Genomic DNA, 288,358 nt, shown 5'->3' with positions numbered 1-288,358 from the left:
AAATTTAAAATAAAAGTAATTTCAGGAAGGAGGAATATAAAATTTTAATGTTGTCAATGTGATGGTTCTTTAAGAAAAAGCTTTAAAACCTTGATGAATCTATACCTCAGAGGAATGAGAAAGTTTAACTCTTAGATAAATTAATAGCCTTGGTTATGGTTTACAAGATAAAAAGCAAAGGAATGCTAAGGGACTTCAAACACAATTTAAATAATTTTCAGCTTTATAAATATAAGTGTTTATAAAGTATAAATCTATGGAAAAGTCTAAGAAATAGTATTATTCAGGGTGAAAAGTTTGATTCAAAGCAATTATATTTCTTCCTGATTTTATCACAATACAAAAACCAATACACTAGTTTATACAAAGCTTGGGTTTTCTTTTAATCACAAAAGCTTAATTAATCTGAATGCTTTAAAATTTTATGAGTCAAGAACGTTTTTGTTATAAAAATATAAAGCTATTATATACATATACATATACATATATATATATATATATATATTTCATATATATATACGAAATTCCACTTTTTAAATTGAAGTGAAATTCACAGAACATAAAACTAACCATTTTGAAGCTTATATGTCAGGGGCATTTAATATTCATGATGCAGCCTCTACCTAGTTCCAAACAAGATGGTATTTTCATCACCCCAAAAGCAGACCTCATACCCACTGAGCAGTCACTCCCTATTCCTCCCCATCCCCAGCTCCTGGAAACCACCAGTCTGCTTTCTCTATCTAAGGATTTAATTGTTCTGGATATTTCATACAAATGGAGTCATACAATATGTGACCTTCTGCATCCGGCTTCTTTCACTTAGCATGATGTTTTGAGGTTCATCCATGATGTAGCGCTTATCAGTACTTCATTCATTTCTACAGCCAGATGATATTGTATTGTATGTATATATCACATTTTGTTTATCCATTCTTCCATGATGGACACTTAGGTTGTTTCCACATTTCGGCTATTGTAACAAGTGCTCCTATAAACATGTATGTACAAGTATTTGTTTCAATACCTGTTTTTAGTGCTTTTGTGGATATACCCAGGAATGGAAGTGCTGGGTCATATGATAATTCTATGTTTAACTTTCTCAGGAATTATCAAGCTGCTTTCCACAGTGGCTGCACCATTTTATATCCCCCATCAATAAACTTTAAGACTTTGAACTAACAGTAAATCAAGGCATTAGTACCTATCTTGCACACCTGAAAACACTAGTTTTGCTATCCTCTTGCCACCGTTTAGCAGGTTAAAATGGATGTATAAATTTACCACTTTAAGAATCTTTTTAGGGTTGCCTGGTTGGCTCAGTTGGTAGAGCATGCAACTCTTGATCTCGGGGCTGTAAGTTCAAGCCCCACATTGGGTGTAGAGATTACATAAAATCTTAAAAAAATAATTTTAAAGATGTATTTGATTATAGAGAGATATATATGCAAGATGATGGATGTATTTTATTATTATTTTTTTTTAACATTCTCTATTCTAGAGAGAGAGTGCAAGCAGGGGGAGGCGCAGAAGAGAATCTCAAGTAGACTCCCCACTGGAGAGCAGATTCCAACATGGGGTCTGATCTCACAACCCTGAGATCATGACCTGAGTCGAAATCAAGACTTGGGATGCTTAACCAACTGAGCCACCCAAGCACCCCTTTGTTTTGTTCTAAATAAAATTGTCTGGTTGTGCCAGAACATGAAAGAAGGTAACAGAAGACAATTTGAGGATATGTCACAAATACAGAAAAAAAGAAAAGTAAACTTAAGAGGAGGCTTATAATGCCTGCATAGAGTGAATTTGACATGAACAAATATGTTAAAAATTTTTGCAAAGTTGGCTCAGTGATAATGGATTTATTTGTAAGGTGGAAAGAGGCTTGTGCATCCTTTACTACAAATTGCTACATGGATGGTAATCAAAAGTAGTGAAATAAGAATCTGGCTCTCTCTCTGTTAAAATGGCAAACTGACCCTTAAGTAGACAGCATGCTCCTAACAAAAGCAAAGACAGACAAAAAGAGCTAAAAGGTGTTCTCTGCCCAAAAAATAAGCGATTCCCTTTCTTACTAAAAAGCTCTGTAAACTGGTTGTGTCTGTCACACTTTTAAATCAATTTTAACAAAACGTCTTTAGTTTTGAAATAGAGTGCCAAATAATCATTTTTATGTATTGCTGTGTTTCCTTTAAAGATTACCTGAAACCATTTCTTGTTTCCAGGGCATCTATGACTAATGCTCATATCATGTCTCCTTTAACTCTTTTTGATACTGCCTTTCCCAAATTCAGAACCCAAAATCAGAACTCCAAAACTGTAAAGATTTCAATTATACTTACGTTATCTTTGGAGTTTCCCAGACGTCCAGTGGGTGTCACAAAGATTCAATCTTTCACCTTTTGAAAGAAGAGATAGTAGAAATAATCTGGCATTCTCTAGTTTTAATGTACTCAACACTATGATATCCACAATATGAAGCTAAACCTCTCTGTATTAATTATATATAAATAAAATGATACCAATATAAATGTTTCAGTAATTATGAAATTTTACATCTGAAACATACTTATGTAAATGTACAAATATGGGCACAAAAATTATCAAATAGGTTAATTTTTAAAAGAGACATCTTGATTTTCTATCTACACAGTCTTTGCTACATAAATATTTTCTATAAATACTTGTCAATTGATGACAATCAGAAATATACCTTATGGGATAAATTAAAGACTCCAGAGATTTGACCACATCTTTACTGTTTGTGATGTTTTCTTACCCTCAGGATAGGATAGAGGAGCCTACTTTTCTGCATTCTGATATTGTTGACTGTCGTCATAAATTAACTACAGCCTTAGAGTCTTACTATCCACGAGCATTTTCTGCTTTTCCCTTTTACTCACCTAAAGGTCCCTGCTACACGAGCAGATCGGAAATTGAGACTTCTGAAAGAAATATCAAACAAGCTTCAGTAAAGCACTGAACCAGATCCTCAGGACAGTTGAAACGATGAGGACGAGACTCATGGGTACGGGCTTCCTTTTATAAGATGACCCCTACACCACTCCCTGTGAGACTAGCAAGAGACCAAATCAGAACTCCCAGAATGTTCCCTTCCAAAAGCAAAGGACTTCGTGGAAATAAACTGTTTAGTCTGAGAGCAACAAAACACACATTAATTCCCTAGAACTAAATGAATAGAATGAACTGATTTCACTGTAGCCGGGCTTCTATTTTAAATGCACATGTGAGGAAAGTTCTTTTCTTTATTTTTAATTCAGCACTGACCCTCCATTTAACAGGTTGCACTCGTTCAAAGTGGTATGAAACCTTTTTCAGACGGTATTTTGTTCCCATGGAACCCTCTGGATTCAGGGTGGGAGGGGGAAATGGTAATGAAAGAGCTTAATACAGTAAATTAATAGATCATGAGGGAAAACCTAAGAATAATAAGTCTATACAATTAATAAGATAGAGCAACAGCAGCAATGGTTCATTATTCAAAGTGGCTTTACTAAGTTCCTTCGCTCTCTGTAACCAGAGGTTCAATAAGAGCTTGTTCTTTTCCCAACAGGGAAACAACTGGATAGATCAAGTCGAATCAAACCTATACCATGATCATGTCAGAAATCTCACCTAATTAAGTAAGATAAGCCCAAAGACTGCGCCTTCACATATGGAACAAGGCTTTCAGTGTCCGCCCACAAACCTGTTCTACAAGCTGCTCCGTGGCTCGTGGAATCCCTGCCTTGCAGGCAGGTCAGGAGCATTGGCAAACAAGGGGATGTTGGGAAAAGAAGAGACCCTGGTACACTTCGACGATGAATTTTATGTGTCACTTCTCTGGGTCACAGGATGCCCAGACATGGGGTGAACATCGTTTCTGGATATGTATGGGAGGGTGTTTCCACATGAAATTACGGAATAAAGCAGATTGCTCCCCCCATGTGGGTGGTCCTCATCCAATCTGTTGAGGGCCTGGATAGAACAGAAAGGCAGAGGAAGGGAAAAACTCCCCCTCTCTGCCTGACCTTTCAAGCTGGGATACCAGTCTTCTGCCCTCAGACTGGGACTTACACCAACAGAGCTCCTGATTCCCAGACGTTCGGATTCAGGCACCATTAGCTTTCCTGGGTCCCCATCTTGCAGAGAGCAGATTATGAGACATTCCACCAGCCTCCTTAAACACGTGAGCCAATTCCTTCCTTCCTTTCTATCTATCTATCTATCTATCTATCTATCTATCTATCTATCATCTATCATCTATCATCTATCTATCTATCTCCTGTTGGTTCTGTTTCTCTGGAGAACCCTGACTAACACATACATCCAGAAGTTACAGGTACTGTAGGCAAAGCCCAGTAGACATCAATTTGATGGTTCTTAGTTTCTGATCCCAGTGCATAAACTGACAAAGAAAATAAAGTATTTCTGAGGCAGGGGCACCTGACTGGCTCAGTGGGTAGAGCGTGCAACACTTGATCTTGGGGTTGTAAGTTCGAGCCCCACACTAGGTGTAGAGATTACTTAAAAATAAAACCTTTTAAAAAATACATCTGAGACATAAAATTTGTAATAACCTCGGGGCTTTACATTGCTTCCAGATAGAAGTAATTCTTAAACCTAAATATCATGCTGCTCTAGTTGTTTTTTTTTTTTTTAATGTAGAAAAGGGTCTTTGTGTATTAAACATTCATTACTCCTATGAAAATAAAGCTCAGCAAATCAAATAAAACATCATATTAATGGTACTGAATCAGAAAATCATGAAGCATCGTAGGTGGTCGAATCCACACCTTAGGGGCAGGAACTCGAACAATGGAGGGACTCCAGAAGCAAAACTGGTATTTTTCTCTGCTTCCATTCTCATTAAGGATATGACATACCACAGTCAGGAAACAGAAAAAAAGAAAGAATTTGCACCCTGAGATAAACCAAAAATAATAGTGTCACTCTGTTTCTGTCTAGTCCACAAGATAATAAATACTTGAGCAGTTCCTCCAAACCTGAACGCCCTAAACAGAACACAGCTATATGCCTGACTCTCACAATGCCGATGCATGTGGATATGACAATAGTGTGAAAGGTTATTTTTCTCCACCGAGGAAAAAGAATATACATTTGACCTGTGGTTTTCATCCATTATTTGGTTCTCTACTTGGAGGAGGGTCAGTCCTTTTGAAGTCTGATTCCTTTCACCTCTTTGCAATTTAATTTTTCCTCCTTTCTCTTTTTCTAAATGCTTTTATCTGCTGGCTTATCAAAACTTGAAGACAATCACCACATTTCAATAACCAGGCACTCCCATAGGTGAACGTTCCTTTCTCATTCAAGGCATTTTTTTCACAAGGCCATGGGGCTCTAAGCATCAGGAGAAGGGGCTACCCTGGCTGCTGCCTCCCTCTCCCCTCCCAGAGGCAGCGACGCCATGGTACAAAAGGACCACACTGGTGACCTCAGCTGAGGGCTAAATATCTGTCTGGGGCTGCTGGTCTGTAGGGGTAGGGCTATGGGAAAAAGAGATCTGTTTCTTTTACAGCTACCAAATGAAAGGGGACCCTCTGTGCAACCTGACCTGCTCGGGGACATGACATTTCTCAACGTGCAACATCTGTAAACTAGGCTCTGTGCATCCTTCTCTCATTACATTTCCATAAGCTCTTGTCCCAGTTATGTTCAGAAAGCACAGCCCCTGACCCCCTGGAATGTGCTAAAGGAGAAAAGGAAAAAAAAAACCCGCACTGCTATTCTTGGTCAGCTTAATGGCGAGAAGCTGCAGATTCTCTATAAAATGAGAGAGATTCAGTTGTGGGAGGTCGCCAGGTCACCATCTCCCTGAGAACACTGCTATTCGGAGCAAAACATCCTTCTCAGAGGGGTCCTTAAAGTTTAATAACATCAGTCAGCAGCAACAAGACCCCGAGAGCACGCAACCCAAAAACGAGCCTCTGTGTGCTGCCGCTTCTGGAGGAGCTCCGGTTTACCCGTGTGCAATTTTAGATCATCAAAGGTGACACTGAATGCTTGCTCCCAAATGTCAGTCACAGCCGTAACCACCCTGTGATTTAGCCCATGGCGGTCCTGTGACTCCTTGTGAACAAAAGGCCACCTTCCCAAGGCTGGAGGAAATGCTTACACCACAATAAGCAGCAGAGAGGCCCGCAAACTAAAACCAATTTGCAACATAAAGAGTGTTTGCTGAGTTGCGGTGGCAGGACACTGGATTGCGGTCCTTGCACCAGGCCGCCGGATATTTTTATGTAGAGCTTTTTCGTTTAGAGAATTTACATATGGCATCTGTCCTCTTGACATGGAACAGCCACCTCAGTAAAACTGAAGTAAGTGCCAAAATGGGAAAAGCATGTCCTTCAAATTGCAGCCTTCCGATGCCTCCAACAAGGATGAAGCTCAAATGATGCTGAGTGAAAAAGGGAAGACGCAGTGAGTATCTATCTATTGCTATAATTCCATTTACATGACACCCCAGAACAGCAAAAGGAATCTACGACGAGAGAAATCAGGAAGTGGTTGCCGGAGGGACATTCTTTACCTGGAGTACTGAGGTGAAAGAAATGGTATCTGTCAGGGTGCCCAGGTGGTTCAGTGGGTTAAGCGTCTGCCTTCACCTCAGGTCATGATCCCAGGTCCTGGGATTGAGTCCCCTCTCGGGCTCTCTGCTCAGCGGGGAGCCTGCTTCTCCCTCTCCCTCTGCCGGCGGATTCCCCTGCTTGTGCTCTCGCTCTCTCTGTGTCAAATAAATAAATAAATAAAATCTTTATTAAAAAAAAAAAGAAATAGTAGTTGTTCACATGGATATATACATATGTAAAAATTCATCAAGTTTTACTGTATGCGACTTTACTGTATGTTATGGTCTGAATGTGCCCCCCCTTTCATATGGTAAAGTCCTAACCCCAAGATATGATGCAATTAGGAGGTGGAGCCTTTGGAAGGTGATTAGAATAGGATGAAGCCCTAATGGTGGAGCCCTCATGAATGGGATTAGTGCCCTTATAAAAGAGACCCCACAGAGCTCATGCCCTTCTACCAAGGAAGGGTACAGAGAGAAGGCACTTGCTGTGAAGCCAGAAGAGGGTCTTCACCAGCACACAACCATGCAGGTGCCTTGATCTTGGACTTCCCAGCCTCCAGAACTGTGAGCCACACATTTCTGTGGTTTATAAGCCCCCAATCTATGGTATTTTGTGCAGCCTCAATGGACCAATATAATAATTATATGCAGGACTAAGACATTGTATGTAATTTACACCTCAATTTTGGAAGTTTGAAAAGACCTATCTACACACATAGGCTCTAAAGTTGGAGCTAAGAAGAACAGTATTCTCTGCCAATAATGGCAAGTGCGAGCCACCATTCCCTATCCCCTGTCTCACTGAAGTGGCCCAATATGGTCCAAGGTCACTTACACTCCGTACAGGAAAGCGGCTGCCCCACTCTGCATTTGGCCCATATTCCCCTGCATAGAACTGCTGCAGTAGAGCCAGGACGCACACTTCTCTGTATGCCTACCGAGCTGGACAATATTTGTTTTCTCTTTGTGACCAAAACACTGCAGAATGATTGCCGTTGAGATGATGAACGTGGTCTGTCATCTCCTTGCAACCTGGTCTCCCTCCCCATTCCCGTTTAGAACTAAATGCCCCAGCCTGGTGCAGTCCCACCTGCAGACCACTCACTGACTCTGCAGCATCCCCTAGGGCAAACCCCACCCATTTTGTTGTCTGTTTTATTCTTTTCATTTTCCTTTGTTCATCATAATATCCATGTGCCAATTGGTGCCCTGTTCATGAGTCACTGAGCATGATGGGACCTGAAGTGTAACAGGAATGCAAAACCCTTGAGCCAAATCATGACCAGGATCAGACCTCGGCTCTCCCAGCTCACCCGTGGCATGCTGAGAGCTAACTGCTTCGCCCCATCACTCCCGCCCCGCCAGGACAGTGACTCATGCTCTCCAATTTGATTTGTGTTTTCAGTTATTGAGTTTCGGTCTCTGTAAACATAACAGTATGGGGATGCTATCAGTCCATTAGGCACTGGGATTGGGAGGCTTAAGCAGAAAAGAGGTAAATTTGAAGATGTCCTTTGCTGAGCTTAGAAACAAAACTATAATAGAGAATAAGCACTATTATAGATTTTCATTTTAGTGGGGTGACATTTTTAAATGGGAGCAGAGGAATTTTTTCCATTGGTTTCCTTCTATTGGCAGGATCCTTTGCCATGTCTCTGAGATCTGAGGGAAATAATCACCTGTGTTTTATTTTTTCCTTATACTACAGACCATTAGCAAAGAAAATCTCTGCATTTGCACTCCCTGGAGACCAGAGAGTGTTGTTCTCTGGAGACTTCGGTGTGCCTTCAGAGTGCTGGCATGGGATGTGAGTTTCAGAATCATATTTCCCTATCCAAGTAATTGTTCTTGTCTGTTCTCAGGGGTTTTCTCTCATAAAGCCCAGGTTTAAATTAAAATCCAAACATAAAGGAAATGCTACTGACTTTTAACTATTTAAATATAATGGCTTTCTGCATCCACTTGAATTCTGTTCATAAACTAGGCAGGATCAAGCATACCATTCTTTATTTATATCTGCAAACATGATTGACATTGTTTTTTAAATTTACAACATGATTGACATTATTTTAGTGCATCGATCCTTATGGCATCTTTGAAAATGAAAGCAAAATATATTGCCATTTCACAGGTGAAAAAAAAAGTCAGGGTCATTTAAGCAAATTCATGTCTGAGAAAGCATTCTAGAACCCAGAGCTTGAGTTTTCAATTCATGTCATCAGTTCTTAAGTTTTATCAAATGCTATGGTTTTCTGTCCATTTTTCCCCATCAGCCACCCCAAAGCATTGCCGGGAATGTCACTCACCATGATTTCATGGCTGTCAGAGGGGCAGTGATCCTACTGGAGGCCAGGGATTCCTCAGTGTGGGCCCCAAGATTCCTGAAGATAAACTCCCTGGAATGGTTCAACTTGACTAGTTCTATGGTGATCAGCCCATTGGGATTCCAAAGACAGTGGTTCCTTGCATTCAGCAAAGCCCTCAAGGGTTCTGCACTTTAGGTTCTCCTACAAAGCCAATTCTTTCTGCATTTACCAATGACCCAAGAAAATGTGAGGACTCATGACATTTACTGTCTGTTCTATATGGTAAAACATGGTAGACATGGGGCATTTGTCTGGACACACATGAATATTTACTTCAACTGGAGGATGGCTGCCGAGTTCCCCAAAACATTCTTTTTTGGGGAAGTTCCAAAAATGCTTCCAGGTGTGTCATTCTCAGTGATAGTAGTCTCAGTGATAGCAGTCTCAATGGCTTCAAGCATGAAATAGCCCATCTGATAAAGGAGGAACTTACTCAACACTGCTTGGAGATGGCATTGTCTTGAACCCTCTTTCTCCATCAGAGCAGGGCCCACACACTTCAATTCTGTGAAGAGAGACACTGAAATTCTATCAGCTAGAAAGCAGGCCAGAGAACTGGTCTGATTCCCAAATCCTTTTTTAACTGGTCAGTTGTTCCAAGACATTACCTACTGCTATTCCGATCACTAATCGGAGTGCTTTCTTCTATACAACAAATGAACTAAAACTCCTGAGGTGGTTTCATTTCCTTTAAATCTGCTCATTACTAAGAAGTACCAGCCCTGAAGCTTATTAAAATCAGAGTGTGGGCTGTTTATAACCTGGGGCTAAGTCAGTTCACTGTAAGAGAACTTAGTTTGCATTTCCTCCGAGCCTCACTGGATTCCCCTCACCTCCTCTCCACTCCTTAACTAGAAGCCGTACATTACCCTAGGCTCACCAGACACAGGAGGTGGGCAGGATTTTCATCCCTGGGCCCGTGAATCAAGAATCACCCCACTATATATTCTCCCCAGTCTTTGCAAAACCTGGCTCCTTTCACTGCCTTGAGGCCACTTCTTAAATACAAACAATTCTCCACTGGTTCATTTTATTCATTCATTCATTCATTCATTTGAGAGAGAGAGAAAAGAGACAGCGTGAGTGGGGAGAAGAGGGAGAAGTAGACTCCCCACGAGCAGGGAGCTGATGTAGGGCTCAATTCCAGGACCTTGTGATCATGACCTGAGCCGAAGGCAGATGCTTAACCGATCGAGCCACCCAGGTGCCCCCGAAAAGTTCATTTTAAAGCAACTGTTAGAAATGCAGAATGTATCCCCACTGTCCCCCTCTAAAACAATAGTAGCCCTGGATCCAAAAAACTGTTATTCTTAAAACTAGACATCTCTGAGCCATTGCTACTGTCATGAGAACCATTAGGGGGCAGAAAGATAAGAAAATGTTCAACCCTTTAGAGACTGTAAGTGTTTAGAGGAATGAAAAGCAGGCCATTTGGGGCAGTTGATATCAAGGGAGACATACTAGTTAGGAATAACCTGCCCACACATTCAATTGCTTGAGTGGTCTAAATTATCCTCACTCCCACAGTCTAGAAATATTCACTCTCTGTGGTTGACACATTGTAAGGGAACGGGGACCTTGGCCATATCCACATGGGCCACACAGGTGAGACTCCACCCACAGCTCACCTGAGTCTTGGCCGAATGCCTGTGGTCCCCTTGGGAGATCTGTGAGACATGCTCTACGGCTCACTCCTTGCCTCCCCCAGGAGGTTGTTATGAGGCAGTTTCTCATCACCTCCCAGGTCCTGAAGAGGTGTGAGGCTTCCTTCCACAGCCCTCAGAATCAAGCTGCAGACCATAAACCTGCTCCACTTCTATTTAAGCCTGGCCCCTCAGCTACCAGGTGTCTCACGATGGACCTTTTGTTTTGGCACCATCCTCTTTTGCATGTGGGATTAGGTCCATAGGGAGATGGCACTCTGGTTATTTTCCTTCCACTGTCTATGTAAGTAATAAGCTGTCTGCATCTAGGAGTATCTCATTGTATCTCTACCAGTTCAGTCGGGCTGTGGCCTTGACCTTGCCTTGTCTTCTGTGTGCTTGTCACATATTAATTTTTTAAGATTCATTTGGGTAAGAAGGAATTTCTTTGAAAATAAAAAAAAAAAAAACCCCAAGACCACTATTATTAAATTTTTGGGGGGGAGGAAGGGGAGTAGTGCATAGACCCCTCTTGAGAATGTTAAAAGACATGGACACTTTCCCTCAGAAAAATATACCTGCCCAAACATTCCTATACATTCTCTGGAAGTTAATATCCTGCATGGACCTCAGGCAAAAACCATTGTTCTAAGGCGATTAAGGTCCTATCAATCACTCATGTTGTGAAATGAAACAATGCTCTCAGACTGGTTTCCTCATATTTATTAAGGGTCCGCCACATGCAGGCACAATGCTAAGCACTTGGGATGCAATCATGGGCAAAGACTGTTTTCATGGAACATGTAACTAGTCAGTCTAATGTGGAAGACTTAAATATCAAATGCAATTGCAAGGGCACCTGGCTGGCTCAGCTGGAAGAACATTTGACTCTTGATCTTGGATTCAAGCCCTATGTTGGGTGTAGACATTTAGTAAAAAAATAAATAAATAGGGGTACCTGAGTGGCTCAGTTGGTTAAGCATCTGACTCTTGATTTTTAGCTCAGGTCTTGATCTCAGGGTTGTGAATTCAGACCCCGTGTTGGGCTCTATGGTGGATGTGGAGCCTACTAAGAATGAAAGGAAGGAAGGAAGGAAGGAAGGAAGGAAGGAAGGAAGGAAGGAAGGAAGGAAGGAAGGGGAAAGGAAAGGAAAGGAAAGGAAAGGAAAGGAAAGGAAAGGAAAGGAAAGGAAGGGAAAGGAAAGGAAAAGAAAAGAAAAGAAAAGGAAAGAAAGAAAGGAAAAGAAAAGAAAGGAAAAAGAGAAAGAAAGAAAGAAAGAAAGAAAGAAAGAAAGAAAGAAAGAAATAAGAAAAAAGAAAGAGAAGGGAGGAAGGAAAAGAAAAGAAAGAAAAGAAAAGAAAGGAAAGGAAAGGAAAAGAAAGAAAGAAAGAAAGAAAGAAAGAAAGAAAGAAAGAAAGAAAGAAAGAAAAGGAAAGGAAGAAAAGAAAAGAAAAGAAAAGAAAAGAAAAGAAAAGAAAAGAAAAAGAGAAGGGAGGAAGGGAGGGAGGAAGGAAGGAGAAAGAAAGAAAGAAAGAAAGAAAGAAAGAAAGAAAGAAAGAAAGAAAGAAAGAAAGAAAAACTTAAAAACATAAAAGATAAAAAATAAGTAAAATGCAACTGCAGTAAGTAAAAAGTGAAGGCATGTGTGCTGTGATGACTTGCTACAGGAGGGTTTGACCTAGCCAAGGCCATCAGAGACACATACCCTGAGAAAATGAGGCTTTAGGTGAGAGACCAAGAATGGCAAAATCAAAGTGGGCAGCATGTGCCAAGGCTCTGTGGCACATGGCAGCAGGAAGTCTGAGGCCTGAAGGAAGCCAGTGTGGCTGGGATGCAGAATAAGGACAGCATGAGTATGATGAGGCATTAGAAGTGAATGAGGGACAGAACATTCAGGTCTTCATAACCTCAATAAAGCGCTTTGACCATGCCTTAAGAAAAATGAGAAGACGTTAAACTAGGGGCAATGGAGTGGGTTTGTGGGAGGGATGTGTATGACATGATAAGGTTTGTGTTTCAAGCTGACTGCAGTGTGGAGAAAGGACCAGAATGGAGGAGACATGGGACATTCACTGAGAGCAGTCTGATAGGAGACAGGTGCAAGATTAGGGATTTGGAGGGCACGGACAGATTTGAGAGCTATTTAGGAGATAAAATTGGCAGGACTTAGCTGAGACATGCTGGGTAGGTCTGAGCACTTTGGGTGGAGAGGGAAAATTAGTAACTGGAGCATGGAACACGCCAAGCTCTGGTCCCAGCAGAGGCGCCAGAGTAGACTAAGAGTCCAGGAAGAAATGAATTCCTTTCCTGTTTTTAGAGCAAGATTGGCCTCGAAAAGATTTTATAATGACTGAATTTTGCCTTTGCTTCTTACACTGCCCAGCCACTCTGCATTCAGATGGTACACGCTCCCATTTCTCATGGGCTCTAGATTCTAGAATTAGAAAGAAACAGATGGCCCAGCGTAACACCTATTCAGCTGAGGTTCAAAGGTGAAAATACTGCCCAAGATTTTTAATGTTCTTGTTTGGAATAAACAATAAATTTATTCCCCCAAAATGTGTCCTATTGAACACCAGTCCCACGAGAGGCTCTCCAAATGTGTGGTAAAATAAACCTGCATACTGTGATCCCTTTTGGGTATTCTCAATGCTCATTAGCATTGTTGTAAACATTCAGTATTAAACATTCAGAGAAGTACTGCAGCAAAGAAACTTCTATATCTATGTTACCTGAAGTGAACTTTCTTACCTAACACTTGCTAAGGTGCACACCTCAAGAAACCCATCTTCAGATCTATATTATTATTTCTATACTCCAACTACATATGACTGGAGAAACTTCTCCAGGCCTTTTTGGTGTTCTTTCTTGATTCTTGGTCTCCAGGGTTCTCAAGCTGCCCTATGGCTGCTACTTTAGGATCCTACCCAGAGCTGTCTCATCCCCTCAAAATGCTCCATGCTGCCCAGTCACCCATTCGCTCTTCAGTTGCTTTCAAATCTGAAGTCCATTTCCTCAGTACAACTAATACCAGCTATAACAGGAGGAAAGTATTTGCATAAACTAATTCACACTAACATATGAATGACTAATAGCTTGCAACATCCTCCCCACAAAAGACACACCTTATCCCAAACAGTCCCCAATCATGGTGATCATTAGTGAACCCAACACATTTAGGGCACAGCAGGGGAAGAGAGGAGCCACCATATAAAGCAGACCAGCCCTGGTACTTAATTGCCTCTAAATGATTTCTCTGCTCCAAAAATCTCCGCTTCATCTGCTCTTGAAATCATATGATCTATAAAATTCCAAGTTTTCCCATTATTTAGTCCCTCGTTACCCCAGGAATGCCCAAATGTGTGAATAGCACAGAAAAAGAAAAATGTTCATATCCCTCAAGTCTCATTGTCTTGTGATGAGGAAGGCCACAGGGAACAGGGCCCGTGGTGCAAGATTGTTAGGAAGCAGGTATTTGTAAACACATCTTTTTGTGACATGCATACTTTTAGGAAGTCCTTGAAACACTATGGAAAGATAAAAATGATATTTATGAAGTAGTTATGTGATAATACAAAGGGTGATATCATCTTATCCAGAGTCTCTTTTTATCTGGGATGAGGCTTCACCTTTTACTAGTGTTTGGCTGTGTGTATCAGCTTGCATTGATTACGTGCGCCTCTGAGGTCCTGAACACATTCCTGCATCTTTTCACTTTTCTCAGCTTTTTTTTTCATTCCTCATGCCTGTCATGAATGCTACCCAGCTCAATCAGCTCATGCAGGTTTTGGGGTCTTCCTTTTGATCCAGCTGGGTTAGAACAGTACAGGGTATTGACAGAGCTCATGCTGTACCCTCCGCTACAAAGGACTTCTTGGACATTCTCTTGAAATTGGCTGGGGTAGGGGTGGGGGGTTTGGGGGTGTCAGGACACAGGCCCACAGCCCTCCGAAGCACCTGCAGGGCCCACCTCTCATGGTAAACTAATGGCCTCTCTTCTGGGAAATGACTTTCTCCGATTTCTTTCCGTCAGGAACTCTGGGACCCCTATTGTTTGTAGTAAAAACACTTCCCTCTCTGTGTTGTTGGACGATATTCCTGTCTTTCACTCTTCACAGCTACTTTTGTTCCTACAAGCTTTCTGACTTTTCAACACCCCCCTCCCAATTCTTCCACTCCAGTCTTTGATGCTCTTGGCCATAGTGTTAGTTGCCTCCAAAATTTCCCTCAGGGGCTGCAATCAACCCCCACTCTGTCTTCTTGCTGTTTCTCTGTCATTCTCTCTCTCTCTCTCTCTCTCTCTCTCTCTCTCACACACACACACACACACATAGATACACACACCCATGGCCAAGTCTCAGACCCCACTTTAGGAAACACTCCTAGAAATATTGCTTAGTATCTGGTATAATTTAAGCAGAACAACAAAATCTAAAGCCTGATAGTGTTCCTGGAAACAGAAGATCCTATTATTGCCAACAGTTTGAAATCTTCTAGTGCTCACGTTTTTCAAGCCGCTTTGCCAAACAGCTAAAAATGATACAAGTCTGCATTATTTCATGTCAGATTTTCAAAATTCTTTATGAGAGGGGTTGCCTCTGGCCCATATCCAAACGGATGGGAAAATGCCAGCAAAATGTAGTGAAAAATATCTGTATAGCTTAGATATTGAAGGGGAGACCAGGTTAATGAATTCCAGGTATAAATCATCCACACTAGCAATTTTATTGCTCTTCCCCATGAACAACACTGCCTTAAGCTTCTCTGGGATTGGCCTAAACAGAACATACAGAGAGCTTCAGTAGCAGGTTAGAGATGCAATGAGAAGAGCTGGAGTTTTTCTACGAGGTGAGTGGTGCTGGCATTTGGTGCAGTATTAATATGGGTAATTACAAAATACAGCCTGAGGGGAAAGGACCCGTCCCAAAATAAGTGCCATTCTAAAAATGAAAGCCTCAAAGACCTTCCGAGTTCTGATTCTTTGCTCTCATCCTATTGTCTCCAGAAATATAATAGTGTGTCTTTTAGTTTTCCACTCATGATTGGTTCAAGCTTGAAGATGTGACTTCTGTTTCCATTTGATTGGCCTTGTTGGAAATTATGCATACAGGGACAGCCATGGGAGTAAGGAACAGGGGATTCCATGGCCCCTTTTGAGAGAGGAGAGTTGGTTTGGAAGCTTGGCAGGGAGGGCCCAAGGAAGGGTAGATTTGAGTAAGAGAGGTTTGGTCCACTTATCCCCCCAATGCCTGGCATGACCCCCATTCCCAACAGATTAGAAGGGGAGCATATACTGGACGGGACTGAGAAATAAAGTACCCCCACTTCCTTCTAGGCCTTTGCCATCCTATATTCCTGGCATCAAAGCCCATAAGCAATTTTCCCACCCTTACTCAAAATTGATTTTCTTGTTCATTCATTCATACAACCACAGGGCCTAGGCAACAGGTGGAATATTGTGGAGAACAAAGCCCTAAGGGAATCAATATAAAGGTAATTCTTTTTTTTAAAAAAGATTTTATTTGTTTGTAAGAGGAGAGAGAGTGTGTGTGCAAGTGGACATGCGAGCAGGGGGAGGGCAGAGGGAGAAGCAGACTCCCTGCTAAGCAGGGAGCCCTATGTGGGGCTTGACCCCAGGACCCTGAGATCATGACCTGAGCTGAAGGCAGATGCTTAACTGACTGAGCCACCCAGATGCCCTAAACTCTTGACCTTCTGGATCTTAGTAACCAAAGTCACGTAAAGGAAATTCCCAAGGCCCTCAATGTGATACATAGGTATGGGTTATCACATGTAACCCACCTAAGAACTACTTTTGATTGGTCTTAAAAATAGTGGTATTTCCTTATAAAGGTAGGAGATGCCTGCATGGCTCAGTTGGTTAAGCATCCAACTCTTGATTTCAGCTCAGGTCATGATCTCGAGGTCATCTGCTTGAGATTCTCTCTCTCTCCCTCTCCCTCTGCCCCTCCCCCTGCTAGTGCTCTCTCTCTAAAATTAATCAATAAATCTTTAATAAAAGGTAGGAATTGGACCAGGTAATTGTTGATCTTTCCAACTCTGCCATGTTCTGATTCTCAGGAGTTTCAAGTTCAGACATAGAACTTTTCAAAGGCTTGGAAACAAAACAGGCAGCTAGAGATGCAGTAAGGACAGGCCTAATAGGCAGGCAAGTCTAGAGCCACAGAGAGGCCACTGGAAAGAGAGGCCTTATCAGCTCCCCCATGACTTCACCTGGTGCAAGATAATGTGACCATGTTTATCCAGGTGTGGTAGCTAATCCCCAGGATGGCCTCAGTGATCCTGCTTCCTGGTAGTCACACCTTGTGTACTCCCCACATTGACTAGGGCTGGCCTAAATAACCAACAGGATGTTGCAGAATTGGTGATCTGTGACTTCCAGGCTAGACCATAAAAGACATGGCGTCTTCTGTATCTCTGCTGACTCGCATGCCTTGAATCCAGCTGCCATATCAACAGGACCCTCAAGGACTCTTGTAGAGAAGTTCGCATGGTGAGGAACTGAGGCTTAATGCCAACAACCAGCATCAATTTGCCAGCCCTGGGAGTGAGCTGTCTCGGAAGTGGATCCTCCAGGCTGAGTCAAGGCTTCGGATAACCGTAGCTTTGACCAACATCTTGACTGTAACTTCATGAGAAACCCTGAGCCAGAACCACCCAGCAAAGCTGCTTCTGATCCACAAAAACTGTATGAGATAATAAATGTTTGCTACTGTGTCAAGCTGCTGAAATTGAGGACAATTTGTTATGCAGCAATAGATAACTAATATACCAGCTATGTTACTAAGTATAAAATCACTGGTGACCACAGGTCAGAAACATGGAGAAAACGTTACACATGCGGACTTGCTCTGAAACCCTGGAAGTAATCATACTGAGTGTTTGATTGCCTTCCACGGAGTCTGGGGGTTCCTTCATCTTCTCAGGATTTAACTGTGCTGAAGACTTAGGGGGTGAGGGGAGAGTGACGGTGCCAATCCACATTAGAGTGTGCAGACAAATACAAAAAACAAATAAAGTAAATAGAGGGTCTGGTTAAACAGTTGAGGAAGGGGTGGTACATTCGACTTTTTTTCTTTTAAGATTTATTTATTTGAGAGAGAAAGAGCATGAGTGGGAGGGACAGAGGGAGAGGTGGAGGGAAAGAGAATATCAAGCAGACTTTGTACTGAATGTGGAGACTGACAAGGGGCTCGATCCCAGGACCCTGAGCTGAAATCAAGAGTCGGGTGCTTAACTGACTGAGCCACCCAGGCGCCCCTGCATTCAACTTTTTATCCATGATTAAGGTCAGGGTACATTTTCTCAACCAGTTCTTTAAGTAATGCCCTAGGAACATGGAAGAGGAGCTGAGCTTCCCCAAAGTCATTCTTGAGCACCATCTCCACCGCACCTTTTGACTACATCAGGTAATTAGCCTTCCAAAAAAATTCTACACAATTATCAACCCAAAACTGTTATCACTCAATTTGACTCCTAAAGTCTTCTGAAATGGTGTTAAAAAAACATTTTAAAATAGTGCCTTACTTCACCTCTTTAGCCAATGCTATTTTGACAGATTTAAAGAGTATTTACAAATATCCTTCTAGGTTACCTGGGTGGCTCAGTCAGTTGAGTGTCTGCCTCTCAATCTCAGCCCAGGCCTTGTTTGGTCTCAGGGTCAGGAATTCAAGCCCCATGTTAAACAAAACAAAACAAAACAAATATCCATTCCAGTGTAATCAAAAGCATGTTGATTTTATCCATGCAGTATTGTTAATTTACTCATTGTGATCAATCTAATTTCTAAAGATTCCATGGGCCCGCCCAGAGGCACTGAATGTAACTGACACTTGCACAAATAGCAGAAAAAAAAAAACTATGACCGTGTTTAGTTTGGTGTTGTCTGGACTTCAAAGTCACCCAGAGTTCTGGCATCAGCCCCACAAGTAATTTTCCCAAACACAGATCAAGGAACTTCCCCCAAAAGATTGAACTTCAAATGGAAAAATAAATATTGAAAATAAGAAGGGGAAAAAATATAGTTCCCACCCCCAAAGAGGATTTATAAAAATCAATGCCAAATATTCAGTGAACACCCAGAAAACCAAAATGTTATGAAAAGATATAGACAAGCGTATAAGTCTCATTGAAAGATATGGGATCCTGATAAGTCCTCTTTGCACAACTACTTTGCCAATATTTCTTGTGATTTTATTAGTCTGCATCTAAAACATGTGAAAATTGGGAGTGAGATGTAGGCATAAATATTTTTGCTCAACCTTCTGGTTCTTTGGTGCTTGGTTGTGACCTGACAGATCAGAATGGGCAGTACACAAAGCAAGCTGAATTCCCAGAGAGACACCTAATAGCTGACAAAGCTCCAAGGTTATCTCAGTTGACCAGCAGTTCCTAACACCTGCTAATTGGATCACCTAACACTGGTAAGACCTTTTGTTCCTAGAAAGTAGGGGCTCCCATAGGCATCTGGTAACAACAAACAATCAGAAATGGGGTATACTGGGTGCCTGGTTGGCTCAATCAGCAGAGCATGCAACTCTTGGTCTAGGGGTTGTGAGTTTGAGCCCCACAGGGGTGTAGAGATTACTTAAAAATCAAATCTAAAAAAAAAAAAAAGAAGAAGAAGAAGGAAAAGAAATGGGTTATGCACCCCTGAAACTAGATAATAATGCTTTTGAAGTTAGTAAAAGAGGTTGTACTAACAAAGTAAGGGGCTCAAACTGGATTATTTGCAAGCACAGATGTATTGTTTTCCTGATTATAGTTTAGCTGCCCATCACCCCGTGCCCCACCTTTGTGACTTGGTTAAACAGGGACACTGTGGTTGCATGCTATTATAAATGGATACCATTGGTGTGGGGAAGGGAATACAGAAATGACTCACAAATTCCCTGAGGGTAAACTATTTCTTAGTCAAAATGGCTCTAGTCCAAATTGGATCATTGATCAACTCCTTGATTCTTCCAGGTGTAAACCCAGCTATTTGCCTGTGGGCAAAGCTAAAGTTAGAATCCTAATCACTTTCATGTATTTATAATATTCTACAATTGAATCTGTTGAAAGTCAGTTTTTTTGCTAGGCTGCCCTGACTGTATTTTGCCTTTTCTCCTCTGTGGTACCTAGACTTCAAACAAACGTGACAGCGATGTGCAATAGGGATAGTCCCCAGAGTGTGCCTCTTCCTAAAGCACAGCATGCAGGTGGACTGTAGGTCCTGTGAACACCCAGAAACCCTGCAAAAATGACTGATATCAAAGTGGAGAGATCTCCAATAATAAGAGTCTGAGATATTTATGGAAAATTCACTCCCAGGGAAGAAATGATGTCAATCTCTTTCCTAAATACCGGTGTAGATGGAGGAATAGGAAAAGCGGGGATGAAGGAGTAGACACTGTCTCTGGGTGCCTGAAAGACAAAGGGGGAGCCCCCAGGGAGGATTGCAGGATATTAGAAAAGAATGAGTGAAGGGCAGCCCAGACAGATTTCATGTTGCTTCACATTTTGCCAAGGGCAAAATGGAATCTGAATGCAGCAGCCTCCAGAGGACATGACAATCTGTAACCCATGTTCAAGGCTCTTCTGTGTTTTCTCCTGGTTGGATGGATGACATCAATAACAAGTCATCTTCAATTACGTCAGGAGTTTCAGGGACATGGAGAGATATCAGCAGAATGTAGAAGAGACTAAGAGGTAATGCTCCTTGGGATCCATTCCCAGTTCTATCACTGACTCATAGGGAGACTTTATTATTCCCATTGTTATTAGGGTTATTTTTATTGAAGATTGATACAATACTTAAGATTTGGAAGTCAACCCAGGACCTCTCCTTGCTTAATATCTAAATTAAATGTAAAACTTTCTTTGGGATACCATTAAAGTGAAAGGCAGATGTGGTTACAAAATCTAAGAGGAGTGGAGTTGGAAACATTGATACATTTTCCTCTTTTGAAAAAATTTCTTTAAATGTTATGGAGATGAAATTCATGTCACATAAAATTAACCATTGAAAGTGAACAATTCACTAACATTTCATACATTCACAATGCTATCCAAGTATCACCTGTGTCTTGTTCCAACACATTTCTAAGCCCCCAGAGTCAAGCCCCCTCAACCAGTTAGCATTCTCCTCCAGTCCCCAGCAGCCACCAATCTTTCTCGGTCTCCATGGACTTATCTATTCCAGACATTCTGTATAAATGGCATTATAAAATACTTGACCTTTTGTGTCTGTTTTTTTTTTTCACCTAGTTTGAGGTTTTTGAGGTTCATCCGCGTTGTAGCAGACATCAGTATTCCATTCCATTTTATGGCTAAGTAACATTCCATCGTATGTAGAGACCACATTTTGTTTATCCATTCATCTGATGGTGGACATTTGGGCTGTTTCCACCTTTGGGCTACTGTGCCTCTCCCCTTTTTAAGTTCTAGCCTTCACTCCCAGCCCTCCCCACCTCACTCCACACACTCTCCTTCCTTTCCCGATTGTGTATCCTTTCCTTCGGAAGACACACATTATTGCGAGCTTATCTCCAGCGGCTTTCTGGAGAGCTAAGAGCAGAAGAGAGGGTTGTGGGGCCGAAAATAAGGAAGAAGAGGAGCTTGGGAAAGAAAAACAAAGAGAAGGGATGGATTAGAACAACCGGCAGACATACCCAGCTGAATAGGAAGCACAGGAAAGATTGAGAAAAGAGATTTTTCGTCAGTGGTCTATCTCTGTCTAGAGGGCTCAGTAGAAGTTTCCTCAAGGAGATTTAGAAGTCTGGTTCAAAGTTCACTAATGTTTTTTCTCCTGTTGTCCTCAGAAGAGCGTTATCTAAAAGTCTGGTGTTTTAAACAGATATCAGGAGGGTTCCCACCTCCCCAACCCCCACCCCTGCCAAGGTTTCTCTAAGTATTATTTAGTGTAGGTATGTTCATAAAAGAATATCAGTTTACATCCATTTAAATCCTAAGACGGTCTTTTGAAAAGAGAACTGAACATCAGAAAAGGATTTCAGTAATAACTAATTGAAGGAAATACTGGTTTCTATTTTCCTTGAGGATTTCCCGTTAAAGGAACCATTTAGTTAGTGTTAGACTAATGACTAGATATTCTTGCCACTGAGATGATGGCTCTAATTCATCTTTTATAAAAAAGAGAAGGGGGAGAAACAACTTTAGAATAAGCCAAACCAAAGAATCAGCTCATAAAAAAAGAGGTCCATCTGTGAATGTGACCCTGCTTTCTTTTTAAATTTGTACTGAAAGAGATGAGAAGGGAAAGAAGTACATGTTTTTCTTCATTTTTACTATCATGTGTATTACTGAATCCAGTCCTATTTCTCCAAACTGTTTAAAATATTTGTAGAAATACTGTTTTGGTGGTATAATAATTTCCTATATGAGTAAGCAACTCAGTGTGTCAGCCTGTGTGGAAAAGAAGATTTTAAGTATAACACTTTCTGAAGCCTGTAATTCTTTCCTCTTGTCAAACTTCTTCTTTTTCTTCTTCTTCTTTTTTCCTTTAACGTTATGAGTGCTTTGAAAGCAAGCAGTGGGTGCAGACGGTCACCAAGCAGAGGAGGTCACCAGAAATAGCCAAGTTTAAATAAGAGCACCCATTTGGTGGAGCAAAGCCCATAATACAAGTCAGAAATAAAACCAGACAGAAGAATCAGGTGTTAACTACGGTTTAATACCCTGGAACACTATTCCAGTCCCGGACAGTGTTTTTCTTCTCTATTGTCAGAGAGCATTGTATGTATAATTTCCATAAAATTTAAAAATTACCTCTGGCACATGTCCAAGTGAGAAGCCCAAATTCTCTACTGCTGATCAGAAAACAGATACAGCAGCAATCTTTGAGACTAAAAATGATACAGTAGCAATCTTTGCTTTAAAAAGATATAGTAACAATCTTTGCTAAAAAGATACAGTAGCAGTTTTGGGTGCTAAAGAAATAAGCGTTAGGGGTGCCTGGCTGGCTCAGCTGATAGAGCATGGTACTCTTGATCTCAGGGTTGTAAATTCAAGCCTCACTTTGGTTGTAGAGATTACTAAAAAATAAAATCTTTAAAAAAAATTAAAAAGAAAAATAAAATAAAAAGATACAGTAGCAATCTTTGATGCTTTGACTGGTAACTCTGTAACTCAACAACCTGACATCAAAATCCTCTCAAATCTCTCCACATCCAGTGGCAAGGAAGCAAGTGATAGAAGGATTCCATTTGGACAGTATTATGTTTTTTCATGGGACAGAACATGGGTCATAGACAGCAGAATCTATTGCTTCTTAAGCCTAAAATCAACATTTAAGTTCCAAGGAGATGAAATATAAAGAGGTCATTTAAAAAAGACATCAAAACCATAGCTAAAATGGCTGATGGCCACAAGGAAATTCAAATCAAAACCACAGTGAGATACCACCTTACACCAGTTAGAATGGCAAAAATAGACAAGGCAAGAAACAACAATTGTTGGAGAGGATGTGGAGAAAGGGGATCCCTCCTACATTGTTGGTGGGAATGCAAGTTGGTACAGCCACTCTGGAAAACAGTGTGGAGGTCCCTTAAAAAGTTAAAAATTGAGCTACCCTATGATCCAGCCATTGCACTACTGGGTATTTACCCCAAAGATACAGACGTAGTGAAGAGAAGGGCCATATGCACCCCAATGTTCATAGCAGCAATGTCCACAATAGCTAAATTGTGGAAGGAGCCGAGATGCCCTTCAACAGATGACTGGATTAAGAAGTTGTGGTCCATATATACAATGGAATATTACTCAGCTATCAGAAAGAACAAGTTCTCAACATTTGCTACAACATGGACAGCACTGGAGGAGATAATGCTAAGTGAAATAAGTCAAGCAGAGAAAGACAACTATCATATGATTTCTCTCATCTATGGAACATAAGAACTAGGATGATCGGTAGGGGAAGAAAGGGATAAAGAAAGGGGGGTAATCAGAAGGGGGAATGAAACATGAGAGACTATGGACTATGAGAAACAAACTGAGGACTTCAGAGGGGAGGGGGGTGGGGGAATGGGATAGACTGGTGATGGGTAGTAAGGAGGGCACGTATTGCATGGTGCACTGGGTGTTATACACAACTAATGAATCATCGAGCTTTACATCGGAAACCGGGGATGTACTGTATGGTGACTAACATAATATAATAAAAAATCATTTAAAAAAAAAAATGGCTGATGGCCAGCAAGATCTGATACAGTAACTTGCAGAATGTGGTCCCCAGACCAGCCACACCAGCAGGAGAGTCACCGGGGAACCTGTTAAAAATGCAAATTCTTATAAATAAGTCATGGGGATATAATGTACAGTAAGGTGACTATGGTTAATAATACTCTATTGCATATTTGAAAGTTGCTAAGATAGATTTTATAAGTTCTCATCATGGGGCACCTGGGTGGCTCAGTCAGTTAAGCATCTGCCTTTGGCTCAGGTCATGATCCTAGGGTCCTGGGATACAGCTCCACATCATCGGGTTCCCTGCTCAGTGGGGAGCATGCTTCTCTCTCTCCCACTGCCCCTATCCCCCTACCTCAACTCATGTCTCTTTCTTGCTCTGCTCTCTTTCTCTAATAAAATAAATGAAATCTTAAAAAAAAAAAAGTTCTCATCACATGAAAAGTAACTAGGTAAGTTAAGGGACGTTAACTAGGGTTACTGTGGCAATCATTTCACACTGTATACAAATATCGATTCATTATGTTGTGCTCCTGATACTAATAGAATGTTATATGTCAATTACACCTCAATGTAAAAAATTTAGAGGTTAAAAGTAAAAAAAATAAAAATAAAAAAATTTTTAAAAGGCAAAGTCTCAGCCCCCCGTCCCAACTGACTGAATCAGAAATTCTAGGGGTGGGGCCCAGTCAATACTGTGTTGTAGCGGGGTGCCTGGGTGGCTCAGTTGTTGGGCATCTGCCTTTGGCTCAAGGCGTGATCCCAGGGTCCTGGGATCGAGTCCCACATCAGGCTCCTCCGCTGGGCGCCTGCTTCTTCCTTTCCCACTCCCTCTGCCTGTGTTCCCTCTCTCACTGGCTGTCTCTGTCAAATAAATAAATAAAATCTTAAAAAAAAATACTGTGCTGTAGCAAGCCTTTCAGGTGATTCTGACCCATGCTAAATTAGTTTGAGAACTACTTGTGTAAAATTGAGTGGACTGCTCTTGATTTGATACCTGGGTTCTTAAAGCAATGATTTGTGCACTTATTCAGCTGAAGGATGCTCTTTTCATCAGGAGTATTTGAGCATTAAAAGTGGGCCTATAGAATCTACCAAAATAATCAGTTGTGTTGACTTTTTGTTATCCCAGACTAAGAGTGTTTTCATAAGGATTTCTGGAAGCACAAAAGTAATCTACACATTATGAGAAAGAAAGAAGCCAAATGATTTAATGGAGCTAGAAAGGGCTTTTCCGGTAGGACACCTGCCACTGGAGGCGTGACCTATGGCATTTGCATATTAATGATGACCATTTTGTCTCTGGCCAAGAAGTTGTGGGAAAAGAGAGAAGTTCAGAGGGAAATACCCTGGGCCAGAGACAGGGCTTATTGTTCCTAGTGGGGAAGCTTCTATAGCAGTACTTCAGTTTGGCTTTTGTTTGATGTACTGATTTTTTTAAGATTTATTCATTTATTTGAGAGAGGGAGAGAGAGCATGAGTGGGAGATGGAGGGGCTCTATCTTGCAATTCCAAGGTCATGACCCTGAGATCATGACCCGAGTGGAAACCAAGAGTCAGATGCTCAACCAATTGCACCACCCAGGTGCTCCTTGATATATTGATGTTTAAATATTTTTATAAGTAACATTTTGAAGGAATTTAGGAAAATCTTAAAAGTAAAACAAAGCAAGTAACTTTTTAATAATCTCACTACCCAGATATAACAACTGATCAAACGTTTATGGGTTTCTTTACAGTCTTCTTCCTACGGGCCTTTATAAGATTTAGAACACTTTTTAAAAATTAATAACACATTTTTCCATCTTTATTGAGATATCATTGACATATGACATTGTTCAGGTTTAAGGTATGCAACGAGATAATTTAATACACATGCATACTGTGAAATTTTTACAATAAGTTAGCTAACACATGCATCACTTTGCATAGTTGGCTGTTAGCATAGGTCACTTCCCTGGAAGTGATCACGAGCTGTGCTCATCCTGAACTTTACTAATTATTCCCAAATTGCTCTCAAAGGTACTTGTAACAATTTATGTTCCTACCACAAACACAGGAGTGTCCCTATTGTTTCACACTTTCACCACAGTACTTGGCGTGGTCAAATTTTTTAGATTTTGCCTTTATGATATATGTGATGTCACATGTTGCATGCATTTTCATTTGCTGGTAGCAGGTTGGGGAAAGCATGTTTTCTTTTCTTTTTTAAAGATTTCTTTATTTTAGAGAGAGAAAGAGAGAGAGTGCACGCACGTGCGTGAGCAGGAGGGGCACAGGGAGAAGGAGAGAGAATCTAAAGCGACTCCGTGCTAAGCACAGACCCTGACGCGGGGCTTGATCTCACAACCCTGAGATCATTACCTGAGCAGAAACCAAGAGTCAGACCCTTAACTGACTGAGCCACTCAGGGGCCCCAACAAACATTTTTAGTTTTAACGTTGTAAATCTCATTAATCTTTTAAGTTTGTGCTTTCTGTGTCTACTAAGAAATTTTCTTCTGTGTTGATATCATAAAGAGTCTCCTATGTTTTCTTCTGGAAAATTTTGTTTTCAAATGAATGGTATTAATCCTCCTAGAATTTATTTTTCTGAATGGTGTAGATGGGTATCTAATTTTTATATACAAGGACATTTATCACCTTTCCAGATATGCACAAGTCTGTTCTGGGGCACAGGTGCACTTGCTCTCTCTGTCCTAAGATTTTTATCAGGTTAAAAAATTTTCCTAATTTGCTATGAGTTTTTACCATGAATGGATGTTTTGTCAAATATCATTTCTGCATCTGTAGATGATCATATGCTTTTTCTCCTTTATTTTGTTAATGGGCAAATTACACTGCTAGGGTTTTTTTTTTAAAGATTTTTTTTTTGTTTGTCATTTATTTGAGAGAGAGTGTGTACATGAGGGGGGGAAGGGGTATAGGGAAAGGGAGAAGCAGGCTCCCCACTGAGCAGGGAGCCTGGACCCTGGGATCATGACCTGAGCTGAAGGCAGATGCTTAACTGACAGCCACCCAGACGCCCCTACGCTGTTAGTTTTTGTTTGATAAACCAACCTTATGTAATTTAAACCCTTGTGGAGAAAACCTAGTTGGTTATGGTGTGTTACTTTTACATTTTGCTAATTTGATTTTTTAATAATTTATTTATGATGTTTGTATTTATGTTTGAGTGAAACTGGTCTGTAACTTTTCTTTCTCATTATATCTTTGTAAAATTTTGATATTAAGGTTACACTTGCCTCATAAAATACGTTGGAGATTTTTCCCATTTTTTTCTTTAAAAGAGCTTAAGATCATTTATTTTTTCCTTAGTTGTTGGTAGAACTCAAAAGTAAGTCTGACTGACTTAAGTTCCAAGGAGATGAAATATAAAGAGGTCATTTAAAAAAGACATCGAACCATAGCTAAAATGGCTGATGGCCAGCAAGATTCTGGTAAGATTTTAAATTACTGATTTAATTTCCTTAATATTCAGACATATTCAAGTTTTCTGTATCATCTTGCCAGTCTGGGTAGGTTGTATATTTTTAAGAATTTGTCTACTTCATCTAAATTTTCAAACTATAATTGCTCATAGTATTCTTTTATCATTTAGATATTTAACATTTACTTATTAGATCTGTAATCATGACCCTTTTTTCATTCCTAAGATTGGTTATTTTTGTCCTTTCTCTCTCTTTTTTATTTTAATGGATTCATATTACCAGGGGATTTCAATACTATGAGTCTTTTTAAAGGATTAACTCTTGGCTTTATTGATCCCTCCTTTTTTTAAATAGATTTATTTATTTACTTGAGAGAGAGTGGGGGAGAGGGGGAGAGGGAGAGAGAGTCTTAAGGAGACTTTCTGCATGGAGTGCATGCGGGGCTTGATCTCATAACCCTGAGATCATGACCTAAGCCAAACCAAGAGTCGGATACTTAACTGACTGCCCCACACAGGCACCCCTTGATCTCCTTTATTACATATTTGTTTTCTATTTCATTGATTTCTATTGTTATTACTTTTATTTTTATTAATTTGTTTTATACTTTCTTTGGGTTTCTCATTCTTTTCCTAACTTGAGAGGAACAGTTAACTCTTCAATTTCAGCCTTCCTTTTTTTCTCAAGCATGACTTTAATGTTATAAATCTAAGTATTTAGATATTTAGCTACATCTTGCAATTTTTGATGTGTCATATTTTCATTATCATTCTCATTGAAATATTTCTTTGACCTATGGGTTATTTACAAGTGCATTACTTAATTTCTAAGCATATGGGGATTTACTAGTAGTCTTTTGATTTCTAGCCTAATTCCACTATGGTTAGAAAACATACTCTATATGATTCAATCCTTTGACAGCTCTTGAGCCCTGCTTTATGGTCAAATATACGTTAGTTTTTACAAATGTTCCTTCAGGTTTCTCTTTTTTCTTCTTGCTGAATACTTATTTTAATAGTTATTTCACTGAGGGATTACAGTAGGGAAATTACCATAAACTTTTTATGTTAGAAAATTTCTTTATGTAACTCTTAATCTTCTTTATTGAAGTACAGTTAACATACAATATTATATTAGTTTCAGTTGTACAACATAGTGATTCAACATTTATATACATTATGAAATGATCACAGTATGTCTAGTTACCATATGTGGCTGTACAAAGTTATTACAATATTATTGACTCTATTCCCTATCCTGTACTTCACATCCCCATGACTTACTTATTTTATAACTGGAAGTTTGTACCTCTTAATCCTCTTCATTGATTTGCCCATCCCCCTCCTATCCTTCCCCTCTGGCAACTACTGGTTTGTTCTCTGTATTATGAGTCTGTTCCTACTTTGTTTTGTTTGTTCATTTGTTTCATTTTTTAGGTTGTACATTTAAGTGAAATTTTATGGTATTTGTCTCTCTGACTGACTTATTTCACTTAGCATAATACCCTCTATATTGTCACAAGTGGCAAGATCTCATTCTTCTTTATGGCTGAGTAATATCACACATACATACACACACACACCCCACATCTTCTTTATCCATTCATCTATTGATGGACACTTAAGTTGCTTCTATATTTGCTTATTGTAAATAATGCTGCAATGAGCATAGACGTGCATATATCTTTTTGAACTAGTGTTTTTGTTCTCTTTAAATAAATTCCCAGAAGTGGAATTGCTGGATCATGTGGAGTTCTATTTTTAATTTTTTAAGGACCCTCCATACCGATTTCCACAGTGGCTACACCAGTTTACATTGCCACCAACAGTGCACAAGGGTTCTCTTTACTCAACATCCTTGTTACTGCTTGTATTTAATAATAGCCATTCTCACTAGTATGAGGTGATATCTTATTGTGGTTTTGATTTGCATTTCCCTGATGTTTAGTGATGTTGAGCCACCTTTTCATATGCTTGCTGGGCATCTGTATGTCTTCTTTGGAAAAATGTCTATCCAGGTCCTCTGCCCATTTTTTAATCAGTGTGTGTGTGTGTGTGTGTGTGTGTGTGTGTGTGTGTGTGTTGAGTTGTGTGAGTTCTTTATAAATTTTTGGATATTAACCCTTTATTGTATATATCACTTGCCAGTATCTCTCCCATTCAGCAGGTTGTCTTTTCATTTTGTTGATGATTTCCTTCACTGTGCAAACGCTTTTTAGTTTGAGGTAGTCCCGATAGTTTATTTTTGCTTTTACTCAGACACAGAGCCAAAAAAACCCCAAAAAACAAAACAAATTGTTAAAACCAATGATTTGACTCTCAATCTTGGAAGATGACTTACCTGGCCTAAAATTCCAGGTTGAAGTATTTTTTCTAACACTTCGCTTCTGTTCTATCTTGGCTAGTGAGAAGTCAGCTGTTAGCCGGACAGTCACTTCCTTTAGAACTCCATCTTTTCCCACTGAGAACTTTTAAGATTTATCCTTATTCTTGATCTTTTGTAGTTTCACTAGGTGAAGATATATCATTATCCTCTGGCTTGTGCTTGGAGTGCACTTTGGGTTTTTCTTACTTTCATTCAGAGTCCTAACAATTACTTGCTCCTTGTTCCCCTAGAATAAAGGGTTCTGCAAACTTTTTCTGTAAAAGGCTAGATAGTTAATATTTTAGTCTTTGCTGGCCACATATGGTATTTTATTCTTCTTTCTGTAACACTTTTTTAAAAGTGTAAAAACTATTTTTAGCTCACAAGTAGCACAAAAAACTTGTCAACTCCCACCTGGGAATCCCAGTCATCACTTCCCACTCCACCAGTACACATTACTCCTACTCTTCATCTCCTTCCCAGGTACCCCAGTTTCTCATTCAAGAGCTACACACACACATACCACACGCACACACACACATCTTCCTGCTTAACAGAAGTTAGTTTAAATCACTTGAAATCCAAGCTATCTGCAGAAATGTAATCCTGATGCCCAGAGTTGTGACTCTGAACATGTCCTGCAGGGAGACATGGCTTATTGCAATCCTACACGAATTTTCTTTGGACTTAGACCACAGTAAAACATTTATTTGCATTGTTACCCAGTATCATATACACACTATACACATATCTGAAACAGGAGTTCCATGAAACAATACCTACCCTTATCTCATGCAACGTGCTCTGATATTTTTCTCTTCCATTCTAGTCTGTTCTTATTTTTAAAAGCCTGTCACCATTCACTAAGTTGCTTTTATGACCCACTAATTGGTTGAGGCTTTCGATTTGAAAAACACTGGTCTATAATATTCTTTTTATTTTTTTTAAGATTTTATTTAAAATCTTAAATAAGATTTTATTTAAGGGGGAGGGTCAGAGGGAGAAGAAGAGGGCAAAGCAGACTCCCCGCTGAGCATGGAGCCCAACATGGGGCCTGATCCCAAGACCCTGAGACCATGACCTGAGCTGAAGTCAGATGCTTAACCAAAAGAGCCACCCAGGCACCCCTATAATATTCTTTTTAGAACATTGGGAGTTAAATAGAGTTTTATGGGCTGGCCTGGGACTCTAACCATCATGTATAACATTGTTTCACTGCAAAATGTATTCTTATTTCCTAACAACTGGGTTAGAATCCAATTTGGGGAACTCAATCCATCTGTAAGCAGGGGACTGCCAAGGTCTAATTCAGGAACATTTTTATATTAGGAGTTCATTTAGACCCAAACAAGGAAAAGCTGACAACCTTCTTAAAGTAATTCCAATACACTTGTCTGCTTGGGAATAGAGCTTATCGGGAGGTAGTCAACCTTAGCATTTCTGCAACTTCTTTTCCCTTTGAAAAATGACTTAATTTGAATTTCTGAAGACAGCACAGAAGTGATTCATTTTTCCCATAACACATGGATTGGAAGTTATTTTAATGTGTTTGCTACAAAATGTAATTCTGCAGCTGCCCAAAGGGTTTTTGAAATATACCAGTTTCTGTTCCTACAGTTCCAGCTGTGTCTTAGGCAAGACCTTTTCCATCCTAACTTGTCCTAATGGAAAGAAAGAGTCAGGAAGTCTGGAGGTATGGAGGCTTCTCAAAAGATTAAAAATAGAACTACCATATGATCAAGTAATTTCCACTACAGGGTACTTACCCAAAAGAAATGAAAACACTAATTTGAAAAGATACTTGAACCCCTATGTTTATTGCAGCATTATTTATAATAATCAAGATAACGAAGTAACTCAAGTATCCATCAATAGATGAATGGATAAATAAGATACAATACATATATACAATAGAATATGATTCAGCCATAAAAAAGAATGAAATCTTGCCATTTACAATAGGATGGATGAACCTAGAGGGTATAATGCTAAGTGAAATAAGTTAGTAAGACAAATACCATAAGAGTTCACTCATATGGGGAATTTAAGAAACAAAACAAATGAACAAAGAAAAAAGGAGACAAACAAAAACCCAGACTCTTAAATACAGAGAACAAACTGGTGGTTGCCAGAGGGGGAGGTGGGTGGAGGGATGGGTGAAATAGATAAAGGGGATTAAGAGTACACACTTTGATGATCACTGAAAAATGTATAGAATTGTTGAATCATTATATTGTACATCTGAAACTAATATAACACTGTATGTTAATTATACTTGAATACAAAAACAAGTAAATAAAAATTGAAAAAAAAAAAAAGTCAGGGGATGCCTGGGTGGCTCAGTCAGTTAAGCATCTGCCTTGGGTCCTGGGATCAAGCCCTGCATCAGGTTTCCTGCTCAGTGGTGAGTTTGCTTTTCCCTCTTCCTCTCCCTCTGCCCCTCTCCCCCCACTTGTGTTCTCTCTCTCTCATCAATCAATCAATCAATCAATCAAATCTTTAAAAATAAAAAAAAGTCAGGCAGTTTGGGAAATCTTTCCCCATGTACCGAATTTAATCAAAGCTACATTTAGGAATTTTCAGAATATTGTTAGGAATTCAAGAGCCTGGCTTTATTTTTAGGGTTTTGCAAGTCTTTTTAGTCTATTTTATATTTTATATAAAAATGTGAACAGTGTCTAATCTAATGAACTCTAACTGTGTGTGCATTATTAGTCACCCTGAGGCTCCTTTTAGAGATATATAAATTAATCACTTTATACAATTATTTCAGAAAATATTGGGGTTTGGAAGTACATGGATGTACTCTACCAATTTTCATCACTTTTAAAATGTGCTCTACCATCATTTACTCTTTTCTATCCCTCAAAAATAAAAGCTAAATATCCCTTCATGATAGTAAACATAAGGCCATATGGCTTCTGTCTGGGGTTATAACACTGAGAGATGCAAAGCGACTGCTTGCCCACAAGCTGGTAGATAATCCAGGAGGCTGTCAGCAAAAGCCAAGTTTTCTCCTCAAGGAGTCCATATGCCTCAATGTCCCCAGACTATATTTACCCTAAGTCTTTTGATCTGAATCACCCTTGTGAGAGAGCAGTGGAGGGTCCCCAACATTACAAAGTGGTATGAAGAAAAGGTTTCAAGTGTCTAAAATCCCTCTCTCATTCCACCATGAGACCCTTCAGCCTTTCAGACTGTCATGAAGTTTCCATCAGCTGAGATGGGAAAAGTACTTATTTCAGTGTCTGGCACGTGGGAAGCTATTCAATAAATGCTAGTTCTCTCCCTCCCTTTTTTGTTCCAGATTCTCCTTTTATTTTTTAATTATTTTATTTTATTTTTTTAAAGATTTTATTTAGTTATTTGACAGAGAGAGCACAAGCAGGGGGAGAGGGAGAGTGAGAAGCAGGCTCCCCACTGACCAAGGAGCCCAATGTGGGGCTCAATCCCAGGACCCTGAGATCATGACCTGAGCCGAAGGCAGACACTTAACCGACTGAGCCACCCAGGCACTCCTCCAGAGTCTCATTTTGAAATAAAATTTCAAAAACTCCATTTGTTGGGGGCTTCCAGTTTAAGCTTTCCCTCCATTGTTCTTCTCCTTTCTGCCATGCTTCCCACTATACTTGAGATACCAACCAAATGGCAGTAAAGGAATAAATCCATAACAGCTAAGAGTATAGGAGAGGGACCACCATGGGTCATTTCAGTGAAGGAAAGACCAGCTCTGACTGACTACAGTCTCACCAGCCTCCAGGATCAGAAAGGGAAGGAAACCAAGTTGGGCACAAAGGAAAGAAGCATCTAGAAAGTCTCCTCTGATTGGTAAAAAATCATGACTTGGGACCCTGCCCCCCAAAAATAATCCTAGAATAGAGTGTAAAAACAGATATTCATTTTCAAACTTTAAGAATCCACTCGGAAGATTTTAATGTACATATAGAACAAAATACAGTATTAACAACCTTGGCTTGAGGACGTAATAGCACATTGGGAGTGGGGGCTCTGGATTTCAATGCCAGCTCTGTCTTCTTGAAATGTCGATGAAGTAAAGACTAGAGGGAGTGGGGTATGGGCATATCTGGAGGAAATGCATTCCAGGCAGTGGGAACAGCAAGGGCAAGGAAACGGAGGCAGAAGTAAACCTGATATGTTTGAGGAGCGGGCATGTCCCTCAGTGGGGGAGAGTAATAAGTTATGAGGTTAGAGAGCGTGCAGTTGCAGCCATTAGAAAAAATGGAATAACAAAATTCAATAAGGATGAGTGAATAAACACTCAAGGCATTGCATATTATTTAAGGATATTCAGGAGGCCACCAGAAAAACTAGAAATGAAAACTACTGAAAGTGGCTGACTCTAGGAAATTGTACTGGGGATGGGAGAGAAGGTAATAGTGCACTTTATATTAAATCTTCCGCACAACAACAACAACAAAAAGCCCATGTGCATATCATTTTACTTTTATAAAAGGGAAATGAAATTAAAAACTCTCCGAGTGGAAAAAAAAAAATGTATTTGGCTGCAATGAAAGTGATCATAACAGAATTTGCATGATTTATACACCCCTGAAGTAACTCAACAGCAAATATGTCCCAGGTGGACTGTTTACCTTTGAGATTTTGCATATTCCTGAAAAATTTTTTCCATGCTGCTTTGATTTTCTTGGAAAACAGATTATGCAAATTACTTCACACAATTCTGCTGGTATAGCCCCATGGCTGTCACATTTTCAGGCCTGACACTCTTTAGACTCCCCAGTCTTCTAGAAGCTACGGACGCAAGCTGGAGTACAGCTGACCCAGACACCCAAGGAGAAGATGATAAAGAGATGCAATTTAACAGCAGAATGAGAAGGAAGTTCTCTGAAAGTGTCCTGGGCTCACAGTGCCTGTGGAAGACCAGAAGAAGGAAGCTGCTACATATGGTGAACATTACTGCATTATTGCAAACCCAGCAGTCCTCATGAAATCACTACTGCTTCTAGAGGCTGCTCATCATGTAGGTGTCACTGCCACACTTTTATTGGATGTGCAAAAAGCAGATGAGTTAATATGCTAATAACCAGAAAATTGTTTTGGAGTTAACTCGGAGCCAAGCTAGATTTCTCCCTTTTAATTCAAACCTGAAGATCTAGTTTGCCTAATAGCCAAGGCAATGATACATACAAAATTCAGAATTGTGGCTAAAGATCAGATAGAGATCTTCTATTTTTTTTAAGTTTTATTTATTTAAGTAATCTCTACACCCAATATGGGGCTCAAACGCACGATTCCAAGATCAAGAGTCACAGGCTCCTCTAATTGAGCCGGCCAGGTGCCCCAGGATGGAGATCTTCTAGATGGAGAGGGGAAGAAGTTTGATGCAATGATGTTGTCAATGTTCTACTTCTTCAATGAGGTGTGAGTTCACCGTTTATACTGTTACTATTATTTTAAAGATTTATTTATTTATTTTCGAGAGAGAGAGTGAGAGAAAGAGCAGGAGGGGCAGAGGGAGAGGGACAGAGAATCCCAAGCAGACTCTGTACTGAGTGTGGAGCCCAACATGGACTCAATCTCATGACCATGAGATCATAACCTGAGCCAAAAGCAAGAGTCAGATGCTCAACTGACTGAGCCACCCAGGTGCCCCTATATTATTGTGTACATGTAGAATACATATCTTCTTTTGTACGTGTCAGATATTAATAATATATTTTAAGGGAAAAAATTATGTAGCCTGAGAAAGTGACATATTGCACTACCCTACAACGTCATTCCATTTCTTAATAACATTAAGGTATAGCTTCTTTTTTTGCCCATCTTTTAAGTTCTTCTACAGACATTTCAGTACTTCATAAAAGACTATGCAGTTTATAGTGGAAGTACAGGGATTTAGAATCAAACCAACTCAAGTTCAATACCTGGGCCCTCTAAAACTCTCAAGTCAAGTTTCTACTGTTGACTTTTTTTTTCAGACGTAAGTTTATTCCATCAACTTCAGCAAATAAAGAATGACTGTGTATCAATTTACATTGGTTCTCTCATCCAGAATACGCTTTCCATTTAAAATATTTGTGATCATGCTTCTGTAGGTCATGGATAGCTTCTAGTGGGAATTAGTACATAGTCTGTTCTTGATGAAGACAACAATGGACAGATGCCGCCCAATCCCTGGATAGTGCTCAATGTGACAAGACCAGCGAGACACATTAAGATATTCCTCCTTTTCTTGAACTGTCAGGTCAACTCTAAAGCAATGAAGTCCGTAATACAAGAGGATATCTGCTAAGGTAAAGTTATATCCTGTAAGGTAGACTTTATCTTCAAGATAGGAATTAAGATCCTTCAACAGAGTGTGGATATCATCTTTACTGAAGTGTCCGTCTACTCGAGTTACCTTGTATTCCAACCACTGCTGAACGATTGCTTTTTCTTCTGCAGTGCTCCCAAGCAAATGTTCTTTGTTGGCCTGCTTGACAAGATGAGCTGCTATAGTAGTCAGTCCTGGTAGACTTGGACCATTGTTTGCTTGAAGAACTGGAATCTGGCGCTCACCATGGGCACTGTGTTTGTTCCCTTTGCTCAGCCCCCAGGGACTTCTCCAGCAGCGTCAGCTCTGTGGCCGTCATCTTCCGGCAGGAACTCTTGGCAGGGGACTCAGCTGTTGACTTTTATTCGTACAGCAACTTCTTCTCCTATTTCACATGGTTATATGCATTGTCTTAGTTGTGTCAACATTTATAATCTTTCACAGAAAGGCACTGTCATCCTATAAGCTCTAGTTTGGAGAATGGTATGGATTGTGGTCAGAACTGACCTCATGGAAACAATCATTTCTGACACAAGCAATGCCACAGGACCTCTCCCACGGGCAGCTGCACCCACTCCCATGCTGAATCCTAGATCCTAGAATCTCAGTGTGGGCTGCCTGACCCCTGGACCTCTGCTTGCCCAGCTGGGAGAGGCCGACACAGGTGTAGGCTGGCTGACATTCAAAGACATGACTTGAAAGTTTAGAAGATCATCAGTGTAAGAAGTCTCATTAAGCCTATATAATAACTTGTACTAAGAGGTGTATCATGGAATAGAACACTCATTAAAATTCAGGTAGCTACAGCCTTTGTAGCCTGACTCCAAAGATGGACATCAACAATTCCTTCTATTCCTGCGCATATCTGTCACTCCTCCATCAACAAGTGGAGTCTGTTTCCTCCTCCTGAACGTGAGCCAGCTCTGCAATTTGCCTTAACCAGCAGAACAGGGCAGAAGGGAGCTAGTGATAGCTCTCGGCCTAATCCAGAAGATGTCTGGTAGCTTCCACTTCCATTCTTTTCCACATAAAAAGGCCCAGCTACTCTGGTGAAGAGGCCACATGGAGGAAGAAACCAAGAGAGATGTGAGGGGGGTGGGGATCTGGAGTAGGGAGGTGGGGGTGGTCAGTTCCCAGCCGTTCCAGCCATCCCAGCTAAGGCAAGTAAATCTGTCTTTGTTTCCTAGGGCTGCTGTAACTAGGTGGCTTAAAACAATAGAAAATTTATTCACTTACATTTCTGGAGGCTACAAGTCCAAAATCAAGGTGTGTCAGCAGGGCTGGCTCCTTCTGGAGGTTCTGAGGGAGAATGTGTCCCTTGCATCTGCCAGCTTCTGATGGTTGCCAACAATCCTCGGGGTTCCTTGGCTTACAGTGACATCACTCTAATATCTGTCTCTTGTTATGTGGCATTCTCCCTCTTCTCTTCTTAGAAGGACAATGCTCATATTGAATTAGGGCCCATTCTACTCCAGCATGATCTCATCTTAGCTAATTACATCTGCAAAGACCCTTTTCCAAATAACATCACATTCTGAGGTTCTGGGTAAACACGAAATTTTGGGAGATAACTTTTCCCCTTAGTACAGAAACCATCTTGAACATCCCTGCCCCATTCAAGCCTCCAGGCCACCACAGCTGCATGAGAGACTCCAAGAGAGATGACTAGAACCACCACCCCAATGACTTCTTCTTTTGCCTGCCCAAATCACAAAATCAGAAGCAAATGAACGACTGTTGTTATAAGCCACTAAATTTGGTGATAGTTTGTAACGGAGATAACCAAACTGGTCCTTTTGAAATATTAGAGAGGTGATTTGACCAATCATAGACACGATTACTAATAAAATGCTGTTAATATCTGAATAGAATTACTAGTAAAAGGATGAGAACACTGGGGTTTTTGCAAAAAGCTGTTGTAAATTTCATGAGATGCCTTAAGTAGGATTTCATGCCATTGTTTTTCTTCACCCAAGGGTTTCTCAGAGGTGCTTTCCTGTTTAAAATGAGAAGGGGAAAAATGGGATGGGGGTGTTCTATGCCTCAAAGTGACTGTAAAATGCTGAGTAACATGGAAGGAATGTGACACTCTCTGTACCAGAGAAGAGAGTTTTGTTTCTTGTGAAGGCCAGTGGATTTTACTCTTTTTGACAGCTGCCAGAAGGTAAAAGGAAGGGAATCAATTGTGTTATAGCCTATGTCCTGGTCAGTAAAGATCAGAAGTGAACAGACGTAAGGTGTGAAAAAAAAAAAATGAAATCTAACTCTGACCAGGTGTTCAATAATTAAACCCTCATCTCACTCTCACAGATGAGAAGTTCAAGTCTCCAATCTTCTGAAAGCCTGGGATCAAACCGGATGAAGGAAGTGATATGCTGCCAATTTTCCATAACATCCTCCCAAAACTATGCAGGATGAAAAACAGCAAATGTTAGTCTCTTGTGACCCTAGAAGCAGCAAGGCCTGAAATAAATCTGTTGAGTAAGAAAATATAATTAATATCAGAGGAAAAACTCTCCAAAAAGGGGATGGATCATGACTATTACTGTCTACTGAGAAAATAGTTGGAAATCTTCATATAAAGACAAGGACATAGTAGACTCAAATTTCAGTCAGAAGGTAGGGGTCTTTTCCACTTACTAACCATGACCATTAATTAGGTAGTTTCCTTGTGCCACTTGCCTAATTTTAGATTCCTCATATGGAAAAGGGGGATAATACCCCACTTTCCTCAAAAGGTCATATGGAAAACATGAAATTGTAAAGGTGAAAGCACTTTAAATACTCCAAAAATACACGACAAAGATTAAGGTTGAGTTATCGCTGATCAGCATATATTTAAGCATATTCATGGACAAAATTTTCTACAGTGCCCATTTCAGATATGGCTGATTAAAAGGAATTGCTAAAGAAACTTGTGGAATAGAGGTGGAGATGGCAGCGATTATCTCATCAAGAGGATATACTATCAACATTATTTCCCACTTTTTATTTTTAGCCCTGTCCACGAATTCCAGGACTTTCCTCTGCAAGACCCTCTCTCCCCTACTCTCAGGTATTTTCAACAATGATCATTTATTTGCAGTAGATGAGCTTCCAGTTAAAGTCCTCCAGGAAAACCACCCCCCGGAAGCTCCACACCAGATTCAGCTGTCACCTCCTATTTACCGTCAAGTTAAACGCAGACCATTGCCAAGACAAAGCTGGTGTCTGGAGCATATGCTTTCTCCTTAGGGTTTTGATTACCAGCCAGTTTGGCATCTAGGACATGATGAGAAGAGAGAAGACTGAATTTATTGTTCTACACCACCATGCAGTCTTTCTGATGTAGGAAAGATGTTGGGGTCCGGAGCTGACAGCCAAGAAAGAATTCTTGACATGTCTCTGGTGCAAAAAGGTGGTTTTATTAAAGCATAGGGATAGAACCCTTGGGCAGAAAGAGCTGCACTGGGGTTGTGAGGAGTGGCTCATTATTTACTTTCAAGTTGGGAGGGGGTTAGGAATTGCAGAAGTCTCTAAGAAATTTTGGAAGCAAGGTTTCCAGGACTTTCAGGGGCTAGCTATTGTTAGGAAAAGGTCATTTATTACTGTCTACTAAAACCTTTATCATGAGACCCTTCAGATGTATATTGGGGGTCATATGTTTGGGGGATGATTGCCAATGTATATCTTGGGGGGTAGAGATAAAAGAAGTTTCCAAAAAAAATTTTATGTTACAGTAGACTTACAGGATCCTGGGGGTCAGGCTAAGATTGCCTTTTGCCCTTAGCAAAGTATTAACATCGAGGCAGTTGAGTTCCTAGAGGACTGTCACTCTGTCTGTTTCAAAGACTTGCCAGTGGGCTGTGGGAAGTAAGGAAATTTACCATTTTTTTCCTTTCCTTTGTTTCCCACATCATTTTGACATTTGGATTTCTAAGCAAGTTCTAAAAGAAACTAATTAAGTGTTAAGTCTTGCTAACTGTGCACCAGACAACTTACAAAAAGTATGTCATTCTTATAAATATCTGCTAATACTGATATCATTGTCTCCATTTATAAAAAAGAAAATTGAAGGTCAAAGATATTCAATAACTCACCTAAAGCCATAGAACTAGAAGCAGTAGAGTTGGAACATGCACCTAGGTGGTCTAACTCCAGAATTTAAGCTCTTACTATTACACAATACTTCACTTGGAATCCTCACAACAGAAATACAGAAACGATGGTCAGCTTATGCATTCCTCCCACACTTGTCTTATTGGCAGCTACTGTGCTATAGGTGAGCAAATAAGCTCACCATGTCTATGGCATGTCTATGTTCTTTTGGTGGGAATTTAGTCATCCAGGTTTTACTTCTTGTGGTGATCATGTATAAGAAGAAGTCCCCTTCCTCCTCCTCCCCTTCCCCCCCTTCCCTAATCTTTCCTCTTTTACTCAAAGCACCAGGCAACCCATATTATGGATGACAATGTGTGGGTCCCATGTCTACATATTTTCTTATGTTGCATATTTCATGTAGAGTGGTGTTCCCATCTAGGATGAATTCTCGTCAATACTTCAAAAATCCTAGTGCAGATTAAAGTTACCTGGAATAATAACTTCAGAGACTAAGATATTAAATTTCTTGGCTTCTGGCCAAAAATGCTAACTTAGTATGGAAATTCTGATTAACAGTGTCCCAGGTGGCTCAGTTGGTTAAGCATCTGACTCTTGATTTCAACTCAGGTCATGATCTCAGGGTCGTGACATCGTGCCCCACATTGGACTCTGTGCACAGTGGGGAGTCGACTCGATATTATCTCGCTTCCTCTGCCCCTCCCCCCGCATGCTCTCCCTTTCTGCCTCTCTCTAAAAATAAATAAGTAAATCTTAAAAAAAAAAAAAAGAAATTCTGATTACTCAGTAATGTATGGTGTTTGCTATCAAATTGAGAAGTATCTTTTGATAAATGCAAATTTATTTATTATGACAAAATCATTTTGAAAACAACACTGGACAGGGGAAGAGATACGCAATAAAACTACGCCTTGGTAATAGAAAGTTTAGGAACCAATTGACCTGTGGTAGTCTTTATTCTAGCACTTTTTTCTTATTGAAATCCCTCTCATATGCTTCTTCCTCCATGAAGTCTCCCTCTACGTTATCTAGAGAAGTAACCCCTCCTTGCTTTTTGATCCCATGACACAGTGTATATGCTGTACTCATAGCAACTTATTTCTGTATTTGCTTGGTTGTAAGAGGATATCAAATATAATCTGCATCATTATCCTACATACCACAAAGAATGAAAAAAACACTATTAACTAAACTATGATACACCATCTTTTTTCAACATGTGAAAAAGTACCAGAAAAAAAGTGTGTTACAGAATTAATGAGATACAATATCATGAATAATTTGCATTTCATTTCCTTTACTAGATCATTAAGAGGGAGTTACTATGTCTTGTTCATTTCTATTTCCCCAGGACCTTACACCATGCCTTACATGTGGTATATTTTCAATGGGTGTTATATTGAATTGTTAGCTTAGAATTATCCTAAAAGACTCCCAAAGATGGGTGACATACTAAGGCTTTTAGTGAAATTTCATGCCCTGTTCCTTCCTTTCTCATATACTTGTAGATAAGTCTAGTTTATAAATTAGACAATAAACAAGAAAGCATATGATCCTAAGAGAATTCCTCACCTACATATTGCACTAAAACATTATTTGTTAGATTTCTATTGAGCCTTTTATTCAGATAATTTGGAGTATTATACAGAAAATTTCATATTTGCAACTCTTGAACAATTTACTTTCAAAAATTGGACCAAGAAAGGAAAAACATAGAGAAGCACAGGGAGACAAGGAAAAATCCATTCAAAACTGAAATCTCTGTCTTTCTCCCTAGAAAATACCATAGTCTTAGTGAACCAATGGATATTTAATTAGCTGGATAGGTGGAAGGCTGATGGATAATATGTCAGTCAATTATTACTACAATAAACCTACATTAAAAACTACATCAAAACCTCAGTGCTGCATAATAATACATATTTATTTCCTTCACATGGCTTGTCTGGGTGTTCTGCTGACCTGGGATGGACTTACCCACATAGCTGCAGGTCAACTGGGAGCCAACTCGTGTAGGCTTGGCGTCGTAGCTGGGGTAACTGGACTGGAGTAGTTCTGCTCCACATGCCCCTCATCTTTATCATGCGACCAGGGACATGTTCTTCTCATGGCAACTGGCAGACCACACAAACACAAGCAGAAGCATATTAAGCTTCTTTAGACCTAGGCTCAGAACTGCACACTTCACTTTTACCATACTCTATGGGCCAAAGCAAGTAATATATCCAAGCTAAGGTCAAGAGGCAGAGAAATATACCCCCCTCTTTAGAAAGGGGCTTGCAAATTCACATGTCAAAAGGCTTAGTTACAGGAAGGGGTGAAGAATTGGGGTCAATGATGCAATTTTACCATGTGTAGTAATAATGGCATCCTACACATAAACACTGAGTTTACAAAGAATAATCACAAGTATTTTCTCATTTAATTTCACAACTAGACCAAAAGGGCAAAGCAGTTATAATTATTCCTACTTTACTAAAGAAAAAAGGGAAACTTGGAGAATTTAAGTAACTTGTCCATGAGATATAATGTTAAATGACTGATATGGAATTAAATCAGAATTATCAGGTATATTAAATAGATATATACTTTTAAGTGGTTCAGATAGAATTCAAACCATGCCACAATGATTCTTTGTGGATTACCACATACCATTCCACTGTAGGCACAGGGTTGGCGTGTTTCAGTAAAGGGCTAGGTCAATTTAGAAGAATAACAACACTGTGCTTTATCTTCAGGAATAATCAACCACACCCGAAGTTTCTAGTAAGTATGCTCTGGCTGGTTTCCACGCTACATTTATAAACAAGAATTGCTGCTTGTTTTCACATAAATTCATTAATTTGTGCAGAGATTGGGCTAAGAGTACAAAGAATAATGAAAATCCAAATTGGGAGAAGCACTGAAATGCAAACAGCATCGCACACTGATAAACTGCTTATGGATTTTCTGTCTTCAGCTGATTGGAAAAAAAAAAAAAACTAGTTTGAGGTGATGAACTGTAACATGTTGGAAGTAATTGGTTTAGTAAGGAAAAGGGTGTTAATTTAGAAATATCAATACTACTACCCTCCTGGTGGATTATATATAGACAGAACGAAATCAGAGCTGCCCAATGATCTGATAGTTTATTGTTTCATTTACCACCATGTATGTCCCACACTTGGCCCTCAGAATAGATGGGCTTTTGCATTTCTTCCAGAAACACAGGTGCCTTGCTACGTACTCACTGCCATTTATATACAGAGAGAAAGCATGAAAGTCAAGGTCACCTAATGAAATAGGGATTGAGAGAGGAAAATAAAAGGCGAACTGAAGTTTTCAGTAACTTTCCAAATAATCCTACCAATAATAGTCAACCTAACCTTCAGAGGAAAACTTCCCTGAATCCCACAGTTAGTTCCACCCAAGTCTAGGACCCCTGTCATTTGAGCTCAGAGCATCCTACCTTGTTCTTTTGTTGCATTATGTAAATTGCAATGATTTATTTACGGGACTATCTTTGTCATGCAAGTAAATTGTCCGTGGTTGCCTCCTAGACTGTAAGCCTTTGGAGGGGAGATCAGTTAAGTTTCTGGTTGTCTTTTTTATCCTAGGACCTAAAACCGTATGTGACACAGAGTAATCACTCATAACATTTGTTAAATGAAAGACTGACTCAGCATAACCAGTTTTTACCACTTCCACCTCCCTACAGCACATTTTCTGTGACCCAAAATGGAGGGGAGTTTGGGGAGGATGTACTCTTGATTAGCTGCCCATCCCCCTTTCCAATGGCTTCTCCTTGAGAGATCAAAATCCTTAACATAGCCCACAAGGCACTGGGTAGTCATGCCCCTCCTTTTTCTGTTTCTTGACTTCTCACTATCAAGTTCCAGGTTCATTTCCCTTCATTGTCCTTCTTTCAGCTCCTTTGAATACACTGCAACCCCACCTGTCCCAGGCAACTGCACAGAGCACTCTTTCTGCCCTGAATTCTGTGCACACCCATGTCCCCTCTTAAATAACGTCTCAGCTGCAAGTCCATCATCACCACAGGGAAGACTTTCCTGACTCCCCAGACTGGCTCAGGCTTCCTATCAGAGTATCATAAGATCCATACTGTTGCTCTCCTTGACAGCACAAACCACATAAACCACAGCTGCTATTTTTTTCATTTGTTTCTGTGACCATTTGATTACTGGCTATGTTCTTCCTGGACTGTAAGCTTCATGAAGGCAGGGACTGTGATGATTTTTGCTTACCATATAATACCCAGGGTTTTTGCTCCACCTCGAATACACACGGCTTAGCACTGTGCCTGGCTTTTGGTCAGAACTCAGTATTTACTGATGAAACAATCAATAAAAGAAACACACACACACACATCCTTTACAACTCTTTTCTCTCTTCCTTAGGGATGAGCACCTAGAGGCAATAAATCTGGTTCTAAAAATAACTTCTGTTGGTATATCAATAAATTTGAATTCAAGTGACCTTGGTTTTAGCCAAGAAACAAGTCCTAATGAGTTATCCATAGCTATCTGCTAATACAGGGCAAGAATTTTAACTCACTACAAGCCACCTCTTTGCAATGTTTCAATTTATAAAAAGGCACAGAAATATCTATCTCCTTAGAGACAGACTTCTTTCAAGGTATCACTTGTTACTATCAAACCAATCATTAATGGGCTTTCCCTTTATAACTCAGACACTTATCACAGTTTATCACTTGTATTTTAAAACTCCTTCTACGCCCACCCTGCCACATATGGTCACAGCTTGTTTGCAAAGAGTGCTGATCATGCTTTCAAACAAAACTGTTCCCATATGCTGTGATTCATCCCCCCTTTCCTGCCTTCGCTTCATTTGTTTTAGAATTGGAGTTTAATTTTGAAAGGGTTGCTGTGACAGGAAATGACTGGGGAGGAAGAATTAGAAGAGGCGGATGGATAAGAGGAACGGTGCTTATTAAACCCACAGCCAGGATAAAAGACTGTTGGATTGGGAAAACCCCTTAGAGGAATACAAAATTCCCACTTGAGCCTTTCCTTCCAGTTTAAAGTAGGGGAATGGGGAAAACACAGAAAGGGAGAGAAGGCCTTCATTTCCTGAATGCATGATAGTCCCATTATTTACATTACAACTGAATCCAACATATGATTCAGTTCCTGACCAGAGTGACATTTGGGAAAGTGGAAGCATTACTATCTCCAGGGAATATTAATGAAACCAAGGAATGAGTTGGATGATTGCTGATTACAACTCAGCTCAAGACCTTTTAATGGAGTAAAATGTTTGTAATATAAAACTAACATAGCAGGGTGCCTGGATGGCTTAGTCGATTAAGCATTGCCTTTGGCTCAGGTCATGATCCCAGGGTCCTGGGATTGAGCCCTGGGTTGGGCTCCCTGCTCAGCAGGGAGTCTGCTTCTCCCTCTCCCTCTCTTCTCATGTTCTCTCTCTCTCTCTCTCTCTCTCTCTCTCAAATAAATAAATAAAAATTAAAAAAAAACCTAAGCATTCGTGGATAATTTATTCCTTCAACAAATACTATTCAGCATCTATTATGTACCACAGACCTTTGTAGGCATTGCGGATACAACAATGGAAAAAAAAACCCTGGTAGATACCCCTGCCCTCACAGAGCTTACATTCTAATGAGTGAGGGTGGAGAATTAAACAACTCAGCAAGAATACATATGTCAGAATTTATTATGGATGTGGAGGAAGTAAGAAGGGAAGAGCATTAGGACGTGTGAGTGAGGTTGGATGGCTGGTGTTTTTAAAAGAGTAGTCAGAGAAGGTCTCATCTATCAAGTGAAAAAGTGAGCCCATGGAAGGTGGGGAGATCAATGCAAACAGATGGAAGAGCAAGTGCAAAAGTCCTGAGGCAGCGACACACCTGGTATGCTCAAGGAACATCAAGGAAGCTAACATTACTATGGAGGAATGTAGAAGATAAAGTCAAACAGGTAAAAAGGAGCCAAGTTAGAGCTCTGTAAGCTGATTATGAGAATTTCATATTGTACTCTGTATGAGAAGGGAAACAACTGAAGGGTTTTGAAAAATGAGTGACCTGATCTGAATTACATTTTTAACATTTTTTTTAGATTTTATGTATTTTAGAGAGAGTGAGTGAGCGAGCAGGGGACAGGCAGAAAGAGAGGGAAAGAGAGAATCTCAAGCAGACTCCATGCTGAGCACAGAGCGTGATGCAGGCCTCAATCCCACGATCCTGAGATCATGACCTGAGCTGAAACCAAGTCAGATGCTCAACCAACTGAGCCACCCAGGCACCTCCTGAATTACATTTTTAAAGGTATATTCTAGCTGTTGTGTTGAGACCAGGCCATAGGGAGTGGGGCCATGACAGAAGCAGAGAGGTCAGTTAGATGGAAACTGTTGGAATAATCCAGCAAGAGATGGTGGCACTCTGCAACACAGTTGCCAGGGAGGAAATGGTGAAAAATTGTATAGGTTTTGGTAACTGCTATATGATCACAACCGTGGTGCATAAGCCAACAGAAATTTATTCTCTCTCAGCTCTGGAGTCCAGAAGTCCAAAACCAGTATTACTGGACCCAAATCTATGTGTTAGCAAGGCTGTGCATTCTCTAGACTCCACTTCTTGCCTCTGGGAGCTTCTAGCATTCCTTGACTTGTGGCCACATCATTCCAACCTTCAAGGCTAGGATCTCCCAATCTCTCTTTGCCCTATCGTCACAACCCCTCCTCCTCTGGGGGGGGACCCCAAATCTCCTTCTGCCTCCTCCTTAAGGATACATGTGATTGTATTTAGGTCTCACCTGGATAATCCAGATAAGCTCCCCATCTCAAGACCCTTAACCAATACACTCCCCCCCCCCCCCACACCTGCCTCTTTTAAAGCCATTTCAGGTAATATTCGCAGATCCTAGGGATTAGGGTATGAATTTCTTGGGGAGCGGGGGCAATTTTCCAGACCACAATAGAAGTAGTAGGTCATGGATATATTTCTTGAAGGAACAGCCAATGGGATTTTCTGATCAATTACTTGTTGGGTGGGAGAGAAAGGAGTAAAGGCAATTCTGAGATTTTTAGCCAGAACACCTGGACCTCAGAGGAAGATTCTGGAAAGAACAAGCCCAGGGAAGAAGATTAGGAGCTCATTTTTTTAATATGTTAAGTTTGAAAAGTCTACTAAATATCCAGGTGGTGATTTAAGGAGGGAATTAAATATAAATCTGTATTCCAGAGAAGGCCGGACGGGGCTTTTAAATTCGTGAGTCATCAGAGTACGGGTGGGATTAAAGCCACGAGACAAAGTGAGATTACCTAGCATGTGCTTTTGAACCGAGTGCACTTGGCTAAACTGAAGTATATCCCAAAATCTTTTTCTTTGTATGGTTTCAGATCAGCACTGACCAAAAAAGATATGTGCATGAAATTGCAAGGCAGAAGTGAAGCTGCCATCACTGCTCTCTGAAGGGTGTGTGCTTAGATGCTGACAGAGGCACTGCTGAGCTCCCCCTCATGCCCTTCTCTCCCACTCTGCATCTAACTCCTTCCCAACTGTTGGCCCTCTTGGCCAATAGTAGCCCCAAACCCACCACCAGGCTCAGAGGCAAAGCCTTCTATACAGACTTCTCCATCTCTACCGCAGTCCCACAGTAGCCAGTGGATGTGCCTTTAGAAGCCCCAACCCCGTCCCTGACCCCAGTACTTCCTAGTTAGGAACTCTGCTCCCATCTCTTCCTCCCTGCCCCCTTTCAGACCTTCCTCCCCAACTGTATAAGGTCTTATTCCAACAACAAATCCCCATTCCACTGTGGTTGTGCTTCTCTGGTTAAACCCTGACTACCTATATACCTGGGAAATGAATCCAGACAGTCAAGAACTGAGCCCTGGGGCTTTCCAATGTTTAGAAATCAGACAGAAAAGGAGGAATCAGTGAAGAAAACTAAGCAGGGGTGGCCACTGCAGCCCCTGAAGTTTATACAATTGGAGGGGAGGGGTGTCTTAAAGAAAAAGAATATTATAAATTAAAATTAAAATTAAATACAAAAATAAATACACGTTTAGAATGGGAAAAAGAGATCACATCAAATTACAATTTTTAAAACCTGGCAAATATAATAAGTCATAGTTTAAATTATTTCACTGTTGATACATCCCTATAATACTTTTATCCTTACGTTTTTGGCTGCATTCTTTTTGATCAGCTCTTCATATTACAATTATCTTATATAATAATTTTCACAGAGAAAATAGAAAATAGTCATTTTTCCTTCTAGCTTGACTGATCTCCATTTTCAAATGATTTTGAGTTTACATGCATAAAATGCATAAAATTGGTGTATTCACACACAGGCTCCCTTGTTGTTTGCAATCCTGTTAGCAGTCTGAGCTCCACCAACACAGGAATCTTCTAAATTTGGGTTGCAGCTATACTCTCCGAGTTGCTGTCTCCCTGCCCAAGCCTCCCAGGTGGCCTCCCAGAACCATGACCCCGTTGCTGCCAGTGTGACCACCGCCCACAACTGTACAGGAGCCAAGCCCAGCGGGTTGCCCGGGCCTCGTGGGCAAGAGGCTACCGCAGATGCTGACGGCCGTCATGATGTCTGGTGACAAAGGAATTTCTGCCTTCCCTGAATCAGACAACCTTTTCACATAGGTGGGGACGATCCATGGAGCGGCTGGCATACAGCATGAAGACCTGAGCTATACTGGGCTCTCCCTGGAGCTCCCCAGTGGCTACGCTTACAACACGCCCACAGTGTTGTTCCTCACGCCCTGCTACCACCCCAGTGTGGACACCCAGGGTAACATCTGCCTGGACAGCCTGAAGGACCATCCTCCTGTCCATCCAGAGCCAGCTCGGAGAACCCAACACTGATATAGCCCTTTGCACACACATGCCGCAGAGCTCTGGAAAAACCGCACAGCCTTTAAGAAGTATCTGTAAGAAACCTACTCAAAGTAGGTCTCCAGCCGAGAACCCTGACTGTCCAGCCTCTCTGCTTGTGTTGTCTTTTTATTTTCTCCTTAGATGGTCTGTCCTTTCCTTCACTTCTGTCTAGGACTCTGTATCTTAAGCTCTGGTATCCTTTTGTTTTGTTGCTGTTTTTAAATTAAGTCTCTGGTTGAGCCCTTGTGATGAATATATTAAATAAATACATTGGGGTTATTTTTACAAAAAAAAATCTTCTAACTTTGATTTTGAAAAATCCTTATTTTTAAAAGGATTAAAATATGCAGTACATATATAATTGCATTCTCTTGTATTCCTGATTAGGAGAAAACTTCCAATTTTGAGAAGGCACCAAAGAACTGAATTTTACAGGAAGAACGTATTATTTTACACATCTGGTAATAAGAAGGATTTTCCAGACTGCTTTTCAAACCTTCTCTTTTACTCTCACATCCTTCTGCTGCTATGTGCCATGAAATAGATACCTTAATATCATGATTTGATTTCTGAGCAACACTTCTGTGTCTAGATGCCAGTTAAGTCAGCACACTAGGCAGGAGGAGTATTTTTCAAAGCCACTCCTGCTCCAGAGGGATAGAGATAACTCTACTATATACAAAAGAAACCACAAAAGAACACAAATATATCCCACTAAACCCAAACTAAAGGTACCTCCAACTCAACTTCCTCTAAGCCCCATCTCCAAAGGGCTTATAGCCATTCCAACATTCCAATACCACCAGACACAAAGGGAAAAATTGAACTTTCTAACCCGGAAACTTTCAAACATATACACAAGTAGACAGTACAGTGCAGTGAATTCCCTATAGTCTCAGTAGTTGGGCCAAAGCAGACCTTCTAGCATGCCCTGTGAACAAGTTTACTCCATCAGTTTCAACAGCACAACATGACAGGACCCCACGGCCCAGCACCTGTCGATCTTTGTTTGGTACATTTCTAACCCATTTTAGAAATGAGGGTCTGATTCTGAAAGGCCTGATTCCAAATCAAGCCGTATAAACCTTAGTTCTGTCATTTATTTCCTAAAACATTGCCACCTGTAATACTGAGAAATTTCACTGTGTGAACGTGTGTAAGAAATTCATCCATCTGTATGAAAAGTTCTGTAGAGAACTTCTCTCTACTAAAGGCCAAAACCCTTGTCAACCACCAGCATTTGTGCCTGTAGTCCAGCCCCCGCGACTATGGGTGAACCCTGTGTGGGCTCCTGACCAAGTTGAGAACAGAAGGAAGCGAAGCTACCGATGATAATATGGAGCTACCTAAGGTCCCGGCTACTCCTCTGACAGAAAAACCTCCAGGTCATTTTAACTCACAGGTCTCGCCAAGTCCTGGCTTTTGCCAAATTTGGAGAGTTTTTCCTTCATGTTTCTCAATCTGCCCTACGCTTCTCCTGGTCCTTTTTTCAAAGTCAGAGTTGTTCCAAGAAAACACATAATATGGTTAAAACAAATAATCAGACAGACTCAGAGAATAAGCAAAGCCTCAGAACCATCAGAGCCTAGAGAGGGAGGAGGGGGGAAGAAGAGGAAGACAGCGTGAATCTTGCCTTGGATTGTGGTAGCAGCAGGTGCTGAGAATGGGGAGAACTGAGCTGGTGGTTGGATGGACTGACCTCAGTTTGTTGCTTGCACCAGCATCATCTCACTGGCAGCATCACAGTGGCAAGGAAAAGGGAACGTTCAGGGACTCAGGATTCCCTGCTCTGTCCATACGCACAGTTCACATCATGACCCTACTGCAACTGTCTTCATTCTGGTGCGGTCCGTTCCATACTAGTTGCAGCTGAATTTGCTTGAAACGCTGCAGCCAAAACAGTATCCTCACCTTTTCCCTGCAGACTCTGCCTTAGGCCGGGTTTCCTAGAGATAGGACCAGGAGCCTAACAAACACTTCCAGGTCCTTCCAGACAGCACCCTGGATAACCTTGCTATTCTGGAATCTACCCAGACTCCTCCTCTTCCCTCAAAAAACTAGCTCTCCCGCATCACTCTCCCATCTCAGGACATTTCTCCAAAGCTTACCTTCGGGACTAGAACTGGCTGCCCACCCCAACTCCCCACCTGTCTCCTGCCATCAGTCATCAATCTCAAATTCATGCAGGAAGTCTTTTGCCCACAGATTGAACAACGACATTGATTTCCAAGTGCCTGTCTCTCTGACAGTCTCACTTCCTGCCCAAAGAAAGTGCCTTCCCCTAGCCTTGTATGACCCTTCCCACACTGGCATTTTCCATTCTCAAAGGGCAACAAAAAGAAGTGGCTTTGCTAGTTTCACATCCCAGAAGACGGAAGATCAGATCTGTCAAGTCTGTCCCAATATGAGGTTAAATGTGAAAATAACCTTGACATCTGGAAACAGAATTCTCACCCCAAAATTTGGCTTTGAAAGACAACTGAGCCACTGAGTGTGTCACAAAGACTCAGCAGGACTGAAGACAGCCTGCGGTTTTTAGTTTTCAATCAGCATTTGGAAATTGTGGCAATATACAATTTTCTCTAATGTTTTTTCTTAGTAATATGGAAGTAAAATTGTAGAAAAATTGAAAAATACAAAATAGTTTACAAAAGAAAATAAAACCAACTCTAATCCCACTAAATGGAAATAACTGCTATTATTGTTTTAGTGTATTGCTTGCTTGTATTTTTCTACTCATATGTAATGCACCATTGTAGTTTTATATACATATAATTATATGCATATAATATGCATTGCTTATTAACATCAATAGTTTCAATTACATTTTTGAGTATCCTCCGCATCCCTGAGAATCCTAAAGAACAGTTTTATGCTTCATTATGTAAATACTTAATTTTTTAAAAATGAGTTAAGTACTATCTGACTACTCTTGTGGAAAGGTTCTGAGATCAACAGAGTAAAGTACTGATCTACTTGGTACTGCTAAGCAGCTTTACAGCCTTGGGCAAGTTTCTTAAACCTTGTGTGCCTCAGTTTCCTTTCATTTAAAATGAGGATAATTGTAGTATCTACGTTGGGGGTGACTGACTGGCTTGGTCAGTAGAGCATGTGACTCTTGATCTCAGGGTTGTGAGTTTGAGCCCATTGGGTGTAGAGATTACTTTTAAAAAATGTTAAAAAAAATAATAGTATCTACTTTGAAGTCCTCATGTGGGGAGTTAAGGGGAAATAGCGTGTTAAGTGCTTAGATTAGTGTCCGGCATGCAGTAAGGATTAAATAAAAGTTATTCTTATCCTCACCATCTTTGTATTACTCCAATACTTTCTAAGGAGTGAGTAGCTTTACAATAAAATGCTGATCCAATAACATAACTATTGAAAGGCTGATGAGAGGTCTGGCTGAACAGAGTATTATTCAAAGTTTTAGTGAATTGGAAGTTGAACAGCAAACATTTCCTGAAGGTCATACAGTGTAATAGGCAGGAGATGAGTTTTGGATGAAGGCAAAGGTTTAATCCTTGATAATTGTGATAAGCATAGCTGTAGTTAACAAAAAAGGGCCAGTAACTGTTCTCAGAGCTTTGCTTCTCTATTAGCTCTTAAGCCTCACAACAACCTGAAGAGAGAGGTACTCTTATTAGCAGGACACTGAGGCACACGAAGTTATGAAACTTAGAGCAAGGCAACAGGCTAGTAAAAGGCAAAGCGAGGATTTGAACTCAGATGACCTTAGTCGAGAGCCTCTGCTGTTAAACACTGCTCCCTAGTTCCCCTTATCCATAAGGAATAGTTCCCAAAACCCCCACAATACCTAAAACCACAGATAGTACTGAACCCTATATCTACCACATTCTTTCCTATACATACATAACTAGGATAAAGTCTAATTTATAAATTAGGCACAGTAAGGGATTAACAACAATAACTAATCATAAAATAAAACAATTGTTAACAATACAGTCATCACAGTTGTGTGAATGCGATCCGTCTCTCAAAATATCTTTTTGTACAGTTGACCCTTGAAAAACACAGGTTTGAACGTATGCGGTCAAACTTATACCTGGGCTTTATTTTTTATAAATATAGTACAGTACTGTACATGTATTTTCTCTTATTACTTCTGAACGTTTTCTTTTCTCTAGCTTACTTTATTATACGAGTACAGTATATAATACATATAACATACAAAATATGTGTTCATCGACTATTTGTGTTCTCGGTCAGGCTTCCCGTCAACAGCAGGCTATCGTAGTTACACTCTGGGAGGTCAAAGTTACACAGGGATTTTTACTGGGCGGGTATGGTGCCTCTGCCCCGGTTGTTCGGGGGTCAGCCGTGCTGTACTCACCTTTCTTCTTCTTGTGATGATGTGAAATGATAAAATGGAGGGGCGCCTGGGTGGCTCAGTCAGTTAAGCGCCCGACTCCTGACTCCGGCTCAGGTCACAGTCTCAGGGTTGTGGGATCCAGCCCTGCTTCCGGCTCCGGGCTGGAATGGGCGTGGAACCTGCTTAGGATTCTCTCTCCCATTCCCTCTGCCCCTCCAACCCCACCCCTCCCTCTCTCTTGAAAATAAAAAGAAAGATGACACGGAGACCAGAGGAGAAGAAGTGACGAAGATGATGTAGCGTGTGACGTATGACGTAGCGTCAAACTACCATCCACGTTCTGACGCTGCGCCCGGGGAGGGTCCTCTTCTTCCGGCTGCGGTTGTCCTGGTAACTGAGACCGCAGAAAACGAGACTGCAGATGAAAGGGGACTACTGTATGTTGTTACCTGTTTGGAAAAGCTATTTAATATCAGTGAGTCTCTTCTTAACTACCTTGTGCCCTTTTCCTTGTGGATTTGAAGAAACTCTGTGTTCTTGGTATAAGCCCTTTGCCAATCACGTGTTACAGGGATCTTTTCTGACACTTTAGTTCCCCTTTTGACTAACATAATGGAGTCTTTTTATGAATAGCTCTTAATTTTAATGTAAATCTAAAACATCAACATTTCCCCATATAATTGGTGAATTTTGTGCCTATATTATCTTCTGGAAGCATTGTGGTTTTCCTTTCTCCATAATTTACTTGAACTGACTTTTTAAATATGGTGTGAGGTAGAAGTCAGGAGACATTTTATTTCCATATGGAAATCCAATTGACACGACACCATTTTTATTGAAAAACGGCCTTTCTCTCACTGTCCTTGTAGCATCACTCTTTCTCATAAAAGGTCTTTATTTATGTGAGTTTATTCCTGAATATTCTATTCTATTGCTCTATTGGTTCATCTTGTACCAACATCATACTCATTGTGGCTTTAGAATATAAATTTGCCAATTTCTTCACTATTGTTGACCCTTTGCATTTCCATGTAAAGTTTAGAATCAACTTGCCAATTTCCCCAAAATGACCTGCTGGGATTTTGATTGGAATTGCACTGAACTTATAAATTAATTTGGGAAGAATTACAATTTTACTACATTGTCACTTTATTCTCTCTTCCAATCCACAAACATGGTAAATCCTTCCACTTATTTCAATTTTCTTAGTTTCTTCTAATGATATTATATAGCTTTTATAAAACAATAAAAAATACTTTTAACAGGTTTGTTCCTAGGCATCTGATATTTTGAGTTATTACTGTAAATGGTATTACTTAAGTTTCGTTGCTCCTCCAGTACAATGTTGAATAGAAGTAGAGAAGTCAGTATCAGGCATGCTTGTCTTCATCCCCATCACATGTAGGAAACCTATAATATTTCACTAATAAATGTGTTAGCTGTAGGCTGCAGGCACAAATTTTTATGGGTTTCTCCTCTGCTAATTTCCCTTCTCCATCCATTCTCCATCTTCTGTAAAATTTTCTCAACTTCTCTTGCCTGCTTTTCTTACCTCTTTTTAAAAAGTATTTTATTTTATTTATTTGAGAGAACGAGTGTGTGTGTGAGAGAGAGAGCACAAGCAGAGGGAGCTGCAGAGAGGGAGGGAGAAGCAGGCTCCCCGCTGAGCAGGGAGCCCAGTTCTGGGCTGGATGCAGGGCTTGATGCAGGGCTTGATCCCAAGACCCTGAGATCATGACCTGAGCCGAAGGCAGATGCTTAACCGACTGAGCCACCCAGGTGCCCCTCTCACCTCTTATCCTCTCTTTGTCTTTGTGGGGTTTATACATTTTTTATTTCTTTAATTTTAGTGAGGTTCAAGAAGGAATCAAGATAAACATGTGTTGAACCTATCATGCCTAATTAGAAGTCCCACAAGAGTAGACATGAAAAAATCCATTTTTTAATTAAAAGTGTACTTAATACACTGTATGAAAATTCTGTGTTTCCTAAATTGGCAGATTTTTTTATATGTTTCTTATAATATGTCATACACATCGATTGTAGCTTCCTTAAGTGCTAAAATACTAATGAAATTTTATTTCTCAGTAATTAGAATCTCACTTTGAGGTGCCAGAAGCCACCTTTACCTCAAATGATTTTCTTCCTTTAGGCTGGTGATGGGTAGTAAGGAGGGCACGTATTGCATGGTGCACTGGGTGTTATACGCAACTAATGAATCATCGAACTTTACATCAGAAACCAGGGATGTACTGTATGGTGACTAACATAATAAAATAAAAAAAAAATTAAAAAAAAAAAAAAGAAATATAGACAGAGTATTCCTGGCTCAAACTCAGCATTTCATTGCAGAGGAAAAATATTGTTCTCCAATCACCTGATATATGTAGTTTTTGAAGGTATATTTGATTAAATATTTTTAAATATTAAAAAAAAGTTTTTATTTATTTTTAAAGTAATCTCTACACCCTGTATGGGGCTTGAACTCAATCCCAAGATCAAGAGTTGCATGCTCTATTGACTGAGCCAGCCAGGCGCCCCTCAAATGATTTTCTTTATAATTTAACATTCTGCTTTTCTGCCAAATTCAAGTCCCCACTTCCTGGAGGACCCCCTTAGGCATCCCTGAGTAATGACCAACAAGCCTTTGCTTACATACCTCCTATGCCAAAGAGTCGATCACTTCTCCCATGTATAGAACCAAATATTTCTCTCAACTTAAAAGAGAATCACTTAGGCTTGCATGCTGAAAATAATGGAAAACCCAGCTAAACAGTGGCTTAAATAAACCAGGGGTCATTGTGTTCATATAAGAAGGAGTCCAGGGGTGGGTCATCCGGGGCTGGTCTGGAGTCTCCACCGTGCTACCAGTAACTGCCCCATTTCTAGCTGTCTGCTCCTTCACTTGCAGACTGAGCAGGGCCTTCAGCACCACGTTTGTAAGAAGTGTCCTCCACCTCCAGGCAGTGCTTCTCTATTCCAGGAAAGGTGAAAGGAAAATGCAAAAGGCATGGCCTATTGTGTCTGCCCCTTTATAAAGAGCATATTCCCAAAAGCCTCACCAGGGAACTTGCTCTTACATCCCATTGGCCAGACTATTTCACCTAACCACAAAGACTGAAGTCAATATTTTATTGGTCCACCTGAACAAAACTGAGTTTCAGTTAATAAAAAAGGGAAAGATAATTGATACTGGGTCAGCAAACAACAGAGTCCATTACAATAGTTTACCTATTTTCCCTTATTGATTCCTTTCCCCCACGAGAGAAGAACAGTCAGAACCTTCGACAATAGCTAAAAGCTCAAGGGACCGCCTGGGAAGGAATGGGCATTAGGACATGAAGTCAAGAGCAGAGGAATCTCTGAGAACAAACAGAAAAAGCAGAGTGGACTCCTGCTTCCCCTGGAACAGGAAGCTTAGCAAGGGCTCCCAGAAGGACCTCCAGCTTCTGGTGGAGCTAGGAGGCTGGCAGAGGGACAGAGCAAGTTGAAGAGCAGAATAGAAACAGCTGTTGGCTGTGCTTGCCAGCCCTCAGGGAATCGCTTGTGCACCCGTTCTGTGGAACAACTCCATTTGATCCATACACATGTACAAATCATTGCCTCCTTCACTTTCTAAGTGCTAGGAATTAGTCCTTTCTTCTTTAAGCCTTACATTCACTCGGGCTACACATGCCTATGAGCCTGAACTTGCAAAACTACCAACTCGGTACACACAAGCCATGTACTGCTTACTCATTACTCTAGAACTCTCATTTTTTGGTGGCCTACCACAGACTTCTACCTTGCGCCAGGCCCCAGGGTAAGCACATTGCTTTTTATCATTTGTCCTCATAATAACCTTAATAGTATTGCAGTTTTTCAGATGAGAAACTTGGGGCTCCACAGGGAGCAGTAGCAAGGTTCAAATCCACATCTGCTGGACTGATTCTGAAAGCAGGTACATAGAACAAAAGCCTTGTCCTCATTGCCTTGAAGCCAGAAAAAAGCTAGTCTAACTCGCTGGATTACAGAAGAACACACACACACACACACACACACACACACACACAGCTGGCGCAGAGTAGCAGTTGTAGAAGGCATAGTGAATATCTGAACCCAGTCAACTCATTGCTTTTTTCTTTTTAATATATATTTTTTAAAGATTTATTTATTTATTTTGAGAGAGAGAGAGAGTGAGTGCACAGCGGGAGGGGAAGAGGGAGAAGGAGAATCTCGAACAGACTCCCCGCTTGAGTGCAGAGCCTGATGCAGTCTTGAAGCCATGACCCTGAGATCATGACCTGAGCTGAAACCAAGAGCTGGACGCTCAACCAACTGTGCCACCCAGACACCCCCCGCCCCGCCCCGAGTCAACTCACTTCTTGACACAAAGTGAGAGTCTACATAACTGATGCCTTTAGTGTTTGGAGGGTTAGTTCCACTTTTGCCAGAGATGGAGATCATTTTAAAACTTGAATGTTCCTTCAAGACATGTCATTCACCACATTAAGGTTTTTACTTTCTAGACTAACAAAACACATAGCTTAAAAATAAATAAATAAATCATGTCCTGAATGTAAAGAGCTAGGGGAACTTGCCAGGAACTAACTCCAGACACATTTTAGCTTGATGATTTTGCTGAAAACCAAGGACAAGGCAAAATGTCTTTCAATTCATCCAAATAACCTTTTCCTACTTCATCTCGGAGGAACCAGTTAGGAGGCAAAGGAGGGCCCCTTCAGGAGGCCAGGTGACCCACTGCTCCACTGCCTGACACCCCAGTCATCATCTGTTCCTTAGGGGAGCCTTCCCTGACCTGCCTTTCTAAATGAAATTCCTCATTACAGCACATTTGGGATTCTGCTTCCGGCCACGGCAGATTAACTGGTACTGGACTAGCCCTCCTACAGCAAACAACTGTTAACAGTGAACAAAACATATAGAGTTATAGTTTTTGGAAGTCAGGCAAAAGGCAGCACAAGACCGTGATCCCTAAGAGATGAGTCCCATGATACCCTTTCTGCAGGCACTTTCTAGACTGTGGCATGAAGAGGAAGCCAAACAGAGCACAGGGGTCTTGCAGAGCTGAGGAGACAGAAATTGGAAGTTTGGACTAGTAAGATAGTTGGAAAGTGCAGGGCAAGGAAGATAGAGAAGCAAGCTGTGCAGGGGCAGTTCCAGATGTCTGTGGGGTGGGGGTGAGGGGTCCCCTTGAGGCTTCAGCTAAATACCAGGCTACTCATCTTAGAACAAGATTCCATGAGGCTGATCAAAGATGCTGCAGAACTGGGGGTTGAACAAATACTGGAGACTGCATAGGTCTGGGAAATGTTCAAGGACTGACCAGTCAGACTGGAGAAATGTCACTGGCCCCAGGCACTCAATAGAGACCTCAGAAAGGCTATTCTAGACCTACACTAACAGGGCTCTAAACCAGCCCTTAAACATAGTAAGATGATGTGCAAATTCACTACCAGCCAGGACAAAATTCAACACTGTATTAAAGAGGCAACAGAACCTAAACACTTAACTATGTAGCATCCATGATTTGTAGCATACAGTAATTTCCAGACATGTGAAGAAGCAGCAAGATATGATCCATAACCAGGAGAAAAACAGCTAATTGAAAGACCTAGAAATGACAGAGATGATAGAATTAGCAGATAAAGACTTTCAAACCGTTATATATATTTTTAAACAGCTGTATTTTTTAATGGGCAAAATATTTGTATAGGCACTTCACTGAAGAAAATATATGGACATTAGCATATTGACACATTAGTCATTAGAGAAATACAAATTAAAACCACAATGAGCTATCACTACATGCCTATTAGAATGGTTAAAATTTATTTTTTTAAAAGATGCATTTATTGGAGAGAGAGAGAGTGGGGGGTGAGGCAGAGGTACAGAATTTTCAAGCAGACGTCTTGCTGAGCGTGGAGTCTGACGTGAGACTTGATCTCATGATTCATGAGATGATAACCTGAGCCAAAACCAGGAGTGGGATGCTTAACTGACTGAGCCACCCACGGACCGCTAGAATGGTTAAAATGTAAAAAGACTGATCATGTCAAGTGTTGGCAAAGATATGGAAGAACTGGGACTCTCATACTGGTAGGAATAAAAATGTTACACTTTGGAATACAGTTTGAAAATATATTAAAAAAATAAACATACACCTACTGAATGATCCAGCCATTCCACTCCTAGGTATACATCCAAGAGAAGAGTAAGTATACGTTCACGTGTTCAAAGACTTACATGTCTATGGCAGCTTTATTTATAGTAACTCCAAACTGGAAAGAACCCAAATGTCCATTAAAAGATGAGTAAATAAATTGTGGCATATGTTATGTCAGGAACCATGAAAGGGTTTGAGATCTCATGCCAATTGCAAGCTAACAAGGTATCTTGTCACCGCTTCATAGACACAGAGAGATGTAGGACTTCTGAGGCACAGACAAAAGACAGCTTATTACCATGGCAATAATGTAGCCAGAGTAACATAACTGTGTCCTGTCTCTGAGCTGCAGTCCCACTGGGTGACATGAAGACAGCCAAGGGTTGCCTGCACACTCAGTGGTGTACATTGTAGCAGAGGAAACATTGAGATTCGGAAGCTCTGACTTTATGTAGGAGCTACTGGCAAACCATTCTCTCCTCTGGAAAGAGGTCCTCCCCCAGGATTGATCAGTGACAGACTTTGAAAGAGGTAACATGACTGATCACTGATCATGATGTGTATCTGCTATTTACTAGTGACCTGGGGACTGAGGAGCTCTACCTCTGAAGTTCACACTTTGTGCAATTACTGTCCATTCAACAAGGCTGGCAAAGATTTCAAATACACTTCCCGCCACTGCCCCTATCTAAATTCAGGCTCAGTTAGTCTTTGACCTAAGACCACTGCAATCCATGCATCTTAAACCCCTCCAAGTTAATGATAACGGCCCCAACAAGGCCTACTTCAAATACTACATCTGTGAAATCTCCCCCAATCTTTCCACCTTGTCAGAAGTTATCAGTTTCCGGGGCGCCTGGGTGGCACAGCGGTTAGGCGTCTGCCTTGGGCTCAGGGCGTGATCCCGGCGTTATGGGATCGAGCCCCACATCAGGCTCCTCCACTATGAGCCTGCTTCTTCCTCTCCCACTCCCCCTGCTTGTGTTCCCTCTCTCGCTGGCTGTCTCTTTCCTGTCGAATAAATAAATAAAATCTTTAAAAAAAAAAGTTATCAGTTTCCCTCTGGGCTCATGCAGAGCTTGGGACATATATTAGTTATATCACACCAATCACGAGAGCCCAATGATCGGTTTATATGTCTCTGTCATTCACTGCAATGTGAGTGGCACGCAGTAAGAATCCAGTAAATCTTTGTGAAAGAAATAAACAAAGGAATTACACAGAATACTTAGATGATAAGAAATAGTATTCTAGGTTCCAGAAAGGTGACTATTGAGATATAAAGGACAGAATATGGTTAATGCTATTTTATCCCTTTTCAATAGATCATTTAAAAGTAGGCAGAAAATCAAAACAAAAGGTCTGAGCAGCTAATCTGAACAAGACCCAGGATCATAAACTCTAAAGAACAGTACACACCTGAGCATACTTAGCTCCCCCTGAATTTCAAAAGCAAGTGAAAAGTTGCCTTACGTGTCTGATTATTACAGACTCTACTGCCCCAAGAACTAACCAATGACAGATTATACCGATCCTGGCACGAGAGCCAAGATAAAGAGCAGCGTACAGGTCCCTCTCACAAAGCCAAACCTTTCAAATTGGAGAGTAACCAAAACATAAAGTTTGATGTCTTAACTACTTCCCAATGTACGCAGTATGCTCTCCTCACACGGAGAATCCCCGCAGCCCTCCTAGCTCTGGGCCCATCACTGCCACTCCTGTCAAAAGACATTCCAGAATGAATCGGCTTTGGGGCCTTGACAGACACATCAGAAGTTGCCAAAGAAGTAAGGAGGTGACACTTTTGTCATCACAGACCAAATGGGAAACCAGAATGACGGCAAATGTGCAAATCGGAGTGGTTTGAGAAGGATTTTCCCCCTGAGGCACAAGCTTTTAAAAAGACACTAAGATGATAAATACTTACTTTTATTTAAAATACCCTTATTATTATTTTTTCCAACAGCACGTATTAAATTTCAATATCCTCATTTACACTGTGCTCTCCTGCCACCAGGCTGTTGCTAGCACTGGATTCTCTGATCCACAGAGAGATCCTGGCAAATTCACTTCCAACTCTTTCCTCTTGCCCCTAATAACAGTGATGATGAGGATAAGAACGCCTGACAGTTGTAAGGAGTTTTTGGCCTTTACATACGTGGCCCCTGTGGGTGAGTCTCTCTTTGCCAATTGTTATAGCAGAAACCTGCAAGAGCCGCAACATAGCAGAGGGATTCATTCACTGACTTCATTCTCCTGAGCCCTTTAACCTTCCAAGGTGTCAGCAATTCTGAAACAATGAATCAAACCATCTTGACAGGCTTAGGGCTTTTAGACCACCCACTCTAAAAAGAAACAGAAGAAATTAAAAGGCTTTAAAAATACTGTAGTTGAAGGAAATCCATTATGTGGGTGGCAATAGCAGGCAAAAATAGTCTTCTTGACAAACTTTCAGGAATTTCCCGCTTAAATTTTTAGAAGCAAGTTTCTACTCCTCGTCCATACTGTGATTTTAATTATTCAAACCGAAAAGCATTGTCCAATAAAGGATAACAATTCTGAACCAAGTGCCATTTTGGAAATGATTCACCTTTTCATGTAGATCAAAACCTTTGGAGTTCGCCAGGTAAGACATGGTACTGTTTCTTGTGTAGCAACTGCCCAATTCTGTTTTCTTAGCTCCTTAGAATATGGATCTAACGAAGCCAAGGGTTTGGGTGTGCCTCCCAAGTAAGGAAGTTGCCATCAGAGGGAAAAAGGAAAAAAAAGTCTTCATAGATAGCAACATCTCCCTGATTCCCCAGAAGCTATTCCACGTGCTTGTCCTTTGCATCAGTGATGAGCACCATCAGCTCTCCATGTGAAACGCAGCACAGACACTGCGAGGCTCTAACATTGTGGCCACAAGCAAAGACCAGGGGAAACTCAAGCACAGCACAGACTCAGGCAGACCAGCAATGGCGCGATATGGAGGCTGTTGGTCACTCTGGTGAGAGTCACTACCATGAGCCTCCTGCGTCTTGTCTTCCTCCCAGGGTTCTCCCAAGAGGTAACACAATTTTGATTGGGACGCAAGGGAGCAGTAAGAAGGTTGGAGCAAAGAGACCTGTTCCGTTTCTGATGGCTTTACATCATTTTTCATTTTTTCTGCCCTCTTGGGTAAACTGATCCAGAGAACGCCTTTGATCTTTCCCTCTTTTTTTTTATCTTACTCCTGCTAGCTTTTCTGCCCACCTGTAAAGCCCAAGGAGAACGGGACTGTAAAGTCGGTGTTGGGTTTTCACGGCTTCAGCGTCCTTCATCCAACCTCGGAGCTGACGTACAGGAGCTCAAAGGAAAGCTTTTTGTTGGGAGATGCAGGGGTGGTGCTGGGGTGAATGAAGAATGGTTGGGTAGATGGATGCATGAAAGGAAGAAAACTTCACTTTTTTGAAGGAGAACACTTTTATTCTGTTGACAGCCAGTTGAACTGGCTCAATCTCAAAAAGCTGAATTTGATGAACAGGGAACAGGTTAGTATTGGTGACTGTTTCACCCCAGTATATATTCAGGAGCAAGGCCAAAACCTCAAGTTGCCACGCAGAAGAGCAACAGTAAGAGCTGGAAGGTGGGTCAGCAGGAACAAGGAGAGAGAGCAAATGGTCCTCTGCGGGAGTTATCACATCTCCGGGATCCCATGCATGTTTAGTTCACATCAAAGCTTCACTGCCTTAGGCCAAACTCCAGGCCTCACCAGCTCTGCCCCTGGGCAGGTCTACCACATAAAGTAAGGAAATCAGTAAGGCTCCACCCACACAAGCTCTCAAATGCAGAGACGCCGGGGATAGCAAACAGGCCCTCACCTCATTATTCTCCCATCTTAGACCCCAGTGAGTTTGGTCAGGCTCTGAGGCTCTGGAAGCATTAAGAACAGCAGCTCCAACCGTCAGACTGACATGAGATAAGATCTTATAAACCAGAATGTCAGTTAACATTACACAAAACTCGTGGCTTAACAAAGGAAACATCTCTTGAAGGCTTCACTTGAAGGTTTGGGGAATGTTCTTGTGATGGTGCCAGGCCCTGTCACGGGGCCTGTGGTGGCATGTCTAATTTACGCCAAATCTGGATCAAGACTGAGAGGATTTGTGTGCAGGGCTCCTGTGGGAAAATTCCCTCCCACATTCTGGATTAGGTCATGGATGCCACAATGTAAGGAGGGTAATGGTCTTCTCAAGTAAGCCCAAAGGCAACAGTTTAAAAGACGACCAGATTTATGACAAGCTTTCAACTTTCTGGTTTCAACTGAATCCAGATGCATAAATACCAAAAATACTGAAGGGAAAAGGAAAGTCTAAGGATCTCTTTACTACTTCCAGAAAAACATGGCTGAAATGTTCCAGAAAAAATCATCAGCATTCTTGACATTAAAGAGTAATTAATTCCACCTCTACGTTTATGTGCTGATATCTTTATATTCACATTTTAGGGTGAACTATGGTACTCAAACTTGTGATCCAGTAAATTTTATGAGTTAGCCATGCAAGCGCTGTGATTCAGTCTGATTCTATAAAGCTAACCTCCCCAAATGTATTAGTTTCCTAGGGCTGCCATAACGAATTATCACCAACTGGGTGGCTTAAGACAATGAAAATTTATTCTCTCACAGTTCTGGAGGCCAAGAGTTATAAATCAAGGTGCTGGCAGGGCCACCCTCCCCCTGAAGGCCTGGAGCAAAGATCCTTCCTCGCCTCTCCCAGCTTCTGGTAGCTTTCCTGGCTTGTGGCCACATCACTATCTTCATGTGGCCTTTTCCTCTTGTCATCTCTTCTCTCACAAGGACACTTTGCTTTTGGATTTATGGCCCCCCTGGATAACCCAGGATGATTTCATCTCAGAATCCTTAATTATATCTGCAATGACCCTTCTTCTAAATGAGATCACATTCACAGGTCCCAGGGACTCTGGGCTTCCAGGTCTTTACAAAACTTTAAGTACTTGAAAATAGACAGCAAATAATTTCCTTCCTTCTTTTAATGCTAATTTTAAAAAAAAGTGAGGAGGGGCGCCTGAGTGGCTCAGTCGTTGAGCGTCTGCCTTCAGCTCAGGGCGTGATCCTGGCATTATGGGATCGAGCCCCACATCAGGCTCCTCCACTGGGAGTCTGCTTCTTCCTGTCCCACTCCCCCTGCTTGTGTTCCCTCTCTCTCTGGCTGTCTCTCTCTGTCAAATAAATAAATACATAAATCTTTAAAATAAATAAATAAATAAATAAATAAATAAATAAATAAATAAATGTGAGGAAACTTGCTCCTTTTGCTTTATATACCATTTGGAAGACAGCTGGCATATGCCTCAAATGTTAAGCATCTTGTGCAAGCATGCCCCATGCCAATTGCACACGTGTAGGCAACTTCAAAAGTATGTTTTCCTAATTATTCTGTTTACACTTGATTGTACACATACAACTGAAGAGCCTAGTTTTCATATCACCTGCTTAGATACAGTGAGCTTTCAGAAGCAAAAATACACCAATACTTTTATGCAGATTCCAGGATACAATGTCTTGGCAGAAACCATCTGTTTAAAATGTAAAAGGAAAGCCAAGCCAGCCAGTCTCACACTAGTTGTGGGATCTTGGGCAAATTATTTATAAATCACCCCGTGTTTCAGTTTTCCCATCTGTAAAATAGTATAATAATATCTACTTCGTAAGGTTGTTAAGAGGACTACATATTTTAGTATTTGTAAAGCATTGAAATAGTGCCTGGCACATTGTAAGGGCTTTGTAAGTTTTATCCCTATATTTTTAAAAGTCATAATTAGAAATTGTACTAAACATTGAAGAGATCATTTACAAACACATTCAAAGCATGCACATCAATTAAAGTTCTTGGTTGCAAGTAACAGAGATGCAGACAAAATTTCTTTAGAAATAAATGGGAAGGGCTATTAGACGGTTGGAACCAAGAGAGGCTGGGCAGCAGAGGACAGAGCTAAAGAGACCTGCAAAGAACATCACCGAACCATTCTGTCCCATTGACTTCCAATTTAGAAAACAGAAGGTAAAAGAATATACAAAAATAAATATTTTAAGTGAAGCTTTGGACTTATCATTATCCACAGTGTCCTTAGAAATAATAATAAAAATAACCCCTCTTTTTATCGGATAAATAAGCATGTGATGGGAGGTTATCTATTAGAAGGTATCTAGAGAATCTCAATCCAACCTAGCTATCAATAGCTCCTGAACTTTGAATCTCAGACAGTCTCTCTCCTTTCTAGCTTGAAAATCTTGCAAAGAACTCCGACTGGCCCAGCTTGGGTCAGATGTGCACCTCTAACCTAGTCAACTGTGGTGAGGGAAGAGTCATAAAAACCACTTGGCTTCTGCTAGAGACACAATGGACAGTTAGCAATGGAGGCAGTTACTCCAGAGGAGAGAATGCCAAGCAGACATTGGCCCAGCTGAGCACTATACACTCACACCCTACCTACACTGAACGTAAGAACTGATGGGAACTAATTCACGAAGAAAATCTGTTATTTGTATATACACCAGGTTCTAACATGGCTAAGAGAGAGGAGCGACACGAGTAGAGAAGAGAGAAAACAGGACAGGAGAGAAATAAGTAAAACTGAAAAACCAAGGAAGGGATAAAGACTCCAACTAGAATTCACCTTCCATCATGGCAAATCACGAGAAAACAAGCCAATATTTGCTGTGAATGTATTTTTCTGGTAAAGTCTGTAAAATACAAGGAATAAGGACCTAGTCCAAATTCTATCAGGGTATCTAATGATCTGTGATGAACTGGATGCCATATGGTAGTACTGTAGGGTCCCACATGGAAGACTAAATGATCATAGGCACAGTTTATAAAGAGGTAGGTAAAATTTTAAAGTTTTCCCACATTAAGGGTTAAAGTTTTCTCAGGAAAACAGATTCAATTAAGCATATAATACCCTTTTCCAAAACAGTGTGACAGATTGAGGTTTTAAGTGTGAAAGTACACGGCAACATTTTTAAAGCATGCTTACCAGTTGGGAGACTTGAAGAAAGGTCTGCAGCCAAGCAAGTGGAAATTGCTGGCATACTGCTATCTTTTCCCCTGCACAATGCATAGACCAAGTTAAATTCTCTAAGCACTATAATAAATACAGCTATTTAACTTCATTTGACTAAGTGCTTCTCAAATATATTTGATCAGGGAACCCTTTTTATTATGACATCTATTTGTATGCTAATACAAGGAAGGATTCCTTGGAAATCCTAAGGAACCAATGTTCTAAGGGACATACTTTGAGAAATGCTATGTGGCAAATAAATACTGCAGTGCTAAGGGTGATGAGCTGAAAAACAGTGATCAGTTTGTGTCTGTAGGGAAGTTAATAAGTGACACATTACTTCTCAAATGCTCTTGTTATAAAATGAGTATTAAGTGCAGGAATCTCATCTAGTTTTTTTACATACCTTGATGCAAAAACACTATAAGATATTACCATAGTTCTGAAAACACATACCATAACAATCCCACTTCAAAGCATTTTATAAGGGATGAAGAAAATGTAGATATATAAGGAATGACTCTGAAAAGGTGAGAAATTACCACGTTCTCTCTGGTCTCCTAAAGGAGTCCTCCGGACTGCCAAAAGGCTGTCCACTTCAAATGACTGAGTCAATTTAGCTCCCTCCTTCAGCCCCCTTGATCAGATGATGTCTAGGATGTCTGGGGTTTATCTAGGGGCTCCCCAGGTTCTCCCCAGGAGAGCTGGAACTCTGCAGAGCTACTGCCTGTCTCTGGAGACAGTCTCTCACCTACTCCCCCCATCCCCCGCATAACCCTTCCCCTCCCCCTGGGCCAGCTCCATCAGAAATTACATTTTTGATGGCAGAGGTATGTATCAAAGGTGGGAGAGCAAAGGAGTCCTTAATCTACTACAACAAGTATATAAAAGTAGGGGGTGGGGGTGGGGAACATAATGCTCCTAATATGTGAGTTGGCTGAAATTTGGATCGTGAATGATGACTAGGTATCTAGGTATGTAGTCCAGCTCTATCATTGTTAGTTGCAGGGAATTATTACGAAAATATATTACCATTTATAATATTATTTCCCTAAAAAATAAAAAAGCATTTTATGTTCTAAATAGTGCACACTAAATATAATAATACAGAGAACTAAAACATTGGTTAATTATGCATAGACTGCAGTTAGTTTCTGAAGTCCTTAGAGTATCCTCCAAGATTTATTCATGGTCCACGGATTTTTTGTTCAGTATTTTCTCAATCTGATATGCACCCTTTAATTCTTACAGGAATTCCTAATTAAAGCAAATGCTAACCAACAAATGTCTTAAGTTTTGATTTGGAGATCTGGTATTAACAGTTAGAATGAAAAAGTGAATGCCTTAAACAAATATATTTAAATCATATTTATTTTTTCTGTTATTAATATAAAAATATGCATTTCAAAACACTTTAAGATATTTGACAAGCTGCACAACCGAAAAGGCCCATCTAGCAGACTGCTCCCAAGCGAGTGTGAGGCGTCCAGAAAACAGCGCAGCAAGGCCAGTCTGTGGCTGCAAGTATATATTCCTGTTGTGTAAGCGCACATTGACTCAAAACAATATTAGGAAAAGATGTGCTTCGAAGAACAAAATAAAGGTAAAGCACTGACCACCTTTTACAATGCTGTAATAAAATATTCATTAATTCCTCTGTGGAAAATCTCGGAATAGATGGAAGATAAAACTAGATATAAAAGGAGTTAAATGGTAGGTGTTTATAAAGTCAGTTTTCTCTTATTTGTTTAAAAACAGATTAAAAATCCTCTGAGACAATGTGAAAGTTCGTGGGTTTTGTATCTGCCAATGTCATCACCTGCTAACAGCAGCTTCTTAGTTGTTGATTGAAATTTTATATTACAGACTGATGCATGTGGTCTTATACTGACATCGATCTCTTTCTTTTACTTACTATGCTGCTGTCATTGGTATACCATTAAGTACTATGACACACAAATTATCACCACACTTCATAAGCAGAAATTAAGAAAGCACATTTTGCCAAACTGATTTTCAAATCTTCTAAATTGTATTTGCTCACTCACCTGCCAATTTGAAAAATATAGTAATTTGTAGAGAGCTTCTTCATCATTAATGTGAGTTAGTAATGCTATAATTTAATTCAAAAGCAATTATTTTTTTTAAATGGGACTCAGACCAGCAAAGCTTAGTATCAGCCAAAATCTATGGGCACCCCGTGGGCAAAAGGCCAACTCTATAGTGATATACAAGGTCGCCTGATGAAAAATCCAAATAAAAATTACTCTCAAAATATTTTGTCCATTAGAATTAGTTTACAGATGGAAATTTAAATTAAATGAAAGGACTCTAGGCCTTTGGGCTAGAATCTTACAACCAGAAAGATCAACAATGTTAACAATGATTTCTGTGATCTTGTCAGGAAGTTTAACCATTGACTTCAAGAATTCTGTTGAAACAATACGTGATAAAAGGTACGGGGGTAAGAAATACTGAGTCTACAATTGAACATCTTTCCCCTGAACTAGACACAAATACCAAGCGTTTTCCACCTTTTCATCTTCAGAAATCCCAATGCGAATCCAGAAATGAAGAAAAAAAATAGAGTGAAGGTCAAAGCTGCACCTGGCTGGTACACGATGAACACGCTGGAAACAGCGCTGAGACAGTATTGCACACCGAAGGAAAAGGACAAACGGCTGGCAGCATTGTTTCTACTGAAGCTTCAGGAAGTAGCAGATCCTGATTGTCTTTCTAGTGTTATCATCAAGTAGTTAGAACTATTTGCAAAAACAGCGCTGAGAGTTGATAAATGTTTATGGTGCCACCTGGTGATTTCCTTCAAGTTTCGCCATCACTGATTTTGGATGTGATCAGTACTGCCCCCACAGGAGCACATCCTCCTTTGCTCGTAAGAGGAGTTGCACAGTTGGTGACCAGACTGTTACAGGTGCTCTGAAACGTCAAAGAGAAGAGCTGCCAGCTAAAGGAAGAAAATGCAAATGGAGAAAGTTTACTATGCTTTTCCACAGATATAGCCACTATTTCACACGTACAAAACCTAAAGAAAATGGAAGCTCCTTTATTCCAGACAACCTGTAAATTCAGAATTCCACATATCGTTTTCATTGTAGGAGCAGAATATGCTGTATACCAATATCCATTTTCTTACTGAATCCTCGATAAGAGTTCGGTTTAAAAGGTGAATGAGAAGCAGGATCCAGATGTTGAATGATGGCTTCAGTAACATTATATGAGGTGGCTTTTGGGTTTGCCACAGAGTTCAAGTTTCTTTGTCGTGAGCAGGTGTGCCAGGCCATTGAGAAACACGAGAACGATGGTCATAGACATAACAATCACGTAGTGGCTGATGCTACAGAAGGAGAAAAAGAAACATGTGACAGGAAGAAAGAAAACATATGGGAAGGAACATAGATCCCTCTAAATAACGTTCCTAAATGTATACATAAAATACACAGAATTACAAAAGATACCAATGATTTTTTCAAGTTTATTTATTTATTTTAGTAATCTTTACACCCAACATGGGGCTCAAACTCACTACCCCGAGACCAAGAGTCCCATTCTCTTCCGACTGAGCCAGCCAGGAATCCCCCACCAATGATTTTGAAATAGATGTCAAATGTTAGAAAAACAAATTTGTTACACAAGTAGTGATGAACATAATGTTTTGAGATCTCTCCAACAACTGTAATATGTTATGAAAATGTCTGATTGATATTGGCAGTGCCTGTGTCTTTGTCATCAATCTAAGGTTACTGCCCCCAGGTTAAGTATTCTGACATTTTACAGCAGGCCATCCTATGCTTTGACAGAAGTTAGAAGTACTTTAACAAAACTACCAATCAAACACACACACATAAACGTTACCCACATTCAAATTCAGTAAAGTAAAAGTTTTATAGCCAAGGCATCTAAATGAAGGAGAAAGGATAGATTTCTTCATTAATCTCCAAGTCAAAGCTACTGTCTCCCAGATTTTGCTCTTTTAGACCTTTTATCACTTTTATACTTTAAATTACCTAAAACACTCTTAACATTTTAAATTACTTTAATAATAAGTTTCATAAAACCAGTAGGTAGGTGGCTATTCTCAAATTTAGTGGACATCTATCTATAAAAGGTATTTCACAGATCACTTATCTCTTTACAGTGGCCTGAAATCACAAAAATTTGGGCTCATTTAAGCTAACATTATTGGTAGGAAACAGTTGTGAAGCTCATCACAAGTAATGGAGCCATAAGACATTCAGCTTGTGATATTTTCCATCAAACAAGTCTTGGTATCATCTTAGCAGAGCAGGGTGAAAGGAGCACCCAATTTCAACTTGAAATGAGTTTAGCTGTTCCCACTCTCTCCCCTTGACTATTCTGACATCATTTAAATCAGGTATTCTCAAGGTCTACATGTGTGATGGCAGAGGGACAGGGTCTCTGTGCGGAGGGGCATACAGAAGCACCGGGAAGGCCTGTTCAGCCTGTACAAGGGGTGATAAAAGGCTGATTGTACTTTTTAATCAGGGTAATGGGCAAAAGAAGCAGGTCATCTCTATCAGAGGTACTGGATAAGAAAGAGTTTGAGAATCACTGATTTTAATAAAGCTTAGTATTCATTATAAGAGTAAAGGTATTTTATGGCACTTACTAATTACATTTAGGAGGATATTAAAATATTGTTGCACATAATGAGAAGTTATCATTATATCTAGAGAGAAGTGATACTTTGTCATTTGTAGTTTAATAAGGTATAACAACAGTGCACGTAGGAAACAATGTCCGAATGAACACCACTATCAAATCAAACCAATCAAACTGATGATGCCAACTCTTCACCTCATACCAAATACACTGAGAATGTAAATTTAAATATGTTCTTATAGTTATGAAGATTACCTCAAGGGACCTTTTTCTCTAGCTTAAGAAATGCACTTCTTTTAGGATGTTATATAAAAGGCAGTACTCTGTGAAGTCTACGACCCGCTATGAATGAAGATAGTGTAAAAGATCAAAAGAAGAAAATACTAAATTGTAGCTCTGTCAGCCCAACTCAGTTTTATGGCCTGGGCAGGGTATTTTTCACATGGCTGTTAAAAGAACACCTGATGCCACAAGGTTCTCCAGAGAACCACTGAGCTTATAGCCACAGGCTCAGCTGGCTCTACTGACTGGAGTATATTCCTTTAAGAGTCTCAATTTAATTCTGGTAAAATCCACTCTGAAGATGCATTTTTAAACATCCTGGACTATCCCCATAAACACGAATACTGTTTAATGCCCTAATAATACAAACTTCATTTTTAAACTATTACTTGTTAACCTGAAACTAAAAGCTGAGGCATCTCTCAAACCTATTCTGAAAACCCACTGCAATCACCACGATGACATGATATGACCACTACAGATATGTGCAGACCACATTCATGGTGAGCCCCCACTCCTCTCTAGAATTCTGGGACACATTCTCACCATTTCTGTATTCATAAAGCAATCAAGTAGTAAGGACAAAAGGACAACATTCCATTCCTGTATTTAACAGGCATGTTACAGCTGAAGTTATTAACTATATTTCTAATAAAAAGGAGTTTAGAAACAAAATTTGTCACAAAGGGAAACCACCACAGGAGCACAATTCAAATAACTCTAGATCCCATTAAGGAAACTCTGCCAATAAATTTAGCAATATCTGCAACATGACAAGAAACATCTCAGCTTTTCATATATACATTCACACAGGAATAATTAGAAACCCAAAACTTAAAAACAACATTCTCACAAAAAGAATGCAGGAAAAAGTACAATAATCAAGTTTTGATAATATGAACCCTATTATATGGTGCTTTAGCTTTGAATCTTGAAGCACATTTCCCAGCCATTATCCAAGTCTTTTCCTCGCAATAAATCAGATGCTGATGAAGCTGCACGAACCACTCGTGCCCATCAGACCTGTCCCACCCGGTTCCCCAAGGCAGTACATGCCATCACTGCTACACAGGATACACAGAGAAGATTCTAGAATTCTAACCTATCGACAAGAACAGCAGCAAATCAAAAACATCCCCCTGCAGCCTCAATCTGGGCAATTCCATTTAGAAAGTCTAATTTCTCTAACTCAGATTTCATTTTGTTTCTCCATCCCAACCCCTTCCATCCCCCAACCTCCCCTCTACAATCATCTTCCTTTGTTAAGAGGGCATTTTTTGGACGATATAATTATATAAGAGACAAAGAAGACAAACAGCAGAGCAAGGAGGTATTTCAGCAGGAGACTATGTGGGGAATTTATGGAGGATCACTCACTGCTTTCAGCTTGATGAACAGAACCTGAGCTCTGAAGTCCCCTATCACACCCGCCTTGGAGAAGTCTCTCAGAACAAGCACCCCATTTCACGGACCGGAGTTCGATGCGTGAGGGCAAAGCACTGAGACTGAGAAGAACTGTGGTTTAACTTAACTTACTAACTGGCTAATGCCTTTATCACCTTTCTGTCCCCTCTGGATTTTGTGGGGGTAATGAGCGTACCAGGATGACAGACATAAACTAGGACCGTTCCAGGTAAACCTGTACTTGTGGTCACTGTGTGCAGAGGGCAGCTCCCATTACGAAAAGCTCAAATTTCTACAGCATAGTTTTTACCCATTATAGCATGAATCAATTATATGATATTTTAATAAGTATCATCAATAAATTATAATACTGAAACATGGAGTTAATACCCTTTCCTCATGGCTAGTACTGCAGAGTGGGGGTCATCAAAGCATTCTTGACCTGCGAGGGCTAATGCACCATTCTGTTTCCCTTGGTTTGAATGATGCTCAATGTTTGTCTTATGCATCTATAGTCTCTCTTTCTGCAATTATTTTGTGCTCTGATGAACACTTTATTCCCATGATGGTTGTGTAAAGGAATGCAAGAAATAGGCCTGGAGGTACCACGCAAGTGCCAGGAAGAACGTCATGCTAGATGTTAAATACAAGTTTTGCAATGGCTCAAAGCCTCTTTTAAAAAGGATCAAGCAAGCACAGGTAACAAAAATAAAAACAGATAAATCAGACTACATAAAAATTTAAAACTTTTGTGCATCGAAGGACACACTCAACTACTTCTGGCTCACTCCCTCCTGATCAATATTTCTTTATCCTTTAAATCCTAAACGTGTATTATCAAAACTTTGCAGTGAATGAATGGTTCCAAAGCCACTTTTAAAAGAGAGTTTATGAGGGTCACAAAACAAAGACTTTGGGAAATTCCCTGTAAGTAGAGGCAGTGAGGGGCAGTGGGGATTCTACAGCCTTGGTTACTAAAGTGCTGCCCTCCAGACCTGCTCAACTGTTTCCCAATCTGTGACATAAGTGAGTCACAATCTTCTTAGCGCCACACTGTCCTCAGCGTGAAAATGAAGACTGTAAATACATCTACTGTGAAGAATATCTACATTACAGCGCTGTGCTAATAAGATCGCATGAAATAATGTGTTGGAAGACCCTTAAACACTGCAGCATGACACAAAGGTTCGTCATTTGTGGAGAGGTGTGACTGGGGCAATCCTTTGACTGACATCCTGGACCTCCTATTCAAGTTCAGCTTCTGTCTTATTTTGCCTTTACCTAATGTAAACCGATTCCCCAGTCTCTGAGCTGCCTTCCTCATGTCTTTCAGCACTCCTATCACAAATAACCAACTGCTGGGCATGTGGACTCTGTGTTGCAATACACAGCCTTGCTCTGACCTTGTGCCTAAGTCTCTGCCTTGACTCTACTCTGTAAACAAGCTTACTCCATTTGGGCTCCAGTACTGGCTCCAGAACCCCAGCTTTGACAGAGGGTAATTAGAACTGATGTATAGAGGGACATTCACTCCTTCCAACTATAATATCATTTCTCACACTCATGAGTAAAATGAAATGGCAATAAAATCTCAGAGACAGGTGAGGGTATTCCATGCGGTTACTGCCTGTATTTCTCCTTTCCTTTCTAACGAAGCTTGAAAGAATGGTCTACACTTAAACTCTACTTCCTGACTTCCCATTTCATTTATTCCATTTGCTGTAATTTTTATCAGAGTCATACATGCAGTACTAAAAACATAAAATAGTGGCAAAAGATTTATGATGAAAACCGACAATCCTCATTCTTCCTTCCCCACTTCTCAAGAAAAACTGCTTTGGCCACTTCTCTTTTTAGATCTTCTGGTGGTTACCTCCTTACCATGAGTTAGTATCTTTATATTGCTATTTACTGATACATCAATTTAAAACATTATATATCAAGTCCCTGCTAGGAAAGAGGAGAATTGAGCCTCAGTTCTCAGTTCAAGAGAACTGAGCCCACCATTTTGTCTGGAATATATCTTACTCATTTCACTTTTAGTTATTTTTTCTTCTATTAGTTTTTCTTCTATTTTTCCTTATGAGTCATCTTTGAGGAATAATTTATATGTAGGCAAATGGAACGGCTTTAAGTGTCCAGTTAGATGAGTACTGACACATGGTACAGCATGTAACCATCCTCACTGTTAAGACTGAGAACATGTCCATCACCCCCAGAAGTTCCACATTCCCTTTTGCAGTCAAGCTCACCCTAACTCCCAGTGCTAGAGATGGACGATGGTGATATTGCACAACACTGTGAATATACTTAATGTCGCTGAACTGTACACTTAAAAAAAGTTAAAATGGTAAGTTTTGTTATCTATATTTTACCACAGTTGAAAATAAAAAGTCTCAAAAAAAATAAAAATAAAAAATCTCACACACAAAAATACTATATTTTACGGGAATATGTTCCAAACAAAATTCTGGCATATGTCTAAAATGAAAGAAAACTAATCAAACTTCAGAGAGAATAAGGAGAGGTATGTCAAACACAAGGAACACTCTGAAGGATAAAAAGCAGAACCACAGAATAAAATCAATACTAATTGCTGCCTTTACTGAAGCTTCTTCGATGCCGGGCACTGTGCTCAATGCCCCATGTGGAGTCATCCATCCAGACAACTACACGAGACAGGGGAGAGATGAGAGGGATTAAGTCACTTGTGGATGGTCTCGCTGCTAAAATGTGGCAGAAGTTGTTCAAGCCCAGGTGCTCTGGTCTAAAGCCCATGCTCTGATCCACTGTTTTGTCTGGACACTTTGGGATCAGAGGGCTGGAGAGAGAGACATCAACTTTCCCTAAGCATTCAAGCTTAAGGGCAATGAAAACAAAACGATCTAGGGACACCTTTCACGTGTCTGGCACATATGGAATGAAGTAGATTCAAATCAGATGAGGCAGGGAGGCAAATGTGTATTAAATAAGAAAGCAGAACCAGGAGTGAGCTAAGATATAGGAACGGAGGAGAGAATGTCTAACACAGTCTCACCCAAACCTACGCCAATTCATAGCAACACAAGTGCTAAATAAATATTGACTAAATGAAATAAAATCAGTCTATAAAAATGTATTATCTCCGAATGCATTTGAAAACAAAAAGGCAAAAAGACCGACTTTGCTTTCTCTCAAAGAAAATAAATTTAACAGATTATGGCAATCATTCACGTTCAAATCATAATAAAGAAAAAACTGACTTTTTGTTCAGATTATACTTTAACACCATTGTAGGTCTCACTTGTTAAATGTTCTCCTATTAAAGATTCTAAGAGGCAGATAATGATTACACACAATTTAAATTGCCACATAAAATCCATACTGCTACTGAGTGCTTCATTTTTCTAAAGAGACTGAGAGATTATGAGGACAGACTCTGAAAACCCAGATCAGATTGAAGCAGTTTCTCTTGCACCTTCCCGCTGTCCTATAGTTTTCTCCAGAGTTGGCATCTATCCCCACGTCGCCCCAAGAAAACACTTGCTAACGTGTTAATGCTAAGAATTGGAGAGACATGTCTCACTTCCAGAGGCTTAAAATAATTGCTACTTGCTATGTTTACCTCAAAATCAAATTGATACCTTCTACTAAGATGTCAAATTATTTTTTTCACTGTACTCTTAAGGATGTTAATGTGAATATATACTGCACCTTGTTCCAATATCAAGCCAGCTGCCATAATCCTTGACCAAGAAGAAAAAATGCTGTAAAATAAAACAAAATATGACTCTGTTAAAAACAAAGGTATTTTGATTCAGATGAAAAACAATGTTATTTTAGGATTATGAGTTTCAGACTTCTGACCTCTCATAACCACTATCTGACTAGAATCTATACGAATATCTCCTTTACAGAAATTTTTGCTTGGACTAAAATGAGTGATAGCCTAAAAGCCGATATAGCATTACCATTCAATCAAATGAACACAAAACTGATATTTAAGAATAGCTAAAAATAAAGATAACCAACTTAATTTTTTAAAGTAAGCTCTAAGCCCAATGTAGGACTTGAACTCAAGTCCCTGAGATCAAAAATCACAGGCTCTACTGACTGAGCCAGCCAGGTGTCCCAAAGACAACCAGTTTTAATAAAAGACACTAAATAATATCAAAGACCTCAGTGAAAAAAAGCCAGTCATCCACTTATCAAAAATATCTACTAATAGCCTACTATATGCTAATCACTGTGTTAGGTCCTGGAGATAAACTCTTTTGGGATTTGTATAACCCAATGAATAATTCAATCAAATTATCAGATGTGTGTGTGTGTGTGTGTGTGTGTGTGTGTGTGTGACAGAGAGAGAGAGAGAGAGAGGGAGAGAGATGAGTGTTATCATTGGAAAAGACAGGCAATTATGGGAGCACAGGGGAAGGGGTACATAGCCCAGATGTAGCATAAGGGAAGGCTATCCCAATAAAAAGTCTACAAGTCTAAGTAAAAAATAAGAGTCAGGTGAAAGAGGAGTCTGAGGAGATCGGAGGAGAAGTATGTTTCTGACATAGGGAGAAACCTACATAAATGTCAAGAGTCCAGGGGGAGTGCGGCAGGTCCAGTGAGGAGGCGGTGTGGAGAGAACAAGGTGGGAGACGATACCAGTCAAGTAAGCAGAAGCGAGGCCACAAATGGCTTTGTAAGCTAAAGTAAGCAATCTGACTCTAAAAAATTAATCAGAGAATTTAAATTCCCTTCTACTAACATGTCCTGCTCATTTGCCACTTTGTGAGCAAAACTGAAAGCTGATTTGTTCTAACATTATTATGTACGGTTAATTTCAGATCTATATTGGATATCCAGTTCAACAGAACACAAAAATACTCTCATCTAAATCAAGTGACCAAGAATCTGATTGGGAAGTTACCCTACTTGGTGTCCCTAATCAATTCTAGCATAGGATGTTATATAGTGAAGAATTAGCTTACCCAAAAAGAAATCTGGCCTTTGCCTTCAGCTATCTGGAGTGACTTCTGGGCCCATGGAATGTCATGCCTGATGGGAGGATTTTGCCTGGGGGGCCTTAGCCACTGGACAGTCTAATAATGTGATTTATATTGGGGGCTTTGGGCCACATGGTATCAGTTCCACCGCTAGAAGGACTGAACATTAAAGGACAGTCATGGGAACAAAATGTGATTGATCCCCATTAAAAAGTTGACACCAAGGCTCTGGCGAGCCTCATTGGCAGTATTCCCTCTGAATATCGCACATCAATGCTGGAAGAGTAATGCTGTCCCAACTCCATTGGGAGAGGAGGACCAGAGTTCCACAGTCGGACCCTTCCTAGACTCTGCCTTCTGAGTCTCTTCCCTTGGATAACTTTGATCTGTATCCTTTCCTATAATAAACCGTAACTGTGAATATAATAGTTTTCCATAAATTTTGTCCTTCTAGCGTATTATCAAACCTGAGGACAGTTTTGAGAAGCCCCCGAACTTGTAGGTGTAAAGTAGGTTCTTTTTCTTAATACACTACATACAAGAGGCCCACCTGCATGCTCCTTACTCAGAACTCCCTTACGAGAGTCATTAACTTGGTAACATCTTCCCACTTGAAAAGCTCTACTTCTTCTTTCCTTCCTTCCCTCCATTTTCTCCATCTTAGAGAAGGGTTAGAAAAATCAACATTTCAAGTAGGAAAATGAAGTATTACCTAAATCTAAAATTAGCTTTTTCTGTGAACTTCCTATAGAAGGCTCATTTCAGACACAATGCACCATGGAAGACTAGGTATAAAATGACAGATGCAAATAAATCAAATAAGAAGACTTTTGACACCTTCAGAAGAACACCCTTCCTGCATAAGTCACATAAAAAGAAATTAATTTATATTAAGTGTAAATTATGCCAGCATTTACAACTTAATATCTAAAGATTTCATGCACAGAAATGCATTCAGATTTCTCTTGATTAAATCAAATCAGCACTTAGCTTCTCAATCTTATTTATACTGAATATCCAATAATGCCTTACCAAAGCCATAATGTCTGATATGATGAGAACCATGAGAAAAAGGCTGGAAAAAAAATAAAGAAAGATTACACATAATAGAACAGGCACATTTTTAAAGCACATTAAAATAAAAATGAGAATAATCAAATAATCCTCTATTAGTATTTTTGCTTCTGAAAATACTACTTTGGACAAGGGCTCTTTTCACATTATAACGGGCAACTATCCCACAGTGATGGTCTGGAATTCAAAAATGCTGTTTAACATTTTGAATATTTATTTCAATGGCAGGAAAGGGATGTGAACTATGATTTTTATTTATTTTTATTTATTTATTTTGGAGAGAGAGAGAGGGAGAGGAGGAGGGAGAGGGAGAGAGAGAATCCCAAGCAGGCTCCATGCTCAGCTTGGAGCCTGATGTGGGGCTCCATCTCACGAACCTGAGATCATGGCCTGAGCTGAAATCAAGAGTTGGACCTTAACCAACTGAGCCACTCAGTGTCCAGAATAATGATTTTTAATTAAACTTTTTATTTTGAGATAATCACATGCAATTACAAGAAATAATATAGAGGGATCTCATGTACCTCTGGCCTAGTTTCCTCCAAGGTAATATCTTACAAAACTATAGTACAATATCACAACCAGGATATTGACACTGGTACTGTCAAGATATAGAATGTTTCCATCATTATAAGGATCCCTCATGATACTGTTTTATAGCTACACCTATCCTCCATCCTTAACCTCTGAAAACCACTAATCTGTTCCCCATTTCTGTAATTTTGTCATATCAAGAGTGTTGTAGAAGTGGAATAATTTACATGATACTTTGTAACCTGTTGGGATTGTATTTTTTTCACTCAGCATAATTCCCTTGAGATTCTTCTAAGGTATTGTAATGTATCAGTAGTTTGATCCTTTTTATTGCTGAGTAGTACTCCATTTATGGATGTACCACAGTCTGCTTAACCATTCAAACACTGAAAGACATTACAAATAACACTGCTATAAACACTTGAGTACAGTTTTTTATGCAAACATAAGTTCTCATTTCTCTAGGAAAAATACCACAGACAGTGTAATTGTTGGATCTTATGGCAGTTGCATGTTTAGTTTAATAAGAAACTAAAACTCTATGGGACGCCTGGGTGGCTCAGTCCGTTAAGCATCTGCCTTTGGCTCAGGTCATGATCCTGGGGTCCTGAGATCGAGTCCCACGTTGGGCTCCTTGCTCAGCAGGGAGCCTGCTTCACCCTCTGCCTGCCGCTCCCCCTGATTGTGCTCTCGCTCTGACAAATAAATTAACAAAATCTTTTAAAAAAATAAGAAACTAAAACTCTTTTCAGAGTGGTTACACACTATATTTTCCCATCTGCAATATATGGAGCATTTTCTTTGCATCTTTACTGGCATTTGGTGTCACTACTTTTTATTTTTAGCTATTCTTTTTTTTTTTTTTTTTAAGGATTTTATTTATTTGAGAGAGAGAGAGACAACCAGCGACAGACGGAACATAAGCAGGGGGAGTGGGAGAGGAAGAAGCAGGCTCCCAGCAGAGGAGCCCGATGTGGGGCTCGATCCCAGGACTCTGGGATCATGCCCTGAGCCGAAGGCAGACGCTTAACGACTGAGCCACCCAGGCGCCCCTATTTTTAGCTATTCTGATCACTGTATAATGATACCTCACTATGGTTTTAATATGCATTTCCTTAATCATTAACGATGTTGAACAGCTTCAACTGCCGTCTATATGTGCTCTCAGGTCTTTTACTCATTTTCTCATTAAATTGTTTGGTGTTTACTGTTGAGTTTTGACAGTTCTTTATATATTCTGGATAGTAGTCCTTGGTCGGATACATAGTTTGTAAATATTTTCTGCCAGTATGTAGCTTGCCTTCATTCTCTTAACAGGGTCTTCTTTTTCATAGAGCTAAGCTTTTAATTATGATGAAGTCCAATTTATCAATTTTTCCTTACATGGATCATGGTTTTGGTGTCAAGCCTAACTTTTTCCTAGCCCAAATCTCAAAGATTTTTCTCTTATACTTTTCCTAAAAGTTTGAATCTGTGGTTTATTTTGAGTTAATTTTTATGTAAGGTGTAAGATTTTGGTCAAGATTTAAAAAAAAAAAAAAAATCACAGCATGCCTACTTGATTTCCTTAACAAGGCAATGAAGAACTTAATGCTCATGTGTAATATAGAATCTTAGCTTTTTTATTAGCAGAAGAAATGGCCAAAATTCCCTCCACCATTAAGATATCACAGCAAGTAGATAATTAAGGGGGAAAATTCAAATCATTTTTGTCATCTAGCGCTTTTCTCTTAAGTCCAAACAGAAAACAACAATGAAAAGTGTTCTCAGATTTTAAAATTTCTACATACAATACAGAACTGCAAGAAAGCTGTAGATTTCTCTGATCTTATTTACAAGTTTAATGTTCTAAAAAAGTCTTTACTCCAGGGAAAACTTATGGGATCAATTATTGAATTGAATTACACAGTTCCATTTCAGTACACTTATTCTAAAATCACCCTTGACTTCTCTTTTAGACATAACTGTTTTTCTAACTATAGGTCTGAAATATAGAAATGTAACTCAAGGGGCGCCTGGGTGGCACAGCGGTTAAGCGTCTGCCTTCGGCTCAGGGCGTGATCCTGGCGTTATGGGATCGAGCCCCACATCAGGCTCCTCTGCTATGAGCCTGCTTCTTCCTCTCCCACTCCCCCTGCTTGTGTTCCCTCTCTCGCTGGCTGTCTCTATCTCTGTCAAATAAATAAATAAAATATTAAAAAAAAAAAAAAGAAATGTAACTCAATAGTTCACATACAAAGACATATAGCACAAGTCAGACTTATATCTAATTGAAGCATTATGTATCATTAAAAATAAGTCTGACACAACAGACATACAATAAGGGTGTTAAACTAAGAGTTTGTGGAGAACACAATGGTCATTCAGTACAACCTCCTGAACAAAGCACCAATTCTCAAAGTAACAATCCCAATGAAAGTTCCGTCTAGCATGGGCTTTAACAGTTCCAGTTACTGAATCCACCCCAATTTACACAGCCCCAATAACTACAAAATGCTTTCCTTCTTTGAATCAAAATCAGTGAAACAAAAATTCCACCCTTCGGCTCTAGTTCTTCTGAGAAAGAAGTACAAAGAAACCTATACATTAAGTGCAATCCCTATCAAAATACCACCAGTATTTTTCACAGAGCTAGAACAAACAATCCTAAAATTTTTTTTTTTATTTTAATGATTTTTTTATTATATTATGTTAGTCACCATACAGTACATCCCCGGTTTCCAATGTAAGGCTCGATGATTCATTAGTTGTGTATAACACCCAGTGCACCATGCAATACGTGCCCTCCTTACTACCCATCACCGGTCTATCCCATTCCCCCACCCCCCTCCCCTCTAAAGTCCTCAGTTTGTTTCTCATAGTCCATAGTCTCTCATGTTTCATTCCCCCTTATGATTACCCCCCCTTTCTTTATCCCTTTCTTCCCCTACGGATCATCCTAGTTCTTATGTTCCATAGATGAGAGAAATCATATGATAGTTGTCTTTCTCTGCTTGACTTATTTCACTTAGCATTATCTCCTCCAGTGCCGTCCATGTTGTAGCAAATGTTGAGAACTCGTTCTTTCTGATAGCTGAGTAATATTCCATTGTATATATGGACCACAACTTCTTAATCCAGTCATCTGTTGAAGGGTATCTCGGCTCCTTCACGATTCAGCTATTGTGGACATTGCTGCTATGAACATTGGGGTGCATATGGCCCTTCTCTTCACTACGTCTGTATCTTTGGGGTAAATACCCAGTAGTGCAATGGCTGGATCATAGGGTAGCTCAATTTTTAACTTTTTAAGGGACCTCCACACTGTTTTCCAGAGTGGCTGTACCAACTTGCATTCCCACCAACAATGTAGGAGGGATCCCAAAACAATCCTAAAATTTGTATGGAACCACAAAAGACCCCGAACAGCCAAAGCAGCCTTGAAAAAGAAAAGCAAAGTCGGAAGCATCACAATTCCAGACTTCAAGCTATATTACAAAGCTGCAGGCATTAAGACAGTATGGTACTGGCACAAAAACAGACACATAGATCAGTGGAACAGAACAGAAAATCCAGAAATGGCCCATAGCTATATGGTCAACTAATCTTTGACAAAGCAGGAAAGAATATCCAATGGAAAAAAGTCTTTTCAACAAATGGCGTTGTGAAAACTGGACAGCAACAAGCAGAAGAATGAAACTGGACCACTTTCTTATGCCATACACGAAAGTAAATTCAAAATGGAGGAAAGACCTAAATGTGATATAGGAAACCATCAAAATCCTAGAGGAGAACACAGGATCTGACATTGGCCATAGCAACTTACTAGACACATCACCGGAGGCAAGGGAAACAAACGCAAAACTGAACTACTGGGTCTTCAAGATAAAAAGCTTCTTGGGGCGCCTGAGTGGCTCAGTTGGTTGAGTGTCTGACTCTTGATTTTGGCTCAGGTCATGATCTCAGGGTTGTGAAATCGAGCCCCTTGTCGGGCTCTGTACTGGGTGTGAAGCCTGCTTAAGGTACTCTCTCTACCTCTCCTCTGACCCTCACTCCCTCTCTCCTTCTCTTTCTCTTTCTCTCTCTCTCCCTGAAAAAAAAAAAAAAAAGATAAAAAGCTTCTGCACAGTGAAGGAAACAATCACCAAATGAAAAGGCAACATTTGAAATGGGAGAAGATATTTGCAAATGACATATCTGATAAAGAGTTAGTATCCAAAATCTATAAAGAACTTCTCAAACTCAACACCCAAAACAAATAATCCAGTTAAGAAATGGGCAGAAGACATGAATAGACATTTTTCCAAAGAAGACATATAGATGCCTATACGTGGCTTTCATGTGAAAAGATGCTGAACATCACTCATCATCAGGGAAATACAAATCAAAACTACAATGAGATATCACCGCACACTGTCAGAATAGCTAAAATTAACATAGGAAACAAGAGATGTTGACGAAGATGTGGAGAAAGGGGAACCCTCTACACTGTTAGAGGAAACACAAACTGGTGCAGCCACTCTGGAAAACAATGTAGAGGTTCCTCAAAGAGTTAAAAATAGAACTACCCTACCACTCAGCAATTGTACTACTAGGTATTTACCCGAAGGATACAAACATACTGATTCAAAGGGTCACAGGCATCCTGATGATAATAGTAGCATTATCAACAATAGCCAAATTATGGAAAGAGCCCAAATGTCCATCAACAGATGAATAACTAAAGAAGATGTGGTATATGTGTATACAATGGAATATCACTCAGCCATCAAAAAGACTGAAATCTTGCCATCTGCAGTGATGTGGATGGAACTCGAGGGTATTACACTAAGCAAAACAAGTCAGTCAGAGAAAGACAGATACCATATGATTTTACTCATATGTGGAATTTAAGAAACAAAACAGATGAACATAAGGGAAGGGGGGAAAAAGAAAGAGAGGGAGGCATACCATAACAGACTCTTAACTACAGAGAACAAACTGAGGGTCAATGGAAGGAAGGTGGGCAGGGGATGGGTATTAAGGAGGGCACTTGTGTTGAGCACTGGGTTTTACATAAGTGATGAATCACTAAATTCTACTCCTGAAACCAATATTACACTGTATGTTAACTAACTAGAATTTAAATAAAAACTTGGAAAAAAAAAAGAAAGAAAAAAAAGAAATCCAATTTAAATGCGGGGTGCCTGGGTGGCACAGCGGTTAAACTTCTGCCTTTGGCTCAGGGCGTGATCCCGGCATTCTGGGATCGAGCCCCACATCAGGCTCTTCCGCTATGAGCCTGCTTCTTCCTCTCCCACTCCCCCTGCTTGTGTTCCCTCTCTCGCTGGCTGTCTCTATCTCTGTCGAATAAATAAATAAAATCTTAAAAAAAAAAAAAAAAAGAAATCCAATTTAAATGCAACAGACTTTTAAATATCTTTTTTGAAGTTTGGTTTGGTATTTTGAAATGTTTTTCTAAAACCACATTTTTTAAAAAAGATTTTTATTTATTTGACAGAGATAGAGACAGCCAGCAAGAGAGGGAACACAAGCAGGGGGAGTGGGAGAGGAAGAAACAGGATCGTAGCGGAGGAGCCCGATGTGGGGCTCGATCCCATAACGCCAGGATTATGCCCTGAGCCGAAGGCAGACGCTTAACGACCCAGGAGCCCCTAAAACCACATTTTATTGTAGGACACAGATGATGTTCTGCAACCCTAAGACACACCTGATTAGCAAACTTACTATCTTCTCAGCCTCAGTTTCCTTATCTAAAGAATGGGCAGAGTAATACCTACTTCATAGCACTGTTGGGAAAATTAAGCAAATAATATATGTAAAATATCTAATACAGTGCCTGCATATGGTAGGTGCCTAATATATACTGATTTCTTTTTCACTCCTTGTAACAAAAACTTTAGATAAAATTAAAGACACAGTGAAAGATACAATCTCTGCCATTTCAGAGTTCATATGTCATTTACCAGTTTTTTATTGCATCTAAGTAGCTATTTTTTATGTGATACTGACAAGGTATAAATGTTTTCACTGTTAAATTTATGTAAATATTCTGCAAAAATACTAAATTAAACTAGAAAGAAATTTCTACTATTTTTAAACAGTGGAAGAAAAACTTTTAAAATTATAATTGTTATTATGGCATATGCATAATAATATGCTAAACCCAGTTCTAGCTTCAACTCATCAAAAGAACATGCAAATTTATGCTAATATTAGTTATTTCTTTCAGCATTGAATATGCCAGTTTGATTCAAGAATAACAGAACTGCTAAGAAGCTTCATATTTATCTCAAGTGTCTTTCAGAGAGGCTGATCGGTCCTGTGCTGAGGCAATTTTATTAGTTAAAAAAAGCAAATAGTTTAGTTGATAGCTTCTCTTTCAGAGTCTTGATTGCTTAAGACTGACTGCTCGAGAAATTCCTTAAAACTTAGAAAAAATAATTCCCATTCCACTTGTCAAATATGTAGAAAATAATATTGAGAAGCTATGTAATTATTGACACGTAGAACAGTTCATTTAAAGCCATGTAAAATGAAATAATGTTAACACATTTGTCTCATACTTTTTTTTTTATGATTTTATTTATTTGACAGAGATAGAGACAGCCAGCGAGAGAGGGAACACAAGCAAGGGGAGCAGGAGAGGAAGAAGCAGGCTCATAGCGGAGGATTCTGATGTGGGGCTCGATCCCAGAACGCCGGGATCACGCCCTGAGCCGAAGGCAGACGCTTAAACTCTGCGCCCCACATTTGTCTCATACTTAAGAAATAACCCAAAAGAAAACAGAATGATATCCCTTGTGTTTTGTAAGCACAGTTATAACTACAAAAAACAAGTCATTAAACTATAATTTAACATTTATGTTTTACTGTTTTCTAGGGAAGCTCTTCACTAACTTGAATAATATTTTAATAACATTTTATTGTTGAAAAAGCATATTTGTCTGCTAGAGGCTCTAATCAACTAATTTCCTCTAATGATAGCTGAACTCTGGCAATAAGGGTACATTTTTTTCTCATTTTTATAATAAACAATCTCTGTTACACCATCATAGCAATCACATCTACCCTCACTGCCTGAACATGGGCAAGTCCAATGCTTCTTAAACATTCACCTTACCTTTTTGATGATAACTGGGTAGTCAGCTGAACCGCTTCAAAAGCACACATCACAAGAACAAAGGGGATTAAAATCTGTTTAAAAGGACAAAAAAACATGCCATGGGTAGCTGAAACATTTGAAAAACTTAAAAATAAATGCTATTTCTGCTTATAGCAATACTTCAACTTCTCAAATAAATTTTATCTGTATAGTGAAGAGCAAACTCTGAAATAAAACCATGATATCAATGACATATAGAATATTGATGAAATGGATTTAAAAATCTACATCAGTAGCGTATGTAGTATAAAAAGATAAATATCAACATTTATTTCAAATAACACCTAATACAAATTTTTGTTCTAGCTAACTCATTATAATAATTAATGACCATGTTCAAATGATTCCAAGAAAGTATGAGAGGCACAAAATGTCCAAATCAAATAAATTATAGAGCCTGATAATTTGATTCACAGATCCCTGAATCCATCTAGTTACTTGATACTATAACTCTACAAACATGATCTAGTTGCTCTGCCATTGCTTTTTGTGCATTTATCTTAATACAACTTTATTTCTGATTATACAATTCATATTCACTGTAAAATATTTATTAAAAAATTGAGAAAGGTATATTATAATTTATACTAGTTGAAAACCCATAATCCAGAGCTAATACTGTTAATATTTTGAGATACTGCATTCCAATAACCAATTAAAAAAAAAATATATATATATATATATATACTTGCCGTATAATAAAAAAGAAAGAAAATATGGAAAAGATGTGATGTTCAGGACTGCAGAAGATTCCTTCAAGCGAAGGGCATATGACTAAAATAGTTTGGGAGAACCTTCACTTCTGGCCACATCCATCCAAAAAGGCCATCCAGTGCATTATGTCAGTAAAGCTCTGAATGAGGCTGGAGAGTAAAGATGTAGTATTCTAATCTAAACTTTTCCTTTTCTTTACTTTTTTCTTATTTTTAATGAAAGGCCAATGGTCCCCAATAGAGTAAGAAAAGAGCAACTGCTATTAAAAAATGTAAAAGAAAGTTAAAGAAATAATGCATGTTTTAAAATAACTCAATTGGTAAAAAAATAAATAAAAATAAAAGAAAAAATAAATATAAAAATAATAGAAATTGGAACATGAAAAAAATATCTTTTTAACGTTTCTTAAGATTACCTTTGTATTAATGCAGCAACAAAAAAAGGATATTAATCCAATTAAGAGACACATACTTTTAACAATTAGTACTTACATGATCTGAACAGAAGGAAATTAGATTTTAGGCAGATATATACTAACTATATAAAATGTGCCAGGCACTGTGGTAGAGGGAATAAAACAGGCATAACTGACCCTTAAGAAGAAAGGAAAGAACATGAATTACGTTCCATAGGAGTCTGAACCTCCAAAGCTGAGGAATTTGCCATTATCTTGGTACCATCAGCACCCAGCTGGTGCCTGCTGCATCACACAATGTAAGCACTCGATGACGGATCTGTGGAGTGCACTCATCAATTCTAGGTACATGGATTATGAGAAAAGATTATAACATGTGGGCAGTCTCTTGTGGAGCAGAGAGAATCTTTGGGAGCATTGCAGTTCTGATCTGCACTGCCCTTCCCCACACATTTTAATCATCTGTGATAGGACTTCCTAGGACTTACACAGAATCTGTACTCTATGGAATTTAAGCAGGCTTAAGGATAAAACAAAAAGGTTAACTGTATTTTGGAGTAAAGCTAAAGGGTCCCATCTCCCATTCAGCATCATCTGTGACAGTATCTTCTTTCTGTGCTATTTCACTCTGTCAGAATGACTTTAGTCTTAAAGCCATGTAATGTTCCATAATCTTAATGTCACAATGAACTGATAATCTTAATCAGTATCTTAGGAAAATAAGAAAATAAGAAAACTAACCTTCCACATCATCAGGGCTCCCATCATAAAAGGACTAAACACGGTCAGAAAGCAATAGACAGAGGCAAGGTCAAAGCTAAGGAACCAACATAAAGAAAAAAGATTTTAGAATTCACACTGTAACTTTAAAAGAATGTTCTACTAAAAAGGTTGTTTAAACTACCTTTCTGAATATTAGGAAGCCACTAAAATGAATGAGGTAGATCTGTATGTGCTGATACATACCAAAATATATCATCCTTCAGTGTAAAAAGCATAGTACAGAACAAAATCCTAACTTGTATTATCTTTTATTATAAATATGCTGTTTTCATTTAAAATTACCTGTTAATAGAAGCTATGTTCCCAGTTCCAAAAAATGCTGTCACTAAGAAGAAAACCTAAACAGAGTTAAGGAAATGCCAAAACAAGTCAAAATTCATACAAATTTCTCCTTCATTTAGAAAAGATATGCCTATTCTACCATGAGGGTAACTTGATTTTTAACCTGTACATTCAGCCATAAATTGTTGTAAGTGAATGCTCCATTATATCTCCTTGTGAATACATTCGGAAAGAACCAGACTGAAGAGGCAATATGCTAAGAACCAGAGGCGTGGGAGGTTATCCTCACTTGTCACTAGTATCTTTGGGAGGGCATTTTCCTCTTCTCTAGCAGAAGCAAGTCATTCTATTGTATCTGTCGTTGGCCACTGATGATTTTTTCACAAGGAGAACAGGGACCTAGTGCATCAGACAGATATTTTCAGGAGAAATAGTGTTGCAGTTCATATATACTTGCTGCGTGCCCACTATCTGTGAAACGTGCTAGGTTCTTTTGAAGGCTCAGAAAGAAATAAGAGACCGTGTTCAGACCATGTTCTACAATAATTCAACAGAGAATGAGACGTAAGAAAATGTTAGACATCTTTTTGATACTTCTTAAGCTACATCTGTTTTAGTGCAGTAATAAAAGGTAAATATTAATCCTACTGGTGTCTAAGAACTAACTGCTAGGAAAGCACTAGGAAAATACTGCTTGGCCCATTGAAAGGACACAATAAATGTTAACTATTTTATTATTATAGATACCTACACAAAAGTGATAAAGAAACACTAAAGAGGATGTGTGAATTATGACAACTTTCAGTGAAAAAGTGACATTTGAGTTGGTTACTTGAACCTCAAATGTATTCATGGTTCTATTCATTCAACCAATCAACCAACCAACATTTATTGTCTAGTATATGCCAGAGGCAGAGATAGACACTAAGAACATAAATATGAATAAAATAGTTCCAAAGTGCTCACACGTTAACTAAGATTATGATAATATATAGAAGTATACGAGAAGCATTTTAAGGTTAACAGGGGAGAAATAAAAGACATAGTCAAGAAACATTAAGAGGTGTGATAGAAGCTTAGGGTTTATTGAAGGATACAGTGAAGATAAAGCAGGAACATAGATTGGTGGCATATCAATAAAAAGCCTTGACTTTACTGTGGAGACAATGAAAAGCCAGCAAACATTTTAGTTGAGTGATATAAACAAGAAATACTAGTGACAGTGAGATATTCAAATCAGGGAGATAAATAATTATAGGCAGGAAATACAATTGGGAAGCTATTTCAGTAGTTCATGTCAGGGGCAAGGATGGTCTGAACTAGTGCATTGGGAACAGAGATGGAGAAGGAGGGGAGACAGTGGGACTTTAGAACTGGACAAGAAGTAGTTAAATATGACAAGTTTGACGGCCTGTGTGACTGGGAATACGGTGATGCCATTCAATGAGATGAGGCCTGCCAGAGAGAGACTTTGGAGAGGAGTGGGCGGTGTTAGTCAGTTTGGGACATATATTTTGGTGATGCCCAGCAGAATATTGGACATATGGCTCATGAGGTCAAGACAGGTCAAGGCTGGAGAAGTAAATCTCAGAGTAGTCTGCATGGAGGTGTCAGTCAAAGCTATAGATGAGGGTGACAGGATCCAGGCAGTGTAAGAGGAGGAGGTTAAGGATAAAGCCTGGAGAAGAACATCATTCAAGATCAGACAAAGAAAGAGTATGTTTTAGTGAAGGAGAATAGAGATGATATAAAAGCTAAGAAGAGGACCTAAATCATGTCCTGGAGGTAAAGGGAAAAGAAAGAGAAGTCAACAGAGTTGAATGTTGTAGTGGTCAAGTAAAACTGAAGCCCAGACTGCGCAGTCAGGGAGCCCCTGCAGACCACTGACGGTAAGCCTCGGCAGAGACATCTGACGGATATTCACAGAGCGACTGTAAGCCACATTACTATGTGCCAGGCACTGCTTAAGACTTCAAGATACAGTACATAAGTGGGGAGGAAATGATAGCAGCAACAACAGATTTTTCTTTTAAGGAGCTTGGTAGAAAACAGAAAAGACAAGATGAAATGATACTTTAGGGGGACGCAGGGTTCAAGCGAAGAAGTGTTGATTAGTAGAGGGTGAGTGGAAGGAGCCTGCAAAGAGAAAGAGAGCAAAACTGAGGACAGAAGCAAGAGGTAGAGGAGAGAAGGACAGCACCACGGTAAGTTCAAAGGAAATACCTCCCTACGGATTTCTTGAAGCCTGTCAGCCAGCCTTCCCAAATGAGACTTAATTCTGCCATATTGTCTTCCAAACTTGTAACACTAACGACTTTCACACAATATTGCCTCTGATGTGATTCAGAAACCTTGTGAGGGACATGTTATAGAACATGAATATAGTATAAAATACACATAGAAAGTGCAAACCAAACTCATTATAGTGGTTTCTTCTGGATGAGGGAAATTAGAGTGGAGCTGGGAATTGAAAAAAAAAAACTTTAGCTTTAGTGGTCATGTTTTAATTTTTTAAAACATGTGACAAAATATTAATTGTTGATCTCTTGGACGGTGGGACTACACACATATACATTTGCTTGTTATATAATTCTGCATGCTTTTCTACAGTTTTGACATTTTTTAAAAACGTGGACTATATAAGAAAATTATGGTTGAGAGGGGGTTAAATGGCCTCCAAGTGGTCACTTTTAAGTAAGCAGCAGAAGTACCTCCCAATAATGGGAGTTGCAGCACCTTAAAAGTCCAAAGGATACAAGGAAAAAGGCCCTCCGGACATCATCCAGATAGAGCTGTCGAAACTGGGTTATATCAGGATTGTAGGTGAACTGGACACTGGTGACCTGTGGGACAATAAGAAATACATGAACACACAAGAACAGTTCACTTATTTCTACCCTCGAAGGCAAACTTCCAGTCTGATACAATAGCTAGAAAGTTATCCTGCACTGACAAAATTAATCAACAATAAAGCTGTTCCTATAGCTCAATTACATCTTAACACAATCTGCCAAAAGGTAGAATACATTGCTAATAATAGACTGAACAGAGTTGTAGTATTGCTGAACGTGTAATAAAAGGGAGAATCAGGCTTTTCCTTATCCTATATAAATGCTTCACTTTTAAGTCCCTATATAACTCTTCCCTTTTCTAAGTCCTGATTTCTCAGTGTCCTGATCTTCTAAAACCCAGCTATGGTATCACATTTAAAAAGCATGATAAAATCAAATATTTCTGTTTCTTTCTTCTTCTGTTAGTTAGAAATTATTTTTGCTATATACAAATGCAAAATACACCTACTTTTGGTAAAATAGAAAGTCACTCAATTTCAACAAGATGGATGCACTTTTGCTTAATCCCCCTCTCCCCATAACAGAAAAACTCATGAGTGAGTTTAAAGGGAAAGTTTCCCTTCCTCCACTATCCATGTAATTTTCCACTAAGTTCTCTGGATGCTTTAAGACTTCTTTCTATAAAAAGAAATATCTGCTTTCTGTTAAAAAACAGAATTTAAAAAAGGACACAATGAATCTCATTTTTTGATTTAATATTTATTTAATATTAAAATATTTACTATTTACTATTAAGGACAGTCTGACCATTTACTAGAATCGGAACAAAACTGTTTTCATGTACTGTTTTAATATTCCAGGGCTGAATGTTAAAAACCAGTAATTATTTAATATACTTCAATAAAGGTTTCATTATTGAAATTAATTATTCTAAATTATCAATTACTCTGTAAGCTCAACAGGAACCAGTTATGGATGGATCAATGGATCAAATATGAAGGTGTTTTTCTGCAATATTCATTTTACCTGACCTCAGTAAAACTGTAAATATTCTATCACCAATGGTTTATAATTACCTTTGGTTCTAAAATAAAGGCAAGAGACATCAATTTAACTCTATAGCTCAGCATGATAAATGTGTCCTTAAAATTTAGCTGGCTTTTAGCCAATTCAAAGTGTACTGTGTTGAATAAATAGCCTAAGATTTGGACTGAGGCCACAGTCACTAGGGTGGCAGAATAAGCAGTTTGGAGTAGGACCACTAGAAAAACAACACTGCAAACACAAATGTCACCTTACAATCAAATTCATGGATTGACTTGTGACAACATAAATATTCCTGTGACTACAATAAATTGAGGGAAAGAAAAAATAGATATGAAAATAGAGGAAAATAAGATAAAGAGCATTCTTTCTCCTTCACTCCTTCTTCTACGTTGATGTTTTTGTACATCAGTGATTCTCAAATAATCTCTAAGAAAAGCCCAACCTATTTAATGCCTATAAAAGAATAAAATCATGCTTTTCTGTTGTAAATGAACAATTTTCTTACAAACTGTTTAGCTTATTAATCATTAACTTAATTATGACTGCCTTAAATGGTGCATAGTTTTTGATGAAATAACACCACAACTTCCTTACAGAACAGGGAATATTTTAATATTCTCAAATAAACGCAACAATGATTTTGACCAGCTACCTTCTGTTTGTAGGAAACACTGGGTTGCTTCAGGGTTTCTTGCTCCACCTGTATCCAGACAAACATTAAGCACGACAATACTAATGGAAAGAGAGCTTCATACCTAAGAGGCAAGGCGGTTTGGGGTAGAAGTGGGAGGGTAGAAAAGAGAAGAAAAAAACATTAAACAAGTAAAAATGCAAATTTATGCTGAGAGGTCTTTCTCAAAATTAAAACAACCTTGATAATACTTCAAAGTCACAATATCACAAGATTTAAATTTTCTAGGCTTTTCAGAAGAAGAAAGTGGAAAAGGAAAGGAACATTTAAATATCAACCCCAACATCATCTTTTTTGAAATTTATTAAATCTTGAGATCATTATAATTTTAAAACAGTAGAGATATTTAGAAATCATTCATAAGGTAAATGACAAATACACAAAAAAGGAAAGAAAACATTAAGACAAAGGTAAAAAGACAATACCTGAGTTAAAATCATTAATATACATAGAAGAGCAAGACCAATGTTTCAAATTTTTAAAAAAAACTATAGGAAGATAGCACGTTCACATCACATTTATCCAGTAAAAAAAGTCTTGTCAACAAGAGCATAATGAAAACTAACTCTCATACTCTCTATATAGGAATAAACAATTTCTGGAAGGTGATCCAACACTCTGCATCAAGAATCTCAAAAATATTCATATACCATAATCCAATGATGTCACTTCTAGGAATTCACCCTGAGAAATAATCCAGTACAGATTTACTCTGAGAAAATAATCCATAATGGGCACTAGAATTCTCATATGAAGATGTTTGTTGTAATACTGTTTACAGAAGGGAAAAAAAAAAAAACCAAAGACAGGAAACAAGCTAGGGAGTGATTAAATAACGTATGGTACATCTCTAGGCTAGTATAATGTGGACATAATGTGGACAAAGGAGAAATGTTCATGAGATAAGACAGTGACAGAAGTCTTTTCTAATTCCTTCCAGCCTAGTTAGGGATAAATGTGCCACCTTTGTAATCCCTCAAATAGTTCCTCTCCCACCGTTTTAATCACATGTTCACTGACACGCATTTCCCGCTAGTTTGGAAAAGCTCTGTCAGTCCTGTCACCACTGCAGGCCCGGCTAACAGTAAGTATTTGCTGACTGAGTTACTTAAGTGGAAGTTACAAAACAAAATCAAACTAACCAAACCAAAATAAAAAAACTTTATTTCTTTCAACTTTTTCAACTACTGAATTCTATTCCATTTGGCACTACATGAGAAGCCAAAACACGAGAAGACAAAAGAAGCAAAATGCTTTAAATTCTATCATTTTTTGATAGAATAAAATAAAATATAAAAATAAAATAAAATAAAAATAAAAACTGAAGACCAGGCAGAAGGAAGTATTTGGATTTAAGAAAGCATACACAAGTCACTCGGTATATAAGATGTAGAATGCCCAAGTACATGAACAAACAATTATATATATATGAGAAAATATCATTAGTAAAACAGGTACAAAAAATTTATACAAAGCTGTACCATTTTTGACCTATTAAAATAGCTGTTGATGTTCATATTTAAAAATGAAAATACCAAATACTGTGAAGGATAGGACCCCCCATCAGTTACTGGTGATATTATAAACTGGTACTGTTCTGAAGACAAAAGTAAAAAAAATAAATGAAAAATAAATTCATACTCTATGGTCCACCTATACTACATGTGAGAAATGAACAAAGGAAATAATAGAAACAATATAGAAAGCTTGTGCACAAAAACATAACTCAAAATATTATAATAAAAAATGGAAAAAATAAAACAATCAGAAATAGAGGAATGGCTAAGTGAATCAAGGTTCATCCACATCACAGAATATTAAATATCTATTAAAATGATAGTTAGGAAGCCTATGAGCCACCTGGGACAATGCTTCTAAAATAATGTTAGGTATGGGCATCTGGGAGGCATAGCTGGTGAAGCATCCGACTCTTGATTTTGACTCAGGTCATGATCTCAGGGTTATGAGGTAGGGCTCTGCGCTCAGTGTGGAGTCTTCTTGTGACTCTCTCTCCCTCTCCCCAATCCCTCCCCCCCTCACTCACTCTCTCTCTCAAATAAATAAATAAATAAATCTTAGAATAAAAATAATATTACATAGAAAAGAAAGATAAAATAGTACATGGACTATAATTAATACTATGTTAAAAAGACAAACACAGAGGTAAGACTGGAAGAAATGTATCAGAATATCAGCAGGAGGGGTAGGGTTAAGGGGATTTTTCCCCTTATCCATACTTTCCAAAATGTGATCAATACTACTTTTACAATGATTTTTAAAAAATAATTGAAAAACAAATGTTGACTTAGAATGCCTGTATCCTAGCCATTCTTTAAAATTTAGTTCTACTTCCACGGGAGTCCTTAATAACACCAATTCAGCTCCCCTACTCAAATTCTTTCTCTAGCCACTCTTTGTATCTTTCAATTCCCAACCTAATTAAGTCACAATAACTTAACTGTTGCATTCAGTAATTGCCTAACACTGTAAAATAAAGTCCTTATTTTATAGCAGCTTACAACTCTATTATACACCTGGGGTAAGCTAATTGTTCTGCCTGTTTGTCTAGTGTTCAGGACACTGGAGATGGGAAAGAAAAAACAATTGTTGATTAATTGAATCAAGAAAGTGTATACTCTAAGCAAAAGAGGACCATGATTTTTTTAAAAATATTCGGTTATATATGAAAGTATTCTTTCCTAATATATGAAAACATAAATTTCATAGTTCTACAAATAGTGCTACAGATTTATTTCCTTTCAGAAACTATAAACTATAATCATTTTCATTTGTAAAACATAGATGAATAAATCTGATAAAGACAATCTTCCTATGGGACTTTATTTCTTCAGACAATCAATATCTTGTATAAAGTCTGCATATCTGAATTAATAAACTGAAATGCCAATAAAATGTCATCACAGGCTCACAGTGTACATAGTAAAACCTTACAAAATTAGGATCTGCTAGTTTGGTCTCTGTGCAAATTCAACAGGGCAGAAAAGGCATTTAGCTTTGTATTATAGTTTGTCGAGCAAAGGGATAATATAAATACAATTTTGGCAAGAAATGTTTAACAAACTTGAGAACTATTTTCAAGCACTTCAATAGCTTCCATTTGCATAAAAATAATGAAATGCTGATTGAAATGAATCTTCTTTATTCATTAAATCAAGGTTACATTGTTAGAATTTAGGATTACTATTACTGTATTTCTGTAAAGTAATAAAACTGCATTTCTTTTAAGTATCTTATAATTCTGACTATTCACTAATTTACATAGAGAACCCTCCAGATTGTCCAAAACAGTGATGTGGAACAATCAGGAAGACTACAAGTTTTGCAAAACTGATTTGAAATTGAAAACTGTACTAACTGAAATTGTTAGACTGTGCTGTTTTAGGCTATCTCTGTTGCATTTTTCTGCAAAAGGAAATATACTTTCTGATGTTGAATAATATATTTCTTAATACATTCAATAATAAGGTCATACTCATTATTACTGTTCTGACTTTACACATGATTTTTGCTTTTCAGATTTTCTTAAAATAAATGTGCTTATGGTAATGCTTTGGGTATCTTTATGACTATGAAATTGATGATTTAAAATACTACCATATTTATCCCCAAGTTACATGATTAACTCATTATACATTATGAAACATTTTTTCACTCAAAATTCAACTTTAATCATCCTTTCTTCCTTCCTTCCTTCCTTCCTTCCTTCCTTCCTTCCTCCCTTTTTTTTCTAATCCAGTAAACCAGATCTATTTCTAGATTTGTATTTCTTAAATCTTCTACACATTTCTTTAAATTTGTTTATTGCTTCAGAATGTGAAGGCTCAAAAAAGAAAAGGATTGATTATTGCTTTAGAATGTGAAGGCTCAAAAAAGAAAAGGGATTGATTATTAAGTGACTGTGCAGAAGTTGGCACATATGTCTGGAACCTATCAAATACATACTTTCTTAAGGCAACCTCTAGGTCAGATCTCTTAATGAAATTCGTGTGTCACCCAAAAATAGTGAGTTAGAATAGAAATTATTTTATCTTTCGTCTTCTTATCTAGACTAAAAACTAATTCATATATAGTTTGATGGTTTCTGATTGTAACTAAATTATTTATCCTGAAATTTCACCAATAAAGGGGAAAAGAGTGAACAGTTTTGTTTTTGTTTTTAAGCAGGCTTCACGGAGCCCAACATGGGGCTTGAACTCAAAATCCTGAGATCAAGATGTGGGCCGAGATCAAAAGTTGGACACTTAACCAACTGAGCTACCCAGGCTCCCTAAGAGTGAACAGTTTTAAAGTCTCATTATGTTTATCACTCTTGAGTAAGCATACGCTGATAGACTTCCAGTTTTATTTGAAAATTCAAAGTTCTAATCTCAAAGAAAGCCCCTCTTCAAATCTTATTAGGTAACTGGTGAAAATTTCCATGTTGCTTATATTACGTCTTCACATCTGTGTTTCAGATCTGGTTATGCAATAGAAAAGAAGGCAGGAGGTGTGGGGGTGCTTTGGTAAGAGAAGGTTTTGCACCCCACTGGATCTTCTCTTATCTGAGGACTACAAGAACTCCTGGGGCCTATGTCACTTAGGATATTAGGGCCTATTATGAAAAGATTTTTTAGAACATCCCTCTAATTCTGAATTAGGACAACTAAGTTTCCTAAAGAATGAACCTAAGTCTTGGACCCAAAGTGGCTTTACAAAATCATCTAAACTGGGAATAATCTGTTGATAGCACAATGGTGAATCCCGAGGTTTAGCCTAGTTGGGATTAAGATTTTCTATTTGGGCCAAATTTTGAGCTACCTATGAGCGATGGTGATTTGTCTGTTCTATACAATGTTGTTATAACGTACACGTTTCTCACCCTCATAAGCATTTACGTAAGGATGAACTAAAATTCAAAAGCAAGTAAAGAATCCTTTTCTTCAAAGTAGATGCAGAGATTGTATCACTGCTTCACTGACTTCTAGAGAACATTTCAGGATCCACCCCAAATCAAGACGCTAGTTTTTGTTTTGTAAGAAAATTTAAATCTTAAGTAAAAATGGATTCTTTAACTTCTGGGAAAATATTCTGAAAGTTTCTGAATCAAAAGGAATATTTGGACTTTGATATATGTAAGAGTAAAAAAAAAAAAGAAAATATATTCAAATAAGAATGAACAAATCAAGGCATAATTTGAAGTGCATGAAAGGAATGGAACAATGCTACAGTTCTTCTAAGTCATTGTTTGAGACTTCAAATTCCTCCATAATCCATCAGAACTTTCTAACACTGTATGAAATAACACTTTAGCAACTTCAGGAAATAAACAGAAAGACAAAGACAACAGGCAATACTATGAAAATAAGAAAAAGAAAACAGAAGATTTAAGATCAAGTCATATATAATTCTTACAAAGTAGAAAATATTTATAATTTATTCCTCCAGATTTATATATTTTTCATTTCCAGAGGTAAAATATTCAAAGAGAAATGTCAAGATCATTTAAAACTTGCTACTAAAAATTAAATTTTAAAAAACAGTTTATACCCTGTGCTTAGAAGTAGGTAGGCTGACATCGAGGAAAGAAGTATGCTAAACAACCGCTCAAAGAGACTTGTAGGACTCAGCAGTGGTAGGACGAAGGAAGAGGCTGCAATAAAACAAAGCAGGGCAATGTCAGTACGACAAACACCACGTATATGAGTTTAGAAGCACTGATTCTAGTATCATTTATAGAATTTATTGTTTCTGTAACTTCTCAAATGGGCTGTACTTGTCCTAATCATTTCTGTAAGAAATTTGAAACTTCACATTAAAAAAAAAAAAGATTTTATTTATTTATTTTAGAGAGAGAGTGCACACACACGCACGCAACTGAGCAGGAGTGGGGGGTCGGCAGAGGCTAAGGGAGAGGGACAAGCAGACTCCCCACAAAGCGTGGAGCCCTACAACATGGGGATCGACCCCACAACCCCAAGATCATGACCTCAGCGGAAATCAAGAGTCAGGGGCCTAACCGAACGAGCCACCAAGGCACCCCTGAAACGTCACATTTTTACATTTGATCTTAGCCCAAAGGCTGAGAAGCGATGAAACTTCACATTTTTAATTAAAATTACATTTCATTATTTTATCATATTTTGGCTCAGGTTTTCTCAATTTTATTTAGCTTTGTTCACTGTAATATTAACCACTAAATGAGTAATTTGTTATTTGCTAATATAAATAATAAAAAAACATAATACAACACATTGTTCAAGATTCAGCCAATTTTCTTTTAATTAGGCATTTAGTTCAAAGACAACTTATTCCCCCAAAATTGATTTTTCGTAACCTCCTTCTCCTCCTCCCAAGTTTTCCCACTGCAAAGTATGCATTGACAGAGGTAGCGTGCCACTCAGAAAATGAAAAACAGGAGAGGATTTCCCCACACAAGAGTTGTAGTAAGAGTAATGAAGTAATCTTTCCCCACAGGACAAGAAAGCAAGTACTTCGGTAGAAGGGCAGCAAGACATTAACTCCCCATTTCTATTTTGGGAAGGAAATATGCCTACATTCCTCATCACCCTAGTTCGGCAGGAACCATGCATGGAATTAATAAACACTCCAGAGTATGGGGACAGATGACTTGGGATAAAATCCTGGCTGATTCATTATTAACTTTTTAACCATGGGGCAAGTTTATTAACCCATCTAAGTAGTATTCCTATTTGTCAAGTGGAGAGGATATAAATAAATAGTTATGAGGTTTAAATACAACTTCACCTGTAAAATGCTCCCTGAGCATAGTGCGAGGGATACAGTAGGTGCTTAATAACTGTTAGCTGCTATTATTATTACTAATCAACATCTATCAGTAAGTTATATTTAAAGACAATCTCTTTCAAAGTCAAGTCACTACAAGATGTAAGACTCTGAAGGTTATATTGATAGTCCCCTAGACAAATAGCTTCTGATCTTTTCCAGATGTGTAGTTCCAATACTGTTATCCTCACCTGATACATATTTTAACATAAAAAAGTAACATTTTAATATTTCTTATTATAAAAGCCAGTTCAAATGAGACCTCTTCTGTAAAACTTTACTTTCTATCTTTGTTTTACTTTTGTTTAAAATATTGATGAGGTGCTAAAGGGGGAAATAAGAGTCCCCATTCTGAATGACACATGTTAGAACCAGTTTCATAACATATAATCCATTTGGAGATCACAGCACATTACCAGAAAGTGCTCACTGGAACTAGACTATGGTGAATTAGGGCCTGGAAAAGATCTCTGGAGATACTGCTGACCTACCTATGAGTCAACTATCTCATGCCTTACAGCACTTGGTAGGCATCCTCTAGTACCTAGTTCTCTCAGTCTCAAGGACTAAATGTCTTATTTAAAATGTATGCTCAGGGGCACGTGGGTGGCTCAGTTGGTTAAGTGTCTGCCTTCAGCCCAAGTCATGATCTCAGGGTCCTGGGATCGAGCCCCATATCAGGCTCCCTACTCAGTGGGGAGTCTGCTTCACCCTCTCCCTCTGTGCTCACTCTCTCTCAAATAAATAAATATAATCTTAAAAAAAATAAAATAAAATATGTGCTCAGCCCACAAATAAACCTCCACATACACAGTCAACTAATATTTGTCAACACAGCCAATAACACTCAGTGGCGAAGGACAGTTTCTTCAACAAATGGTGTAGAGAAAACTAGATAACCACATGCAGAAAAATGAAATTGGACCTCTATCTTACACCACTCACAACAATTAACTCAAAAGGGATTAAAGACTCAAGCATAAAACTCCTAGAATATGGGGATAACATTAAGGATAACACTGTTCTCAGCAATAATTTTTTTTGATATGACACCCAAAGCACAAGCAACAAAAGTAAAAATGAACTACACTGACTACATCAAATGAAAAAGTTTTGCATGTCAAAAGAAACAATCAACAAAATGAAAAGGCCACCTGTGGAATAAGACAAAATATTTCAAACCATATATCAGATAAGGGGTTAATATCCAAAATATATAAAGAACTCACAGAACTCATTAACAACAACAAAAAATCCAATTAAGAAATGGACAGAGGGGGGCGCCTGGGTGGCACAGTGGTTAAGCGTCTGCCTTCGGCTCAGGGCGTGATCCCGGCGTTATGGGATCGAGCCCCACATCAGGCTCCTCTGCTATAAGCCTGCTTCTTCCTCTCTCCCCCTGCTTGTGTTCCCTCTCTCTGTCAAATAGATAAATAAAATCTTAAAAAAGAAAAAAGAAATGGACAGAGGAACTAGACAGTTACTACTCCAAAGAAGACGTCCAAATGGCCTCAAAGCACATGAAAAGATGTTCAATATCACTAATCATCACAGAAATGCAAATGAAAACCACAATGAGGTATCACCTCACACCTGGTAGAATGGCCATTATAAAAAAACAGAAACAGAAAATAACCAGAGTTGACAGGGATGTAGAAGAACTGAAAGCCTTGTGCACTGCTGGCGGAAATGTAAAATGGTGCAGCCACTATAGATATAGTATGGAGACTCCTCAAAAAATTAAAAATAGAACTACCATATTATCCAATGATCCTATTTCTGGGTATTTATCCAAAAGAACTGAAAACAAGATCTTGAAGAGATATTGTACACTCATGTTTACTGTAGCATTATGCACAGTAGCCAAGACATGGAAACAATCTAAGTATCTGTCAATGGAAGAGTGAATAAGGAAGATGTGGTATATACACAGATTGGATCATTATTCAGTCATGAGAAAGAAGGAAATCCTGTCATTTGTGACAACCCCAAGGATCATTATGCTTAGTAAGATAAGCCAGGCAGGGGCGCCTGGGTGGCACAGCGGTTAAGCGTTTGCCTTCGGCTCAGGGCGTGATCCTGGCATTCTGGGATCGAGCCCCACATCAGGCTCCTCTGTTGGGAGCCTGCTTCTTCCTCTCCCACTCCCACTGCTTGTGTTCCCTCTCTCGCTGGCTGTCTCTATCTCTGTCAAATAAATAAATAAAATCTTTAAAAAAAAAAAAAAGAGTTAAAAAAAAAAAGATAAGCCAGGCAGAGGAAGACAAATACTGTATGATATCACCTATATGTGGAATCTAAAAAGGCCACACTCATAAAAACAGAGGAGAATGGTGGTTACCAGGAGTTGGGTGGTGGTAGAATTGGGAAGATGTTTAAAGGTAGAAACTTAACAACCATTAGATAAATAAGTCCTAGAGGCCTAAGACAAAGTAAAGAAATTATAATCAATAATACTGTATTATAAACTTCAAAGTTGCAAAGAGACTAGATCTTAATTGTTCTCACCACATAAAAGAGATGACATTATGTGACATGATAGAAGTGTTAGCTAACACTACAGTGGTAATCACATTGCAATATATAAATGCATCAAATCGACACACTGTATCCCCATACCTTATACAATGTGTCGTGCCAGTTATATCTCAATAATTAAAAATAAGTAAATAAAATACTCTTTTGAAAAATAAATAAAAATAAAACAAATGCCTAGAGGAACGTTTATGCATTTGGAAAAAAGCAGTAGACTGAATCTCACCCTCCCAAAACAATGACAAAATCAATAAGGACAATAAATAAAATGATATAGGACATTCCAAATTTGGAAAGAAGCACAGGAACTACCGCACAATATGCACATAACTACAACATAAGAAAATATGACAGAAATGAGACCAAGTTTAAACATGAATATTTTCACTTAAAAGAAAAAAACTCAAATTGGCAAACATAGCAAAACCCAACTCTGTGCTGAATAAAAGAGACAGACTTAAAACACAGTGATTCAAAAGGCTGAAAATAAGGACAGGACTAGGCAAATTTTAACAGGAAGAAATTCAGGGTTGCAATTCTGATACCAGATAAAGTACATTTCAGGCCAAAAGGCAATAAATAAGACAAAGGGGGACACCTTATGATGTTAAAGCCACATTCCACAATGATGATGTAACAGTTATGAATTTTGCTACAAAGAACACATCGACTACCTACATAATACAAAATTTATATGAGATACAAAAATATGTAGAAACATACTACTAACAGAAAACTGTAACACACCACTCTCAATATTATAGGATAAATTGACAAAAAAACAAGTAAGAATATAAAACCACATAACCAACAAAGTAGATATTCTGGATATATACTGAACAGTACAGTCCTATAAAAGAGACTACAGTTTCTTTTCAAGTACATATGGAATGTTTACAAAAATGGATCATACACTCTAGAGCACAAAGAAAATATGAGTAGGTTCCATAAAGTGGAAATAGTACAAACAACCATGTTGGGCACAATGCAATGAAACTAGAAATTAAAAATAAAACAAAAATTAATGAGGTAGCGAAAAGAAACACAAATTAATAAATCAAAATCCAAACTCTTTGAGAAAATAAACAAACAGGACAAACCACTAGCTAAGAAAATCAAAGAAAAGGGGAAAAGTGCAAATACACAAAATAGATGATGAGGGAAATGTCTAATGATACAGAAGGAACTGCTTTTAATCATTAAGAGATTACTTTGCATCCCTCTATACAAATAAATTGAAAATCTAGAAGAAGTGTTTAATTCCTTAGGCAAATATGATTTCTCAAACGAATCCCAGCCAAGATAAAAAACTTAAAACAGGCCAATTACATATAAGAAATATAGGAAGTTATCAGGGAAATACAGAACAAAGAACTACGTTTGGATAGTTTCAAAGGGTAATTCTTCCAAAACTTTACAGAACAGATAGGCCAGTGTTATCTAAATTATTTCAGGGTATAGAAATCAAAGAGAAACTTATTTTTTTATGAAGAAGTATAATATTGAAACCTAAACCTGATAAATATAGAACAAAAAAAAAAATTAAAGGCCAATATCATTTATGAATACTGATGAAAAAATACTATCAAATGGACTCCAACACCATGTTAAGAAAATAACACATTATAATAAAATGTGTTTTAGGGGTTTGTATACGGAATGCAAGGATGGTTCAATACTTGAAACTCTACTGGTAATATTAATAGGCCATATTAATAGGTCTAAGAAAAAACACATTATTTCTATAGATGATGAAAAAGCCTTTGACAAAATTCAACATCCATGCATTCCTAATAAGAACTCTAAATAAAACAAGAATGTATATACTTTCTTTACCATGACAAATATATGTACCTCAATCCTAAAGCCAGTATCTACATTAATGGGAAGACTCCAGAGGCATTCCCACTAAGGTCAAGGGGAAAAAAGAAAAAATCAAGGAAATTCACTATCTCCACTTACTTAACATTGTTCTGGAGATACTAGCCAATGCAAATGAACTAAAGGAAACAATCAGAGGAATAGGAACAGAAAAGGGGGAAAATATATATCTATATTTGTAAATGGCATGATAGTATACTTGGAAAATCCTAGAGACTCAATGATAAACCTAACTCAAGAAATGAAAGAATTCAGTAAAAAAATAGAATATAAAATCAACATGTAAAATCAATAGCAACTTATACTCAATAATAGTAGATAAAATGAGTGAGAAAAGCCCATTTACAATAGCAACAAAGCAGATAAAATACTTAATTCCTAACAAGAAATATTTAAAGCCTATATGAAGAAAACTATAAAAACTACTCTTAGAGGCACGAAAGTAGACTGGAGCAAGTGGAAAGACATCCCTTGTTCTTGGTTAGAATGTCTCAACATTACTCATGATTAAAATATAAGGTTTCCCTAAGTTAATTTACATATTTAATATGATCTCAATAAAATTTCCAGCGGCCTTTTTTTGAAGTTTGAGCAAGTAGATCCTGAAGTTCTTACTTTATTGAAATATACTATGAACTCTCTGTAACTAAAACAGTATATTATTGGCACATGAATAGACATATAATTGGAACAATATAGAAAGTCTAGAAATAGACCAGTGTTTCTAGTGTATGACAGAAGTGTTACCTTAAATCACTGGGGCAAATAGTCTTTATTAATGATACTGGATAGCCGTTTGGAAAAAAATTAAATCCTTTCCTTAAACCATATATTTAGAATAATTAACTCTAAATATATCAAGGATTGAAATGTAAATGTATAAGTATGCAAGTACTAGAAGGAAATATGAGTGAATTCCTCTATAACCTAGGTATCAAGGAAAGGCTTTCTAACTATGACTAAAAAGCCAGATGCATTAAAAAAAGACTGATCACACAAAAACAAAAATCATTTGCAGGGCAAAGGATATCATAAGCATAGTCAAAAGACAAGTGACAAACTGGGAAAATTTTTTGTTACATATATCATAGGTAAAGGACTAATATCCCTAATTTATAAAGAGCTTTTTTAAAAATGAAAGCAATGGACCAAAAATTCTATAGAAAACCAGGAAAAAGAGATGAATAGATAATTCCCAACAGAGATATAAAAATGGCCCTTAAGCATGTGAAATGATGTTTGACCTCACTCAAAATAAAAAAAGTGCAAATTAAAAACACAGAGATACCATTTCTCACATACAAAATTGGCATAAATTTGCTGACTGGCATAAATTCAAAAGACTTTGGTGAGGCTATGGGGAAATAGGCACTCTTCCTACCTTGTTGGAAAAAAATGAAAAATGGTACAGCTCTGGAGGGGAATTTAGCAGTATCTAAAAGTACTACGTGTGCATTTACCCTTTGCACCAGTAATACAACTTCTAGGAATTTATCCTGAAAATACACCTCTAAAAGTATGAACTATGCATACTGCTCAAAGTTATTTGTTGCAGGATTATTTGTAATTAAAAAAAAAGATTACCTACCTAAACATGAAAGCATAGGAGACCGGTTAAATAAACAATGGAATACACACACAATGGAAAACTAAATAGCTGTAAAAAAGAATAAAGAAGAGCTCTATGAATTGATATGAAGTGATTACCAAGAGGTATTAAGTGAAAGAAGCAAAGTACAAAAGAGGATATATAAAACGCTATCCCTTTTGTGTAAGAGAGGAGGAAAAATAAGAAAACCCACTTATGTCTATTTATCACTGCAAAGAGAAACACATAAAGGATAACCAGAAAGCAATGAAGGTTATAGCCCATGAAGGATTAGGGGTACAGGAGAATGGGGTGAAAGTACCACAGGCAACACTTCCACCTTTTTGTATAGTTTCTACGTTTGGAAGCATGTTCTACATACATGAAAAATTAAATAAAAAAGAATAGGAAAGGAAAAAAAAAAAAACCAAAACAGCAAACTGAAACAAACAAACCTAGCTGTAGTTCAAATGAATATCATAATCACAGTGAACAAAATGGAGGAAGGGAGGGAAGCAGACAGGCAGGCAAATCCAAATAAATATGAACATTAATATTTAACCATAAACCCTCGGTCTTGGGCAAGGTGAAGTGTGGGGGCAGAGTGAGAATTACAAACAAATCTCGAACAATAGTAAGTTTTTTTTATTGTGACGGTATGGGTGAAACACTCCTGAAATTGCTTTAGATGTACCATAGGACTGAACAAATGAGTACACGTGTTGGTGGTGTTGGGAGCCAGGGTTAGTTATCATCATGGGAGGAGCATATAAATATGGAATGGCGGAAGGCAAGAAAGAACAGATAGAAATATAGATATCAGTGTGAACTTATGATTTCTGTAATATGTATAGGTATGGGTATATGCATGTTTATGTGCATATATGTGTGCATTAATGTGTGTATATGGATCTGTATGTAAGAGAAGTTACATGTATATAAAAGCATATATTTCCTAGCTCTGTCCATTGAAGAGCAAAGAAGCAAAGACAGCCCAGTACTGATGTGTACATATGGCCCTAAGATCTTGGTGTCTAATACCATTCACCCAATTAAAGGAACTATGGCTCCTCAGAGAAATAACCAATTCCAGAGCTGGGACAGTGTGAATATAAGGTAAACCTTATAAGGTAAACATTTTCTTAATGCCAGAAAATAAGAAAGTGCTCAAAAAAATTAAGGGAGGGTGGGTGTCCATTTACAAGCTAGCTCAAAGGTGCTCTCTCTAGCCAAGTTTGGGACAATTTGAAAACCACAGTATCAACAGTAATGAGTTATAAATCTTTGAAAAAAATAGGTGCTCGTGAGTCCATAATAATAATAAACAGATAAGTGAGTGAATGAATGAATGAATGAATGAATAGGAAAGAATGGAAGATTCTTAAAGGAGACTCTGGTAAATGCAGTAGGAGTCATTTGTAGCCATCATGACAATGACTGGATCAGGAAAGATTTATGAATGGATGCTACATCTAGGGAGAAATTTTGATGAGGATATTTGCTGGTCCTAGAGTATGTCCCCACTGACAGCTTATTAGTTGCAAGGGAGGGGGAAAAAGTAAATTTACAGTGAAAACACTGGGCAACACCTTGATAGGGTGATGGAAATTAACATCAACAATGAGGGACAGATAGAGATCATATGCCTCCAAACGTGACCCTAGGAAGGGCACAGCATCACTTATGCAGTATTCTGGCCATAATACATAAGCTCAATTTAATTACAAGGAAACATCAGACAAATCCAAATTGAGTAACCATCCGTTGCAGGGTGGGGGTTGCAGTTGGTTATGTTCTTCAAAAATGTCAATGTCATAAAAGACAAAGAAAGAAAAAATGCCATGAACATTGCTAGGTCAACTGAAAAATTAATATAAGGATGGCAGAAAAAATAAAAATACTGACTATGGTATCTAAAAAATGTTACCCATACATATATTCATAAACACAGATGAGGGACAAGCACATGAAGTGGAGGATGGCTTTCTGTAATTCTGGTAAATGTTCTCTCTTTTTTTTTAAACCTTTTTAGAAGTTTTAGATATTTAAAAATGAGATACAATGAAATGCACACAAATTGTGTTTTCTTTGCTTCTTTTCTTCACTGTAGTTTACCCCTAGGTAGGTAAGAAAACTAAGGAGGTGAGCCAGGCTGCACTGGAAAGGAATGAGCAACAGCTGCATTGCTACTATGGACGTTGGACCTCCTATTTGCCATATACTGTTTATCTGCCAGTGTGTATTGTATGACTGTGCATTTGTGAAGTTATGCACTATGACAGTAAGATTTCCCTTTAATACTACAGTTCCCATTCATAGTTTTTGTTTTTTCTGGGGAAAGAGAGAGCTCATTACGAATAGTCACCTCACTAGAATATTACCCACCCCTTCCTTGCAGTTTATAAGCTCCAAAAGGGCAGGGATTTGGTTTATCTTAATTATTCTCAGGGAAGAGAACAGAGCAGTGCCAGAGCACAGTACAAACTGAACGTACTGTTTTTTAAATGAAGGAGCAGTCATCAATATTGTTCATTCTAAATGAATATAAATAGTAATTTTATTAAATCAAGATAGTTTAATGGAAGGCCTACAGAACAGCCTCCATCATTTTTAAGGTAAAGTTCCATCCAAAGATCTTTTTCTTTTTTAATGATGAACAACAAAAATCATTAAAAAAACCCAAAGGGTTTAAATTAGTTGTCACATTATTCTTAGGTATCACGAAGTGTCTTTTTTTTTTTTTTTTTTAAAGGAAAAACCTAGACTTCAAGCTTGCCTCTGTCTTGTCTTCTAGTTGGAAGGAAAACCCTAGGTCCTTAAATTACTTCTGTTTCCTTCACATGCACATTTCAGGATCCTTAAGAAAAGGTACTAGAGAAGAATGTGTTTTGAAACATTTAACTGGCTTTATAAAATGTGTAATGTGTAGGGAGGTGACTAATCAATGTTATTTTCAGCAAGGGAAATACAGATAAAATGAACTGTTTCCCAGTCACTGTGTTAAGAATGGAGAATTTATGAATTGACATGAAATTTCAGCATAAGAATTTCTTCTCTTCGGGAATTCCTTAGAGTTTTATTAGATGTGAATAAATATACAGCCTTATATATACATATATATACAGCCAGTAATATTCTATCAAGTAATTCTTATTAACACATGAATGGTCACAGAAGTTCTAATTTTCTTTGTCAAATTCCAGCATGAGATAGAAATCACAGCTGGTTAAACCATATTATTTTTATTCAACAAAACTATTTCTTTCAATAACAATAATATAGATATAAATGGATAATTTTAAGACATGACTTGATATAATAACATTAACTTATTTAGTTTGATTGCCCTCTTACCTAATGTTATCCAGCTAATGATCTGGTTAAAAAGAGGCAGCCCTTGTTTCTTGCGCAAACTGTCATGGGTCGTATACACAACGCACATGGAAAGCACGATGCTCAGCATCTGAAAGTAAATACAAAACACATCAGTAGAAGAGAAGGTGGTGAGAGACCAACTTATATATAAAAAGAATCCTTAGAAAAGTGCTCGAACAACTGGAATCTAGCCCCAAAGCTATTGAAATTAGACCAGCTCACCGTCTCATAGCCAAGGCTACAAGATTGAACTCTGGCAGTAAGCAGAGGCCCTCCTCTACAAGCACGAAATAAGGCATTTTACATTTTCAAGAGTAGTCTGGTATACGTGATCACACTATATCTATTTAGAAATATTCATTATTAATGTCGAAGATTTCTTAACTCATGGAAATGCAGACGGTGCAACGTGGTTGACTGTCTTCTACCTGTGGCCCTCACCCAGTCATATCCATTGATTCAACACATATTTGTGGCCTGAACGTTCACCTGGTACTGGGAACACAAGGAGCACATTTTTCTCCAGGGAATATATATAAACTTGTGGAGAACTGGTAAACTACGGTGTGTAGGCTGGTGGCCTGTTCCTAGAAATACTGTTTTGTTGAAACACACTCACTTATGTGTATTCTACATTCATTCATTTGAGCGTAGTCTACAGCTCCCTCTGCACTATAGTAGTAGAGCTGAGAATTTACAACAGACTCCATATGACCCACAGCCTAAAATATTTATAATCCGGCTCTTTAGAAAATTATTTGCTAACCCCTGAACTAGTGGATTATTTGCCATTTTTAAGAAATGACATAGCTATGGCTGTAAATAAAGTAAAATCTCCTAGAGATCAGATTAGCAACCTCATCATCAATCCTTGAGATACCTTTAATTCTCTTATATTTTCTGTGAATTTAGAAAAAAAAAATGCTGTTGCTAAAGCTATGACACAATCCTAGGATCCTTTCAATTGCAAGACACATTCTCATGTCAGAGATGTTAATATGTCAAAAGATATTTATCTTGGAATTACCAAAAATATGCTATATAATAGAGCAATTAATCCAAATTAATAAAGTTATTATAAAAAGAAATTTCATAACAGATTTACCAACTCAGGGGTATTTCCAACAAAGACCAAAAATTTTAACATGATATTTGCTCCTACAGAGTGGGATCCAGGAACATTCACTTCTGCCAAAGTAGTCATGATTATAGGTGAATTCTGTCAAAGCTACCTATGGGCTTTAGTGTAAAGCCAGTCAGTGTACCATTTAAAATGAAATATACATTCCTATGTCTTGACAGGACATTTGACAAAATATTTCTTCTCTTTTTATATGTTCTCTATTATTCTCCAAGAATAAACTAACATCTTTTAAGTGTTGTTCTATTTTTATTTTAGAGTGTTCTTAGCATTACTTTTATTACCCCAGCTTTGTTCGGAGGAAATTTTTTGAGAAGACTCCTATAAGTTTTCTTTTGTCAGTGTTCTGGATGTGTTTTTTAATTTTTTGTTAAAAAAACAAGTAGTTTCCATGCTTATATACAAAACAGCTGTCACTTTACAGAATATGACATTATATATTCTCTAATTTTCACAACTCTATTAGATATTATCTCTACAGATGAAAAACAGACGGAAGCTATATTACTGAAAATTGCATATCTAGTATACAGTATAACTGGGAATTGACTCGATTTTGAAACCTCAAGTTCAAAATTCTTTTTGCCACATCAAAGCCAGCAATCAAGGTGAAGTCTACTTTCCCTGGCACGTCATCTGAAGTCTTAAACTGGCTATTCTTCACATAAACATACCCAGAGGCTGCTTTCACTTCAAAGATTACGCTTCTCCCTACGAGAACAACACAGAATCTCAGTACAAAGGGGGCCATTTATAGCTCAGCTTTTTGGTCAATATGGATGCTTCTTATATCTCCTTAACCTCTGCTCTCTTGGCATCTTTGGGCTGCCTCCAGCTGACCTTTTGGCTATTTCATACCTTTTAGAGAATATATTTCCGTGTAATATCTTAAACAGAGAACTTTCTTCTCAGCTGGCAGGCATTGAGCAATGTAAATGTGATGGCATTTTAAGAACAATATCATTAAATACAACCGTAAGACCCATTTGGTGTATCATTAGTATAACATGGTGTTGAAAACCTGTAACTGACCTGAAATAGATGTAACAGCAGCTCTTCGTTTATAAAATGATCTTTTCTTTTTATGAGAGATGTTACAACACTCAGGGATAGCAGGAGAAGCAGCAAGCCAGCACCCATTCTGGTTTAAAACACAAATCACAATTTCAAATTTTCTTAAGATATTTATTGAACACATATATAAAAATAGTTAGAACACATATATAAAATAGATAGAACACATATATAAAATAGATACTTTAATGTAGACTCTATCAGTCATTTGGTTTTATCAAGATGAAGGAGCAAAATAGATACACTGGTATAACAGGAATAAAAATCACAGGATGAAGATGCAGTAGGGGGACACCTGGGTGGCTCAGATAGTTTAGCGTCTCCCTTCAGCTCAGGTCATGATCCCAGGGTCCTGGGATCAAGTCCTGCATTGGGCTCCTTGCTCAGCGGACTCCATGAACCAGGAGTCAAAATAAAGAAGTTGCAAATATAGCTAACTAGAACACCAGCACAAACTTAAATCACTGAGGAATTTAAATTAAGCATAGAGGGGGAAAAAACATAATTTTTAAAAATACAAATTAGATTTCTCATGTTTTAACAAGCTTGCTTCTTGAATTCATCTTTAGTAAAATATGCAAGTGGCAAATTTCTATGGAGATTATTTATATAATCTCTTCTCCTTTTAGTATATAAATTCTACTCAACTATGTTAACACTGCTTGAGCAGGAGAGAAAGGCAGAGACTGACCAAAAGTGGAGAAAGGGGCTTTGTAAAGACAATAGGAGAGTTCACACAGAAATATGAGGCAAGAAATAAACGAAAATATTTGAATTCATTTTCCTACCTACTATTATAGTTTATGACAGATACAAAATGTTTTTACTTAGTAACACTAATAAATTATGGCTTAGAAGAATGGTCTTAAAATTCAATACAATTATTTTAGGCTCTGCTAATAAACTGACTTTCTGGAATAATTCCTGACTTATTCCATACTAGTACTTCACAGAAATGAGATAATGTGTTCACTGAAAATCAACACATACTTTAAAAAATATCATTTAGTTAATATTCCTTCAGTTAAAAAAGATATACCCTTGTCAATTAAAGAATAGGTTAAAATGCTAAAAAAGCTGCTTATACAGAGTTCAAAACAAAGTAACAAAGATGATTGCATGATTAGAAAATGAGAGGAAATGTTACACGAAATACAGATCATTTAGCTTGCCAAACACACACATACACACGCACATGCACACACACACAGCCAGCCAGTGAACTTCTTGATAATAATTTAGAAGTAAAGTCAAAATAAAAAGGTAATCAATTATTTTACAGATTTATTCGGGATATATTGAGAAGAAATAAATGTGACAGCAGCATGGAGAATTAGGTAAGGTATATAGAATTTTCTAACAGTTTAAGTGATCAGATAGCGTAAAGTTGTCAAGGTACAGAGTTTTCTCCCCTAGAGATCATTACATGCTGATTAGAATAGAAGAGAATTTCATTATTCTAAGACATTTAAAGTGTGGACATGCACAAAGACAAAGATTACATCAATAGCCTTTAGATATTTTCATTTTTGGCAAACAACATTTTTTCATATGAAACCTTTACTGATTCCTCAATACACAAAAGCTTCTAGACTTTTTTTTTAATTTGGCATTTTAAGTTATCACTGTTTGGCCCAATTTCATTTTTTTGAAGGCCCAGAAGCATCGCCAAGGAGCTTTAATGCTCCCCAGAGCCTGAGCCAATATTTATGACTAATTGTTTGATATTAGTATTTTAAGTTTATTCACTAGTTCGTTTTGAAACTCATGACCAAGATTAGGTTCATATTTCACAGTGCTGACTGAGAAAAACAATTACATCGAAAAGAAAATAAGTTAAATATTGTTCATACACTAGAAAGATATCTGGCTTTCGTCCTACAACAGGCATCAGTGGGAACACTGCCAGGAGCAAAGAGAAGAAAATCCAACTCAGTGAGATGCTCTAAAATAAATAAAAAAGTTACCTTTAGACAAGTATGGTAAAGAAAATTGTCTTTAGTGTTTCACAGACTGTGCAGCTGTGAAGACTACATGCAAAGCCTTAGAGCTATTTAAATTGTAATATAGTTCCTCTTGGTGGTGGATCTGTCATGTAATAGGTACTGTATTAGGTATAGTATGAGCATTATCTGATTAAATTCTCACAATAACTTCATGAGGTAGGTTATACCACTCACAGTATTTCAGATAAGGAAATGGAGCTCAGAGATGTTAAAGTACCAGTGGTACCAGTTCTACGACCAGTAAATGAAACAGCCAGGATTTAAACCAGGGTCATATTTCATAGCAAGGGCTTCAATCAACTTATGTTATACCATATGCTGATGACATCTATAAGAAAGCTGGCCTGCAAGTGACTGAACTCAGGAGGGAAGGAGGTAAAAATACTTTTGCAATTAGATTAAGACAAAAAATTATCAATAACCCCATTAACTGGAGAATCTTATAAGTTCTCATAGGGTGGAAAGAAGATATTTCTATCCTCCTGGTTCATTCATTAAAAAGTATCAAAGTGCAAACATGAGCCAATTCTCAGGGCTAGGAGAAAGATGACTCTTCTGACTTGAGTTCAGAGCACTGCTTCCTAAGCCACTGCACTGCTCTAGACAATACCATCCTTCAGATATTTGAGGCTAATGGAATCTAGGAAGTGATTTAGAGAAGGACATACCAGTTCTGCCTCAGAGTATTTCAATCACAGCATGACCAAATTCATTTTGATATCAAAGTCTATGGGAATCACTTAAAGGTAACCTCAGTCCTCCTGTCAAAAGGACCAGGCTCTTTATGTAAGAATACATTCTACCCTTTTCTTTAAAAATGAACAATTCTCTGAGTTAAGCACACATCAAAACAAAGTAGTTACTAATCTGTCCAATGTCAAAACAAGTACTTGTACCTTTGCTCGAGTCCATAGCTGAGTGATAAATGGCCAACACGCAAATGCAATAAGTCCAGCTGTGAGCATGTAGCGGTAGAAAAAACTGAGAACCTAGCAATGCAATCCAAAGAAGAAATGAAAAATGAGGTCATTTAAAAGGAGTTACATATGTATGAAAGAGATCCGAAAATGCTGGAATGCGGTAAATTACTCACTAATACTTCAATTCCCAGGGTAAAGACGAACAGGTATCCAACCAACTGACTTGGAGGAAAGGTCAACAGTGATATGACAAAGTCTTGAATGACTTGAAACCTGTTTGACAAGATTATTTATAAAAAGGTTATTTATACTGTATATTGAACAAAAAATTTAGGTAATATATGGTAAAAAATAAAAACTGCGCAAACCCAGAAATCAGGGACTTTTCAATTCATAGGTTACTCAAAAACTAATATAATCTCTAACAGATTTCTTTCAATGGCTTCACTTACCTAAATCATTTTTTTGAAAGCTAGAAGTATTTTAGGAAAAAGTGTAATTTCTGAATTTGATAATGATCACAAAAATTTGTTTTAAAAATAAACATTAATGATAAATAAATATTTGATCTTAGGTTAAACATGAGTACATACAATTACAGATACATGATCAGAAATAAGATGCAATGAACACAAATGGATAAAAACGGGAAAAAATTTTAAATTCACCAAGGTTATATTGAAATCTCAACTGTCTTAATAAAATAAGCATAGGTTTTCCTAATCTAGGTAGAGAAAATCTTAATTGCACTTTTTCACTGAACTAGATAACCTCCTCCAAACCCAATTTAAGATGTCGCTAATTGTACACTCATTGTAATTAAATGTAAATCTATAACCATTAAAAATGTATTACATACTTGAGTACTTTTTACATTTCATCACTGGAAAAAGTCTTTTCAGCATTTGTAGTGATTAAGTAGGTAATTATAAAAGGTCAGTATCATTTGGTTTATGATCTTTTCTTGACTGAAAACAATGGCCACATAATGTTATTAAAACTACTAAGGTACCATGTAGGAAAGTAAAGATAACACCAGTCCAAAGGAGAATGCTTCTTTTATTCTCAACAGTGAACAAACATAGGAAAACGAGATAATTTTGTACATCATTTAGAAGATTTTATAAAAAAAGTGAATTTTTATGTTTTATTTTCTATATAATCTATCAAAAAGATAAAGATAGAACACAAAGTACATTCAAAATCACATTTCCTTTTAAAGTTTAAATACATACGTCATCTTCATAATTGGGATATTTAATGATTCAGGAGAGGTTCTGTAGTAGAATAGAATTTTCTGCAAGGATAAAACTTTCATTCTAAAATTTTTTTTTTTAAGATTTTATTTATTTATTTGACAGAGAGAGAGCCAGTGAGAGAGGGAACACAAGCAGGGGGAGTGGGAGAGGAAGAAGCAGGCTCCTAGCAGAGAAGCCTGATGTGGGGCTCGATTCCAGAACGCCAGGATCACACCCTGAGCCGAAGGCAGATGCCTAACGACTACGCCACCCAGGCGCCCCTAAAAACTTTTACACCAGAGTAAATGACATGAGAAAAAAAATCTGATTTAAGTACATATATCCAGCAATCCCATCCCCTTCAAATGGAGAAGCAACACTATGTCCTTTTGTTAGTGTCTTTTTGTCTTATACTTTTAAATGTTAATATTTTAAACATTTTAATATTAATTTTTATTTTTGACATTTTAATATGTTAATATTTTTAAATTTGTAATCTTTTAAAGGATAGAAGTTGCAGTCAAAGCTGGAGTTAACAAAAATTAGAATAAAAATACACATTGTGTCATGACAAACATGCTGGCCAACCCTGAAAATACCCTTAAGTCTGGACTCTTATTCCTTGGTCTGCTTTTGGGGTCTGGTTTGCTCAGAGGATACTTGGATACCAAAGACTAAATTTAAATTCTAGATTACTGGTGCAAATCTAGAGGTCAACAAGCTGTGCAACATGAGCCTTGCTGCTGATGAACGTGAACCACTCCAATATTTGAGTGATTTTAAAGTGCTTAAAACTCGCCTGAGAGCTCTACCTCTGATGTTTTCTTTTTTCTTTCCTTTTTTTTTTTTTTAAGATTTTTTCTATTTATTTGACAGAGAGAGAGACAGCGAGAGAGGGAACACAAGCAGTGGGAGTAGGAGAGGGAGAAGCAGGCTTCCCGCTGCACAGGGAGCCTGATGCAGGGCTTGATCCCAGGACTCTGGGATTGTGACCTGAGCTGAAGACAGATGCTTAACCGACTGAGCCACCCAGGCGCCCCTGATGTTTTCAACAATGGTAAGAATCCATTTTACTTCCAGCTTGTGAGGAGGCACTTAATGGAAGAAACCACGGCACATGTGAATAATATCCACCACTCTCTGTATGTACACATTACTAGCCTGGATTTAATTACAAAGTTCCATTTATCTAGGCTTACATGATAGCTATGAAAGAAGGGCAAAAAAGTGTGGAAAGACAACATGTACATTTCCTTGTGAAACACGAAGATACATTGGAATCTCAGATGATGAGACAAATTCAAAATATAAGTTACTCCTGGCATAGTAACATCAATATTATTCTATTTGTAGTCCAGATTTTTCTTATTTATAAAGCATACACAAAGAAGGGAACAGGTCAATACTACCCCAGGGCAATAAAAATGAAGTCAAAAGGGAAAGGCAAAACAAAAAGGATGTTTATATGCAACATTTGTGCTGCTATAAATGAAGTGAGAGGGCTGAGATTGTAGGGTATATTATAAATACCTTTGATGATTTATGCTATAGAAATCTAACGCACTTTAAATACAAATTAAACTGTCAATGAAGTGTAAAATAAGACAGCAAGGTGTGTTACTTACTCTCTTAGCACAGCATACCATATTGGCATTGGCAACAAACAATATACGTAGTAAGTCCAGGGACAGTCTTGAATCAGCAGGAAAAATGCTACTAAAACACCAATAGCTATAAAACTACATGGCAGAAGGTGGCTTGGTTTCTGAAAATCAAACAGAACATTGAAATACTTCTAAATTGATGCTAATTGACAGGTTTTTAAAAGAGATTTTATTAAGTGAAGAGACATATTACTATTTTCTTTCAATGGTTCCACACAACTACCTGATTAATTGAAGAACTGCATTTAAAAAAAGTCCTGTCATTGGAGAAATATCATTACAGAGTAAAAAGTTGGATATCCTGGCATTGTTGCAACTAGGCAATTCTCAATTTAAAAGTGACAATGTTCCTCAAGTTTGTTTGCAAGTAACTTGTTTGGAACTCTGAACATATTTCTCCTTAGTAACAATCTTATAAATGTTGATTGAGCTCCCTGACCAGCTCACAAAAGCCCATTTAATGCACAATAAACTGTGGGACTTAATCTTCCTTTGGAACAATGCTTCTATCTATTCAAACTCCAACTTGACATGCTGCCCACGCTCCTCTCTCCATTGCCCAACCACAGTGTGTTCATTCAGTCCTATCTTCTCTTCCCAACCACCTGCCAAAGAAGAAAGGAGTTCCTCAATGTAAGCCACGAGTGATGGCCTCCATGCGCTCTGCAGGCCCATGGGTGCTCTGGGCCAGGAGTGATGAAGCAAGCTTCAGGGACAGACATTTTCAGTAATTGGAAAAAGAACACACCTTTGGAAAGCTGTGATGCTAAGAACAGCACCAGAGGAAAAAACCAGGAATGGAGGGATAATATGGCATTCTCTTTTGTCTGTTCCTTGTTTTGTCTATGTTTTCATCTCACTTTGCTAGCCAAAGCTAAATAAGGTGAGAATTAAGAATTACTCACTGGAGTAGAGGAATTGCAGGGGAGGGAGACAAGAGATTTTTTTCCTCTTTATAACTCTTCCTTATAGGCATAATATGTCACCAGAAAGGAAGTAAGAAACAAGGATAAACTAGGACATAGTTGTAAAAAGGAAGGTGAAATACAGCAATGTGATTAAGAGTTTAGAATTACACAGATCAGAACTCAAAATCTGGCTCAGTCACTTGCTCTATGTGCAACGATATACAACCATGAGCAAAGTACAAAACTGCAGTGAGACTTAATTTCATCCCATTTATAAAATGGGAATAATAATTCCATATCTACTTATCAAGGTTGGTAATGTTTAAATTAGATTATGCAGAGCTTAACAAAAAGCCTGGAATGTCATTAATGCCTACTAAACAACAGCTGCTATTATTACTGTCATTTCTCCTCCCCCACTTCTTTGCATTAGTCCCAGCAGGCACTACAGAAACCTCTAAGTGAATAGCACTGGGAATGGAAATGTGTGAGACAGCAAGGGAGGTCCCATAACAAGCTGCAAATCTCAAATAGATGGGGAGAGCTGGAGTCTATAAGCTGAAGATGGCCGAGGCATGTATTCATTTTAAGAGGTGAGACTGTTTCACATCATTTTGAGAATAGTAAAATAATAAGAAAAGAAGTTGAAAAGAGTATCTAAAAGAAATTCCAGGGATTTTCTGGAGTCAATATAATATGGTACAATAATCTAATCCTTTGATACCTAAAATAGACCTTACCAATGACATCCACTTGTAGGAAATGAAGTCATAAAGAATTCAGTTCAGCTGAAGTAGAGATTGAAAGGCTTTTAAATAATAAGAGTGGGGGGCATTTTTCACTTTATCATAAGTTGACTCCCCACTGCCCCCTGGCCCCTCAAAAAAACACATGATAATGAGCCATCCTGGTGCATTATGATCACTCCTTCATCCAACAAACATTTATTAAGTTGCACACTCTATGCTGTGCTCCGTACTAGGTGATGGCCTTCAAGGAGTTCAAACCATACAGGTCAAGATGGAATCATGAAACTTGGTTTAAGGGATGAATATTTTGGGATTTTTATTAGGTAATAAGAAAATAAAGCAAAGCATGTGGCAAAATAAGGATATTTAGTTCTAAAGCAAGTAACATTTGAACTGGCAAAAAAGCAGAGGAGAAGAGTACGTAGAAGTTACATGCAGAATACAAGAGGAGCTGTAGCAAATTACATTTAAAGAAAAGAAGATATTCACTGTCTGTAATGGTGATAAATTAAAAACGACCTGTATAATCTGGGTGACACTGTCATGTAGAAGGGACACAAATTTTGGAGTCAGACCTAAATTTAATTCCAATGCTGTCCTTCTAGTTGCTCGTTAATTTGACTAACCCATTTAGCTTGTCTAAAGCTCTGTTTCCTCAGCTGGCAATGAGGATAATATTTCTTGCAAGCCCATCGCTCCTTCCTCTGCAGGCCCTCTACATTCTAGCCGCATCAGTGACCTGCAGCTCTTGCAAGAAGCCATGCTACCTCCCTCCTCATGCTGCTCTCGCTGTGCATGGCCTCCCTGTTTTCTACTTGGCTATCCTAGTCACCCTTTAAGACTTCACTTTGGGGGCACCTGGGGGCTCAGTTGGTTAAGTGTCTGCCTTCGGTTCAGGTCATGATCTCAGTGTCCTGGGATTGAGCCCCACATCAGGCTCCCTGCTCAACGGGGAGCCTGCTTCTCCCTCTCCCTTCCCCCCGCCCCGCTTGTGCTCTCTCTCTCTGATAAATAAATAAAATCTTTAAAAAAAAAAAAAAAGACTTCACTTTGGCAACAACGTCCCTGTGAAGCTTCCCTACACCCCGACTGCAAGCATCACGTTCTAATACATGCACAGCTGGGCTTCATCTGACCTCCTAACTGCTCTCCAAACCTCCCTTTAGTTAAGGCTATGGACCACCGGCATTTTATTCTTTCTTCAGAGCTGTTCAGACTGCATCACTTCACTAGGTTATAAACACTCACCCGAAGACGAATCAGAATGTTTTTGCAAACAGAACCAAAGGGTTCAAAATATTTTTGATAACCTTAACTGCAACAGTCAGTTTTGTGTGTCAACTTGGCAAGGCGACCATCCCCAGTTCTTCAAACACTGATTTAGGTGTTGCTGTGAATGTATCCTGTAGATGTGATTAAAGTCCATAATCAGCTGACTTTACGTAAGGGAGATTATCCTAAGTAATTGGGGTGGGCCTCTTCAATCAGTTGAAAAGCTTTAAGAGCACAACGGTGGCTTCCCTATAGAAGAAAGTGCAACCCAGTGTGGCTTCAGCTCCTGCCTGCAGCTCCAGTCTGCCCCATCTGAGGGCCTGACCCACAGATTTAGGACTTGCCTAACTAGCCCCCACAATTACATAAGCCAATTCCTTACACTAAATATCCTAATATATATATCCCGCTGGTTCTTTCACTCTGGTTTAACCCTAATGAATGCACCAACTCCTCACTAATGGTTTAAAATCTATAGTCCACCATTTGAGGCCTTTGATTATTTCAGCCTAATCTATACTGTTGGTATAATCTTTTATTAGTCCCTTGAACAAACCTTCCACATTCTGCCCAAATTGAACTATTTATTTTGAAAGCAGTATGGTATAGAAAGAGCCTGAATTTAAGTATCAGTAAATATTGTTATTTCATACCAGTATGTCCTTAAAGAAAACATGTATCTCTCCGAGCCTAAATTCCCCCACCTGTATTTACAAGAATCACAACCACCAAATTTACAGTAGTGTTAAGCTTAATTGAATAACACATGCAAAGTACCCAGGATAGTCCTGGGATAGTACGGCTCAGTAAGTGTTACTTATTATCCCAGCATAATAATACATTTTCCCAAATCTGCCTCTGTTTATATCATTCGATTTGCTTCCATTCTCATCCTCTTCCTATAGTTGTTAAATTTCCATCAAGACTTACTTTTTGCTGTTATCAACACCCTCGCTGAAGTGAGCTCCCCTCTATTTAAAATATGATAGTCTTTGTATCACAGTCAAACAACATATATTAAAGTTGTTAAGTGTTAGAGCTGTCTTTTGCAATGTCATGTAGTATAGCAACCTACATCTGATCAAGTGATTATATGTGTACACCTCTTACCTACTTTAATTCCAGGCTCCTTGAGGGCAGAATCTGGATTTTGTATTTCTTTGGCCAGCCTAGGCAGCAGCTAGCATTACACTGTACACTCAAACATTCACTGCATTATCAGATAAATGAATAAAGGAGAACTATCAGCCACGAAATTGTGTTGATTCATCAATCTAAAGACTTCATATCTTTTCTCAACCACCCAAATATCAAGGTAAACATGAAAAAGCAGTGTCTGGCCCAAGACTGTTCTGGATTCAAATCTCAATTCCTCCACATCCTAGCTCAGTGGCCTTTTGCAAAATACTTAAACAGTTCTGGCTTCCTCTTTTCTAAAATGAAATTATAATGCCTACTTTCAGCATTGTTAGGAGTTTAAAATGACAAAATAAATTTCAAGTACCCAGCAAAATGCCATTGCTAAAACATGGTTGGTTCTGTTTCTTTTGCTACCATGTCAAAAGTTATTCCTGTTCTCATCAATTTTACATACATTCAAATTATGAAAATTACTAGAGGGAAATTATTTAAGATGCACTAAAGCACTATAAAAAATTGGAATAAACACTACTGTTCTTCCTTCCCTCATTACAGAAAAATAAAATATAAAATTGGAAAAAGTTACTACAGGAAATATTTGCAGACTGTTAGTATAACAATATATCATCCAGATATATTACTTTGTAGAGGATTTGGACATGGTAATAATCATTAGAATGAAGTAACGAAAATGGAAATGGCATATTCTCCCTAATAAATGATAATTAGCAATATATTTTAAAAGAATAAAGTGTTTTAATGTAGTAAAACCATATATGTACTTTTAGATTTACTCAGTTATATGAAGTACTAGTAAAGGTTTTTGGGGTCTTTTTGCATCGAAAATGCAGTAAACTAGGGACTGATTCTTAAAATGAGGATAAATAGAAAGTTCTGAGAATCTGCATTAAGAATTTCAGAAAATTGAAAGAAGGTAAGAATAGTTCCAGAAAAGCACATACATTATTTAAAAAGGGACATTTTGAGTAAGTGATTTTATCACTTTCTAGCTCCTAAACTTTTAATATCAGATAGAGTTAAATATATTGCTTTGAAGTAGTTTTCTGACCACCTGTACTAGAAAGATATGGGATGTTTATAACATGCTAAATAATTATTAAAAGGAATAGAAAATCAACAGTTAATGCCAAAGGAGAATTTAAATTATATAGCTATCTTTATAGCTCTTAAGTTACAGGGCCATTATTATTAATATACCTTTCCCCAACCAGAGAAATAAAGATAACTGAGAAAAAAAAAAAAAAAGACCCAATACAACAAAAGCAAATGAAAGGTAAGAATTAGCTTAGTACAACTTTGTATGCACATTGTATGAACTCATTACAGCTGATTTGATTCAATTTCTTTCCCCAGTCCTAGTGATTTTACACCATTATCTGAATCTTCATTGTATTTTTTTGAACATACCTTAACTTCTTTGCTGACACCTCTTGTAAGGTTGGAATGAGACTTGATGATCAACAAAGCAGCGTATGATGTCCATCCCACAAAACCAAGAACAACATTGATGCCCAAGAAGAATCTGTCGTAAGTGTGATAATAGGACAAGCCTTTCAATGCAAGATGAATCAGCTCCTTGCAAAGGGAGACCTATGGAGGAAGGAAAACATAACTTGCCACATGGAAGAATCAGAAAACCCAAGATTTAAAGGCAGGACAATTGTTTTTTGTTTGTTTGTTTTCAAGATTTTATTTATTTATTTATTTGACAGAAAGAGAGGCAGTGAGAGAGGGAACACAAGCAGAGGGAGTGGGAGAGGGAGAAGCAGGCTTCCTGCTGAGCAGGGAGCCTGATGTGGGGCTGGATCCCAGAACGCTAGGATCATGACCTGAGCCAAAGGCAGACACTTAACGACTGAGCCACCCAGGTGCCCACAGGCAGGACAATTGTTAAAATTGGAGTGCATAACTGTAAATGATGGATCAAGAAAAGATTTTAATTATTCAAGGATCTTCTTGCAAAGTACAAGAAAAATTCCTGAATAGAATGAATTTTGAATCTTGATAAGGAAGGGTGTTTTAAATGCAAACTATGATATGTGTAGTGATTTAAAATGATTCATTCTGTGGAAATATCTACAGATGACATACAAAAGAAAGAACTGAAGTCTAATATTGGTCCCAAATAGCAGAGATATCCACATTTGTATCATTTTTTATTTTCTCAAACCAGATTACCCACGTCAGTTATAAAGCATCATTAAAACAGAAAAACAATAGCTCACTGTTTTAAAACCGTAACAAAAATAAGCATTAGAAATGCATGGTATTTTACTTAGACAATTTGAGAAACTGAAAATAGAATTCTCTTTTTTTAAAATTATGACCATTTAACAAAAAGAAAATTAGTGGAAAACATAGTGGGGTAGTTGTTGAGAAGACCTGAAGCTTCATTAGACTTTGATAGTGTATAGATAGTGTCAAATGTACAAATATGCCATGTTCTAAAATATTGTACACTTAGGTAGGGTTACAGAAAATTAGAATATACTTTCTCATTATATAAAAAGGCAACTGTTCATTTCCATGCTAACCTAAAGAGTTTACCTGTGATGATATCTGAAATAACAGAAGCATGTCCATGGCTAAAGCAGCTACTTAGAAAATTCAATCCTTGCTTAAGGGTTCAGGAAAGCTCCCTGGCTTTTGCTCTCCATAATGTATCTTGACCCTCCCCACACCCAAAATGACGACTAGCTGTTTATATACATAAGGCCTGCATACTTACTGCTTCATCATACTTTCTCTGTTTTATATAAGATCTTGCTTTTCTTAAAATGTTTAGCTGTTTAGATTCAGAAAGCAACCTAAAAAAGAAAAGGTTATGTTTAAAATGTTTCCTCATTTCAATGATTTTTTTTTCTTTTTCTTCTTAATTGAAAAATAAAAGGATGGTGCAAGTTGAGAAAATAAAGAAATGAAACGAAACAAAACAGAACAAGGAAAGAAAGAAACCTAAAGCTAACTGTATTATTGCTTGTTACCTGAACTCTCCCAAAAAACAGCTTTAGTTAAATTTGGTTTTCTTGATTCAGAGTTTCAACTCCAAACTACACTTATAAGAGTCATATGAGCTATCATTTTGAAGAAATGGAATACTCTAGTTAACAAAGAAATTCTGACTAAATCAATGTAATCAATGGAACAGCAAATTAGTGGCGTGAGTTTCACTGCTCAGTAGTCTTGTGCTCATCTGCACACAACAGACAAGGCAAATCCATTATGGCTCTTTGTTCCCCTGAGCTAGACAGGGCCTGAGAACTGTCATGATCAAAAAACTCCAAGCAATCAAAACCAACAATCAAAGAGAGTGAATAATTTGAACCTCTCTGCCATTCTGTTACTACACCAATACCTTTTCTGGTTCCCTAACCTTGCATTTCTCTGTCGTTTCCCTGTCCTTATTTTACCACAGTAGAAGCCTTAAATACATAAGGGAAATACTCCCAAAATTGCATCAACTGGAAATAAATCTAAAGGCATTAAGTTTATGGAATGTAAAAATTGAGGAAATATAACCAGAACTCAATTACCTGACTGAAATAAGCAAATATACTCAAACACAAAATTGAATGTACACTGCTTAACTAAAACTTATAAAGTGAATACCTTCAAACTTAAAAAAGTACAAAAAAAGTTATTTCAGGCTTTATTAGGGTTAGATCATGTGAAATTGATATTTTTCTATGTCAAAAACTACTAAATTGGGGCACCTGGGTGGCTCAGTCATTAAGCATCTGCCTTCGGCTCAGGTCATGATCCCAGGGTCCTGGGATCGAGCCCTGCATTGGCTCCCTGCTCTGCTGGGAGCCTGCTTCTTCCTCTCTCACTCCCCTTGCTTGTGTTCCCTCTCTCTCTGGCTGTGTCTATCTCTGTCAAATAAATAAATAAAATCTTTAAAAAAAACCCAACAAACTCCTAAATTAAATATTGACAATTTCACATGGTTCAACATAATAGAATCACTTTCTTCTTTCTACTTTGTTCCAGCAATCTCTGAAGAGATAATAAGATGGAGACTTGTAGGAAGTAAATCTTTTAAGCAATGTTATTAATTTGGATGAGGTCACAGACTTCTTTCTGAACCTGATACTCTGTCCAGAAAATGCACATAATCTCACCTACAACTTCAGAAAATTCATGAACCCCAGAAGCTCATCTCTGGAGACCTATAAGTGCCCCTGTTTGAGAATCTGTGCTATTCCAAGGACCCCCAGATCTTTCAACTCAGAGGAATCCAATCACTATTTCAGACTGCAGGAAAAGTCTCCAACTCTGGACTCAAGGGGATTTGGAGGAAAAAGATAACAGGAAGTGAGAAAGCATGAAAGAAAAATATTACTTTAAAATGTTGCCACGATCCAGTTCTTTGTCCTTCAGATACCACAGATTTTGGAGTATTTTCCTATAAGTCTTAGAACTGGAATTACTAGACAGAGGGCACCAGAATTATTTGAAAGTTATATCTAAGTCAAATTTTCTAAATTTCCATAAAACTCTTCTAGTTGATCTTCCACCCTCCCTTGATCCAGCTTCCTAAAATACGGGTTCCATCTTTTAACTTACTTTAAATTGATATGGGCATCTTATTGTCTACTTTATCAATTTTAAACTTCCTGGACTATCGATGACCATCTCTTTCTATCCTTCTTAATTTCCCATTATTTCAAATGTATACCATCAGCTATAAAACGGTTATACACTTCATTCTTCACCTGTCTTGTATTCACATAGGAGTTCTTGTTCATAAAGATCCTCCCTTATCTGTTTCCCAGATCAAATCTTCATCTTCCTTTATGGTCCTCTCCAAATCCTACCTCACACCACAGGCACTTTAGTGTGGTCCTATATCAATTCATTTCTCTTCAATTAAATTTTAATCTCCATGTAGGCCATTAATTATTTCTATTAAAAGTCAAAATAATACTTAGCAAAGTACCAGGCATATAAAATAAATCATAAATCTTAATTGATTAAAATGCTATCAAAAGTGTAGGGAAAAAAGTAAGAGACTATACATTGTCATTCTTAAAGCACCTAATTATTTGTTAAACTAATTAAAAGATGAAAAGAAAGCTTGTCTGGAACAAAATTACTTAGGCTAATTTCATACATATTCTTAAGGAACTCAAGAATGAAAGAAGAAATATTTTTAAAGAGAAATATTTATATTATATTATGTTAATTACATTTTATTATATTACATATGAAATATTATGTTATATATGGAATACTTAGGTAAAGAAACCAGTGTCAGGCTAATTTACATTTTTCCTAAAAGTACTATTTATAAATCTTGGGACATACTAAAGGTTTGGAACATGTCTGGAGTTAATTAAAATATTCCATACAAATCTCACTGTAGCATTAGGACATTAAAGACTCTTACAAACTTGTTCCCCAGTAAAATTTTTTTTAGCTTTCTATAAATTGAGAAGGGGTACAAAATCAATCTTAGTGTCACCTATTTTAATCATAAAGAAATTTTATGAGAAATGTAAAATCCAAAATATAAGGTACAATATGTTAACTTTTATACAAAACAAATAACAAAACAACAGGGGTTGGCAGGAGAGTAATCAAAGGAATACCATATATAAATTGAAATGAATAAAGAAGATCTACATGGGGATGCCTGGGTGGCTCAGTCAGTTAAGCATCTGCCTTCGGCTCGGGTCATGATCCCAGGGTCCTGGGATCAAGTCCCGCACTGGGCTCTCTGCTTGCTTCTCCCTCTGCGTTCTGGTCCCGCTGCTTGTGCTCTCTCTGACAAATAAATAAAATCTTGAAAAAAAAAAAAAGATGATCACGTGTCAACATAGATAAATCCTGAAAATCATGGTGAATAGAAAAAAGAGATTTATAAAAAATTTGGTAGATTTTAAAAATAGGGATTCAATCACACTATACCATTTTATTTTTTAAGAAAAAGAGATCTCAAGAAATATGGTAAAATGTTAACATTTCTTTTTTTTTTTTTTTAAGATTTTATTTATTTATTTGACAGAGATAGAGACAGCCAGCGAGAGAGGGAACACAAGCAGGGGGAGTGGGAGAGGAAGAAGCAGGCTCATAGCGGAAGAGCCTGATGTGGGGCTCGATCCCATAACGCCGGGATCACGCCCTGAGCCGAAGGCAGACGCTTAACCGCTGTGCCACCCAGGCGCCCCATGAGATGTTAACATTTCTTAAACTTGTTGTGGGTACAAAGATTTTTGTTATAGTCTCCATTCTTTTTAGCAATGTTTGAAGAGGGATATATATGAAAGATGTACGAGAAACTACAACTTTACCTCCAGGGAAAAAGACTGTAAGGCTAGAACTAACATTTTATTATTGGTTGTATAATTTTTATTGTGTATATGCATTATTTTTTTGTTCATATTTTACTAACGAGGTTTTTTTTAATTTATTTTTTTTTGAAGATTTTATTTATTTATGTGACAGAGAGACAGCCAGCGAGAGAGGGAACACAGCAGGGGAGTGGGAGAGGAAGAAGCAGGCTCCCAGTGGAGGAGCCCGATGTGGGACTCGATCCCGGAACGCTGGGATCACGCCCTGAGCCGAAGGCAGACGCTTAACGACTGCACTACCCAGGCGCCCCACGAGGTTTTTTTTTTTAAATAACATGATTAAAACATTAAAGTTTAACCACAGTTTCTGGCTATGCTGGAAAAGCTTGGACATATCAATGCTCCCACCAGGAACAACTAGAAAGCCTGATAGAGTAAAATTAAAAATCACATTGAAGGTGCTGGAGAGCTGCGAGACCATTGAGAATTGAAGAGTTAAGATCCTAGAGAGAAGCAAACCAGAGAAGTAGTACAGCACTCTACAAACTGCAACCATTAGAGCACCTGCCATTTTTATTTTTGGCAAAAGGCTGAGAACTTGGGCATATAGCTGATGCCAGGAGGTAGAGAATCCAACAGAGCCTTTGGCAATCCTATAAGATCCTATATTCGTGGCTGTCAATGCAACTCGGACTTGAGGACCCAAAATAGGAGGCAAATAAGAGAATAATTTACAATTTTCATTCTGGATTAAAAGAAAGAGACATGAATGAAAAACTATCTGGAATTACTTAAACTAATTTAATACAGATTCTGAGATGAAGTCTGAAGAATGAGAGAAGGAACTTTCATAAGTGACAACTTCTTTTCTATTCTATGGAGAATTCTGGTAAAGAAACAAAGGCCAGGTCCTGGTGAGAAGGGGAATGAGCTGGACACCCAGCAAATTCTTTAGCTGTGTAGGACAAGAAGACAAGAACCTTTGAAGAAAGCCCCTGAACAGGAGGACAGAAGTTTTGGCAGTTTGAAGATACAGAAGAGACAAAATCTGGTGTTCAGGGGCCACCAAGAAAGGGCTCTGGATAAAACACGCTTTCCACTGAGATCCCTGGGAGGCTATACTCTAAGAACAGACACAAAGCAGAGGTAAGGGAAGACCACAAATACAACACAGCCTTGAGTCAGCTACCACTCTGTGCCTGTCAGAAGACATGGCGAAACCTCTCTGGAGAATGAGATAATCCAGACCTTCCAAAACTTTTAATATACAATGATAAGCATTCATCTAAAAGCAACCAGACTCAACAACAGGACTGAATGAAAAAAGCCAGTAGAAGCACACTCACAGATGATGTGGTTATCGGTGGTGTTATCAGGTACGCTTTAAAATAATTGTGGTTAATATAGTCAATAATAAAAAGCAAGATAGAAAACTGCACCAAAGAACTGGAATTAATTTTTAAAATGAATTGAAATCGTAATTCTACAACTGAAAAAAATGTAATAACTGAGATTCAGGATTTGGTAGCAGCAAACTGGACAAAGGAGGAGAGAGAGTTGGTGTATTAGAAGATAGGTCAGTAGAAAATGTCCTGCCTGAACTCTGAAGAGCAGAAAGAATGAAAAGTACACAAAAGACTATTTAAAAACCCCAAACAACATACAAGCCATTGAGAACAGCCTTAACGTTTATATATGTCATTCGAATCCTGGAGAGGGAGAGAGAGAATTTGGCAGAAGTGATATTTGATGATAATGGCGACAGCATGTTTCCACATAGTAATTTGTATTGAGCTACCCTATGATCCAGCAATTGCACTACTGGGTATTTACCCCAAAGATACAGATGTAGTGAAGAGAAGGGCCATGTGCACCCCAATGTTCATAGCAGCATTGTCCACAATAGCTAACTTGTGGAAGGAGCCGAGATGCCCTTCAACAGATGACTGGATTAAGAAGATGTGGTCCATATATAAAATGGAATATTACTCAGCTATCAAAAAGAACAATTTCTCAACATTTGCTGCAACATGGACGGCACTGGAGGAGATAATGTTAAGTGAAATAAGTCAAGCAGAGAAAGACAATTATCATATGGTTTCTCTCATCTATGGAACATAAGAACTAGGAAGATCAGTAGGAGAAGAAAGGGATAAAGAAAGGTGGGGTAATCAGAAGGGGGGATGAAGCATGAGAGACTATGGACTCTGAGAAACAAACCGAGGGCTTCAGAAGGGAGGGGGGATAGGGGAATGGGATAGGCTGATAATGGGTAGTAAGGAGGGCACGTATTGCATGGTGCACTGGGTGTTATACGCAACTAATGAATCATCGAACTTTACATCAAAAACCAGGGATGTGGGGCGCCTGGGTGGCACAGTGGTTGGGCGTCTGCCTTCGGCTCAGGGCGTGATCCTGGCGTTGTGGGATCAAGCCCCACACCAGGCTCCTCCGCTGGGAGCCTGCTTCTTCCTCTCCCACTCCCCCTGCTTGTGTTCCCTCTCTCGCTGGCTGTCTCTATCTCTGCCGAATAAATAAATAAAATCTTTAAAAAAAAAAAAAAAACCAGGGATGTACTGTATGGTGCCTAATATAATATAATAAAAAAATATTATTATAAAAAAATTTTTTCTTTATTAACTATTTTTTTACATTGAAAACATCAAGCTTTAAAAGAATCTACTACCAGCATGTTATGCTTCAGCAAAAAGAAAAAGAGAATGAGTGTTAATTTTGTACATTTCTTTGCTGTGATTGCTACTATTCTCTTTTTTCAGTTATTTGAACACTGTAGAAGATAGTACACCATACAGTGTTATTATTATATATTAAGAATTTTATCATCAATTATTCAGAGTGACTAGTATTTGGAGGAGAAAATCTCCTTAAAATGCTGCCCTTTGAAGTATTTTATCTTTCACATCTTCTCAGATTTTTATTACAAAAATATTTTGCTTGCACTTATATATGATATTTTAGAGATAGCTGGTGATAAAGTTAGCCCATTCTTTTTTAGAACGTCTACTTAGATTAAAGGGAAAATATTTCAAAAAAATAAAGACAAAGAAGGGATAAGTTATTTCTAGAATCTGCATTCCTTTACACTGACCATGGATATAGAATCTTATTTTCATCTTTTAAGTCATAACTGAGTAAATAAACATTTTCTATGTATGAATGTATGTGATATATAAAAGTTACTTTTTTAAAAAGAAGAATTTCAATTTTGAAGGAGAAAATTGCATTCCTAATAAATAATTAGGAAGTCAGATGGGTGAAGTGGTAGAAAGATTCACATTAAAATCAGTATTTAAATTTGATCTAAGACAGGAACTTTAATCCACATCACCTAAAAGAAACAAATATATTAAAAAGAACCAAAGTAGCTTATGCCATTTTGGTAGAAAATATATTAAAATATTTTGTTAAAGTTTAACTGCTCTGAGTTTATGTAGTGACTTTTAAGAGAACAGCTATTTTCGCTTCTATTGGCAAGGTAAAATATTTCCCTCCCATTTGCATTTTCTCCTGAAATACTCCTTAAGAGACCTTTCTTGTTCTTTTCTCATTTCATGTAATTTTTTTCCTTTAAAGTTATTCTGACCTTACTTTGTCCTCTATAGTACACAGTTTTCAAATACAAAATGTATTTCCTCCTTTTTAAGGTACTTTCACATAGACAAAACTAAGCTTCTCCTAGCCATGTAGCACCACCTGCTGGTCATCCCTTGGCATAGCACAAGGTTTGAGTTCCTTTGTTGAGTTCTACTTGTCAGAATAGGTATTTCGTGACTTTTTCTTAGAGGTCTTTAAGATATAAAAGATAAAATATACTTAATTTTTAAAGAACAGGATAATATAGGATATTCAATTACCATATGGATCCACTGGACTCTTTTGCAAGTGTTAGATACGTTAAAGGATCTTAGTAATTATATTTTTCTCACACTTAGAAACATTTTGCTATTTTATCACCCCAGGAATTATTACATTATCCATAAATTATTCAAGCTATACAGGACTAAATAAGACAATGGAAGAACAGTTGAGAGATATAATTAAACTAAAATCTAGGGATGCTGGTGAAATTGATCGTGTTAAGTAAAATCTCAAGACTATGAAACTTCAGATGTCAATATCCTAAATTTTCTCAAATTTAAGAAGGGATGAGTAAATCATGCATTTCTAAGAAGAAAAAGGAAATATGGTACTTATTCAAGAGGGAAGGGCTTCACTGAACAATTGTTTATAACAAGAACTTGAGCTGTTTTGCAAAAAGGATCTGTGACAACTGTATTCTTTCATCTGTTATGATGTTTATATGTCATCATTACTTGATATAGTTTCTAAGTGCATAACGCTGACATTAATTGTATATATAAAGGTGACTGGAAGAAAACAGATGGTGTAAACATGAGTAAATTCACTGGATTAGAGAAAAACAGAGAGTCCCTTGTACTCAGATGGTAAATGGCAATAACTGTTTTTCCCAATATACTGAACATATGTAAGAAAAACAAAAAAGATACTACTCATAATAGAAATAAAATATCCAGGAGTAAATAATGAAAAATGTATATTACGGGGAAAACTATAAAGTTTTACTTAAGGACATAATGGAGGATATAAATAAGTGAACGTTGGATAGTAATACTTGATACTGTAAAAATGTCCATCCTCACCAAATTACTTACCAAAGAATTTTTCATATAACTCAAGACACTGATTCTAATATTTACATGGAAGAATACATGTCTTTATTGATGCCCATTATTTTTATGATCTCATTTGATCATTTGTGCCAGTGATTAAAATACCTATTTATTTTTGTTCTTTTAAAAAATATGTGCTTTAGAGAAAGACAATTATCATATGGTTTCACTCATTTATGGAACATAAGAAATAGGAAGATCGGTAGGAGAAGGAAGGGAAGAATGAAGGGGGGATCAACAGAAGGGGGAATGAACCATGAAAGACTGTGGACTCTGGGAAACAAACTGAGGGCTTCAGAGGGGAGAGGGGTGGGGGATTGGGATAGGCCAGTGATGGGTATTAAGGAGGGCACGTATTGCATGGTGCGCTGGGTGTTATACACAAATAATGAATCATGGAACATTACATCAAAAACTAAGGATATACTGTATGGTGACTAACATAAAATAAAAAATTATTATTAAAAAAATATGTGCTTTATCAAAGTACTATATGCACATAATTTTAAAAAATCAGAAACAGTACAGAGGGCATAATGACAACCAACAAACCCCTGCCCCACCCTTCTCATCTCTCAGTTCCCCAACCCAAAGACAAAAGCTTTTACACCTATTTTCAGTTATTCTGGTAATTACCTCCATGTTTCTTAATAATATGCTTTTATTACTATTTCTTGACTGGATGACCTGAGGCATTTTCTGTGGACTCCTCACTGACTGTGCCTGTTCTTGCTTCTCCTCTCCCCTCAATACGGGTATATTACTATTTTTACCTCTTCTGTTGGCTACATTGGTCCCTTTATTTATTTTTTAAAGGATTTTATTTATTTATTTGACAGAGAGAAAGAAAAAGAGTACAAGTAGGGGGAACGGCAGGCAGAGGGAGAGGGAGAAGCAGGCTCCTCACTGAGCAGGGAGCCCAATGCGGAGCTCGATGCCAGGACCCTGAGATCATGACCTGAGCAGAAGGCAGACACTTAACAACCGACTGAGCCACCCAGGTGCCCCTGGTCACTTTATTTTTAAGTAAGCTCTATCCTCAATGTCGGTCTCGAACTCACAACCCCAAGATCAAGAGTCGCACGCTCTACCAACTAAACAAGCTAGATGCCCCTACATTGGTCCCTTTAATAATGTAATACATACACCTCTGTCGTACTTTCTCAACTATATCCAGAATCTCCACATTCCATTTTATGAAGACAATAGCACCACTACTATTCCACTTGTATTTCTTTCCTCCTCTGCCTTCCAACCTGTAGCCTTGTACACTGTTAAGGTATAGGACATTTACACTCTATTCTGTAATCATAATTAAGTCTTCCTTGCTTTGTCTAAGGTTTGACTCTAAAAGCTGAAAACCAGTATTTACTTTATTATGATTATTTAAATATGTTCACTGAGTAGTTAAGTTTTATGCTATTATTAGATTTTCTTGTCTATTTCATTAAAGCTTCACTCTATGTCCCACTGTTCAAATGAATTCTCTCTCATACTCCCAGCAGCTGTTTGAAATCACCTTATATATTAGGTAGCTTCGTGTTTGAAGCATACTTTCTGTACAGTTGGAAATGTTTTCTTTTCCCTGAAGTTTCCACTTGTCCTTGTTTCAGGGGATGAAGAAATGTACGCTATCCATGTGTGCCATTGTGTTTCCTCCAGCTTCTTATTCAATCCATGTATTAAAATTCATTTCATTTGGCTATTTTAATTTGGAGGGTTCGTCTCCCAGTTGGACTATTCTTGTACAATGGATTATTCTGTAAATTCTTAGTTGCATTTCTCTTTTTTAAAATATGCATCTTGTGCTCTTTCTCATTTTGTAAAGTGTGTGCTTTTTGTTTTATGGATACAATAGCTTCTCAGATATTTCTGAGAATTTTAACATTTTTAGGTTCTTATCTGTTCCTTAAATTATTTCCTCAGGAGTCAATTCTTCATTTAATCTTTGGTATTTTTTGGTCATATTGCAGGCTTTTGACAAATGGTGATTTTTCAGCCAGACAAGTCTGCAGGGAGGGTTAGCAGCTTTGCTCCAGAGTGGGTGAGCAACTGGGGAGGAATCAAACATGCTGCAGGGCCCCCAGATGACACGAGGCTAGCAGTGGCTCTGCAGGCACATGTTGAGCATCAAAGCACAGCAAGTTCATGATCAGCCAGCAGGCCTAAGTGGAAGAAGGTAGGCAGTATGCACCTGAGCCCTGTGCAGAAGAGTACCTCTTCCCTGACCAATCCTTTTAGAGTGGCTGGTCGAAAGTAACCCACAGTCTTGCTTTCAATGTCCTGTGTATTTTCTTCACACCAGGAACTGATAATATATTTCTAGTTCATTTATTTATTTTATTATTCTCTGACTATACCACTACACTGTAGATAAACAGATGCATAAGATATGTATATGAGATAATATGGGGCATGTTCCAATCAGCACACGTGATAATCTTACAATTAGGGACACTCTTCAAAGGTAATTCTACCTTTGATGTATATTATGTAATATTAGGGTAATTAATTTCACATGATCATAAGTTGGAAAACCCTAATTTTGCTTGGTTTTTGCTCTCCTATTCACACAAATACACACAAAGTCAGGGATGTATTCACATTATTCAGAGGGCAATGCAATATTTAAGGCTTTCTAGTTTATGAATACCACACTAGTGCTGTAGAAGTTGTCAAAAATAATTCCAATGAAGTCATTCAAACGCACCCCTAACACCCATACTTCAAAGACTTTCTACATATATTTTGGTCAAGACCAAAATCCTTCCTAATTTAAACGTGAATCCTTGCTAATTGAAAATGAACCCTGACAAGGAGGAATAAAGGAGGCTGAATAAACCGGCCCACGTTGGGAGTGCAGAGCCAGGGTTGTGACTCCTATCTCCCCTCTCCTGATTCAAGGAAAACAGATTGAGGAGAACAAAATCCTGCTGCCCACCAAAGTCTGCTCTCCTCCTTACCCACCCAGTAGTTGTCAATGTCTCCCAGAATTGTATCATTGGCCGTTTCTTGTCACTTTCTAAGTTCTCCTAGAGCCTCCTACATGTGCAACAGTTAACGCCACCATCTTATCTTATGCTGATGCCTCCAAACCCACACAACCAACTCTCATCTCTATGTTGAGATCCAAGTCCCTAACTTGTTACACTATTTTTATTTCTAACTAATTTTCAACTAATTCTAACCAATTAATTGGTATCTTCAAACGTAAGCTAAACTCAGAAACATTCATCCTTGTTCCTCAAACCATCTTTTTCTTCTTTCTACAAGCCATAATGGTAACAATCAACCAAGCCAAGAGTCCCCACACCCTCCCAGGCAGGCCCTGTCCAATGATCTCCTTAATGTCTCCTACACCTCTCTGTGCCCTTTTATCTCCTTTATCAGCTATTCAAAGGCATCTGGCATCTGGCCCATTATTTACAAAAACAGTAGAAGAGGCTTTTGGTTTAGAGTTTGCACTAATATAAACAAAAGACCAAGTTTCTAAGTAATCTATCCTGTCAGTACTCAAACTCATTAAAAAATTCCTTCCTACAAGTTAATAAAAAATATAAGACTTACTTAAATGGTGTAAAAAAAACTGGTAAAGTAGCTTCTTTTTTCTGAGTCATTTTCACCTGGGAACCAGATAGGAAAATATTTTATTATATTATAAAAGAGAAAAAAATTAGTTTCATTTTGAAATACAAACATCCATTAAAATGTCTCTTTGGGGATAGGTTATTACTTTAGAACTAAATGGAATTTTATGTCACTCTATTATTCCATAAATATTTAACCAGAAATTTCAGATTATCATACTATCACAATAAGCTGAGAATTAATCAAGTGTGCAAAATAACATACTGTAATGTAATACTTCTTTTACTCTTAGAAACCAAGTCAAACTGCATTAACAGTATTAAGAATAACAAAGTTTCAGTTAAATGGTCACCTCTTTAGCTAAGCTTAATGCATATGGTAATGTACATGAGATGACAAGAAATATAGCAATCTCAAATACTACTTCTGTGGGGCAAATTCCAATCAATAAAGAGTTGGTGTGTAGTCTTTATAAGCAGATGTGGTAGTCTTACAATTAGAGACACTTCCCAAAGGTAATTCCATAGCTCAAACTGATTCATGGAACGTGCACCTCACAAATGTTAAGCTTTATGACATTCGTCAAATACACAAAATTTAAAGATAATAAACTATAGAAAATAACTTCTTAAAACACAAAATCAAATATTTTCACTTAATATATTTGATTTTAAAGTTGTAGTAGTATCCATTTTTGTGTGTGTCTTATTTTACCTTGAATTGTTCAAGAATCTGCATTGCATTTGTAAACATGCTCTCTGCTTTGAAGAGATCAGTGTTGTTAAGATAATCTACAGGAAGAATACCCTGTAAATAATAAATACTGGTTTAATATTAGTATTAATATTATTAGCATACTATTATTAGTATTAATAGCTCAGGCTATTCATATAAAACAAAACAGACTTACAAAGGAAGCACTAAAGACAAGACAGGTAGATGAATAAATTACTGAAATAATTAAGCAAAATATCTTTTTAAAAATCATAACTGAAAAATGTTCTATTATTTTTTCAACAAAGTACATATAATAAATAAAGCAAAAGAGATGAAATAGGTTCAATAAAACCTAGCATCTATTGAAAGACTATTGTGTGCTAGGCACTGAACAAAATGCTTTGCGCACATGACAAATCACTAATTGTGAGCCACAACCAGCATACTTAAAAAGAAAAAAAAAAAGCATAATAAGAAAATTGAGAGTATAACGGGCATAGTAAGAGTAAAGACTTTCGTGAAACTTTTGTTTCAGTTATACACATACACACATACTTATGACAAAAGGGTCATTTTCTCAGAGTTCTGAGTTAGATGACGTTATTTTTTAAAAGTTTGATTTGAAAAGCTAATAAGAATGGCTGGCTGGAATACACACACACACACACACACACACACATTTTTTTAGTTTTCAGCATCCAGTTCCCATTCTTTTTTTTTTTTTTTTAAAGATTTTATTTATTTATTTGACAGAGAGAGAGACAGCCAGCGAGAGAGGGAGCACAAGCAGGGGGAGTGGGAGAGGAAGAAGCAGGCTCCCAGCAGAGCAGGGAGCCTGATGCGGGGCTCAATCCCAGGACCGTGGGATCACGCCCTGAGCCAAAGTCAGACGCTTAAGGACTGAGCCACCCAGGCGCCCCTCCAGTTCCCATTCTTAACAGCATTACCATTCTATGTTTAGAAATATCCCCCACTGTGGAATTTAAGAAACAAAACAGATCAACATAGGGGAAGGGAGGAAAAATAAAATAAGATAAAAACAGAGAGAGAGGTAAACCATAAGAGACTCTTGACTACAGAGAACAAACTGAGGGTTGCCGGAGGGGCCATGGGAGGGAGGGGTTAAATGTTGATGGGCATTGAGGAGGGCACTTGTGATGAGCACAGGATGTTATATGTAAGTGATGAATCATCCCTAAATTCTACTCCTGAAATTAATACTACACCATATGTTAACTAACTTGAATTTAAATAAAATCTTGGAAGGAAAAAAAAAAGAAAAGAAATCTCCCCCACTGGATATAATATAGTGGGTTTCTTTTCTTTTCTTTTTTTTAAAGAAGGGAGGCTCTTTCTTTTTTTTTTTTTTTTTTTAAGATTTTATTTATTTGACAGAGATAGACAGCCAGCGAGAGAGGGAACACAAGCAGGGGGAGTGGGAGAGGAAGAAGCAGGCTCATAGCGGAGGAGCTTGATGTGGGGCTCGATCCCATAACGCCAGGATCATGCCCTGAGCCAAAGGCAGACGCTTAACGACTGCGCCACCCAGGCGCCCCTATAGTGGATTTCTAATGGAGCCCCACCTTCCTTTACTGAAGGGTAGACAAATAACCTAGGCAAGCCCACTCAAATGGTAAGCACTGGAATTTGACCCTTGAGAGTCAAGGAACAAAAAGTACAACAGATGTAATACTCTTCTCCCCTAGTGTTGGTGCACAGGGCATAACTGTTTGGTTCTTTCTTCCAAGTCTCTGGTGCTCTCTTAGTTTCTGTTCATTTCTAAGCCTGGTTTTTGAGCACCACTTTGATTCAACAACCCGGCAATAACTTTTTAATGAATTCCCTTTAAATGGATTAAGTTTCTGCTGCTTGCAATAAAAATTATTTATATATTTTTACCACTTATGACTGAAAGACGAAGATAAATCTGTACACATTTTAGCAAATATAAAAGTTTAAAGAAAAGCTATTAGACTAGTACTCCATGCTGTAGGTTATAATACACACACAATTATGAGATATTATTGTATACTTAGAAAGAAAGAGGAAAATACAGTTTTAAATGTAACCAAAGATTATTCAGAAAGACATAAAGAAGTAAATTTTACTGTACACTCTTTTTTTCTGAGAGCTGATAAGAAAATTTCAATTTTACTCCTTACCACTGAATTAAGGGGAAAGGGAACTCCAATAAGAGAAGCCATCAATGGTGCAACATCAGCCTACAAACAGAAAAAGTTCAATTCTAATAAGTCTACAGATATCAACAAAAAATTAAATAATTTAATGCAACTATATTTTGGACTATAATCATGATGTTCATTATAATCCACTACCTTCAAACATTTAATATACAATAGATATCAACTCTAAAAATATCATTTGTTACAGCTGCATTAATGTATAAAAAAATAAATTTGAAAGAGCCCCAAATGTAAAACACGCTAGAACAAAAAGTTACCTACCCTGGTAGCTAAGAACTTGACTACTTTATATAATAGTTTTTCAGTATTATGAAAAGGATGCTTTAACTAGATAGAAAGTAAATAGCAGTAGAAGGCTCTAACTGGAGAAATGTATTTATTAACTAAAGAAAAAGTATATACCAGAAGGTTTGGCCAGCCAGTGAAGTCCAGAAAAGATACAACCCCCCTAGTTTCCTGGAGAGTTGTTCGTGCCTCTACCTCCACCTCCCCAACTCCCCATCACTCCTCAGCCTGCTCCAACTTCCTTTCTGACCCTTCACCATCCCATAGACCCCTCTCCCTTAGAGAGCTAACATCCTCTGTTTTTCTAAATCTGATTGACTGTTTTTATATTAGTCCTTATAATTTCTCAGGCAATAAAGTGCTTAGATGTCAGAATACCCAGTTCCAAACCCTTGCCTGCAATCCGAGACCTTGGGCAGTTTACTTAACCTCCCCAATGCCTTGGTTTCCTTATCATTTATTTACTTATTTCCTTATCATTTATTTACTTAAAAAAAAACTCTCCCTTACAGAGTTATGGCATAATTAAATAAGATTAAATTTATAAAGTACCTGGCACCTAATAATCCCTCAATAAATGGTGGCTACAAATGCTGTTGTGGCTATTTTAATTACTTGGCCTCTCAGCAACACCATGTAGACCATTCCCTTCTCGGCTTCTGTAACACCACACTCCACTGAGTGTCTTCAATTTCACGGTAGCTCTTTTACAGATACCATCTCTAGTTCCCCATTTAAAGTTGGAGTTTGGTCCCAGGCTCTCAATGCTTCTCACTCTTTACCATCTGGACTCTCTTTACAAAGTAGCATCTCACAGAAAACTGGAAAACTCCAATGGCCTCTAATCGCCTTCTCCCTTTCCCCCAGAGTCCACTGTTGGCCTCCTCTAATCTGTTCTCCATGCTGCAGCCAAAGAAATTCTTTCACAAAAAGACAGATTATATCACTCTCCAAGCTTCAAATACCTCAAGGGCTTCCCCAAGCTTTAGGATTAAGTCCAAAGGCCCATAAAGTCCTACAGGGTCTACTGCCTACCCAGACATCACACCACAGTCTCAGTTGCTCTGCAACGTGTGATCCTTTAATATGCCATGTATCCTCTTACCAAGCTCTGTGTACATGATGAACCTCCGCCTGGAAAGGGAGAGGGAGTATCATGTGCCTGCTAGCTCCTACTCATTCTTCAGTCCCAGCTCAATCCTCAGTGTCTCAGGAAGACTTTGTTGACCAGACCGTCTACCAGATACATCCACTCTCTGCTCTCCTGGCTTCACAGTCCTCTTTTGTAGTACTTATTAGCACAGCTATAATTTTACATTTATTTGTATAATAATTTGGTTACTTTCTGCTCTCACCCCCAAACTGTAAGCTTCCCAGGGCAGGCATTTTGTCTGCTTTTACTCATCATTATATCCCTTATACATGTTTAGTGCTAATGTCTACACAATGTTTAAACACACTGCAGATACAGATACCTAACAATGTTGGTGGAGGGAAGGAGTAAAGAAATTCTCATCTAATGTAGATTTGAAGTAGGAGCATTCAGAGAGCAATAGCTGAGTCTATATTTAGTTTTAAATTATAATCCAGTCTGGCTATAAGTAAAACATGTTTTATGATCTTCAAGATATTCCCTATTCCTCTGACAGTGATTTTATTGCAAAATTAAGTTGCTATTCTAATTTTATATATTTCCATTTATTTGGGTGATATGAAGCCATCCTGAGAGAAAAGACCATTCTTAATACACTGACAGAGAACAGGCTTCTGCAATCACAGGCCTGAAAATGAGATCCTGGACCTTGGTTTATCCACCATAATAAGAAATGCCGGCTTGTGAGGTGACCTGGAGAAGGTAAAATATTCCTACTACCTTGGAGGCCATATACCAATAATGCCACGCCTTCTACAAATCGTGAAGATGGCTGTTTACATAGCATATCTTCAACAATGAAAATTCCATGCTTCATATTTATACATAATGTTACCAGTCTAACTTGATTAGGTTGGCCATGCATTTTCCTGTAATCTAAGGTTTCTAGCTATGTAGTCTATATTTTGCCATTTTTTTTTCCATTGCATTTGTAAGCATCCTGGGTAGAATTAAAGATAAAATATGTGTTAATAAAAAAGAAACGGGAACTCACGTACTACAGGGAAAAAAAGCCATAACAGGGTTTTATTATTTATTAGCTCTGTGCTTAAAGCAACTAAGCAAGGCAACCATGACAAAAAACACAGAAATTGAACAGGCATGCAGATTTCAATTTATGTTAATAATTCTTTAATTAGCCAGTGTTATTTGCAGGGAGTCTTCTTTCAGTTTTATTTGAAGTTTTTTTTATTTTGCCAGAAGAAAGATTAGTTGAGTTAAAATATTTGCACTGGAAGGATTTCCCTTGGTAATTGAAATGTTTTGAAAAATCCTTTATCAACATTATTATTAATACTGCTTTTCAGATTTTTTTTGGTCTAAACTTCTTATAGGAATCAAAATTAAATTTCAAAGTGATTAAATTGAACTGAATACCTGATGGATATCTTGCCTTTTCCAGTTCTCTAATTTCCATTCTGAAACACAATTAGACACAAGAGCTGATGTTAAGATTTAAAAAAAATAAGTTTCATTATTAAGAGATCAAGGCGTAATGTCAAACAAAAGTATTGGGAAAATCTATTCTAAGCCAACTATGAATAAAAAGGGCACTTAAACAGGCACAGCTGTATATTTCTAAAACCAGAATTTTCAAAGAATAGCTTTAAAATAAATATTTGGTGTTTTCTGTGATAATTTACTAAACTTTCAAAATGCTCATTTGCAGACAATTGTTTCAAAACATCAAAAGGCCAAGGAAGGGAAGACAGAAGTAAAAGGCACAATGGTAACAGCTGTCAGCACGACTACAACTAATGACAGTCCTGCTCCAGGCAGTAATTAAGGGAACTGATAGTCTGTTAGTCAACCTAAGCCTTTCTTTTTTCTCAACCGTCAGTTGCTTGCAAAAAAACTTAAAATTGTAGCTGTGATGTTCCTACTGTCACTAATCCCAAATGTTAAAATACTATAGTGAGTTACTATTAAAATCGCCTTCAGAGATAACTCATTCCCCTATTTTTCTACACATAAATTCAGAAATTTCATTAAACAGCCATCAAAACAAATGGTGAGAGACCATGTCTTGATTTAATGATTTTAAGATATATTACCAGAAGGGGTCTAAGATATTTTTTTGATGAAATTTCCTTTAATAAGCTAATAGAGTTTAAAAATATGTTGCTGGTTCTACTAGTCAGCTACTAAAAATTCACACTAATCACCTGATGAGGAGAAAATACACATCCCCTTTCTCTATAACTTACGATTCTTAATATTCATAGAAGAAAAAAGTATATGCGTTCTATAATGATTTTTGAAGTTAAATCATTCTAAACCATTAATTCACTGAGAAATCAAGTGCCAAAATAAAGTTTTATCTCCTAAGACAAACATACTATTTAACCTAGTTTCTATTAGACCCAATCTAATCCATTTACCAAAGAGCATAGGAATATAAAATGGCAAAGCTGCTTTAGAAAACAGTGTGGCAGTCTGCAAGAAATTAAACACAAAGTTATATGTGACCCATTTATTCCACCCTAGGTATCTACCCAAGAGAAATGAAAACATATGTCTACACAAAAACTTTTTACACAAATGTTCACAGCAGTAGTATCATAATAACCAAATATGGAAACAACCCAAATGTCTATAAGATGATTGAATAAATAAAATATGCTCTATACATACAATAGAATATTATTCAGCTATTAACAAAACTACTTATATGTGCTACAATACAGAGGAAACTTGAAAAAATTATTCCAAGTGGAAGAAGCCAGACACAAAGACCAGACAGAGAGTAATTCCACTTATATGAAATGTCCAGAATAAGCAGATCCAGAGAGAGAGAAAGTAATGTTTGCCAGATGATAGGGAGAGGGAGAAATAAGGTGTGACTGCTAATGCATAAGGGGTTTCTTTCCGGGTACTGTTGAAATATTTGTAATTAGATAGTAGAGGTGATCATACAGTCTCGTGAATATACTAAAAACCCTGAATTGTACACTTTTAAACATGAATTAAAATTAAAATGGTATGAGAATTATGTCTCAATAAGAAAATTAATTCAAAGAAATAGTCTAAGGAAATCTTACTACACAAACCAAAAAGATTCTTCTATGATAAAAATACCTAAACATGGCTGTCCCTGGAGAGGGTTTTAAAAAGAAAATTTCTAGGCCTCACCCAGACTCACAGAATTAAAATATAGTGACAAGGTCTGAAAATCTGTTTGTTTTTTAATCTGTATTTTTAACAAGTGTTTTGGATGAGTTTTATACAACTAATCTGGAGTAAGGCATTTGAAAGGAATCTGTTTTGTCCAATTAATAAAAATTTTGGAACTCTGAAAAAAACCTTACCTTACAAAATAAGCAAGGCTTCAGGAAAAAGGAATTCCTTTTCCTTGTGGGTTAGGAAGGAAGGGAGGCTTGAGTACCACAGACAGCGTTCAAAAGTACTCTCTTAGAGACAGGGCAAAATCAGTCCAGTTGTGAAATGTCAATTTATGACATATGTGTGATTTATCTGAGTGATAGTCTTTTCAGGTAAGATTTGACTCAAGAGTTTAATACAAATCCCAGCAATAAAAAGGCTTGTGGAAAAAAAAAATAGGATAATTTATACTTGTACCTTCATAAGGCAGATAACTAAGACTACATATCTCTTTTTTTTTTTTTTGAGAGAGAGGGAAAGCGAGCACGTGTGTGTGAAGGCGTGTGTGAGCAGGGAGGGGAGGGTGGAAGGAAGAGAGAGAATCTTAAGCAGGTTCCATGCTCAGCGCAAAAGCCTGACGTGGGACTTGATCTCATGACCCTGAGATCATGACCAGAACCAAAATAAGAGTCAGACACTTAACCAACTGAGCCACCCAGGTGCCCCTAAGACTGTATATTTCAATCTGAATAGTATAAACCAAATATATACAAAAGTAATACATAAAAATCATAATGATACAAATATCAAAATGAAAACTATAACTTGAAAAGTAATCTTTTAAACTTTGGTTTTATTTTAAAATGTATTTATAAAAACAATAAAGATAAATGTTTATACCTTTCAAAAATGCATCATCAAATTTCTGAGCTGATACTTTTTGGGGATACTTGATTCCAGCTCCCCAAGTGACAAAAGGAGTTAAAGTCTCTGAAGGATGACCAGCCCCATGGAAACCTACACATAAGACACCAAGAGTAATAAGACAAGTATGTAAGAACTAACTTATACCTAAATATTTTTTTAAATACTTAATTTTAAAGAGTTGATCCATATGTAATTCTACTTCTAGACACCACACTCCCAAATGCTTGCAACTCTGCATTAGTTTTAAAATATTCCCAAAGCAAGTCAGAGCATGAGCAACATACAGGCAAAAACAAAACAAAAAGAACATCTGTTGACTGAGTGGTTGAAAGAAGAAGAAAAATATTAACAATAAGACTTGGAGGAGATGCCACTAGAGTAGCTCTGTGTGGGGCAAGCAGGCAGTCAGGGCCAGATCTGTTCTGGAGAGGATAGCAATGTCTCTCTGATGAGTTTCTTCCAGGCCACTCTGGCTAGTGTAGCCAAAAGGCCTTTATAGAGTGGAACCAGCTCTCCAGAATTCTATACTGTGATTTGGGGACCCAAGACTCATCTTTGCTTTATCGTATTCTCTGTGTACACACTGTGTTTGCCTTGGGAATCTCACAGGGAGGACAAGCTCATCTAGGGGAGAATTCCAGGAGTCCTAGGGTCCCTGGTGATATCACCTTAACCTTACCCTGTTTGCCGTCACTTACAGTTAACTCTAGGAAGATAAATAGGATACTTTTTGTTTTCTTCTCCATGCTTTTCTCTAATTTCTCATTTTAAATGAGAATATATTCCTTTTATAGCTAGAAGAAAGATTCTTTACATAAGATCAGTTTTTTTTACATTAACACATTAAGCAATTGTATGCTAGACACTTTGTATATAGTATGACATCTAATCCTCTTCAACATTACAAGATATCTGCAAGCTACATTTACCACTACTTTAATCATAAAGTACATGTCACTTAAAGACAGACTAACCCCAGTCTGTCATCCCATGGTCAGAGGTAAAGATAAATGCTGTTTTCCCATCATTTCCATAAAAATGTTCAAGCATGGATACAATTTCTTTTATTCCGTCATCAACTACTTTAACGTTGTCCTTATATTCCCTGTTTAAAAAGAAACAGAAGAACAAATTAAATTACAATAATTTGGAAAACTCAAATTTCTTCAACATGAGCTAATTACATCTAAAGTTGGTAACTCCTAAAAAACTTTTATTTTTTAAAAAGTTTTTGGGGTGCCTGGGTGGCTCAGTCATTAAGCGTCTGCCTTTGGCCCAGGGCGTGATCCCAGGGTCCTGGGATCGAGACCTGCATCGGGCTCCCTGCTCTGCTGGGAGCCTGCTTCTTCTTCTCCCACTCCCCCTGCTTGTGTTCCCTCTCTTGCTGGCTGTCCCTCTCTCTGTCAAATAAATAAATAAAATCTTAAAAAAAAAAATGGGGGGGGGGCTCCTGGGTGGCTCAGTCAGTTGGGCATCTGCCTTCAGCTCAGGTCATGATCCCAGGGTCCTGGGATCGAGCCCCGTGTCAGGTTCCCTGCTCAGCAGAGAGCCTGCTTCTCCCTCTCCCTCTGCCTGCCACTCTGCCTACTTGTGCTCTATCTCTCTGTCAAATAAATAAATAAAATCTTTAAATATTTATTTAAATTCAATTAGCCAACATATAGTATATCACTCCTAAAATACTTTTTTTTTTTTTAAGACTTTATTCATTTATTTGTCAGAGAGGGAGAGACAGAGAGAAAGAGTGCACAAGCAGGGGGAGCGGCAGGCAGAGGGAGAAGCAGACTCCCTGCTGAGCAGGGAGCCCAACGTGGGACTCAATCCCATGATGCCAGGATCACGATCTGAGCCAAAGGCAGACGCTTAACCAAACGAGCCACCCAGGTGTCCCTCCTACAATACCTTTAGATTTTACCATTAATATTTTAAAATCAGAGCTCTTTAGATTGTTAAAAATAATATTCTCTCCTTTTAAAGAAGCGAAAGAATACGAAATAGTTTTCAGGAATAGTTTAAAAGGAGAATACTCTCATATACTAGCAAATGTATTTTAACGAAAGCTTTTTACATCTCAAATGCATTAATTATGACTTTCAAGTTCATGTCTCTCGTAATGCAAACTATATTGCTCCTGTATTAATAGGTAAGTATCACTGTTTCAAGTATAAAATGTTTCCATCCTTAAAGTGTTTGTGATATAAAACACTAATATAATGTTCTAAACAAATTATATTGAAGCATTCCATTCAGTTGAACGGACTGGTTTGGTATGAACACTTTAAACAGTCCATCATGTTCACGAAGGGGAGCGTGAGGTATTCATTACTGGCAGCTAATCGATAGGCTTTATAGTTATCTAAACCAAATTCTAAATAAAGAATAGAAGTATAACATGGATTCTTCCTCTTATGGTGTGCAAAACTGAGAAAAATATTTGCTGTTCTATATAAGGAGTGTTACTGAAATACGGTATACAAAACTTTATATGTTTGCTAGATACAAAACTGATTAAATGGAACACATAAGGAATAGTTAATCACATCTTTTTGTGATATAAATATTAACACCATATAAATGCTTTTTTCCCCAAGATTTCCTTAAATATTTCTAAAATATATACTTTTTTTCTCTGCCTTGATAAATGAAGAATATGGAATATAAGTATTGTGATAATTACAAAAAAATTATAATACTTTAAAAGTTCAAACAGAATAGCTTAGTCCCTCAAAAACACGAAATTAAACACAACATTAAAATTACCTCGATGTTGGTCGGTGAGCATGTCCATTTGTATCTATTCCTAATAAATGTAAGAAAAAAACTATTTTTTCTTCATTTACTTTAGAAAACAAAGATTGGTTGTTTCTGGCAGCATGAAAGAATTCCTATATGTAACAAATCAGTTAAAGAAATTTAGTTCATTTGTTTTATTTAAAAAATAATTCTGATGAAAACATCTAGTGACATTTATATATAACTATAAAATTCAATTATCTTATTTTGTTTAAATTTGTCCTCAGGACCTACCAACACAAAGTCCTTATTGTCGGTTCAGACATCAACATTCGAATAATAAGTGAGCTATTTTCTGGGTTATAAGTAGGCCAAGAAAAGGTTATAGAAAGGGGATCTTGATTTCATGAAGATCTCATAAGCACTGAATAAAATACAGCAGGTTGAAGAAATATTTTGACAAGAGCCAAACAAAACAGTACTGGAGGCAACATTTTAGCAACGTTTTATCATTTTTAAATGTTTTCAGAGCTGGTCTACTTCTCGCTGTCCTGTCTAGGTTACCAACCTAGTCCAATGAGTCCAACCATAACTAGTCACTCAGAACTTTGTGAATAGCTTCCAAACAATCTCCTTTGCCCAAGACTAGAATGTGTTCTTCACATTGTATGATAGAAAAATGCCCTAACTTAATAAAATATGGGTCAAAAATTATTAATTTCATAATGATAAGCTGGATTCATAACACCCTAAGACAAAGGATTAAACTTCTACTTATACACACATGAACATGTAAACAAGTACCTGTGGGGAATACTTTCAAATTATTTTAGACAAGTCAACAGGGTAGGCCAAAATACATAATTATTGTTCACATGAATGTCTCTAACTATATAGTAGACGGTAACTTTAACAAGAGCTATTTAATTGTCCAATAAAAGTTTGAAGTACTTATTGAAATAATTCTTCATTATTACAAATACTAAAAAATGTTGCCATTAGAGAAGTCTGCTATTCAAGAATAGAAGTAAATAAAAAACATAGTATGTAACCTGCTAGCATCCTCCTTAAAAGAATAAAACCATCCCCTAGCTTTCAAATACATTCTACTTAGCCCCTAAGAAGTTTTAATTCTAGATAGAAGTGGTGAGTTCTTCAAAAGAAAGGAGTTAAATTCTAATGATATAATTGAAAGCTGACAAAAACCAAAAAAACCTAGGAACTTAAGTTAGAATTTGTTCCATGACTGGTTAAAAAAAAATATTCCATTGTGTAAAAAGTGCTATTCATTCACATATGGACACAAGATCTGGGAAGCTATGAAATACTAATCTTGTAGACCTCAACCCATTAGATTCCTATTGGCTTTTTAAAAGTTAGTCCTCTGGCCACAAGAGGTGAAATATACCCCTAGCCACTTTCCCTTCCATATTTAGTATACTCGTGACCATCAGCCCCCATTTTTTCTCATCTCCTTGCAAAGGCACTCATTCATTTCTACACTCAACAAATATTTGTTATGCATCAAGGAAGACTACTAGATGACTACCCCAACATGCACTCTCCTTTTCTAAGTAAGAACCTGTGATTTCACAGAACATGGCAATGCTCAACCTTAAAACCAACATATTTCTCATCCTCTCATACAGCTAGATGTGCCTTATTGGTTGTGGCCAATGAGCTATAAATCAAATATTTCAGTCAAAAGACTATGAAGACCTAAGGCTCTTTGAAATAAATATAACTTAGTAGGAAAGAAGGTCCTTTTTGATTCCTCGCACTGTTGTCCTAAAACACTGAAATAATGGCATCTCTTGGATCATGAGAAAACTTTGAAGATAAAACTCATGCTCTGAGGACAGAGGAGAAAGTCAAGAGACTGGGTCTTAATGACACCGTGGAACCATTATGGCAGTCATGTACTGCATCAGTCCTGGGCTGCCTACTTCTGGCATTATCTTTACTGAGTAAAAGTAAACTTTCAAGCTGTATTTCTTTTTCCCTATTACACAGAACTGAACCTAATCTAAGCTAATACTTGTATCTATGTACCAGACAATTCCTTGACAGGAATTGAGTTAACAATGAGAAAAAGTCAGTAACTCTACCAACAAGATGTATTTAGGATTGAAAGGGGATACGCCAATGTATCAACAATTACAGTATGGCATAACAAAGTAGTTAAGATAGAGGTATCAAGGGAATATAGAAGAGGGTTATCTAAGTCGGACGGGAAGCTAAGTGAAGCAAAGGGAAGTCATGGAAGGCTTAATAAAGGAGATGGTGCACAGAGTTTTATTGTTTTGATTTATTTATTCATTTATAAAGATTTTATTTATTTATTTGAGAGAGAGTGTGTGAGCGAGAGAGAGAGCACAAGCCAGGGGGAGAGGCGGAGGAAGAAGCAGACTCCCCACGGAGGGGCTCAATCCCAGGACCCCTGGATCATGACCCGAGCCAAAGGCAGACACTTAACTGAGTCATGCAGGCAACCCTTCACAGAGTTTTAAAAAGCAAATAGATCCAACATGAATGAAGCTTAAGGACATTATGCTAAGTGAAATAAGTCACTCACAAAGGACAACTACAGTATGGTTCCACGTATATGAGGTACAAAACAGAGATACATAGGTACAAATACATAGAAACAAAGTAGAATAGTAGTTGCCAGAGGCTGGGGGGGGGGGAATGGGGAGTTGTTCAATGAGCACAGAGTTTCAGTTTTGCATGATGAAAAAGTTCTGGAGATTGGATGCACAATGATGTAAATATACTTAACACTACTGAACCTGTACACTTAAAAATGACTAAAATGGCAAATCTTATGTTATAGGTATTTTACCACATTAAAAAAAAAAAGTGAGTAGACATTTACATGGATTTGTTTTGCTTGGATTAAGCAGGAGTCTCTGGCCAGGGCACAAGTCCAGGTAAGACCCCTGACTCTAGCCTTACCTCAGATATTGCTCCCAGCGAGTATTACTGCCACCTTAACTTCCCCTTCTTTCAGTTCCTCAAATCTATTATACTGGTTCTTCCTTCAGTGCCCAAGATTTACATATTGCTGTTGGCCTGAAACACTCTTTTTCATGTGCAATCCAGATCCATCCAACTTTGTCTCCTATACTTCTGAGATCATCTCGAAACTCTCAGAAAAGCCTTCCCCTAACTGCCTAGATCACAATTTTCTAAAGGTATATTCTTAGTCCCTGTATTTTTCCTTCACACCATTTCCCATTGCTGATGATTTCACATTACTATTATTACTATACATATATACCATATTTTATGAAGTCATGGGCAAATCATTTTTTCTGATCACTAGCAGTGTTGAAATAAAGAAAGGAAAAAAGACAAAAATCAGGCCAGCCACAAGCTATATCCGCCCATACACAAGGAATCAAATCCATGATTCTGGAGCACTTTTAGCTATGTATATGAAATTAGAAGCCAAGTGCCTTTCGGCAGATGCTAACATAAGTAGATTGTATTAAGAAGTGATAATGAGCAAAGTAAAATGTGTTTATTTAACTTCAAGTTTTCCCTGAGACAAAAGTATATGTTAAATGAAAAAAGAAAATTTCAAGAAGAAAGATCCCGATAAAAGAAATAGGGTTTATCAAAGAATGTACTGAACACTTAATTCCTGCTAAGTAAATAAAAAGAAAAATGCAGACATGTACTGAGGAATACATTTACAAACTAACTAACAAAAATGACTATATCAGAGAGAAGTCCACAATGTCAGTTCAAAAAACACTACTGGTAAAAAGAAGAATCATTAAGGGTCAATCAATGAATGTTTCTTACAACAGACAAATTTTAAGTTCTAATATGTAAATGAGAAACAATGGACAGGAAGAAAGGAGAGAGCCGTTGTCCACAAGTGAGATTTTCACACAATTTTTCGAAATGTAAATTCTATTGGATTCCTGGTGAAAACTGTGATAATTATCACTATCAAATAGTCCAAACAACTTTATTTCTTAGAGAAACTTATGGATATTTTGTTATGACTAATTTGCTAATTTGTTTTTATCTTTCCCTAAAGTACAATTTTAAAAAAATCCTGTTATTATAAATGCATTACATTTGAATAGCATTTTCAAAAATCTTACATGATCTCACCACTGTAAGAGACTATTGTATGGTCAAAGAATGATCAAGGTTTACCTAGGATTATTCAGCAAATAGGAATGAAATGCAAGTTCCCTGAATTCCAATCTATGGAGCCCATTTAACTGCTGGAAACATGGAATTTAAAAAAGTTTTCTTTTTCAAATTATTTTTTAAAAACTTCCATTAATTGTTTATTGTAGAATGTGTAATTTCTTAGAATCTAGTCTTTTAAAAATAGTATGCTACAAATATAGAACTTTCAAGTTTATGCAAGTAGGAAAAAATTAAGATGTATTTACTAACAAATCAGTTTCTAGTACTTTTGGTACAAATACATGTGCTGAAGAGGATCAACTCAAGAGCACTCACCTTCACATTATCAAAAACCCAAGTATCCAGTTTTGTTACATCATGGGCACCAAAATCCTCACTCTCAGCATCATAGCTATATGTATAAATATGGTCTCCACCAACACCTGAAAAGGAAATTTGGGGAAAAAAAATTTTTTTAACAATTTTTTAAACTGTCATAAAAATATGAAATCATCATTTAAAGATTTTTGTCAGCAACCAGAATTTTTCACAAAGCATTTTGTATTATAATGGGGAAGAGAAAGACAGGAGGAATTATGAACATTTATTTCATGTGCCAGGGACCATGACTTGTACTTTAACCTGCTGTTGCTTTTTGTTCCCACAGTAACATTCTTAATTTAAAAGATACACTACATGTAAGTTAATTAATTTAGCCAAAGTTACAATGCACAACAGCACAAAAATAAACACCAAAGTCTGTCTCCCTGTACAGATTAAACTATTCAATAAATTTGTCTGTCTTAGAACGCTACAACCTAAAACAGATGAAGTCATGTGGTACTTCCTACAGCAAAAAGAAAATTCAAAAATTTCACTTATCTTATTAATAAAATGTGTATTTTTCTCAATATAAAGGAATAAATATTGCTTAATGTTAAATTCTTTGAAGGGGTCAACAAACATATTAATTTTACACATTTACCAGATTTTATTAAGAATCTAATCAACTTAGTGAATTGCTGAGATAGGCTCTTACAGGTCATGAGGAAGAGATAAAACAAAGTAATAACAATCTCTTTTAATAGCAATGAAGTTCCAATGACACTACCACTGCTCAGCCATTCCACTTCCCACATCCTAAGTACAGATCTGAATGAGTTTGTTGGTTACCATAAATGGAACATTCCTATTGGATTATTTTTGAATCAGGTGTTGGTCTTGTCCTATCAGCAATAGCCAGAAGTAGGAAGGTAAGCTTGGTGAATCATAGCAATGTAATCCACCCTCACCACCACCAGTCCCCCCAAAAGCTAAATTGCTTTCCAAAGAAAGGAGTATATATATATACAAATGGCAAAGAGTTTGAGGTTTTTTACCTTGCCCTACATAATCATGTTCTATGAATATCATATGTAAAATTCTGAATGATATTCTATGAATATCATATGTAAAATTCTTTGCATTCAGGACATACAATAATATTCAATAATGCCAATTATTAAGATTACACCTATGGCTAAGTATAATGTTACAAAACCTTTACATTAAGTGAAATGACCATTCTGCTCTCATTGAAAAGCATTTGATGACACAAAGTTCAAATGGAATCCAATAATTTCAGAAAAATAGTATTAATGAATTTTCTAATCAATGCACAGAAACAAACAGAACAAATCCAAATGGCATGATCTTGATTATATGAAAATAGGAATTATAAGTTACAGCATTTAAATCTTTATGTGAATAACCACAAACTTAATAAATTATCAAAGTAAAATAAGCCAGACATCATCATCATCATCATAATGAAAAATTACATGATAAGCACATTGCTAAATATTTCACAGGAATTATCTAATTTACCTAAACACAAACCTATGAGATACAAATTATTATTATTATCATCACATTTTACAAAAGGCAAACTGAAGTTCAGAGAAGTTATCTAACTTGCCCAATATTATAAAGCAGTTAAATGTTAGAGCCATATACCACTTCATTGAATCCAAGATAATAACAACTGTATCATGTGCCAATATTTCAAGTACAACTAAAAGAAAAAATCAAATGGACATGTCTATCCATTGTAATATACATTCCTATGTCAGAGATGCTAAATATGTAAAAACAAGTATCCCCAAAATCAATAAAATACAGTAATATACAAAAATTACCATATTGATTTATCACCTATACTATCTGAGGAAAATATAATCAATGACTCTTACCTTTGGCAAACATAGTCAAGATATCTGGGCTTCCCCAGCTCCATGTGTACTTGCTTTCATTAACAAGAGAATCAAATCCCACAGGATTTTCCTTCCATCCTTCAGGTCATTGAAAAAAGAAGCAAACAGTAACAGTAGTAACATATACATGGTGAAGTATTAGTATAACCCCTAAAGAAGTATTCTTCAAATAGTAACAATGAGAATAATGAGAACAAATGCAAATTAGTATTAGATTTTATGTTACATGAATTATACCATTTTTTTAAAAGCTTACAATGGATAATTTACTTCTTACTAAAATGCAGAATCACTTTTGAACTTTTCAGAGTTAACATCTAGGAAAACCATGGATCCATCCAGATTGTTTCAGTAGCACAAATAATAAAAGACCAAAGCTTAATTCTTGAATCAACACCAGTGTGTGTTTATGAGTAAAGCATGCTAAAATACTTGCCAAAAGTGTGTCAAAACACACTTCTCTTTGTGTCATGATTCAGTGTTAAAGAAGCAATATATATGCAATAAATTTTTCATATAATAAAGTCATCCATACAAATAATACCTTTGGCAACTGCACTGACATCTTCATAAAACCCAGCTATCAGGGCTACGTGACCTGGCCGAGATTCAGTTGGCACACGTGTATGAGATATCCCCCAGCTGCCTTCGTGCATTATGATATTCCTAAAAGATATTATAGATCAAGAGTTAATACAGACTTTGATTAGATCCTGTTAGAGCTTTAGAAAAATAAGATTATTAAAGTAAGAATCAAAATCAAAAAGTGAGTCAAAATTTAACAAGAAGAGGAATCTTTCTGATCCCAGCTGAGCCCAGTTCTAGTCCTCTGCCTAGCTGGATTCAGCAGCATAAAATGAGCTTAGGCAAGACAAAGAACCACCTGACCACTACACAGAACTATGAGACAAAATACATGATTGTTGTATGAAGCCACAAAGTAGTCAGATGGTTTGTTACATGAGAAATAACTGACACACATAATAATGTCCTATAAATGTTAAATTTCATTAGGTGTGATGTGGTATTGCAGTTATGCAGGAAAAAGTCCTTGTTTTTAGGTGATACATGCTTAAGTGTTTAGTGGTGAAGTGCCATGAGATCTTGCCTTCAAATTATTCAGAAAAAAATAATTAAAAATTTGTGTGTGTGTGTGTGTCTAAGTGTGCGTGTGTATTGAGAGGGACAATGCAAATATGAAAACCATTAAAAATTGCTAAAACTAGGATAAGGGTATACAGATGTTCATCATATAATCCTTTCAATTTCTCTGTGTTGAAAAATTCTCAAAATAAAAAGTTAAAGGTAGGGGAAATGGCTAGATTCCTACTTAGGAGTTAAAATTATATTCCTAAATTTGAGATTAAAACAGGCAAAAGGTTTCTTTTGCTAAAATGTATCAACATTCTTTAAGTTGTAAGGCAATGAAAGCAAAGGACTAGCAATGCCACGGCAGGTGAAAGAGCAGCAGAGCAACAAGCTATAAGACACTGACTGCATTAGAAACAGTTTCCAAGATGAATGCTTGAAGCCCAAAACAGTGACTGTACGTACTGGTTTAGATACTCTTCATTACTGACTTACTCATACTAAAACCAGTTTTGATAAAATGCATGTATAATAGTAAAAGTTTGAAAACCAATGAACCAGTTGTTAAGGGAGAAATATTTTTCAACTTCTTCAGTTATTTAATGAAAACAACTTCAACACAAAGAAGTAAAGAAATTTGGCTATCTCTGTTTAAAAACATTTTCATCAGTTCAAATCATATTTTTTAAAAATCAAAGTGAGGAACAAATAAAACCTTTCACAAACAGGTTTAAAAGAAACGAGAAGATTCCTGAAATTGTAAACACATGATGGCATACAGCATAAGGCTATCAACTATGCGAGCTCTTGGTCTGCTACCCACCAACCAAAGGAGAAAGAAGTGCTACGAGGAAAGCTCACCTTTTCTCTAATAACCGGTATGCTTTTATCTTATTAATTTGCAATAAACTATATTTCTCTCCTCTGACAACTAAGAAATTCATCCAAATATATCACCCAAATTTTAAATTATTTGTAGAAATTTATGTGACACATTTTTGTGAACTGAACTTAACTCTGGTTTGATCTTATTTTCCTATCCATATTTTCCTGCTGCCCTGAGTTGCTCACTTTATTACTTTTATCCTTTAATATGGTATGCATTTCTTTGAGCCACCATAAATTTCTGGAAATTCAACAGAAATCCAAGTTCACTCATTCTTCTAGCAGTCAACAAATATTTAATTGTCTACTATGTTCTAAGAACTGGAAATAAAGTAGTATACAAAACAAAGGCCCAACCTGCACAAAACCTGCACATACTAAGTACTATAAAGAAAACAAAAACACAGTAAAGACATAAAAGTAATGATGGCAGGTGAGAACAGGAGAAGATGGAATATTTTAGATAAATTTTCACTTGAATTTGAGTTTTAATCTCTCTATAACAGCATTAGGAAGGGCTTTTGAGGGAATTGCCATTAATCAGAAAAATAACAATTATTTGTAGGAGCCCCATAAGTTTAAAAAATTAAACATTTCTTTTCAAAGCCACTTCATAAAATATAAAATCACAATTAATAGTGATATAGACTTGGAAGGGCTTTATATATTTTATAATAGGTGTATTTTCAGTTGAACTCTATATTTTCTAGTTAAATAGCACTTTAATTAGCAATTCATTAATATTGATGCTTAATATTAATATTAAAATTCATTATTTTAAAAATGTAACAAGTTTATTTTATAAGAAAAAGATAATATTGTGAGTTGTAAGCCAGGTTTGGGAAATTAGGACAAGTTAGCCCAAGCAGCTAAGGTCATACCTAACTCCTGGGAGAAAATAAATTTGTTAATCCATGAAACAAAGGCAGATGTATATGTGCCCTATTCTCTTTCTCGTCATTACTTCTAGATAAAACGGTGTCAAGGTAACATTTTCCAAAGAGGTCTTTGTATCGGTTGACATGCTTACCTAATAAATGGCGCTCTAGGATTTCCATTTTCGTCTAATTCATAAAGTGTATCTGCCCGCAGGCCATCAGCAACAAACAGTACTAATCTTTTTGCTGGAGGAGGCAATGGTGTAAACTGAGGAGTCATTCCATGAACCAAAGGAGACGTAAAATAAATATCAAAGATGGAGCCGAAGAACACAAAATGTACAAGCAATCCCAAAATAAAGAAGAGCAGCATAGCCAGTGTAACTAATTAATCTTCAAGACAAACTGAAAGAGGGAACAAAATTAAATCTGGGTAAACCTTAATGCAATTATACATATTTCACGTATTTTGATGACTGCATATAGATTTAACATATATTTTAAAATATTACATAATTTACAACTTCACTTTCATTTATGGTGGCAACAATAAACATTATTTAATAAGGAGGTAATACTGAAATAAAATACATGATAAAAAACACTCACACAAAAAGAGAAAGTTCAGGTATAATACCCAATTAACACCACAAACTATTTATAATAAATTTAAGTGTATACTAAGCTCATAAAAACTACCACAGGATCAAAAAACAAATAATTAACTGAGTCCTAAAATGAGTCAGGGTTCAGTCAAATCAAATCCTATATAAAATAGAAAATATAATTCATGGTGCTCTTGGTCACCCATATGACCACCATTGATATTCTTGGAATTTAACATTACTTAAAGTTTGAGGATTTTTTTTTTTTTACTTTTGGTTATCACCTCAGGAGACTTGTATATTCCCCTGACAAATAATATTAATTTTTGTCCATTTAGCTAAATTATAGGAAGGAAAAAGTAGTTAAAATCCATGTGTTTCAGAAAATGTACACTCATTAAAGGAACACTTTTAGTTCCCTGAACCAGTAAAAAAAAAGTGAAAGTTACATTCATTCATTCAATTTAATGTTCTTGTACATATTCTGTACATAATTGTGTGGGGGGTACAACAGAGAACACCAAGAAGACACAGTCACAGATCTGATAAGTTTACACATACTTACGGAAGGAAAATTAAGCAACATGAAACATTTAAATAATACTGTAAAACAGTATGCCATTAACTGCCAAGATCAAGTCCATGGGAATACTTTTCAAGCCAGTCTATAATTTACTTTTGTTGGTGAATCTCCCTGCAGATTAAAAACAACAAAGTACTCTTAACTCGTCTTTTTGTAATATAACTAACATTGGTTACACACAGTGACCCTTGGCTGAAAAACACCAAGGATGAAGTAATTTTAATTACAAACACATCTTATTCTTCCCGGCCTGAAGAATTACCTCATAGAAGGAAAGGGTGGCAAAAAAACAAAACAAAACAAAAAAAACCCTTGTCAAAGTTAAGCACATCATAACAAGAATATAAAATAGAGTTAAACGGCCAAATTATGGGCCACTTTTTTTCCTGAGAGATTTAAGAGTCAAGTAAGTATCAAAGATATTCCACAAAGTATAAAAGTCCCTTAGTGTATAGATGCTATTCTGCAACCTAAGGCAAGACTCTCAGAATAAATATTCTGCTTTTTCTAGTATATATGAGCTTTCAACTACACATCAAGCACCGTCTAAATAATGGTATTCTGAATATAAAAATAAAACAATCACAGGGTGCCTGGGTGGCAAGGTCGGTCGGGTGTCTGATTCTTGGTTTCAGCTCAGGTTGTGATCTCGGGGTTGTGGGATCAAGTCCGCATCAGGCTCCGTGCTCAGCACAGAGTCTGCTTGAGACTCTCTCTTTCTCCCTCTGCCCTTACCCCTGTACTCTCTCTCTAAAATACATGAATAAATCTTTAAAAAATAAAAAAATTAAACAATGTGGTAAGTTTGGAAAATACAGAAAAATTACTTATGATTTTACCACCTAAAGAAAAATCTGTTACATTTCTCACAGTTTTTATCCAATCTACCTTTTTATAAAGGCTCACAATTTCATGCATTGATTTTTCTTTATTATACATTAACATTTCTTTGTTATTTAAAAAAAAAACTCTTCTTACACATTATTTACCATCCCACGCTAATAGGCACATCTTAATTTTCCTGATCACCTCCAAACTGTTAAACATTGAGTTGTTTTCCATTTTTTTCATTATTAAAAATGTCAACATAATTTAAATTTGAATGTAATTTTTATGTTAACTTTTAGACATTTCATATTGTGTTTAAAATACTGCCTGTAAATGCGATACTGAGTCAAAAGGCTATGAGCACCTTTAAGGCTTCTGGTACACTATATGTGGAAATGATTATTTGTTTATTTTAAAGCTTTTATATATTTATTTGTCAGAAAGAGAGAGCACACACGCACAAGCAGGGAGAGTGGCAGGCAGAGGGAGAAGCAGGCTCCTGCTGAGCAAGGAGCCCAATGCAAGAATCGATTCCAGGATCCTGAGATCATGACCTGAGCCAAAGGCAGACGCTTAACTGACTGAGCCACCCAGGGATCCCTGGAGATAATTTTTTAGCTGAATACTGATTATCCTAATGATAATTTCATTTAACACTTGCAAGGTAGATTTCACTTGTCTATCTCACGAGCTCTCCTAAAGAAAAAGCTAGCACTTCAAATAGACACAGTGTAACAAACCAAATTTGATGAATTAACAAGAACACATTAAGAATACTCTAAATGACAATATTTCAAATAGAGAAATTATTATTAATACCAGTGTTTCAAGAAAGGAAGCTGTGGTCAACTTTGTCAGATACAGTTAAGACTGGAGTAAGAGCAGGGCAGCAGGTGATTTGGTTGCTGGACGTTCTTGTTAACCTTACTGAGAAATTTCAATAGAGTAGTGAGGGCTGAGCCCCATCTGAAGTGCTTGTTTGAAAACTGAACAGGAGGTGAGGAAGGGAAAGACAGTGGAAAGAGCACAGCTCTTTGGGAGAGTTTTAACTCTGAAGAAAATAAGAAAAATGAAAATTGATGTAGGGCCAATAGAGGGTTTTCTTCAGCTAGGAAATAGTAGATTTAGGTGTCGAGGAATGACTTTGAATGTAAAAAGAGATCAGTGCTGCAGCAGAAAGCTGGAATAGCTGCAGGAGCTAAAAATCCTTCCGATAGGGATGCCTGGGTGGCTCAGTCGGTTAAGCATCTGCCTTCAGCTCAGGTCATGATCCCAGGGTCCTGGGATTGAGTCCCACATCAGGCTCTTTGCTCAGCGAGGAGCCTGCTTCTTCCTCTGCCCCTCTCCCTGCTCATGCTCTCTCTCTGACAAATAAATAAATAAAATCTTAAAAAAAAAGAAGAAGTTTAAAGAAGGATACTTCTTTAAAAAAACAAAGAAACAAACAAAAACCCAACCTTCTGACCACCAGAAAAGATGGAACCTAGGACATAAGTGGAGGAGTTGACCTACTCCTGGTTTCCCTGGGATCTTCCTGGTTTCCCTGGGATCTTCCTGCTTTGGGCACTGAAGGTCTTGCATTCCAGGGAAGTTCTCAGCTCCACACAAACTGTTTCTGGGTTCTTCAGTTCACTAGTCCTATGACAGCCTGCTTCTCAACTTTCTTGCATCTTCTCAAAAGTCGCCTCCTCAAGATTTCTCTGACCACCCAGAAGTAGACCCCTCCCTCATTTTCCTTGATTTAAATACTCATACATTCTGTAGAAGCCCATTTTTCAATGCTAACAAGGAACCCTGTGATACTTCTTTCAGATCCAAAAAATTATCTACTAATGTATGTTTTAACTTTTTTAAACATATGCATATTAAATTAAAATTGCCCCTAGCTGCTTTTCTTTTTGAATATAAGGGCTCTCTGCCATAATACATTCCACTTATTTAAACAAGTGTTAATTATTTTAAGGTCAAGAGTCTTACTAATTTTTCACAAGCATTCTAAAGATTGGCACCTATTTTTAAATTTTTCAGTCAACTTTATTAAAGTATATTTTATACAAAAAAAATGGACTCATTTTAAGTTTTACAAGTTTTGGCAAACATATATTCACATAACTACCAGAATTTAGATCTAGAATATTTTCTCTCAAAGAAGTAGTTCCCCCATGTCCCTCTAAAGGTAATCTCTGCCCCACAGTCCTGACCAGAAGCCATTGCTGATTTGTCTTCTCTGATTCAAGATTAATGTTGACTGTTCTAGAACATCACTGAGATGGAATCATGCAGTATGAGGTTTGTTGTACCTATTTTCATTCAGCATAATGTTTTTCATGCATGTGATTTAGTTGTTTGTTGCTTTTTAATATTAAGAAGTATTCCATTATATGATATACTACCAATTGTTTATCTCTTCAACTCTTAAAGGATATATGGATTGTTTCCAGTTTTTGGCTAGTATAAATAAGGCTTCTTAGAACAGTAAATGCACAAGACTTTATGTATTTGTGCTTTCATTTCTCTTGAATAAATATACAGAATTAGAATTGCTGGGTTAAATGGCAAGCAGAAGTTTAAATTTATAAAAGGAATTGTCAAACTTTTCCCAAGCTGTTTTATCTACCCGTTTACACACTGTTTTACACAATGTCCTTTCAGAAAGTGTTTTAAAACCTTATTGACAATCTATAATTTTGCTACGAATGCAATATAAGAATTTATCCTCACTTTTAGAGTAAGTGTAATGTGCTTTATATTCTTTCATACATTGTGTATAACGTTTCTCCACAGTGAGAGTGCTCAATTATAGCACTAGCTACTATTGACTGAGTGCCCACTCTGCATCAGATCCTGGGCTGGGGTACTTTACTTACATTATTTCCTCTTATCTTCAGAATCTGTTTTGTCAATGAAGCATTAGAACCCCCATTTTCACAGCAGGGAATTGAGTCTCACGAGGCCTAAGTGATGCTCCAAAGATCACATAGCTCGTAAGGGGAAGAGCTGAGATTTGATACCTGGGTCACATCACTGGAGACCATAAGCTTTTTCTAACACTTATTCAGATGACCAGTGTGTCCACACCTGATCTCAGTATCTTTCTTTGAGGGGCAGGATGGCATAACGGTAAAGAGTAAGTACCAAAGCATTCCACTGCAGGGATTCAAATCCTGCCTTCTCTACTTACTAGCTGTGTGACTTAAGGCAAGTTATTTAATCTCTGTGTGCCACAGTTTCATTAAATGGGGATAACAATAGTACCTACTTGCTGGGGTGTTATTAGAATTGAGTTAATATGGGGGCACCTGGATGGCTCAGTTGGTTAAGCGTCTGCCTTCGGCTTAGGTCATGATCTCGGGGTCCTGGGATCGAGCCCCACATCAGGCTCCCTGCTCAGTGGAAGGTCTGCTTCTCCCTCTCCCTCTGCCTCTGCCCCATACTTGTGCTCACTCTCTCTCTCACACATAAATTCTTAAAAAAAAAAAAATTGAGTTATTATGTGTAAAATATGCAGGAGAGTGCCTATCACAGTAAGTACTCATTAAGTATTAGCTAGTATTATTGTTCCTGATGTACATGAAGTTGGATTGCTCATGTGAGAAAAACTCGTTTGCCACCCTCGTTGACTTTAAAATCTAATCTAATAGATGTAAATCTCTTGGAGGACCAAGTCCCAAACTGTTTTATACCAAAGCATCAACTTTAGTGTCATTGCTCTACTGCTACTTTCCTTATCTATATGGTTTTTTTTTTTTTTTTAATTCTGGTAAGAACACTTAACATGGGAGATCTACCCTTCTTTTTTTTTTTTTTTTAAGATTTTATTTATTTATTTGACAGAGAGAGAGAGAGACAGCCAGCGAGAGAGGGAACACAAGCAGGGGGAGTGGGAGAGGAAGAAGCAGGCTCCCAGCAGAGGAGCCCGATGTGGGGCTCGACCCCAGGACTCTGGGATCACGCCCTGAGCCGAAGGCAGATGCTTAACGACTGAGCCACCCAGGCGCCCCTGGGAGATCTACCCTTTACAAGTGTATAATACAGTATTGCTAACTACTGGCACAATGTTGTACAGCAGATGTCTAGAACTTACTCATCTTGGGTAACTGAGATTTTATAGCTGTTGAACTCCTCCCATTTCTCCTTCCCCCCAGACCCTGGCAACCATCATTCTATCTCTGCTTCCATGACTCTGACTCTCTTAGATATCTCATATAAGAAGAATCATGCAATATTTGTCTTTTTCTGACTAGCTTATTTCAGCTAGCATAAAGTCCTCCAGGCCAGAAATGTCTGATGGCCCCAGTTGCTCCATATATTTGCCAACAATATTTGGTATTGTAGCCTGTTTAATTTTGCCTTTTCTGTATGTGGGAGTGTACTTGTAACCTACTATGGTTTTAACTTACATTTCCCTGATAACCAATGATGTTGAACAACTTCTCATGTGTTTAACGGACATTTTTTTTTTAATACTCCTTTCCCCCCCTTTTCATTTTTAAGTGCTTTTCAAAGAGCAGTACTTTTCGATTTTGGTTAAGTTCAATTAATTTTTCTTTTGGTTACCTATTTTGTGTCCTACATAAAGAATTTTTGTAAATGATAGCACTTTCTTCAATACAGATTTTTAATACTTGTTATTTGAAAATAATTTCAACCTGAGAAAAAAGTTGCAAGCATAATGGTACAAAAACCTATATACCCCTTAGCCACATACATTTATGCTAACATTTGTTTGCTTTGTCATTTTTTCTCTTTCCTTTCCTGTCCCTGCTTTCTCTATCTTACCCCTCATGAGTATACATACACCTGTGTGTGCGTGTGCATGTGTGTAAAATCACATAATATTGTTTCGGAACTATCTGAAGATAAGTTACATACACTATGGCCCTTAACCCCTAAATACTTCGGTGTTTATTCCTGAGAACAATGATACTTTCTTATATACCGACAGCAATTGTCAACTTCAATAAATTCAATGTCAGTATTTTATCTCATCTACCATCTGTACTCCACAATTTTTTGAAGTGCCCCAATAATGTTCTTCATAGAATTTTTACAGCTCTACTGAGGCATAACTGGTCTATAACAGACTGTACAGATTTAAAACGTACAACAAACAAAGTCAAGAAAATGAGTATACCCATAACCCTCAAAACTTTCCTCATGCTTGTGTAATTCACCCCTACATGTTTTATATTTTTTGATATTATTGTAAATGATATTTTGTATTTCAATTTCCCCTTGTTAGTTCTTAAATCACCGATTTTTACACATTCACCTTGTATCCTGCAACACTGACAAACTGTTATATAGTAGCTTTTATGTAGATACCTTTTGATTTTCTACAGAGATAATTATATCACCTATGAATGAAGGACTTCTTCCTTGTCATTATAAATGTCTTTTATCTTTGTCTCATGCTTACTGTACTGTCTAGGACCTCTAGTATGATGTTGAACAGATGTGGTAACAACAGAAATCCTTGTCTTCCGAATCTAGGGTGAAAGCTGTCAGTTTTCCAGGTTTGGGAAATCTCCTTTAGTAAGTTAAAGAAGTTCACTTTCACTCCTATGTGTGGAGTTTAAAAACATGAATGGATGCTGGATGTTGTCAAATGTTTTTTGTTGGATCTATTGAGAGGTCATGATCATTTGGTTTTTCTATTTCAGCCTCTTAATTTGGTGAATTACACTGATTAAATTACAAATGTTAAACCAAGCTTGCATTCCCAGAATAAACCCTACTTGGTCATTAAGTGTTATCCTTTCTATGAACTGTTACATTTCATTTGCTAAAATATTACTTAGCATAATTAAAACAATGTTTATGAAAAGATATTAGACTCTAATTTTCTTTTCTTGTAATGTCTTTCTCTGTTCTTGGTATCAGGCAATGAGTTGGGAAGTGTTGCTACCTCTTTTATTTTTTTGGAAGAGTTTGTGTAGAATTTGTATTATTTCTTCCTTTATTGTGTAACAGAATTCACTCATGAAACTACTGGCTTGAAGTTTTCTTCGCGGGAAGGTTTTTAACTATAGATTTAATTTCTTCATATATATATATAGGGATATTCAGAGTATTTACTAATTGTTGAGTAAGCTTTGGTAGTTATACCTTTTAAGAAATTTGTTAATTTCACCAAATTGTTAAATTTATTGGTCTAAAATTATTCACAGTATTATATTCAATTATTATCCTTTTTTTCTATCTTCCATTCCATGACACAGTCTATCAGGTATCATATTCAGTTGTTCAAAGAAGGTCATTTTTCAAGTACTTAATTCATTTCAGTTAGATCTTAAACTCTAGTCAGAGCTAAAGTACATATGGTATATTTGGATGTAAAAGCTCACACTATTTATTCTTTTTTAAAGATTTTATTTATTCATTTGACAAAGACAGAGAGAAAGAGCACAAGCAGGAGGGGGGCACAGAAGAAGAGGGAAAAACAGGCTTCCCGTTGAACAGGGAGCCAGGTGCAGGGCTCAATCCCAGGACTCTGGGCTCAGGACCTGAGCTGAAGGCAGATGCTTAACCGACTGAAACACCCAGGCGTTCCAAGCTCACATGATTTAAAGATCTCTTTATCATGGAAACGTTAGTACTTTCTATCATGGTTATAAATAAGCAAACATCTATGTCATTTCCCACTTTCATTTGCATTTACAAATAACTCCCTGGCCTTAACATTCTTTCTTTTTTCCCATTGCTATTACACAGCTTTTCTGAATAAAGTAGCAAAGTCTATGTGTTAAAGGAACATATAAATTTACCACTACCCAAAAGCTTACTGAAGTAGTCAAACAAAAATTTTATTTGAGAACTTTGACCTTCCCAGAGCTGTAACAGCCAAAGTAAAAATCACACCCTGTTGGATCTCAGTCAAGTCACTCCCTGTCTTAGTTTCCTTATCCATAAAAAAAAAGATACCACGAGCCTTATTCCATGGCAGGAGTCTAGTGGGAAGTAACTAAGACATGGCATCATATAAATGTAAAGCACTAGGAATACTCTAAACTAGATTATAAAGCACTTGATTTTTATTTTTGTTGTTTAAATCAAACTCTCAATAGTTGAGTTTACATTATTTTAAAAGAAAGCAATAAAGAAAAAGGTATACTGTATTTTTCTGTTCCAGTCAAATCAATTTTATAACTTCTTACAGACTTGGAATATTCATTACCACCAAATATTAATGATACAAACACTATAGTTATTTACTATTTCTCAGTGTCCAGCTGGGTCCTCTTTTTCTTTCTTTCTTTCTTTCTTTTTTTTTTTAAGATTTTATTTATTTATGTGACAGAGAGACAGCAAGAGAGGGAACACAAGCAGGGGGAGTGGGAGAGGAAGAAGCAGGCTCCTAGCAGAGGAGCCTGATGTGGGACTCGATCCCAGAACACCGGGATCATGCCCTGAGCCGAAGGCAGACGCTTAACGACTGTGCTACCCAGGCACCCCATCTTTCTTTCTTTTTTTGAGAGACAGAGTGTGAGTGGAGGGGAGGGGCAGAGAGGGAAAGAGAGACTCTTAAGCAGGCTTACACCCAGTGCAGAGCCCTACATGGGGCTGGATCCCACAACCCTGAGATCATGACCCCACCTGAAATCAAGAGTTGGTTGCTCAACCGACTGAGCCACACAGGCACCTCTGGGTTCTATTTTGAAAAGGGCTTGTGTTTCTTACTTCTCCACATTCACGACCACCACATAAGTTCATCATGTCCTCACCTGGACCATTTCAACAATCTACAAATGGGTTTCCCTACTGAACTATATGATACAAATTCTTATATATTGTACTCTACAAACCATACTAAATTTCATTGGTCATTATTTTTTTCTAATTGGTCTTTAGGAATTTTATACATAGGCCTTAACGCCAAAACTCATGTACTTTCTAACCCACTTTCAAGTGATCCTTGTTTTTGAATAATTTATATCTATGTAAGAGAGATAAGGTCAAATAAGAGTCTAAAAGAATTCCAGGAAGGAAAATCAAATGAGAATATAGTTGATACTTTTTCTCTAAAATCATGTTAGAGATAATTACTTCATCAGGTAATAACTTGAGATCTTTATCTCCACCAGAATACAATGAGATATTGATGACCTTGGAATCTCACACCTCTTTTCCACAGAAGAATGCCAATTAATAAATGTAAAAGGAATGAGAAACATATAAAATTACACCACAGTAATACTTATTGCCACTAAGATGCATTGATAAACGCTAAACTCAGTGGGTGAAAGTTTGAGGCAAACAGGATATTTGCATTCTCAAAGAAATCTCTCCCAAATAAATATTAATTACAAAGGGAAAAACACTAACTTACAATGGAAAAACCCCTCAGACACCACCTTACCAAGTGGTCCAAGTTAACATAACTAGTAATAAGGCACATTAACACCATGTAACCCTAATATGGTGCACTAAGAAAGGCACGACACAGTATATTTTTGGCAAAAGATATACATGGGAGTATATCAGACAGACTCAAATCGAGAAACAGTCTGCAAAATAATGGACCAGTATTCTTCAAAACTATCATGGTCATGAAAGACAAGGAAAGACTGAGGAACTGTCATAGAATGGAGGCTGAAGAGACATAACCAAATACAATAAGGAAACCTGGACTGGATCCTGGATCAGAAAATAGACAACATCAGAAAAACTGGTGAATTTCAAGTAAGAACTGTAGATTAGTTGATAGTTTAATGCAAATGTTAATGTCCCAGTTATGATAACTATACTGTGGTTATGTAAGATGTTTACATTAGGTGCAGTGTGAAAGGTGTAAAATAACTCTCTGTACTATTTTTGTAACTTTTCTATGGACCTAAATATAGAGTAGAAAAAAATTAATTTGGAATGTAAGTAGAAAAAAAATTAATTTGAAGCCTAAGGCTGTACTCAAAAGATAACACTAACTAGAGTCATAGTTAAAACCACCACAAATGTTGTGGATAGCTCTGATTTCATGTAACCTATGTTCTTGTAAATAAAGGTTATTTACTAGGCTCATAGGCTTTAAGTGAAAGATGGTGTTTCGCAGTTCTCTTAGGCTCTATTCACCTGCCATGTGAAGAGTAAATATTGCCAGTTAAAACCGTAAGGAAGAGGCACCTGGGTGGCTCAGTTGTTAAGCAGACGTCTGCCTTCAGCTCAGGGCGTGATCCTAGAGTCCTGGGACAGAGCTCCACATCAGGCTCCCTGCTCTGCTGGGAGCCTGCTTCTTCCTCTCCCACTCCCCCTGCTTGTGTTCCCTCTCTCATTGGCTGTCTCTCGGTCAAATAAATAAATAAAAATCTTAAAAAAAAAAAAAAAACAACTGTAAGGAAGTAGCTGAGACCGGCACACAACAGAATATTATCAGGTAAACTACTAAGCCAGGTTATTAACACTAGTTCACTTGCTTCTTTACACTTATTATTTTGGGGTGCATATCTTTTTCATCACAATGTATGTCACTTTCAAGTGAAAACTATGTGTGACTTTTACAAATGCCATAAAAGAACTAATTTTCAAATTTCTTCATGGCTAGTAGAACAGAGGTTGTTAGTTATTTAACTAACTAAGGATTCATATCCAGCTTGAGAAGAATTCAATTTTTTTCTTTCTATCTAATGTCCTTTATCTGTTCCAGGATACCACAGTACAGTTACTTATCATGTCTCGTTAGGCATCTCGGCTGGGACAATTTCTCAAAGTTTGCTTGTTCTGATGACCTTGCGAGTTCTGAAGAATACTAGGTCAGGTATATTGTAGGAGACTCCTATAGGTATTTATCTGATGCTTTTCTCACGATTAGGATGGAGTTATGGAAGAGGAGAGAAGAGGGAGGAAAACTACATGTGTAAGGTACCATTTTTATCACATCTTACCAAGGGTGTATGCCATCAACATGGCTTATCACAACTGACATTAAATTTGATCATCTGGCCGAGGCAGTGTTTGTCAGGCTTCTCCACTATAAATTTAATGATTTCATATTGTACTCTTTGGCAGGAAGCTGCTATGTACAACCAATACTTAAGAGTGAGGAGTTATACTGAGTTATACTCTATATTCTGAGATCATGAAGTAACCTATATAGATTATTTGAATTCCTCTACAGGGAGGGTTTACATTTTAAACTCAGTCAATCGTGTGATTAAAAGCTGTCATTCTACAAGATTTGATTAACATTATAATCACCGATATTTGCACTCATGCATTCCCCATCCTACTTAGAAAATCATTTTTATCAGTATACATGCAAAGCCATTATTCCTTTTATGAGCCTATTCTAGCCAGCACTATAAAAAACTTAAAAATTACTTTAAAATTTGGATATATATTCTATTATATAACCATACTACAATTTATTTGAAAATTATCCTGATAGACATTGTCCGCTATTGTCATTACTACAAAGAATGCTTTAATTTAGTCTATCTCTCATGGTAAAACTGTATTCTCAACTTTACACTATAGTAGCAAAGTGTCAATAACGATTTAGATGCACACCAACAGTGTATGAGAATTCCTATTTTCTCTAAATCCCCACAATTGACTGGTATTATCATATTTACCTTATGCCAATCTAAACAGATGAAATGGCATCCTGTTGTTTGAGTATCTATTTGCCTGATTACTAATGAGGGTTAACATCTTTCCATGTTTTTACTGGCCAATTGGGTTTCCTATCCTTTCAACTGTGTGTCCATATCCTTTGATCAAATAGGATTACGCTTGTTGGCCTTTTTTCTTTGACTTGTACATTATATTTGTGTATCTCTCTATATAAATATAAACATATATATACAAACAAACATAAATTTGTTTATGGTGCTTTCTGTTAAATTGAAGTTTTATAACTTTATTTATTTTTTTTAAAAGATTTTATTTATTTGACAGAGACAGCCAGCGAGAGAGGGAACACAAGCAGGGGGAGTGGGAGAGGAAGAAGCAGGCTCCTAGCGGAGGAGCCTGATGTGGGGCTCGATCCCAGAACGCTGGGATCACACCCTGAGCCAAAGGCAGACGCTTAACAAATACGCCACCCAGGCGCCCCTGAAGTTTTATAACTTTAATACAGTATAATTTACCAAATTTATCCTTTCTGGACTAAGTTTTTTTGTATTTTCCATATGAAAACTTTCCTTGTTTTTATGGCACATAAAAATAGTTTTAAATTAGAACTAAATTCTAAGTTTTAGATTTTTGCTTTTCACCTGTCATTATCTAGAATTTACTTGTACGTGGTGTGAGACAGAGATCTAGTTTGAAGCTTTTAACCAACCGATAGAAGCACTAGTATAGCTACCACTTTATAATGGATTAAGGTAAATTCCATATCAGATATAAATACAGGTAAAAAACTTTAAATTCAATTCTTGTCTTTTGCTTTTTGTATCATAAAAATTAGAAACAAATCTAACAACAGGAACAGCTATAGTGTTCACTTGGTGAAATACTATACAGTACTGAAAACGAGTTAAGCCACATCTATGCCAAGGATGTATCTTACAAATAAATGATTAATAAAGAACATTTCTAAAGGCATTGGCTGCCCTTTACTCCCCCACACAGCCAAACTTTTTAAAAATAATGATCTTTTCCCCCGATCATCTAAATCTCAAGCAACTTGAGCCTTTGTTTTCCATTACATCAGAGAAAAAGCTGTCACTAATGTAATGTAGCCAATATTGCAAACTTCAGTGGCTTTTTTTAAATCTTCTATCTTCCATTCAATTTGTCTTCCTTCACCATGACTTCTTTCTTAAATAGCTGTCATTTCTTGGCCTTTGTGAACATTGTTCCAGTTTTCCTATTTCTCTATTCAATATAGGAAGGTCTCTATCTGGTCATTGAATTTTGGAGTTATTCAAAACTTGGTCCTAGGGCTTCTTTTATTCTCACTCTTGTACTTTCTGTCTGGACTTTTTTTTTTTTTTTAAGATTTAATGTTTAAGTAACCTCAACACCCAACACGGGGTTCAAACTCGCAACCCTGAGATCAGGAGTTACATGCTCCACTGACTGAGCCAGCCAGGCACCCCTCCATCTAGGCTTTTTTGATTATACACTTGGTGTCAGCTAGCGCCTATATGCAAAAGTCTTAATAGCTCCACATCCATATACATAATTCCAACCTTAACACATCCACCTGAGATACAAACTGGGTATGTTTAAAACCAAACTGATGATATCCCCCATGAACTTTGTTTAGGTAGTAAGCCTCCTAACTCCCCAGTGTTTACAATCTCAGGAGACGGCACCACCTTCCACTCAGGTAATACCAATCAGAAAACCAGCAGTCATTCTTTATACCCCATTCTTCAGCTGTATAGCTGCGTATTACTTTTTTGATTTTGCATTTTTTAAAAATGCAAATCTGAGCATCTCACCCCTTGGATAAAACCTTTCGATGCCTCTCCCCCATCCTAATCAAAACTAGAATTCTTAATACAACACACAAGGTGTTACATGGACTGGTCTCTGCCTCCCTTTCTAGCCTTGTCTCATGGCACTCCCCTTTGCTTTATGGCATCTCACCACATTGGCCTTTTTTATGTAAGTAGCCCATGCTTCCTACTGTTATTAAGACCTCTGCATAAATTGCACTTCCAACCCCCCTTCCATCCTCTCTCACTCCACTATCTCATGACATCTCCTTACACTTTCAAGCGTCACTTCCTCAGGGACTATGTAGTCCAAACCAAAAACCAAAACTTTTACTTCCAGTTTATAAGTACATACCTCTGTTTTTACTGTTCGGATTAATGTCTGTCTCTACCACTTAATGGTAATTCCATGACAGCAAGACAGGACTTCTCCAGCACTCATCTCAGTCCAGATGCTTGGTAAGGACTCAAAAGTGTGCTGAAGAATTTATTTAGGATTATCATTTCAAAGGTACATGTAATATGCACTATAGCCACTAGAGGCTGCTTTGCTTCTCTTTTTATTCCTCCAGAACAAACACTTGAACAGTGAAGATTCAGGATATTTAAAAAAAACAAAACAAAACAAAAACCAAACTTACACGCTTGAGTCATTTACTATACATAAAATTGCAGTGATTCCAAAATATTGTCCTTCACATACTACTTATTTTATTATTGCCAAGCACATGTATATTAAGCAATATTATTACTTAACATTTCTCTTTAAAGAGACTCATATTTTATTCAGATTTATTGAAGAAAACTTTGTCATGGTTGAATCATTTGGAAAAATTTTAAAAGACATATATCTATGTACAAATAAAAGCTATTTAGCTTATACCTGTGGAATGTTTACATGCATTGGAAAACAATTTAAAAATTAAGTATTTCTTGGGGCGCCTGGGTGGCACAGCAGTTAAGCGTCTGCCTTCGGCTCAGGGCGTGATCCCGGGGTTATGGGATCGAGCCCCACATGAGGCTCCTCCGCTATGAGCCTGCTTCTTCCTCTCCCACTCCCCCTGCTTGTGTTCCCTCTCTCGCTGGCTGTCTCTATCTCTGTCTAATAAATAAATAAAATCTTTAAAAAAAAAAAAATTAAGCATTTCTAAAATTTTACATCAACCAAAAATTTGCATTTAAAATGTTACCTGTAGTTATTTTAAGACTATTAAAGCCAAAAATTAATTTTTAAGCCCTAAAAAATTTGAAGTGTTTAAAAGAAAAAGCAATCTTTAACATTTCATTGCTAAGATACAAAGTTCAATGACTATCCTCATTATTCAATGAAACTTTAGTTGCAAAGACCTACATTACTGCAAATTTTGCTACGGAGAAAATTTCCCAACCATATTAATAATAAATTATAAGTAAAGATTAGCAATTATTAATATTCTAGTATGTGCTACTTGCACTTTTATTGATAAGTAAACCTCTATGTACTGTGGAAAAGAAAAGTACTTACTGAGAAAATTGGCCACTTGATTTGTTATGGGTTTGGAAGGTCATATAAACAAGTCCATGATTATAGGATGCGAAGCAGAATCAGGAAACTACAGATTTATACAGGAAGTCAATCATGGAAGCACTTCTACGTCCAACTTCTTACAACTCTCTGAGAAGACATATTTTAAATATATTTTCAACTTACATTTTAGAAATCAGACCCTAAATTAAAGATATTCCCTTTGTACCCTACTGACTTAATTGCTTTTTCCAGCTTTAGCTGCTGAATAATTGATATTTGTCTTGTTCTATTTTTAAAAACCTCTCAAATACTTTCAATATATACTAATATTGCACTATCTGTAACTGACTATAATAACCACATTTATGGTGTACTAGGTACCAGGCATTGTGACAAGCACATTCCTAATTCTGTGTACTTTCATTAATCCCCTTGACAGATAAATGTTAAGTGAGACTAAGAAGTAAAGTAACTTAAGGTGTTACAGCAAATATAGAACTGGAATATGAACTCCAGGTACTTCTACCAGACAAGGACAATCTTCTTCAGGGACCCTAAGTGCAGGAGATTTCTAAAAATTCCATTACAGAGATGGATATATTGTATACAAATAATCCATTTCCAATCATGCCCTTTCCATGCCATTCACTGTTCCCTCCCATTTCTCCATTCCAGAAATTGATTCCATTTTCAATCTCTCTGGCAAACTCAGTTACAATTCATACCAGCAATCTTTTTTGCTAATAAATAGTAATAGGATACAGCATTGGCTATTTTGATACTATCTTCCTAAGATGGGTTTTTTTTTAAATGTTTTTCTTCCGTGTATATAACACAGAAAAATATTTAGAATTTGAACATTAGGAGCTAATGTTCTATAAAAAATATTTTGAATTCTTAGTACTAACAATGTCAAAAAAAACTTTCCAGCAAAAACAAAAGAAAAAACCCAAAGCCTCATTCAAATAAAAATTTTAGTTTCCTGAGCCTGGGTAAACTGAAATTAAAACCTACACTTAACTGTTGGCATACTTTTACACGTAAGTCAATAACCTGACCTGTGGTTATATAAGAATGCTCTATTTTTATTTTTCCACAGAACTAAAGGAGATATTTACTACTTCAATGTTTCATGTAACTCACTTGATAACAGATTACTGCTACCTATTTATTTTGGTGCTTACAGGGAGCTATACAGAAAGAAAGGAAATTGAAAACCTTGCAAAAGTAGCAATTTATGTGTGAAGAAAAGAGGTCTTAGGAATAGCATTCCAATACTGTTGACTAGAAATTAACATCCCCTTTGCCACCTTGTACAGTAATCAAGGAATGACACAAAAGATTAAGGTGAACTTCCAAATTTAGTATACTTACTCTATGTGCTAACATTTGATAAAGGAAATTAAAACTATGCAAAGCATTCAAGCTTTAAAGTAAATATGTTTCACAGTCAATACCTTAATTCCAGCCTAAATGGCCAAGTCAGAAAGAATGGAAGGCTAGTGGGAGAAGAATGGCTTTGCACATAAGAAAACTGATTTTATTAGCGGAGTTGACTTGACCAGGTCGTTGGACGTTTCTAGGCTTAAGTTTGCATTATCTCTCTACTGATGGGGCTGCATTTAATACTTTGAAGGGTCCCTGCTGTGCAAACTGTGTTTTAAATGCTAAGTGCTCATTCAGGGTATCCACAAATCCAACGAAATCCAAAACTCAAGAGTTCTGTCGGTTAGTTCCTCCACCTCCCACACCCCAAACACACCCCGTCCTTTTATAGCACTAACTTGGTGGCTAGAACGCGGTCTTCCAGAAGTTCAAGCAGCCAGTGCTGTCGCCAGGCCTCCAGAGCGAGCAGGCACTTGACTGGGAAGGGAAGTGAAAAGAAGTCAAATTCTAACTACTGCCCTGGGCACTTGCTACACGTGCGAAGACGGTATCACCAACTAACTGGCAGCGAACAAGAAAAAGTGAAGAGTCCTAAGGAAGCAGCGCGCCCGCGGGCGTGAGGCCAGTTTTGGTGCCACCGCACCTCTGCGCTCCGGTCCCTGGGCTTTACCTGGGGCTTTTCCGGGTCAGGCGTTATCTCGGGAATGAGGCCTCCTCAGCGCAAAGGCAGGATCCGGCTCTCCGGCAGAGCTCCCCTCTGACCCCTGAAAGGAGAGCCAAGAGAACGTTCCTAAGCCACCGTCATAACTGCCTCTCAACTGCGGAACGCCCCCGAAACCTACCTGCCGGGCGACTGCTCTCGCGAGAATTCTAAAGCCAGTCCTCGGTAACTCCAGTCCCTCCCTCCTCTTCCGGCCAATCAAACAGGAGTGGGGGCGGGGTTTTGCCTTTGAGCGGGGAGCGGGGCTTTCAATCTTCGCCCTTTGGTGTTGAGAACGGGCGGGGCTGGGGCGGAGCTGGGGCGGGGAGAGGGGGCAGGACTCGCAGCCTTTCTCGCGAGATTGAGACCAGGAAGACGCCTGCAGAGCCCCGCTGCTGGTGCAGCAGTGGCTGAGGTAGCGGGTGCTGCTGCATCCGGACCTTCCGCCTCCGAACCTACTCCTGGTCTCTGGGTGGGGAGGTGGGACGTGGCCAGGCCAGGGTTGTGGAGGTGCGCAGTGCCGGCTGAGGCTTAGGGGGAATCCAAGCTGCGGCCTGTCAGAGCCAGTCAGGGAGGCGCCCACAGTCCTGACAGGATAAGATGGCGGCGATGGCGCCTGGAGGTAGTGGCAGTGGTGGCGGCGGTGTGAATCCATTCCTCAGCGATTCAGACGAGGACGACGACGAGGTAGCGGCGACCGAGGAGCGGCGGGCAGGACTTCGGCTGGGTTCCGGGAGCGGCCTAGATCCTGGCTCTGCAGACTCGCTATCGCCCCAGGATCCCGTGGCCTTAGGGAGCAGTGCGCGGCCAGGGCTCCCTGGGGAGGTGTCGGCGGCTGCGGTGGCATTGGGGGGCGGTGGGGAGACCCCTGCCCGATTGTCAATTGACGCGATCGCGGCTCAGCTGTTGCGCGATCAATACTTGCTGACCGCCCTGGAGCTGCACACCGAGCTGTTGGAGAGCGGCCGCGAACTGCCTCGGCTGCGCGACTACTTCTCCAATCCAGGCAACTTCGAAAGGCAGAGTGGGACCCCGCCGGGGATGGGGGCGCCGGGGATCCCTGGAGCAGCTGGCGTTGGAGGCGCAGGAGGTCGGGAACCGAGTACGACGTCTGGCGGGGGACAGCTCAGTAAGTGAACGCAGACTGTCACTCCCGCAGGGTGGTTGGGATTGTTGGGGAGGGGGTATTTCTGGGCAGGTAGTGAGTATTAGAAACATTTTAGAGTTGGAGGGGTGGGAGTCTTTTGCGGTGGAAGCAAAAGGGTCTGCCAGCAACTGTTCTCTCTGTGTGCCTCCAACCTTTGGCTGGACTTCGACTTGCTCCTGGTTCCTCTATTGGCGTCAGTATCTAAAAAATACCGAGTTTCCAGTTCGCTGGGTGTTACGGGACCGCAGAAGGCTCCCTTGCAAACTGGCTTATCGCTTTAATCATTTTTCTTTTTCCTCCAATCTCCTGAATCACCTCTACCAGGAAATAGTGTTTCTTACATTGCTTGCAGTAATTCCTTGACTCAAAGTAAAGAGGGGGAAAAGAATAGGGAATGTTCTCTCCGCACAGTCAGATCCTCTGAAGTCCCTTTTCTTTGGAATACTTTCTCACTCAAAAATTGGGTTTTCTGCTGCACAAAATATGTTGTTTAAGTAAAGTCAGTTTAATTCCATTCCGATGCCTTAATTGCAAGAAGTTCCAAAATGACAGAAAATCTAAGGAGCAGGGTGGACAAGTTCTGCCTGTAGTCTGTCTTGTGGTCCCACTACCTCGCAGGCTTTTTTTTCTCTGCATAAGTTAGGAATTTACTTTTTTACTGTGTTATAATCATTCTTAGCAGTATAGAGTAATCGTTTACCCCATCCATCATATATTTATAAGTGCTTCTTTTGGCTTGAAAACATACTGTCAAGGATGTATTCTGGATTCCCGTATCCTCTTTTGGGAGGCATCTTGGATTTTCCCTTACTAGTGGTATGAGAAGTTTTAGGTATCAGATGAGGCCAACTAGAATTTACTAATAAATGTTAAGTGTACAATTTTTAAATTGTAGTCTAATTATTTTGTCTCTGTACTTTTGAATGGTGTCAGAGACTTCTGTGAAATCTAGATGTCATGCAAGTGCAAAGAGTACATTTTCCATCCAGGTAAATCCTAGGCAGATTTCCCTCTTTGATACGGAATTTTCTCAGTAGGTATAACTTCCTTACTCTGTATGTAGGATAATCAATCATCTTTTCTGGAAGAAATTTTCTCGTTGCTGGACAGCCTAAATGTCACCTTTGTAAATGCTTCCCACACTCCCCGTGTTTAGTTAGTTGCTTTTCTTTCTTTCTTCCTTTCTTCCTTTCTTCCTTTCTTCCTTTCTTCCCTTAGTTGCTTGCTTCATTGTACTTTCATATGTAAACTAGTCTTTAATTGATTTGTATTTGTCTTGTTGACAATATCATTTTTCTCCATTAGATGGTCACTTCTTGAGGGACATCTTCGTATTCCTCACACTTTGTACAGTTCCTGGCCTATTGTTGAACATAACTTAATGGCGTCTGCTATGTTTTTCTACCATACTAATATAATGAAATAGGTTATTCCTTATTTCATGACTTTATTCTATTTGAAAGAATTTCTTTGCCACCTTATTACAGTTTGATATCACTGTTCATACTGAAATTTTCTCATTAAAACTTTTTGTATATAGAAATAGTTATGGGGTGCATGGGTGGGTCAGTTGGTTGGGCATCGGACTCTTGGTTTAGGCTGGAGTGGTGATTGCTGGTGATGAGATCCAGCCCTGCATAGGGTTCCCTGCTCAGCAGGAGTCTGCTTGGAATTCTCTCTCCCTTTGCCGTTCCCATCCCGGGTGTGTGCGTTCTCTCTTTCTGTCTAAAATAAATAAATCTCATGGGGCGCCTGGGTGGCACAGTCGTTAAGCGTCTGCTTTTGGCTCAGGGTGTGATCCCGGCGTTCTGGGATCGAGCCCCACATCAGGCTCCTCTGCTGGGAGCCTGCTTCTCCCTCTCCCACTCCCCCTGCTTGTGTTCCTTCTCTCGCTGGCTGTCTCAGTCAAATAAATAAATAAAATCTTTAAAAAAAATAAAATAAGTAAAATAAATCTCAAAAGAAAAAGAAAAGAAAAAAGTTACATTTATAATTTAGACTGTAAGTAGCATTTCAAGTTAATACAAAGGAAATGAGCAAAAGAGAAAAAAATAAGTTATCCGTGATCTCACCAGTGATATTTGCCTAACCTGTCTTTTCCATGCATATATTTTAAAAAGCAAATATTGGATTAAACTGTTTTAAATAGCTTTATATTGTCAGGCACTATAATTTTTACCACCAACTTTGATGTAAGATTACATACATAGAACACACCTATTTTAAAGTGTACAGTTCGATGAGTTTTGAAAAACTAATCACTACTGCAGTTAAAATATAGAACATTTTTATTGTCCCCAGAATTCCTTCATTTTTCTTTGCATTATATCCCCAGTCCCACCTTTAGACCTCCACTGATCACTATACAACAGAATTCTGCATCCTGGACACTATCGAAGTCTTAGGCCTGATAATTCTTTGTTGTACTGCCCTGTCCATTCTAGAATGTTTAACAGCATCTCTGGCCTCTCTATCCACTAGATGCCTGTAGCAACCATTCCTACTCCATCTCTCAAGTTCTGACAACCAAAAAGGTCTCCAATATTGTCCAGGTTAAGAAGCATATCTATATATAAGTTTTGCCTATTCTAAAATTTCGTATAAATAGAATCATGGAGCATATATTCTTTTCCGTGTGGCTTCTTTTTGCATGGACATGTGCTGTCATTTCATTTGGGTAATACCCAGGTAATATAATTGCTGGGTCATATAGTTACTACATACTTAAGTTCATAAGAGACTGTCAAACTGTTTTCCAAAGTGGTTGTACCATTTAAAATTCCCATCACCAATGTATGAGAGTTCACATCCCCTAAACACTTGGGATTTTCAGGCTTTTTACTAGGTCATCCTATGAGAGATTGGGGATATCTCATTGTGGTTTTAATTTTCATTTTCCTGAGGAGTAGTGACGCTGAACTCCTTCTCCTGAGCTTTTTCCACTAGTGTATCTTCTTTCGTGAAATGTCTGTTCATGTCTTTAACCAGTTTTTAAAATTCTGTTTTATATATTCTGGACCCAAGTCCTGTATAGTGTTTTGCAAATATTTTTCCCAGTACGGTTTTCTGTGTTGTTTTCTACATTTCTTCAGATTTGGTTAATCAGTTTTTTTCTTTAATGATTCATTAAATGATTCTTTCTAACATTTCTTTAATGTTCTTTCTGTCCTGTATAAGAAATAATTGCCAATCCCAAGGTTGCAAAAATTTTCTTCTGTATTTTCATCTAGAAGTCTTACGGTTTTAGCTTTTACCTTTAGGTTTGCGATGGCAAGACTGTATTTTAATTAAAGTTATAAAAAGAAGAAATACTTCTTAAATATTCTTTCTATAAATGTGCACACATTTATAGCACAAACTTTAGTACAACTTAAATACAAAGGCATTGTGTACTTCAAAATATCAGTGCCTGTAAATGTCTTAATCCAGTTAGAAAATAGACAAATGTTATAATAAGTCTGTAGGACTGTGCTTAGTACCATGTTTTAAAGATTTTGACTAAGCTCCTGATTGCACAGATTATATTTTAGGAATTCAGAGGATAAGTGTTTCTCTAGGATTAGGCTACTGCCTGCTTTTAAAGATCCCCTATATTCAAGTCTAGTGTGTTGATTGTTGCTAATTGATTATGATTTTATAATACTCAATAAGAGTGTCATGGTTAATTATAAACATTATGAAGACTGATCGTATGGATTATCTAAAACATTCAATTATTTTAATTTCTTTTTGTATATATTTTGATTGATATGTGTTTGATCTGAAAATTCATAATACTTCAAAATAACAAACATATAACCAAAAGTAGTTTCTTTCTTTCATTGATGTCTAAAAACAATTTAATTTTGTAAGATTTACTGAATTATTTACCTAAAAGTCTGTTGACCTAGGTAAATAGTATGGTAGTGCTATTAAAATACTTGAAGAAGTCTTCATACTGTATTTAACCTTTTTTCTTGACTGGAAAAGTAATCCATATTTATAAAACATTCAAATGGTAAAAGAATTATAGCTTTATAAGTTCGATATTTTCAGTAGAAGAACTTTTTTTAATTTTATTTATTTATTTAGTTAGTTAGTTATTTAGTTATAGCACATACAAGTGGGGCGGGCAGGGAGTGGGCAAGGGAGGCAGAGGGAGAGAGAGAATCACAAGCAGACCTGAGCAAGGAGCCCAACCTTAGGGCTCAAGATCAAGATGTAGACTGAAATCAAGAGTTGGTCTGTCAACTGACTGAGCCACCCAGGCACCCCAAAGATTTCTATTAACTAGAAAATTTACTTCTAGCCAATGCTCTAAGGAAGTTTCAGTGTTAGATGAATTGTAGCATCATTGCAAGATTTCTACTAGATCTACTTGTTGAACTAATTATATCTTTTAGGCACACACATTATATGTATATATTTTGTTTCCCTCTGTATTTTTGCCAATTGGTCCATAATAAACTTCCATTAAGTAATTGTTTTGCTTTTCAATTAGATTGCAAGATAAAAATTGTGGCAATATCATTGATAAACACTGAACAGATTGTGCTATCTTTGCCGGAGTAATGCTGATTCCACTTGAAGTCAGAGCACTCATCAAATTTGGACTGTAATTTCATAGATGAGTCCAACTTTTTTATAGCACAGACAGTAGGTGATCAAATGGGAAAGACAAGTAACTTAATGATGGATTTTTTTTATCCTGTCTTTACCATGTCTTCAGGTTTTTATAAGGTAGCTTGTCAAGAGGCAGTCATTTATGAATGATTGTGATAATTTCACTTGTGAGCCTACAGCCTCCTTGAGTCATTTTCCTTCTTTCTAAAATTTTCATGATCCTACCTGTCATTTCTCAGAAATCATAAAGAGTACATATCTCATTGTGCTGTGTTCCTTTTTCAGTATCACCAGTGCTAACATGTCAAGATTTACAATCTTCCAGCATTCCCATCTCTTCCACTTTACAAAGTAGTTCCTTCCTTGTTAGGTTGAAATTGGGTTTAGTGCTTCCTCTGGCTTCTAAGAGAGAAAATACCAATAAAATATTTCTAAAATTTTTGGGTTCACTGCTTTTAGCTGAATGAGACTTTGTACTATTGTCTGGACCCTGTACATTCCCAAATGTATCTGTTGCATAATTGTCATTTTTCTTGCCTATGTCTGTCTAGTAGTTTCAAAATTATTAATGCTGATAAAAATTTAATCAGATATTGTCACTGGCTAGCATGGTGACTTGAAGATAGTAGGTATTCAATATTTTATGTTCATCAATATATTAAGTTGTGTAATCAGGATTGTAGGAATCCAAAAGATGTTTAATGCAGGTCCTTGAGCTTACATTCTTGGTGAAGAGACAAGACCAACACATGAAAGCATTATAGAATAGTTTTCTGTGATACAGACAGTAGTGTAAGCATTCAGATATAGAAAAATTGTCTATTGTAATGAAATGGCCCTTGTGGAGAAAGTGAAATTTTGAATAAATAGTAACTTTATTATTTGGCCCTATTTAGACCCTTTATCATGAGTGAGGAAAAGGAAAAGGAAGTGAGGGTAAAGAAAAGATAATATTCATTTCATATTTTGCCTTATTTAAAACATCTGGGAATGTGCTTCCCATTGTCTGGCTCTTCACTAAATAAAGTGATTCCATTTGGGTACTTTGTAAAAATGCAGTGTGATGTTTCAAGCCGTTGTGGTATTTTGGCTGAGAGGAAGCAAGATAGGGCTATTAATCAGGGAAAACAGACCTTATTTCTGTCAAAAACTAAAATTACACTTTCTGTTTGTCAAAAGAAAAGTTAGTGATCTTCAGAATGTATGCTTGTTTGTTTTTTTAAAAACTTCATTGGGAAAAACTTTTTAGAATTTTTGTAATTTTCATTTTGTTTAGTATTTTTAGGTCAAAAACTAAGTTTGGTTAATTTGGTTAATTTTTTTATGGCTTTTAACTATGTCCCTCTCCCCCATGGTCTTATGATGAGAAACATTTATCTTGGTCTAAAAATACAGTTTTATATTTAAATTACAAATATCAGTTGAGGGGCACCTGGGTGGCGCAGTCAGTTAAGCATCAGACTCTTGGTTTCTGCTCAGGTCATGATCTCAGGGTCTTAATCTCAGGGTCCTGAGATGGAGCACTGCATGTGGCTCCATTCTGAGCATGGAGTCTACTAAATTTCTCCCTCTCCCTCTGCCCTTCTCCACCTCGGCTCGCTTACTCTCTTTTTATAAGATAAATAAATAAATCTAAATAAACAAAAAACAAATATCAAGTGAGAAAGGTCTTATATGTTAACAGCCTATTGTTTTTACTGGTTTCGACCTATAAGTACTGTGAGATTTGATGATAAATTATGGCTTCTGAATTATTTATACTAAAAATATATTTGTTAATATTTAAGTAAATAGTGTTTTGCTATTTGCCCATATTTTGAACACAATGCCCCTTTGATTTTGGGGGATTTGCTTTAGTTTTTTTTTATTTTGAATAATAAGTTATTTCTTCATATGTGTCTGAAATTTGTCTACCTTTTTTGTTACCTTATATTGAATATCATGTATTAATTAAATTTGTAAAAAATAACTGTAGAAAATCATTTTTGCTTGCAAACTATATGTCTTACAAATATAAGGATTAATAAAGAATATTTTTATTTATTTTTTAGAGAGAGAGCATGCAGGCACGTGCAAGCAGCAGGGAAGGGGCAGAGGGAGAGGAAGAGAGAGAGAATCTTAAGCAGGCTCCACACCCAGCTTGGAGCCCAAGGGGGTCTCAGTCTTGCAACCCTGAGATCATGACCAGTTCCATTTCTGTAATGTATTATAGACATACATGCTTGTTTGCATTAAAACAATTGAACCAAGATTTTTAAAATATCATTTATAAGTGAAGGTAATGAAGATTGAAAACAACCTAAGGACACCTGGGTGGCTCAGTCAGTTAAGCATTCCACTCTTGATTTTGACTCAGGTTATGATCTCAGGGTTCTTGGATTGAGCCCCGCATTGGGGGGGGCGGGTTCCTGCTCAGCGAGGAGTCTGCTTCTCTCTCTCTATCCCTCCCCCTGCTCATTTGCCTGCTCTCTCTCCCTTTTAAATAAATAAATGAATAAATCTTAAAAAAAAAAAAAAGATTGAAAACAACCTAAACATCCAACAGTAAGGGATTGGTTAATTAAAACAGAGTAGTTTGTCTGTGCTGATGTGGAATGATCAAGTTATATTATAAATTGAATAATTTAGATTGCAGCCAATATGTATATGTTTCTATTTATGTACAAAAAGGGAGAAATTTGCATATGCCTGGCATAATTTAAAAGGATACATACAGAAGAGTCTAAACAATGATTGATGCCACAGAGGAAGATTGCTGATTGGGAGGTAAGCACAGGGGCTTACCCTTCCTTGTATGTCCTTTTATATTTTACCACAAATCATGTCTTCAGTGGCAGAACTAAGATTCCAGCCCAGATCACTAACTTCTAAGTCTGCATTCTTTCCATTACACCACAACTACTGTTTTATGTCAACTTTAAAATAGCTCAGCAAGAATTCTTAGGTCATTTTAGTGTATGATCGGCCACTCTCCTTAATGCAGAAGGCAGGTCAGATAGTCTAAAATTGACCATTTAAAAAAGCAGTCAAAGTGACAAACTGTAGTACCACACTAAGGCAGAGTTGAATAATCTGCCTAAAACATCATTTAATTTCATCAAGATGTACATGTTACACAGCACTTAATCTAAATCAGGACATGAATGTCCTACATGTGATTGTAGGGTGTCTGGGCCATAGACCAGGATCAACTGAGCCTCAAATTAGAGCCAAATATAGTCACTCATTGTTCTTCTGAATGAAATAATCTTACGCTGAATTTGTTTGTACTCTCTTTTTCAGTCTTGAAGTTTTGCTGCATGGTTACATCTAAGTTTCTGGTGTAGTCATGGAGCATGACTAACTAAAGCCTCAAGGAGGAGGAGACCACAGTTGCAATCATGGGTGTAGCTTTCTTCCAGATTTTCCCACCCAGTATTTCAAAAATTCCCAGCAATCAGAAATGATGTTCATTTGTTTTTGCAACCAGTTGGTCCTGTTGTAGGTACATAAGATTGCTCACTCAAAGTAGTGTCATCATATTTTCTGTGTTATTTCTGACCGTCTATCAGTTCTGTGCTTGTGTGCTGCCTTAGTTAAGGCCTTTAGCTCAACATCTGGACCATCAGTTTTAACCTTACAACTGGTTCATGTGCTTTTAATCTCTTCTTCCATCCTTGTTCTTACTTGATTTTAAAAGCTATTGGGGCACCTGGGTGGCTCAGTCGTTAAGCATCTGCCTTCTGCTCAGGGCATGATGCCAGAGTCCTGGGGTCGAGCCCCACATCGGGCTCCTCTGCTGGGAGCCTGCTTCTTCCTCTCCCACTCCCCCTGCTTGTGTTCCCTCTCTCGCTGGCTGTGTCTCTGTCAAATAAATAAATAAAATCTTTTAAAATTTTTTTTAAAAAGCTATTTATTCATGTCATTCCAGCTAAAACCTTTTAAAATTGCTTCCTCCTGTCTAAAGCAACTTTTCCAACTCTTATTAGCAAAATCGTATCTTACATACAGAAAAAATTTATAAATCTGTTTAGAAATTTTAATTTTTTCCCATTTTCTGCATAGTATGATAAAAGTAACTATAAAATATTTTATCGTGAATATATATAACAAAGCTCTTCCTAGGGGCGCCTCGGTGGCTCAGTTATTAAGTGTCTGCCTTCGGCTCAGGGCATGATCCCAGGGTCCTGGGATCGAGCCCCGCATTGTGCTCCCTGCTCCGCTGGGAGCCTGCTTCTTCCTCTCCCACTCCCCCTGCTTGTGTTCCCTCTGTCGTTGGTTCTCTGTCAAATAAATAAATAAAATCTTTAAAAACAACAACAACAACAAAGTTCTCCCTAAAATGATGTTTCTTCCTCATATACAAAACTTTTATTATACTTAATTTTGTTTACTCAGTGTCCCTTGAACGAGTTTTATGTTTTTGTGACTCCGTGCCTTTTTCCTTCTCTGAGAATGCTTATTCCCTGTCGTCCTTTTCTTTTTTCCAGATCTTGTGTATCCTTAAAGGAAGGTCCAGTTTATGTTCCTTCCTCTTCCTGAAGTTTCCCCTGCCCATAGTGAGCTCTGAATCCTCTAACTTGTGGCTTTTTTTTTTTTTCTGTTCCACTTATGGGAATTAATTATATAGAGACTTGTGAATTTACATGTCTTTCTCAAGAACTCTTTTTTTTTTTTTCCTTTCTAAGGCACAGTGCCTAACTTAGTGCCTGGGAAAAAGCTTTGAATAAATGTTGAAGCTGTGTTGAAGAAATGATCTGTAGATAGATAGTAGTTTCCTGTAAATATGTGAGTTTAGAATATTCCTTGTGAAAATTAGCCTTTTCCTCTATAGCCTGTTTCCTCAACTCTGCCTGAGCAAAGCTGAGTCAAGTCTGATCTTTCTGAAGCCGACAGTATCAAGCCCAACTTATCTGGAATCTCGGAAATCTGAATCTACATGCTCTTAGGTATTATTGAAGAAACTTAATGGTTTAGAGCTCAGGCCTCCAAATCAGAGAGCTCAACTTTACATTTCTGCTCTGCCACTTTCTAATTGCGGCATTTTGCATAGTCTGTTTCTTCTCCTGTAAAAAGCAGATGGCGCGGTGCCTGGGTGGCTCAGTCAGTTGAACGTAGGACTCTTGATTTCTGCTCCAGTCATGATCTCAGGGTCCTGGGATCAAGCCCTGAGTTGGGCTCTGTGCTCAGCAGGGAGTCTGCTTGAGGATTCCCAGCTGACCCCCATCCCCCACACTGCCCCATGTGCCCACATGCGTGTGCGTGCACTCGCTCGCTCTCTCTCTCTCTCTCGAATAAATAAATCTTAAAAGCATATGCCAGTGACTCTTCTTGCAGGGAGTTGTTAGGAGGTTAAATAAGCTTGTCTTTGGAAAGTGTCTGGCACAGCATCTGGAAGAACAAGTGTTCCAAACATGTTAAAAATATAATAATTATTGACAATAATTATTAATAATCCTTCTCTTCATGTGACATCTGTTCATATGTTAAAATCATCCAGTGCTATAGAAATTTTAACTTAAGTAAATAGTTATAAAATTTCAGCATTTAAGTCTCCTCCTAATTTTCAGTCTTCTGACTTGGAAGTCTAGTTCATTGTGGAATCTTCTGGGAAAGAGGAAAAGACAGCAGACTGCAAGCTGAGAGACTGGATTTCTATTTCTGGCTTACTCACAGTTTAATTTATTTAAATGTTTAACATACAGTGATCTGATTGTATCTTTGTTATCTGTGTACATGGCTTAATTTCAGTGGTTTATAGGCTTATTCAAGGCAAGGACCAAATCTTACTGAATTTTATATTCCCCACTGAGGGTTAGTAAATAATGAATACATAGCTCTGTATTCTTATCTGCAAAAATGAGGGGATTGGACTATCTCTAAGATTCCTTCTAGCTCTCAAATATTTTCAACATGGGGGTCAGTGAAATGAGCCCTAGCGTTGGAGAAGAATTGAGGATCAGAAACTATAAATACAAGTTTTGCCCTTGACAGATCTCTAAGATCCATAATTAATTTAAGCAGATAACATATTAAAATGTTTATACACAATCTCAGGTTTAAATAAAATTACTTTTAAGGGAAACATTATTTTTCTATTTATTGAGTTTCTATAATATACATTTCTTTGTTATGTACTATGACATAGATTTATTTAGGCATGGTTTAGTAAACCACCTTTCCTGAAATAATTGAAATATAAAGCTAATTATTTGGTAATACTTTACTCTCTGTCCTTTCATTATGAATTGGGTGCTTTCATGACATTTTAATTATTAAATGCTCATATTATAAAAAGTATTTAATGTCTTTGGGGGTAGAATGCCAAAATACAACCAAAACTCAAATGGTACAAAGAAAAGTATGTAGTGAAAATTTTAATTCTACTCATCTGGGTCAATTACTATTAATAACTTATCGTGTGTGTTTACAGGAACATTTAATTAAGCATACACAGCACACCTACATGGACTTATATCTACATCCTTTAAAATTATCCTTTAATACCTTACTGTACCTTCATGTCAGTAACCTGGTACACAGTAGTTGATCGATAAATGTTTAATTGAATTAACCAGTACTCTTTACCATTCAGCAGCTATTCAATTACATTTAGATTTTAAAGTACTATGTAATTTCCATAAAAATACCGTTTCAAGGATCTGAAACTAATTTTTTGAACTATTGTAAAAATACATACTGCCATCAGTGCTAAAATATTAAATGTAAGTGAGACTTTTGTATGTGATTTACAAAATTAATCTGCATGCTTTAAAGTCGCACTGCATATAATGGATTTAGTTCTCGGACTTAAGTTAAAACCTACATACAGGTTTTACCAGTTTGCCAGCTATGGTGAAACTTCCGGGCCAGTTTCTTGAGTTATAAAATGAATTATTAAGAAGTTACACAATCCTCAAATTTGAAGAAATGCTTTGTGGTATACTTCATGTTAGCATATGGTAGGTTCTTTCTAAATGAAAGGAGTTAAATTTTTCAAACTCTCTCTTTTAGAGTATTTAGAAAGGCACTTACCCTGATAAGAATTGTGGCTGGATCCACAGAAGCATATTTCTCTTGGGGCTGTAGTATTATCTGTTATTAGTCTGAAAATCCAAAGTACATTGTATTTACAAAATCTGTTATAGGTTAGTTCAGTCAAAATTGAAATTACTGTCTTTTTTAGTAGGTTTTTTTTTTCTGACATAGTAGAATAAATTTTAATGAATTAGGAGATTTTTACTTTTGTGACATCGTGGTTATTATTTATAAAGGTGTCAAATCTTTTTTGGAAAATATGAAGCTGTTGGTTTGGACCAAAATATTTTTCAATGGCCATAATAATACCAAGTTGAAAATTAAACTTTGTGTGTGTTTGCTTTCCCCAAGGACTCTCCCATTGCATAGATGAGTTCTTTGAAACTTTCAGAGAAATATAATGGAGGAATAATGTATGGTGGTTAAACAGCTCTAATCTAGGCCTATATGTATGATTAAACATATGAAGAGGAAGAGAAAGATAAAAACAGAAAACTTACAGTAGATGCATACTCAACATAATAAAAAATATTTATCTGAAATCAACAACCAACATCATCCCTAACATTTCATGAAATCAGGAATAAGACAGTGAGGACTGATTCACAATACCAGAATATTGGTTGATAAAAGTTGGTCTTATTAAGTGTACATGTTTTAATACACGTGTTGGAAACATCAGAATGAAGAGATAAAACATGTGACAAAGAGTAGAGGGTGTAGTTCTTAAGTTGAGTTTCTGAGTAGGGCGGTAATGGCCAAATAAACTAATATATCAGGAAAATCTATATGTTAGTTACATGGTCAAAGAATGTGAATAGAAAATTCAGACACACACTTATTTTTCAAAGAGTGTTCAAGTTCACCAGGAATCAGAGATGCATAATTAAGCAAGATACAGTTTTATAGTGTGTTAAATTGGTGAGATTAAAAATAATACCAAGCACTGACATTATAAACTGCTAATGAAACAGATTGTTATATGTACTTAGTGTGGAAAGCAGTTTAAGCAATATGTATCAATAGCCTTAATGATCTGGCAGATTTTCACCATATAAGCCTCAATTTTAAACAGTAGAGGGAAAACATTTAAAAATTTTTTTGTTGTCTAAGACAATAATAATAGTTATTTTCCCTTATTACAGCTTTAATAAAATCTAGGCGTCAGTGGATCCTATCAACGTTTAACAAGTTTTAATTTTTTGCCACATTTTGAAAATTTCAAACTTAAAGAAAAGTTGATAGAATTTTAATACCTATATACCCACCACTAGATTACACAATTCACATTCTATTCTACTTGCTTTGGCTCGTATCTAGATATTTCTCCAACCCTCTGTTCATCCAAAAATCCATCCTATTTTTTTTATGCATTTCAATTAAGCTGCAGATACCAGTATACTTTCTTTTAAAATCTTTAGTATGCATGTCATTACCAAGTGCTCAATATTTAGAATTTTTTATTTTTCTTCTGAGGTAAAATTTAAAGACAATAAGATATGTAAGTTTTAAGTGTACCACATGATGAGTTTCAACAAATGAATGCACCTGTGATATCCCAAACTCCTGTCAATACATATCTCCCCCAAACGTTCCCTCATGCTCCTTCCCAGTTAGCCCCCCATTCCAATAACCACTATTATGATTTTTTTCTGCTATAAATTACCATTGCCTGTGCTAAAACACCACTTAAATGAACTAATACAGGGTGTACTCTTGTGTAAGGCTTCTTTCATTCAGCATTGAGATTCATTCATGTTGTTGTATATATCAGTAGTGGGTTTTTTTTTTTTTTTAATTGCTGAGTAGTGTTCCTGAGTTTGGCCCATTTTTAATGTGAACTTTTTTTTTTTAAGTAATCTCTCCACCCAATGTGGGGTCAAACTCAAGACCCCAAGATCAAAAGTTGCACACTCTACCAACTGAGCCAGCCCCTTTAACATTAACTTTCGATGCTTCTGTGGTTACTATTGTTATTTGGTATTTCTTGGCTTATGCTTAAAAGAAAGTATGCTATAATGAGGGATACTGTAATATTTTTTTTTGTCATTTTTGCTTATGCTGTCTTAAAACTTAAGTTAATAACAAATTATTATTTATCAGGTATTATTAAATTGCAAGGAAATGAAATGCTTCCCTGAATAGAAACACAGTGTTCTAAGAAGAGTGCTATATATAGAATTTCACTTAGTTTACCTTAACAGGAATTTAAAGATAAGGTACATTGATAATGACATAGCTCTATTTGAAGTCGATCATTTCAGTTATTAGCATGTACTAATTGTTTTAAAGAAGATGGTGGCAGGCACCTGGCTGACTCAATTGGAGGAGCATGCGACTCTTGATCTCAGGATCATGAGTTCGAGCCCCATGTTAGGTATAAAGATTACTTAAATAAATAAATAAACTTACCCCCAAAAATTGAAAATGGCGGAACCCCTCCTGAGGTTCAAATCTTCTATAATTTACGTTTGTTTGTCCTGATTCTGCTTTCTGAACAGACATAATCTGTTTCCTTGTATCAATATATAAATAGGTACTTTGTAAAGTATTTTAATAAAAAACTTGACCTAGCCTCTAATTTGTCCTTTTTTTGCATTAGCTAGTTAGGTCACTCTTAATAAGTATCCACTTTGATTTCTTCACCTAAGTGAGATTATTTACAAAGTGCTTTCTGTTTAGGGACACTTAAAAATCTGGTGTAAGCTAAGGATTCTCCCTATCACCACAGTGCACTTAAAACACAGAACCCCTGAAACTATTCACCTTTTGTATCTCATATTACAAATTCAGTAAATGAAGTCTTTAGGAATAATTTTCTCTTTTTTAGTTAAAACCACATCCACTGTATTAGCAGGACATGTAGTGCTACATTAAAAGCGTAACCTGAATCTGACTACTACTAACATTTCTACTGCCACTATTCTGGTTTAAATCTGATTGTCTCTTACCCACATGACTATAATAGCCTCTTTTTTATAATTTACGTTTTTATTTAAATTCCAGTTAACATACAGTGCAATATTAGTTTCAGGTGTACAATATAGTGATTCATCACTTCCAAACAACTCCCAGTGCTCCTCAGGACAAGTACCCTCTTTAATCCCCATCACCTGTTTAACCCATTCCGCCCCTCCCCCACCTCCCATCTAATAACACTCAGTTTGTTCTCTAGAGTTGAAAGTGTGTTTCTTGGTTTGCCTCTCCCTCACTTTTTTTCTTTTCTTTTTGCCTTTGCTCGTTTGTTTTTTTTCTTAAATTCCACATATGAGTGAAATCATATGGTATTTGTCTTTCTCTGACTGACTTATTTCACTTAGCATAATACTCTCTAGCTTAATTGGTCTCTCTACAAACCACTTTGCTTATAGCATATATAAGCCAAAATGATTTTGATTAAAAATTGGTTAAATGATTAAAAATGATGTGCTTTGTTGTTTCCCTCTGTACTTGAAGTCGAATTCAAACTATTTACAGTGGTATTCAAATTGTTCACACTAGCCTCTGTTGTTCCTAACTCAGGTCTGCCTGAAACTCTTATCTAATCTAACCTCTTCAGAAGGGCTTTCTCTTGAGTACACTAATATTACACCCCAACCTATAACTACCTACTACTCTGGCCTTGTCTTGTTTTATTTCCTTTGTACCATTTTGATCATCTGAATTAATTAATTAATTTTCTTTGTTTTACTTACTGTTCTCTTCCCCAATGTTTTCTAAGAACAGGGACCTTGTCAGTCTTGCTGACACAGAATCCCCTGCACTTAAGATGGTGCCTGACAAATGGTAATAGGGTAAGGAAGTATTTTCAAGTATTAAGTGCAGTTCAGTAAGTCCTTCCCTAATTTGAATATTTGAGTCTCTGTTTCTTTTGTTTCCTATATAGTAAAACAGCAATATATTTTTTTATAATGACTCCAACACTTATGAGTAAAAATGCTAGACAGTTGTGTATCTTAGAGTAGAAAGCTGAGCTAGTACTTACTAAGGAGGAACCACCTTCCTTGAAAAGCTGAGTGTTCAACTGTAACCAGTTCTGCATGTGTAAAATTTAATATAGTAGATTCCTTTGTAAAATTTATATTATTCGTTTATTTTATTTTAGCCTGGTTCATTCCTGTATTACAGAATGTCCTTGCTGGTCCTCTACCTCCTAGCCTGCCTGACCCCTTATAGCTTCTGTACATTGAAACCTTTCTACTTATACCAAACTAGTCCTGCACTTTGAAAACTCCATATACTTGTTTGTTCTTTCCCTCATTAGTTGACTTGGTGGACATGTATTCTTTAGTGCTCAGTTTAAAGTATTTTCAGATTGGAGGCTTCCACAGCCTCATTGAATGTGGGAATCACTGATAGTGAAGTGGGATCTGAGAGACAAGACATCTCTGTTTAAAAAAAAAAAAACGGGTGCCTGGGTGGCACAGCGGTTAAGCGTCTGCCTTCGGCTCAGGGCGTGATCCCGGCATTATGGGATCGAGCCCCACATGAGGCTCCTCCGCTATGAGCCTGCTTCTTCCTCTCCCACTCCCCCTGCTTGTGTTCCCTCTCTCGCTGGCTGTCTCTATCTCTGTCGAATAAATAAATAAAATCTTTTAAAAAAAACACACAATAACAAAAAGACAACTCATCACAGAGATCTAATAAGAGTTGAGATGTTTTTGTATAAATTTTCCCTTTTCTACTGTTTGCTTTTTGGCATAGTATCTTTTGGCATTCTATTACTTTATGTGTTTTTTCACTGCTATGTACCCCAAATCTACAACAGTACCTGGTACAGATTAGGTGTTCCGTAAATGTTTAGTGAATGAATAAGTGATAACAACCCCTTAAAAACATTAAAATCACCCTTAGCTTGGGGATCATATAAAAACAGGCCTCAGGCCACATTAGGCTCAGGCCTTAGCTGGCCAACCCCTGTACTAACACATTATTTCCCTTAACAAATGAATATTTTTAAATTACAGAAAATAGGGAAAGCCGTCTAACATTTTTCAAAATAATGTTAACATTATTTCCTTGTGATAATAAATAGGTATTACTCAAAGAAGGAATGTGGTGGACAAACGACTTTGGGAAATGCTATCTTATTTTGCTTTATCTCAGGACTTCTGTAAATCTTTGTTATACTAATGTGCACTGTAAAACCTGAGATCTCGCTCTCTCTCTCACACACACATACATACACGCGCACACACACCTTTGTGAAAGATATTTAGGGAACTGATTAAGTTTATCTTGCCTGCATTTTGAAATTATATTTTTGTTGAATACAGAATTTGGATTACATTTTTTCTCATTGCACTCCAAAGCTGCTGTACTTTTTTAAAATTAGTAGTTTTATTTAGACAGAATTTAAGTATGTTAAAATTCACCCATTTGGAGTGTATGATTCGGTTGTTTTTAGCATATTTATAGAGTTGTGCAACTATCACCTAATCTAATTTTAGATTGTATCCATCACCCCAAAAAGAAATTTCTCACCCATTATCACACATCTTATTCACCCTCACACTCCACCCCTAGGAAATTACTTAATCTACTTTCTGCCTCTATAGTAATTTGCCTATTTTGTACATTTCTTATATGTAACATGTAGTTCTTTTGTGACTGGCTGCTTTAACTTAGCATATATTCAAGCTTCATTGTGTTTTAGCATGTATCAGTATTTCAGTCCTTTTTATTGGGGAATAACATTCAATTATATGGATGTATATACTACGTTTTATTTCTCCATTCATTAGTTAATAGGCATTTTGTTGTTTCTACTTTTTTGCCATTGTATATAATGTTGCTATAAATGATCATGTACAAGATTTTGCGTGCACATAGTTTTCATTTGTTTTGGATGGAAGAGGAATTGCTTGGGTCATATGGTAACTCAAATGTTTAGCCTTCTGAAGAATTGCTAACTGTTTTCCAAAGTAGCTGCACCATTTTACATTCCCACCAGCAATGTATGAGGTTCCAGTTTCTCTGCATCTTGGACAACACTTGAATTTTTTTGTCCTTTTATTAAAGTAACATATAATTCATATATCCCAAATTCACCATCTTAAAGTGTACAATTCGGTAGTTTTAGTGTATTTATAGAATTGTGCAATCATCATTATTCTGTATTCCAGAGCATTTTCATCAACCCTAAAAGAAATCGTGTACCTCTTAGTAGTCACTGCTCATTCTTTTCTATCAACAGCCCCTGGCAAACCACTAATCCTATTTTGTGTTTTATGGATTTGCCTATTCTAGACATTTCATGAGTGAAATCATACCGTATATGACCTTTTGTGTCTAGCTTCCTCACGTAGAATGTTTTCAGGGTTTATATATGTTGTAGCATGTGTGAATAATACTCCATCGTAAGGTTATACCACATGTTTTATTCATTCATCGGTTGATGGACATTTGATTCATTTGTGTTTTGTTGCCATTGTGAATAATGTTAATGAACATTCATGAACAAGTTTTTGTATGAATATAGGTTTCCAGTTTTCTTGGGTATATACCTAGGGTATATACTATATGGGAATTCTATGTTTAACTTGTTGAGGAACTGCCAAACTTCTCCTAAGCGGTCGAGCCATTTTACATTCCAGCCAGCAATGTATATAGGTTCTGCTTTCTCCACAACCTCTGAAACACTTGTAAGTATCTGTCCTTTTGATTATAGCCATCTGGTGCGTTTGAAGTGGTAACTCATTGTGGTTTGGTTTTCATTTCCCTAATGACTAATGACGTTGAACATCCTTCAGTGTACTCATTAGCCATTCGTGTATCTTCTTTGGAAAAATGTCTGTTTAAATCTTTTGTGCATTTTTAAGTTGTGCTCTTTTTTTTTAAGTTATAAGAGTGCTTTGTATTTTATAGACATAAGTCCTTTATCAGATGCTTGATTTGCAAATATTTTCTCACATTCTGTGGATTGTGTTTTCACTTTCTAAATGGTGGGGTTTTTTTTTTTTAATTCCAGTATAGTTAACATACAGTGTTATATTAGTTTCAGGTGCACAATATAGTGATTCAACAGTTCTATATATTACTCACTACTCAACAAAATAAGTATACTTTAAATCCCTTTTTTCTATTTCATGCATCCCACCATCTTGCCTCCTCTCTGGTAACTGTCTGTTTGTTGTCTGTAATGAAAGAGTGTTTTTTGGTTTGTCTATTCTTTTTTTTTTCCCTTTGTTCATTTACTCTTAAATGCCACATATGAGTGAAATTATATGGTATTTGTCTTTCTCCGACGGCCTTTTTTCACTTAACATTATACTCTCTAGATCCATCCATTGTTGCAAATGGCAAGATTTCATTCTTCTTTATGGCTGAATAATATTCCAGTGTGTGTGTGTGTGTGTGTGTGTGTGTGTGTGTGTGTATCACCTCTTCTTTATTCATTAAAGCACAAAGGTTTTTCGTTATGATGAAATCCAGTTTATTCATTTATTTATCACTTGTGTTAGTTTCTTTCGGCTGCTATAAAAAAACAAATGTGGTATCTTAAAACAACACAGATTTATTATTTTTATTATTATCTCATAGTTCTGTAGTTCAGAAATCAAAATGGGTCCTGTGATAGGCTTAATGGGCTGAAATTAAGGTGTTGGCAGGCCTGTTGTTTTTTTCTGGAGGTTCTAGGGGAAGCCTTTAAAATAGCTTCTAGAGGTTGCTTATATTCCTTGGCTTATGGCCCTTTCCCACTTTTAAAGACCTTTGCTATTAACATTGGCCCAACCTGAATAATCCAAGATAATCTCATTATTTTAAGATCAGCTGATTAACAATCTTAATTCCATCTATATGTAAGGTAACATATTCACAGATAATTGGGGATTCGGATTTTTCTGCCTACCACATTGTTTATGCTTTTGTGTTGTATCTAAGAAATCATTGCCTCAGCCAAGACCACAAAGATTTGCTTCCACATTTCCTACTAAAAGTTTCATAGTTTTCACTGTTTTATTTAGGCCTGTGATCCATTTTTAGTTTTCACTTAAGGTATACAGTAATGGTCCACTTGCCTTCTTTGGCATGTGGATATCTACTTATTCCAATACCATTTGTTGGAAAATGCTGTTAAGTCTAAAATCAAGAAATATGATTCTTCTATCCTTATTCTTTTTCAAGATTACTTTGGCTTTTGGGCACCTGGTGGCTCAGTCAGAAGAGCATGTGGCTCTTGATCTTGGGGTCATGAGTTTGAGCCCCACATTGGATATAGAGATTACATAAATAAATAAACTTTAAAAATAAGATAGACTTTTCTGAGACTTTTTCATATCTATGTGTTAGGATCAGTTTCTCAATATTTGCAAAGAAGTGGGAAAAAGTCAGCAGAGGTTTTTTTTTTTAATAGAGATTGCAGGGTTTCCATTGAATCTGTGTATTGTGGATTTTTGCTGTCCTAACATGGATATTCTCATCTATAAGCTTGGGGTGTCTTTCTTAAGTATTTTATTCTTTTGGATGTTATTGGAAATGAAATTTTTTTAAAAAACAATTTACCTGAGGAGTGTTCATTGCTAGTGTTAAAAATCTGAATTTTATGTGTTGATCTTGTGTTCTGTAGCTTTGATAAACTTTTTTCTTAGGTCTAATTATCTTTTAGTGGATTCCTTATTTTTTTTTATATTTAAAATAGAAATAATTTTACTTCTTTCTTTCCAATCGAATGCCTTTGGTTTCATGGAGTTTTTATGAGAAATCAGTGGCCATTCAAATTACTGTTCCCCTATATGTAAAATACTGTTTTTCTCTGGCTGCTTTTATTTTTATTTTTTTATAAAGATTTTATTTTATTTATTTGAGATAGAGTGGGGGGGAGGAAGAGCGCGCGTGCGCGCACACACACACACACACACACACACACACGGAGGGGGAGCAGCAGGCAGAGGGAGAAGCGGCCTCTCCACTGAGCAGGGAGCCTGATGCAGGGCTTGATCCCCGTGTCCCCGGATCATGACCTGAGCTGAAGGCAGATGCTTAACCAACCGAGCCACCCAGGCGCCCCCCTCTGGCTGCTTTTAATATTTTCTTTTGGTTTTTGGTTTTCAGCAATTTGATTATGTGCCTAAATTTCTGTTCTCTTTATCTTCATTGGTGTTCTCTGAGCTTCTTGAATTTGTATCTGTCCCATCTCTTGTCTTACCTATTGTTGACTCCAATTTCACATATGTCAGGTCCTTTGCTGTTGTCCCATGGGTCCCTGAGGCTCTGGTAATTTTTTTTTCAATCTTTTTTTCTCTCTGTTCTTGAGTTTGGATAATTTCTAGTAATCTATCTTGAAAGTCACTGACTCCTTCCTCAGTTATTTCCATTTTGTTATTAAACTGTTTAGAGAATTTTAAATTTCAGAAAATTTTCTCTTTTAGAGTTTCCATTAGTATTTTCATAGACTCTCTTTTTCTGCTAAGATTTCTTCCTTTCTTTCATTGTGTGCACATATTCCTTTACTTCACTGAGCATAGTTTTAGTAATATTAAAATCTTAGTCTACTAAGCATAGTTTTAGTGTTTTTAAAAACTTGGTCTTCTAATTTCAGCATCTAGATTATCTTCAAGTTGGTCCCTCTTGATTGTGTTTAGTCTTGAGATGGGGTCGCATTTTCCTGGTTCTTGTGTATCAAGTAGTTTTGGACTCTTTGGTGGGCAAATATATGTTATGCTGTGGAGACAGGAGTCTGTTTATTTTTTCAAAGAGTGTTGTGTTTTTTCATAAGAAATTATTTTCTTGAATTCAGTTTGCAAACTGTCATGTAGTAGCTCAAATTTCATTTCAGGTTGTCTTTGTTTGTTTTGGGTTTTTTCCTCTTCAGCTGGTCTGGTTGCAGTCTGCCCTGTGTGTGTGGTTTCATTGTTCAGGAGTTAGCCAGAGATTTGGGCAAGGAAACTTGAGTTGTTTTAAAGTAGCTTAGTTAGTGTGAGCATTTTTGTCTTAAGTTTATTGTTTTAGTAGAATTTGGAATCATAAGTAAATGATTTCCAGTGTTTTATCTTGACAATTAAAAATAAGTTTCTTTTCTTTTTCATTATTACAGATCGAGCTGGGAGCATCAGTACTCTTGATTCTTTAGACTTTGCAAGATATTCAGATGACGGTAACAGGGAGACAGATGAGAGAGTGGCAGGTGAGTAACACTGTAAAGACAGATTTGGATTCTTTGACATTCAAGAAATCATAAAATGACTTGAGGAATTCTCTTCCTTCATGATTTGGTATGTGAATATAATTATGTAGTTATTACACAGAGTTATGTTACTAATTTTTTGGCTACAGGGAACATCTGAACCCTCAACTTCCTCTTCCAGTTGTGCTGTAAGGTTCTGGTTATGCATAGCTAAAATTTGCTGAGTTCTGCTTGTGACCAACAGTTTACAACCATATAGTTCTCTAAATGGTGTAAAGCAGGTTCAAGTTAGCCATAGTTTAGTACAAAATTAGTTGGACCTTGTCTTCCTCATTCCTTTGATCTTCCAAACCAGGGCTGATATTTTGGTGTTGTATATCAACACAACACTACTGATTGTAAAAATTGGTTGAAATACTTCTGTGCTGGCTGGTGAATAAAACTTTGTCTTGAGACCTCTGGGTGCTCCCTAGCCATCACAGCATCTCTTCAAAAATTTCCCTTGACTTTCCAATAAGCCAGAAAATAAAGGGTTAATACGTGGGACAGCAGGGGCCTCTAGGACCTTGCTTATTCCAGTAAGAAGACCAATATTCTTTTTAAATGCTTGGTTACTCATACCGATCTCCTTCCCCTCTCCTCCCCTCTCCACCTTCCCACCTGTTCTGCCCACATCTACTGAAGCCAGATAGATTCTGGTCCAGTCCACCCTGGAAATTATCAGCGTAGCAGCCCTGGCCTTTAGTGTCAAATGTTTAGTACCTGTCAGGTGCTTCAAAGCTGCGGCTGTCTGTAATTGAAGACATTCTTGAGTCCTTTGCAGGAATTATATTATTCATAGGACATTGACTCTTAGATGGGGAAAGCAGACAGACAATGAGTTAGATAGTTTGATCTCCACCAGAATGGTGGGCACTCCTGGAGCAGGAAGGATGCCACATGGGACAGATGGGGCCCGTGGGGGCAATATGATATCAGGGAATATCCATAAAGTGGATTACTTTCTCGGCCAAGTCTGTTGATTTTTTCTTTCATTTACTGGGATAAGTTTGTTACAGTCTACCAATTGTCACTGTCAAGGTCATTATGGATAAAAGTGAATACTGATTTTTATGTAGCACTTGCTCTATTCTAATCACCATTCTAGATGTGTATTAACTCATTGACTTATAGAGTCTCCACCCCAGGAGACTGAGACACTCAGAGGGATTATTTAAGACTTTAGGTGCAAGGCTAGAATTCAAATTCAAATGCAGATAGGCCAGCAACAGAGCCCACAGCTGTGCCATATAGTATGTCATAGCAGGAAGGATGAGGTTTAACCTGATTAAAAATGATATTTCAATATATGATTTTAATCCATTGCTTAAGAATAGAAATATTTAATAATTTTAAATCTCAGACAATATTGTGTGAGTTAGAAAAAAAATGATGTAACGGTTTTTGTTTCAGCAGAAGCTAAGAGAGGATTCAACAGTGTAAATAGTAGTAATATCAGTTGAATGGGGAAATCATTGGAAGAGTTTAATGTGGCTCCCTATATCAGATCATGATTTTTAGTCATAAGTATTATTTGTTGGCTTGTATCAAAACAGTAAATCACATCAGTTTTATCTAAAAATTAACAAATTAAATGGAAATTATTTGAATAATTTTAGGACTAATTTATCCTATTATTTGTTAAGTCTCATGTTATATAATTATGTTGTATATGTTAAATATTAGATATTTTATGCTATATGTTAAATATTAAATACATGGTTGTTTATTAGGGAGACTAACTGAATATATCTGGTTTTGTATGTTGTATTACTGTTCAAATGGTTATATAATTAGAAAGTAACTCCTAACCAAAAATAGATCACATAATTATTTTCTTTCCTTTAATTTCCATTTGAAAACCTAAATTTTAGATTAGTCAGATTTAAGAGGTTCATTATTCTTGTTATTTAAGTATTTTAGTGTTCCTAATTAGGGGAAGCATTATTGATGTAAAAGCAAAATGTTATAACCAAGCATACTTAAAAATGAAATGTTATAAAAACGTGGTGGTTTTGACCTTGTATTTTTAATCTAAAGATTATACTCTGTCTCTAGGTTTGGGAAGATAAAGTAATTTTTGATCATTACACAGTGCTAATATGTAAATAAATGCTCTTCATTTTCGTTGGAAAAGGGAAGGAAAACATGTTAGTACAAGAAAATTACTTTCAGACTTTTAATGCTCTTCTACCATAGCCTGTAATTGAATCAGATGTGTGATATGTGGGTGAAACTTTATGAAAAAGTTTCAATTAATCACAGTTCCCATTTCCAAAAAGATCTGTGGCTCTTTGCTACCCCTTGATAGTAACTTAAAAGCTTATCTAAAGACCAATTATCCAGAAAAGATCCTGTCATCTGTCATTGGATCACTTGTAAATCTCACTAAGAAAGAACAAATTTATTAAATTTTTCTGTACCTATCTGGAATAGAAAGAGATTATAGATAACTCAGGTATTGAGTCCATTGTCCTAACAGGTAGATGTAGGGTCTGCTCCAACCTTTATTCAGCTGCAGCTGTTTATAAGACAAATAGATATGTTTGTTTTCAACATCATTCTTACCATCTTTTTCCTAAATTTGAAAATCTGGTTATTTTACCAAGTCTATATTAGTTTTCCTTCAACGAGGAAGACATCTCTAAAAGAACTAGTGTTTATTGAGCATCTGCTCTGTGTCAGGCACTGTGCTGGGGTGCTTTGTATAATATATTTATCTTGTTAACAATCCTGAAGGATAGGTCATGATATCCTTATTTTATAGATCAGAAAACTGAGGTTCACACGATTGACAGATTTGCCCAGAAGCCTCACCATGTGATAAAAGATCAGGATGTGAACACATAAGTTTTTATTCCAGAGCCCACAGTATATCTTTTAGTACCAGGCTATAGCTTTGACCCATCTGTACATTCCTTTGGGTGGATAGCCAATTTGTGTCTTTCCCATAGAAGACTATTTCAACATAGCCATTTTCTTTTAAAAGAAGTAAATTTTTAAAAAGCTTTTCATTTTAAATATTTTCCATTTCTGAATTTAGAAGTGTAAATTTTCACATAAGAATGATTTTAAAAGTAGTAGACACCAAACCAAAATGAGCTTAACCTAACTGAGCTTTCTGTATGTTATTAAAGAAATCTAGTGTTACTTGGTGCATGTACAGTGCACCTCTTAAATTTTCAAGTTTTCTTAAAGATAACAAGGGACACGCATATTCTAAATATTGGGATTGCCATTTTAAAATTTATTTTAGACATTCTGAGCATCTGCTATGTGTTAGGTACTAGATATAGAAACATGAGATAAAGTTTCCGCTGTCAAGGAATTTGTCCTGAAAAATGTCTATATATGTAATATATATAAATGTTCAGTACTTTAGAAACAGTGGTAAGGGCCTTATTAATTTTGGGACCACCTATAACCGTGTCTCCATTTCACATGATCTGTCTTTTAGCATTTAGAGTCTCTGAATATCCATTTATTCAACTATTTGTTGAGTGCTTATTTAGTGCTCAAAGTATTAAGCTCTTCTCTCAACAGTAATCAACAAAATAGACATTTGAAGCCTCTGTAAAGTTTATATAATCTAGTAGACATTCTCAAATGACTTTCAGATTTTTGCCTGGGAAATAACCTGGCCTGTCCACTGATAAGAAGCAGCATCAATAGCCCTCTCGTCTCTTAGCTATTGGCCTGCAACATACATATCCAGATTTACCAGATTAAATAAGCCTATTTGTTTCCTGATGTATTTCTCCCCTAGTTACAGATATTTGTACTTCCTAATAGTAGTACTTTTTGTTTTTCTTATTTTGAGCCTTACTTAAATCTTCATGATTTTAAATGAGGTAGATGCTCAAACAAGGCTTTAAAGGCAATAAGCTTTTAATATGGTTGAAGGGTGTTATAATTTATATGATAAATCATGAAGGTCTGAACTAGGATAATTACAGAGACAATTAAGATGAATGATTTTTTAGTAGGGAGTTACTCAAGGGTTGGAATTAATATGGCTTGGACATTTAATTAATGTGGGCTAAGCACACGGGATAAGTGAAGAGTAATTTCCAGGTTTCTTGTTTGGGTATCTGCATAGATAGTGGTGCCATTAATGGAGAGAGGCTGCAGGAGGAAGAAGGAAAGCAGATTTGAGAGGAAGATGATGAAATTCACATGGATAGATTGAATTCAAAACTTAGGAGACATTCAGGTGGGCATGTCCTAGAGATAATTAGGTAGATCTGTATCTTCGGGAAAAGGTTTAAAGATTTTTGAATCTTCAGAGTACTTATCAAAGTTAAAACCATAAAACTGGACATCATCCCAGTGGACTATGTAGGGTAAGGAGAGGGCCAAGATGGTACCCTGAAAAATACCAGTTTTGTGATGAGTGATAGAGGAATCTGTAAGAGAACCTGAGTAGGAAGGACAGTAATAATAAGATTTTTTTTTTCTTTTAAGGTTTGGGGAAGATTTTTTCCCCCACTAAGGTGAATATGGAAAACTAAATGTCTATAAACTATAGCAATTGCTTCTTGCTTCCATTCATGTATTTTTGATTATGTACTAAGTCATGCCTAGTAGCACTATTCCTTTCTGAAGTCTGTAGTAGGCAGGGAGAATTCTCTAAACCCAGGAGGGGTGGTAATGGTACTGTCTTAGGATTTTTGTATCATTTTTAGGAATAGATTTTTATTCTAACTCACAATCTTAAAAGAATTTTCCTATTTCTTAGAACTGTTCCTGGGTAATAAAATAAATATTAAAAAATGGGGAAGTGGTATTTTATAATGAAGTCAAATCACTTTATAGTCAGAAAAAAAAAAATCCAGGAAATTTTGACTTGAAAGAAGATGTTTTCATGTCTATTATGACAAGGACCTTGACTCAGCCCTGTTGATTTGAGCTCTTCAACAGTGAACAGGAATGGGAATGAAAAAGTACTTGACTCTGATCAAAGTCATGTCAGAGCTATGGAAAAAATTTTCCAAAATAATGTTTTGAGTTTCATGACAAGATGATCAAAGACTAGCAAATATTTCAAGATAGTATAGTTATGTATTGATTGGGGCCACAAGGGATTGATTTTTTTTTTTTCTGCTTTGAAATTTAACACTTTACCTTTCATGTAAAGTCATGAAAATATGATCTTTACTATTCCAACCGCTATTGGAAAATAACAATTTCAACTAACCTAGAGATGCTTACTGAAAATCATTAATTATTTTGTAATATGTAATATTTTGTAATATGTAATATTAGAATATACCTACATCTTTGCAGTTATTAGTTTAATTCCAATAAAATTGCCTTCAGTAGGGTTAGGCTAGTAGAGGATTGAGATAGTAGAGTGAGCAGGTGGGTAGTTGGTTCCTACAGTGTTTTTTTTTTTTCTTTTTAACAAACATACACATCATCAAACATTTTTATGAAGAATTAAAATATTTGAAAAATATTTGGAGGTTGTTTGGTACAATGTATCTCTTTACAGGACGATTAATTTTGAGCTTTAATCCAATATTTTTAATAAAGAAGAGACAGATTCATATATGTGTGAATATAGCTCTTCTGACCTTTCTTGTGAAACTTTCTCATGTAATTGTAATTACTTGATCCTACTGTGCCTTTATAGAGATGTGCTATAGCTTCAAAAATATGCCTTTGTCTTTTAAAGTCTATATTGTATATTAAGAAACATGCAGCAGAGTGAATTCATTTTGATAACCACTATCTTTTCAAAGCATTGGTAATTTTTAATGACATTTGGCAATGTATTTGTAGATGTGCATAAAAATATAAATTCTTGCCGTCTGACATGGGTTTTTCTGGCTTTCTGTGCCCTTGATCATTCAATGTTTTGCTCTTAGTCACCTAAACTTTTCACCAATTGAATTTTGAGTTTTTCACAGTTTGTGTTTTAACCCTTTTTTTTTTAATTTATTTTTTTCATATTTCTATCATTCTGGTGCAGGCATTTCTGATCTGCAATTGTTCTGTAATATGTCTTAGTAAATTGTAAGTGATACTGAAAGCATAATACATATACTGATTTTTACCTAAGGTATAGTTAAGTATTTTTAGATCAAAAGCAATTACCTAGAGCTTTGAAATTGAAAAAAAAAAAAAAAACCTATTTTGTACTTACACACTGAATGTGTGCAGTCTTACTTTAAACACAAACTCTGTTTTCCAGAACAGTAACTTTTAGGGAAAATGTTTTAACTTTGTTGCACAGAAATGTTTGCAGATCAGCATTGCTAACTACCAAAAAAGAAATAATAACATACATGTCATCTGACTTTTAGTTGTGCCTTCATGTTGCTGCAGTGAAGTTCTGTGCATCAAAATAATTGGCCTTCATGTACTAGATGTGATTCAATTACATCTTAAGTTTTTAATGAAAATATGCAAACTGAGTGAATCCTAATTTTTCCATATATTTTTATAGCTTTATTGTCTCTGATAGCATCTCATTTGCCATCTTTTTTCTGTTTATTAGTCAATCAGGAAAAAATTGCCATCTTTAAATTTTTTAATTTGCTAGCTTTTATGCAGAACTATTTAAATACCATAATTTTGCTTAATATCCAGTTGTGACAGAGATCACTTAATTTTCCCAGAGCTAAATTACTTCACGGAAATGGCTTTTTTCCCCCACAGCTAGACTTGCTTTTTCTTCAGAGCAATATTTGTATATTTTAAAGGAAGTTCCCAGTTAAGACACATTTAGTTATATCTTGCTCATGATGAAACATTTTAAAGAGCTTTTAAAAATGTTTCCTCAGTATTCACATTTATCTTACCAGTTACAAGAGAAGTCTTTGAGTTTCACTAATTAGTATCTCTCAACTTGAAGAGATATCTATTTGGAGAGTTATCAGAAACTTTGGAATCCTATTTAATTTTACTTAGTATCCTTAGGTACAATATTTTTAGAATCGTACACATTTACTTTAGGATGGTCTTAAATTGAAATGAAAAAACAAACAGTTTCAACCCTTTGGCTTTAAATGAAACCTAAGACCATAGGTACATTTTTTAAGATACGTATTTAACATATCTGTGCTTGTCTGTAGATAACATAACTCTGTAGAAAAACTTAAAGCCATCCCAACATTTATTAAATATTTAAGCCATGTTTCTTCAACATCTTAATGAAGGGATATATTCACTAATGTTTCTGTATATTGATTTATAACATTCTAAATAATGCATTTAAAAATACCTTTTTATTTTTTAATACTAAGGTTTTCTTTAAGTATATTTGCTTGGACTTGATCTAAATTTTTGTCTTTCCCCCTAAAATTATGTCACCTGAAAAATTCCATTGCATTTTCTTACCTACACTGAGTGAAGTACAGGTACCCAGATTACCAATATTTTTATTTACCTAAATGAGAGTATGCCATAGATTTTATTTTTAAATAGATTTATTCCCTGTCAGACAGCTAGAACATTTGATCAGCAGTCCCCTGAATTCTAAAACTATGGAAAACATTCACCAGTTTGCTTGCAAACCAACTCTGCTGCATGCGTTCACAAATTTCATAAAGACTGCATGCTTTCTGTTTTCAATACAAATTGTATTTTTTTTTCATACCCATCCTTGCTTTTTATTTTTTAATTTTGTTTTCCCTTTTCTTGGTTGGATGCCTGTGTGTGTTTATTCCAAATCCCTGTCCAGTCCTGGAGTTTGAACTACGGAAAGCCAAGGAGACCATTCAGGCCCTCCGAGCCAACCTGACAAAGGCTGCAGGTGGTGTACATAAAACTTTTTTGAGACTTTTTCTACTTTGACAATGTAGAAGTAGCTGAGATATTTTCAAGTGTAAAATAGTAAAGTATTATTTATATTTCTTCCACCAGAACACGAAGTTCCTTTACAGGAACGAAAAAATTACAAATCAAGTCCTGAAATTCAGGTGGGTGAATGACAGACCTAAAAGTATCTTCCACATAAAATGGTAGCACAAGGATTGAAGGAAGGAAACTTACAGTATTTTATCTTTTATTTTGCCTCTAGGAACCAATCAAACCTCTTGAAAAGAGAGCTCTAAACTTCTTAGTCAATGAATTTTTATTGAAGAATAACTACAAGCTTACATCAATAACCTTTTCAGATGAAAATGATGATCAGGTATAATTATTAATTTTTTTGACAATGATTTGTTTTCTTTTTAAATTATAATGTATTTATTTTCTCTTATACCTAGTTTCTTTAATTTTTTAAGTCATACATACAGTAACATTCTGTATCACTAGTTACCAAACACTTCTCTGCCCATGCAGTGTAGTATTCTTTTGGCCATGCTCCCATTGCCACACTCAACTTTGTCACTGTCTTGCTCCCGCTACATCTGTATCTCCGCCTTCTAAATCTCTCTGTTTTCATGTCAGTCATCTCTCCTACTTACTGCTTTAACTCCTTCCTTAGCAATTCTAAATATATAAGCATTCTCAACTTTCTTTTTAGCTTATCCTCTGCCTGCCTCTCCAGTATTATCTTTTGTCTATTCATTATAATCTTGCCAAACAGAAGGGCTTTCATCCCCCTCAGCATATCTGGTTCCTTCAGAGTTTTGTGCTTTTGTTCATTCTTCCCCTTGTCTCTGAAATAATTAGTTCCCTTATCCCTTCATTGCCATGTGCCTTGTAAATACCTAAACCTTTTCTAAGAGAGTACATAGGTCATCACCTTTCTAAAACCTTTCCTTCTACCTCAAGACAGAAATTGACTCCTTACTCTGAATTCTTGACAGCTCTTTAATTATACTGTCTATAATACTTCGGAGTCTGTCTGTTTCTTTATGTCCTTACTCTTGAACTGTGAAAGCCCCTGAGTAGCAACAATATTTTATTCCTTTTTCTAAGCACACAGTAGATATCTAATTAATGTTTAATGAATATAGATGGATAAATGGACATATGAATAATATGTGTAATAATAATTTAATAACTTTTTTAAAAAATCTTAATTTGTTTAGTTCTTGTAGACCAAGCACTGTGTTAAGACCTTAATATACATTTTATTTTATCCTTACAAAAACTATAAGAGGTAAGATTTATACCCATTTTACAGATGACCTGTTTAAGTTTCAAATTAATTTATAACACTGATAAACGGAGACAGATACGAATTTTATATTGGGTCCGATTTCTCCAAAGCCCCCACTTTTAATACCTGCTTTATATTTGATCAGATTTAAGCATCAATAATGACTGTTCACATTATTCAAATAAAGCTTCAATAAGAATGTCACATTTAGAACATTCAGATGAATATGCCATAGTTTCTCAAAGAGGGTTTCCTAAATAAATTATAAATAAGTTACAAGATATCAAACTAATACTAAATTTGATGTATTAGAGAAAGAGAGAATGGTAAGACAATATATTTGCATGTGATAAGTTACTCTGGAATTTTATAAAGCCTTTCAAAGGATCTTTGCTCATAGAGTGCTTGAGGTGCTATGCCTTCTTGTACTTTAGTAATAAAATTGTATTAGAGTGAATTCAAGAGAATGTTTCATATACAACAAATTGAAGAATAGCTATGTGGATTCTGAAAATTGTCAGAAGCATTTTTAATAATATAAATTACATTCAAACAGCTATAGCAAGAAGGCGAGCAAATTAAATTGCTTGCTAACCACTAGAGATTACACTAAATATATATAGCTTAGAATAATAAAGGAAGAACAAAATTAATGCCATCAAGTAGTTTACTTATAAATAACGGGTACAACTTATGAACTAAGATTTTCTTAATATAGACATGTTCAATGATTTCATGCAAATATTTAGGTATGTTTTACAAGCTTAAATTAACACAATCTTGAAAGTTAAGAGTTTGCATTTTTGAGAGATTTAATAACACGATTGTATGTGCAACATTTTGACATCTGAAACAGTTAAACCTGTTTCTCTAGGATATCAGGAAATTTATAAGAATAATATTAGACAGTGGAAGATGTAATGTAAGTTTAACAATGATGTTTTCCCACTTGGATTATACACTTTGACATTACAACAAAATTATGATTCTGTTGGGTTTTCAAGATATTAGCCTTACGTAAGAAATAAAATGAATCTCAAAAATGCAGGATAAAATTTCTTCATAGTTTTTTTAATATTATAATTATTTATCTTTTAGGATTTTGAACTCTGGGATGATGTAGGATTAAACATTCCAAAACCTCCAGACTTACTGCAACTCTACCGAGATTTTGGAAATCATCAAGTGACTGGGAAAGATCTTGTAGATGTAGCCAGTGGTGTAGAAGAAGATGAATTAGAGGCTCTTACACCAGTTTTAGGCAGCCTGCCTCCAAGCCTTGAAGCTCCTCAGACTGTAGAGGTGAGCATATTAACTAATTAGTCAAGTCCACAAAAAGTATTTAAATTGTGTAAAAGCATGCTATGATATCTTGAGTTTCTGTTTTTCTCCCATTTTGATTTTAGAACTCCTTGCTAGTACAGAAATTAGAAGATAAAATTAGTTTATTAAATAGTGAGAAATGGTCTTTGATGGAGCAAATCAGAAGACTTGAAAGGTTAGTATTTAAACATCATTTCTTAAAAAACCTCTTAAAGTTTTTAAAGAAATTGACAGATTGTATAAATATATAAAATAATATTTCGGTTGTAAGACATAATTTTTCATATTCTAATACTTCTGAGAGAAAGTCTTATAATTGTTTTATATATTTAATATGTTCTTTTTCCCCAAAAAAAGTTATTAAGTCATTGTGGTAATCATGTAATTGGTTTCCCATAGTTGTGTCAGTATTAATAAAATAACTCCTTCACACTAATGTTATAAATATTTCCCACTGATTATTTCATTTAATTCTTATTGTGGTCCTGTGGGTTAGATGGAATTATTCCCATTTTGCAAATACAGGAAAGAAAGTTAAATGCTGATTCAAAGCAGAGTTTATAAGGCCATTTTTATGCTTCATTGGTAAGAGTTTGTAGTTATACTTTTAGGTATATGAAGGTATATGTACCTTTATGTAGTATAGAAAAGCTTAATCAGATGCCAGACAGTTTTCTATTAATATGTTATACCTTTATGCATGAAACCTAGTATGAGGTTTATGCTCTTGCCAAAGTTTTAAAAATACAGTTGTTCTCTGATAATTTCTTTCTTTCTACAGTGAAATGGACTTCCTCAAAAATGAACACTTCACCATCCCAGTAGTTTGTGACTCTGTTCAACCTTCTTTGGATCATAAAGACTCTGAAGACAGTGGACAGAACCCAGTTATAAATAGCTCAGACAAGCAAAAAGACAAAGATACCCATCTTTCAAAATCAGATGAAGTTGATTCCAATATTCCTAAGGAGAATTTCCCAAATTCTGTCCCCAGGAGAGAAAAAGAAGAAATGCCATCTTCTTCTCCATCAACTAAAAACACAGTCCATTTTGATAAACCCAATAGGTTAGTATGCAACCAATTTTTTGAAATGCATCTTTCAGTTATTTAATACCTTACCAAATTGGAAGAGCTTCATTTCTTATTTTTCAGGTCAGATGTATGAATTTTTACATTTGGCATGAACTTAACACATAGCAAGGTACATGTCTCAAAAACACATATCACAAAGTAATTACTAAGTTCAGTTACATTAAGGAGGATTAAGACATAAATGGGGTAGCTTCTATCTTAGCAAAGTACTTAAACCCATAAAATAATATGTATGTTCTATGTGCTATAAACTCCTGTAGCCAGTGGTTTATTTTTAAGATTTATTTATTTGAGAAAAAGAGAGACAGTGTGTGCACAAGCGGGAGGGCCAGAGAAAGAGGGAGAGAGAATATGAAGCAGACTCCCTGCTGAGCACAGAGCCAATGCAAGGCTCCATCTCAACGACCATGACAGACCTTGAGGTCACGACCTGAGCCGAAACCAAGAGTCAGACACTCAACCAGCTGCACCGCCCAGGCAATCCTGTAGCCAGTGATTTTTACCTTTTCTCTATTCATTCATTAACAGACTCAGTGGAAGGTTTTGATACTGCATAGTTACCAATGTAAATAGGGGAGTTGTTTCTGCTCCTAATCCCTTTTTCCTGGGTCTGCTTCCATTACTAATACTGTATTAATAGTATTAGCTTGATTCATTTACTTAATTTTATTGGGTCTCGGTGATTGAAATCAAATGAGATAAGTGATACCTGCCCTTTATGATCAGGTTTTCTAGTGGAGGAGACAAAATATAATTTAAAAATTTTTTAGGTTATAATGTGAAAAAATCGTTTTAAGAAAGGAATATTTACTCTGCTCTTTTTTATATTTTAGGCACAGTTGTAAATTCTTTCTTTATCCTAACTTGTAGCATCCTCATAAATATCGTGTGGTGCAATTCTGAGCCACAAGTCATCTTTCCTCCTTCTGTTAAACAGACTGGATATTACACTAGTGTTGGGATTTAATAGGAAAGCATGACTGATTTCTTTTAGACTTAGAGGTACTCATTATTAGTAAGAAATATTTGATTTTTTTTTTTTAAACAAATCTTTCCACTGATGAGCCACAACTTTTTGTATACCTACTAGCCATATTTTTCTTTAGGTATCAGGGAGGTTACAGAGTTGAAATAGATATGTCCCAGTCCTCAAGTTGCATTTTTTCTACTATGGATAAGATAGAGTCGTAAAAATCCATGTTACGATACTCAACAATAGTGGCATTTATAGTAGTTCTTTAGTGTTTAGGAGTACTTCCATATATCTCTTTTGATATGCAAAGCCACTTTGTGGAGAAGGGTGGTTGTTAAATTTGTTCGACTAATTTTTTTTAGCTCTTAACTATGTGCTAGGCAGTATTAACAAGGAATATAATGAAAGGCAAAACATGGGGTAACCCCTTCAGTCACAAGGATAATAGTGTGAGAGAGACCAACAATCAGATAGTCATAATAAAATATGAAAAATAGTAATATAAGAGAAGTTCAGCTTGCTTTGGGAACACACAATCAGGGCACCTAGCCTAATCATCAGAACAGGGAAGTTTTCAGGGAAGAAGTGTCTAACCTGAGGCATGACAACTAAATAGGAGTTAACTAGACAAAGAGGTAGGAGGATGAGTGATCCCACTAAGGGAGGATAGCATGTGCTAGGATTATACCACACATTTTGGTGAACTAAGAAGAATTTATTAAGGTTTAAGCAAAGACTAAGTCATATAAGCCATGTTAACTCATTTTAGAGAGCCTGGGACATGATGGTATCTAAGTTTTAGAAAGATTCCTCTAAGGTAGAGGTGATTAGACGGTAGCAAGACTGGAGGAAAGAAGACTAATAGGGCGTCTTTTGGAAGACTCCAGGTAAGAAATGGTTGAGGCCTAACTTGTATTTGAAAGAAGTAGGTAGAATTTAAGTTAGAAGGTAAAAGCTTGATTGGATTTGGGGTGAAATGAAAGGGAAAAATAAAGGCTGATTTGTGGTTTCTGGGTTGGTCAATTAGATGGATCATGGCTGTTCCCCTGAAAGAATATGGGAGAAGGAACATAGATGAGGAAATAGACTCAAGCTTTGGTACATTACTCTTTGTGATCATAGAAATTATTGAATCACTTTGTAGTATATGCTAAATAACCTCTATTTTGTAACGTTTAGTGTTAGCCCTTTTCTTTGTAGATTGAGCACATAAAGTGCAACTCATAGTATATTTTATGAATACTACTACATAGAAACTAGTGTTGTTTTAGAGATACAAATGTTTTAACCTCATTTTTTAAGCATAAGTAAGCTAATTATTTTCAATAACAAAAAAATACTTTACAATATACTGTGAATGTTGACTGAGCCTCTGCTTCATTTATCTTTAATTTTTACCTCTTTTATGTGGGTTTCTAATATTAAGGTTTATCATTATCATTAGGTCTGCAAAACTTTAATTCCTGTCAGAAACTTTGTATCCACTGTTTACCTTTCTGGGACCAGAGAGAATTGGGGAGAAAAAAGTCCTCATTTCAGATTTTACAAATACTTTCTATAATCATTGACCTGTTCTACATTTCAGGTTTCATCTGTTGACGTTTACGGGCTGTTCACATAACGTAAAACTTTTTTAAAATCGGTTATTGCTAATTTTTTCTTCTGTGTAATTCTCTAGTGAAGTGTCCTTCAGGTCATTGGTAGCTGAAAAATCCAGTTAGCATTTGTGGGGCAGTATTAATGCAGGAATAGGAGTTATAACATGCAACTTACCTTCTCCTAAATGCCAGTGGTAACTGTTTGGTATTGTCCCCTTTTCATCCAATTTTTCTTCTAGGAAATTGTCTCCTGCTTTCCACCAAGCTCTACTCTCTTTTTGTCGAATGTCGGCAGATAGTCGTTTAGGATCAGAGGTAAATTATACCATATATTCTTGGAACTTTCTTAAAATATTTGGTTTTTCATTTCAATATCTCATCCAAAAACAGATGTGATAAGACTCCATTTCAAATAAACATCTATTTTTTAAAATAATGCTCTAAGAAATAATTTCTAAAATTTTAAACTTTTAAGAAAGTTAGTTATTATTTCTGTCCTTTGGATTAAAATTTTGTTTAGTATTAAGGTGACCTTTTGTAGTCTGTTTTTAATTTGTTATGGCTGACATATGGTAATATGCCTCTTCTTGATATAATTTGGAAAACCAGTGTACATATTATTTATATTTCAGTTATTTTTAGATTAGTCCATTATTTTTATTAATTAGGAGTGGTTATCTTTTTTTTATGAAGAGTTTATTTGAGAGAGCGAGAGTGAGAGAGAGCACAAGTGGGGTGGAGGGGCAGAGGGAGACGGAGAAGCAGACTCCCCACTGAGCAGGGAGCCCAACGACCATGGACGCTGGATGATGCTAGGCTCCATCCCCGGGCCCTGAGGTCATGACCTGGGCTGAAGGCAGATGCTTAACTGACTGAGCCACCCACGTGCCCTGGGAGTGGTTATCTTTGATTGCTGAGTTTGTTAGCTCTCAGATTAGTTTTCCTCAGCTGCTTCCTAATTGTTGGAGGCTCATCTTGACAGGGTATTTAATTATTTCTTTCTATCTTTATACTCACTCTTCCCCTTTTTAGTTGTTTCGTGGTTGATTCCACTCAACCCCTTGTGGGCTTCAGTTTCACAATGTCATTGCTAGTATGAAAGAGCTAGAGGATGGTTTGGATGCAATTCTGGCAAGCCTCACGGCAAGACTGGGTCAGCCTCCAGGGGCCTCCTCTTGTATGCAGCTTCACTCTACAAACTGTTGCCATAGGCATAGATCGTAGCTATGTAGGGCATCTTTTCAAGAATAAAAAACTGCTGAAGTTGCCTCAGTCCTATGTTATCTGTAGTTGTTCCCAGAACTGCAGCCTAGTAGGACTCCTTGGATTCACGCCTGCTTCTTCCTGGTGTTTTCAATCCATTTCATGTTTACAGAAATGTTTATCCTGTGTGGGAGCACAGTTCTTGTTGTTGTTGATAGGGATGTCTTGTTATTACCATTACCATCAGAAGATGGAATTTTGGATGTGTGCTTGGAGCGGAGGTGGCAGGGTCTAAAGCATGAACTTCAGGAACCATCATTCATGGAAGTTCTACACCATCATCATTTATTAATTCTTTGGTTTTCTAGGTGTCTCGGATTGCAGACAGTGAGAAAAGTGTTATGTTAATGCTGGGGCGCTGCCTGCCACACATTGTTCCTAATGTGCTGTTGGCAAAGAGAGAGGTGAGACACATAAATGTGTTTTCATACCAGTAATCTCATCATGTTGTCCATTTTCTGTCATTTTGAAGTTTAGTGTTATATTTTTATTTTGTTAAAGTCTATTACTTGCAATCATATTCTTACTTTTGTGCATGCATCTCTGCTCCTAGAGAATGGTTTTACACCTCTGTCAGGTGAGTTCAGTAAAACTGCATGGTATTCATGTTTTTCCAATTTTGCTTAAAGCATCATTAGCTTCTGCAACACTAACTATTACTGTAGGTCCATTTATGTGCAATGAATACTGTCCGTTTATTATATTACCAGTGAACTAATTTATTTTCTCTCTGCTCTTGATAAGATATGCTTGATATGTATACAAAAATAGACCCTCTTTGTATTGAAAATTAACTGGGACTAATAATGTAACTTTTTTCCTAAATGTACTTGTAGTGACCTATTATAAATGTTAGTTTTATTATATTTGTTTGTCAATAATCACACTTGTCTTACGATAAGATAGTTATAGTATTGACAATAACTTTTGAAAGTACCTTCTTTTGCTTTTTTCATAACTTTGTTATTGACAGATGCTTAAAATATCCACAATACAGTAGCCAATATCTTTTAGTACTGTTATGAGCCATACTGTAAGGAGTTATCTTTAGAGTTATATTTAGCCAAGAAAAGAGTAGTAAAAAGTTATCTATAATTTAAATGACAGTGGATGATTTATTTGTAACCAAGTTTAATAATTTATTTGAATTATTCAATTTATAAAATTAACTTCCAGTTCACAAATTTTTTTAATAAAAAATGGGTTAAGAATATTTTAGAATAAGTCTTCTATTATCTTCTTAATATTTACCACTGATTTCAGTCATATTTCATGGGACCTACAGTATGATAGGTACACAGTGCATTGGCAAAACCCATATAAAGCTTACCCTGAATTATCTGTTTAGCACAAGAAATTTGTACTGATCCTCAAGAAAACTTACATGTAGAAACTTACATGTAAAACTTACATTAAAAATTTTTATTCCTATAGGTGTTTTGAATTTAAAAAAAGATTTAAAAGACTTTTCTTACTGGTGGTTTTATTTTACCTAATACATAAAAATAGTTGTGAGATATTAATAAGTGTGGAAGATTCCTGTATCTTGAAGGATCAGTGTCCAATTTCAGATTGTTTTTCAGTTCTGTCTGGCAGAATGATGTTTGAGCTTCTTTTCCTTTTTTAGCTTGTAACATAATCCATGCAATGCATTAATGTTTGCATCCCTTTTACTATGTTTCCTTAATATAATCTTTAAAATAGCACAGAAACCTAATTGTTATGAGATGCAGTTTAAGCCTTATTTTAATTTTCCCTTTTTTATCATAAAAGATTCTACCACTAAAATCTGATTGTACTGCATGAAGTATTTATAAATTTGCGTCATCAGTAATCAGATACATTATATATATAAATATATATGCAAGCATATATATTTATACATACACACATTCCGTTTGTGGTATGATGTTTACTTTTATGGCTGATTTTAAGTTTTTTGTATTTATAAAATATATACTTATAGTTTCATGAAGAAGTGATCGTTTATCTTTAATTATTATTCTGTTGTATCAGAAAATTTACCATTTCTAATATATCAAAGTTGTATTCTCTTGAAATTATATTGGTAAATAATGAAGTTTATCTTAGTTTGGTTTGAAACCAATCCCAGGGCATGAAAGGACAAAAGTTTTATTTCATTTCCTCCTTTGATATTAGATTACTTTTATTTAATATTTCACCTTAATGCCTTAAATATGTATTTTTAAAAAGGTCTTGTAATTAAAGGATTAATATTTTGATTTTTTCTTATTTCTCAAGTTTTATGTAATCTTTTATCAGGATAAGCCTTTTATTAATATGTAAATATAATTAAAATGTCCTTCAATAAACTAACTGATCATAGTAATATCCTAGCTAGTTAAATAAATAAATCATTAGAAACATGATTTAAAGTTTTGATTAACACATTTACATGGCTTAACATCTTTTTAAATATAAAAAGATAAACAGCAAAAACTCTTCCCCTGTCCCTGAGCCATCATTCCACGTGTAATAAATGTTATTAGTTTCTAGTATATTCTGTTAAGTCCTTTGCCCATTTTTTAATTAGGTTGTTTGTTTTTGAGTTGTAAGAGTTCTTACAATTCTGGATATTAAATCCTTATTTTATATATGATTTGCAAACATTTCCTTCCATTTGGTAGATTGTCTTTTCACATTTTTGATAATGTCCTTTGATGGATATTTAAATGTTTTTCTTTTGTTGCTTGTGTTTTTGGTGTCAAATCTAAGAATCTGTTGCCAAGTCTGAGGTCAAGAAGATTTATCCCCTGTGCTTCCTTCTAATAGTTTTATGGTTTTAGCTCTTATATTTAGGTCATTGATCCATTTGCATTTGTATGTGGAGTGAGGTAGGAGTCCAGTTTTATTCTTTTCATGTGATTGTCCAGTTGTCCCAGCACTATTTGTTGAAATGTTTCCCGATTGAATAGTCATGGCACCTTTGTCAAAAATCAGTTGCCTGCCGGTGTTTGGATTTATTTCTAGACTCTGAGTTCTGTTCTGTTGGGCTTTATGTTTATCCCCATACCTGTACCAACAACACTATTTTGATTACTGTAGCTTTGCACTAAGTTTTGAAATTCGGAAGTATGAATTCTCTAACTTTTTTTTCTTTTTCAATATTGTTTACCTATTCAAGGCCCCTTGCAATTCCATAGGAGTTTGATACTCTACTTTCATTCTGCTGTAAAGATCATTGGAATTTTGATAGGAATTGCCTTGAATTTATAGATCAGTTTAGGGAGTACTGCCATTCTTTTTTTTTTTTTTTTTAAGATTTTATTTATTTATTTGAGGTGGGGGTGAGGTACAGAGGGAGAAGCAGACTCCCTGCTGAGCGGGGAGCCCAATGTGGGGCTCAGTCTCCGGACTCCGGGATCATGACTGGAACCAAAGGCAGATGCTTAACCTGCTGAGCCACCCAGGTGCCCGGGGGCAGTGCCATTCTAACGGCAGTAATTCTTCCAATTCATGAATTCTTTTCATTTATTTATGTCTTTAATTGCTTTCAGCAGTGTTTTGTAGTTTTCTATGTATAAGTCCTTCACTTCCTTTATTTTAGTTTTTTTAAAGGTTTATTTATTTTAGAAAGAGAAAGGGTGCATGTATGAGTGGCAGGAGGGGCAAAGGGAGAGAATCTTTCAAGCAGACTCCTTGCTGAGCACAGAGCCACTCCTGGGCTCAATCCCTCCACCCATGAGATCACAGCCTGAGCCCAAACCAAGAGTCTGACATTTAACCTACTGAGCCACCTAGGTGCCCCTTTGGTTACTTCATTTATTTTTTTTCTTCACTTCCTTATTTTAATTTATTCTTAGGTATTTTATTGTTTTGGATGGTATTGTAAATGGAATTTTCCCCATAATTTCCTTTCATATTGTTCATTGCTGATTTATAGAAACAGAACTGATATTTGTGTGGTAATCTCTTACCTTGCAACTTTGCTGAATTAGTTTATTAGTTCTAGTAGTTTTTTGTGTATTCTAGTGTGGTTTTCTTTATCCGGAATAACATTATCTGCAAATAGAGTTTTGCTTCTTCTTTCCAATTTTGAATGGCTTTTATTTCTTTCTCTTGCTTAATTGCTCTGGCCAGGACTTATAGTACAATGGTGAAGAGCAGTGTTTTGAGAAAGCAGATGTTTTTGTCTTGTTCCTGATTTTATGGGGAAAGCTTTCAGTTTTTCACCATTGAGTATGATACTGGATAGGGTTTTTTCATAAATGCCTTTTATCTAATTATTAAGGAAGCTTTCTTCTATTCCTCGTTTGCAGTGTTTTTATCATGAAAGGATGTTGAATTCTGTCAGGTGCTTTTTCAGTGTCGATTGAGATGATAATTATTTTCCCTTTGTTCCATTGATGTAGTATAATATGTTATTGATTTTTCATGTATTGAACCACCCTTGCATTCCAGGGATAAGTCCCACTTGGTCACAGTGTATAATCCTTTTAATGTGTTGTTGGATTTGGTGGTAGTTTTTTTTGTTTTGTTTTTTTTTTTGCACATTTTTGCATCTAAAAATTTATAAGATATATTGGTCTGTAGTTTTAACACTTACTGAGAATTGTCTGGCCTAAACTCCGGTATGTTCTTGAGAATGTTCCATGTGCACTTGAGAAAAATATATCTTTTGCTATTGTCAGTGTAAGTGTTTTATATATGTCTATTAGATTTAATTATAGTGTTCAGGTCCTCTATTTCCTTACTGATCTGTTCAGTGGCTTATTCATTATTGAAACTAGGGTATTGAAGTCTCCAAATATTATTGTAGAACTGCATTGTATTTTTTCAGAAATATTTTGTGCCTGTAAGCAAACTCAAATAAATATATGATCTTTCTTCCATGACTTACACAAATGGTACGACACTCGTACTATTCTTTACTTTTTTTCCATGTAACATTATATTTTTTATCTTTCTTAAGGCTGCATAGTATCTAATATTTTTATAGTCTTTTAAACATGTTTTAAATTAGCATTTTTCAAATGCTCAGTAAGGGAGACATTTTATGTGATGTGCCAGTATGTAATTACGTCTATATAATTAAAATGAAAGTTTGACAAATCAGTATTGCCTTTACTAATTATGAATATATTTTATAAATATTTTTAAACAATAAAGAATATACCTAAATAAACAATCAAAAAGAAAGGGATGCTCTTCATGATCCATTTAATTGTTTTTTTGACCCATTATTTTAAAGGGAATGACATAAAGGTTAATTAAAGCTGTCTAATAAATTAAACTTCTTATTTTTTATAAAAGTAGAAAGCACAGTGAATATAGATATTACTGTTATTTGATTTTGTTTTTTAAAAGAAAAGTAACAACCTCATTCAATCTTTATGTCACAATTATTGCATTTTCTAAATTTAGCATACCACAATATTTCAAATCTAAGATGCCATTAATTGTAACAATTATGTACCTTTAAGAAAGAAGAATTCCAATGAAATTATAACAATCTCCATTATCAGGTGCATCCCAATTTCAGAGGTGATAAAAAGTGAAAAAAAGTTTCCTCCTATCTACTGTTAAGTAATGGTAATCTTTTTTTTTTTTTTAAGTATTTTAAGAGACCTACTTGCCTATTGATTTGGGGAGGAAAAAAATCATGAACAAATTTTCTATTTGTGGCTTATGTAGTTCATCTTAAGGGGTTCATTGAAGAACTCGGATCTTTCAAACCAAATTACAGAATAAATGTATGTATATAGCTAAAGAAGTTGATTTTTCACAATCTCTGCTTTAAATGCATTTGAAGGGAAAATTCTGCAATTTAAAAATGAGATTTCATAAGAGAGTACTTCTAAAAGCATTTTTAAATAATACATCTAAATTTAATTTTTATTTTCATTCTATGCCAAGGAAAGCTGACTCGGAAAAGCAAAGGAGAAGTCTGGGCCTGGAATGGGGATGGGCAAGTGGAAATGGGGAATGAGTCCAAGCTTTCTTTTCGAGATGTTGAAATTGTTCCCAAATTAGATTGGTGGTGGTTGCACAACTCTGAATATACTAAAAACCACTGAATGTACACTTGAATTTTTATGATATATAAAATATATCTCATTAAAGCTGGAAAAAAAAAAAAGAGGCAAAGGAGAGAACCAATTCCCTAAAAGTTTTTTATTTTTTTTTATTTTTGAGAGAGAGAGTGAGAGCGCTACCTGAGCAGGGGGAAGAACAGAGGGAGAGGGAAAGAGGGGGGAGATAATCTCAGCAGACTCCTCGCTGAGCACAGAGCCTGTCAAGGGGCTTGATCCCATGACCCTGAGACCAGGACCCGAGCTGAAACCAAGAGTCAGACCCTTAACTGAGCCACCCTGGTGCCCCTCCCTAAACGTTTTAAATGCAATAGTATCTCTAAAGATCTGCTTATCTTCTGAGAAACCAAACTTTGTTCTTTGTATTGCATTCATGTTTGCTCCATGGTGAATTTTTTTAACTTATGAGTAATCATAGCCCAGGTAATTATAACTATATGAGAGTGGTGGGGAGGAAAAGGTTTTACTTCTACCCTTCTAAGTTCTTTGGTTAGTCTAATCATCAAATTAACTTACGACAGATTCATAGGAGAAAAATAAATTTAATTACCTATGTATAAGGGGGCCCCATAGCAATATAAGACCCAAGGACAAGCTGGGCAATTAGGCTTATATGCCATCTTGAGCTAATGGTGTAAGAAAGGTAAGGAGGGTGATTCACAGGACAGTAAGAAGAGCAGATGTTTGGTAATTAGGTGTTTGTCCTTTCATACTGATAAGTCATTCAGATAAAATACCTATTTCTTAGAAATAGCTCTCTTTCTTGGCCAGGCCCCCCATCCAAATACTTTCTGGTAGTTTAAGGAAGAGGTAAAAGTTTTTCTTGGGTCTCCTGGATTTTTATTGCCTTCAGCTTGAAATAGCCCACATGCCAAAATGGCACATTTTGGGGAGACTTGTTCAGAACCCCTTCAAGAGTTATATAAAAGAATAGTAGATAAGTAAAGTAAAATAGATAGTATGGTGAAGTAAATAAGCTTTGTCCATCTCTTTTACCTATTTAATGTGTGTTTGTATGTGTATGTTAATTTTGGAAGTAAATCACATGCTCTTTAGCAGTACCAGTTTTTTGGGTTTTTTTTTTAAAGATTTATTTTGGAGAAAGAGAGAGGGAGGGAGAGAAGCAGACTCCCTGTTGAATGTGCAGGGAGCCTGCTGGGGGCTTGATCTCAGGACCCTGAGGTCATGACCTGAGCTGAAGGCATATGCTTAACTAGCTGAGCCCAGGTGCCCCAGCAGTATCACAGTTTTAAAGTCATTCAAGTATTTTAATAAGGCTTTCTGAAGGTTGAACCTTAGGAACAATTCTAAGATAATAATAAGCCTTAGATAATAATTCTGAGAATAGATACTTTAGGAGGCCTTGAAGTATAGAACTTTTCCAGAGGTGAGTAATCTTGTTTTTTTTTCTTATGTGAGTCTTTGTAATGTCCTACTTCCTTCCTTCCTCCCTTCCTTCCTTTCTTCCTTCCTTCATTTCTTTATTTCTTCATTTTTTATTTTTTTAAGTAAGTTCTGTGCCCAACATGGGGCTTGAACTCAGAACCCAGAGATCAAGAGTCACATGCTCTACCAATTAAGCCAGCCAGGCGCCCCTCTTTCCTTTTTAATGTATTACTGTCAACACCCTGACAAGCTTCAACTGAAAATCTTAATCAGAGGGTGTACACTTATCCTTACTTGAATTTAAGTTGTAATTTGGTATTGGTTAATATCTAGGCAAAAGACCAAATGGAAAATTTTAAAATAACAGCTACCTAAAATTTTTAAATGAAGCTTAAGTTATAGGAAATAATTTTAATGGAACAATGAGGGCAAGCAGTGAACCATAATTTCCTGGACTAATAGTGTTACCTTTCTAGAACCATAGAATTTTTCTTCTTGACCTGAAGCACTCAAACATTTACTCCTTGGCATCTGATCTAAATGTAATGCTTCCTTTTCTGTTTTAGAATTCTTTTAGATCTTGAAGCCATTGTGTTATCAACATTTCCATGCTTTTTTAACGTTAAAATTTGCCTTCATTTCTCCCACCCAACATCTCATCACTCAGGTTGTTTTAGATCCTTTTTAGGTGCTTCCTCTCCCCACCTCCCCCTTTTTGTAGTCTAAATATACTAATCTTTGTAAGACTAAGAAAGTTAAGTAAAAATATTCATAAAATCAAATGTAAAATTCTCTAAAGACATTTCCTATCTCTGAAGTGATTTCTTTGTTATCATTAAAAGTTACTTTGTTTTAGTTGTAAAACTGAACTATTTAATTCTGTACAAAATTCCTTCGGCAACCTAAGATTTGAGAGGTGGGAGATCCTTCATATAGAGAGAACTAGCTTTGTTATTAAAAATGCAAAAGTCATTTCCTTGAGTAAAATGTAAATTACTAAGCCTTTTAGATTAATGAATTCTAAAAGCCTTACAAATATCTTTTCCAAAATGACAATAAAGTCATGGAATACCTTCTGCAACAGCATTACTGCACTGATTTCCTCTCTAGTGTCAGTAGGACATCTGTTTTATATTTCACTTCAATACACATTTATTGAGTATTATCAGTTGCTAAAGCATGTTTTAAATAAAATAGTAAGATTTCTGTTGCCTTGAAGTATGGACACAGTAACTTTTTGTGGGGGAGGGCACTACCTTTGAATTTAACGTTATCAAAGCCATAGGTATTTTCTTACCATGGTTATTATTTTTTTTCAACATGCAATATTAAATCTGATTTGCTTAAGGATCTTTTCATGTGAAAAATTCTTAAGCTTTAGATACGATGTCTAACACTGCTCTATTCTCAATACATTTTTTATATGTAATCATTTAAAGACATTTTTAAACTGCTGTCACCTTGAAAAAAAAAATGCTATCACCTTGCCTTCTGAAGGAAATTTAGCTACCATCTTTTAAATGTTTCATTAAAGAATTATAAGGAAAGTTTTTAAAACACTAGACTTCTTCATTGGAGAAATGATACCAAAAGGAGACTATTGATTCACATCTGTTAATATATGAATAGTGTGAAAATGGTAAATACAGACTTAATAATTCAGATGTCGATGTATTAATACTTCAGAGGCTTGAAAAATGAATTCACAGTAAATAAACATGAATATACAACAACAGACACATGTACAGAATTCTTTATTTCAAGGATGGTACAAATAGAACTTGTAAATAAATAAATGAATGAATTCTACAAATAGAACTTGTGAACAGATAAGATATTTGGAGCCAGTCATAACTTAGCAATTAAAATCCTTGATGATTCTATGAGAAACAAACTACTCTTTCCACTTTTTTCTGCCATCACTTACTGGGCCTCTTCTCAGCTCTGTATTTCTATAAGAGGAAGAGACTGACCTACTTTATACACTGAGTTACAACTGTTTTAGCCGTTAATGTGCCAAGATGTACTCAATTCTCCTTGGCATGGAATATCATCCAAAAATGATTGGCAATGACTTCCCATATGTTGTTAATTTTGCCAGCAAGAAACAAAAGCAAATGGCAATATAACTTATTACTGTGATTCAGAAAAGTGAAAAATATTTTCCTGCAAAGTCCTAAATTCATAGAATTTTAGAGTCTAAGGGTATAAGAAATGACAGGTTTCCTCCCATGTGTCAGTTAGGATTGGTTGGTAATGGCTGCTGTGCTGAGAAGTGCTTTGGTAAGTGCTTTGTGAAGCCAACTTTGATCTCAGAAGGAAAAATAATTCACTATTAGCAATAGAGAAGGAAATTGCAGACTGTGTATGAAATATTTCCCATTTCTGCCCTGATCTTAATTCTTTTTATGTTTTACTTAAAGAAACTAAAAATCAGAGAAGGTTGTGATTTTCATTAGGTTTTCAGTATGGCACATTTACAGCCATATTTCAATAAAAGAGTCTTTATATTAATGTAGGGCATAAACTTCCTCTTTGATTAAGGACCACTAAGCCTCATGATTTAAAAAAAAAAGAGAGAGAAAATGAAAGGCACAAAGAATAAACAGCAACAGTTATTTTGCTATGCTTGTTTTTGAGATAAAAAAGCTAAATAATTCTTTGTATTTTCAACAGAGTGTGTATGTATGTATTTGCAATTATAGCAAATATCTACATTGCAAAACTTTAAAGAGTAATACAGTAGGAAGAGAATGGAAGAGTACATATGTGGAGACAATGGAAACAGGAAGAAGGTTGAGTAGGAAGCAAGAAAACTCAAGAAGGAAGGATCTGACATGAGGGGAAAATACGAATAAAATATTTAGAGTCTTTCTTGATTTTCATGCATTAAAATTTTTTCTCCTTTTGTTAGTGTCTTTTAGAATAACTGCCTTTTCATCTTTAAGGTTCTCCTCTCAGTGGGATATGCTGATGCAATGTCTCAGTCCTCTCATGAGTATCATTGGCTCTTAGGTAGTCTAAATGGAATCCTCTAAGGATTAGGATAGTCCCTGTTATTAATGATCACCTACTCTGGTATTTCATAAAAGGTTGTTTATTTTTCTCCTACAAAGTCAAGACTAATCCATCAAGCATCATATTAAATCTCTGGTAAAAACATTACTTAACAATATAGAATCTATACTTTGTCTTCCATTCCCAGTACAAAATTATTTTCCCTGATTACTTTTTATTACTTCTGCTTTTCATTTGCTCTCTAATTTAAAACCTACAGAGATGTCCAAATACAAAGATGAGAGAATGAATGTTTTAAATTTGTTTTTACTATCAGATTTATTCTTAGCTCTTATCTATATCCTTGTACCTTCAGTTTAAGATTTATACCAGGTAATTATAATTTTAAAATAATACATAAAGACTTTAGAAATAATGGAAAGGGACCTGTAGTCATTCCTCTAAGCTGTAGTCTCAACTCTGCTAAAAATTGTATCATCCTTTTCTAAGAGAGCATCTTCAAAATGGGAAGATACTTCTACAGTGTAGACTTTTCTACAGGGTATCATGCATTATTAGATAGTGATCAGTTCATTTTAAATTTTTTTAAAGATTTTATTTATTTGAGAGAGAACACAAGTGGGGTGGAGGGGCAGAGAGAGAGGGAGAAGCTAACTCCCTGCTGAGCAGGGAGCTTGATGCTGGGCTCCGTTACAGGACCCCGGAATCATGACCTGAGCCAAAGGCAGACGTTTAACCCACTGAATCACCCCGCACCGCCCCCCCCCCCCCATCAGTTCATGTTTTAAATCTACTAGCACTTTTTGGTAGGAAGGAGGATAGCTGGGAAAAAGAATGGTGGAAGTAATCATTCTGTTCTAAATACATCATACTGATTTCTTTACAATAACTGTAAAATGTTATTTTTACAGTTTAGAAAGTTTTCCTCCAAAAATATTTATCACTTTTGGACTTTTATTCTCATTAGATTTGAAAATCTATTCCAAAATGAAAAACATTACTATCTTTTGAATATATTTTAGATTTTGTCTTAGTTTATTTGAAATGTGAAGCAACTTTGGTTTACATACTTCTTTGGAAAAGAGAAATAAACTTTTGCTATTACTTTCCTACAGAACATTGAATTTACCTCTGTATGTTGAATATGCAACAAAGAAGATTATTAAAAATTTCCATTTGAACATAAAACATTTCTACTAATACTCTATAGCAGTGCTGAGAACATTCAATACCTATGGAAATGGTCTTCTTTTTAATTAGTCATGGGATTAGGTGGGAAGGGTACAAAATTATTAATTACAGATCATCTTAATTAAGACAGATGATATTGTACTTGTGGAAGTGGGATGAGTTGTCTTGATTTTTCTGTTAGCCTTCTAAATTTTAGAATATAGTTAGCTTCTGCAAGTTTTTTTTTAAACATTTTCAAAATTAAAATTACTGTGTCAGCTTATGGTGAGGTAGAATGTTATTTAGTGCAAAAACTAGTAGACCGTTAGAAAGGACTGGATAAGGAAATAAGGTTAGTTAAATCTTTGGTAACTTTATTACCTTATGATTCACACCTTCTGTACAACCAACACATAAATATATGTTTCAGCGTTTTCTCTTGAATGACTTATTTTACAAAATTAGAATTTGTTCTTTTGTATCTTGAGGTTTATTTCATTTTAAATATCCATTTAAGAATACTCTGGGGGGAAAAATTAATATTCTGCAACGCATTTTTACTTTGAATTTTTCCACCTTCATATTTCTTCAGGAGTTGATCCCCCTCATATTGTGTACAGCATGCCTTCATCCTGAGCCTAAAGAAAGAGATCAGCTTCTCCATATACTTTTCAATTTGATCAAGAGGCCAGATGATGAGCAAAGGTAGGTATGACTACTTCTTTGGGAAATAAATATAATGTTGATTTATTAATTTTACTAATTTGGCATCACAGTTAGCATTTTAATCTGACTGCCTTCTTTCTGTCCCAGTATTTAGTTTAATAAGCAGAGGAAACATTGGCCCCATTCACAAAGCTCTGCAATGTTTCCATTGTTGTTACTCCAGTTACTCATGTTGTATTTGTATACTTCTATATTAGTTACCTTTAGACTTCTAATTCAAATATTTCTTTGCCTTTATCTTTCACTTTTGATTTCTTAAGAATTGCTAAATATTCCCCCTTTTCCCACAGATGAACTAGATATATCATGGCTTCTTAACAGTTAGGCTCTATAAAAGTAAAATATTTAATATATGAATTTCTGCATCACTGGGCTATTTGTAAACCAATTACTATGTGGCTAGAGGGATACAGTATTTTGTTTTTGTTGGTTGTGACTCAAATACAACTAATGATACCTGAGTGGAGAAATGAGTTATATCTGAGGGTGGTGAAGGGACACTCATCAGGATGACTTTCCAGAAGAATGGGGAATAGGTTTTGGTCAAGTAACAGTGATGTCTACCTCAGAAAGTAAAACCTTTAAATAAAGATGAAACTTTTAAGCGAAGCTGTGCAGGTGTGAACATGAACAAAATATCCTTGTGGGTCAGTAGGTAAACTAAGCGCTGGATGGATAAAATTGGGCAGTTGAAATGTTTTTCTATGTTATAATTTTCTATTTTACTGAAAAAAACTTTGCTTATGCTTTTACAAAACAGTAGTATTGCGCTTTATGATTAGGTAAGTTTATATATTCAATACTTGTTTCACGATTTCAAAATTTTTACCTCATCTGAAAATACTGGAAAATCGTAAGAGTGAACCATAGAATAAGTAAAGCTCAAACTTTTAAATACAAAGCATTTCTCAACTCTGGGAATAAAAACAGTCATATAGACTTTAAAACCTTATGAGTATATATCTCTTTCCCCTTCTTACCAAAATATACCTGGGCAAGCAGAGAAACATGTCCTTTCAGGATCCAGTCAAGATGAATCTACACCAGCAGTCCTCACATACTAGTGAAATAGAAAGAAGGCAAATTAAATCACTATTCATTGCAAACTGAAAATTTTCTAGAACAATTTGATGGTGCTGTGTAGGAGAATTAATATTTTATTTTTGCATTGAAAATACTATTTCCAAACTACTAACTCTAGGAAACAAAATGAGGGCTACTGGAGGGGGGAGGGTCGGGAGGGATGGGGTAACTGGGTGATGGGCATTAAGGGCATGTAATATAATGAGCACTGGGTTTAATATGCAACTAATGAATAACTGAAGTACATCTGAAATTAATGATACACTATATGTTAATTAATTGAATTTAAATAAAATAAGATAAAAATACCATTCCTTACATTCATAACTTAATTATAATTAAATACCATTGATTACATTGTTATTTGTAAATTTACAAAGCAAAAACCTCTAGATCTCTAGCCTGTTTTCATAGACTCCACATGTAAAGCTAATAGCTGCCACCTGGTGGCCAAAAGTACCTATTAGCCTTACTTCAGGTTGAGATATGTCAGGAATTCAACACTCATGTTCACATTTAAATTTTTCACCTTTCAGATATACAAGTACTTATTAAAATGTACTAATAAGTTGACTCACTATGTATAATGTGAATAACAAATTAACAAAGCAAATTGTTTAAGTTAGCATAATATATTTGTCATATAACTAGTTGTTACTTTTCCTTACTTAATAAATCTCAGTCTTCTTTGTATCCTAAGAAAAACTTAATTTTATGCTTAGTGTTGGTGCTTTTTGCCAGTTCTTTGCTAACAACCATAATTGACACCTTATTTCTACCTGCATCAAATACTAGTCAAACATTCCCTGTCCTGTGATTTTCTACAAGTAGGAATAATTTTTTAAAAAAATTTATTTATTTACTTTAGAGAGAAAGAGAGAGTGTGTGAGTGGGGGGAAGGGTGGAGGGAGAGGGAAAGAGAAAGAATCTCAAGCAGACTCCCTGCTGAGCATGGAGCCCAACACGGGGCTCAATCTCACCACTGTGAGATCATGACGTGGGCTGAAATCAATAGTTGGACCCTTAACCGACTAAGCCACCCAGGCGCCCAAGGGAACATTAATTTTTACCATAACAGGAGACTGTTTCCAGTGCTGTTAATAATCTCTTTTCTGTTCTCAACCTGTATTTCAAAACTGTCATACTTTTTAAGATTAAGTCTGCTGGCTAAGAAGTTTGCCTTGAGGAGCCTAACATTTTTTCAACAAGTTTGTACATCTTTAGTATGTAGATGGTGGCTCATGATTTAAAGTTATTTCACATGAAGTTTTCGTATAAGTGTATACTTCTCCCAAGTGTGAAATGCCTACATTTTACCTAAGTTCATTTATTACACAAGTCCAACATTTGTGGAACCAATGTGTATGCCTTCTCGTTATTTTAAGATACTAGTGAGGAAAAAACAATGTTCAGCTATTAGGAAATTTTCATTGGGGAATAGGCAGCTAAAATGCTGTCTGGAAATCTTGGAATTTCTTTTCCCATTTTCTTTTACTCACTTAAGTTGCCTTTCTATAGTAGAAGGAAATACAAAAGCAAAGGGAAAGTTGAAAAATAGGCGTAAAAAATAATACTATACATATAAAGGGGAATCAGATAGATAAAAATACAAAGTTGTTAAGTGAGAATAAGCTGCAGTATACAATGAAGCTTAATTGGCTAAACTAAATAGAAATTTAAGGTCATTTTGCAGTTTAAGTTAAATTGACTTATTTTGAGGGTAGCAATGAGTAATGCCTGGGCTTAAAGTGCTGTTTTTATAATTACTATGAATTAAACATTACTATGAATTAAACATTCTAATTTTTTCCTAGAAGCTGTCTACTTTAAAACATGTATTGAAAACATACTTTTTTTCCCATCATCTGTTTTGAACTAGATAAAAGAGGAAAAATTTAGAATTCTGCATTTTAAAATCATTTAAAATGGAACTTCATTCTAAAGAGTGAAAAATCATATTTAAAATTTTATACTCTCTTAAGTTTCAAATCTATTAATTCAAGTGAAGTTATTATATTATTTATATACTGTTCTGTAACAAATTACCCCAAAAGAAAGTGCGGTTTAAAATAACACTTATTTTTATATTACAGTTTATGTGAGTCACTCAGTCTGGGTCCTCTGCTTCAGGGTCTCTTATAAGGCTCTAATCAAGGTGTTGGCTGAGGCTGTGGTCCTGTCAAGGCTCAATTTGAAAGGATTTGCTTCTGAGCTTACTCAAATAGTTGATCGTTGGCAGGATTCAGTTTTTCCTGGGTTTGTGAAATAAGGGTCTCAGTTTCTTACTGGCTTTTGGCTAGAGTTTCCTTAAGTTCCTTGCCACATGAGCCTCACCAGCATGGCCACATACTTCATCAAAGCATGCCAGCTGAGAAGGCAGTAGAGAAGGTCCCAAAGATAGACATCACAGACCTCTGTAACCCAATCTCAGAAGTGACATCCCATCATTTTAGCCATTATTCTGTTCATTGGAAGCAAATCATTAGGTCCAGTCTACACTTAAGGATACAGAATTACACAACAGCATGAATGTCAGGAGATGGACAACATTGGGAGCCATGTCAGAAGCTGCCTACCACATTTATCTTGTGTATAAAATTCTGATTTAAGAAATATCATTTTACTAATGTGATACCATAGTTTTAAATTATAGAAACACTGGAGGGAATAATCACTGGCTGTTTTAGTGTCTAGAAACTGAAATTCAGTAGAAGCTAAAGAATTAGACGTATTATCTCAGAATGCATGTATGGGAAGTTAATTTAGGAGGTTATGAGATTAAGCTTCACACCAGTAGAGAATCCCTTCACAAAATTCAGTAGAAGCTAAAGAATTAGACGTATTATCTCAGAATGCATGTATGGGAAGTTAATTTAGGAGGTTATGAGATTAAGCTTCACACCAGTAGAGAATCCCTTCACAATATCTCACAAATGGTGTTGCCACAGCTGGAGGAAGGAGTCTTAAAGAACTGACTCATTCTTTTGATGGCAGCCTAATCCATTGTTGGAAAAGTCTAATTTGATTGTACAAAAACGTATGTTGTATAAATTACAGAGCTGGCTCTTTTTAACCCTTAGAAAGTTGTGCTTTCTAATGCAAGTACAAGTGTTTAATAGTTTATATTATTTTTCAGGCAGATGATACTGACGGGTTGTGTGGCATTTGCACGTCATGTTGGACCAACACGTGTAGAGGCTGAACTTTTACCACAATGTTGGGAACAGGTACATAACTATATTGGGTTTCCCCTAACTATTATATTCTAATTTATTAAAAGTGTTCGTATTTTCTGTTTTCAATGCCAATAGGAGATATGTGGCATCTAAATTATGCTCCTGTTTCTATAGTCCAGCACAGTGATTTATCGGCACTTAATGCTCTGGGTCGCTTTGCTTTCTTCACTCTTCCAACAAATAGTTAAGAAACACTAGTTTCAGTGCCAGGTACTGCTGCAGTCATTACATACAGTAATGAACAAAATACATACAGTGGTGAACAAAAGACAAAGACCTTTTAGTGGGGAGATAAGAATAAACAAATAAATGACATGTCTTGTATTATTATAAATTATGAAGAAAAATAAAGCAGGATAAGATTAGAGAGTGATGGCAAATGCTATTTTAAAAAGGGTGGTCAGAGCAGGAATCTGAGAAAGAGATGTTTAGGCAAGGATCTGAATGAAGTGAGTTACTGTAAATATAAAAGCCCTGAGGTGGGTTCAAGGGAGAGTGAGGCCATGTTTGTTTGGGGGGTGGGGCCGGGTATAATAGAAATAATATATGTATTATATATTTGTATATATTGGAAATATGTACAGAATATAAAGTGTAAACCGTTGATGTAGGAGGTTTTTGTAATTACAATCCAACTCACCCATTTTCTCACAATCCTTTTGGTTTTATATTGAATTTTAATATTCCAGTCCTGTGGAGAACTCACAGTCATTGACTTTCTAGATTTGATGTTTAGGTCATTAAGTGGCTTACTTATCCATCTTTTAAAAAAAAGATGGATTTCTTACTTATAAAGACAGATTTCATGGCCTTATTTATAATAGCGTAGTCACTTATTCTTAAACAATAGTGGTCTCTGGAATATCACTAAAGCATGTGGTCCTTTAGAATTCTATTCCTAATTTCTTTGAGTATTTATTTTTCTCTTTAAAATTTAGTGGAGTTATATCTAGATTAAATATTTAAACTGAACATTATATGTGGTTCTCTTGTCTCTGATAGTCCCTTATGTCATCTGGATTATAGTCATACCAATTTAGGGTGAGGCTCTAATCTTTGAAACTCAAACTTGAAAACAGCATATACAATTTTAAATTTACAATTTTGTACAGTTATTCATAGGTACATATAATTTCTAACAGTTTTTTCCATTCCCTTTTTTTCTTGTTAAGCTTTATTGAGATACTTAGATACTATACACCCATTTAAAGTGTACAATTTAGTGTTTTTTAGTATATCCACAGAGCTGTACAACCATCACCACAATCAGTTTTTGTTTTTTTTTTTTTAAGATTTTATTTATTTGAGAGAGAGAGAGAGAGAGCGACAGAAAGAGCATAAACAGTAGAGGGACAGAGAGAGAAGCAGGCTTCCGCTGAACAGGGAGCCTGACGAGGGGCTGGATCCCAGGACCCAGGGATCATGACCTGAGCTGAAGGCAGCTGCTTAACCAACTGCACCACCCAGGTGCCCCCACCACAATCAATTTTAGAACAGTTTTATCACCCCCAAAAGAGACTCCAACCCTTTGAACTTTGTTCTCTTACTTCAAGTTTGTTTTGGCTATTCTGGGTCCCTTGAATTTCCATGTGAATTTTAGGATGAACTTACCAATTTCTGCAAATAAGTCATCTGGAATTTTCGTAAGGATTGCATTGTATCTATAGATCAGTGTGGAGAATATCTCACCATCCCAACAATAGTGAGCCATCTAACCCATGAATTTAGGCTGTCTTTCCATCTATTTAGTTTTTTAAAATTTTCTTTCAACAATGTTTTGTTGTTTTCAGAATATAATTTTTGCACTTTTTTTGGTTTAATTTATTCCTAAATATTTTATTCTTTTTGATACTGTTGTAAATAGAATTTGCTTAACTTTATTTCGCATTTGTTGCAATATAGAGAAATACAACTGATTTTTGTATGTGCATTTAATTTTAAGGCTCATTGAGCTAGACTAAAGAAAAGCAAAATGAAAGTTTACGTATAACATACTTTGACATTCAAACCATTCTGCTTTGAGGTTACTATTTCTGGAAAATTTAGTTTACAGATGTTAGTTATAAACATCTTTACCACCACCTCTTCTATACCTGAATGAACGTGGATATCAGGGGTCTATCTAGCCAACTACCTCCAGTTTGTTGCCCAGTAGATTGCTATGTAATTTCCTTTCTTAATTTTAGGCACCCAATACATTAATGAATTATGTCACCTTTTCATATGGGATTGTGAGAACAGATATACTTCTTTTCCAGCCAAGGAAAGATTTATATTCTATGAAGAAGACATATAGGAACAAAACCCAGTATGTGTCTTTTTTTGTGTGTTATTTTTTGTTATGGTTCAGTGTAGTCATCACAACAGCAAAACCCCATCATCTTGCATATATAAACAGGAATGGTTGAAGTCTGCTTACTTTAAAAACAGAATCATATCACTAGTCAAGGGTTCTGGTTAAATCATTGATTAACTTCCTAATCCCTTAGTTTAAAAAGAGAACTGATAAATCATTCCTGGCACATACTATAAGCCATTATCTATAATATCCAGAAGCTGAGTTTTTCCAATTTAAAAATAAACTAATGTTGGTAGGGCTGGAGAAAGGTGCTTCTGACATCCTAAGGAAAGCCTAGTTGTAGGTAAGCCCACCATCTCTAGACACCTTTCCACATTTTCATCTTTGCTTTTTTCTTTAACAGATAACCCCTGTGACCTCATTTTTTAGGCTCTCTCTGATTCCCTTATTCCTGATCCAGTTATAGGCACGCAGGGATTCCCAGAAGTGGGAAAAAAAAAAAAGATGCTTTATTGCATTCTTAACAGGATTTATTATGAGAAGTAATTCTCTGTTGGAGGAAAGGAGGTTATGTTGTTTATGCTTGATTTGTTTATTTTTTACTCTAGATTAACCACAAATACCCAGAAAGACGACTACTTGTGGCAGAATCCTGTGGAGCGTTGGCACCTTACCTTCCTGTAAGAATTGTCATTTTTTCTTAAAAACTTTTTTTTCCTTTATAATAATAGAGAAACCTTTTTTCAAGTAACTTATACATTTTAATTCAAATTCTCCCAGGGCATGCTATCCTAATTAAGGAAGAATATGGGCTAAAAAGATAAGGCTCACATTGATATAATATGGCATTGCAGACAGATGGGTATATTAACCATTTTGCATGAGCCTTAAATATATTAAATTATCACCAGTTCTCAAAGTTTGTGGTTCGAGGACCCTGGGAGAGTCTTTGAGATACTTTCAAAGAGGTCCATGAGGTCCATAATATTTTCATAATATTAAAACATTTTTCTTCTTTTTCTCTGTGTTTACATTTACATTATTGGTGCAAAAGCTATAATGGGCAACAATGCCAGTGCATTAGCCCTGATCAAGGCAGCGACCCCCAAATATACTGATAATGATGTATTCTTCACTGCCATGCACTTAGAAGAAGCCAGTTTCACTTAAAAATAAGCTTGATGAATCAATGAAGTTATTAATTCTACTAAATTTTGACCCTTGAGTATGTGTCTTTTTAATATTTTGTGTGACAAAATGGAAAATACTAATATCAGTCCCTTTTACTGAGGTATCCTGAGGTATAATGGCTATTTCAGGAAAAGCATTTCAAATAGCTTGAGTTGTGAATTGAACTAGCTGCCTTTTTTCATGAGATACTGATTTTACTTGACCAACCACCAACACACAAGCTCTGGTTATTCAGAAATGGGTATTCAGCAAAAATTTTTATGAAAGTGAGTGAAATGAGCCTGTCACTTCAAGGAAAAACAAGTAGATGGCATTTATTGCCAATGATAAAATTGGGACTTTTAAGTGAGAACAAGAATTTTGGAAAATTTATTATCTGCCACTGTTGTTTTCACAGTTTCTAAATATGTAGACACATTTCTGAGATCAGTGGTGATATTAACAAATGTGATTTTTTTGAGATCATAATAAAACCTGTCAATATTGAAGAGCATCTGAGTAAGTCTGGTACAGTGTTTCCCAAATGACCAATGCTGACTGCTCAAAATCACACATGGGTAAAAATAGAGGCAAAGTCCAGGATAGACCAGTGGAATTTTTTTTTTTTTTTTGAAGATTTCATTTATTTATTTGATGAGGCGGGGGGGACAATCAGGGGGAGCGGTAGGCAGAGGGAGAAGCAGACTCCCTGCTGAGCAGGGAGCCCAATGTGGGGCTTGATCTCTTGGATCATGACCCGAGCCAAAGGCAGACACTCAACCCACTGAGCCACCCAGGCTCCCCAAGCAGTGGAATTTAATATGCCAGAGTTTAGAGTTTATTAGCAAGGAGCCGTATCATAGTTTCAGATTCTACATTGCATCTAACCTTTAAGAAACTACCACTTGTCCAGTTTTAGTGTAGAATTAAAATATCTATTCTTATCAGAAAAGACTATTAAAATACTCCCCTTTTCAATTACATGTCTCTGTGGGGCCAGATTTTGTTAAAAACTTCAACTGAAATAGTATATGGTAACAATCGAATGCAGAGCAGGTAAGAAAATCTACCTGTCTGCTTTTAAGTCAGACATTAAAGTGATTTGCAACAAAATTTAAAGCACCGTTCTTCTCACTAATTTTTTTTGTTTAATAAAGTTATTTTCATTAAAATGTTATACATGTTACTAACCTTGAATGATTTTATTGTTGGTTTTAAATTTCTCAGTTTAGTTTCTAATATGATAAATGTCAGTAGATATTACCCACCTAAATAAAAGTTGTTTGCAATGCTCATTCATTTTTAAATAACTAAAGGAATCCTTCGACCAAAAAGATGAGGACCCCTGGACTGTTACGTTCTTTTAGGTATCTTCCCATAGGTCCAGACTTAGATGGGGTAGAGGAATGAGGTGACATCACAGTTATTTTAATTTAAGCAACCTTAGTTTAAAGGAGGACTTGACAAACTACAGCTGAGAGACCAAATCTAGTCCATAGCCTGTTTTTGTAAATGAAATTTTATTGGAACACAACCATACCCATTTGTTTATGTATTGTCTGTGTCTGCTTTTACACTGTAACAGCAGAATTGAGTAGTAGCAACAGAGACCTCATAACCCCCAAAGCCAAAAGTATATACCCTCTGGCCTTTCACAGAAAGTTTGCTGGCCCTTGCCTTAAGTGGTCATTTTTGTAAGATTGTTATTAAAAAGTATATAAAAAAATGGAATTGTATAATGCATGAGCTATTTATGTTACATTTACCTGTTAACCTCATATTCTTTGGTGAAGCATGAGAAACCAAGATGACTTAGTTCTGTCTTTTTTAAAAGTAAAATTTATTATTTTTTTATTTCAGAAAAATATAAAGAAAAAAAGACTGTCCATAGTTTCACTTCCAGTAATAATATTTCTTTTTAAGTTTGTTAAAAATAAATTTTCATACAGCATAGAAAAGAACAAAATGGGGGCACCTGGGTGGCTCAGTCATTAAGCGTCTGCCTTTGGCTCAGGGCGTGATCCCGGCATTCTGGGATCAAACCCCACATCAGGCTCCTGTGCTGGGAGCCTGCTTCTTCCTTTCCCAATCCGCCTGTTTGTCTCTCTCTCACTGGCTGTCTCTGCGTCAAATAAATAAATAAATAAATAAATAAATAAATAAAATCTTTAAAAAGAAAAAAAAGAAAAGAACAAAATGAAAATCAAAGACTTTGCTTCTCTGGCCTATCTAGTCATTCCCTCCAAAGATATCCATCTACTGTTAATAGTTTTTAATCAGTTCTTGGAGAAAATAAAAACTTATGCATATACCAGTTTGCATTTTTATATTTGAATTTTTCTTACCCAAAATTAATCATACTGTATATAATATTCTGTATCCCTGACAGTAAGCACTATTGGTAGGTTCTTGTGTGAGTATCTGTGTATTTTTAAATTTCTCATGCTATAAAGCCTCCACATTTTGCTTCTTTCAGCATTTGCATTTTTTTATTTTGACAGTGTTAAATTGGCCCCAACCAAGATAGCATGGATTTATACTCCTATCATCAATACATAGGAGTTCCTGTTTTCCCATACCTTCGCCAGGAATAAAATCCTTTTTAATATTTTCCTATCTTATAGGAGAAAAGTGGTATCTTATTTTTGGGATAAATCATATAGATAGATAAATGTGAATCAGTTTTGAGTATCCCTGTATTTACTGTTCCAAGCAGAGATGAATATCACGTGCACAAAGGGGATAAATAAGCTATTCTACAGTGCCCCGATTTTAGAATGTTAAGCAGTATTAATAATAGACTTAATGTTTTCTCCACGGATCTTCACTTGCCTTATATCCCACCACAGTTGCTAACAGTAAAATCTCAGCGTGATCATGGCTTAAATGGAGTAATGCCTCCTGACTTGTTCTGTGGGTTCCCTGTGGCATACTGAAACTGCTGCTGTTGACCTCAGCCCAGACCAATGTGAAGCAAATACCCAGATGAAGTTTATCTCCATCCTGCTGCCGAGGCTGATACCAATCCAGAAGCCCTTTTAAGATCTTCAAGGCAGTTTTTTGGGCAGTTTTTTCCTAAAGGATAAGTAAACAAGGCTGTCCTAAAAGATATATTCACCAACCTAATATGACCAAAATTTGGTAAAATTACATATATTTTTGTTTCTAGGAAAAGCAAAAACTATGTCATTTAAAGACGACTGTTAGACCTTGCTCTGCATACTAAAATCACATTGTAAATTTATGAAAATGGTCACGTCCTCTATCTTTATGGTATTCCAACCATTGGATGTGAAAAGGACCTAAACAAGTTTAGTTTTGAAGAATTTTATAAACTGATCAAATTATTATAATGGTCCAGAGAAGGGAAATAAGGGCAAGAATTTGCATAATGATAGCTCTTTATTTTACCTTCAGCTATTAATTAGGCTAAAACATTCTTTAACAACAAAAAAATTGTGTGAAATTAAGAGACAACAGTGGTTGACATAATATTAAAGAGTAGCATCTGAGAATAGCAGTGCAGTTCCCTTTTAAGTATTTTTAAAGTTTGCTCTTATATTTTATCATCCTGTTTTTTATCAGTTCATCAAAAAATAGGAACACCAGGATTTAGAATGTTTCCACACTCCTCCCCCAGACAAATGTTTTTGATTAATGGAGCAATGTTTGTAATCTCTCCTGTTACTAAAACTCTGAAAGCTCTTCTCTGAGTTAAAAACAGGTATTGGTAGAAGAGTCATTGTCCATTTATAAGCAGTGTTGACTTTGTTGATTTGCCAAAAGTGCTTGCTACTATGTGCTGTAGGATTTGAAGGATTTGCACATATTTAGTAGACAGAAAAACATGCTGGAAGATGATTAATACCAAATTCAAGATAGATGTTATCTTTAGAGAGGGAGGGTGGAGGAAGGGGGAGAGGGTGGAGAGAGTCAGACAAGCTATGTCTGTAATGTCTTATGTCTTTGAAAAATGAAGACTTAAACAGCAAAATGTGAATATATTTAATCTGGATTTTGAATATGAAGTTGTCTGTCGTATTATTTTCTATGCTTTTTCTGCTGCTAGTGTAAAATAAATAGTAAAAACATGTTTTTGTTTATTTTCAGAAAGAAATACGTAGCTCCTTGGTTCTCTCAATGTTGCAACAAATGTTAATGGAAGATAAGGCAGATTTAGTAAGAGAAGCTGTGATCAAAAGCCTCGGTATCATTATGGGATACATTGATGATCCAGACAAATATCAACAGGTATGTGTTTCAGAATGAACCCCATTTACTCCATTATAATTATATTCCAAATAAGTTGATATTCCAGATCTCTGATTCAGCTACCCAGTAATCTGTAGTAGGGATGGCACGTATGTCAGCTTTAACCAGTTGCAGTTGGCTGCCTGGTTTTACTTCTTCAATTCAGAAGAAAGAGTGCAGGATTCATTTACAATCTCTGCCATAGTTTTATGGCAGGAAATTGGCAAAAAGCATGCCCTGTTAACCACCTTTTCTCTTTGGTTTCCACATCGATGGATACATGACATTTTCTTTAAAGAAAATGGGAAGGATAGGATTATGGATGGCTTGCTTTCTTGCTTAAAATGTTTTCTAAGTGTACTGCAGTGTATACTTACTGCTTTTCATTGAGGGTTTTGTTTTGTTTTGTTTTGAAGTTTATTCTTTTAAAAATCTAAATTTTACCTGTTTGTTTTTGGCAGGGTTTTGAATTGTTGCTGTCAGCCTTGGGTGATCCCTCAGAAAGAGTAGTTAGTGCAACACATCAAGTATTTTTACCGGCCTATGCTGCCTGGACTACAGAACTTGGAAATTTACAGTCTCATCTTATACCTACATTGCTGAGCAAGATAGAAAAACTTCTCAGGGTAAATACTTTCTTTATGTATACAGTTTATAGAAATGTAAAAGGTGTGTTCTAAGTCATCTTGGAAGAACGTTGGGGAGCAAAGACAGAAAGTACCACTTAGCTGAACATTCTAATAATTTCCCAGTTAAAGATTTTTATTAGACTGGAGCCAAGAGAGATTTGAGGAAGTTCTGCTTTGGTAAAGCCAGATGAGAAAGGGCATGAAGTAGCACCTTTGTGGAGCTCACTTGTACACTATTCAGAAAGCTAGCTCTACCTTGTCTCTTCTGAAGATTTAAAGATTTTTGGTAACATATCAGCTCCAGTTCCTGGAATGCAGAGATAACTAAATATTAGTCTCTAAAGCTTTCTTACTTACACAATGTCAGAATGCTTTAACTGTGTTTACTTCACTGCAGTAGTTCATTTCCTCACTTCTTAAAATGAATTTTTCCCCCCAGGTAAAAGAAATGAAGAAAAGTTGAAAAAAAGATAGTAACTTACTGATTTAATTTTTGTACTAAAGGTCCCTTTTAGGGTCTAGAAGGAAAACTAACATTTAATGCCTATTATGTGCATTAGGGTAGATACCTTATAAATAAAACATATTATTTCATTCTTATAACTCTTTAAATTGTATTTTGGTTTTGGGGTGGAAACTGAGCATTTAGGGAACCTGCCCAGGGTTTTACAGCTGTCAAATGATGGGTATGGATCACCGATACCAAACTCTTACCCGTTCTATCCCCAAATTTTAAAGAATCTACAAGACTCTTGCATAGTAACTACTCTGTAGACAGTCTTATATGTATCCACATGTATTTAATTTTAAAAATTGGGCTGTTTTTTCTATAAATTTAAAAATGGGTATTAAAAAAAATTATAAATAGACAGCTAGACCAAAGTACTCCTTTTTATGAAACCTAGAAATTTTTTAAAGTATTTTTTTTAATGTTTGCATTCCTTCTACCTGAAAATTATCCATACCTTTATTTTTCTTGTTCCATTTCAAAACATGGTTAATTCCATTTTGCTGTTAAACATATCTGCAGTATTCTGCATAGGTAGTAATTCTTCCATGAAGAGATTAACTAATTTAGAAGCTGATAGTATGTAACTCATGTATCTGGTATCTCTGACACAATTATTTTATAATATAGTAATGACATCTCAAGTGGATTTGAATAGCAGTAAACACTTTTTTGTCTCCAATAATTCTATTTTCTACTTTAACATTTGGTTTCTGTGTACCATACCGATCCTTTTACTCTTTTTTTCTTTCTGTTATTTCTTTCTTTTGTTTCCTCTTGAAATTTTTTCTCCTACATTTCATCTGTGCGTTGAATTATTTTAAAGTGCCTTCAGTGCTGGCAAATACAGATGCCACCAAATCTGTAAAGGGAGATCAGAAGTAGGAGAAGGAAAATAGCAAGTGCTGCTGCTGGTCTAACAGTTGAACATTTAAAATGATTCCTGTGGCTCACTTTAATTTCTTTATCCTGACTTATAAAATTTCAAAGGATAAGATCCTCTTAAAAGAAAAAAAAGCCTGCAAAAAAAGTTTCATACAAATGGAAATGACTGATGTTCACTGTAGTTTTCCATATAAAAATTGTATTACTTATATAGTGCCTTAGTGCTTCTTCACATTTTAAGAGAAATTAAGAAAAGATTCATGGACATCTCCATTAGGTGCTGTGCTACGAGTCTACCATACAGATCCTTAAATGTTTTATTCATTGCCACAGAAAGGAAGAGCATTATAAATACCTAATTTCAGAAAACTAAAACTAGCTTCCACCTCCTTATGTTTCAGGAAGGAGAGCACGGGCTGGATGAACATAAGCTCCACATGTATCTTTCTGCTTTGCAGTCCTTGATCCCATCTCTCTTTGCATTAGTGCTGCAGAATGCACCTTTCTCCAGCAAAGCCAAGCTTCATGGTGAAGTGCCACAGATAGAAGGTACTGAACTTGAAATATGGAAGGAAGATGTAGAATATTAGCAGCTTAGCTTCCCAAAGAATTGTTTTTGTTTAAACTTCTAAAAATTAGTTTATATGACAGCATAATTACTAAAATATACGTGTGGAATCTTGTGATCATAGATTGTATGATAGCTGAGTTAAACGTGGCTTCATCTTTTATGAATAAGCCTCATGGTATTATTTTATAATATTTGCACTTTCTTTCCATTCTTAATTTGTAGTCTTTTTATAACCTTTTTTTTCCAGTGGCTGAAGTAAGTTTTCTTTCATTAATAGAGCTGAATCAATGAAAAGATCACTGAGTAGCTACTAGTACCAGTTTATGAAGCTTGTCATTTCCATCTTTATATTTTTTTCTCCCCCATCTGTTTCATCTTACTTTCAATAGGGGAAGGTAAATGTAATTACTCTTTTCTACTTGTCCCTGACAGGAATATAAGCATTTGTAGCAGATTTTTTTTTCTCCAAAGAAGGAATGTGTCTTAGTTTCAGAAATAGTGACATTGATAGCAAAAGCCAATATTCTCTTCTCTCAGTGTCCCCCAAACTAGTAAGTGACTTTTGATCCATGGCACTTAGCAACCCCACTGTACCCAGCCCCCAGGATACATGGCTGTAAACCAGCTATTACTGTGTATAAGATCCCTTTGCAACTTCTTCAGATTTGTGAAATTGTCCATGTCTCTTACTGGCTTCTGATAGACAAAAGAATGATAACATTGAGAACATCAACAGACACTTAATGTTTTTAGAATTGCAGTTTTCATATAAAGTAAATGGTGGGCTACCTTTAATCTTTGGGATATGAAGCCGTGTCCAAGAAAACACAAAGCACAGAATAAAAATGGTATATATTGTTTGAATGTCTGTTTTACTGGACAAATTGAGAATGGATGGAGTAGAGTTAATTTGACATTTTAAAATATTATTGAGGAGAAGGAAAATTCAGACTTTTTTTTTTTTTTTAAGATTTTATTTATTTATTTGACAGAGATAGAGACAGCCAGCGAGAGAGGGAACACAAGCAGGGGGAGTGGGAGAGGAAGAAGCAGGCTCATAGCGGAGGAGCCTGATGTGGGGCTCGATCCCACAACGCCGGGATCACGCCCTGAGCCGAAGGCAGACGCTTAACCGCTGTGCCACCCAGGCGCCCCGAAAATTCAGACTTTTAAGAAAAGTCTTCCTAAAGCATTCGCAGCCGTCTGCTTCAGGTTCTACCCTTCCGTGTATTAAGGTTCCTCATCTGCCTAGGGGCTTTCCTATCTTTCTAATTCCCTCTTTTTCTCTTTCTGTCTTGCCATATTGGTTTGCTAGGGCTGCCTTAAGAAAATACCACAAACTGAAATTTATTGTCTCGCAGTTCTGAAAGGTAGAGGCTTCAGATCAGGGCGTCAGCAGGGTTGGTTCCTTCTGATGGCTCTGAGGAAAAAGCTGTTCCATGCCTCCCTCCCCACTTCTGTGGTTTGCTGGCAATCTTTGTCATGCCTTGGCTTATAGATGCATCACCCCAATCTCTGCCTTCATTTTCACATTCCATTCTTCCTCTGTGTGTGTCTATCTCTATGTCCAAATTTTCCCCTGTTATAAGATCAGTCATATTGGACTAAAGGCCCACCTGACTCCAGTATGACTTCATATTTATCTAGTTCTATCTGCAGCAACACTATTTCCAAATAAGGTCACATTCTGAGGGTCTAGGGATTAGGACTTCAACGTAGGAATTTTAAGCAGGGGCGGAGGGGGGTGGTTCATAGTTCCACCTATAACATTTGCTATCATCCGTTCATTCATGTATTTAACAAATAATTCTTGAATGTTACCTGTTGCCAACCATGTGCTGGAGAGTAGATGAGAATTGTCAAAACAACTGCTTTAACGTCCTGAATATATTTCTTCTAGCGTTTATGTGACCTTTTCTTGTGATTATGTCATTATGCCAAAAACAATCTTTTCTTTTTAACTCACACAGATATTTTTATTACCAATTTATTCTACAGCATTAGCTATTATTTATGTCAGGCACTATTTTAAACACTTGGGATCATTCATTAATAAAATACACACAACTTTCTGCCATTGTGGAGCTTACATTCTAGTGAGAGGGGAAACACATTAGAGTCATAACAACTGTTATTTTGCTGGATAATTGTGGTTATTTTGTTGACAATAAAATCCTGGTGTTTTGCCAGCCTGTTAAAATGGCATTCTCAGGACCTTTCTATATTGTTGTAAGTTAGATGCTCATATTTTTTTAAATGCTATTAAATAGAATAAAGTTTTTGAGACTCTTGAACCATTCTGATTACTTATCTATAATAACTGAGTTATCCAAGTAATTGCTTATTTCTTGACATTATTTTGCTTCTGTTGGACTTACCTTTAAATCCTTTTAGACCTCACTTTCCCTGTAGTTAATTTTGACATATCTATTTCACTTTAAACTGTTACATTATTTTTCAATAATTTGTTAGTATTTTTGAAGGAATAATATTCATTCTATCATAATATAGCAGATTATGACAAGTATGATATAACACTGTTTGAAACTATATCAGAGATGCTTTGACATGATATATTTTTATATGAACTACAAATATCCTTCACAATCCAAATCTGTTTGACTCATGGGTTGAGATTCAGTGAGAATTCAAGCAGAAACCCCGGATAGTGAGAAATACCATGTTACTCAAACTCATTTGTTGGTTGGTATATTATGATAGCAAATAGGGGAGTTTGGTTAGTAAGGGATGACCTTTATCTGTCCTTAATATATTGTTAAAAGCCTTGGGCAGCATAGAAAGGCAATAACATCTTAATTTTGTCTTTGAACATTTTTTAAATTATGTGTATTTCATGTTTTCTTAAGCTTATTAATAATTATTAAGCATAATAATTATTAAAACATTAATGTGTTTTGAGACAATTCTGTATATTTGTTTGTGTCTTTTTAGGATGTTAGCCTCTATACAGAAGTTGTTAGGCAATTAGGAGTTTCTGACTAACAGTTAATGAGTCATTGGCATGCATATTCATTTAATAGCCATCAAGAAGTGTTCTCTTAGTAACCTGGGATCTCAGGTTATGATCTATAGGATCGTAAGTTTTATTGATATGTTTGCAAATTTAAAATATGCTAGTTATATCTTCATGTTTTATTTATATAATTTTAAAAGTCCTTCAGTTTTCCCCCCAAATTTTTAAAGTGTATACTTGGGACCCTGGTTACAGTATTTATACAATATTTTGCCTTATCTTTCTGGTCACTGGTTTTAACATTTTATATTAAGTTAATGTTTATTAAACTGTGGAAATTTTTTTTAATTAAGTACTTAATACTTGAGATTAAATACTTAAGAAACCTGTTCAGCTCAAGCTTTAATGTATTTTGTATCATTATTCTCTGGTATTTTTTATTCTCTGGTATTCATGTTAATCTATTAGTTTCTTACTACCTGAAGGAAACATATTTATCATATTTACTATTTCATTGTTTAAACAGTTTGGTAGAATTACAAGTATTTCTATTTTTTTTAATCAAATTCAAATACATACTTTAGCTAACATCTTTGGGCCAGTTTCAATTTAACCTAAATGAAATTTTACTCTTCATTAGCAAACTATTTCATTACAGTATTTGTTTATTAGCTGTTTAGTCTCATAAAATCTTAATTTTTGAGATTTGTTAAATTCGTTCACATGTGACAAGAATTTGTTTCGTTTTTTTTTTTCTTAAAATTATTTGATTAATGTTTCAGTTTTATATTTAAAAGTTTATAATAAGCTGGGGCGCGCCTGGGTGGCTCGATTAGTTGGGCGTCCAACTCTTGATCTCCGCTCAGGTCTTAATCTCAGGGTCATGGGTTCAAGCCCCGCACTGGGCTCTCATGCTGGGCATGGAGCCTACTTAAAAAAATAAAATAAAATAAAATAAAATAAAATAAAATAAAATAAAATAAAATAAAATATATAATAAGCTAATTAAATATCAGGAGGCAGAATCTTAGTTTCCTTTTGACAGAACAGCTAATTTCTGTTTTTCACATGATTTATTTTGCTTCTATTGTTTATAGTGACTAGATTCCCTCGGCCTATGTCGCCTCTTCAAGATGTGTCTACTATAATTGGAAGTCGTGAGCAATTGGCAGTGCTACTACAACTTTATGATTACCAGCTGGAACACGAGGGTACAACAGGCTGGGAGACTTTACTATGGGTTGTCAATCAATTGTAAGTTACTGCCTCCATATTCATTTGCTACACCTCTGTTAGTTGAATGGAAGATAGCTCACTGTGTTTAGCCTTAGCACTGAAGGACAAAATATAAAAAATATAACAAAACCTAAGTTGGCATTATCAGTGGTAAACTTCTTTAGGAGAGGAGATTTATACCACTGGATCTGTAGTTATTTATCTATGTGGATGGTGCTGCTGTATTATGTCAGAACGACCTGTCTGCTACCTCGTTGTTGTCTAATAGTGGTGATGGATTTTGATCCGGATTCTCATTTTTGAAGCTAAAATGGATGCCATGTTAGCAAGCTCTTATGTGAAGCATCAAATCCAGTGATTTGTGTCTCATTAACTCCATAATTAGAACACTACCATTAAGTTTCCATATATTTTATAGCAAGCAGTTAAAATATGGAAGTTTATAGAATAGAATATAGACTTAAAACCTTTCAAAGCATCTCAAACCACTCCTTTGATTTGCGGTTTTGCTGGCTATGAAAAGCAAAACAATGATCACCTGGGTGACGCAGTCATTTAAGCGTCTGACTCTTGATCTCAGCCTCAGGTCTTGATCTCAGGGTTGTGAGTTCAAGCCCCATGTTGGGCTCCATGCTGGGCATGGAGCCTACTGTAAAAAAAGAAAAGAAAAGAAAAGCAAAACAAGAGGTTGTTAGATTTGCATTGTTTCAGAAATTGGCAAGGAAACAGTAATTTATATGTATCCCCTGCCTATTTTTCTTTCCTTTCACATTTAGGTTGCCACAACTTATAGAAATAGTTGGCAAAATTAATGTTACTTCAACTGCCTGTGTCCATGAATTCTCCAGATTTTTCTGGCGCCTTTGCCGGACATTTGGCAAAATTTTTACAAACACTAAGGTAAAAACTTGTATTCCGTGTTTTCTTATGTGCAAGAGATACAGAAATGTAATGTGTTAATTAATGCTGTAACAGTAAATAAAAGCATGAGCCTTTCCTTTAGTCTAATAATCTTTTAATATCTTAGAAAACTGTGATAGTAAAAGAAAATTCTAGTCAGTAATATTCCTATTTTTATTGGTTTTCAGATGATTTAGCCTAAACTTAGTTGTATCCGGATTTGGATATAATATCTACTCACTGTGGATATCTTGAAGGTTTCCAGCATAGGCAGTATCAGTTAGGGAACTCGACTGCAATTCTTTGATGTGCTTCTCCTGCTTTACCATCTACCCCAGATTCAGGGGGTGGCTGTTTGCTCAGCACGCTTTGGTCAAAACCTCAGACGATGGTGGAACCAAAGTAGCTTATACAGAAGACTTGCTACAAGGATACCAGCTCTTAGAGTAGCGTGGACATTTGAGATTAATGCTGCATCTTTCAGTCACTACCAAAGCTATTATTTATCACATTTACACATCCAGGTTATTTTATAGTTTTAGACAATTAAAACTGGAATGTCCTTAGATCCCAATTTCCTCTTAAATCTATTTGTCTTGCTCACATATTGTTAAGCCAGTTCTTTAGAGACCTAATCAAAACATAAAAAGATACAGTTGCTATAATCAGATGCTAATCAAGACATTTAAAAGGTAAGAATTTCATGCAGCTCTTTACTATTAACTATTATTTTACTCTGTAGTTGCTGAAACATTTAAAGTAAAATAGTTTGGTGTAGCGGACTGGGCAAAATTCAGAAAATGGGTTATAATGTTATTATATTTGTGACCTATAATAAATAATTAAGTTGATTGGGCATGTGTGAAATTAAGAAGTCACTTCAGTGTCTTTGTGTTCTCTAAGTATGATTCTGTAGATTAATCTTTTAACAGGGGTCTTCACTGCAGTTTAAGTTGAATATGTAAGTTGTTATGCCCGATGTGCCGATAGGAGGGCAAAAACCAGACCTTGATGCCACTGTAGAAGAAACACGGTCATTTTACAGTTTTCACCAACATCTAATTATTAAATATAATTTGATTTTATGTTATCAACATTGGCAAGCAAAATGTTCAACATCTCAAAAAAAATAGCTATTATTAAAAAAAAAGAAAGAAAAGAAAAAGAAGTAAGTAGGAGTCAGCTTTAGCATTTAGCAGTAAGTGGTTGGCTTCAGTGGCCTGAAATCTGAAGTTTGTGGTAATGTAATAATAAAAATTTGAAATAAGGATTTACTCTAACTTAAAAAATTATAATTAAATTCTGTATTTGATGTTTAAATTTATATTTTAGGGAAGTTAAAATAAAATCTAAGCAGATAGATAGTACATGATGAATGTGTTATCTATTGAATACATTAAATGAATGGAATTTCCTTTTCATTCCTTTTAAATAAGCAAATTTTTAAAAAATAATTCTAATCATGCAATAATATTTACCTAAATAATCTTTCTATCATCAAATTCAGTTTTAGAAGAAAGTAATAAAGTAATTTCAAGCACTGAAAATCATCTTGGAAATTATTTTTAATTTAGTGAAGGAAACCAAAGCCCTTGAGAAAATACTTACTGACTTGAATTGGTTTTGAAAATACTTTCTCTCTAAAGGTGTTTTCAGTAACTTGACTCTTATTTTATTCTAAGCCTCTTAAAAATTGTTATATTTATGACCACTCTAATGGTCTGTAAAGCAAAATTAATAAATAAATAGTAGCAGTAGTAAACATTTTATTTATTTAATCATCATTTGATCCATTGGACCTAAAACTTTTTGTATCTTTTCTTTGGGTTGCTTAGGTAAAACCTCAGTTCCAGGAGATTTTAAGACTGTCTGAAGAAAACATTGGTAAGTTCATTGTTATTGCTTCTAAAAACAATTGAATCTCTTCACTCAGGAAAAATACTGTATTCGTTATATGCAAATTGTATAAATGAACTAGCAAGTACATGTGAGAAGGAAAATTTATTTCTTGGTTTTATAATTGTCACATCTCATCTCTTTCCTATGAGATTGTAGTGAGATTAATCTTTGTTAATTTGATTATAAATATCTACCTTCCCTGTAATCAAATTGACCTAAGGCTGAGTTTCTCAAACTGAGTACTTGTACACTTGTAGGTTTGAAATGGTATATTCAAGATACTGAAAATTATAAAATAAAGGGCCTCTAATTAATTATTAGTTATTTAAAACTTTTAAAAATAAAACAAATACAGTGGAAGAGAATATAAGGTATGCATATACATTATTTTTGAAGATTCAATTATTTATTTGACAGAGAGAGAGGGAGAAGCAGGCTCCCCGCTGAGCAGAGAGCCTGATGCGGGGCTCAGTCCCAGGACCCTGAGATCATGACCCAAGCCCAAGGCAGATACTTAACCAACTGAGCCACCCAGGCGTCCCATGCATATACATTTTTAAAATGAAACTACATGCTTGAATGGGGAGTTCCAGCCCCTCTGTTGATCGTTTTCACTCATCTGTCTTAAGAAATCTAATTATAGCACCATTGGTCTAAGACCTCGTTTCTGTGTCTTTCTTATATCCCTGGGTATTTTTCTAGTTTCTAGGAATAAATCATGGAAAATGTTAGAGGGCAAAATGTATAGCCTCCCTCTTTTTTTTTTTTTTTTTTTAACTTGGTTGATTTGGGATATATAGATAATTCTTATCTCAGTCCAGTCCTACCTTAGTGATTTGATTTGAGTGATCTAGAAAACTCCTTCTGGGGCTGTCCTCAGACATAGAGAATGAATACATAAAAATCTTTTTCTTTTAAATCTGAAACATGATGAGATTTTTTTTGACAAATGCTTCCCAAAATATATATTTTATATTTTAAAGGGTTAATGTTTGGAATGCCTAATATTTGTTATTATCTGTTTAGTTATTAATTCTCATGATAAATTAGTGAAGAATATTTAGATATTTTAGAAACTGACAGCTTTTATAATTATTCAGTTAGCTCTGAATGTTTAGCTGTTCATGTAGGAAGAGATTATTAATCCTTGTATATACAATTTTGACGTATGTTCCTAACGTCAGATTTAAGGAAATACCATAGCCACACTCAGCCAATATCAGTATTGGCTGATAACATAGCCACAGTCAGCCAATATCAGTATTCCTCCCAAAGAAAAAAAATTACTCTTATCAAGAGAATAAACAAACCTCAAATACTAATTGATGTGAAAATGGAACTTTCTATTTTGTTATAATTCCTTCAGGGCAGTTAGTTAAATTTCTTTATGTACTACTTTCTGAAAAGAATTTGGAACCATATAAAGAAAAGATAAAGTAATAAATAATTTGCAATTTATTTTGCATAAAATTTGTATTTGCATAAAAGCAAATACAAAGCACTTAAAACAGTGCCTAAGGAACAATAAGCAAGAGGTGTTGGTGCTATAAATAATGTCATATCATCTCTAGAGTTGCTTTTTTGAAATCATCGACAGGTGATTTTATCTCTTATTTTACAGTAGTCACACAGGGTACTCTCCTGGGGTTAAATGCTTTCCTCTCTTCCACTGCTTTACTTAGCCTGAATTTTCCCATTAAAAATAATTAGGGTTATCTGGCTGAAAAATCTCTATAGAGAATGAAGGAGGAGCTCTGGAACCAGACTAGTACTGGAAACTAGGTAGTATCTCATATCTAGAAGCAGATTAAATAATATATATCTAGTTGACTCCTTTTCCCTAAGTGCCTTTACGTTTTACTGAATACTGTAAATTGAAAGTATAAAAATTTAAGAAGACGTGCTTATACGGCCTGGCACTTGGGAGACTTCAAGAAAGCTCTGATTTCTGAGTATGGAAGTGGAAGTATAGCATCTCATTTTGGTTATTAAAGTTCTTTCCCATCTATCAAAAATGTTTATGCTAATGGCTTTTTAAAAAGTATTAAGTTGTATTTTTATAGCAACCATTGGATATATCTTTTAATCAAAATTATTTTCCAAAGGGGTGCCTGGGTGGCTCAGTCGTTAAGCGTCTGCCTTCGGCTCAGGGCGTGATCCCGGCGTTCTGGGATCGAGCCCCACATCAGGCTCCTCTGCTGGGAGCCTGCTTCTTCCTCTCCCACTCCCCCTGCTGTGTTCCCTTTCTCGCTGGCTGTCTCTCTCTCTGTCAAATAAATAAATAAAATCTTTAAAAAAAAAATTATTTTCCAAAGTAATGACAATATTTATGCATAAACCTTCTAGCCAGTGGGAATTTTAAGTATAATTTGCATTGTGACTTTTTGCTTTGTTTAAAATGTACTCAGATTTTCAAAATTATTTTAATGATTTTAGATTCCTCAGCAGGAAATGGGGTCCTCACTAAAGCTACCGTCCCCATTTATGCAACAGGAGTCCTTACGTGTTATATTCAGGTAAGGGAAAAATCCTTTTACTAGAAAATGTAAAAGCACTTTCTATTTAGAAAGATACTTAACATTATGCCTTTTTAATGTGTGTACAAGTGAAAATGGTACCCATAAAGAAAAACAAAATTTATGTCTTTGTCTTATTCAATAAGTAATTTATAGTGGAGAGCATATTTGAATAAGTCTCCAAGTAAAATCGCCATTGAACAAATATGTTTAGAGATGGTGTACTTCTTGATATTTTGTTGGAATGTTAGATTGCACTTACTTAGCAAAGTTTCATTGTGTTTCATAATTAATTTTTCATAAATAAACAACAAAGCACATGTATTAGGTGGAGCAAACAATGAAATGCTGTAGAATACTGTACTCTGTCATCATTTTTAGCAAAGTATCTTTTAATAATACTTTATTTTTCTTAATTGTTACTACATAGTAAATTAACCAAAAATGTAATGGCTTTTTATAACCCTTTAATTTGCTCTTGGGCTTTGCTTAGCTTGGCCTCTCCTTTGTGGCCTTGCTGGTGGTCATTCATGTTGTCACATTCAACTTTTTGGTTGGAAGGGAGGTCAGCTAGGGTGACCAAGCTTCAGTCTCCATGTAGTCTTAGGGCTCCTCTGTCTCCATGGGACCTCTGGAGCTGCAGAGCCAGACTTAATACATGGTGGCTCAGGGCTCCTAAAAGCACAAAAGCAGTATCTGCTAGGCTAAGGCTTAGGCCTGGAATCAGCACATCACTTCTGTTGCCTTCTCTTGATTATAGCAAGTTACAGGCCCAGCCCAGATTGAAGAGGAGGGAACTAAACAAGGGTGTGAACCAGGAGGTGTGGTTCATTGGGGGTCAACAGTATAACAGACTACCACACTCAACTTAACCTTATTTTAAGGAAATAATATGATGTCATAGTAAGGTATATCAGTCATTTTTAAGTGTGATGTAAGATGAAAGTATGGATTGAGGATAAAGCATTTTTAGAAATTAGAATGTGAGGGGCACCTGGCTGGCTCAGTCAGTAGAGCATGTGACTCTTGATCTAAGGGTCATGAGTTCAAGCCCCACATTGGATGTAGAGATTACTTAAAAAAAAAATTAAAAAATAAATAGAAATCGGAGTGTAAGAATAAAAAAGGAAGACCTTTTTTTCTGAGTTTTCCCCCATTAATACCTAAGATTTCTTTTGCCCTTTGAAATCAAACTATAACAGTTCATATTTATTGCACTCTTCTTCCAAAACAGATGTGAGCCATCTTACAATTTTAAAATATAATCCTACAGTATCACATACCTTCTGTTAAAGTAGCACAGTATTCCTTTGAACTTTTCTTTTCTACACTAGTTTCAAAGACTGCCTTGTAATATGAACATACACAAAATATCCCTGTGTGCAGGATATTTAAGTCATGTAACATTAATAGTTTGTCTATATTTTTGTTCTTAAACTCGTGGGGATTAAATCCCAGCATATTGCCAGGCACGATAGTATGGATACCATTTTCTACTCTTTTTAATTTTAAAAGCTGTACCAGCATTATAGCAATTGTGATGTCAGTTTTTTTCTCTCTTTAACCTCTGGAAGTTTGGTTATTAGTATGTTGATTTTGACAATAAATAGTATTTTAAAGCATCATAAAGTACCAAATACAGGGTTTGCCTTATATTAAGCCCTCAGATTTGTCAAATAAATGAAAAAGTCTGTGAGTCACTGTGTAAAATTCAGATACTTAAAGAGATAAGAACTTCTCAACTAGTTACAAAAAGTGAACTGCAGTAGCTATCAGAGATTGCCGGTGTTATTTGTTTTAGGAAGCACATACCAGCAGTTCATATTTTTCTTACTAAACAAAATTTTCTTTTTTTTTTTTTTTTAAGATTTTATTTATTTATTCGACAGAGATAGAGACAGCCAGTGAGAGAGGGAACACAAGCAGGGGGAGTGGGAGAGGAAGAAGCAGGCTCATAGCAGAAGAGCCTGATGTGGGGCTCGATCCCATAACGTCGGGATCACGCCCTGAGCCGAAGGCAGACGCTCAACCGCTGTGCCACCCAGGCGCCCCTCTAAACAAAATTTTCTATTAGGGCATGTCACTGTCCTGTTTGCTTTGGTAAACAAAAACTATTTTGACTCAAATACATTTTTTGTCTTGAGATTCTGAAAATGAGAAATAGGATTATACTAAAATTTCAAGTCAGAAGAATCTGTGCTCATTTAGGAGTATATTTCATACCCCTTATTTCACACTTTAGGTTTTTCAGATTTACAGTTTGTTTTCCAATTTTTTTGTATACTTTTTTTGTGTTTGTATGCTTTTTTTGTGTTTGATATAGTAGGCAGCTAAAATTGGGTGAAATCTCTATTCCAGTGTTGCTCTGATGCTGGTGTGTCAGTGTCCTAAGCTTTATGTTAAGTACACTGTCGTGTTCTAAAATCATTACTTTTGTCAATCCTTTATTCATGCTAAGTAAACCTTATTATGTAGAAAAAAATGGTAGGTAGCAATCCAGTATTCATCATAGATCTATTTATTAATATTCAGAAGCTGTTTATTATTGACCTAAATATCCCTAATAACAAAAAACTTGACTCTAATTTATATTTATTTCTTGATAGAATGTCAGATTCTCTTCTTCTATAGATTCAGGTTAATTTAACATACAGTTATTTTTTTAATGTTCCTAATTTAGCAGATATTTTTTAATAAGTTTCTTAAATAAAGTTTCTTTTATTAACAATTTCTTAATAGAACACAATATAAGATAAAAACTTTTCTGATTATGAAAATAATGGTTTGTTAAAGAAAGTTTGAAAGTATAGGTTATTTTTTAAACAAGGTGGTGACTATTTCTTTTAAGAACACAGTAGTCTGTATTTCAACAAGCATGTAGGGTCTGATCACTAAGACATTGCAAATATGATTTTTTGGAAATGGAGTTTCTGTTAGGGGGATAACTTTTACTAGTTTGTATTTAAGTAGTGTCAAAATTAATTAGAACTAAAATTGGTAATAATAAATTTTGATAGAAGAATATGCCTTTTTATGTTCTAAACCAGGACTGTCTAATAAAATTTTCTGCAACAGCAGACATAATCTATATCTGAGCTCTCCAATAAGGAAGTCACTAGCCACACGTGGCTATTAAGTACTTGAATGGTAGCTAGTGCTACTAAGAAACTGAGTCTTTTATTGTACTTAATTTTTAATCTAAATTTAAATATTATAAATAATAACATATCGTGAGTGGCTAACCATATCAGACAGCACGGTCTAAATCTATGAATCAAGATAGTCTTTGTTCTCATACCATTGTGGTCATAGATATGCTTAATAAATATCTCTGATTAAAATGCTTCTAAGACTGGATATTTCCCCATATTTGATAAAATTTTCTAATTACAGTTAGGAAATTATTATTTTAGGTCTACTTAATTGCTTAGAAATTCATTATCAGTCTTTATCCTCTGTAGGAAGAAGACCGAAAACTGTTAGTTGGATTCTTAGAAGATGTAATGACCCTGCTTTCATTATCTCATGCTCCTCTCGATAGCCTGAAGGCTTCTTTTGTGGAACTGGGGTAAAAATAATAGCTTATAGTTTTTTTTTTAACTCATATAAAGTTTTTTTTAACTCATACAAAGTTTTTTTTAATAATAATTTTTTATTATGTTAGTCACCATACAGTACATCCGTAGTTTTTGATGTAAAGTTCCATGATTCATTACTTGTGTATAACACCCAGTGCACCATGCAATATGTGCCCTCCTTAATACCCATCACCGGCCAAATTGGATTTATAGAATACATAATTTGAGTCTAAAAATATTGGCATACACACCAAATCTTTTGTTTTTTGAGGCTTAAGATTTTTTTTTTTTTTTGGTTTTTGGTTTTCCTTATTTGTACATTCTTAATATTTTATAATCAATACATTATAATAAAAGAGTTGGGGAAAGAGTACAGACATTGCTTTCTTTGAAGCAGTTGGAGAAATAAAGTTCAGATGTGAAGAAAATTTAGTTTTCCAAAACTGAAAAAGGAGCCCCAAGTAAAAGCCAGTTCATTAAGCTCCTTTTTCTGTCCCATTTGATTTGCCTAATCCTGCTCATAATCATATCACCTAGCTGCTATTGTAGTTTTATCTCTGCACTTAATAACAATACAGTCTTACATTTGGATAGGCTTCACAGCCAACTTATCCTTCCCTATAGATGATTTGAATTGATCTGATTTGATCCTACAATAAACATACGACATAAATAAGGACATGTATTGCTTCCCTAGTTTTTGTAGATGTAGAAATTAAGACCCACAGAAGTGTAACTTACCCGTCTGACTCTTAGTCCAGTGCTTTTTCTTTTTTTTCTCCTAGGTAAGTTTTCTTTTTCTTTTTCTTCTTTTTTTTAAAAATAATTTTAACTTTTATGCTATTGAAGAGTTGAAATTTCTATCGTAATTGCAAATGTTTGTAGAACCTAAAAGTATAATTCCTGAATATCCTAAAAGTTTGTAGCTTTATAAGGTGACTTCCTTTTTTAAGGAATCTTGGATGTAACCTATTAAATCTGTACAGAATAATTTCATGTGTTTTGCCAATATTTTTATCATTAATATTACTTATAAATGTATTTTTCAGTACACCAGTAAGGCACTGTGGCCCTCACTTTTAATACTGAGTTTTTTCTTTCAGTGCAAATCCAGCCTACCATGAGTTACTGTTAACTGTTTTATGGTATGGTGTTGTCCATACTTCAGCACTTGTGAGATGTACTGCTGCTAGAATGTTTGAGGTATGTAAACAAATGCTTCTCTCAGTTCAGATTATAATGATTTTCTTTGGAAGAAGGAGAAGGGAATGTTTTTTAAAAAAGTCTTTGCATACTATGTTATGTTGATGTATATTTTATGGCAATACAGTATCTAGTTGTGTACTGTGTGATGGGGCAGAAATTTAGCTTTGATATATTTAAGAATGTTTTCTAGCCTTATTGGTTCCTTGGATGTTATTCTATTATCAGTTCTATTTCTCAGATTTTCTTTTAAATCTTATTTTAATTTCCATCCTATATAAATCTTTCTGACTGTACTTTTCTATATATTGAGATAAAATGGCTATTAAAATCAATTAAAACAATATAAGATATATTTAAAGTTGTAAATTATAGTTGGATTCATGAATAATATTCAAAAATCAATTATTGCAAATATGAAAATATTTACTTTATTGATTACTTCTACTTGTTTATTTTCTCATGTCATATCTAGAATAACATCCCTATATGTATATTAACTGCCCGTAGACTTATTAAGAGAGAAGAGACTGTTTAACTAGATTTTCTTAAATTGCCACCTACCCAAGTTAAGTATGAAACTTGAAATGCCTATCTGTTGAAAATTGAAATATCCATCACAGAGGAAATGATGCCATAACCTACTTTATTTATTCATTCATTCATTTGTTTATTGATTGATTTATATCTCTAGAACTTGAATTTGAAGACTAAAATTGATTTAGAGTGTTTCTTACTGCTATTGAGTCTTGCCATAGAGCCTGACTGCCTGGGTTCAGTGTCTGTCTCTGCTACTTAGCAGCAAGTTCAAACTTCTCTGTGCCTTAGTTTCCTCATCTACACAATGAAGATGATAATAAGTATCCATCTCAAAGGATTTTTGTTAATACGAAATGAATTAATACTTGTAAAGCCCTTAAAACAGCTTCTGGCACATAATAAAAACTAAATAAATGTTAACGACCATTACCATTACCATTATTATTCTTTTTTTTCCTATCACAAAGTAATATATAGTTTAGGTAACATGTATTTATTCAAGCTAAAATTATCCCTAATATGCATGTGATTCTTAAAATATCTTAAAGCATTTATTTCCTTAAAAAGAATTGGTTAATTCAGTGCTTTGGATAATTTTTCCTGAATTTCAGGATTTTTCCACAATTTAAGATAAATTACCATTTGAAGAATAGAGCACTGGTATGTTTAAAATATATATCTTCTAAAACTATTAAATATATAAAATGGATTTGTGAAATCTAAAGAAAATTCCAGTTTTACCAGGAGGTTGAACATCCTTTGTCCACGTTACTCCCTATGTTATTATACATACTTAATGAAAAAACTATAATCAGGTGTTCTTTGTCAAGTTAAATGCCAAATTAAAAATTCAGCTTGCTTTGTAGTAAAAGTTCCTTGTGAGTATAAATAATTTTTGGTTATTCAGTATGCTGAAAAAAAGTCATCCATGAGAGAAAAAAGCATCCTTTTATATAAAGAACGGTCTTTAATACACTCTTCTCATAGGATTTTATTCTAAGACCCTAAAAGCTACTTCTTTCTCTTAAACCATTTGTTTTTCAAATTATGTATGCACTGATAAAGCATACCATATAAATGAAAATAATTTAAGTAAATAAAATGAAATATCCTCTTTTTATTTGTTTTTGGGTTCTTTTTTTCTTCTTATGTGGAGCTTTTGTCTGGTTTTGGTTTCTATGTTTGCAGTCAGTGCTGGGTTGGAAACTGTGCCAATGCTACAGCAGTTTTCGGTGTTCTTTCAGGTTGATTATGAACTTCTGAGTTGAATTTGAGAGACTTCAATATTTTTTCAAATTCATTTATAATAAAAAAATTTCAGTGATCATGCCAGTAAAAGTCATCAGTAGAGGGGCGCCTGGGTGGCACAGCAGTTAAGCGTCTGCCTTTGGCTCAGGGAGTGATCCTGGCGTTATGGGATCGAGCCCCACATCAGGCTCCTCTGCTATGAGCCTGCTTCTTCCTCTCCCACTCCCCCTGCTTGTGTTGCCTCTCTCGCTGGCTGTCTCTCTCTGTCAAATAAATAAATAAAATCTTTAAAAAAAAAAAAAAAGTCATCAGTAGAAAAAATTAAAGTTACTTTTCTGGGGGTGCCTGGGTGGCTGAGTCGGTTGATTTCAGCTCAGGTCATGATCTCAGGGTCCTGGGATCGAGCCCTGCATCAAGCCCCACATCGGGCTCCACCCTCAGCAGGGAGTCTGCTTGAGGATTCTCTTTCTTGCTCTCCCTCTGCCCGTCCCCCTGTTTGTTCTCTTTTTCTAAAATAAATAAATCTTTTTAGGGGTGCTTTTTAGATGTACCTGGGTACATCTGCCTTCGGCTCAGAGCATGATCCCAGTGCTCTGGGATCGAGCCCCACATCAGGCTCCTCTGCTAGGAGCCTGCTTCTTCCTCTCCTGCTCCCCCTGCTTGTGTTCCCTCTCTTGCTGGCTGGCTCTCTCTGTCAAATAAATAAATAAAATCTTTAAAATAAATAAAATAAAATAAATAAGTCTTTTTAAAAAAGTAGTTACTTTTTTGTCAGTGAGCCCTATTTTGAACAAAACCATACTGAAAGAATAAGTATGTTTAATAAGGTTTTTTTATACTAATACTTTATAATTTATAATTGTGCCTTCTATCCCCGGCAAGTGAGTTAATTCAAAATAAAAACATAAAAAGCAGGACATTTCTAATAAAAGAAAATTTTTTTTTAATTTTTTATTATATTATGTTAGTCACCATACAGTACATCATTAGTTTTTGATGTAGTGTTCCATGATTCATTGTTTGCATGTAACACCCAGTGCACCATGCAATATGTGCCCTTCTTAATACCCATCACTGGCCTATTCCAGTCCCCCACCCCTCTCCCCTCTGAAGCCCTCAGTTTGTTTCCCAGAGTCCATAAAAGAAAATTTTTAATGTGAGACCCGAAACTGTTGAGAAGAAAGCAAGAAATGGATATACCAGGAACATAATATGAGATACTTAATGAAATTGGATGCTAAATATAGCTCTAAGTTTTCAGATACCAGGACAAAAAGGGGAAACCCAATCAATCATATTATTCTCATTGTTAAGTAAGAGGCAATATGTTACTTTTTGAAGTGACAAATTATTATTGAAATTGATTTATAAAGAAACTTTATCACGTGACATAATGGATTTCCCAAAAGATGCAGAAAAGAACTTCATGTAATGATTCCTCATATCAGTCATAAGGAAGCTAAGCATGTAACAGCAGCCAGCTCAAAGACCTCTGGGGCTTGTGAGACAGATGTGGCTGAGTCCGTTTTCTAACTCCGCCTATTGCCTCTAAAACACCAGACAAGTTACATAACTTCCTCCCTAAGGCTCCGTGTCTTCATCTGTTAAAACATTGGTAGTAATTGTACTTAGCTCACCAGGTTTAGCGATCAAATGAGGGGCGCCTGGGTGCTTCAGTTGGTTAAGTGTCTGCCTTCAGCTCAAGTGGTGATCCCAGGGTTATGGGATCAAGTCCTGCATGCGGCTCCCTGCTAAGCGGGGAGTCTGCTTCTCCCTCTTCTTCTGCCACTCCCACTGCTTGTGCTCTCTCTCTGTCAAATAAATAAATAAAATCTCAAAAAAAAAAAAAAGATCATACAGTACATTGTATGTAAAATGTATAATAATCAATAGCTCTTAAATTTTGCTTTTTGATTTTCTAGCTTACTAGAAATTACACTTAAAACTGCACAGCAGTGAAAAATTAACTTGTCCCCTAGATTATCCCCCCCTTTTTTTTTAATGCTTTTAGGCTGGCACAAGATAGCAGACACTTTAAGATACACTTTACTGATTCAAATCTAAGCTATTTTATTTATAAAGTGGTACAGAGAAGAAAGTTTTATTTAACAGTATTTTAACTTCTTTCCCCTATTTCTTTCTGCTTGACATCTGTAATGTTTAAGGCAGTAGCAAAAGTTCCTTTGTCATTTTATTCCAGCCTAATTATCCATGTATTTTTATAAAAATAATTTCAGAATATCGAAGTAGATTTTAAAGTCAATCAGTTGTTAAATAGTAATAGATTATTGTAAAATTAAGAATCCCATGTAAAGGGAGTTCTGCTGTCTCTGATATGGTGTGTAGGAGGAATGTGTTAACATGCAGTGTTAGGTTTTTGTTACTAAAAATTCCACAGCATGTTCCATATTCCATGAGGCCTAGATCCATTACAAGGTGAACAGATTGATTAGCATTTAGGATTCATTTGTTTTTAAATTCTGAAATTGATAATGTAGGATTAGGATGTCACCCTTTTAAAAACAAAATGAATACTTCTCAATATGGTCCTCTTCTAGATTTAGGGTTGGTTGCTAAATGGATTATTTTATCATCAGATTATAGAAATAGGTCAATTGTGTTTATCGTATTTCTCTTATTCATTTGAGCTTTTAGAGAAATGTAAAATAACAAACTAAAATGTTAAGTACTTGGATCAGCCAAAGCAATTTTTTAATTAATAATTTCTTCATTCAAATATATCATAAATCTTATGTCTTGGAATACTCATAGTAGTTAAACTCACATTTCTTGAATGCCTAATCTTTGTCAGACACAATATTTAGCTAATTATGCGCAGTTCGTAGCACAATGATCCTTTAAGATAGATAACAATATCACCATGTTCAGATGAGAAAACTGAGTTTCAAGAGATTATGTAATATATCTAAGGCCACAAGGCTAATAAGTGGAGAGGCAGAGTCTGAACCCAGATCTAATTCCCACATGTGATACTTTCCACTTAAGGCTGCATTATGTCTCTGTACCTCAAAAGAGAAAACTATGTGATGTAAAAGGTTGGGAATTGTCCTTGATTTTTAAGTTGACTTGCCATAGAACAATCAGAAGCAGTTTAGTGGTGTCTGCTAGCCATTTGGATTTGGTTTAAAAACAGTCCAGTTTGTACCTTGTTGGTCATAATAAAATGACACCAGATTTACTTCAACATATTTAACCATAGAATCCGGTATATATCTTCTTTTTAGTTAAAAAAAAAAAAAAAAGAAAGAAAGAAAGAAAGAAAAGCTTTCTTTTAAATTGCATTTAATTGAACACAGAAACTGCATGGAGACTTTGACCAAAAGTACAAACTGCCATTGAATTGGTGACAAACTCTGTTTTTGTGGACTGCTAGGCTATTTAAGCTTTATTTTCCTCCTGAGCATTCTCTGCCTTTATAAAGCACTCTAGTAGCAATATTTGCTTAGCTTCTAATTTTGGTTTTGCTTTTGTGTTTTCTCTCTTTCTCTTGGTTGTTCCTTTCTTCTTCCCGTGGCACTGTGTTTGCTCTTTCCATGCATCACCTGTGAATACCCCCTACGCTGACCAATCAGCTGTTGGTGAAGGGGGTGAATGAAACTCTGGTAGCTCAGAGGGTTGTTCCTGCTCTCATTACTCTCTCCAGTGACCCTGAAATGTAAGTGTCATCCCTGCCTTTTACATTCAGCATCCCTTTCAAAATGTGCCTGTCAAGAAATAACCATCAGCTTTTAAGTCCGTTAAAGAATATATTCACCTCTTTAAAATAATAGTATTGGATTATGTTCACTTGATTTTAAATTTTATTATACTGTTCACGTATCTTTTTTTAATGTCGACCATCGCATTTGGAGGCCATATATGAAAAGAATACATTAATATCATTCTCAATAAACATTTCCAAAACTTAGTATATGCTGATGGACTATTTCTTCCAAGCCAAGAAAGGATGCTCTGCTAATCTCACTAACATGTTGTTACCAGTAAGTATAGTGGCATGAACCAAAGGCTTAACATTTTAATGTCTCGTGTGGGTGACTAAACCAAGAAAGACCAATGAGTCTGCCTGCCCATCCTCAGTCACAGCTAACCCAGTTCTCATTCCAGTTTACCAAACCATTTTTTATTGCATGTTGACTGGTTTACAGCTGACTCTTCGAGGCATGAGTGAAGCGTTAGTTGACAAGCGGGTTGCTCCGGCCCTTGTTACCTTGTCCAGTGATCCTGAATTGTGAGTTCCACAGACTGCGACCTTAAGTTATCCTGTCTGTCTTTTTGAGCATTCTTCTTGGTCTGCTTTTTTTAAATTTAATTTGTCATTGCTAGAGACTAATACAGTATATTTACCTTGTACTTACTTTGATATACATTTTAATAATCAGTTAATAATCAGTTTTTCATCTCAAAGAAAGTTTCAGTTTCTCTCTTTTTTAATTCTAACAGCTCTGTCAGAATTGCCACAATTCCGGCCTTTGGCACTATTATGGAAACGGTTATTCAGAGAGAGGTAGGAAATTATTGAAATTTAATATCTCTGTACTGTTGAGGTGATGGTACATTACAGATATGCACCAAGCAGTAGGGGGCAGGAAGGACTTATCTTTTATTTTATCTCTTAGTTGGTTATGGGCTGGAGGAATATCTCACTGTTTGAAAACATGAGAGCCTTACCCAAAGTATATTTTCATATCCTAAGGAAATCTCTATTTTCCTTCTAAGTTAGAAAATTAAATATAAGCCAACTCTTAGACGTTCCAATTTTAAGCCTAGCTGAGTATCGCAGTTTTGAATAATCTGCAAACCAGATCTAGTTCCAAAGCCTATCCAGTACACTTCTAGACAGTCTACATAAATTCCTGATTGTCAGTTTGCACAGATTTGAAGACAATTTTGCCAGATAACTTTAGGAACACAAACCTATTTCAGTTTCACAAATGAAGGCTAGAGGGCACCTCTGTTCTTATAACTGTATCACTGATACCAAGGTGCAAGTCTAGTGGGCTGGTATCATGTCACTGCAGCGCATAGGACTGTGACAACCCTCTGTTAGGTCTGCATTAGAAGATTATCAAGGTCTTTCTCCCTAACAGTATATTTTGATTTAGAAACTTGTGATTTATTTTCAAGTTTGTTAGGTTCTGTCTGCAACATTAACTATAAGACACTTCTTAAAATGAGTATCAGAATTTCATTCTTTATTATAAAATTGGACATGTTTTATACAAATGAAAAACCCTGTAGATTAGAAAATAAATCATTTGTGGACATATTACATAGCCACTTAAACATAAACAGACATTTTACCCCCCCCTAAAAGGAAGCACTATTTCATGACGTTTCTTTGTCAAAAAAGTTTTTTAACAACAAATTAAACAACTTAGTTGTGGGGGGGGAAGTTTTCTATTTTTTCCTTATATATTTCACTGTGAAGCAACATTAAAAAGTATTATTCTGCAAAGCTTGCAGTCTTGGCAGAATTTCAACATGTTCTTAAATCCTAAAATAAAAATGTCTTTTAGGGAAATGTGAGTAAGATGTAAGTCATTAATGACTCATTGCTTTCAGAAGGTGAATAATTGGGTAACTTACACTGTGATTGGTTTTAAGAATTAAAATGTAGAGACAAAATCGTTATAAATTTACCTGTTTTTCTCTAAATACTATGGGGGGTTTTGCTTTTACATTTTCTTAGGGAATATTTGTATTTTCAAAAAATAAAAAAAGAAGAATTAACAAACAAAAATGTAAAATCTTTCTGAACCAAAAGACTAAATAAGTACTTGTTTAATTGTAAATTTCTACTGTCATGTTGATATAAATCATTTGAACCCATGCTGCAAGCCATGTTTAATGTGTAACATTCTCTTTAACAACTCTACTCAATTTTTAATGTTTTGTGAAATAACTGTACAATATCCAATTTTAAGTTGCTGGAAAGGGTGAAAATGCAGTTGGCTTCTTTTCTGGAAGATCCTCAGTACCAAGACCAGTATTCTTTGCATACAGAGATCATAAAAACATTTGGTAGAGTTGGTCCTAATGCAGAACCAAGGTTCCGAGATGAGTGTAAGTTACATTTTTCTACCTTTTTTCCCCTGAATTATAATGTAAGATCAAAGCCAGAAGCTCCTCTCAGGATTTGTCCTATGTTAAAGCCCTTCTATACTTTTGTATACTGAAAGCTAAAAGTGAACCAAGTTGACTGTTGTGAACTGATCAATAATACTATAACTGGATAGTTTTTATACTACATACTGACTGCTGTAACACATATGAAAAGTAACTCATAAACAATTTCAAGTTATTTTTAAAACATTTTTAAGTAACTATAAATTTCAAAATACTATGTTGTGTTCTATTTAAAGCTTACCATTTAATTCTCATTTTTAAGGACATTTTTATGTGTTTCTAGACATGTTCTTGTGAAAAATATGCTTTTCTTCCACTTACCATGACATTCAGCTATGATCAGTGATTTTGTTTTAATGCACAGCTTGTTCATCTACTAAATGATTTGCATAATTATCTGCTAAAGCATTTTCTCTAGTTTTTATAATATCTCTTTTACTATGGGCCTCAGTGTTTATGACAGCAATTTCTTTTAGTGGCATCAAAGTATCCAGTAATTATTATTCCAAAAGCATATGTCAGTTATCACTGCTATACTTTAGTCCTTTAATTTGTAGCGATTTGACATGCCTTAGAGAGGACCACAAATTTGGCTTCTTAAAGTCATTTTGGTTTCTAGAACAAAATTAGATTCTCCCATGGTCTAGTTGTTGCATATCTGGCCTGATAATTTTAATATCAGTGTCATCAACAAAAAATATTGTTAGGGATTGGACAGCATTGTCCAAAAGGTCTTCCGAGGGCATAACACTTACTGAGCTACAGAAACACAATCACAAAATTATTTTTCGGTTGGGTAAAGTTGATAACCTGAGAAAATAGCAATATTTCGTGATTAGTTAACAGGAAAAGATTTGTTATTTTAGCTAGCAGTAGGGATAGTTTGAAATACTGTAACATCAGATTTATAAGTGATTCTGGTAAAAACTCTAAAGGTACTTTGACCATCTTTGTTGAGATTATCATTGTTCTGAAGTGGAGAGACTAAGTCTTGGCTCTTGGATCAAAGAATTGGCTAAGTAGGCATTGAATCTTTGGTGTGTGCCATGTTATCGAGTTAGTAACTTTCTCTAGATCATGATCTAACCTTTTTGTGTGCGTTCAGAAGAAAGATTTATGCATCACAGAGAAGAAAGACATTTTCTTTTCATAATCGTCCCAAAATAACAAAGGTCGACTTGGGAAAAGATCGATGATAGACGTTTCCACTGCTTGAATAGGTGTAATAAACCATTTGTTACAATTTAATGTATACCCACAAATATGTCTTATACAGTCTTCTTTCACATTCTGGTACAACCAGACTCCCCCCCCCCCCTTTAAGATAAAAAAAAACCTTTTTTTTTCGTTTGTATTCACTGCCCAATCAATTGGCTTTCCTTCTACTTTAAAACTTTACTCTGAGGACCTTCATGTACTGTGTTAATAAGGTTAATGGTAAGAGTAGAACCCATATTGACAAGGATTCCATACTGTTATCCATCTTAATTTATAGACAATTGCTTTTAGGAGTTTACAAGAAGGACAGAGAATTGTTGAGTTGTAATATCTTCCCCAGAGTGGCATTTTGGGTATTTGTCATTCTATTTCTTAGAGAATAGAGGACATTGATTCATCCAGTGGACTTTTTTCTTTTCCAGCTCTTCATTATCACAGGACCTTTTGGTCTTGATTTTTTTCAGGAACTACTGGTTTTATCTAGAACACAATTAAGTCTTTAATTGTTGTTTGTTTTCAGCTTTTTTACTTTATAAAGCTCTCTGAAAATGTTCAGTCATATGCTGGAGATTTTCTAACATGGCAATTTTACAATTCCGATTAGTTGTTTGTTTTTTTTTTAGAAGTTCTTTATTTCATTTCTGAGCCCATTTACAAAAAGAGAGGATAAGATTCCCCGTACTTTGGCTGTTGGATCTGCCCCAAATATTTTCTGAAAGTTTATTGAAATGAATTCTTATGAAGTCTCCTGTTGATTGATTTTGTTTATAGTGTAGACTATGTCCAGTCTGCCCTTAAGAGAAAAGCTGCAATGGCCTTATATTGTGCATTTCCTATTTTCCTTGCCCACTGAAGGTCAGTTGTAGAATTATGCATATCTTGGTTAGTAAATCTTTCAGCCATTTCCATCTGAGGAGTTATCAATTAAGTAAATTAATTGCTACAGATGTGGTAGCTAGGATAATAAGTATGTAATGAAATGTTGAATACTGTAGTAAATTTTTGTCTATCTTTTGGGATTTAGGAGGATCTCTAATTATAGCCTTTAAATGGCTCTAGAGTTTAAAGTAACTTCTATAGATTTGTTTTCTAGTTAAGCAATTTTAAGGGGTTATTGTGCAGTATGGTTATTGAGTTTCTGAGAAAAACATTAAGGAAAGGATTACTTGTTTAGGAGGTCAGAAAAGAAGCAGAAGGAATAAAGAGGCCATGTGTCAATAGAAAAAGAAGTTTGAGGAACATTCTAAAGGTTTGGGTAGAAGGGAATCTCAGAGATTCTCTAGAGAGACTGTCTTAGAGCCACCATTTTGTTGAGGCCTCAGCATGCCAGTTAGTGAATTGGAGTTTCAGGGAATTCAGTGGGAAGGCAATGAATGTTTGGAGTTCTTGTCTCCCAGTTTTTCTCTAGAGCTCCTCTTAAGTATGTTGTTATTAATTTTGACAAGTCAAAATACCCTAAAAATGGCCTTTGTTATTCTAAGTTTTCATGGTTGGTTTTTGGTTTTGTTTTGTTTTGTTTTTACCATTTACTAAAGTATGTATAAAAGTTGTGATTATAGGGGCGCCTGGGTGGCACAGCGGTTAAGCGTCTGCCTTCGGCTCAGGGCGTGATCCCGGCGTTATGGGTTCGAGCCCCACATCAGGCTCTTCCGCTATGAGCCTGCTTCTTCCTCTCCCACTCCCCCTGCTTGTGTTCCCTCTCTCGCTGGCTGTCTCTATCTCTGTCAAATAAATAAATAAAATCTTTAAAAAAAAAAGTTGTGATTATAGTGTTGGTTAATTAGAAAGCAGGAGGCTTTTCTAAGAGGAGATTGTGGCTTTCACATACATAAACTCAATGCAGACATGAAAGAAGTCACTACAATTGGTCAGAAGTATATGCTTCTGAGTGGTGTTTTGGGTTCCCCAACGAAGCAGAGATTAGAAAGGGGCCCTGTGAGCAATACTTTAATAGTCACTGATCCTGGAACCATTTCTCCAAGGAACCCTGGTTTTACTGGGAGCTGGTATTTACGAAACACAGTCTTAGGCCCTAGAGGTGCTCATTGCCACTGAATTGGATATTTTTTCTTGGGCCATCGCTTTTATTTTAGCAGTAGGATGTCTATATTTTTGAAATTTTATATTATTCACTGAGACAGAAGATGATCTTGAGCCCTTTGAGTGACTTGAACTGAACCACCAGTGCTCTTTGACATTGGTCTTGCTAAGAATTTGAGAAACTAAAGCTAAGAATTGTTTTTTGGAGTGAAATAATTTGATCTGACAAAGAATAAGTATACTATATTTGTCCTTTGTTTAATAGCAGTGGTAATACCTGAGTTTTATAAAGAAACTTATTTCTAAAGATAACACAAGAGGTAGATTGTTTACATTTATTTGTTTGGTTTTCATCTTTCAAATTGGGAAATTTAATTCCAGTGAGGCCAAATGACCTGTGGACATCCTTGTAATTAGGTTATAGAGATAGCGCTATGGTCTGTTCCTTCCAAATATTTTTATTCTGAAAAACATGCTTTCCTCTCTAGTAAGAAAAAGCAGATAAAGGATTTGAAATCATCTAGAACTAAAATGAAATTTTATAAATTTTAAAAGGAAAAAAATTTTGTTTAATGTATGAGTGAAGTGTATGAGATGTTTTAGATAAAAATCTAACAATTTCTTTTTTTCTTTTTTCAGTTGTTATACCACACTTGCATAAGTTAGCCTTGGTGAACAATTTACAAATCGTGGATTCTAAAAGACTGGATATTGCTACCCATCTTTTTGAAGCCTATAGTGCACTTTCCTGTTGTTGTATCCTTGCTTTATTAATGTGTATCTATATTTATATAACCAGTCTTACAGTGAACCTCAGTTGTTAAAGTTTGGAAGTTAGTATTTTTTTCTTCAACTTACTTACATAATGGTTATAGAAGATTAAAATTTGGTCGACTTGCCCCACTGCTTATTCTAGCCATGTCATAATTTTAAAAGATGACTTTAAGTCCTCTGTGCTTCTATGTTCTATAATTTTGAAACACTGACTAAAGTTTTATCTATGTTAACTGGCTATGTAACTGAGCAAGAAATGAGTTATACCTGAAGCTTCTGTTAATCAAAAGGAAGCCTTGTATGTGTTCTGACAGTTGGTTTTTCAGTGAATGTTTAACCATCTGTATCCAGTGGAAGGCTATGGAAAGATAATCACTCATTGAGGAAGTATAGTGCCAACATCGCTGATCATCTCCAGTGATGGTAGAACTGAAGGAAAACTCAAAGATCATCTAACCCATGTCAACTACTACATTTTATAAATGATTAAACTAAAGCTTAAAGACATTAGTGACTTCTTCTGTTTTTTATAGTTAAAAGCAAAACTATGACTACAACAAAGAACTTTAGCTGTCCTATTACATGTTCTTTTTACTATCCTAGGCCTAGTAAAATAACATTAAGAAGGAAGCAAAGATAAAGATGGGCAGAGTGAGTTCCAGCTTCTCTGCTCTCCCATTAAAAGGCAGGCGAGGTCAAGAAAGAGGAAATAAGAGATTGAAAAAGGAATGAAAGGCTGAATATGCAAAAAAAAACTATAAAAGTACATGCTAGACAACATAATCAGAGAATTCTGATTATAACAGAAAAAAAATGGCAGTAGAGAGAGGTTCCTGGGAGAAAACAGAGGACAAAGGAAGTTTCAGGATTAATATTTATGGTTCCATATTATTATATGCCAGTTTGAAGTAGTAAGTCAAGTGAACAAGTAATTTTAAATAAATATGTTCCGAAATACCACTGATTGATATTTTGGTAAATACCAATTCATTGGTAGTGGATTCTTGACTGGAACGTTCCAGTGGGAGGCTTTGTTTTGAATAAATCAAATAGGGAAAGTAGAAACATAGAGCTGTTAAGGAGCTGTTTGTCCTTTTGGAAATGTTAAAACTTGAAGTTGGATGAGTAGTTGAGAACATTTTATTTTTAGGAATCTACTATAGATTACCTATTCATGTGGATGCTGTAAGCCATGTTTTTTATAATACAGATTTTAAAGTGGCAGAGACACCATATTTTGGTAATTTTGTACTTCAGCTATCCATGTATCTTCTATAAGTTTATTTCCACTAAAAGGAGAACTTAGTATTATTCTTGATTTATCTTGTTGGCATTTTCTACTTAGGGAAGATAGAGGAAGCAAAAAGAGGAAGTGATATTCTGAATTGGCAAGGAAGAACTCTTTACTAATGGAGAAGTAACAAGACCCTTTCAAGAAAGTAATAATGGCATGTCAAAGTTTGTATTCCAAAGCAAGAAAATATTGCTATGTTTATACCTTCCCTAGACTTTGTGAAAATAGATGTTTAGAAACTTAAGCAAAAAGTTATGTGTAACCTTATGTAGCAGAGAGTTTCTAAAGGAGTATGCCTCAAGGGAAACTGGGAAGTCAAAAGATCAAAAATTGTAGCTGTATAAAACCAAATATTCCAAGTAGGCAAGGCAGTAGTTTCTAAAGCACATAGAATCTGTATAGAAAGAATATTTTTGTGGGTTTAGGTACGCACACAATATAGAGTAAATATAATAAAGTCTTTACACCAATACAGTAAGGAGAAGAACATCTTAACAGTAGACCCACTTCAAGTACTAAAATTGTTAGTTCTACATGAGTCATAACTTGTACTTGTGTCAACAGAGTGGTATGGCCACAATAAAATCACGTTGTTCTGTGATCCAGATCTGTTCTGAGGTTCCATTGCATTCTGAGCTGATAGAACACAAGAGTATTCCTTTCAGCACTGACATCATATTTTAATAAGGACATGGGAAAACTATACTGTTTAACATTAAGTATAGTAATAAGTCAAAAAATCATGTTTTAAAAAAATTTGAAGGAATTTAGAAATGTTTAACCTGGAGAAGACCTAGCTTGGGGATGAAAAAGTAATTCAAAAATTATTTTAAATGTTATGTAGAAGAAAGTTTAGGCACACTGTGTAACTCAGGTGTAGAGCTAACACTAACAAGAAGGTTATAGAGAGTCTGATTTTATAAGGAAAACTTTCTGGGGGCACCTGGGTGGCTCAGTCAGTCAGGCGTCCACCTCTTGATTCGGCTCTGGTCATGATCTCATGGGTCAGGGATTGAACCTCCTGTCTGTCTCTGTACTCACAGGGAGTCTGCTTCTCTCCTTCTCCTCCCTCCGTCCCTCTGTGCACTTTTTCTCTCTAAAATAAATAAATAAATCTTTTAAAAAGTCTTTAAGGAAAACTTTCTAATTTAGCTATTTAACAATGGATTGATCTCTCTTATGAAACTATGCATGTCCTGTCATTATTAACAGTTAGAGGCTTTATGGCCATCATTTACAGATGACATAGAGGTGATTCCTATATCAGTTTCCATCCCTTAAGAAAGATCGTGTGATTCCACAAGGAAAATGTATAACCAAACAGTGAGTAGAAAGAGAAGACTTACCTCTTTACCTCCAAATAAGGCCATCTTCAGCTTCTTAATCCATGCCCATATTCCTCTAGATCAGACTCTTTTTTTTTTTTTTTTTTGAGAGTCAGAGAGTACGAGCCGGGTGGGGGGGGGGGGTGCAGAAAGAGAAGGAGAGAGAATCTTAAGGAGGCTCCACATCCAGTGGGGAGCCCAGTACAGAGGTTGGTTTCATAACCCTGAGATCATGACCTGAGCTGAAGTCAAGAGTCAGTGGCTTAATCAACTGAGCCACCCAGGCACCCCAATCAGACTCTTAACTACTAGTTGAAAGGTCATTCACAGTTACATTTTGGTGGTACTTTCCCCATATCTAGAAAACAAGACTACATAGCCATTATGTTGCAGCCCTCTCTATGACTGTAGGGATTAGTTCAACCAAATGATGTCTGTGTTTTTAGTACTTAATAAATATAAGTCACTCATTATAGGAGTCTTATTTACAAACAATATTTATTCATAACTATTTTTTTAAGTTTATTTAGGTCATAAATATATGTTTTTTTAAGATTTTATTTATTAGAGAGAGAGAGTGAGCGAGCACAAGCTGGGAGAGAGGGAGGAGAAGCAAACTCCCCGCTGAGGAGGGACCCCGATGCACGGCTCAATCCCAGGACCCTGGGACCATGACTTGAGCCTGAAAGCAGATGCTTAACTGAGCCACCTAGGCGTCCTGGTTGTAACTGTATTTTTAAGACAAAAGTTATATATTTTACTGATTTTTTTTTTAATTAATGAAACTCATTATAATTTTTTTTCCAAAAAGACTAACTCATCTTTATAAGGGAATTTATTTACTGGCATTTTTCACCTTAATATGGTATATATAATATTAAATAAAAATTATTTTTAAATGGCTAACAACTATAAGGTAAGAATGTGCTGTGAATAAACAAAGGGAATTGTTTTCTTGACAAATACACCTGCTTTCTTGATCCCTTTGAATGTCAGGATAATCAACTAAAACTCAAAAGTGACCAGGAAATATAACTAGTACTAAACTTATGTTATTATAGTAAAAGTTCTCTTACCCAATTCAATTAGGACCAATAGTAGGCCAGTTTAATAGGATGGTTAAAGCAGGAAATCAAGAAAATGGTTTATATAACTTATTTTAACTTAAAATACATAATATTTTCTTTACCAATATTTTGATGTAGGACTGAGGTATTTCTTTTGTGTGAGTCTGCTTAGTAGACTTAAATATCTTTCTTAGATAAACGCACATCCATAACGTAACTGTGATTTTCAGTTTAAGCTTCTTTAAAGAGGATCCAGAAACATTTCTGATACTGGGTATAGACCTTTTTTAGTTCTTTATCTTTTTCCTAATCTTTTACAGTTGTTTCACACAGACATAATTAAACAGCACCATTTTAAGCTATTGGCCTTTACCAATTCTTTCAAACCTTTCAACTTAGTTGTCATGGAAACGTTAATTTTCTTACTTTTCATACTCATTTAAGCATCCAACTAAATTACATGATTTAATTTTTACACTTACTGCATGCGTTTACATAACGTGTCATTAAATTAAGTAGTGTTACAATAATGAAGACCACTGACATTAAGGGATTCATGAGGATAAACACAATTGACTCTTGGTAAGTGACTAGCTCAACAAATGAGAATCATGTTTGCAGGAAGCCTGTTTGCTCTAAGTGATCTGTGTCCTTAGGCATCATTTTTATTAGTCTGTTGTTCTGTTGGACGTACAAGTTTGGTTTTTTTTTTTTAATTCCCTTAACTGCCTTGTCTCAAGTTATTTCAGAGGATTTAATGGTTAATCACTTCTTACCTGGTCTCAGATGTTTACGGACTGACATGGAACATCTTTCTCCGGAGCATGAGGTGAGCCACCATGATGATTAAGCCACTGTGATTATCTGTGCCACATTCATATGTTTTCATATCCTCTATAGACTTGCATTCTTTATGTGAGGCACAATTATGACATGCTGTGCTTAATTCTTTTAAAACTAGTGTAGGGTCATTTTATGGCTTTACTTACTGGTTAGGAGATCTTGAAAAGCTCCTTTAACATCTTTGATCCTCTGTTTAATTCTGTATAGTAGGGATTACATGCTTTCCTTCACTGAATGTAATTAGAATCTAATGAGCTAATGTACATGAAATGTTTTTTAATCTGTAAAATGCTATGCGATTTGATCTCTGACCATTAACTTTCTTAGAAGCAAAGTTTCTGTTTTCTGTCTCCCATTTCCTTATAACTCTTTTATTCTATTTGTCTTCCTTGTTTCCTCCAAAACCGTTTATCATTTATTTCCTATTCTGCATCTTCAGCCTGTTTATCTACCCATGGTAGATATCATGGCAGGTTTGATTTTTTTTTTTTTTCCTGTTTTTCCAGCTTTTTACAGAGGAAGCTTAGATTATTTACTTTTAGACTTCTTTTCGGATACATGAATTTAAAACTGCGTATTCCTTTAGGCACATCCTGTGCATTTGCTACATTGTATCTTCGTTATCATTCAGTTCAAATTGGATTCTCGTTTCTGTTATTAATTGATGCATGGGTTTTGTTTAATAAGGTAAATTAAGATTTAATTCTCCTACATTTTTATCAGTTTTTTGTGATCTGCTTCTTCTGTTAGCTCTTGAAACATGTATTAAAGTTAGGAGTGGGAATTCTCTCTCTCCTTGTAGTTTTTTCGGTCTTTGCTTGGTATGTTTTATAGGTGCCCTCTATCAGGTTGAGGAGGTTCCCTTTTATTGTTCCCTTTTATTGTTTATTGGTTGACTTTTTATCATGAAAGAGTGTTGGGATATTGTCAAATGTTTTTTCTGCCTCAGTTGAGAAGATCGTGTGGTAATTTCTTTTAATCTCTTGATTCATTGTTTTACACTAATGGATTTTTGGACATTAAATCAACCTTTGCATTCTTACAATAAGTCCCACTTAGTTATGGTGCATAATTCTTTTTATATGAAGCTGAATTTGGTTTGCTAGCATTTTGTTGAGGATTTTTGCTTCTAAGGTGAAGGCTAATCCTACAGGATAGAAGAAACGAGATATTATAAGGTGTATTTCTCCACCCTCCATTAGGGTAGGTTGAACTGAAAATAGGAGTTGTTAAAAGTTTTTCAAAGGATCAGACTCCCAGATTCCCTTTCCAACCTTGGTAGAACTCTGGAACTTTACTTTTTAAACTTGGGATATCACACGTAGCTGAGAACAGGAATGAGTGCTATAAGGAGAAGAGGGAAATTAAGTGAAGGCATGGTGACTGGAAACCTTGCTACCTTTCCCCTTCTTGGATCCAAGAATCCTGGCAGTCAAAGTTTGGTTTGTGCCCGATTTACCTTAAGAGGATCCAAGTTACTCATGCATGAAGAGATTTTAATCAGCATTTTAGTGCCCCAGTCTTTAGTGGACATCCCAAGATCACCAACCATTTGAGAAAAATCTCTAACATCAAAGACGGAGATGAAAACATACATGCAATAAAGAGGGTACTGGAGGAAACAGAGACAATGCAGGGAGCAGAAGAAAAAGTACAAAAAACTCCCCCCAAATACAATAAAGCAAGAACTAGCTAAACAAATAAAATCTATAATCTGTGAGAAAACCAGAAAAGATTCAAAAACGAATTAATCTAGATCTAACATGCATATGACAAAAGTCTCATTTAATAACCAAAGTCCTTACCATAATCTGCAAGGCACTTTAAGATCTGGCTCCCTCCTCCTCCACATCTCAAACCTCATCTTTTATCCTCTCCTTTGCTCACTCTGCACCCACCACTCTGGCCTCCTTGCTTAGAATGTGTTAGACATACTCTCACCTAGATGGAGCCTTTGCTCAGCCTCTTCCTGGTGTCTAAAACACTTGCTCCTTTATCTCCTTATCTCCTTCAGGCTTTTCCTTGAATGTCATCTCCATGAAGCCTGCTTGCGACACCTCCATATAAAGTGTAACATTCTTCACCTTGGCTTCCTAGTACCCTATATTTTACTCGATATTCTTTCCAAAGCCCTATCACCTTCTAATATACTATGTAACTTACCTATTTTTTATATTTATTGTGAACAACATAAGCTCTCCATAAGGAGGGAATGATGTCTGTTTTGTTTGTGCATTCTTTGTATCTAAAAAAGTGCCTGGCACATAGTAGATGACAGTAAATTTTTGTTGTGTAGTGACCTCCATGCCCAAACATGGGCCAAGAATATTCAGGAAGACCATTCAGTTTCTGGTGTGGTTGCCAGCAATTGGAGGAGCAGCTTAGATCCCTCCACCCTTTCCATCACTCACTCAGTTTCCCTGAAAAAATTATGTTAACTCTTAGATGCCCACTGTATTCCCAGTTGCATTTTAGTAGCCACAGACGTATATCTGGTCCCTGTTCTAGACATTAAAATAGAGCATCTTGCTATTTGCAACCTGGAGAAAGCAAAGGGGCATGGGACAAACAGCTTTTACTGGAAAAATATGTGTGATCATGGTATGTGTATATGTTAAATGTATTGATGTATACAAATTTTACTTTTAACATTAGATGGTAGGAAAAACTAAGGGAGAGTTGAAGTCAGTTAGAAGGAAAGTTAGTGAAAATCAAAATCAGTTATTAGGTTATATGATTGAGGTCTTTTAATACTATTTCTGCCCATGGTATAGCAATTTAATGTGAATTTCTTTAACAAAGTGACCGCCAGAACTTACATTTTTAATTAACATTAGTTTGTGGTAATATTAAAAATTAAATTAAAAAGTTTAGATTAAGTAATAGCATTTCACTATTATAAACGAAAGCCATTTCACTAAAAAGTAGTTCACTAAAGTCATTTTTTTTTTTTTTTTTGAAATCAGGTCATTTTAAGTTCCATGATAAAAGAATGTGAACAAAAAGTAGAGAACAAGACCGTCCAAGAGCCTCAAGGGTAAGACATTAATTCTCTTTTTAAGGCTTCATATTAACCTTAATTTCTCTATCTAAATTTTCTATAGATGGGTATGGTGTTTTATTTTGTGTTACTTTTAAGTCATTTATTTGGAAGGCAAGAAAATTATTTAAATCAGTGGTTACCAAATGCTAGTTTATAAACCATCTGTATCAGAATTTTCTGGGGAATTTAAAATTTAGATCTCTACCCCCTGCTCTGTGTCATCCTCTCGATCTGATTCAGCCTTGGGATCTGTATGTTTAAAAGCTCAAGACAATGTGATAGGTAACTGGATTTGGGAATCACTGGCCAAAATAGTTTCTTAGAAATTTGTGACAGGAATTATAAGATGTAACTTGATTCACTGCATAAAGGGTTGTAAACTTGTGAATGTTCTGTTCACATGCTCCTAACCAAACTAACTAGAATTCAAAGACTGACTGAAGTTAACATATAAGCACAGATGTGAAAGAGTAAAGGTGGGCATTCAGGAGAGGAAGTAATTTACAAATAGACTGTGTGTACTCTTACCTCTTATTGATGTAACCTTGAGCAGTTAATCTTAAATAGACTCTGTTAGGCATAAAAAGCTCAAAGGTTTTTCCTTTATAAAGCTGACTACTAGGAATAAGTGTATCCTATCAGACTAGGTACCCAGACACACACACACCTCCCCACACCCCCGACCTCTCCCATACACATGTACATATACAGCTTTTTACTACTTACTGTATGTCAGAGCCCTTTCTTGAGCCTTCTGGGATGGTAGGAGCTCTCCTACCATTGTAGCCGTGGAAGGTTAAGACAGTAAAAATATTTTCATAGGCTTCAATTCTGAACACAGTAATCCATAAAATTAACACCAAAGCAAACACTTCTGTTCTTTTGTCATACATTTAAGTGTTAAGATTATTTGGTGCCTTATCAGTTGAAAATGTAAAAAGTTTGGGGACAAAATTAAGAAGAATATGTGAAATGCATTCTAAATGAAATTTCATTGATTAGCATGCAGGAATTAAGAAAGACAAAAATATCTTTATAAATCCGTAAGATTGCTTCAGTTATATGACCTTCCTTTAAAAAAAAGTTTATTTTTATAATCATATTTTCCCATGTTATTCAGATCTTCTATATTATTTTTTTAACTTTTAGATAATTACAAAAAACACAAAATAATGTAGTGAATTGCTATGCACTCATCACTCAGCTTAATAATTATCAACTCATAGTCAATTTTATTTCATCCATTCCCCTCCTGTATTCTGGTATGTATCTCTAAAAGACAAATGCTGTTTTTTATAACATAAACATAATGTCATTAACACTAAAATAACAGCTTCTTAATAATATCAGTTATCTAGCCTGTGTTCAAATTTCTGATTGTTTTATAAATGTCATTAGGGATTTGTTGTTTGTTTTTTCCTTACAGCCTGTTTCTTTGAGTCAGGATCCAGAGTTCCATTCATTGCAATTAGTTGGCATGTCTCTTTAGTCTCTTTTAATCAATAGGTTCCCCTTCTATCTTGTTTTTTCCTTCATGTACTTATTGAAGAAATTGAGTCTTTGTTCTGTAGAGGTTCCCACAGTCTGAATTTGGTTAATTGCATTTCCCTCTTGTTCTTAACATGTTCCTCTGTATTTCCTATAAATTTGGTGGTTGGGTCCAGATTTGGAGACTTCATCACATTCAGGGCGTGTTTCTTTATTTTGCAAGACTGCTTCATAGGAGGAGGTGTGCTTTCATCACGAGAGAGACAATATCTACTTCTCTCTTTTTTTGGTGATATTAACATCTGTTATTGATCAATACCTAGCTCCGCTAATTCATTAGCTATTACTAAATACATTACTCTGATTCTATCTTTCCCTCTTCATTTGTGAGCTAGAATACTTCAGGGAAGAAACCTTCCCCCATATGTACTACAGTTACCCAGTGATACAGTTTTTTATAGTAAAGGCAAGGTAAATGTTCAGTTCTTTCTCTTTACTTACCAGTTTTCTAAAATAATGAATTGATTTACCCTCTGATGGTGACTAGTTAGGTGATTTGTTTTGTTCAAGTGTCATAAACTCATGTATTTTCAAATATTTGATATAATTCAGTGCATTGCACTTACTATCTTTTGGTGCCCAAATTATCCCATCTTTGGCCATTGCAAGGCTTTTCAAGTTGACTTCCCAAGTCCTTTTGACATTAATTTGCAAAATGAAATGGAATGGAGGGAGAGAGAAATATTCTAGGATATAAATAGTTTTAAAGAAGATCAGTCAGGTGTAAGAGGTTCTACAGATTCAGAATCAACAAGAAATGGCAACTGGTATGATATGAGTTGCAAAGGAAAGATCTGAGATTTCTTTGAAAACTTGCAGGAAGAAGACAATATTACATTCTAAGGCAGCCCATTTCATTTTTAGCAGCTCTGTTTTTTACAAATTACTCTTATCCTGAGTTAAAGTCTCCCTTCCTATAATGTTTCCTCTCTAAAATAGGTTTCATCATCTGGCAGAGAGGTGGGGGGAGTGTTACAGACCCCTTTGTAAAACTGATAAAAATGTAAACTTCTCTTCAGAAAAAATTGCTGTAATGTATTGGTTCTTTGTTGGAAAGCTTTGTGTAAAATAGATACCTGGGTCCTTTATACCATATGGAAAGAGCCAGAATAACAGGATTAGGCCAAGGCATCTGTATTTTCAGTAAGTCCTTCAGGTGATTGTGATGTATATCGGTAGAGCTATACATATATATACAGCTATGCAGATATATATTTATATCTAATTTTTTACATGTAACATTGGTATTTGTTAAGTCTTCTGAATCTTGTCTTCTCCAGACTGAATGTCCCAGATGCTTTAACATCTTTGTTGCCCTCTAGTTAGAATATCATTAAAATGTGATAGTACTCCAATATTATCTGACCCATGTATCCTGTTTTTCTCAGTGCAAACTAAAATCATACTTACCTTTCAGCTTACAGTATTGTTCTACAGAAAGAAAACAAAACTGTAAACTTAGAGCATTAAGGAAAGGCATTAGAGAAAATCTAGGACTTGAACTGAGATTTAAAGGATATTTAGACACCAGATAGAAAGCAAGAGATAAGTTAAAAATGTTTTGAACACAAGCTCGGCAAGCTTGACTCAAGGGGAACTAGAACTTGAGCCATAGTGGTTGGTTAAAACACACACACTCCCAAGAATTAAATTGCTATGTTTCTTGAATGCTAAGCACACTTTATCTTGTAGGGAGTAAGTAGCCATTGAAGATTTTTGAGAAGGGATAGGATATGAAGAAGTGATTATTTCAGAAGTTAATGTGATCATGCAAGAAAACCAGATCTGAGATTGTTGGAATAATTCAGTCGGAAGGTATTGTCAATGGAAATAAAAATAAATGATGGATGTTTCATAGAATAAAATGAAGGATTTGATGATTGGTTTTATTATTTTTTTTAAGTTTTATTTATTTAAGTAATCTCTAGGCCCAGTGTGGTGCTCCAACTCATGACCCCAAGAGCAAGAGTTACGTGCTCTTCTGACGGAGCCAGCCAGGCACTCCTGCTGATTGATTTTAAATAGAAGAGAGGGAGCCATTATATTCACTGTTGGGAGGAGAGGAAAATGGTAAAACCACTAACAAATAAGGAAATAAAAATGGCGAATCATTTCTAAAGTTAGGGGGTGAAAAAAAGCTTGATGTTAGCTTATCTAACAAACAATAGTAATAGGACACTTTTTCCAAACTCCTTATGGAGATGATATTTGAAACTTCAAGAGAAAGTTTCGGTAGTAAGTTCTGTAATTGAAGAACCAGGAGCCAAACACTGAACCTTATGGAGGATTACTTTGTGGGAAGAGAAAAGGCAGCAGGAGACAAGTAGTCAGAGACAAGGGAGCGGCCAGGTTGGTATACTGGCAGAAGAGCTGTGGGAAGAAGAGATTTTCAAGATGGGAGTCGTGGTCTGGCATTTAACCTAGTAATTCACAGAGCACACCTTTAAGAAATACAGAAAACCAGAAGTTCTTGGTGGCAGCACGTACTTCATCTGTAGTTTCAGTGGACATCTGCTGAGCTCCTGCACCTCGCCATTCACTGCCCTTGACATGTTCAAACGTACTCTCTCCTTTAGTCCTCAGAATATTTTGCAGCAGTAATTGCAATCTGTATTTTTCCATTGAGGAAAATTGAATGAGAGTGATCTAAAGCATATTGGCCAAAGCCACAGGCCAATAAACTGGGTTTATTGTTGGATCACTGAAAAATTGTACTTGATCAGTGTTCTGTTTGGTATTATGATAAATTAGCAATCTTTAGTAGTTATTTAGATTGTGTTTACTCCCTGTACAGAAGGTTGTTCAAAAAGAAAGAAGAAATGGATTTAAAATTGTTGATTGAAACTAATGCAAGTGGCAGTTGAGGACATTCTCCCTTGCCCTCCCAAAAGTAATACATCATAGGATTGTTATCAGCACAGCATATAATACCTCACTGTGATTTAATTTACTCATTTGTGAAAATAGGGATAGTGTCTATCTTCCAAGGTTGCTATAAGAATCAAATGAAGTGATGCTGATAATAAGAAGAATAACTACTAATACTTACAGCAATGCTATTAAATGCCTGGCACTGCTAATAAGCAGTTAATTATTATTGGTTAGTATCTACACTTTTATAATTCTTAATAGACCTATGAGGTAGGCAATAGACTTATCTCCATTTTACAGATGAGGATTACATTACAGATGAGATCAAATAACTTACCCAGGGTCACACAGCTGCCAGACAACAGAGCCAAGATTCAGTCTCACTGCAGACTGAATTGCTTCTAACCTCTACACCATACTGCTTCCTTTATTATAAACGATGAACATGAAGCTCCTAACCTAGTATGGTACATAAAAACTCCTGTCCATAAATATTAGTTTCCCTTTTATGATACCAATTCAGAATGTATTTATTAACATTATTACTAAAGAAATGAAAAAATTGATATTTTAGTTTTTTAATTGCTTTACTTGAATTTTAAAATTTCTTTCCTAGCTCAATGTCAATTGCTGCAAGCTTAGTGAGTGAAGATACAAAGACCAAGTTTTTGAACAAAATGGGCCAGTTGACAACATCAGGTGCCATGTTGGCCAATGTGTTTCAGAGAAAGAAGTAAAAGCAGGAAGGAAGCCCCCAGTAAACACTAAGATGGACTCAAGCAGACTGGTTCCTTGTACTTGAAGTACTTGCCTTTTTTATTTCCTTGTTTTATGTTCTTGCATTATAATTTTATCCTAACCTCCAAAGATATTTGCACTGCTTTTGATTATTGCTGTATATCTGTTAATTTTGGAGTTATAACTGTGGTGATAGAAAATTGAGTTTATAGTCTGTACCAAGTCCCTCTTCTATGTTCTTGTCTTTCAGAATAATTTTTTTATATATATATATATATATAGTGAAGAGGTTTTTTTTTAATTTTTGAATGGGATATTAGCAAATATCTGTATTATACACTAAGCTATTACAATGGTACTTAAAATAATGTAAATTTGAAGTCATTGTTATAAAGTAATAAAAGTGGAGATTACTTAAGTATTTAAATTATGAAAAGAATAATGCAGACTTTTTATTGTTTCTTAACTGACTAGAAAGAGCCACCAGCATTACTCTGTGCCTTTTGGACTTCAGTTTGTGTGTCTGTAGGAATTATGTGCATTCCATTCACACAGTATTTTATAATGCTGTGATGAATTTGAGTTACAGATCCTACAGTAAGTAGATTATAATGAAACTTTCCATATTTCAGAGCTCTCATGAATATTCTTTAAGTGCTATTCAAACCTCCCCAGCACTTACATGCATATAATGGACTTACCAGAGGAAAGACAGCACATAACCATGGGGAGTGGTAACCAAGGTGAATTTTACAAACTGATATGTAGTAGTTTAAATATTCAAAAATAAATGTAAGTAAGAAGAGCTAATAATTGTGAAGTTCTTTCCCAGATTTAAATGCACAGGAAAATATGGTTTGAATTTGAAATTTAACACTTACTTATGTAAAATATTTTATTTAAGATATTTTCTAATGATTTTAATTTCAGAGATTATCTTTTCATTCTGTGCGTTACAGAGAAGTACCGAAAAGTTAAGGACATTTGGGGGCTGCTTTTTTCCCTCTAAACTAAAAATGACATTAGCTAAATTATTATTGGTTAGTTAACACCTTGTCCCTTAAAGTCAGTGACTATTCTTGTGTTTGGTACGTATTACATAGAGTCTTAAGTCAGTGTACAGTTCCACTGGAATTTGACAGTTGTCTATAAAGTAATGCAACTTGAAGTAGAAAAGAGTGGTACTGGACATAGAAGGGGGTGATTGGTTTGAGGGGTTAATATGAGGCCTTTTTGAAAAATGAATATTTTGATAAAGAGAATTCTTGTTTGAGCACAGTTGATGCACATAGGTGATTCTCATGTTTGTTGTATAAGCTGGTTTAACACACTTGGAACATAGTTGGATTACATTCACTTCCTGGGAAAGCTAGCTTACCACACAGTCAAGCTTATAAAATAAGTTGCCATAAACAAAGCCATTTAAAAAGTTCATTCTGGAATTATTTCTTTTACCTATAGTGACATAATTGTTACAATTAACTAGTCTTTCAGAAACTGTTGGATTCTAGGCATTCCTGAGAAATTGAAAGTGGCTACCTTTCATGTCAAAAATGTTGATCTATTACAAATAAAATGTTTTTGCATACTTGTTTTTGTTTTGTTTCTGGCTATGTGTATTTATTTTATTTTGAAACACTATATATTCTATATCCAACCAAAAGGAAATGAGAAAGAATGTATTCATTAAAATGTACTGTGTTATTTAAGGAATATAATTTACATAAATTACCTATTTAGTTTACTTTTCCTAAAAAAAAAGATTGTTGCTATAAAATGAGTATATTTCAGAGACAGTTTAAAGAAATTGTTATGGCTCTCATTTGCTTTGAAATACAGTAAAATAAGTATATTCGTTACCAGATGAATGAATATAAATATTTTTATCGTGATAATTTTTTATCAATTCATGAATCCATTTATCTAAATGCTAGTGGTTTCTTTAAAAGGCAACAGCTAGTAAGATACACAAATATGTTTCAAGGGAGTCTCTCTTATTATGCTGTTAAGTTTCTTATATGTCAATAAGACTTCATGTTTATTTTCACAATGATTTTTAAGGCAAACTGTAGATTCTTTAAAGACAAGACAGACTAATCACACTAATCACTGAAACTGAGTGTGTTCTTCCAAAACAGGCCATGAAACTCCCATACTCACTCTTTTTAAAGAGAAATAAAAACAGTACAGTATTCGACTTAACAAAAAACTAAGTTTGCAAAGTAATGAATAGCTAATTTGAAATTATGCCTGTGTTTCTAAAGCAAGCCAGAAATTAAAATTTTAGAAACCCAGAAATGCCATAGTTAGCAATTCTGAATTACTCCAAGAACGATGCTTGAATTGTAGCAGTGTCTAACTTTACACATGGGTGTCCTTGACTTCATTTGTTTGCACCAGTCATCTCTTTTGATAGATAACTTGCTAAACATCAAACGGACTTAAAACCTGAATGAAATTGTTAAGCAATTTTAATGGAGTCTCAATTCAAATTGCTATCAAGTTCCTTTTTTAACAGAGAAAAAATACTGGTTCAAATAAATAGTCTCTGATAAAGTTTGGGGAGATGAAATGGCTATGTATTGAATTGTCTTGTCATGACCCCAATTTTTAAGGTAACCTATTTTAGACCATTATTTGAACTTTAAGGACAGAACTTTCTCTAGACACCACCTTGTCGATCTTTGAACTGTGAGAGCTAACTACAGTGAACATTTTGTGCTAGTTACCAATTCCTTAACTATTTTTGTATAAAGAATGTATGTTTGAAGAGTTTTGTAATTAGCAATTCTAATTCCTAAAATTCTCCAGATTGGCTAGGTAACAAAATTCCAACTTTGTCTTGGATGTTAACTCTTTTATAAGCAAACTATGAAATAAATTTAGCTTTCCATATGAATAGATACGTGTTTGAAAGTTCTAACGTAACTTTACAGTGTGCTTGTTTTCGTTACTATTTTTTCGATACGTTTAAAAAATAATAGATTAAAGATATTTGCTGGTAGTAAAAAAAAATGTATCTGGTAGATTTCTGCATCTTGGCAAAATAATTGTATTTGAGGCTATTTTCACACTACAAATGGATGTTCTGCATGCATTCCGTCTGTGGAATTTGCACTGCAATCTCAATCTCTAAGTGGCACATCGGTCTTTCATATTTTCCCTTCAGAACTAACTACAGGAAACTTTGCTTTGATTGCCTTCTTTATAGTTTACCTTGTTTGCATGTTTAAGAAAAATCTTAGGGGCGCCTGGGTGGCGCAGTCATTAAGCGTCTGCCTTCGGCTCAGGGCGTGATCCCGGCGTTCTGGGATCGAGCCCCACATCAGGCTCCTCCGCTAGGAGCCTGCTTCTTCCTCTCCCACTCCCCCTGCTTGTGTTCCCTCTCTCGCTGGCTGTCTCTCTCTGTCAAATAAATAAATAAAATCTTAAAAAAAAAAAAAATAAAAATTCCTATCCACACACCACTCATAAAGTACATGACAGTTAATGCAAAGTTAACACAATATAAAAAGGGTTATTTTGATTTTTTTGGTAGTATTTAAATAATTCCTTCAGTTCAGTATGGTGACAAATGTAAATTATTTTCTTTCCTTAAGAGTCTTCAGTAATAGCTGGAAAATTCTGTCCAAAGCATATCTATATTAAAAAGTATATTACTATTTTAATATCCTTTTATTACATTAAAGACTGATCCATTATATTTATTTCAATTAGGTCATTGCGCAAATAGATTTCTTGAGGGACTTTAATGTAGTAAAATTTATGTTGTCTGTAAACTGGCATTTTTGTGTTATATGTAATAGATACTAAATTTTTTGTCAGTGATGTTTTTAGGGTTATCATTTGTTGATAGTCTACTTTTTAAAACTTTTTAGGGGCGCCTGGGTGGCTCAGATGGTTAAGCGTCTGCCTTCGGCTCAGGTCATGATCTCCAGGTTCTGGGATCAAGCCCCATGTCAGACTTCCAGCTCAGTGCGGGGTCTGCTTCTCCCTCTCCCTCTGCCTCTCCCCACCCTTGCTCGTGCTCTTTGTCTCTCTCTCCCTTTCTTTCTCTCTCAAATGAATAAATAAAACCTTAAAAAAAAAAAATAAAATGAATTTTTTTAAAACTATTCTTACTAGAAAAACAACCCCTTTTTAATTGTTGGCATTTCTAACCTGAGATATTTTTAAGATACGCATTTTCAATGAAGCTGAAAATGTTATAAGTATCTTATGTAACATGTACATTGCTAAGTAAATCTAATGATTTTTCATTGACTTTACAGTTTTATAGATGCTTTATCTTCATTTCTGATAAATACTTGACACTCTTTATATTTTTAGCATCCTCTGTTCATAAATCTCCATGTCATGTATTAAGTTCACCTAAGGTGAACACTTTTCATAATGTAAATCACTTCCTAATTTCTTTTTTTGTATGAATTTTATAAATATAGCTCCCTTTCTAGCAAATTCTTTTTTGTCTTACCATCAATAAGCATAGAAATAATAGCACACTCTCTGTTCCTTACAGGACTTTATGAAAATTACATAATAGTAAACCTGAAAGTGCTTTAGCATTTAGTATGAAAGTTCAAAGTAGAATAAAATAAGCCCCTGAATAACTAAAGCATGGGGAACTGTGGATAACCTCCTCCCCCCCATACTTTTTTTTCTAGTAAGTTATAGGTTACCATGACATGCACCATTTACCTAAAATTGCAGTAGAAGGCAGAAACCACTTTTGATTGTTACTTTTGCCTACTTTAACCACTCCCAGAGTTTCCAACGTAGTGAAGACTGGTAAGATAATTTTACTTTTTGTTTACCAAAACTTGAAATTAAATTCTTTTTCAAAAGCCTAATAAGTGAATTAATCCAATAAATTAATTTTCATTACATAATTTATTTAGATTTTTTAAAGACTTTATTTACTCTCTGCAACATCACTCATGTCTTTTAGTATATATTTGATTCTTATAGTAATTGACAGCTTTCTTTGATATTTAGCTTGAACTTCCTTATAACTGAACTTTTCATACTAATTGAAGAAGAACAGGAACTGCCATATCTTGAAAATAATTGGTTCCCAGTGTTATCTAAGAGAAGGAAACTCTTCAGTTAACCATTGACCAATGATTTTAAAAGTTATAATCCTGGTTTTTTTTTTTAATTTTGTTATATTAGTCATCATACAGTACATCCCCAGATTTTGATGCAATGTTCCATGATTCATTATTTGAGTATAACACCCAGTGCACCATGCAATATGTGCCCTCCTTAATACCCATCACCTGCCTATCCCAATCTCCCACCACCCTCCCATCTGAAGCCCTCAGTTTGTTTCCCAGAGTCCACAGTCTCTCACGGTTCAGAATCCTGGTTTCTTGCAGGCACTACAAAAGTATTCAGATCTTAGGAGGTAAATGCTGCATACCAAATTTGGAGACCATTTTGTTTTATTTGTCATCCTACTGAAACACAGTGTTGTAGTGTAATCATCCTTAAGAGAATCATGGAGAGGCAACAGACTAGAGATGGATATATGTCCTGATTTTCAAAAATGAGAAGCCAATAGATAGGACAAAATGTGGATTACCATTCTAAATCTATATAAAGCCTCTTGAGGGCCTTTTCTGACTACTCAATCAAAGTAACCCCTGTAATTGCCTAAGATCTCCCTGGTTTTTCTTTTTCATAATTACTCTTCTCAATACTCATTTTCTTGTTTTTTATTGTCTGTCTCTTTCACTAGACTCAGCTCCATGAGAGAGAATGTTGTCTATCCTTTTCAACCAATGTGTCTCCGGTATTTGAAGAATGCCTGGTGTATGATAAGTACTCAACATTAATTGAATCAATTAATGAATTGTGAGCTTGATACCAATTCCATGCAAGTTTGCCAATTAGATTAAAAGGATGAATCCCCCCAGAAATGAGTTAATTTACTGAGACTACATGCCAAACTGACCGAAAGTCCATTTCATAGAGCTATTATATGGTATTGATCAGGAGAATTGTGTAGGCCTGTGCATCTTGACCTCAGCAAAGTATTTGACTTTGTTTCTCATAATGTCCTTGTTTATATCCAAGGTAGACTATATGGAATAAATAAAAGTGCGAAAACGAGTTGTGTCATGTGTGTATGGGCTAAAAATAGCTCTACAGAGTTTATATTTATATCTGGCTCTCTGGGCAGGACCTCTTATCAACACACCTCACCAAGTCTTCCAAGTGATGTGTAAGTGTGGAGAAGCCATCCCTTTCTAAAGATTGTAAAGTCATTCACCATTCAACATACATTTATATAGGACCTATTTTGTGCTAAGCATGAATGAGACTGACAGAACAGAGCTTACAGCCAGGCAGGGAAACAAACAAGTTGAGAAAGTAGGGCTGAGAAAGACGTACTTTAGTTAGGGGGATTACCTTTATGGTTTGCTTTGGAAGACATCCCTGAGGTAACATTTTACCTGAAAACGAGGAATAGGCTTTAACCATGTTTTCGCGTAAAAGAGAAAAAAGAGCAATATGTGCACAGGCAATGAGATGAGAAATAGTTCTGTGTTCAAGGAACTGGGGGGCGGGGGGGAAGACCAATATGGTTAAGACACTATCAGATGAAATTGGAGATGGGTATAGCCAGATCATACAGAGCTTTTACACTATGATTAGAAGTTAGAAAGGGAAGCCTTTGAATATTTGTAGTAGAATGGCTTAATCCGATTTATATTGGCTATACTTGTGTTTTGTAAGAATGCTTTTGAAAAGAGATGAGTAGAGGCTGCAGGCAGAAGCTAATGAATGCAGTAGTCTAAGGAAGAGATGATGGCAGCCTGGACAAAAATGGAGGGAAAGGATCAGATCTGCAACATTTTTGGAAATAGAACTGGCATGAGATTGGGTGTGAAGAGTGAGGGAAAACCCAAAGATGTTGCTGAGATTTCTGACTCCAATAACTGAATAAAATAATGGGTGCTGACAATAGTGAGGAAGTAAAGAGCAAGTTTGGGGGGTTAATCTACATTTCTGTTTTAGATGTGTTAAATTCAAGATGTCTGAGAGCTACCCTATGGAAATGTTAAGTAAGAAGTTAGTTATCTGGATCTCAGGCTAGATTATGGAGTCATCAGTATTTGGATAAAGCCATGGGACTAAATGAGATGGCCTGGGACAAGAGGAACTGTGGAGAAGAGGATCCAAATCTGAACCCTGGGACACTCCCCATTCCTCAAAATCCAACAGAGCAAGAACAACTACTAAAAGGATCGGGAGGAGTGTACAGTGAGATAGTAGGGAAACCAAGAGAGTGGTTTCATGGAAGCAAAGAGAAAAGCCTTCTAAGGAGGGTCAGTTGCTACTCATAGGTCGAGATGAGGATCGATCTGAAGCCCACTGGAAGATTAAAGTCATTGATGACCTCAATCGTAGTTACAGTGGATTGATGGAAATGCAAACCTGATTGGAGTGGGTGAAAGAGAGACAGTGACTAGAGATGACGGCTCTTTCAAGACATTTTGCCATGAAGGGGAGTAGAAGTACTGGCAGCTATAAAAGAACAGGAGGTCCCAGGAGGGTTTTGTTTAGTCTTGTTTGTAATAGGAGAAATTAGATCATGTTCATAAGCTAATGAGAGTAAGCCAGTACAATGAAAGAAGGTGATGATGCAGCAGCAGTAATGAGCAAAAAATGTGCAAGCGAAGTCCTCGAGAAGGCAAGAGGGGTTGAGATTCAGAGCCCCAAATGGAGGGACTGGCCTCTGTTGTAGGGGAGAAGGCAGAGAATGCATGTGGAGGTGATTCGGTAGATTTAGTGGTGGGAAGATAAGGGGGTTTCCATTTAATTCCTTTATTTTCTCAGTGAAGTATGAAGCACAGAAATTAACTTGGCTGGCATATGGGAAGTGTTAAAGGTTTGAGGGGAAAGAAGGTAGAAGTGGTTGTCTTTGAGTATGGCAGAATGAATTACTGAGGGAATTGCAGGATTGCTAAGCAATTTTGAAAGCCCATTTGAGAATAGTCATTGTGAATTTAAAGAGAGCTAGTTCACTATATGTTAACTAACTGGAATTTGAATAACAACTTTTAAAAAATAAATACAATAAAGAGAGCTAGTTAACACAAGTGAATTTTTTTCTCCAGCCAGGAGCATCTATTCAGGAGCAGGTATAAGGTATCAGAGCATGAAGTATAAACAGGGCTGGGTTTTTCTAGGTGCTTAAGAGGAGGAGAAAGGACAAGGACTTTAAAGTTACTTGTGAAGGAATGATTATAGTGATGGACCATAGAATCCAAACCGGAGAAGGGGAGACAAGAAATACTGGAGTGAGGGGGAAAATAAATAATCTGAGGGATGGGTCCCAATAAAATTTTTAAAAATACATTTTAGTGAAAATATTCAAGTAGGTGAACTGGAAAGATACTTCCTTTGGGACTAAAAATGAAAAGCAAATAAGATACCTGTCCTACCTCCAGGCTGTAAGGTACAGAAGTTTGTTAGAACAAAAAATGAAAAGCCTCCACTTAGAAGCTTAGCAGAGAAAGTGGTATCTTAGGGGTAGCCAGGATTCAATTACAGTTGACCCCTTGAACGACATGGGTTTGAACTGCACAAATCCACTTATACATGGATTTTTTTACAGTCTAGTACTGTAAATGTATTTTTTCTTCCTTATGATTTTCTTAGTAACATTGTCTTTTCTCTAGCTTACTATATTATAAGAATATGGCATATTATACATATACAAAATATGCATTAGTCAATTGTTTATGTTATTGGTAAGGCTTTCAGTCAATAGTAGGCTGTTGGTAGTTAAGTGTTGGGGAAGTCAAAAGTTATATGCAGGTTTTTGATTGTGTAGGGGTCTGTTCGTGAGATATATTGGTCTGTAGTTTTCTTGTAATGTCTGTTTCTGGTTTTAGTATTAGGGTAATGCTGGCCTCGTAGAATAAATTAAGTATTCCCTCAGTTTCTGTCTTCTGAAAGACTGCAGAAAATTGGTATAATATCTTCCTTAAATTTTGATAAGAATTGATTGGTAAACACATCTGGACCTAGTGCTTTCTGTTTTGAAAAGTTCTTAATATTTTGATTCAATTTCTTTAATAAATATAGGCCTATTCTGATTCGGAGTTTTGACAGATTGTATCAAGGAATTGGTTAATTTCTTTTTTTTTTTTTTTTTTAAGTAATCTCTACACCCAACATGGGGCTTGAACTCACCACCCCAAGATCAAGAGTCACATGCACTACCAGCTGACCCATCCAGGCACCCTGGAATTGGTCCATTTCATCTATCAAATTTGTGTGCACAGAGTTGTTCACAGTATTCCTTTATTATTATCCTTTTAATGTCCATGGGATCTGTAGTGATTTCCACATCCTCTTTCATTTCTGATAGTAGTAATTTGTGCTTCTCTCTGTTTTTCTTAGTTAGCCTGGCTAGTGGCTTATTGGTTTTATTGATCTTTTCAAAGAACCAGCTTTTAGTTATGTTTATTTTTTCTGTTGATTTCCTGTTTTCAATTTCATTAGTTTTTGTTTTCTGTGTTGTTGGGGTTTTTTTTGTTTGTTTGTTTGGTAGGTTGGTTCTGATTCTTATTGTTTCTTTTCTTTTTATTTTGACTTTAATTTGTTCTTTTTCTTTTTTTTTTTTAAAGATTTTATTTATTTATTTGACAGAG

General features: G+C 36.4%; 2 protein-coding genes and 2 pseudogenes across 18 annotated transcripts; 2 read left to right on the top strand and 2 right to left on the bottom strand.

The window, feature by feature from the left end:
• Positions 1-35,693: 35,693 nt before the first annotated feature.
• LOC113253565 (eukaryotic translation elongation factor 1 epsilon-1-like) lies at positions 35,694-36,216 on the bottom strand (annotated as a pseudogene).
• A 10,153-nt stretch (positions 36,217-46,369) lies between these two features.
• LOC113253566 (ubiquitin-conjugating enzyme E2 C-like) lies at positions 46,370-48,960 on the top strand (annotated as a pseudogene).
• Positions 48,961-67,760: 18,800 nt separating this feature from the next.
• Positions 67,761-174,665, bottom strand: PIGN (phosphatidylinositol glycan anchor biosynthesis class N). 7 transcript variants are annotated; one of them, XM_026496422.4, is made up of 33 exons: positions 174,607-174,665; positions 174,435-174,528; positions 174,163-174,241; positions 172,376-172,525; positions 157,643-157,771; positions 156,625-156,877; positions 154,165-154,286; positions 153,600-153,698; positions 151,705-151,811; positions 147,244-147,368; positions 145,458-145,588; positions 144,457-144,573; positions 141,832-141,872; positions 138,975-139,034; positions 136,810-136,902; positions 136,075-136,130; positions 124,231-124,309; positions 122,910-123,092; positions 117,374-117,513; positions 114,684-114,783; positions 114,487-114,579; positions 113,438-113,529; positions 111,543-111,651; positions 109,349-109,457; positions 98,734-98,836; positions 93,148-93,250; positions 91,413-91,499; positions 88,657-88,712; positions 88,333-88,408; positions 86,421-86,494; positions 78,743-78,785; positions 76,428-76,480; positions 67,761-69,762 (listed from the first exon to the last, which is right to left on the bottom strand). In XM_026496422.4, exons 6-33 carry the CDS (start codon positions 156,843-156,845, stop codon positions 69,639-69,641), a joined length of 2,796 nt encoding a protein of 931 aa, XP_026352207.3. In that variant the 5' UTR covers positions 156,846-156,877; positions 157,643-157,771; positions 172,376-172,525; positions 174,163-174,241; positions 174,435-174,528; positions 174,607-174,665; the 3' UTR covers positions 67,761-69,638. The 7 variants fall into 7 exon arrangements, with proteins under 7 accessions (XP_026352207.3, XP_057169340.1, XP_048074529.2 ...); XM_057313357.1 differs by lacking the exon at positions 174,607-174,665 and adding an exon at positions 171,227-171,349 and having other exon boundaries at positions 174,435-174,600; XM_048218572.2 differs by lacking the exon at positions 157,643-157,771.
• A 144-nt stretch (positions 174,666-174,809) lies between these two features.
• Positions 174,810-284,804, top strand: RELCH (RAB11 binding and LisH domain, coiled-coil and HEAT repeat containing). Of its 11 annotated transcripts, none has more exons than XM_044383063.3 (30): positions 174,810-175,593; positions 197,267-197,356; positions 205,083-205,154; positions 205,265-205,320; positions 205,422-205,535; positions 207,552-207,755; positions 207,860-207,951; positions 208,558-208,842; positions 211,680-211,755; positions 213,012-213,107; positions 213,257-213,280; positions 224,923-225,035; positions 229,276-229,366; positions 232,283-232,354; positions 236,955-237,095; positions 237,557-237,721; positions 239,519-239,666; positions 243,760-243,916; positions 244,675-244,798; positions 246,634-246,682; positions 249,134-249,213; positions 252,675-252,781; positions 253,895-253,994; positions 259,376-259,458; positions 260,244-260,307; positions 261,728-261,866; positions 265,827-265,943; positions 270,388-270,476; positions 273,457-273,527; positions 278,569-280,278. In XM_044383063.3, the coding sequence occupies exons 1-30, from the start codon at positions 175,065-175,067 to the stop codon at positions 278,687-278,689; spliced, it is 3,669 nt and encodes a 1,222-aa protein (XP_044238998.1). In that variant the 5' UTR covers positions 174,810-175,064; the 3' UTR covers positions 278,690-280,278. The 11 variants fall into 11 exon arrangements, with proteins under 11 accessions (XP_044238998.1, XP_048074448.1, XP_048074446.1 ...); XM_048218488.2 differs by lacking the exon at positions 278,569-280,278 and adding an exon at positions 284,431-284,804 and having other exon boundaries at positions 174,834-175,593; positions 249,143-249,213; XM_044383065.3 differs by lacking the exon at positions 278,569-280,278 and adding an exon at positions 284,431-284,804 and having other exon boundaries at positions 174,834-175,593.
• Positions 284,805-288,358: the final 3,554 nt, after the last annotated feature.

This window comes from Ursus arctos, unplaced genomic scaffold (assembly GCF_023065955.2).
Source record: "Ursus arctos isolate Adak ecotype North America unplaced genomic scaffold, UrsArc2.0 scaffold_17, whole genome shotgun sequence".
NCBI lineage: Eukaryota > Metazoa > Chordata > Mammalia > Carnivora > Ursidae > Ursus > Ursus arctos.
The sequence above is the reverse complement of the archived record's forward strand: the minus strand, read 5'-3'. Positions and strand labels throughout refer to the sequence as shown.

What these genes read in the sequence shown, in the direction of transcription:
- PIGN (XM_026496422.4), bottom strand. Translation starts at nt 156,845, where the DNA reads ATGCTGCTCTTCTTTATTTTGGGATTGCTTGTACATTTTGTGTTCTTC. An exon ending in TGTCAGTGCAGTTGCCAAAG is followed by an intron (nt 153,699 to 154,164) that starts GTATTATTTGTA and finishes AATGACCTGAAG; the next exon opens with GATGGAAGGAAAATCCTGTG. An exon ending in GGGTTTTTGATAATGTGAAG is followed by an intron (nt 147,369 to 151,704) that starts GTGAGTGCTCTT and finishes TGTTACATATAG; the next exon opens with GAATTCTTTCATGCTGCCAG.
- RELCH (XM_044383063.3), top strand. Translation starts at nt 175,065, where the DNA reads ATGGCGGCGATGGCGCCTGGAGGTAGTGGCAGTGGTGGCGGCGGTGTG. An exon ending in AAGCTCCTCAGACTGTAGAG is followed by an intron (nt 207,756 to 207,859) that starts GTGAGCATATTA and finishes TTTTGATTTTAG; the next exon opens with AACTCCTTGCTAGTACAGAA. An exon ending in ATCCAGACAAATATCAACAG is followed by an intron (nt 237,096 to 237,556) that starts GTATGTGTTTCA and finishes TGTTTTTGGCAG; the next exon opens with GGTTTTGAATTGTTGCTGTC.